General features: G+C 33.0%; 10 protein-coding genes and 4 long non-coding RNA genes across 33 annotated transcripts; 5 read left to right on the forward strand and 9 right to left on the reverse strand.

Moving 5' to 3' along the window:
* Positions 1 to 56,292: 56,292 nt before the first annotated feature.
* Positions 56,293 to 76,947, reverse strand: LOC100141878 (uncharacterized). Of its 5 annotated transcripts, none has more exons than XM_008198720.3 (6): positions 76,572 to 76,731; positions 76,340 to 76,518; positions 76,251 to 76,291; positions 76,007 to 76,204; positions 56,716 to 56,911; positions 56,293 to 56,538 (listed from the first exon to the last, which is right to left on the reverse strand). In XM_008198720.3, exons 1-5 carry the CDS (start codon positions 76,593 to 76,595, stop codon positions 56,724 to 56,726), a joined length of 630 nt encoding a protein of 209 aa, XP_008196942.1. In that variant the 5' UTR covers positions 76,596 to 76,731; the 3' UTR covers positions 56,293 to 56,538; positions 56,716 to 56,723. The 5 variants fall into 5 exon arrangements, 3 of the variants coding, with proteins under 3 accessions (XP_008196942.1, XP_064211935.1, XP_001807903.1); XR_010333591.1 differs by lacking the exon at positions 56,293 to 56,538 and adding an exon at positions 76,933 to 76,947 and having other exon boundaries at positions 56,645 to 56,911; positions 76,572 to 76,754; XR_010333590.1 differs by lacking the exon at positions 56,293 to 56,538 and adding an exon at positions 68,707 to 72,315 and having other exon boundaries at positions 56,645 to 56,911; positions 76,572 to 76,732.
* A 543-nt stretch (positions 76,948 to 77,490) lies between these two features.
* On the forward strand, positions 77,491 to 86,802 carry LOC135265746 (uncharacterized). 3 transcript variants are annotated; one of them, XR_010333594.1, is made up of 3 exons: positions 77,491 to 83,314; positions 83,395 to 86,309; positions 86,456 to 86,802. It is a non-coding gene; the product is annotated as an uncharacterized LOC135265746 (long non-coding RNA). The 3 variants fall into 3 exon arrangements; XR_010333593.1 differs by having other exon boundaries at positions 83,395 to 83,951; positions 84,007 to 86,802; XR_010333592.1 differs by having other exon boundaries at positions 83,395 to 83,713; positions 83,764 to 86,802.
* A 67-nt stretch (positions 86,803 to 86,869) lies between these two features.
* On the forward strand, positions 86,870 to 88,336 carry LOC135265761 (uncharacterized). The gene is made up of 2 exons (XM_064355913.1): positions 86,870 to 86,876; positions 87,498 to 88,336. The coding sequence occupies exons 1-2, from the start codon at positions 86,870 to 86,872 to the stop codon at positions 88,334 to 88,336; spliced, it is 846 nt and encodes a 281-aa protein (XP_064211983.1).
* Positions 88,337 to 88,501: 165 nt separating this feature from the next.
* On the reverse strand, positions 88,502 to 89,579 carry LOC103314022 (putative uncharacterized protein DDB_G0282133). Its single transcript, XM_064355914.1, has 2 exons — positions 89,574 to 89,579; positions 88,502 to 89,266 (listed from the first exon to the last, which is right to left on the reverse strand). The coding sequence occupies exons 1-2, from the start codon at positions 89,577 to 89,579 to the stop codon at positions 88,616 to 88,618; spliced, it is 657 nt and encodes a 218-aa protein (XP_064211984.1). The 3' UTR covers positions 88,502 to 88,615.
* On the reverse strand, positions 89,503 to 90,399 carry LOC103314016 (probable serine/threonine-protein kinase clkA). The gene has a single exon (XM_015982241.2). The coding sequence runs from the start codon at positions 90,248 to 90,250 to the stop codon at positions 89,636 to 89,638; it is 615 nt and encodes a 204-aa protein (XP_015837727.1). The 5' UTR covers positions 90,251 to 90,399; the 3' UTR covers positions 89,503 to 89,635.
* Positions 90,269 to 96,036, reverse strand: LOC107398361 (putative uncharacterized protein DDB_G0282133). Its single transcript, XM_064355915.1, has 10 exons — positions 95,986 to 96,036; positions 94,281 to 95,434; positions 94,184 to 94,247; positions 93,707 to 94,150; positions 92,897 to 93,544; positions 92,673 to 92,863; positions 91,985 to 92,621; positions 91,224 to 91,939; positions 90,881 to 91,127; positions 90,269 to 90,685 (listed from the first exon to the last, which is right to left on the reverse strand). The coding sequence occupies exons 1-10, from the start codon at positions 96,034 to 96,036 to the stop codon at positions 90,269 to 90,271; spliced, it is 4,569 nt and encodes a 1,522-aa protein (XP_064211985.1).
* Positions 96,037 to 96,155: 119 nt separating this feature from the next.
* Positions 96,156 to 97,729, reverse strand: LOC103313617 (uncharacterized). The gene is made up of 7 exons (XM_064355864.1): positions 97,483 to 97,729; positions 97,386 to 97,423; positions 96,940 to 97,333; positions 96,855 to 96,892; positions 96,400 to 96,800; positions 96,304 to 96,344; positions 96,156 to 96,248 (listed from the first exon to the last, which is right to left on the reverse strand). Exons 1-5 carry the CDS (start codon positions 97,680 to 97,682, stop codon positions 96,400 to 96,402), a joined length of 1,071 nt encoding a protein of 356 aa, XP_064211934.1. The 5' UTR covers positions 97,683 to 97,729; the 3' UTR covers positions 96,156 to 96,248; positions 96,304 to 96,344.
* Positions 97,730 to 115,840: 18,111 nt separating this feature from the next.
* LOC103313817 (uncharacterized protein) lies at positions 115,841 to 240,290 on the forward strand. Its single transcript, XM_064355934.1, has 4 exons — positions 115,841 to 115,940; positions 218,558 to 218,692; positions 220,595 to 220,778; positions 240,063 to 240,290. The coding sequence occupies exons 2-4, from the start codon at positions 218,561 to 218,563 to the stop codon at positions 240,188 to 240,190; spliced, it is 444 nt and encodes a 147-aa protein (XP_064212004.1). The 5' UTR covers positions 115,841 to 115,940; positions 218,558 to 218,560; the 3' UTR covers positions 240,191 to 240,290.
* Positions 115,844 to 174,270, forward strand: Coq3 (Coenzyme Q3). Of its 2 annotated transcripts, XM_008197282.3 has the most exons (6): positions 115,848 to 115,940; positions 151,419 to 151,500; positions 172,658 to 172,708; positions 172,759 to 172,997; positions 173,060 to 173,470; positions 173,521 to 174,270. In XM_008197282.3, exons 3-6 carry the CDS (start codon positions 172,677 to 172,679, stop codon positions 173,634 to 173,636), a joined length of 798 nt encoding a protein of 265 aa, XP_008195504.1. In that variant the 5' UTR covers positions 115,848 to 115,940; positions 151,419 to 151,500; positions 172,658 to 172,676; the 3' UTR covers positions 173,637 to 174,270. The 2 variants fall into 2 exon arrangements, with proteins under 2 accessions (XP_008195463.1, XP_008195504.1); XM_008197241.3 differs by lacking the exon at positions 151,419 to 151,500 and having other exon boundaries at positions 115,844 to 115,940.
* On the reverse strand, positions 118,278 to 119,721 carry LOC107398380 (uncharacterized). The gene is made up of 3 exons (XR_001575251.2): positions 119,574 to 119,721; positions 119,313 to 119,517; positions 118,278 to 118,773 (listed from the first exon to the last, which is right to left on the reverse strand). It is a non-coding gene; the product is annotated as an uncharacterized LOC107398380 (long non-coding RNA).
* LOC135265768 (uncharacterized) lies at positions 150,016 to 151,521 on the reverse strand. Of its 2 annotated transcripts, XM_064355932.1 has the most exons (6): positions 150,664 to 151,521; positions 150,580 to 150,615; positions 150,498 to 150,524; positions 150,389 to 150,439; positions 150,303 to 150,332; positions 150,016 to 150,242 (listed from the first exon to the last, which is right to left on the reverse strand). In XM_064355932.1, the coding sequence occupies exons 1-6, from the start codon at positions 150,812 to 150,814 to the stop codon at positions 150,043 to 150,045; spliced, it is 495 nt and encodes a 164-aa protein (XP_064212002.1). In that variant the 5' UTR covers positions 150,815 to 151,521; the 3' UTR covers positions 150,016 to 150,042. The 2 variants fall into 2 exon arrangements, with proteins under 2 accessions (XP_064212002.1, XP_064212003.1); XM_064355933.1 differs by having other exon boundaries at positions 150,016 to 150,332.
* On the reverse strand, positions 197,245 to 206,131 carry LOC103313818 (uncharacterized). 11 transcript variants are annotated; one of them, XR_010333433.1, is made up of 9 exons: positions 205,425 to 206,131; positions 205,097 to 205,374; positions 203,739 to 204,967; positions 199,836 to 203,688; positions 199,636 to 199,786; positions 199,456 to 199,583; positions 199,313 to 199,349; positions 199,200 to 199,258; positions 198,193 to 198,287 (listed from the first exon to the last, which is right to left on the reverse strand). XR_010333433.1 is itself a non-coding variant. In XM_064355620.1 (8 exons), the coding sequence occupies exons 4-8, from the start codon at positions 199,763 to 199,765 to the stop codon at positions 197,624 to 197,626; spliced, it is 384 nt and encodes a 127-aa protein (XP_064211690.1). In that variant the 5' UTR covers positions 199,766 to 199,786; positions 199,836 to 203,688; positions 203,739 to 204,967; positions 205,097 to 206,127; the 3' UTR covers positions 197,245 to 197,623. The 11 variants fall into 11 exon arrangements, 2 of the variants coding, with proteins under 2 accessions (XP_064211690.1, XP_064211691.1); XR_010333437.1 differs by having other exon boundaries at positions 205,097 to 205,323; positions 205,373 to 206,131; XR_010333436.1 differs by having other exon boundaries at positions 205,097 to 205,329; positions 205,373 to 206,131.
* Positions 210,055 to 211,615, reverse strand: LOC107398304 (uncharacterized). Of its 2 annotated transcripts, XR_010333441.1 has the most exons (4): positions 210,632 to 211,615; positions 210,419 to 210,533; positions 210,202 to 210,369; positions 210,055 to 210,144 (listed from the first exon to the last, which is right to left on the reverse strand). It is a non-coding gene; the product is annotated as an uncharacterized LOC107398304 (long non-coding RNA). The 2 variants fall into 2 exon arrangements; XR_001575196.2 differs by having other exon boundaries at positions 210,055 to 210,369.
* LOC135265769 (uncharacterized) lies at positions 220,799 to 225,332 on the forward strand. Its single transcript, XR_010333622.1, has 2 exons — positions 220,799 to 221,203; positions 221,284 to 225,332. It is a non-coding gene; the product is annotated as an uncharacterized LOC135265769 (long non-coding RNA).
* Positions 240,291 to 243,793: the final 3,503 nt, after the last annotated feature.

Consider the following 243,793-nt stretch of genomic DNA (forward strand, 5'->3'; position numbering starts at 1 on the left):
TCAAACAGAGTAATCCGCTTTTGTTAAAAGTGATACATAATTTGCTCTTATTTTCGAGAATAAGACGTTTTCAATATGCTTGATAAAATTTTTCTTGTTTATAGCAAGGAATCGTTTAAAATAAGCTGTATTTGCCTAAACTGATACGTAATTCGATATTTATGCATGGATACGAAGTTTTCAGTTTCTTCGACGTAAAATTTCTTGTTGCAAAAGGTAATACTTTGCTTTAAAACAACGCTTTATATGGTAATATGTAGTTTTGCATCTGCCCCATAAAAGTTCATTAGTTTCGAATCATAAATTCGTTTGAAATAAACAGTGCTGGTCAAAACTATAACGTAAATTATTTCTTTGAGACGAAATTTAAAGTTTTCATTAAGTTTTATACAAGTTTGCTCTATTCTAAGCAAAGGAGTAATCAGGATAAATTGCTTTTATCTAGAGTAATATATAATTTGCAGTTTTGAGCCAGAATAAGACGTTTTTAATCTTTTTAATGTAAGTTTTCGTGTTCAAAACAAAGGATCGTCTAAAATAAGCACTTTTTGTCCAGACTGAAACGTAATTCGAATTTCTGTGCCTGAATAAGGGGTTTTCAGTTTCTTTGATGTAAGGTTTCTTGTTTGTAACAATGAATTAACAAAAATAATTGGTTTTTATCCAAACTGTGGCATGAATCAGCTTTAAGACTATAACGCAAATCTTTTGTTTTGTGCTAAATTAAGTCGTTTTTAGTCAGTTTGATGTAAGTTTTCTTGTTGAAAGCAAAATATTGTCGAATTGTCTAACTGATACAAAATTCGGTGGTTTGTGTCCGAATACAAAGTTTTCAGATTCTTTAATGTTAGGTTTGCTGCTTCTAACAAAAAATCAACGAAAATATTTTGTTTTAATACAAACTGCAGTATAATATGTCTTTATAGGACAAAACATGATGTTTGGCATCTGTTTAATAAAAATTTACTCGTTTGGAAGCATAGAATCATTCCAAATAAGGTATTCTCGTCAAAACTATAATGTAATTAGTATTTTGTGCTAGAATACAGCGTTTTTGTTAGATTTTTTAACAATTTTGTCTATTTTAGGCAATGAAACGAATAGGATTAGCTGCCTTTATCCAAAGTGATTCATAAATTGCTCTTTTATGCCAGATTAATACGTTTTTAGTCTGTTCGATGTAAGTTTTCTTGTTCAAAGCAAAAGATCGTCTAAAATAAGCCGTTTTTGTTTGAACTGATGAACAATTCAGACTGAGAGTCAACAAAAATAATTTGTTTTAGTCCAAACTGATACTTTTTGACCCTATAAGAGTCCTATAAGGGTCCGAGATACGCCGTTCTCGTCAAGTCTATAACGTAATTCGTTTTTTTGTGTCAGAATACGACGTTTTCTGTCTGTTTAATATAAGTTTTTAATAATAATAATAATAATAATAATAATAATAATAATAATAACAATAATAATAATAATAATAATAATAATAATAAAAATAATAATAGTAATAAAAGTAAGCTTAGTTTTCTAAGCAAAAATGAAGCTTATTTTGTGTGTTATATGAGCGTTTTCTCATTTCTATGCAAGAAATCATCTGTGATCTGTGTTTTTAGGCAAGAAATTGTCTAAAATTAATAACTCAATTCAAAACTGGTATAAAAACATTTACTTACTATACAAAAGTTAATAATAATAATAATAATAATAATAATAATAATAATAATAATAATAATAATAATAATAATAATAATAATAATAATAATAGTAATAAAAGTAAGCTTAGTTTTCTAAGCAAAAATGGAGCTTATTTTGTGTGTTATATGAGTGTTTTCTCATTTCTATGCAAGAAATTATCTGTGATCGGTGTTTTTAGGCAAGAAATTGTCTAAAATTAATAACTCATTTTAAAACTGGTATAAAAACATTTACTATACAAAAGTTAATAATAATAATAATAATAATAATAATATTAATAATAATAATAATAATAGTAATAGTAACAAAAGTAATAATAATAATAATACTTTTAATAAGGAAAAATGGAGCTTATTTTGTGTGTTACATGAGCGTTTTCTCATTTCTATGCAAAAGATCATGTGTGATCTGTGTTTTTAGGCAATCTAAGCCATTTTATAGTTTTTAATATTTAACAAAAATTAGCTTTAAAATAAAATGTTTGAAAAACTGAAATTAAACTAAATTAATTGTGTCTAACACTTTAGTAGAGGAGAAAGGAGGAGACATAAAAGTCACAAAAGTCTTAGAGTTGTCTTTAGTCGTCATATTAATAACAATAACATTTATAATAACAATACTAGTAGTACTAAATTTGCTTATATGCAAGCGCTTAATTAAGGTAACAGTTTTTTTGTTTTTTGCTTATATCTCGAAAACAGTTACTCCTATCAATTTTTACTTTTTCACCAAAATTAATGGTGATAAAATTTCCTACAAAATAGTTATTTGCATTTTTCATGTAGAACTAACCATAGGCTAGATATAAGTTAAATAATTAATAATTAAAAAAAAGTGTTTTAACATTAAATGTCTTGTGATTTAAAATACACTTAATTTATTGGGTCCAATACTTTATTAGAAGAAAAAGAAGGTGACATAAAAGTCACTGAAGTCTTCAGAGTCGTTTTTAAATGCTGCATTTTTGTCTTCGTCTCAAACATTGAAAACTGAATTACATTTTTTTTCAGTAACAGTTACAGTTTTCTTATTGGTTTTTTGCTTATATCTCGAAAACAATTACTCCTATCAAATTTTATCTTTCTTTCAAAATTAAAGCTGATAAAATTTCCAACAAAATAGTTATTTACATTTTTCTTGTAGGACCAAGCATAAACGAGTTATAGAGTTGGATATAAATAATATTTAACAAAAATTTGCTTTAAAATAAAATGCTTGAAAAACCGGAATTAAACTAAATTAACTGTGTCTAACACTTTAGTAGAGGAAAAAGGAGAAGACATAAAAGTCACTAAATGTTTCAGAGTCGTCTTTAGTCGTCATATTAATAACAATAACATTAATAATAATAATACTAATAGTACTAAATTTGCTTATATGCAAACGCTTAATTAAGGTAACAGTTTTTTGGTTTCTTGCTTGTATCTCGAAAACAGTTACTCCTATCAATTTTTATCTTTTTTTCAAAATTAAAGCTGATAAAATTTCCTACAAAATAGTTATTTGCATTTTTTTGTAGGACCAACCATAAGCGAGTTATAGAGTTGGATATAAATAATCTTTAACAAAAATTTGCTTTAAAATAAAATGTTTGAAAAACCGATATTAAACTAAATTAATTGGGTCTAACACTTTAGTTGAGGAAAAAGGAGAAGACATAAAAGTCACCGAAGTCTTCAGAGTTGTTTTTAGTACTAAATTTGCTTATATGCAAGCGCTTAATTAAGGTAACAGTTTTTTGGTTTCTTGCTTATATCTCGAAAACAGTTACTCCTATCAATTTTTATCTTTTTACTAAAATTAAAGCTGATAAAATTTCCTACAAAATAGTAATTTGCATTTTCCATGTAGGACTAACCTTAAGCGAGATAGAAGTTTGATAATAATTAATATTTAAAAAAAAAGTGCTTTAACAGAAAATGTCTTGTGATTTAAAATACACTTAATTTAATGGGTCCAATACTTTATTAGAAGAAAAAGGAGGTGACATAAAAGTCACTGAAGTCTTCATAGTCGATTTTAAATGCTGTATTTTCGTCTTTGTCTCAAACATTGAAAACTGAATTACATTTTTGTTCAGTAACTGTTACAGTTTTCTTATTGGTTTTTTGCTTATATCTCGAAAACAGTCACTCCTATCAATTTTTATCTTTCTTTCAAAATTAAAGCTGATAAAATTTCCTATAAAATAATTATTTGCATTTTATTGTAGGACCAACCATAAGCGAGTTATAGAGTTGGATATAAATAATCTTTAACAAAAATTTGCTTTAAAATAAAATGTTTGAAAAACCGATATTAAACTAAATTAATTGGGTCTAACACTTTAGTTGAGGAATAAGGAGAAGACATAAAAGTCACCAAAGTCTTGAGAGTCGTTTTTAGTCGTCATATTAATAACAATAACATTAATAATAATAATACTAATATTACTAAATTTGATTATATGCAAGCGCTTAATTAAGGTAACAGTTTCTTGCTTATATCTCGAAAACAGTTACTGCTATCAATGTTTATCTTTTTACTAAAATTAAAGCTGATAAAATTTCCTACAAAATAGTTATTTGCATTTTTCATGTAGAACTAACCATAAACGAGATATAAGTTTGAAAATAATTAATAATTAAAAAAAAATGTGCTTTAACAGAAAATGTCTTGTGATTTAAAATACACTTAATTTATTGGGTCCAATACTTAATTAGAAGAAAAAAGAGGTGACAGTAAATGCTGCATTTTCGTCTTCGTCTTAAACATTGAAAACTAAATTACATTTTTGTTCAGTAACTGTTACAGTTTTCACTTTGGTTTTTTGCTTATATCTCGAAAACATTTACTCCTATTAATTTTTATCTTTCTTTCAAATTAAAGCTGATAAAATTTACTACAAAATAGTTTTTTGCATTTTTCATGTAGAACTAACCATAAACGAGATATAAGTTTGAAAATAATTAATAATTAAAAAAAAATGTGCTTTAACAGAAAATGTCTTGTGATTTAAAATACACTTAATTTATTGGGTCCAATACTTAATTAGAAGAAAAAAGAGGTGACAGTAAATGCTGCATTTTCGTCTTCGTCTTAAACATTGAAAACTAAATTACATTTTTGTTCAGTAACTGTTACAGTTTTCACTTTGGTTTTTTGCTTATATCTCGAAAACAGTTACTCCTATCAATTTTTATCTTTCTTTTAAAATTAAAGCTAATAAAATTTCCTACAAATTAGTTATTTGCATTTTTCATGTAAGACTAACCATAAGCGAGATATAAGTTTAAAAATTATTAATATTTAAAAAAAAGTGCTTTAACAGAAAATGTCTTGTGATTTAAAATACACTTAATTTATTGGGTCCAATACTTTATTAGAAGAAAAAGGAGGTGACATAAAAGTTGCTGAAGTTTTCAGAGTCGTTTTTAAATGCTGCATTTTCGTCTTCCTCTCAAACATTGAAAACTGAATTACATTTTTGTTCAGTAACTGTAACAGTTTTTACTTTGGTTTTTTGCTTATATCTCGAAAACAATTACTCCTATCAATTTCTATCTTTCTTTCAAAATTAAAGCTGATAAAATTTCCTACAAAATAGTTATTTGCATTTCTTTTATAAGACCAACCATAAGCGAGTTATAGAGTTGGATATAAATAATCTTTAACAAAAATTTGCTTTAAAATATAATGTTTGAAAAACCGAAATTAAACTAAATTAATTGAGTCTAACACTTTAGTATAGGAAAAAGGAGAAGACATAAAAGTCACCAAAGACTTCAGAGTCGTTTTTAGTCGTCATATTAATAACAATAACATTAATAATAATAATAATGCTGCATTTTCGTCTTCGTCTCAAACATTGAAAACTGAATTACATTTTTGTTCAGTAACAGTTACAGTTTTCCTATTGGTTTTTTGCTTATAAATCGAAAACAGTTACTCCTATCAATTTTTATCTTTCTTTCAAAATTAAAGCTGATAAAATTTCCTACAAAATAGTTATTTGCATTTTTCTTGTAGGACCAACTATAAGCGAGTTATAGAGTTGGATATAAATAATATTTAACAAAAACTTGCTTTAAAATAAAATGTTTGAAAAACTAAAATTAAACTAAATTAATTGTGTCTAACACTTTAGTAGAGGAAAAAGGAGAAGACATAAATGTCACTAAAGGTTTCAGAGTCGTCTTTAGTCGTCATATTAATAACAATAACATTAATAATAATAATACTAATAGTACTAAATTTGCTTACATGCAAACGCTTAATTAAGGTAACAGTTTTTTGGTTTCTTGCTTATATCTCGAAAACAGTTACTTATATCAATTTTTATCTTTTTACTAAAATTAAAGCTGATAAAATTTTCTACAAAATAGTTATTTGCATTTTTCATGTAAGACTAACCATAAGCGAGGTATAAGTTTAAAAATTATTAATATTTAAAAAAAAAGTGCTTTAACAGAAAATGTCTTGTGATTTAAAATATACTTAATTTATTGGGTCCAATACTTTATTAGAAGAAAAAGGAGGTGACATAAGTCACTGAAGTCTTCAGAGTCGTTTTTAAATGCTGCATTTTCGTCTTCGTCTCAAACATTGAAAGCTGAATTACATTTTTGTTCAGTAACAGTTACAGTTTTCTTATTGGTTTTTTGCTTATATCTCGAAAACAGTTACTCTTATCAAATTTTATCTTTCTTCCAAAATTAAAGCTGAAAAAATTTCCAACAAAATAGTTATTTGCATTTTTCCTGTAGGACCAAGCATAAACGAGTTATAGAGTTGGACATAAATAATATTTAACAAAAATTTGCTTTAAAATAAAATGCTTCAAAAACCGGAATTAAACACTCATTTTAAAACTGGTATAAAAACATTTACTATACAAAAGTTATAATCGGTTTTTAATAATAATAATATTAATAATAATAATAATAAAAATAATAATAATAATAATAATAAAAATAATAACAATAATAATAATAATAATAATAAAAATAATAATAATAGTAATAAAAGTAAGCTTAGTTTTCTAAGCAAAAATGAAGCTTATTTTGTGTGTTATATGAGTGTTTTCTCATTTCTATGCAAGAAATCATCTGTGATCTGTGTTTTTAGGCAACCTAAGCCATTTTATAGGTTTTAGGCAAGAAATTGGCTAAAATTAATCACTCATTTTAAAACTGGTATAAAAACAATACTATACAAAATTTATAATTGGTTTTTAATAATAATAATTATAATAATAATAATAATAATAATAATAATAATAATAATAATAATAATAATAATAATAATAATAATAATAATAATAATAATAACAATAATAATAATAATAATAATAATAATAATAATAATAACAATAATAATAATTAAAATAATAATAATAGTAATAAAAGTAAGCTTAGTTTTCTAAGCAAAAATGAAGCTTATTTTGTGTGTTATATAAGTGTTTTTACATTTCTATGCAAGAAATCATCTGTGATCTGTGTTTTTAGCCAAGAAATTGTCTAAAATTAATAACTCATTTTAAAACTGGTATAAAAACATTTACTATACAAAAGTTAATAATAATAATAGTACTTTTAATAAGGAAAAATGGAGCTTATTTTGTGTGTTACATGAGCGTTTTCTCATTTCTATGCAAAAGATCATGTGTGATGTGTGTTTTTAGGCAATCTAAGCCATTTTATAGTTTTTAATATTTAACAAAAATTTGCTTTAAAATTAAAATGTTTGAAAAACTGAAATTAAACTAAATTAATTGTGTCTAACACTGTAGTAGAGGAAAAAGGAGGAGACATAAAGGTCACTAAAGTCTTCAGAATCGTTTTTAGTCGTCATATTAATAACAATAACATTAATAATAATAATACTAATAGTACTAAATTTGCTTATATGCAAGCGCTTAATTAAGGTAACAGTTTTTTGGTTTCTAGCTTATATCTCGAAAACAGTTACTCCTATCAATTTTTATCTTTTTACTAAAATTAAAGCTGATAAAATTTCCTACAAAATAGTTATTTGCATTTTTCATGTACGACTAACCATATGCGAGATATAAGTTTGAAAATAATTAATATTTAAAACAAAAGTGCTTTAACAGAAATTGCCTTGTGATTTAAAATACACTTAATTTATTGGGTCTAATACTTTATTAGAAGAAAATGGAGGTGACATAAAAGTCACTGAAGTCTTCAGAGTCGTTTTTAAATGCTGCATTTTCGTCTTCGTCTCAAACATTGAAAACTGAATTACATTTTTGTTCAGTAACAGTTACAGTTTTCTTATTGGTTTTTTGCTTATATCTCGAAAACAGTTACACCTATCAAATTTTATCTTTCTTTCAAAATTAAAGCTGATAAAATTTCCAACAAAGTAAGAATTTGCATTTTTCTTGTAGGACCAAGCATAAGCGAGTTATAGAGATGGATATAAATAATATCTAACAAAAATTTGCTTTAAAATAAAATGTTTGAAAAACTGAAATTAAACTAAATTAATTGTGCCTAACACTTTAGTGGAGGAAAAAGGAGAAGACATAAAAGTCTCTAAAGGTTTCAGAATCGTCTTTAGTCGTCATATTAATAACAATAACATTAATAATAATAAAACTAATAGTACTAAATTTGCTTATATGCAAACGCTGAATTAAGGTAACAGTTTTTTGGTTTCTTGCTTATATCTCGAAAACAGTTACTCCTATCAATTTTTATCTTATTTTCAAAATTAAAGCTGATAACATTTCCTACAAAACAGTTATTTGCATTTTTTTGTAGGACCAACCATAAGCGAGTTATAGAGTTGGATATAAATAATCTTTAACAAAAATTTGCTTTAAAATAAAATGTTTGAAAAACCGATATTAAACTAAATTAATTGGGTCTAACACTTTAGTATAGGAAAAAGGAAAAGACATAAAAGTCACCAAAGTCTTCAGAGTTGTTTTTAGTACTAAATTTGCTTATATGCAAGCGCTTAATTAAGGTAACAGTTTTTTGGTTTCTTGCTTATATCTCGAAAACAGTTACTCCTATCAATTTTTACTTTTTCACCAAAATTAAAGGTGATAAAATTTCCTACAAAATAGTTATTTGCATTTTTCATGTAGAACTAACCATAAGCGAGATATAAGTTTGAAAATAATTAATAATTAAAAAAAAGTGCTTTAACAGAAAATGTCTTGTGATTTATAATACACTTAATTTATTGGGTCCAATACTTTATTAGAAGAAAAAGGAGGTGACATAAAAGTCACTGAAGTTTTCAGAGTCGTTTTTAAATGCTGCATTTTTGTCTTCGTCTGAAACATTGAAAACTGAAATACATTTTTGTTCAGTAACAGTTACAGTTTTCTTATTGGTTTTTTGCTTATATCTCGAAAACAGTTACTCCTATCAAATTTTATCTTTTTACTAAAATTAAAGCTGATAAAATTTCCAACAAAATAGTTATTTGCATTTTTCATGTACGACTAATCATAAGCGAGTTATAAGTTTGAAAATAATTAATATTTAAAACAAAAGTGCTTTAACAGAAAATGCCTTGTGATTTAAAATACACATAATTTATTGGGTCCAATACTTTATTAGAAGAAAAAGGAGGTGACATAAAAATCACTGAAATCTTCAGAGTCGTTTTTAAATGCTGCATTTTCGTCTTCGTCTCAAACATTGAAAACTAAATTACATTTTTGTTCAGTAACTGTAACAGTTTTCACTTTGGTTTTTTGCTTATATCTCGAAAACAATTACTCCTATCAATTTTTATCTTCCTTTCAAAATTAAAGCTGATAAAATTTCCTACAAAATAGTTATTTGCATTTCTTTTGTAAGACCAACCATAAGCGAGTTATAGAGTTGGATATAAATAATCTTTAACAAAAATTAGCTTTAAAATAAAATGTTTGAAAAACCGAAATTAAACTAAATTAATTGGGTCTAACACTTTAGTATAGGAAAAAGGAGAACACATAAAAGTCACCAAAGTCTTCAGAGTCGTTTTTAGTCGTCATATTAATAACAATAACATTAATAATAATAATACTAATAGTACTAAATTTGCTTATATGCAAGCGCTTTATTAAGGTAACAGTTTTTTGGTTTCTTGCTTATATCTCGAAAACAGTTACTCCTATCAATTTTTATCTTTTTACTAAAATTAAAGCTGATAAAATTTTCCACAAAATAGCTATTTGCATTTTTTATGTAGGACTAACCATAAGCGAGATAGAAGTTTGCAAATAATTAATATTTAAAAAAAAAGTGCTTTAACAGAAAATGTCTTGTGATTTAAAATACACTTAATTTATTGGGTCCAATACTTTACCAGAAGAAAAAGGAGGTGACATAAAAGTCACTGAAATCTTCAGAGTCGTTTTTAAATGCTGCATTTTCGTCTTCGTCTCAAACATTGAAAACTGAATTACAGTTTTGTTCAGTAACTGTAACAGTTTTCACTTTGGTTTTTTGCTTATATCTCGAAAACAATTACTCCTATCAATTTTTATCTTTCTTTCAAAATTAAAGCTGATAAAATTTCCTACAAAATAGTTATTTGCATTTCTTTTGTAAGACCAACCATAAGCGAGTTATAGAGTTGGATATAAATAATCTTTAACAAAAATTTGCTTTAAAATAAAATGTTTGAAAAACCGAAATTAAACTAAATTAATTGGGTCTAACACTTTAGTATAGGAAAAAGGAGAAGACATTAAAGTCACCAAAGTCTTCAGAGTCGTTTTTAGTCGTCATATTAATAACAATAACATTAGTAATAATAATACTAATAGTACTAAATTTGCTTATATGCAAGCGCTTTATTAAGGTAACAGTTTTTTGGTTTCTTGCTTATATCTCGAAAACAGTTACTCCTATCAATTTTTATCTTTTTACTAAAATTAAAGCTGATAAAATTTCCTACATAATAGTTATTTGCATTTTTTATGTAGGACTAGCCATAAGCGAGATATAAGTTTGAAAATAATCAATATTTAAAAAAAAGTGCTTTAACAGAAAATGTCTTGTGATTTAATATACACTACATTTATTGGGTCCAATACTTTATTAAAAGAAAAAGGAGGTGACATAAAAGTCACTGAAGTCTTCAGAGTAGTTTTTAAATGCTGCGTTTTCGTCTTCGTCTCAAACATTGAAAAGTGAATTACATTTTTGTTTAGTAACTGTAACAGTTTTCACTTTGGTTTTTTGCTTATATCTCGAAAACAGTTACTCCTATAAATTTGACTAATCATAAGCGAAATATAAGTTTGAAAATAATTAATATTTAAAAAAAAGTGCTTTAACAGAAAATGTCTTGTGATTTAAAATACACTTAATTTATTGGATCCAATACTTTATTAGAAGAAAAAGGAGGTGACAGAAAGGTCACTGAAGTTTTTAGAGTCGTTTGTAAATGCTGCATTTTCGTCTTCGTCTCAAACATTGAAAACTAAATAACATTTTTGTTCAGTAACTGTAACAGTTTTCACTTTGGTTTTTTGCTTATATCTCGAAAACATTTACTCTTATCAATTTTTATCTTTCTTTCAAAATTAAAGCTGATAAAATTTCCCACAAAATAGTTATTTGCATTTCTTTTGTAAGACCAACCATAAGCGAGTTATAGAGTTGGATATAAACAATCTTTAACAAAAATTTGCTTTAAAATAAAATGTTTGAAAAACCGAAATTAAACTAAATTAATTGGGTCTAACACTTTAGTAGAGGAAAAAGAAGAAGACATAAAAGTCACCAAAGTCTTCAGAGTCGTTTTTAGTCGTCAAATTAATAACAATGACATTAATAATAATAATACTAATATTACTAAATTTGCTTATATGCAAGCGCTTAATTAAGGTAACAGTTTCTTGCTTATATCTCGAAAGCAGTTACTCCTATCAATTTTTATCTTTTTACTAGAATTAAAGCTGATAAATTTTCCAACAAAATAGTTATTAACATTTTTCTTGTAGGACCAAGCATAAACGAGTTATAGAGTTGGACATAAACAATATTTAACAAAAATTTGCTTTAAAATAAAATGCTTGAAAAACCGGAATTAAACTAAATTAATTGTGTTTAACATTTTAGTAGAGGAAAAAGGAGAAGACATAAAAGTCACTAAATGTTTCAGAGTCGTCTTTAGTCGTCATATTAATAACAATAACATTAATAATAATAATACTAATAGTACTAAATTTGCTTATATGCAAACGCTTAATTAAGGTAACAGTTTTTTGGTTTCTTGCTTATATCTCAAAATCATTTTATTTGAAAGCAAATTTTTGTTAAAGATTATTTATATCCAACTCTATAACTCGCTTATGGTTGGTCCTACAAGAAAAATGCAAATAACTATTTTGTTGTAAATTTTATCAGCTTTAATTTTGGTAAAAAGATAAAAATTGATTGGAGTAACTGTTTTCGAGATATAAGCAAAAAACCAAAAAACTGTAACCTTAATTAAGCGCTTGCATATAAGCAAATTTTAATACTATTAGTATTATTATGATTATTGTTTTGTTATTAATATGACGACTAAAGACGACCCTGAAAACTTTGGTGACTTTTATGTTTCCTATTTTTTCCCCTACTAAAGTGTTAGACCCAATTAATTTAGTTTAATTTCAGTTTTTCAAACATTTTATTTTAAAGCAAATTTTTGTTAAAGATTATTTATATCCAACTCTATAACTCGCTTATGGTTGATCATACATGAAAAATGCAAATAACTACCTTGTTGGAAATTTTATCAGCTTTAATTTTGAAAAAAAGATAAAATTTGATACAACTAGCTGTTTTTGAGATATAAGCAAAAAACCAATACGAAAACTGCAACTGTTACTGAACAAAAATCTAATTCAGTTTTCAATGTTTGAGGACGAAGACGAAAATGCAGCATTTAAAAACGACTCTGAAGACTTCAGTGACTTTTATGTCACCTCCGTTTTCTTCTAATAAAGTATTGGACCCAATAAATTAAGTGTATATTAAATCACAAGACATTTTCTGTTAAAGCACATTTTTTTTTAATTAATAATAATTTTCAAACTTATATCTCGCTTATGGTTAGTCCTACATAAAAAATGCAAATAACTATTTTGTGGGAAATTATATCAGCGTTAATTTTAGTAAAAAAATAAAAATTGATAGGAGTAACTGTTTTCGAGATATAAGCAGAAAACCAAAAAACTGTTACCTTAATTAAGATCTTGCATATAAGCGAATTTAGTACTATTAGAATTATTATTATTACTGTTATTGTTATTAATATGACGACTAAAGACGACTCTGAAGACTTTAGTGACTTTTATGTCTCCTCCTTTTACCTCTACTGAAGTGTTAGACCCAATTAATTTAGTTTAATTTCAGTTTTTCAAACATTTTATTTTAAAGCAAATTTTTGTTAAAGATTATTTATATCCAACTCTATAACTCGCTTATTGTTGGTTCTACAAGAAAAATGCAAATAACAATTTTGTTGGAAATTTTATCGGCTTTAATTTTGAATAAAAGATAAAAATTGATAGGAGTAACAGTTTTTGAGATATAAGCAAAAAACCAATAAGAAAACTGTAACTGTTACTGAACAAAAATGTAATTCAGTTTTCAATGTTTGAGACGAAGACAAAAATGCAGCATTTAAAAACGACTCTAAAAACTTCAGTAACTTTTATGTCTCCTCCTTTTTCCTCTAATAAACTGTTGGTCCCAATAAATTAAGTGTATTTTAAATCACAAGACATTTTCTGTTAAAGCACATTTTTTTTAATTATTAATTATTTTCAAACTTATATCTCGCTTATTGTTAGTCCTACATGAAAAATGCAATTAACTATTTCGTGGAAATTTTATCAGCTTTAATTTTGGTAAAAAGATAAAAATTGATAAGAGTAACTGGTTTCCAGATATAAGCAAAGAAACAAAAAACTGTTACCTTAATTAAGCGCTTGCATATAAGCAAATTTAGTACTATTAGTATTATTATTATTAATGTTATTGTTATTAATAGGACGACTTCTTGACGACTCTGAAGACTTTAGTGACTATTATGTCTCCTCCCTTTTCCTCTACTAAAGTGTTAGACACAATTAATTTAGTTTAATTTCAGTTTTTCAAACATTTTATTTGAAAGCAAATTTTTGTTAAAGATTATTTATATCCAACGCTATAACTCGCTTATGTTTGGTCCTACAAGAAAAATGCAAACAATTATTTTGTAGAAAATTTTATCAACTTTAATTTTGGAAGAAAGAAAAAAAATTGATTGGAGTAACTGATTTTGAGATATAAGCAAAAAAACAAAAAACTGTTACCTTAATTAAGCGCTTGCATATAAGCGAATTTAGTACTATTAGTATTATTATTATTAATGTTATTGTTATTAATATGACGACTAAAGACGACTCTAAAGTTTTTAGTGACTTTTATGTCTCCTCTTCTTTTCCCTACTAAAGTGTTAGACACAATTAATTTAGTTTAATTTCAGTTTTTCAAACATTTTATTTTAAAGCAAATTTTTGTTAAAGATTATTTATATCCAATCTATAACTCGCTTATGGTTGGCCCTACAAGAAAAATGCAAATAACTATTTTGTAGGAAGTTTTATCAGCTTTAATTTTGGTAAAAAGATAAAAATTGATAGGAGTAACTGTTTTCGAGATATAAGCAAAAAACCAAAAAACTGTTACCTTAATTAAGTGCTTGCATATAAGCAAATTTAGTACTATTAGTATTATTATTATTAATGTTATTGTTATTAATATGACGACTAAAGACAACTCTAAAAACATTAGTGACTTTTATGTATCCTCCTTCTACCGCTACTAAAGTGTTAGACCCAATTAATTTAGTTTTATTACAGATTTTCAAACATTTTATTTACAGGTACTCCTATCAATTTTTATCTTTTTACTAAAATTAAAGCTTATAAAATTTCCTACAAAACAGTTATTTGCATTTTTCTTGTAGGACCAACCATAAGCGAGTTATAGAGTTGGATATAACTAATCTTTAACAAAAATTTTCTTTAAAATAAAATGTTTGAAAAACTGAAATTACACTAAATTAATTGGGTCTAACACTTTAGTAGAGGTAAAAGGATGAGACATAAAAGTCACTAAAGTTTTCAGAGTCGTCTTTAGTCGTCATATTAATAACAATAACAATAATAATTATAATACTAATTGTACTAAATTTGCTTATATGCAAGCGCTTAATTAAGGTAACAGTTTTATGGTTTTTATACCAGTTTTAAAATGAGTGGTTAAATTTAGACAATTTCTTGCCTAAAAATTATAAAATGGCTTACATTGTCTAAAAACACAGATCACAGATGCTCTCTTGCATAGAACTGAGAAAACGGTCATATAACACAAAATAAGCTTCATTTTTGCTTAGACAACTAAGCTTAGATTTAGAAGGAAATTTATTATTAAAAGTATTATTATTATTATTATTATTATTATTATTATTATTATTATTAATATTATTATTATTATTTTTATTATTAATATTATTATTATTGTTACTATTAATATTATTATTGCTATTATTATTAATATTAAAACCGATTATAACTTTTGTATAATAAATGTTTTTACACCAGTTTTAAAATGAGTTATTAATTTTAAACAATTTCTTGCCTAAAAACACAGATCACAGATGATCTCTTGCATAGAAAACCGATTATAACTTTTGTATAGTAAATGTTTTTACACCAGTTTTAAAATGAGGGATTAATTTTAGACAATTTCTTGCCTAAAAACTATAAAATGGCTTAGATTGCCTAAAAACACAGATCACAGATGATCTTTTGCATAGAAATGAGAAAACGCTCATGTAACACAAAATAAGCTTCATTGTTCCTTATTAAAAGTATTATTATAATTATTACCATTATTACTATTATTATTATTTTTATTATTATTATTAATATTGTTATTATTATTATTATTATTATTATTATTATTATTATTATTATTATTATTATTATTGTTGTTATTATTATTATTATTATTATTATTATTATTAGTATTAGTATTACCATTAGTATTATTATTAAAATCCGATTATAACTTTTGTATAGTAAATGTTTTTATTCCAGTTTTAAAATGAGTGATTAATTTTAGACAATTTCTTGCCTAAAAACTATAAAATAGCTTACATGCTTAAAAACACAGACCACAGATGATCTATTGCATAGAAATGAGAAAACGCTCATATAACACACAAAATAAGCGTCATTTTTGCTGAGAAAACTAAGCTTATATTTAGAAAGAAATTCATTATTAAAAGTATTATTATTATTATTTGTATTACTATTATTATATCTATTACTATTATTGTTATTGTTATTATTATTATTATTATTATTATAATTTTTATTATTCTTATTTTTATTATTATTACTATTATTATTATTATTATTAAAAACTTAAATTAAACAGACAAAAAACGTCGTATTCTGTCACAAATGAGCTAATTATGTATCACTTTAAATAGAAGCAGTTTATCCTGTTTGTTTCTTTGCTTACATAAGAGCAAACTTTTATAAAGCGTAACTAAAATCACATATTCTGACACAAAAAAACGAATTACGTTATAGACTTGACAAGAACGTCGTATCTCGGACTCTTATAGGACTCTTATTGGAACAAAAAGTATCAGTTTGGATTAAAACAAATTATTTTTGTTGACTCTCAGTCCGAATTGTTCATCAGTTCAAACAAAAACGGCTTATTTTAGACGATCTTTTGCTTTGAACAAGAAAATTTACATCGAAAAGACTAAAAACGTATAACTCTAGCATAAAAAAGCAATTTATGTATCACTTTGGATAAAGGCAGCTAATCCTATTCGTTTCATTGCTTAAAATAGACTAAATTGTTAATAAACCTAACAAAAACGCTGTATTTTGGCACAAAATACTAATTACATTATAGTTTTGACGAGAATAGCTTATTTGGAATGATTCTATGCTTCCAAGCGAGTAAATTTTTATTAAATAGATGTCAAACATCATGTTTTGTCCTATACAGACATTTTATATTGCAGTTTGTATTAAAACAAAATATTATCGTTGATTCTTCGTTAGAAGCAGCAAACCTAACATTAAAGAATCTGAAAACTTTGTATTCGGACACAAACCACCGAATTTTGTATCAGTTTAGACAAAAACTGTTGATTTTCGACAATATTTTGCTTTGAACAAGAAAACTTATATCGAACAAACTAAAAACGTCTTATTTTAGCACAAAACAAAAGATTTGCGTTATAGTCTTAACGAGAGCTGTTAATTTCAAACGATTCTATGCTTTGAAACGAGTAAACTTTCACTGAACAGAGGAAAAACGTCTTATTTCGCCTTTTAAAAACGATTCATGTCACAGTTTGTATTAAAACCAATTATTTTCGTTAATTCATTGTTACAAACAAGAAACCTTACATCAAAGAAACTGAAAACCTCTTATTCAGGCACAGAAAATCAAATTACGTTTCAGTCTGGACAAAAACTGCATATATTAGACGATCCTTTCTTTTGAACACGAAAACTTACATTAAAAAGATTAAAAACGTTTTAATCTGGCTCAAAATTGCAAATTATGTATTACTTTGGATAAAAGCAGTTTATCCTGACTACTCCTTTGCTTAGAATAGAGCAAACTTGTATAAAACTTATTGAAAACTTTAAATTTCGTCTCAAAGAAATAATTTACGTTAGAGTTTTGACCAGCACTGTTAATTTCAAACGATTTTATGCTTCGAAACGATTGAACTTTTATGGGGCAGATGCAAAACCACATATTACCACATAAAGAGTGGTTTTAAAGCGAAGTATTACCTTTTGCAACAAGAAATTTTACGTCAAAGAAACTGAACACTTTGTATCCATGCACAAATATCGAATTACGTATCAGTTTATGCAAATACAGCTTATTTTAAACGATTCCTTGCTATAAACAAAAATAATTTTATCAAACATATTGAAATCGTCTTATTCTCGAAAATAAGAGCAAATTATGTATCACTTTTAACAAAAGCAAATTACTCTGTTTGATTCTATGCTTAGAGTAGTGTAAAATACTATAAAACGTAATGAAAACTCTATATTCAAGCACAAAAAAACAAATTACGTTATAGTTTTGACAAAAAAAAATTATTTCGGACGATTACATACTTCGAAGTAAGCAAACTTTAATTGAACAAGTGCAAGAGGTAATACTTTGCTTTAAAATAACGATTTATGTGGTAATATGGTGTTTTGCATCTGTCCTATAAAAGTTTACTCGTTTCGCTCTAATGAATCATTCGAAATAAATTATTTTGCCACAACAACAACGAAAATAATATGATTTTGTTTAAACTGTAACATAAGTCGTTTTTATAAAACGAACTAAGACGTTTGGCATCTGTTTAGTAAAAGTTTACTCGTTTGGGGGCATAAAATCGTTTGAAATTAACTGTTCTGGTCAAAACTATAACGTAAATTATTTCTTTGAGACAAAATTTAAAGTTTTCATTAAGTTTTATACAAGTTTGCTCTATTCTAAGCAAAGGAGTAATCAGGATAAACTGCTTTTATTCAAAGTAATACATAATTTGCAGTTTTGAGCCAGATTATAACGTTTTTAATCTTTTTAATGTAAGTTTTCGTGTTCAAAAGAAAGGATCGTCTAAAATATGCAGTTTTTGTCCAGACTGAAACGTAATTTGATTTTCTGTGCCTGAATAAGAGGTTTTCAGTTTCTTTGATGTAAGGTTTCTTGTTTGTAACAATGAATTAACAAATATAATTGGTTTTAATCCAAACTGTAACATAAATCGTTTTTCAAAGGCGAAATAAGACGTTTTGTCTCTGTTCAGTGAAAGTATACTGGTTTCAAAGCATAGAATCGTTTGAAATTAACAGTTCTCGACAAGACTATAACGCAAATCTTTTGTTTTGTGCTAAAATAAAACGTTTTTAGTTTGTTCGATATAAGTTTTCTTGTTCAAAGCAAAATATTGTCGAAAATCAACCGTTTTTGTCTAAACTGATACAAAATTCGGTGGTTTGTGTCCGAATACAAAGTTTTCAGATTCTTTAATGTTAGGTTTGCTGCTTCTAACGAAGAATCAACGAAAATATTTTGTTTTTATACAAACTGCAAAATAAAATGTCTTTATAGGACAAAACATGATGTTTGGCATCTGTTTAATAAAAATTTACTCGTTTGGAAGCATAGAATCATTCCTAATAAGCTATTCTCGTCAAAACTATAATGTAATTAGTATTTTGTGCCAAAATACAGCGTTTTTGTTAGGTTTATTAACAATTTAGTCTATTTTATGCAATGAAGCGAATAGGATTAGCTGCCTTTATCCAAAGTGATACATAAATTGCTTTTTTATGCCAGAGTTATACGTTTTTAGTCTGTTCGATGTAAGTTTTCTTGTTCAAAGCAAAAGATCATCTTAATTAAGCCGTTTTTGTTTGAACTGATGAACAATTCGGACTGAGAGTCAACAAAAATAATTTGTTTTAATCCAAACTGATACTTTTTGTTCCAATAAGAGTCCTATAAGAGTCCGAGATACAACGTTCTTGTCAAGTCTATAACGTAATTCGTTTTTATGTGTCAGAATATGTGATTTTAGTTACGCTTTATAAAAGTTTGCTCTTATGTAAGCAAAGAAACAAACAGGATAAACTGCTTCTATTTAAAGTGATACATAATTAGCTCATTTGTGACAGAATACGCCGTTTTCTGTCTGTTTAATATATAATATATAATATAAGTTTTTAATAATAATAATAATAATAGTAATAATAATAAGAATAAGAATAATAAAAATAATAATAATAATAATAATAATAATAATAATAATAATAATGATAATAATAATAATCATAATAACAATAATTGTAATAGATATAATAATAGTAATACAAATAATAATAATAATACTTTTATTAATGAATTTTCTTCTAAATATAAGCTTAGTTTTCTCAGCAAAAATGACGCTTATTTTGTGTGTTATATGAGCGTTTTCTCATTTCTATGCAATAGATCATCTGCGGTCTGTGTTTTTAAGCATGTAAGCTATTTTATAGTTTTTAGGCAAGAAATTGTCTAAAATTAATTACTCATTTTAAAACTGGTATAATAACATTTACTATACAAAAGTTATAATCGGTTTTTAATAATAATAATAATAATAATAATAATAATAATAATAATAATAATAATAATAATAATAATAATAATAATAATAATAATAATAATAATAATAATAATAATAATAACAATAATAATAATAGTAATAATAATAATAATAATAATAATAATAATAAAAGTAATAGTATTAATACTTTTAATACTGAATTTTTTTCTAAATCAAAGCTAAGTTTTTCTAAGCAAATATGAAGCTTATTTTGTCATATATGAGCGTTTTCTCATTTCTATGCAAGAGATCATCCGTGATCTGTGTTTTTAGGCAAGAAATTGTCTAAAATTAATAACTCATTTTAAAACTGGTATAAAAACATTTATTATACAAAAGTTATAATCGGTTTTAATAATAATAATAATAGTAATAATAATATTAATAGTAACAATAATAATAATATAAATAATAAAAATAATAATAAAAATAATAGTAATAATAATAATAATAATAGTAATAATAATAATAATAATACTTTTAATAATAAATTTCTTTCTGAATCTAAGCTTAGTTGTCTAAGCAAAAATGAAGCTTATTTTGTGTTACATGACCGTTTTCTCAGTTCTATGCAAGAGATCATCTGTGATCTGTGTTTTTAGACAATGTAAGTCAATTTATAGTTTTTAGGCAAGAAATTGTCTAAATTTAACCACTCATTTCAAAACTGGTGTTAAAACCAAAAAACTGTTACCTTAATTAAGCGCTTGCATATAAGCAAATTTAGTACTATTAGTATTATTATTATTATTGTTATTGTTATTAATATGACGACTAAAGACGACTCTAAAGACTTTGGTGACTTTTATGTCTCTTCCTTTGTCCTGTGATAAATTGTTAGACCCAATTAATTTAGTTTAATTTCAGTTTTTCCAACATTTTACTTTAAAGCAAATTTTTTTTAACGATTATTTTTATCCAACTCTATAACTCGCTTATGGTTGGTACTACAAGAAGAATGCAATTAACTATTTTGTAGGAAATTTTATCAGCTTTAATTTTGAAAAAAAGATAAAAATTGATAGGAGTAACTGTTTTTGAGATATAAGCAAAGAACCAAAAAACTGTTACTTAATTAAGCGCTTGCATATAAGCAAATTTAGTACTATTAGTATTATTATTATTATTGTTATTATTATTAATATGACGACTAAAGACAACTCTGAAAACTTTAGTAACTTTTATGTCTCCTCCATTTTCCTCTACTAAAGTGTTAGACCCAATTAATTTAGTTTAATTTCAGTTTTTCCAACATTTTACTTTAAAGCAATTTTTTTTTAAAGATTATTTATATCCAACTCTATAACTCGCTTATTGTTGGTACTACAAAAAAAATGCAAATAACTATTTTGTAGAAAATTTTATTTGCTTTAATTTTGAAAAAAAGATAAAAATTGATACGAGTAACTGTTTTCGAGATATAAGCAAAAAACCGAAATGAAAACTGTAACTGTTACTGAAGAAAAATGTAATTCAGTTTTCAATGTTTGAGACGAAGACGAAAATGCAGCATTTAAAAACGACTTTAAAGACTTCAGTGACTTTTATGTCTTCTCCTTATTTTTCTAATAATGTGTTGGACCCAATAAATTTAGTGTATTTTAAATCACAAGACAGTTTCTGTTAAAGCACATTTTTTTTAATTATTAATTATTTTCGAACTTATATCTCGCTTATATCTCGTCCTACATGAAAAATAATAACTATTTTGTAAAAAATTTTATCAGCTTTAATTTTGAAAAAAAGATAAAAATTGATAGGAGTAACTGTTTTCGAGATATAGCCAAGAAACCAAAAAACTGTTACTTTAATTAAGCGCTTGCATATAAGCAATTTAGTACTATTAGTATTATTATTATTAATGTTATTGTTATTAATATGACGACTAAAAACGACTCTGAAAACTTTAGTGACTTTTATGTCTCCTCCTTTTTCCTCCACTAAAGTGTTTGACACAATTAATTTAGTTCAATTTCAGTTTTTCAAACATTTTATTTTAGAGCAAATTTTTGTTAAAGATTATTTATATCCAACTCTATAACTCGCTTATGGTTGACCCTACAAGAAAAATGCAAATATCAGATTTAATTTTAAATAAAAGGGAGCCCTTTCAGTTTTTAGGTGATAACTCAATTTTTCGGCCTATAAACACGTATTTTTGATACCAAAAATCAGAAGCTCAATTATTATTTAATAAAAAAAAAAACTCTTGCTTCATATCGCCAAAATGTACCGTTCTCGAGTTATTTGGGATTAAACTAAACTCTACACCGCAATGCAGAATAAAAAAGTATAAATTTTGAGCGTACCATTACGTTGGAAACTGTCGTCTAAGAATGACACAGCTGTCATTGCTATCACATTTGATGTCAATATCATTTAATCTAAAGCAAAATTTGATTATTTCTTGATGATAATAGTTAAAGACACGATTATGTGTTAGAAGAAATAACGCATGAGCTAGTGGTAGCCGTCCCGGCATCACAACTTGATCTGATGCCACACCACCAGAAAACGATTTTCCCTCCAAATCGCTGTTTTTATCGATATTTCAATACTTGCATTATAAAAACAATCTATAACCCAAATGAAGAATTAAAACGATCAGAGACCAAGAACATAACCTCAACTGTAACAAATCACAAAACAAAATCTTATCAAATATTTGTAATGCCATTGTTGCAATTTTTCTTTAATAGGAAGTTAATTTTATCCACAAAGCATTTGTTGCTTTCATGCTTATTGTTGTTGAAGTTCTTGTAATTTTTAAAAATGCAAAACATTAAACCGTGTGTTATTCTTTGCAGGTTTCAACAACCTGTGAAAACCTTGTGGTGTAGTCTCAGATCAAGTTGTGATGCCGGGATGGCTATCACTAGCTCACGCATTATTTCTTCCAACGCATAATCATGTCTTTTACTATTAATTATCATCAAGAAATAATCAAAATTTACTTTGAATTAAATGAAATTGACATTAAATGTGACAGCATTGACAGCTGTGTCATTCGTAGTGAACTGTTTCTAAGGAAATGGTACGCTCAAAATTTATACTTTTCTATTCTGCACTGCGGTGTAGAGTTTAGTTTAATCCCAAATAAGAGAACGGTACAGTTTGACGACATGAAGCAAGAGTACCTTTTTTATTAAAAAATAATTAGGCTTTTGACTTTTGATATCACAAATACGTGTTTATAGGCCGAGAAATTGAGTTATTACCTAAAAACTAGAAGAGCTACCTTGTCACCGGAAATGTATAGCTTTTACAAGATTTCCATTTACACCATATCAAAGAGCGTCTTTGTGTCTCTTGACATGCAAAATTTCATAATAATCGCATAAACGGTAACAAAAATATTTTCAAAAAAACATTTTTCCATACCAATTTCTAAAAATTTTCCAATTTTTTGAGGTGGGTCAGTAAATACTATCCTATCTATTTTCATTTTTAGAAGAGTATTCGTGGTTAAAATTATGCCACATATTTTTGAATCACCCGATATAAGCAAATTTAGTACTAATAGTATTATTATTATTAATGTTATTGTTATTAATATGACGACTAAAGACGACTCTGAAGACTTTAGTGACTCTTACGTCTCCTCCTTTTTTCTCTACTAAAGTGTTAGACACAATTAATTTAGTTTAATTTCAGATTTTCAAACATTTTATTTAAAAGCAAATTTTTGTTAAAGTTTATTTATATCCAACTCTATAACTCGCTTATGGTTGGTCCTACAAGAAAAATGCAAACAACTATTTTGTAGGTAATTTTATCAGCTTTAATTTTGAAATTGAGATAAAAATTGATAGGAATAACTGCTTTCGAGATATAAGCAAAAAACCAAAATGAAAACTGTAACTGTTACTGAACAAAAATGTAATTCAGTTTTTAATGTTTGAGACGAAGACGAAAATGCAGCATTTAAAAACGACTTTGAAGACTTCAGTAACTTTTATGTCTCCTCCTTATTTCTCTAATAATGTGTTGGACTCAATAAATTTAGTGTATTTTAAATCACAAGACATGTTCTGTTAAACAACTTTTTATTTTTAAATATTAATTATTTTCAAACTTACATGTCGCTTATGGTCAGTTCTACATAAAAAATGCAAATAACTATTTTGTAGGAAATTTTATCAGCTTTAATTGTGGTTAAAAGGTAAAAATTGATAGGAGTAACTGTTTTCGAAATATAAGCAAAAAACCAAAAAATTGTTACCTTAATTAAGCGCTTGCATATAAGCAAATTTAGTACTATTAGTATTATTATAATTAATGTTATTGTTATTAATATGACGACTAAAGTCGACTCTGAAGACTTTAGTGACTTTTATGTCTGCTCCTTTTGCCTGTACTAAAGTGTTAGACACAATTAATTTAGTCTAATTTCAGTTTTTCAAACATTTTATTTTAAAGCAAATTTTTGTTAATGATTATTTATATCCAACTCTATAACTCGCTTATGGTTGGCCCTACAAGAAAAATGCAAATAACTATTTTGTAGGAAATTTTATCAGCTTTAATTTTGGAAAAAAGTTAAAAATTGATAAGAGTAACTATTTTCGAGATATAAGCTAAAAACCAATAAGAAATCTGTAACTGTTACTGAATAAAAATGTAATTTAGTTTTCAATGTTTGAGACGAAGACGAAAATGCAGTATTTAAAAACGTTTCTAAAAGCTTCAGTGACTTTTATGTCTCCTCTTTTTTCCTCTATATAAGTGTTGGACCTAATAAATTAAGTGTATTTTAAATCACAAGACATATTCTGTTAAAGCACTTTTCTTTTAAATATTAATTATTTTCAAACTTATATCTCGCTTATGGTTAGTCCTACATGAAAAATGCAAATAACTATTTTGTAGAAAATTTCAAAAACTTGTTTTGAGTCTCAATGGAATGGGGGCTTCGAGATGGCGCTGGGCGCTTCTTTCCAGTTTTCACTGGACTGAAGCCCTCAGTTTACATGAGGTCGGATTCCCCGGATTTCAGCGAATGCGCTGAAAATCCGGTGACGGTTGAAGTCGAGCCGGCTTCCGAGGCTTTGTCTGCAAAGACAGCCTCTTTGAGACGTTGGAGTCTCTCGTTGATGGGTGCCAGAAGAGTCTTCATGGCACCCATGATGGCTTCGAGTGTCAATGGGGGACTTGAAACCGCCATTTTTTCCACTCCGTGCTCTCTTGTGAACTTTAGTTATTTGTAAGAAGGAACTTTCTCTCCTTCTAACGTGTTGAAAAACACGTTTCGAAGTCGGAGAAAGTTCGTGTGAAACTTTTTATTTGCCAATCAGCGCGTTGGAAAAAACACGCTTTTTGAACAAAAGTCGGCTTGAAAAAGCCGATTTTGAATTTCGGCTTGAAAAAGCCGTGTATGAATTTGTTACGGCTTGAAAAAGCCGAATTTCAACAAAATAATTATTTGCATTTTTTTTGTAGGACCAACCATAAGCGAGTTATAGAGTTGTATATATATAATCTTTAACAAAAATTTGCTTTAAAATAAAATGTTTGAAAAACCGAAATTAAACTAAATTAATTGGGTCTAACACTTTAGTAGAGGAAAATGGAGGAGACATAAAAGTCACCAAAGTCTTCAGAGTCGTTTTTAGTCGTCATATTAAAAACAAAAACATTAATAATAATAATACTAATAGTACTAAATTTGCTAATATGCAAGCGCTTAATTGAGGTAACAGTTTTTTGGTTTCTTGCTTATATCTCGAAAACAGTTACTCCTATCAATTTTTATCTTTTAACCAAAATTAAAGCTGATTAAATTTCCTACAAAATAGTTATTTGCATTTTTCATGTAGGGCTAACCATAAGCGAGATACATGTTTGAAAATAATTAATAATTAAAAAAAAATGTGCTTTAACAGAAAATGTCTTGTGATTTAAAATACAATTAATTTGTTGTGTTCAATATTTTATTAGAAGGAAAAGGAGGTGATATAAGGGTCATTGAAATCTTCAGAGTCGTTTTTAAATGCTGCATTTTCGTCTTCGTCTCAAACATTGAAAACTGAATTACATTTTTGTTCAGTAACTGTTACAGTTTTCACTTTGGTTTTTTGCTTATATCTCGAAAACAGTTACTCCTATAAATTTTTATCTTTCCTTCAAAATTAAAGCTGATAAAATTTCCTACAAAATAGTTTTTAGCATTTTTTTTGTAGGACCAACCATAAGCGAGTTATAAAGTTGGATATAAATAATCTTTAACAAAAATTTGCTTTTAAATAAAATGTTTGAAAAACCGAAATTAAACTAAATTAATTGGGTCTAACACTTTAGTAGAGGAAAAAGGAGGAGACGTAAAAGTCACCAAAGTCTTCAGAGTCGTTTTTAATCGTCATATTAATAACAATAACATTAAAAATAATAATACTAATAGTACTAAATTTGCTTATATGCAAACGCTTAATTAAGGTAACAGTTTTTTGGTTTCTTGCTTATTTCTCGAAAACAGTTACTCCTATTAATTTTTATCTTTTTACTAAAATTAAAGCTGATAAAATTTCCTACAAAATAGTTATTTGCATTTTTCATGTAAGACTAACCATAAGCGAAATATAAATTTGAAAATAATTGATATTTAAAATAAAGTGCTTTAACAGAAAATGTCTTGTGATTTAAAATACACTTAATTTATTGGGTCCAACACTTTATTAGAGGAAAAAGGAGGAGACATAAAAGTCACTGAAGTCTTCAGAGTCGTTTTTAAATGCTGCATTTTGGTCTTCGTGTCAAACATTGAAAACTTAATTACATTTTTGTTCAGTAACAGTTACAGTTTTCGTATTGGTTTTTTGCTTATACCTCGAAAACAGTTACTCCTATCAATTTTTATCTTTCATTCAAAATTAAAGCTGATAAAATTTCCTACAAAGTAGTTAATTGCATTTTTCTTGTAGAACCAACCATAAGCGAGTTATAAAGTTGGATATAAATAATCTTTAACAAAAATTTGCTTTAAAATAAAATGTTTGAAAAACCGAAATTAAACTAAATTAATTGGATCTAACACTGTAGTAGAGAACAAAGGAGGAGACATAAAAGTCACCAAAGTCTTCAGAGTCGTCTTTAGTCATCATATTAATAACAATAACAATTATAATAATAATACTAATAGTACTAAATTTGCTTATTTGCAACCGCTTAATTAAGGTAACAGTTTCTTGGTTTCTTGCTTATATCTCAAAAACAGTTACTCCTATTAATTTTTATCTTTTTACTAAAATTAAAGCTGATAAAATTTCCTACAAAATAGTTATTTGCATTTTTCATGTAAGACTAACCATAAGCGAAATATAAATTTGAAAATAATTGATATTTAAAATAAAGTGCTTTAACAGAAAATGTCTTGTGATTTAAAATACACTTAATTTATTAGGTCCAACACTTTTATAGAGGAAAAAGGAGCAGACATAAAAGTCACTGAAGCTTTTAGAGTCGTTTCTAAATGCTGCATTTTCGTCTTCGTTTCAAACATTGAAAACTGAATTACATTTTTGTTCAGTAAGAGTTACAGTTTTCTAATTGGTTTTTTGCTTATATCTCGAAAACAGTTACTCCTATCAATTTTTATCTTTTTTCCAAAATTAAAGCTGATAAAATTTCCTACAAAATAGTTATTTGCATTTTTCTTGTAGGACTTTTATGTAGGACTAACCATAAGCGAGATATAAGTTTGAAAATAATTAATAATTAAAAAAAAATGTGCTTTAACAGAAAATGCCTTGTGATTTAAAATACACTAAATTTATTGGGTCCAACAGTATATTAGAGGAAAAAGAAGAAGACATAAAAGTCACTGAAATCGTCAGAGTCGTTTTTAAATGCTGCATTTTTGTCTTCCTCTCAAACATTAAAAACTGAATTACATTTTTGTTCAATAACAGTTACAGTTTTTTTATAATAAAAGTGTTGGACCAATAAATTAAGTGTATTTTAAATCACAAAACATATTCTGTTAAAGCACATTTCTTTTAAATATTAATTATTTTCAAACTTATATCTCGCTTATGGTTAGTCCTACATGAAAAATGCAAATAACTATTTTGTAGAAAATTTTATCAGCTTCAATTTTAGTAAAAACATAAAAATTGATAGGAGTAACTGTTTTCGAGATATAATCGAGAAACCAAAAAACTGTTACCTTAATTAAGCGCTTGCATATAAGCAAATTTAGTACTATTAGTATTATTATTATTAATGTTATTGTTATTAATATGACGACTAAAGACGACTCTGAAGACCTTGGTGACTTTTGTGTCTCCTCCTTTTTCCTCTACTAAAGTGTTAGACACAATTAATTTAGTTTAATTTCGGTTTTTCAAACATTTTTGTTTAAAGCAAATTTTTGTTAAAGATTATTTATATCCAACTCTCAAACTCGCTTATAGTTGGTCCTACAAAAAAAATGCAAATAATTATTTTGTAAGAAATTTTATCAGCTTTAATTTTAAAAAAAAGAAAAAAATTGATTGGAGTAACTGTTTTCGAGATATAAGTGAAAACTGTAACTGTTACTGAACAAAAATGTAATTCAGTTTTCAATGTTTGAGACGAAGACGAAAATGCAGCATCTAAAAACGACTCTGAAGACTTCAGTGACCTTTATGTCACCTCCTTTTCCTTTTAATAAAGTATTGGACCCAATAAATTAAGTGTATTTTAAGTTACAAGACATTTTCTGTTATAGCACCTTTTTTTTTATTATTAATTATTTTCAAACTTATATCTCGCTTATGGTTAGTTCTACATAAAAAATGCAAATAACTATTTTGTAGGAAATTTTATCAGCTTTAATTTTGGTAAAAAGTCAAAAATTGATAGGAATAACTGTTTTCGAGATATAAGCAAAAAACCAAAAAACTGTTACCTTAATTAAGCGCTTGCTTATAAGCAAATTTAGTACTATTAGTATTATTATTATTAATGTTATTGTTATTAAAATGATGACTAAAGACCACTCTGAAGACTTTAGTGACTTTTATGTCTCCTCCTTTTTCCACTACTAAAATGTTAGACCCAATTAATTTAGTTTAATTTCAGTTTTTCAAACATTTAATTTTAAAGCAAATTTTTGTTAAAGATTATTTATATCCAACTCTATAACTCGCTTATAGTTGGTCCTACAAGTTTCTCCTATCAATATTTATCTTTCCACCAAAATTAAAGCTGATATAATTTCCTACGAAATAGTTAATTGCGTTTTTCATGTAGAACTAACCATAAGCGAGATATAAGTTTGAAAATAATTAATAATTAAAAAAAAATGTGCTTTAACAGAAAATGTCTTGTGATTTAAAATACACTTAATTTATTGGGTCCAATACTTTATTAGAAGATAAAGGAGGTGACATAAAGGTCACTGAAGTCTTCAGAGTCGTTTTTAAATGCTGCATTTTCGTCTTCGTCTCAAACATTGGAAGCTGAATTACATTTTTGTTCAGTAACAGTGACAGTTTTCACTTTGGTTTTTTGCTTATATCTCGAAAACAGTTACTCCTATCAATTTTTATCTTTCTTTCAAAATTAAAGCTGATAAAATTTCCTACAAAATAGTTATTTGCATTTTTCTTGTAGGACCAATCATAAGCGAGAAACAAAAATTTGCTTTAAAATAAAATGTTTGAAAAACTGAAATTAAACTAAATTAATTGGGTCTAACACTTTAGTAGAGAAAAAAGGAGGAGACATAAAAGTCACTAAAGTCTTCAGAGTCGTCCTTAGTCGTCATATTAATAACAACAACATTAATAACAATAATACTAATAGTACTAAATTTGCTTATATGTAAGCGCTTAATTAAGGTAACAGTTTTTTGTTTTTTTGCTTATATCTGGAAAACAGTTACTCCTATCAATTTTTCTCTTTCTTTCAAAATTAAATCTGATAAAATTTCGTACAAAATAGTTATTTGCATTTTTCTCGTAGGACCAACCATAAGCGAGTTATAGAGTTGGATATAGATAATCTTTAACAAAAATTTGCTTTAAAATAAAATGTTTAAAAAACTTAAATTAAACTAAATTAATTGGGTCTAACACTTTAGTAGAGGAAAAAGGAGGAGACATAAAAGTCACTAAAGTCTTCAGAGTCGTCTTTAGTCGTCATATTAATAACAATAACATTAATAATAATAATACTAATAGTACTAAATTTGCTTATATGTAAGCGCTTAATTAAGGTAACAGTTTTTTTTTGCTTATATCTGGAAAACAGTTACTCCTATCAATTTTTATTTTTTTACCAAAATTAAAGCTGGTAAAATTTCCTACGAAATAGTTAATTGCATTTTTCATGTAGGACTAACAATAAGCGAGATATAGAGTTGGATATAAATAATCTTTAACAAAAATTTGCTTTAAAATAAAATGTTTGAAAAACTGAAATTAAACTAAATTAATTGGGTCTAACACTTTAGTAGAGAAAAAAGGAGGAGACATAAAAGTCACTAAAGTCTTCAGAGTCGTCCTTAGTCGTCATATTAATAACAACAACATTAATAATAATAATACTAATAGTACTAAATCTGCTTATATGCAAGCGCTTAATTAAGGTAACAGATTTTTGTTTTTTTGCTTATATCTGGAAAACAGTTACTCCTATCAATTTTTCTCTTTCTTTCAAAATTAAATCTGATAAAATTTCGTACAAAATAGTTATTTGCATTTTTCTCGTAGGACCAACCATAAGCGAGTTATAGAGTTGGATATAGATAATCTTTAACAAAAATTTGCTTTAAAATAAAATGTTTAAAAAACTTAAATTAAACTAAATTAATTGGGTCTAACACTTTAGTAGAGGAAAAAGGAGGAGACATAAAAGTCACTAAAGTCTTCAGAGTCGTCTTTAGTCGTCATATTAATAACAATAACACTAATAATAGTAATACTAATAGTACTAAACTTGCTTATATGCAAGCGCTTAATTAAGGTAACAGTTTTTTGTTTTTTTGCTTATATCTGGAAAAAAGTTACTCCTATCAATTTTTATCTTTTTACCAAAATTAATGCTGATAAAATTTCCTACGAAACAGTTAATTGCATTTTTCATGTAGGACTAACCATAAGCGAGATATAAGTTTGAAAATAATTAATAATTAAAAAAAAATGTGGTTTAACAGAAAATGTCTTGTGATTTAAAATACACTAAATTTATTGGGTCCAACAGTTTATTAGAGGAAAAAGGAGGAGACATAAAAGTCACTAAAGTCTTCAGAGTCGTTTTTAAATGCTGCATTTTTGTCTTCGTCTCAAACATTGAAAACTGAATTACATTTTTGTTCAGTAACAGTTACAGTTCTCGTATTGGTTTTTTGCTTATATCTCGAAAACAGTTACTCCTATCAATTTTTATTTTTTTTTTTCAAAATTAAAGCTGATAAAATTTCCTACAAAATAGTTATATGCATTTTTCTTGTAGGACCAACCATAAGCGAGTTATAGAGTTGAATATAAATAATCTTTAACAAAAATTTGCTTTAAAACAAAATGTTTGAAAAACTGAAATTAAACTAAATTAATTGTGTCTAACACTTTAGTAGAGAAAAAAGGAAGAGCCATAAAAGTCACTAAAGTCTTTAGAGTCGTCTTTAGTCGTCATATTAATAACAATAACATTAATAATAGTAATACTAATAGTACTAAATTTGCTTATATGCAAGCGCTTAATTAAGGTAACAGTTTTTTGTTTTTTTGCTTATATCTGGAAAACAGTTACTCCTATCAATTTTTATCTTTTTACCAAAATTAAAGCTGATAAAATTTCCTACGAAATAGTTAATTGCATTTTTCATGTAGAACTAACCATAAGCGCGATATAAGTTTGAAAATAATTAATAATTAAAAAAAATGTGCTTTAACAGAAAATGTCTTGTGATTTTAGATACACTAAATTTATTGGGTCCAACACTTTATTAGAGGAAAAAGGAGGAGACATAAAAGTATCTGAAGTTTTCAAAGTCGGTTTTAAATGCTGCATTTTCATCTTCGTCTCAAACATTGAAAACTGAATTACATTTTTGTTCAGTAACAGTTACAGTTTTCATTTTGGTTTTTTGCTTATATCTCAAAAACAGTTATTCCTATCAATTTTTATCTTTCTTCCAAAATTAAAGCTGATAAAATTTCCTACAAAATCGTTATTTGCATTTTTCTTGTAGGACCAACCATAAGCGAGTTATAGAGTTAGATATAAATAGTCTTTAACAAAAATTTGCATTAAAATAAAATGTTTGAAAAACTGAAATTAAACTAAATTAATTGTGTCTAACACTCTAGTAGAGGAAAATGGAAGAGACATAAAAGTCACTAAAGTCTTCAGAGTCGTCTTTAGTCGTCATATTAATAACAATAAAATTAATAATAATAATACTAACAGTACTAAATTTGCTTATATTCAAGCGCTTAATTAAGGTAACAGTTTCTTGGTTTTTTGCTTATATCTCCAAAACAGTTACTCCTATCAATTTTTATCTTTTTACCAAAATTAAAGCTGATAAAATTTCCTACAAAATAGTTAATCGCATTTTTCATGTAGGACTAACCATAAACGAGATATAGGTTTGAAAATATTTAATAATTAAAAAAAATGTGCTTTAACAGAAAATGTCTTGTGATTTTAAATACACTAAATTTATTGGGTCCAACACTTTATTAGAGGAAAAAGGAAGAGACATAAAAGTAACTGAAGTTTTCAATGTCGGTTTTAAATGCTGCATTTTCATCTTCGTCTCAAACATTGAAAACTGAATTACATTTTAGTGCAGTAACAGTTACAGTTTTCATTTTGGTTTTTTGCTTATATCTCGAAAACCGTTACTCCTATCAATTTTTATCTTTCTTCCAAAATTAAAGCTGATAAAATTTCCTACAAAATTGTTATTTGCATTTTTCTTGTAGGACCAACCATAAGCGAGCTATAGAGTTGGATATAAATAATCTTTAAAAAAAATTTGCTTTAAAATAAAATGTCTGAAAAACTGAAATTAAACTAAATTAATTGGGTCTAACACTTTAGTAGAGGAAAAAGGAGGAGACATAAAAGTCACTAAAGTCTTCAGAGTCGTCTTTAGTCGTCATATTAATAACAATAAAATTAATAATAATAATACTAATACTACTAAATTTGGTTATATTCAAGCGCTTAATTAAGGTAACAGTTTTTTGGTTTTTTGCTTATATCTCGAAAACAGTTACTCCTATCATTTTTCATCTTTTTACCAAAATTAAAGCTGATAAAATTTCCTACAAAATAGTTAATCGCATTTTTCATGTAGGACTAACCATAAGCGAGATATAGGTTTGAAAATAATTAATAATTAAAAAAAATGTGCTTTAACAGAAATTGTCTTGTGATTTAAAATACACTAAATTTATTGGGTCCAACACTTTATTAGAGGAAAAATGAGGAGACATAAAAGTCACTGAAGTCTTCAGAGTCGTTTTTAAATGCTGCATTTTCGTCTTCGTCTCAAATATTGAAAACTGAATTACATTTTTGTTCAGTAACAGTTACAGTTTATTTATTGGTTTTTTGCTTATATCTCGAAAACAGTTACTCCTATCAATTTTTAACTTTCTTTTAAAATTAAAGCTATAATAATACTTATAATAATGAATTTTTTTCTAAATTAAGACTTAGTTTTTCTAAGCATAAATGAAACTTATTTTGTGTTATATAAGCGTTTTCTCATTTCTATGCAAAAGATCATCTGTGATCTGTGTTTTTAGGCAATCTAAGCCATTTTATAGTTTTTACGCAAGAAATTGTCTAAAATTAATCATTCATTTTATAACTGGTATAAAAACATTTACAAAAGTTATAATCGGTTTTTAATAATAATAATATTAATAATAATAATAATAATAATAATAATAATAATAGTAATAAAAGTAATTATAATAATACTTTTAATAATGAATTTCTTTCTAAATCAAAGCTTAGTTTTTCTAAGCAAAAATGAAGCTTATTTTGTGTTATATGAGCGTTTTCTCATTTTTATGCAAGAGATCATCTGTGATCTGTGTTTTTAGCAAGAAATTGTCTAAAATTAATAACTCATTTTAAAACTGGTATAAAAACATTTACTATACAAAAGTTATAATTTGTTTTTAATAATATTAATATTAATAATAATAATAATAATAATAATATTAATAGTAACAATAATAATAATAATAACAATAATAATAATAATAATAATAATAATAATACTTTTAATAATAAATTTCTTTCTAAATCAAAGCTTAGTTTTTCTAAGCAAAAATGAAGCTTATTTTGTGTTATATGAGCGTTTTCTCATTTCTATGCAAGAGATAATCTGTGATTTGTGTTTTTAGGCAACGTAAGTTATTTTATAGTTTTTAGGTAAGAAATTGTTTAATGTTAAACACTTTTCTCTAAACTGGTATATAAATATTCATTATAGGAATGCAATAATCGGATAATAATACATTTTTGTTTAGTCAAATATTAATATATAATTAATTTAATATACATATTTTAAAGACATTTTTTAATAAACTGTACGCATTGAGTCCAACATTTCATTTTATCATATCATCTGAGTCGTCTTCAGATGTTGAATTGTGGTCTTCAACTGGAAAGCCCAATAAAAGAAAGTTTTTTTTTTATTTTGCACATTTTTTTAGTTAGGAGATGCTTTACACGCACTATTGCCATATAAATACTTATGGTATACTAATGTTTTATTATATAGTGTGTAACGGTCTTATTTTGTTAAGCTCTTAGCAATAGTCACTAATACATCGTATAATCAATTACAATCAATCCAACATAGTTTCGCTGGTACGGGAGGCGTTTTGGAGTCCCGTAGATGCTTGGGCACTTGAACACCGTTGACATAACGTCTTCGTTCAACTAAAAAACAGACGAAAACATTTAGAATTACCATACCCTGTCTGTTCATGTTACCTGCTTCCGGTATTTGATCACTGGTTTCTGTTTCCTTGTGTTTTCCTTTTGTGTCGTTAGTTCCAACTTTAGAGGGAGTTGGATATGACTTGTTTCCTCTCTGTTTTCCTTATTTAGTTATATCATCTAGCCGTGATGGGGCTATAAAGAGTGGGTAGTCCCGGAGCATTTCAAGCCGTCCCTCCGGAGAAGCCTGAGCATCTCCTCCGGGTTAATTTTAGTGCTCATGTTTCTCTGGTATCGTGGTACCAAGTTGTAGGGCTCCTTGGTACGTTTTAAATGCCCTTTTTGTCCCTTTAATTAAGTCGTGCAAATTGTCTTAAGAGCACACACTCTGTAACTTCCATCTCAATTAATTAGTAAATTGTTTTCACTTACCTCCCTATTAACTAACCGTCGACACAATAAAGGTCCATTTGCACAAAGCCACATTTTCAAAATATAAACAAACTTAACCTTTTCCACCTGTCGTTAAACACCAATTTCGTATGCGGCTTTCAAGAACCAAGTGCGCGCTCTCGAAGGATCTTTGCGATAAATTCAAAATTTTTTATTTTCTTTTACATAGACCGATATGGGCCACGTTTCGCGCCACGAAAACGAGTAGGGATAAATCGTTTGACTTCCTAACAACCTTTCTTTTTCGGCTGCGGTCCTCGACGAGTACAGAAGCTCCCGTATTAGTCCACGTGGAAAATTTACACTATCCTTTCTTTTACCTTTCCGGATCTCGGACCTACCGTTTCGTAAATTACCACATAGTGACTTATTTAGAAATACCGCATTTTTCTTTTTCGTCGTCCCTCACAGAGGTAATGTAAGATTTCTCTTATCGCTCGTATTCTTATCATTTCGAAATCAGGGACCCTGGCTAAGGCAGAAATAGTCCATTGTGTAACCTGTACCCATCGGGATATCTAGAATTTAACCCCGTTCTACAAGTGGCTGATTCGACACCAGCCTACCAAAGTTCCTACAAAAGGAACGCCTGGACCAATTGACCTCGCCTATCGAACGATAAGTATCTTTTATCTCATAATTCGTATACCGCTTCGGTTTTGGCATTACACCCGTCGGAATTTATTGTACAAATTTATTTCTCTATTTTTCCAACTACATTTACCAACTGGATAGTTTCCTCATTTAATTCATTTATCATAATTTATTATTCTGTATTATATTTAACTTTTTTATTACAACTTATTATTTATTCTTTCATTCAATTGTAATTAAGTTCAATGTAAACATATCACAGCTGTGAAATGGCCTTTTAATTTAATATTGTTTCTTATTACCAAATTCATTTTAATTTACTAATTATTATTTATTATTATCATTTATTATTATTATTTTTTATTTTTGAATTAAATTTATTTTGATCAAGGCCTGTCGTTTTCGTAATCAGCATTCAGTAGTTAGCTGACAAAAAAAAGCTACTTGGCGCCCTTAACTAGACCCACGACTCTGGCTCTCCTGAACCACCTCTGAGTCTGGAGACGGTGTACCTATTTAATAATAAAAAAAATAAAAAAATAGCGTGACACAAATTTGGCGCCCAACGTGGGGCTAGTTTTCAAAAAAAAAACACACAACAAAAACCAATTTTAATTACTTATTATAATTGTACTAAAATAATAAGAAAGAAAACAACAGGCTAATATCCCTTTATTCTTGACAAGCTCTTGTTATGGCGTCCGAGTCAAATATTATCTTTCCCAAATATTTATCAGAGCTCGAGCTTACCTATGCACTGCTTATACGTCGCATTAAAACCCAACGTACCAAGGAAGAAAAATGCCGTCTCTTAGAACATGAGCAACTTAAGGAACATACACGACCCGTGAATTTTACTACACAACACCTAAATTTCGTAACAGACAGACAGGAAATTACCGAGACATTACAATCGATCACGACCCTAATACTAGATTTTGACTCCGGACTTTTGACCGATACACTATGCTAGCGTATACAGATCAGACTGAATCACGTCCGTGAACGTATTCTAAAAATGCCTATTCCATCCGAATCCAATGAAGAGTCTAAAGCCATCCGTGACAAACTGCATGCTACTTGTTTGACCCTTGAGACCGATCTGAGAGATCGCGTTCTCCACTCCCCTATGATGACTCCTCTTGGTCAAGATACCACTCAATTTCACTTCCATAATTCTACTTCCTTCCCCGTAACGGAACCAAAGCAGGTTCCAGTTTATTAGTAAAGAATTTCGTTCTTCGGAAAACCTACCGACAACTTAATTTCCTTTCTCGAGAATGTCGAAGAATTATCTATGGCGCGTAGAGTTAGCCCACAAGAATTATTCCTATCAGGGATTGACTTATTTAAAGGACGTGCGTTAATTTGGTTTCGCTCCGTTAGAGGCCAGTACAATGTTTGGCGCTCTCTGATAACTGCGTTAAAGGAAGAATTTCTTCCTCTAGACTATGATGATCTCTTGTAGCAGGAGATCAAAACCAGATTGCAACATAAAGACGAACCAATCGCTATCTATATCGCCACTATGCAAACCCTATTCAAACGTCTTTTGGAAGAACCGCGTGAAAAAACAAAACTCCACTGTTTACGCAAATTAATCGGCCCCGAGTTTATTACCGCTCTCGCACTACACGATATCTCGTCCGTTAAAGAACTCCAAGAACTGTGTAAAAAGGTAGAGAAATCTCTGACATTTTGTCAACCACCCGCCAAAACTAATTGGCACTTAGTCGAACCCGAGCTTTCATTACTAGCTAGCGCACCTATTGCATTTAAGGACAATCCAAATATGCTTCAGATGAAACATGTTCCACGGAGCCTCCAGCAAAAAACGTCTTCTGTAAATTCGAATAACACTAGAATTCAGTCCGCATCGACGTCGCGAAAATGTTTTAATTGTGGCAGTGCGACTCATTTTTGTTCCAACTGCCCGGAAAAACAGGGACGATTTTGTTATCGTTGCGGAACTCGAGACGTTACCGTGTTTACTTGCCCGAATTGTACATCAAAAAACTAATTAGGAAATCGGCTACCGCTGATCGTTGCCGACAATCCACTTTTCAGATCAGCAAAACGTCACCGGAATGGACTAACTGGGTCAATCATGTACGAAAATTTTTACGTCACAATCCAGTACCGTCACCGGTAGTAACACTTAACTCAATTATTTTAACTAAACCAAATGATCATCGTCCGTACCTGAAAATTAAAATAAATCAAGTTAAAATTAAGGCCCTTATCGATTCAGGTGCCTCAAAATCTGTTTTAGGACTCAGGAGATTATATTTAATAAAGGAGCTAAATTTAAACAAAAATGCCTCCGCGTTTAAAGTTGCCCGCACCGCAGACGGCAGTCAACACCCAGTCGAATACGAAGTTCAAATTGAAATAACGCTGGACGATGTTAAACATAAATTATCGATTTTGGTCATACCTTCTCTAAACCATACGTTAATTCTGGGTAGCGACTTTTGCGATACCTTTTCAATTTGTCTCGATTATCTTTCTCGTACCTGCAAACCGCAAATCCAAACCCCTATTGACTCTCTACATTCTGAGAACTCCCTTTCTGCTGAACAGTCTTTTGTCGCCAAAAGAATAACGGAGAAATTTTATGAAATAAGCGGCGAGGTGTTAGGCCGTACTCACAAACTGTCCCTGAATATCGAAACCGGAGATACAGTCCCGTTCCGACAATATTAGTACCCGATGTCCCCGTATATGCAAAAGATCCTAAATAGCGAAGTGGACGAGATATTACGTTTAGGAGTCATAGAACCGTCACAAAGTCCGTGGTATTCCCCAGTACTTCTTGTTAAGAAATCGTCGGGAGAATACCGCTTTTGTTTTGACGGTCGAAAATTAAACGAAATTACGAAGCATGACTCTTACCCACTTCCCCGCATCGACAGAATTCTCTCTCTATTAAGAGATGCCAAATTTATTAGCTCTCTAGATCTTCGCAAAGCATTCTGGCAAATTCCCCTTTCCGAACCCTCCAAAGAAAAAACGGCATTTGCAGTTCAGGGATGTGGACTATTTCAGTTTACTGTCATGCCATTTGGCCTTCAAAATTCTGCACAAACACAGCAACGACTGATGGATGCTATCTTTAGACCTCAATTCGAACCCAAGATTTTCGTGTACCTGGATGATCTTATTATCGTGACCGCCACATTTGAGGAGCACGTCGAATTACTGGAAATAGTCCCTAACCACCTCAAAGCAGCTAATTTGACAACTAATCTAGACAAAAGTAAATTCTTCCGGACTTCTCTTAAATATCTCGGATATATAATTGATGCAGAAGGTCTTCGTACGGATCCGGAAAAAAACTCCTCCATGGTCGAATATCCTCGACCTAAGAACGCAACCGAAATTAAAAGATTTATTGGCCTCTGTAGCTGGTATCGGCGGTTCATTAAAAATTTCTCTTCTTTAGTAGCCCCAATAAACGATCTCTTAAAAGGCAAGAAAAAGAAACAGGAAGTAAAGTGGGATGAGAAAACTGAAACCGCTTTTCACGCGATTAAAAACGCGCTAGTTTCTGCGCCAGTTTTAACCACACCGGATTTCTCAAAACCTTTTTATGTACAATGCGACGCCAGCGACGTGGGCTTAGGTGGCGTACTTACCCAAAGAGAAGAAGACTTCGAAAGTCATTTGCTTTGCCAGGCGAGGTCTTTCTAAAAGCGAGAGGAATTACTCCGTAACGGAGCGCGAATGCTTGGAAGTAATCTTTTCCATAGAAAAAATTTCGACCCTACATTGAGGGTACCAATTTTACAGTTATCACAGACCATCACTCTCTTCTATACCTTTTCCGTATGAAAAATCCTAATGGCCGTTTGGCGCTATGGATCTAACGGCTCCAGCAATTTTCGTTCAATATTATTCACCGTAAAGGAAATATTAATGTGGTCCCGGACGCCCTTTCACGCATACCGTCCTTTGTAAGTTCCGAACTAGAAATCGCGATAGTTGATCTCGAACCAGCCGAAAATGATAAGTGGTACAATAGAATGCCACAAAGGATTACAGAGTCACCTGATACTTATCCTGGTTGGTTAGTTGAGGACAATAAACTAATGAAATTTTGTCACAGTCGCGCCCCTCTACAAAACAACGAACGAGAGTAAAAATTTGTAGTCCCCAAATCGAAACGGCCTACGGTAATTCAATCATGCCATAATCCCCCAACTGCTGCTCATTTCGGTACGTTCAAAACACTCTCTCGAATTAAAGAAAACTATTTCTGGCCTGGAATGAGATCTGACGTTCACCGCTATGTAAGAACCTGTCGTACGTGTGCCGCCCAAAAAGTTCCTAACGGTGGCCCACTTGGACTAATGGGCTGCGAAAAAATCGTACGATTCCCATGGCAGGTTATTGCCTTGGACTTTATGGGCCCTTTTCCTCGCACAAGCAAGGATCACAAATATCTCCTTGCGGTATCGGATTGGTTCTCCAAATACACTCTTTTATTACCTATTAAAAAAAGCAACGTCTACACCAGTCATTAAGTTTTTGGAAGAACGTGTCTTCTTGGTATACGGTGTACCCCAATTTATTATTGCGGATAATGGCAAACAGTTCATAGGGAACGCGTTTAAGCGATTTGTAAGTTCATATAATGTGTAAAAAATTTGGTATAACGCGAAGTACCACCCGCAAGCGAATTTTGTCGAGAGGACAAACCGCACTATCGGTACCGCTATTCGATCCTATATAAATACGCACGATACATGGGACCTAGAATTAGCAAAAAATTCAAGCTGCTATAAACACTGCCCGTCACGAAAGCACTCGTTATACCCCAGCGTTTCTTAATTTTGGAAGACATGTACCGTTGTCTGGAAATTATTACCGAAATATACCAATCAACGGAAATAACTTCGACTTTACTGTTGCGGATCGTCACGATTATGCAAGAGAGATTAACCAATTAACGGAAGTGTTCCAAATCGTGCGGAACAATCTGCATAACGCCTATAACAAAAATTCCCGCCGTTATAACGCCACTTGCAGGGATCTGTCATTTAACATGGGTGATTGAATTTGGCGTAAAAATAAAGTATTGTCTTCCGCCGGACACAAATTCACTGCAAAATTAAGCCCTAAATACGTGCCCGGCACGGTTACAGAAAAACTTTCAAATTTCGTGTATCGAATTCGGAATGAATATGATTCAAACGCCGGAAACTGGCATATCCAGGATTTAAAACAGTACCACGTAGATGACTCTGATTCCTCTGGAAGCGAAACTCAAGAGGAGATTGACGAGAACGACAACAATCCCGAACATGAATAACTTAATATTCGTACCATTAAAAAAAAATTACTTATTCCAATAAATTCCAATTTTATTTCAAAGATTTTGTTTAACAAAAAAAAACAAGGCTTACGCCTTAATTTTTTTTTTGTGGAAATTGGACAGTGTAACGGTCTTATTTTGTTAAACTCTTAGTAATAGTCACTAATACATCGTATAATCAATTACAATCAGTCCAACATAGTTTCGCTAGTACGGGAAGCGTTTTGGAGTCCCGTAGATGCTTGGGCACTTCAACACCGTTGACATAACATCTTCGTTCAACTAAAAAACAGACGAAAACATTTAGAATTACCATACCCTGTCTGTTCATGTTACCTGCTTCCGGTATTTGATCACTGGTTTCTGTTTCCTTGTGTTTTCTTTTCGTATCATTAGTTCCAACTTTAGAGAGAGTTGGATAAGACTTGTTTCCTCTCTGTTTTCCTTATTTAGTTGTATCGTCTAGCCGTGATGGGGCTATAAGAAGTGGGTAGTCCCGGAGCATTTCAAGCCGTCCCTCCGGAGAACCCTGAGCATCTCCTCCGGGTTAATTTTAGTGCTCATGTTCCTCTGGTATCGTCGTACCGAGTTGTAGGGCTCCTTGGTACGTATTAAATGCCCATTTTGTCCCTTTATTTATGTCGTGCAAACTGTCTTAAGAGAACACACTCTGTAACTTCCATCTCAACTAATTAGTAAATTGTTTTCACTTACGTCCCTATTAACTAACCATCGACACAATAAAGGTCCATTTGCACAAAGCCACATTTTCAAAATATAAACAAACTTAACCTTTTCCACCTGTCGTTAAACACCAATTTCGTATGCGGCCTTCAAGTACCAAGTGCGCGCTCTCGGAGTATCTTTGCGATAAATTCAAAATTTTTTATTTTCTTTTACATAGACCGATATGGGCCACGTTTCGTGCCACGAAAACGAGTAGGAATAAATCGTTTGACTTCCTAACAACCTTTGTTTTTCGGCTGCGGTCCTCGACGAGTACAAAAGCTCCCGTATTAGACCACGTGGAAAATTTACACTATCGTTTCTTTTACCTTTCCGGATCTCGGACCTACCGTTTCGTAAATTACCACATAGTGACTTATTTAGAAATACCGCATTTTTCTTTTTCGTCGTCCCTCACATAGTTAATGTAAGATTTCTCTTATCGCTCGTATTCTTATCGTTTCGAAATCAAGGACCCTGGCTGAGGCAGAAATAGTCCATTGTGTAACCTGTACCCATCGGAATATCTAGAATTTAACCCCGTTCTACAAGTGGCTGATTCGACACCAGCCTACCAAAGTTCCTACAAAAGGAACGCCTGGACCAATTGACCTCGTCTATCAAACGATAAGTATCTCTTATCTCATAATTCGTTTACCGCTTCGGTTTTGGCATTACACCCGTCGGAATTTATTGTACAAATTTATTTCTCTATTTTTCCAACTACATTTACCAACTGGATAGTTTCCTCATTTAATTCATTTATCATAATTTATTATTCTGTATTATATTTAATTTTTTTTATTACAACTTATTATTTATTCTTTCATTCAATTGTAATTAAGTTAAGTTCAATGTAAACATATCACAGCTGTGAAATGGCCTTTTAATTTGATATTGTTTCTTATTACCAAATTCATTTTAATTTACTAATTATTATTTATTATTATCATTTATTATTATTATTTTTCATTTTTGAATTAAATTTATTTTGATCAAGGCCTGTCGTTTTCGTAATCAGCATTCAGTTGCTACCTGACAAAAAAAAAGCTACTTGGCGCCCTTAACTAGACCCACGACTCCGGCTCTCCTGAACCACCTCTGAGTCCGGAGACGGTGAACCTATTTAATAATAATAAAAAAAAAGTAGCGTGACAAGTGTAATGTAGACACTAAATTTTAAAAGCTAGTAACTCGCTTACGGTTGGTCCTACAACGATGAAGCTAGAACTTTTTTCTAAGAAGTTTTATCAACTTAAATTTTGGTCAAAAATGTTTGAGACAAAGACGAAAATGCAGCATCTAAAGACAGCTCTGAAAACTTTAGCGACTTCCATGTCTCCTCCTTTCTCCTCTACTAAAGTGTTAGACCCAATTAATTTAGTTCAATTTCAGTTTTTCAAACATTTTATTTTAAAGCAATTTTTTTAAAGATTATTTATATCCTACCTTATAACTCGCTTATGGTTATTCCTACAAAAAAAATGCAATTAACAATTTTGTAGAAAATTTTATTAGCTTTAATTTTGGTAAAAAGATAAAAATTGATAGAAGTAACAGTTTTTGAGATATAAGCAAAAAAACAAACAAAACAGTTACCTTAATTAAATCTTCAAATATAACTTTATCAATAATTTTTATTTTTATTTACCAACCTCTCTCAATTGGTTTAATCTTAATAATTTAAACATTATTAATTACATTAATTAATATATAATAATTAATTAAATTATTTTGATTTTTATATATTCTACCCAAATTATTTTTGAGAGAAAATTTACTCTATTTCTTAAGCAATTTCTCGCTTTAAAACTAAAAAATGACTCCCGAGAATTTCTGTTCACAAATAAACCTTTGCTTATAAATAAAAAAACACTCACAAAATACATATCAAGCTATTGTAGCTTAAAAAAATTAAGCGCTTGCTTATAAGCAAATTTAGTACAATTAGTATTATTATTAATGTTTATGTTATTAATATGATTATTACCCCAGTAAAATTAGACAAATCGTTAAAAAAAATTTATAGAGAGTTGGAGTTTTTTTAAACATTTCATTATACTTAAAACTGTAAACTTAAACTGTAAACTTATATTTCTTAAAATTTTCTACAAAATAGTTATTTGCATTTTTCATGTAGGACTAACCATAAGCGAGATATAAGTTTGAAAATAATAAATAGTTTAAAAAAAATGTGCTTTAACAGAAAATGTCTTGTGATTTAAAATACACTAAATTTATTGGGTCCAACACTTTATAAGAGGAAAAAGGAGGAGACACAAAAGTCACTGAAGTCTTCAGAGTCGTTTTTAGATGCTGCATTTTCGTCTTCGTCTCAAACATTGAAAACTGAATTACATTTTTGTTCAGTAACAGTTACAGTTTTCATTTTGGTTTTTTGCTTATATCTCGAAAACAGTTACTCCTATCAATTTTTATCTTTCATTCAAAATTAAAGCTGATAAAATTTCCTACAAAATAGTTATTTGCATTTTTCTTGTAGGACCAACCATGAGCGAGTTATAGAGTTGGATATAATAAATCTTTAAAAAAAAATTGCTTTAAAATAAAATGTTTGAAAAACTGAAATTAAACTAAATTAATTGGGTCTAACACTTTATTAGAGGAAAAAGGAGGAGACATAAAAGTCACTGAAGTCTTCAGAGTCGTTTTTAAATGCTGCATTTTCGTCTTTCAGTTTCTCAAACATGTTATTTTAAAGCAATTTTTTTTAAAGATTATTTATATCCAAGACCATAACTCGCTTATGGTTGGTCCTACAAGAAAAATGCAAATAACTATTTTGTAGGAAATTTTATCAGTTTTAATTTTGAAAGAAAGATAAACATTGATAGGAGTAACTGTTTTCGAGATATAAGCAAAAAACCAAAAAGAAAACTGTAACTGTTACTAAACAAAAATGTAAATCAGTTTTCAATGTTTGAAACGAAGACGAAAATGCAACTTTTAAAAACGACTCTGAAGACTTCAGTGACTTTTATGTCTCCTCCTTTTTCCTCTAATAAAGTGTTGGACCCAATAAATTAAGTGTATTTTAAATCACAAGACATTTTCTGCTATAGCACATTTTTTTTAATTATTAATTATTTGTAAATTTATATCTCGCTTATGGTTAGTCCTACATAAAAAATACATTTAACTATTTTATAGGAAATTTTATCAGTTTTAATTTTGAAAAAAAAATTAAAATTGGTAGGAGTAATTGTTTTCGAGGTATAAGCAAAAAACCAAAAAGAAAACTGTAACTGTTAAGATTTAGAAAATACTCATATGTATTAACCGAGAATTTATTCTCTGATGTCGATAAAAGTCCGGGACAATCAGTACCATGCGGTACATTTTCTCGATATCTCAATATCGATATCAATGATATGAAAACGTATGAGTTAACAACGGTGACGTACGGCACTTCCGTAGCAGCCTTTTTAGTTATCAGATGCCTATATCAAGTAGCGCTTGATCTCAAGTCTGATGATCCAGAACTCACCAAGATAATCGAGAATGATTTTTACGTCGACCATTTGATGACGGGTGCTCAATCGTTGGAAGGTGCAATGGAATTAAAGGATAGATTGTGCAAGGCAGTAAACCAAGTGGTATTCAGTTTGACAAAATGGCGCACCAACATTGATCATGTTCCTGAGGAAACGGAAATGATTATATTGGGAGACAACAAAGGCTCGGAGTATTATGGAACTCGCGACATGACATAATAAATTATGAAATTGACTTGGGTGAACATCCAAGACTGGCAACCAAACGCGTAAGTTTTTTTGAGATTTCAAAAATGTTTGATCCATTAGGTCTTTTGGGACCAGTAGTAATCAAAGCAAAAATCCTCATACAAAAACTATGGAGTTTAAAATTGGAGTGGGACAAATCGGTACCAAATGAAATTCACACAAATTGGATGAAAATACGTTTAGATCTCACTGCACTAAATAGTATTTCTATTCCACAACGTGTGGTAGAACAAGCAAGATCTTCAATAAAATTACACGGCTTTTCGGATGCTTCTGAACGAGCTTATGGTGCTGTAATCTATATTCGCACTCGAGACAAAAAATCAAGCTAGTTAGTCAACAAAATTACTTTTCGCGAAATCAAAGGTCGCGCTACTCCATAACTTATCTTTGCCCAAATTGGAGCTTTGTGGAGCATTGATACTTGTGAGCCATTTCGATAAGGTAATTTCATCAATGGATATGAACTTAGACTCTTATTATTTGTAGTGTGATTCCGCCATCGTTTTGAATTGGTTAAACTCGCCTCCGTCGAGATGGAAAACCTTCATAGCTAACAGAGTTACAAAATTTAAAACATAACCCAAAATGCAAAATGACAACATATTACTTCAAACGACAACCCTGCCGACTTACGTGGAATCTAACTTAGTGAGTTGGGTAACTGCGAGATGTGGTTGTCACCATCTTTATGGCTGCAATTTGATTAGCAGCATTGGCCAGATCAGCCAAATATTTATCTCAGCCATGTCCCAGAACAAAAGACGAACACAATTAGTTTGATCAATACTGAAACTTCAGGTGATTTGTTTGATAAATGGTCGTCAATCAGTATCTTTTCTTGGGTAAAACAATTTATCCATAACTCTAAATGTGGGCAAATTGGACCCTTATCCGTCGAAGAATTAGAAGAGAGTTTGGAATCTCTCCTTAAAACTGCACAATCACGGTTTTCCAACCAGGAAATAGCAAATCTCTCAAAAGGACTCTCCATTCCTTCCAGCAGTAGTTTGAAGTATCTTCAACCATTTCTCAACAATTAACGACTCGTCATAGTTAGGCTAATAGGTAGGGTAATTAACGCAGAAATCGGCTACAATCAAAAGCATCCCATAATACTGCCCGGAAGACATCATTTGACCAAGATGATCTTTGCGGACGAGCACAAACAGCAAATGCATTGTGAAGCTCAAGCTTTGTTAAACGCAGTCCGTCAACGATACTGGCCGTTAAGAGGAAAATGTCTAATGCGTCAGACCGTTCACAAATGCGTCCAGTGCTTTCGAACAAAACCTCCAGATTCGAACTACTTAATGGGATCACTCCCTGCATGTCGTGCAACTCCAGCGCCTCCATTTTTTAGAACGGGAATTGATTATGCAAGTCCTATCATGATAAGGAATAAGCGAGGTCGCGATTCTTCACTAACAAAGGCATACATTTGCGTATTTGTTTGTCTGACCACACGAGCCATCCACCTGGAGGCGGTTAGCGATTTAACCACTCTATGTTTTTTACAAACTTTACGATAATTTGTAGCCAGACGAAGAAAAGCTCGAGTAATTTACTCTGACAATGGTTCAAACTTTATTGGAGCTTCCTCCGAATTGAAACGACTTTATAGTTTCATTCACAATAAATCAAATTCTGACGTAATCAAAACTAATCTTGCAAACGAATCTATTTCATAGATATTTATTTCTGCCAATAGTCCCAACTGGGGAGGATTATGGGAAGCGGAGGTAAAAAGTGTCATGACACCACTGACGCCTGGGCACTGCCTAATTGGAAGACGGTTAACAACGATTCCCAGCGACAATTATCTCGATACTCCGATGAATCGTCTGAATTGTTTCGAATATCAGCAAAAAATAGGTCAAGATTTTTGACAAAGGTGGCATCAGGAGTATTTGGTTCATCTACAGGACACAATCTACGAGACAAATACGTCCCGGCGATCTGGTGATAATCAGAGACCAAAATCTATTTCCAATGCGTTGGAAGATGGGACGTAGTAAAGAGGTCTACCCAAACCCCAGTGACGGCGTAGTGCCCGTTGCTAGTTTGAGATGTGCGGGAAAAACAGTGAAAAGAGCTTGTAATCGTTAATGTGTTTTACCGCTCGACAATGAATGACTCCTCGATTGAAAACAATTTCGTTTATTTTTGAACTCAACAACTTTATGTTACATTATTTTTTATATTTTTGAATTGTTTTTCATGTGCATTGTTCTTTGTTTATTGAAAGTTTTACCTTTCAAAGCGGGCGGTTTTGTTATGACAAAAATTTAATTTGTATTTTTTGAATAACGGCGCTATTGGAGCGGACTTGTGGCAGATGTGCTATAATAGAAAAATGGCGAGACGAACGACGAACACTGAAACAACGTGTTTTATTCACAAACCTAGATCACGAAAATAAATCCTAATAGGGCTTTAAGTAGCCAACAAAGAGTATACTACCAATTCCCATTTTACTTGCATCGGTATGGACTTCCGTACTGGAGTCTTGATCAAACATTGCAAGTACTGGTCGACATACTAGTTTACCTTTCAGATCATCAAAGGGTCGTTTCTGTTACTTATTGCTGGCAAATTTAACGTCTTTTTTCGTTAGATTTGACAGAGGTTAGTCAATCAATGCAAAGTTTTTTGTGAATTTGCGGAAGTAACTTGTTGAACTCAAAAACTGTCTCACCTCGTGAACGTTTGTGAGTTTTGGAAATTTACTAAACGCTTTGATCTTTTTGATACCAGGTTTGATGCCCTCTTCATTGATCTCATGTCCTAAATAATTTACGCTTGGCTGGAGACACTTTTGTCGAACCGCATTGTAATGCCTGCTTTGCTGAATATCAATGGTATAAGGATGTCGTCAAGATAAGGCATCGCCGTAGTGAATCGAAGAGAACCAAGAATTTGGGGTATCGTCTTCTGAATGACTGTCGGGGCACTCACTAACCCAAACAGCATCCGCAAGTATTCATAACGTCTATCCGGCGTGATGAACGCAGTTTTTGGCACAGAATGCTCCGCAATAGAAATCTGGTGATAGCCAGACGCTAAGTTCAAGCTGGTGAAATACTTGTTACCTTTCAATCGGTCTAGCAAATCATCAATTTTGAGCAAGGGCAATTTTAATCGTTTTGGCGTTTAAAGCTTGATAATCAACGCAAATTCGGTCCTCGCCGTACCTTTTCAGGAAAACTATCAACAATTATTTAAGACTGTCCTTTATCATAGAAAAAGCTATAAGCACAAAAAGAATTTTACAATTTTGTTGTTTTAGAGAGCTGTTACCAAAAAAGTTTACATGCAACACTTCCGCAAAATAATTTTTGGCGGACTCATCTCATAATCAGATTCGTCCGCCAAAACTCTATTTTGCGGATTTATTACATAAATAACTATTTCTAATTTATTCTCATTCTTGTGTGTAATAACTAATAAGTATTTAAATGACTGGTTTTTGACGTTTCGTTCGATTTTCTGTTAACGTTAGAATATCCGTTTTGTTTGAATTTTGTGGTTTTGTTCCAGAAACCTCAAATTAAAAAAAAAATTCACTCAAAAAAAAACATTAGACTTACAGCAAACATTACTGGTATATGTTAGAAAATTACCACTATAATATTGATTTAATTAGCTAAAAGCGGCTAAAAGTAAATTGAATTAAAAGTTTTTTTAAAGTCTTCAATAAATAAACAATTATTTTCATCATTGTTGTATCTACATTTCGTTATCATTTTTGCCAAAATGTTCATTAAACAACTGGTAGGAGATTGTTTCACGACACCATTTAACTTGCTCAAAATTATAACAACATGTGAATGATCTTTGAATGTTACTGTTTTAAATATTCCCTTAAATTTTGTACAGTTAATTATTGTAGATGTTATTTCTAATCGTTAAGAGGTTTAGGTAGATGTCGCTTAGACCAAGCATCCTGTCTCGACAACTAAATAAAAACTATTTTTGTAGACCTGTAATTTTATTGCTTATTATGTACACCCTTTAATTAACTTTGCTAATGTATAGCATAAATTAAAAAAAAACATATTCCATATATTCTATTTTCCATATTTTCAGATAGAGGGAGAAGTAAGAGTATTATTTTTAGCATTTTTCATAGTGTAGACATTTTCTATTCATTTAACATAGTAAATATAGGCCGGCAAAGTGATTTTACGAGCGAAGATCAAAGCTGTCAGATCGGCTACGCATTGGCGTGCGTATCGAACCTTTTTGATATAACCTTCTACGGAATATTTAAAAGTGTCTAGTCAAAGAATTTTTCGTTTTAACCCTCGCGAAAAGGTTAAAAACACGAAAATTATGTGTTTTTTCAAAATCGGGAAGTGCTAGAAAAAAGTTTAAAAGAAAAATTGTAAAGCAAAAAATTTAACATAAAATACCTCTTGAATATTGTAGATATTATGCAAATTAACAGAGTATGGTGTGGTTAAATGTTAAGGCATGATGTGTACAATTTTTAAAAATGATCACAAACACGTGATTGTTATATGAAATTTTCTGCTAAATGTGAATCAGAAGGTAATTGTTAGATTTGAAATTGCCTTTTTGGTAAAAAAAGGCGTTTTAGCGCAAAATGTACAAACAGTTACAATTAGACAAATTGTGTGTTTAGACCTGTTCTTCTTTCTGGATAAAGCTAGAAACTTCATTTTTTTTAACATATCCCTCAATTAATGCAGTGTCTAACGTATACACACAAGCTTTAGTGTTTGCAAAAGAAAACGCCCGCCATGTGTGTATAGTGAAATTTTCAAGATGCTCGAACGGTTTGTATTGTCAAAGATATACCCCTACATAAGCGAATGGAAATGGGGCTAAGAGTTGAGATAAATGTTTGGTGATGGATGCATGGCGATATCTGCCATAATCACCAAGTTGTTGCAAGTTGTTTCTGCAACAGGCGGTCGAAGGAGTCAGCGCGGCTAAATCTCAACATTGTCAAACAATTGAAAGAAATACATTGAAAGCTATATAAAACAATATTTACTCTACTTACTACCTATTTAACTTCTGCGTACGAGTAAAATATGTGTTCTACAACTAAAACATATTGTTCCTGCATGTGTAAATGTAAATGGGCAGAGTGGTTCAAAAATATGTTGCCAAACGTTGGGGTGTTGTAACGGTCATTGAGACAAAAAAATTGGGCTTATAAACTCTTAGTGGCAAATGAGCCATTTTTTTTGAGAGGGGAAATGCATTTACGCATACCCGACTAAGTCTGGTTATGTGGGACTCGGTCGGTAAATGTGCAAGCCGACAATACCCACTAAAACCCCTCGCGTCACCTTAGAGACCTACCTACTGCCTAGCGCGGGCTTTGTGGACTTTACTACCCTTGTCTGGGCCAATAAGATACGTAGGTAAGAATAGCACGCTCTGACTAGCCCAGTCGTTGTAGTTTACCCAGGCTATATAAAGGGTATCACTACGTATGTTGTGTGAATTATGCAGTAGCAGTGACTATTGCAATCCAGCAATAGGACTGTTAGTGTTGCCACTCTGAAGTTAAAGTGCAAAGAGTGTTCAGAATAGTTTTATTTTCCTTTTGCGTTGGAAAAAGTTTAATTACTTGTATTATGGCTTCACCGAGGCAGAAGTTGATGGCACCGTAGATTAATGCAAATCCCGAGTTTGCAATTGTTAATGATATTCAAATGTATTGTCGAGTGTGCTCCAAATGTATAATTGTAAACCGAAAGCAAGAATTTAACCACCATCTACAAACACAACTTCATAGCGCTAATGTACTACACCCCCTCTTATCAGATGTTTAGCCGCAAATATTCCTCTTACAAAAGTGAACAATCCACAACTGCGACAAATTTTAGAAGAATAGACCGAGAAAAACCTGTATATGCGTCAATAATGAGGAAATTATATGTTTCGAAAAATTATACAAAAATGACTGATAGTATTACAGACCAAGTTAAACGTAAATATATTTGGGTGTCAGCCGATGCCACGGATATTCGCGGTCAATGTGTTGTGAATGTGCTGATTAGTGTTTGAGAAGAGACACAGGCGTGTATAAACTTTGAGTGCTACTCAAAGTAGCGAGTCAGTAAACGCAGAGTATATGGTGCACGTCAGAAGGAAAGCGTTGGACAGTGTCTTTAAAGAGTTTGGTAACTATGACGAACAAATCTTAGTATTTGTGAGTGATGCCTCTGCTTACATGATAAAGGCCGGAAACACTAAAAAATTATTTTCCCACTGTGTTGCATATCTCATGTGTAGCACACGCGTTGCATCGTATGTGCGTTTATCAGAGATGAATATAAAATTGTAGACACATTGGTAAGTAATGCGAAAACAGTGTTGCTAAAAGCACCTGCGCGAGTATCAATGTACAAAACAATAAACCCTAATTTGCGATTGCTCCCCGCACCTGGGATTAACTCGAATTGAAGCGATAGATGTTCTGTGTAAAAATTGTGAATCTATGCGAAAGGCTATATAAGATCTTTCCTGACGATGCAAGATTTGTATAACTCAAGTTAGAGAAGCAGTACATCACCCACAAGTGTTGATTAGTTAAATTACATATACACGAATTTGGGACATTTACCGAACGCAATAAAAGACAATGAGCTACAAAGTAAGATTGCGTATTGAAAGTCTAGAATTGTTTCTTTCAAAAAAGTTCCAAACGATTTTGGAAAACGGTTACGCAAAAAAAGGTGATTCCGTGTTTAATCGAAATCCAGACTGAGGTGCAGTAAATCGAATCACCTCCCCAAACTACACTGACCGCATTGTCCGTTTACAGTAAGAGTCTCTCAAAGTAGTTATGCATATTCATGCCTTTAACCAGTGGCAACGTGGAAAAGTGATTGTCGTCGCGCAGATATCTTCATGTCGCGTCGCACAGAATACACTTTACACCAACAGAGTTCACAAAAGTACGCGGGTTTTTGTAAAAAGCTAAGTGACATAATCGAATGTTAAGGACTATTAAATTAAATGTTGATGCTACTATGCTGCTGCTATGGATCTGGGTGTCAGGACATGTGCGCCCGAGACACTTGCGCCGCGCCGTTTCACATGAAGTGGGTTAGATGCGCCCGATCCTGGACTAAACCTAGTACCTACCTGTGATTCTGGGTTAGTTGGGTCACTTGCGCCCGCACTCGGTACTGGGGGTAAAAGCTGAAAGAGAGACACTGACAAAATTGGGAATCCTGTATTTGCATCCACAGCTGAATTGAGCTTTGTAGCACTAAGTCTCCAGGTGCTTTACATTTCTGCAAATCTTCTTCCCTACAGAGACGGTAAAAAGTTTTGGGGTAAATTCAATTCACTCACAGGCCGAAAATCTCACCCCATCCACCATTTGTCAGTCAACAACACCATTTTTAACACCCCACAAGACAAAGCAAATTGATTTGCTGCTACCCTCCAAAACATCCACCAAGTCCCCAATGAACCCCATTTCAATCAACACTTCTTTAACACAGTTACTAACAACACTCTCCGTTTCAGGCAAAACCTCACCCGACTCGACGACGACGCCGACCTCGACCCAGACCCCGACCCAAACTTCCCACTCGACGACCTGGACTTGACCGCTCCAACCACCGACGACGAGATCAAAGCCCTCATTATCCGACTGAAGAACTCGAAAGCCCCAGGACCAGACCAGATCAAACCCATTCTTCTCAAACACCTCCCTCACACAGCCATCACATCCATCACCACAATTTTCAATTCTTGCCTCAATTCCGGTCACTTTCCAACCCCACGGAAAGAAACCACCACCATCATGATCCCCAAGCTCAACAAAAACCCCAACAACCCACTTTCATATCGCCCCATTTCTTTCCTCAACATTCTGGGAAAAATCTTTGAAACAATTCTTGCCTTTCGTCTCCGACTCACTCTCGAAGAAAACAACCTACTGCCCCCTGAACAATTCGGTTTTCGCCCCCATCGCCCCACTTCCGACCCCACTTTTGAACTTTTCACCGACACAACCCGGAGTGCCAATCTCGGCCAGTGCACACTACTACGGCTAGTGACGTCCAAAAAGACGGCCTTTTTGGACGTCAAACGTGCATTTGACCGTGTTTGGCACGATGGTCTCATCCAAAAATTTCTTTCTCACAACATCAACCTCAATTTCATTAAATTAATCGACTCTTTTCTCTCAAACCGCTTCTGCAAAGTCAAAGTCCAAAATTCTTTTTCTTATCCCGTCCCCCTTCTCTCCGGGGTCCCTGCAGCCCCTGCAGCCCCTCCTCAACCGGATCTCCACATGGACTCGCAAGTGGAGAGTGAAGATCAACCCCACAAAATCCGCCGCCATCCTCTTCAAACACCCCAACCTCACACGAAACAAGAAATTCGACCCACGCGACATCACCATCACACTCAACAACACACCCATCGACCTTGTGCCGTCCACAAGGTACCGAGGAATCACCAACACACACACATGCTCACTCGACACCGACCTCCAGAACACGCTCAAGAAAGTCCGCAACAGATCCAACCTCCTCCGCCGTCTCATGGGAAACTTCCAAGGGTGCCATTCCCGCACTCTTCTCCACACCTACAACACTTTTATCCGACCCGTCATCGAGTACCGAGCCCCCATCTACGCATCTCTCCCACACAACAAGACACATCGCATTGCCACATGCGAACGACAAATTCTTCGCCGAATTCACCGCCTCGACCGCTTCCACGCCAGCAATTCCCTCCACCAGGACACAAACACCACCCCCATCACAGACCGTCTTCACAAACTGCAACAAAACTACATCAAACGCACACTCAAAAACAACGACACAATCGCCCAAAACACACTCAACACTTCACACAAGCTTCTCACACGCGACAACACTCTTCTCAACCGAGTCCTCCGGATCCCCAGAAGAAAACTGCCCCATCCACCCACGGCGCTTCTCTCAGCGCTGTACCCCGACCTGCCCGACATTCTTCAACTTCTCGTTGAAGAGACGCCCCTCACAATGAGACACCACTGACGACACCGACAAGACACCCACGACGACATCGACATCCACAGCTTCCTACGAGCCCCAAACTTCTCACTTTTTCACTCACCACCCGACGACACACACACTCCCACACAACACTCATTCATTTCCTTGACTGAAGAGGCCAAAAGCCTAAAACAGTCCGGACCCGTAGGTTAAGTTGTAAATATCTTGTATATATTTTATCAAAATCCTTTTGACATGTAAATAATTTTTGTAATAAACGTATTTTGAATTGAATTGAATTCAAGCCTTAGTTTTATCGTACTACACATTTACAATTGAAGCGGTGAAACGGAGAAAGTGCCAAAATCAACACAACGAGTTATTCAAAGTGAACTTGTTTAAACATACAGTGGCACTTTGACACTTAGAAGCTTTATCATAGCCGTAAGAGCTTTTTGGTGCATAACCCTTGCGTCATTTAACTTTTTTCGAGGACATAAACTCATTTTAGGTGCAAATGGCACTTAGACCGTTCGATATTTATTTCAACGCCACAATTATTCCATGCGCTGGAAGTAAGACTGGCGGTTTCGTGCCGTCCGCTTTTTCTTACTTCGCAACTTATTTTCGCTAAGTAGTTTACAAATGGTAACACAAAGCACATTTATCACTTACATCGTTTGACATTGGTGAAAATTATGGTTACGTAATGTAATGCACTACAAAACAAACCGCGCTTTTCAATGCGACCACGTATTGCAGTACCTACCTTTAAATTGCAATAACTTGGTGAGTGTTATAGATATCGAAATGATTCTTTCACCAACACTTGATTTGAACTCTTAGCTGCAGTTTATCTCGCATATGTAAACTGGACTTTTCTCCGATTTATTTTGCGAAAACTAAACTTCGTGGGTGTACGTTCGAATCTACAGCCATTGACGAGTGCTTTGCACAAAAATGAAGTTTCTAACTTTATCCGGAAGAAAGCTACGAAGATGTAAACACAACGTTCTCCAATTTTCCACATTTTTTACAAAAACTGTCTTTATCATAATGAAAGCAATTCTCAATCATAAAACGTTCCAGAGGAACGTCCAAAGTGTTTTGAGGTGGACTGCTCCACGATTATAATTTGGAAAGACGAACAAGCCCAGACTCCCAGACGCGACGCTTATGGCAACAACTGACTACAGCGCTTGCTCAAAGTCGTCGTAAAATCACTTTACCGGTCTATAATAATCAAGTTGTTCTAAATTTCGTTAAAATTTTATTTTAAACGTTTGTTTTTGATATACTTCATTTTGAACAGCAGCACTAAAAACATTAAATAACGGACTCCAGGGATTCGAATCAAGTTTTTTTTACCATTCAACTTTACCAAATAATTGACACCGGCATTTAGTGCAAATGTTACTAAAAACTGATTTTCTGGATTCATTTGTTCAAAATCGATAACCTCAAATTTAAGAAATGTCACAAAATGTTCACAATTGAATTATTATAGCGAATGTTCCAAGGCATTTAGATTTTCTAAGCTAATTTTAATCAACCTTTTTATATTTTCTATATAAATTTATATATATAACTATATATATATTTCCTTTTTTTTTAATTTCTATAAATTTTAGGTTTGTTGTTGAGGCGTCTGAAAACGCATATTAATACAATATTATTATTGCAATACTTTTATTCGTACCAATTACAGTCATTAAAGGGTCGTATTTAATAGCAGCTGGGACTAATTCATCAAATTTGAAATTAAGAGAGTATTTTGTTGGAGATTCAACAGTTTCGAGGTGGACTATTTCGTCTTCAGATACATTCATTCCCCAGGGCCGATAAAAAATTCGATCGATTTCAACGAGATCACGTTCTTCGGTTCAAATTGGTTACATTCGTAGTCGAGGTTGTTATCCTACGAAGAGACATGATTTTGTGACACAAAACCAATCGATATAAGTCAAGGCAAGTGCACAACTGCACAAAAACCGCGCTTTATTAAAAAAATAAAAATAAACGTACAATTTTTAATCATAATTCTTTATTAATAAATAACTTGAACAAAGAATTGGCGAAATTCAGCTTAACTCACTTTATGCTTTATCCAGTCGACACAGACTCTGTTTCTGGCATCTGGACGCATAAACTAACATTAACATCAAACATTTGTCCTTCAAAACACGATTTTAGTGTTGGTTGGAACTGGAACCAAATGAATTCACACTCGTAGTACTGGTTTGGAGTTGGTCCTGGCAATTTTCCACCACCGTTACATTTAGGTGGTATTACTGAAACAAACCATAAATCGCTGTGAAATAGATTGTATACAAGTTGGTGTAATTCGTAATTACTTGGTATCTACAAAGCGATCAAAAAGTCCTTCTATCAAATAAGCTTAGAAATTAAAGGACGTCTGTTTACGGAACTCAAGCCTAATGTCAAAGGAAAAATGTCAAAAAAATTAAGGAAATTCTATTATTGTTGGAATCCAGTTTAGCCCCTTAGACACCATTTACGGGTCGTGTAAAGTTAGGGTCTTATTTGTGCCACGGATTCACAGCATTTACCAGTTTACGTTTCAGGTAATTTCAATTTAAATTTTGACAGCAGGCTGAACTAATACACGACACCGGACACACGTTCTCAAGTGGTACGCTCACTTGATAGAAGGACTTTCTGATCGCTTTGTATTAGTTGTTTCAAAATTATAAAAACGCCAACGTCGCATTTTACCAAATTATTTTTTAATATGATTAATAAAATTGTGAAATACTTATTAATGATTAGATCTCTCACTGAAAGTAACAAGTGTTTAATAATAATTATTATTATTGTAGTTATGGTTTGCTGTGGTATTCTCTTTCTAGCATGAACGTAGGTTGACGTATAACTTCATATGGCTTGCTGTCAACTGTTTAAATCTCTTATTTTTGCATTTAGGAGTAGGTTTTTTTTATAAAAATCACATTGCAATTCATGCAGACGTTCAAGAATTTACTCTGCAAACGGTATCTCAGTTGAACGTATGAATTTTTGGCCGCATTTCCGTAAGTGGCCTGCACCTAACCTCTTTTTGTGCCTGTTTTAAAACATAAAATAAACTCACACTGGTAGATAAATGAATATATTTAATTATAAAAGATGTTGATATTGTCCACCTCCTACTTCAATGCACTTTGAAACCCTTTTTCTTACAGAATTGAACTCATTTTGGACCATTTGACGATTGTTATTCATTTCTTCGATTTTATTTGTTATTCGCCGGCGAAGATCATCTAAATTGTTGACCAGAGTAATAAAGATAGAATTTATTTAGATGTGGCCACAAGAAAAACGTACATAGAGTTAGATCGCAAGATCTGAGAGGATAAATAATGTTTGTATTTCGGGGAATTTCTCCAAATAATCTTTGAGAGTAGCTTGATTTGAATAAGTCCTCACCCAACCAACTTTGGAGCCAATTTCTTAAATAGGCTTCCACCATAAATTGTTTTTGTGCCAAGGTAAAAACCATAGTGGAGTTCACGTGAAAAGTCCAGAAAAGAAGAGCGGACCCAAGCCGGGCGAAAACAAAGTCGCCAACAAAAAAAGTACGTAAGGAAAAAACACAGAGAAAACATTGGCAAGTTTTGAAAAGAACTGATTTTAGTTTGAGTAATTCAGAGGATAACATAGAAACTCGAAAAATATGCAAGACATACGTTTTTTGTGCCAATTGTCACACATAGGCGATCTGACCAAAGCAATTAGTATTTATTAAACACCTTTTATAAATTACATTAGCTATTATCTTTTTGAAGTGCATGGATAATTTATTACAGCTAATTTTGAGAGAAAATGTCATATTGACGTTTTTATGAAAGTGCGCATGCGTACATCTTAACGCCTGCGCATTAAACTTAGACTGCAGAAAAAGAATGCGTTTTTTTATTGGTAATTTATTTTTCTTATTTAAAAAACGCTGCAACATGTATAAATCCAAATGAACTACTTTTACATCCGATTTTGACACTGACAATTGTTTATAAAAAAACAGACCATATCTGAATGAAATAATGTCCCATAGTTACCATTTGTAACTAGTATACTTTTAGGAGTTGTATTAGCAGTGCTGGGCTGGGCTAAACAAAAACGAACAACAAATATAGAAAGTAGAAAAAATAGTATATTACACTCATTTTATGACCTAATTGTGGCACTCATTCTTTTGGAGCACTCCTTTGTCGTGCTCCAACTCCATTCGTACCATAATAGAACGTTTTATAAAACTCGTATTATTAAACTATACTAATTCATGACATCTCCATCCTTTTTCAATCGAGTTAATTTTTGGGTGGTTGTACATGTTTTTTGCTTTGGCATACTTCTTTTACAGTAGCGATTTTTGAGGGGTGCATGTACGTGAAATTGATCAAAAAAGGTTGGGGTCTGGTGAAGAGTACTAGTAAAATGTGATTTAAGATCTATTAAAGTTGCGGCAGTTCATTTAATTTTTAACAGTTGTGACAGTGATTTTTGGTCGTTTTCGGAGGTCGAGATGAGATAGAAAATGCCCGATTCTCATTGGTTTAAAAAAATTGTATTTCCATGGCAACGATTGTGTTCTTGATTTTTTTGGTTGTCATTTCGAATGTGTTGGTTTTTAAATTGTGTGAAAAAAGGTGAAAATTTGGTTGTAATCATTTGGTGTTTTAAAAACGTACAAGTGGGGTGTGGGAAAGGTGTTGAGTGCATTTTTTTAGCAGCCGCTGCGCCTCATGCAATTTTTATGACTCCCGAGTAACGGCTAGGTCAGCGGTACGAAGATATGAAATGCGGCGACCTAGGGCGAATTTTAATCCTATTTATGCACTTGAAAGCGGTTCAAGAAAGCTCAAAGGGGAACGTAGTGACTAGTAAAGTGTTGAAAATTACTGCCAACTGTCAATTTTGACGTTTATGAAATGTCACGATACAAAATACGGCCAAAATGATACAAAACCAAAGAGATACCAACTTATTCACAAGGACTAAAAGAGCATGATTTCTATAAAATTTGTGCAAATGGGGTGAGCGCCTCTACAATCAGTCAGAGACAATTTTAGGTGCATTGTTGCTGAGCAACGAAGTGAGTGAAGAATGTGAAGAACGGCGCCGCAGGCGCAACACTTAACCACAAACGAGGTGTTCCACAGTGTTGCTAAGCAACGAAATGACACGAACGAAGTGAGTGCCATGAGAATGAAAAAATGGCGCTGCAGGCCCCACAATTGCACCAAAGGCGCAACACTTAACCACAGGCAAGGTGTTCCACAGTGTTGCTAAGCAACGAAATGACACGAACGAAGTGAGTGTCATGAGAATGTGAAACATGACGCCGAAGGCGCAACACTTAACTACAGGCAAGATGTTCCACAGTGTTGCTAAGCAACGAAATGACACGGACAAATTGAGTGTCATGAGAATATTAAAAATATTGCCGCAGGTGACACTTTTACACCGAAGGCGCAACATTTAACCGCAGGCAAAGTGTTTCACAGTGTTGCTACGAAACGAAATGACACGAACAAAGTGAGTGACATAAGAATGTAAAAAATAGCGCCGCAGGCACCACATTTGCCGAAAGCGCAGCAATTATCCACAGACAAGGTGTTCCACAGTGTTGCTAAACAACGAAATGACACGAACGAAGTGAGTGCCATAAAAATGTGAAAAATGGCGCCGCAAGCACCATATTTGCCGAAAGAGCAACAATTAACCATAGGCAAGGTGTTCCACAGTGTTGCTAAACAACGAAATGACACGAACAAATTGGGTGTCATGAGAATGTTAAACCTAGTACCGCAGGTGACACTTTTGTGCCAAAGGCGCAATATTTAACCGCAGGCAAGTTGTTCCACAGTGTTGCTAAGAAACGAAATGACACTAACGAAGTGAGTGCCATGAGAATGTGAAACATGACGCCGAAGGCGCAACACTTAACTACAGGCAAGATGTTCCACAGTGTTGCTAAGCAACGAATTGACACGAACAAATTGAGTGCCATGAGATTGTAAAAAATGACGCCGCAGGTGCCACATTTGCGCTGAAGGCAAAAACAATACTTAACTACAGGCAAGGTGTTCCACAGTGTTGCTAAGCAACGAAATGACACGAACGAAGTGAGTGCCATGAGAATGTAAAAAATGACGCCACAGGCGCCACAGTTGTGCCAAAGACGCAACAGTTGTGCCAAAGACGCAACACTTAAATACAGGCACTTAAAACAGGTGTAAATTCGGTTATAATCGGTCGTGAGTGTGCTAAAATCGTACAATTGGAGTGTGGGGAAGGTATTTATTGCACTTTTTTAGCGGCTGCTGCGTCTCAATCAATTTGTGTGACTCGCAAAAACGGCTTGGTTTGCGTACCGAGATTTGATATGCGGCGGCGTATGGCCTATTTTATTCTTATTTACACACTTGAAAGGGGTTTGCCTAAGTGGCCGAGTAGTAAGCCGGGGCAAAAGGACCACGAAGAGCACAGGAGGTACTGAAGAGAGAAAAAAGAAAGGACACATGGGGTGTCCAAAGAGAAAACTTTAGAAAAGAAGACCACAAGTGTGGGCCTAAGGGGCCGTTTTGAGTCCGTGGCGGAGAAGTCACAATGAAGAAGCACAGGAGGTGCTGAGATAAGGGCAAGAGGTATTTCGTGATACGTCAACAAGCATAGTTCGTAAAATTTTCGTAGCTCCAAAGAGAGAAAATGTAAGTAGTGAAATTTAAAGTCAATTAATTATTTTTCAGTAGAGAAGTAAACGTATGTTCGGTGTTAAAGAGAAAGAGGAGATAAAACCATGTGTTAGGGAGAAGAAAACAAAAAAAACACGTAAGTATAGTGGCGGTCAGCTCGATTTGCGTGTGCGTCATCAATTTCATTTTTTCATTGCCAACACAAAGCTGTAAAAAAATTATCAAAAACCATGCAAATTTATACAACTAAGAGGTATCTAAGGGTGGTATCCTTGAACATTAATTTACATGTGCACTTCGACAACACCGTCAAGTGTCACGAATTTGTCAAACTGACATTGACAGTAAATTATAGACGTCGTCGCATGGTTGTCGAAAGTGTTATCGGCGTTAATCGCAAGTATTTTCTGTTCGTTTATTGTGTTTTGTGATTTGCGTTTCGTTAGGTTTTTGATTCTGCGTTTATTAGTTCTTGTTTTGTGCATCTGTATTTTTTGTAACAACTCATAATTTAAACACTTCGTAACCTCAAAAAATATTTGATAGTTTGTCACCGCTATGCCCCTGCTATGTAAACGTAGTGACAGAAATGTCAGATGACGCACACGCAAATGGAGCTGAGCGCTACCATATATTTTGTTATTTTTAAAATCTTGAGAAAATATTAGAGTAAAAAACAAGAAATTGAAAAATCGCGTCGGGATCTTGTTTAGTTGAGTCAAGTTCATTGGTAATATGGCTATCAACAAAAATATGTAAGCAGCCACATACCACTCTAGGCCGGTGGCTCAAATTTCAAAATATTTATGTAATATTTAAGTTTTTTGGGAATTTAATTTAATTTTGTGTTGTGTTTTTCTTTTGCCCAATGCCCACGAGAAGAGAACGTCCAATTGGAAGACGAGCTAGATCCAGATGAGGGGTGGAGAGAGCGCTTTTCGAAGGCGATCGGTTGTAAAGTGGCCACATGAGAAGCTCTTGCCAAGTTGGGAAACAAGTTCTTCCAGAATGCAGGGAGCGGAACCAAGGGAGAGGGACAAAATCGGCAATAAGGCTGTTCACCTAAGTGTGAACGAAAAGGTCCAACAAATCTCTCGTTTTCAGGCAGAACAAAAGCTAAAGTAATGTTTGAGAATTTTACAAAACTGAACCAGGTGGCCAAGCAGAAGAGGAAATGGATTCAAGACAAAGTCAAGGGGATCCTAAGCTATCGAAGGTGGCGAAACCAAGCAACAAGGGGAAATTTATGCGCCTCTGAAACCTTTCTCTGGGTGAAACTTGTGACAGTGATGTCGAGAAAGACTGGACAAGTGTAAAAATCCAAAGACAGTAACGACGTGGTCATACTGAAAGTGAGGTGTTGGTGCGGAAAGTTAGAATGTAACATTTGGTTCGGGTAGTTTGAAAGTTAGAATTGTAAAATGTTTGTCGGGGCGACAAACTCGTAGGGCCGGGCAAATGCCACATACGCGAAAATAGGGTCAGTTTGTTATTACCTAATATTGCGTAACAAAAATTATGTTTCGAAAAGAGGTCTCGGTTGCGATGTCGTTCATAAGTGGAACTAGAACGTCATCAATACTGTCGACTCAGCTTCTTGAAACATAATAAAAACGCTGAATATTGGGGAGTCCAGTTGAGTCGTGTGGAGTCCTATTGAGTGCTGCTTAGTGCCGTTTAGTCTTGTTACGTCGTGGGTATTTGCGATACCCAGAGTGACATGTACCCCTTAAGGAACTTGACCGCCCCACAACAAATGTAAGTACGCATTCTCATTTAATCTAATCATTTTATTGTAAAAAAAAACCTTTTTATACAAAACCACCCACATGACTTTTGATCCCACCCCGTGACAATACAAAACCACAGTTAAGAGCCTCCAACTCATTCAAAAGAACTAAAGGAGCATTTCACTATGAAATTTTTGCAAAGGGGGTAAGCGTTTTTTTTTCATTTTTAAAGTTCTTCAATTGTGGCCTCTATAGGAAGTCAGAGACAATTTTAGGTGCATTGTTTCTTAGAAACGGTACAGAAATAGTACCGCAAGCGCCACACTTTCACACCACCGAGGACGTAGCCGAGGTGGTAAGCGAACGGAAAGTGGGTCGGTAGGCCCACTTGAAAAGAGCTTATTTAACTATACTAAATCGTGATAGCTGCATCCTTTTTCAACCGAGTTAAATTTGAGAGTAGGACGTGGGTGTGTTGATGTCGTTTCTCCTCTCAAGATGCTTGGTTTTGGTTGGTGCATGTACGTTGAATAGGTCAGAAAAGGATGAGGACTGGTGAAGAGGATAATGAGAATGGGATTGAGGGGCTATTAAAGTTACGACAGTTTGTTAAAGTTTGACATTTTTGACAGATTGTGTGGTTTTTGGTGATTTTCGGAGGTCGAGATGAGATGGAAAATGCCCCACTCTCATTTGTTTAAAAAATTTGCACTTCCTTGGCAACGATTGAGTTGTTGATTTTTTTGATTGTCATTTCGATTGTGTTGGTTTTTAAATTGTGTGAAAAAAGGTGAAAATTGTGTAATAATCGGTCCTGAGTGTGTTTAAATCGTACAAGTGGAGTGCAGGAAAGGTATTTATTGCATTTTTTTAGCGGCCGCTGCGCCCCAAGCAATTTTTGTAACCCCTAAAAAACGGCTAGGTCTGCGTACCGAAATTTGATATACGGCGGCATAGGGTCGAGGTTCCGTTCCATTCAATCACATTTACTCGACTATAATGGGTTCAGAAGAGCTCAGAGAGTTAAGTAGTGATTAGTAAAGTGTTATTTGAGACTCGACAGCCCTATTTAGCTCCCCTGTGAGTAAAAAATTCACAAAATTAGTCATCTGTCAAATTTGATCTTTATGTAAAATTGTGCCACAAAATACGGCAAAAACTATACAAAACCACTGTTACGAGCCCCCAACTCATTCAAAAGGACCAAAGAAGCACATTCTATGAAATTTGTGCAAAGTTGGTGAGCGATTTTTTTCATTTTTAAGTGCTTCAATTGTGGCTGCGAGAGCGCCTCTATTGGCAGTCCGAGACAAATCTATAAAATAGGTGCATTTTTGCTTAGCGACGGTACAAAAATGGCGCCCCAGACGCCACATTTGGCGCAACACCTAACCACAAGGGAGATGTTCCAGAGTGTTGCTAAGCAACGAAATGACACAAACGAAGTGAGTGCCATGGGAATATGAAAACTGGCGCCACAGGCGTTACAATTTCGCCGAAGGCGCAACACTTAATCACAAGCGAAGTGTTCCACAGTGTTGCTAAGCAACGAAATGACACGAACGATGTGAGTGCTATGACAATGTGAAAAATGGCGCCACAGGCGCCACATTTGCGCCAAGAGCGCAAAACCTAACCACAGGCGAGGTATTCCACAGTGTTGCTAAGCAACGAGATGACACGAATAAAGTGAGTGCCATGAAAATGTAAAATTGGCGCTATACGATTTTAACACACCCACGACCGATTACAACCCAATTTTCTCCTTTTTTACACAATTTAGCGATAAACACAACCGAAATGACAATACAAAAATCAACAACTCAATCGTTGCCATGAAAATGCAGTTTTGTAAACCAATACCAATGCAATTCCATCTCATTTCGACCACCGAAAACCACCAAAAATAACTTGAACTGTCAAAAATTAAATCAACTTCCACAACTTTAATAGGCCCCAATCGCAATGATATAGTGCCCATGCAGTTCGATCATTATTTCCGATTTAATTTATGCAAATAAAATCCATCATTAGGACTTTTTTTAAATGTTATAATATCCAACTCAATGGCATGTCCAACCCCTCAAAAACTAAGTCATTGAAAAAGCTTGGATATGTCGTGATTTAGTATAGTAAACAAGCTTTCTTCAAGTGGGCCTGCCGGCCTACTTTCCGTTCGTTCACCACCTCGGCTACGTCCTCGATGGTGTGCAAGTGTGGCGCCTGCTGCACCATTTATGTATCGTTGCTAAGCAACAATGCACCTAACTGTTTATAGAGGCGCTCTCTCTTCCAACCACAATTGGAGTACTTGAAAAATTAAAAAAAGCGTAATTCCTTTGCACAAATTTCATAGAAATGATGCTCCTTTCATCTTTTGAATGGGTTGGGGGTTCTCCACAGTGGATTTGTATCGTCAAATTTGACAGATGAATTTTTAATTTCAAGATTTTTTCACTCACAGGAGAGCTAAAAGGGGCTGTCGAGTCTCAAGCAACACTCTACTGATCACTACTACCTTTGAGTCTTTTTAAAACCATTTTACTGTGTGTAAATGTGATTAACTTGTACGGAAATTTGACCCTAAGCCACTGCATATTAAATCCCCGTACGCTGACCTAGCCGTTTTTTGGAGGTCACAAAAATTGCTTGGGCGCAGCGGCCGCTAAAAAAATACAATAAATAACTTTCCCACACTCCATTTGTACGATCTTACTACAGCCACGACCGATTACAACCGAATTTCCACCTTCCTTCGCACAATTTAAAAACCAACACAATGGAGTGTTATACTAAAAAATGAAAATTTTTAAATAGATAGCCAACAACAAAATAGTTGACCCATATTTTTTTATTTTAACCAAAGCTCAACCGTTTTAGAGAAAAATAATTAAAAAGGTGAAAATTCCTGGCTTGACGTCAGCAATGTTTCTTTTTGAATCAGCCACTCAGAGAACTAGAGATAGAAAACTTGCCAACAAAGATAATAATAATAATAATAATAATAATAATTTATTCGTCAAAAAAGTTACAAAAGAACTTACAGACACGTCAGTATAACAAAAAACATACGTACACAAGTCAACAGCTCAACATACAAAGTTGTAAATAATAAGACAATACAGACAATATTTAAATGTTAAAAACAGCGACCTACAATTTAAATTTTAACAAATATATCTACTGGTTTCAATGAATACTTAGTTATATAGTAATATTTGACGTAAGAAATTCAGTGAAGGAATAAAATACATTATCTTTAAGGTAGTTTTTGACTGTTTGCTTAAATTGTTTGTGTTGCAAGAGTTTGGTCTCGCGTTTGAGTTTATTAAATATATTTAGATTTAAACAATTTTTATCTGTTCTAACATGGTTGTGTTTCATCGTAACCAAGAGATGAGCTCCTCTTGTATTGTAACCATGCAGTTCACCATGAGTTTGAAAATTATTTGAATGATGGGTTTCAATTAAAGTAGAATAAATAAACATTGAGAGTACCGACATTATTTGAAATTTGTGAAACCAAGGTCTACAGCTTTCGCGTTGTGTTGTCCCAGCTAAAATTCTCACTGCTTTTTTCTGAAGTTTAAATACTCTTATTGAGTGACATGAATTTCCCCAAAGAAGGATTCCGTAACTGAGAACACTGTGTATTAGTGAAAAATAGGTGGTAACTAGATTGTTAAAGTTGAGTATCTTTCAAGTTGTCGAAGTACAAACAGTTGGCTCGAGATCTTTCTGCACAAATAGTCAATATGATAATTTCATTTTAAACCATCATCAACTATTAAACCTAAAAGTTTCACTTGGACACCCCTTATATGATTGTTGTTAAACGAAAAGATAATTTTTTGAGTTTTATCTTTGTTCAATTTAAGACAATTATTGTTGAACCACTATTCTGCTTTACGCAATCCATCTTCAAATTGAAGATTGATTTCATTACGATTTTTTGAAGCAAAGAGTAGCGTTGCGTCATCAGCATACGAAATATTTTTAATAGGTGATAAGTGATCAGACAAATCATTTATATAAATGATAAACAATAGCGGTCCAAGTACGGATCCTTGGGGTACGCCATGTTCAATTTTCCCTATATTGGAGTATTTGTTGTTTGAGAGTACCATTTGTTTTCGATTCTGAAGATAAGATTCAAAGAATTTTAATGGCGTACCCCTTATACCGTAATGCTCTAGCTTTTGTAAAAGAATAGAGTGAGACACGCAGTCAAAAGCCCTACTAAGGTCGCACAAAACTGCACCTATTGCATGTCCCCCATCCAAACATTCAACTACGTGTTCCACCATATCTCGAAGAGCAGTGATTGTGCAACGGCCTTTTCTGAAACCGAATTGACTGTTACTTAGTAGATTATATTTTTCAAAAAATCGAATTAATCTTTCTTTCACTAAGATTTCAATAATTTTGCCTAAAATGGGAATGATTGCAGTTTTCAACTTTCATTTTATTACCTTTTTTAAAAATTGGAATGATTTTGCTACATTTTAGTTTATTGGGAAAAACTCCTGAAACAAAACATTTGTTTATAAGCTCCGTTAAAAAGGGAGTTACTATAAACTCGGAAGATTTAAGTATTGAGGAATCTAGGTCATATATATCACAGCATTTCGAATTATTTAGTTTATTAATAACATTGCTGACTTCCTTTTGTGACACCGGTTCTAAAAAAAATGATTGTGTATTTATAGTACGATTGAAGGATTGACTAGTATTTGGAAATGAATTTGGTTGTATTGAGTTTACAATTTTTTCTGCTGTAGAACAAAAAAAGTTATTAAACTCATCACTGGAAATCTCGTTATTGATTTTGTGTGGGTTACAATTTCTTTCAAAATTTATTAGCTTCCATACATCCCTGGATTTATTAACTGAATTTTTTAGAAACTGATTATAAGCATTTTTTTTGGTCGTTGCAATATTTTTTTTATATTGTGAATGCAAACTTTTATAAGCTTTAATATCAATGGGATCTTTAGACACGAGACGTACAGTTTTTAGTATTGAGACGTTATTTCTGAGGTTACGCAACTCATCAGAAAATCATTTTAGCGGAACATAGGAATCTTTACATGCTATCTCTTTATAGGGAAAGAATTTCTCAATCAACTAAGAGTATGTGTTAATTATAAAGTTAGTTGGTTCTTCAACATCTTTCAATTGAGAATTTAAATTTACGGTTTCTAGCGCTTCAATAAAAAGCCTCATATTGCGGTTACTTTTATTACGGATTGTCACAGTGGTAGACCTTGGTTTTATGGTATTTTTGTTAAATAATGTAATGTGTTGAGCATAGTGATCAGATAAGCAAGGATTAAATACCTCTGACTCATATAACTCATCATTTATATTTGTTAAAATATTATCAATGCAGCTCTCGGATGAAGAGCTAATTCTTGTCATGGTATCTATAGTAACTTTTAAACCATGAGACATTATTAGAGTTAGCAACTCTTTTAGTTTATTATTCGATTTATGCATTTTGAAGTCTATGTTAAAATCACCCATCAAAACAATATCTGAAGTTTTATTTTGAATATGATCTAGCAACAGACCAAGTTGCTCTAGAAATATATCTACATTGCCCAGACCAGACCTATACAAACATATAACACCAGTTTTTACCTCATTTAGATAGATCCCACTAAACTCTGCATCACACTCTTGGGAGAAGCAAGAAAGATCCAAATGTTTGAATTTTATACCATCCCTTACGAAAAGAACAGTTCCTCCATGACGTAATATGCGCCTGCAGAAACAAGTCGCTAATTTGAAATTAAGCAAGTTGATTGACTGTATTTCATATTTACTTAACCAATGTTCGCTAAAACCTAAAACATCATAATCTCTATGGTTTTCCAAGAATAAAAGAATTTCATTTAATTTATTTGACAAGCACTGAATATTTAAATGCAATATTTTAAGCGACCCTTTGCATTGCTGCAAAGAGTCGGGTGTTATTGACTGCTGGTCTTCGACCGACGTGGATGAAAATACCGCGTTACATATGATCCTTCAGACCAAATTTCTGATTTCATTGCATGTTCTAGATTGTTTAGGTTAATTGTCACCTTGTAGGATGAGTAGTACTCTGGATATTTGGAGTCCAACTTCATACATGTTACTTCTGGAAAAGTATTCTGAAGTAAGCTTCAGTCTTCACTTTTGGTTTCTGGATCGAGTCTTGAAACATAGAGAAAAGCCTTTTTGGGTGCTGTTTTTATTTTGTCACAAGCGTGTGTCCCTATAACAGCATTCCTTTGTTGCTTTCTGTCTAATTTCTTGTGAGTTATAGTTTTCCAAGCATTTTTTGTTTCTTCAATGATAGGGTCTTCATTTTTCGGAGTTTCACGTCGAGGCATGCTTTTCTTATTGTTCTCAAATATTTTTGTAGCAGTCGTATTACTTTGGGCTTGTAGCTGGTCCTTTTCGAATACGACTTTGTTTAGTTTATCTTTATTTTTGATTTCGTTTTTATTTCTACCTGCCGATTTGTTATCAACGACTGTATGCGCTGGCGGCGACTGCCCGGCGATTATCGGAGAATGTTTCTTTGGAGATAACGATTTATTTTTTTCTTGAATGCAAATTTGCAATAATGCAATTTTATCTCTTAATTCTTCGATTAAGGCGTCCTTTTCTTTAATAATATACGAGAAAAGTTGCGGACTTACATTTTCCCAAATTATCTCGTCACAACACGTGATAGATTTGTTGTCGTGGAAAGTTGCATTCAAAATCTTAGCACAACTCGGATGAAACTGGTGTTGAAAAAGCTTGCACTTTACAAAATTCACCACTTTTGAGCCACATTTCTTACAGAGCACATTGGCTTGTTGTGTAGCGTCGCCAGCCATCACAGCGAATAGCTTAAAAGGCATACGTCTTTTCTTTATTTCTGCCTCTGTTGTTTTACATACGACTTCAGATGTGCCTCAGGAGCCGTCATTTTACCAAAACACAAACTCCTGCAAAATATTAGCACACAACACAGTCACAATCGACAACGCACGGTTTTGACGTTTGTATTTGACGTTTATCAGCCTAAACGTAGGTCGTAGCGTTAATTGTATACAGCGAAAAACTGACGAATCATTAGTCGAGACATTGCTTACGTCACAGGGCAAATTTTCTATTATTACTAAAAAAGTACCGATTTAAAATAACTCGGACCGATTGTACTAGACATCATTTTGTGTCTACTTTCAGAATCTGCAATTTCCAAAAACTTTTACTTTTGAGTATAACACTCAAATTATCCAAAGTTAAAGTTGACAAGTGTGTGACAGTACTTGACAGCGCTTTGAGTGCAGATGCACTTTCGTTGCTACAGATATTATCTGCTCAAAATTCATACTTTTTGATTTTGGTCAGGTGCAAGCCTATATTGAAATTAAAATAACTATTAAACGGTCCATTTTAACGGTGTAGAAGGTTATAACTTTTTTATTCGAAATTGATTACTTTATCGATTTAAGTAATAAAAAAGTAGTGTTAAGAGGGCAAAAACATAAAAAAACACAAAAAATGTGATCCGGAAATGCTGCAACCGGAAACTGGGTGGATGTATCCGGTTTTCATAATTACCAGATTAAAAGGAATGTTCTCTTTAGTAAGTCTACCAAGTTTCGTAATGTTTGGTCAAATGATTCCAAAGTTATGGTGCAAAAATGTCTTTCTATACCCCTACTTTCCAGGGCTGTAAAATTCTTATCAGTTTCGATAGGACACGACTTATAATCTCAATTAGCATCATTTTATAGGTCCTTTTTGAGATTCATTTTTTGTCTCACAAATATGAATAACCCTGTAGAGGCGCTCTCCCTGCCACAATTGAATCATTTGAAAAATGAAAAAAATCGCTCACCCCCTTTCACAAATTTTATAGAAATGCTCCTTTGGCCCTTTTGAATGAGTAGAGGGCTCTCAACAGTGATTTTGTATCATTTTGTCCGTATTTTTTCATACAACTTAAAAACCAACACAATCGAAATGACAATCAAAAAAATTAACAACTCAATCCCCTAGTAGCACACTTATATAACCGAGATGAAACCTTCCAATATAACCGCCAATTCCCAAATGTGACGCTTTTATAAGCTAACTGTTAGTTAACCACTTTATCTAACCGTCATCCACGCGAGGTTATGTTGCGGTTATATAACTCCTCTTATATCTCGGTTATATTGCGGATATGTGTCTTTATCTAACCTTTATCTACGCGTGGTTATATTTCGTATATACTTAGTGATCTAACCTTTATATTGCCCTTATATAACTTTTGCCTAAAGTTTATTTAAACAAACTCATAGTAGATTTTAATACAACTTAAAATTTTAAATATTTAGGATAAATAAACTAGTGCTTCTATCCAGCCTCTTTGGAGTGCACAGCATCACTAATGCACAATAAAAATTGTTTAGTATTTTGTTGATTTCTTGTTGAAAAATTCCCAAAGAATTTTTAGCAACGACTTCTGCAAGGAAATATTCGATGACCAGAATTAACATAGAACTACTTATGTTAAGACCGAAGCTGCTGTAGAAGTAATAGGAATGATGAAGTGCGATCTTACGGCAAAGCTTCTAACGTAGTCAGTGTTTTTGTGTTAACTTTTTCCTCCAAAGAACATGAGTTTGTCAAATTGTTAACAAATTACAGTTTTCAGGAACCAAAGTACTGCTATTTTAAAAAACGTCTTGTTCACTGTTTTCTTTATTGTTTTCTCAGCTGTGGACAAATTTTCCGAACCCAGCTTAACATTGTAGGATTAACGGGTCGACAGGTAGAAAGTGAGAAAACATTTATTCTTAGAATAATTTACTTTGGTTTTGACAAATTCATTTTTTTGTGGTCAAAACTAAAATACATTTAGGAAAGCTTTTTCAGCTTTCAATTAAGTATAAATTCAAACTGTACTCTACTTACATGATAAACAGTAAATATAGATGATTGTTCACGTAGTTGCAACACGTAGAAGTAAAGAAAGAGCAAAAATCACTGTTGAATGCATTTTACGACCAACAAACTAGATAATTTTTAACCATATAACCAAAAATTTTTTAGATCCATGAAAATGCAATTTTGTCAGCCATTTTCCATCTCATCTCGACCTCCGAAAACGACCAAAAATAAGATGAACTTTCACAGCTGTCAATAATTAAATCAGCTGCCGCACCTGACCACATCATTTTTCGACCAATTTCAACAACATGCATCCCCCAAAAATCGCTACTGTAAAAGAAGTATGTAAAAAACAAAACCCATGTCCAACTCCTAAAAAACCAACTCATTGAAAAAGGATAGATCTATCACGGTTTGGTATAATAGTGGTAGTGATTTCACAGTATAATCGATCGAACAGAAAAGTTAATTATCAGATATCTGACGCAGAATATCATCAATTTGGTAATTTTTTAAACAAGTATCCTGAGGTACACGAGGAGCATATAAACGAAGTTTCCTTGGATTTAGCGACATATAACGTTTAAAATTCATAGGTGACTTTTTCAATAATTTGTTCTGTTATTCTGCTAAATCTTGTTCTGCGTAAAGTGAATAAAAATAGTCAAAACTCAAAAAAATTGTCAAATTCCTGGTCAAAATACCTTTTATTTGAGATGTCACAAAGGGAGTAATGCCGTTTAAAATTTTGAAGGGGTTGTTTGTATTACAAAGTTGGGATGCTACAACTTTGAAAAATACTTTAAAAGGTGTCTCCCTTCAAATAAAAATTGATCGGTCTTGGAATTTTTTAAATTTTTGCTGATTTTCGAATATATTCAGGGTAGCTCGTTTTTAAAAAACTACTCTGTATATATCATGTTATCAAAATTTACGAAATTAATTGTTCTACATGCATTGACGACATAAAAACACAAAAAGATAATCGCCAAATTTGTAGCTTAGTTAAATTCATAAAATTGAAAGCGTTTTTAAACAAAACTACATTTGTACCAGTGAATGTTTTCGAAATATTGAAGAAAGCAGAAGAATAATTTAGAAAATCTAAAACCTGCTTTTTAAAAGTAGAAACAAAATTACAATTAGTTCGACGCTCTCATGACTTATGAGTCATGAGTAAAACTGGTAAAAAATATTAAAAATGGTCTCAGTAATGTATTATAAAACGAGAATTCTTTTTCTCATCAGAGAATCCAACAGGACCGCCGTAAGGCCTTAAAACATCCGATGTAATAATCACAGCCTGGGAATGAGGTGGACAGTTCGAAATATTTGCTAAAAATTGTTTTTTTAGGAATTATAAATTTGGTTGTTTCTGTTTAAATAAAAAATTTGAATTTTTTTGTTAAATATTTTATTTATGAATGTACCGAGGAGTAATTTGAACCTTATTATAAACTCGCAACTTACTACTTAATAATATTTATGGCGAATTTTGAAATCTCCGTATAAACTTCAACAAGTGATTTGTGGTGGAGTTGCCATGGTTCTGATATGGTTTACTATGGTAACGACAATGCTCATAAATAATAAGCATTCTTGCTGAAATTAATTTTTAAAGTGAAATATTTGGTTATTAAATTTGGGCAATTAAAACTTTGTGTTTATAGTTTTATATACGCTGTCAAAGATATCGAAATAAATCAAATGGCACTGCAAATGGGAAGTCAAAGTGTACGCTCTAAGATTATTTTGCTCTATACAGAGCTGTTCCATTTTTACACTGCAGCCTTTAACATATTTTTTTTTATGGCACTCCCTACATATTTGTACATTTTTTAATTTGCATTTTTTAGGTTTTATAAATCAGTTCAGTTTTTGCAATATGTTTCAACCGTTTAGAAGTTATTTAATATTTTCTACAATTTAGTGCGTCCGCAGGCATATTATTAAAACATCACAGTGCGCTTGGTTTTCGAGATATTGAGTTGGGATTTTGTCTGTCTGTAAACAACTGTTGGGGGTATCTCTCGGCAACAAGACTGCCCATTTGCATTGCAGCATGCTGTGACACATTCATTTTGGTAAATGTTGAAGGACCATAACTTATTTTTTTCAAATAGCATTCCTGTATTTTATCATCTACATCTTTTTTCTCAAGTTTTTTCTCAAAAGTGGAAAATTCATAAAAAATTAGGTTACTCTTATTTGTCTATTTTATTAGATTTTCAGTATTAAGGCCAAAAAAAGCAATTTTTGATCGCGTGACGTAGCAGGCCTAGTTACTCTTATTTCAAAGCGCGCATGCGCATTCACTGTAAACGCTTACGAATATTTAGAGTATTTCGACGAATTTCGAACTTCCTCAACGATTGAATGATTAAACAAGGTCTGGGCACTGATTTTCATGATTTGTATAACCTGATCTAAGTTAATTTTTGTATTTCTTATGTTGTTTATGTTGTGTTTGCCTTCGACCATATATCGTATATACTGAACAAATTAAAATTTGTTTTGAAGCCAACATGTGGAGGTGGAGCAAGGGGATATGAGGCTTGGTACCATAGATTATAGATATTTATAGTGGCTGTAGATTGGCGACTCTGCCGTCCCCACCACAAATTGTACATTCTAGTTACTGGTAATGTCACGTAAGCGCTGGTTGTATCGCTTGGAGGGAAATTCAAACCCATCCGGTATTAGACAATTCTAATATCAAATATATTTGATGAACAAAAACATTGTTTTACACCCGACACACGAAACTTTGAGTTTTACATGTCGTATTTCAACCTGAGGTGATCAGCCTCAGTTTGAAAAGGATCTTGTAAAACTCGAAGTTTGGTGTGTCGGTTGTAAAAATGTGCTTTTGTTCATCCAAGTGCGTGACGCATGTGTTCAACAGACCCAAATTCTGCGCCTGCAGATACAATGAAGTATCGAAGGGTTGTAACAAATTTAATAGTTTCATTGTCCATTGATTCTGTGTCCCATCACAACCAGAGACACACCATTTTGACAGTACTCAAGTGTGAACCGTTGGAGTCACATGGGCAAACAACAATTTTTTTTAAATGATTAAGACAGTAATATATTTTATCTTTCTTGATTGCTTATCAGCGCTTCGGTGATGTTACCATTAACTAACATCCCTACTCCAGGCTTTTTTTGAAGAGTGAACACCCCTTGCTTGGTACGCGAATGTGACCCAAGTGTTTCGTTAATATTCGTCAAACTTCGTGCTTCACGCTTGTGATTAAAGGGAAAAATTGAGAATTTTGGGCTTAAATTTACTTGTGAATGGGTAAAATTTGTTTCTTGCGTCGAAATATACAACAGAAAGTATCCACAAGGGCTTACTCATCGGTAATGTCATCCGTAATTAAGAAACTACTTGTGTTAACCTAAATATGGAAACAAACAGAATTAGAAGTATTTAAACTATGGCATTTTTGCCCCTTGACTACGAGCTGCCAATGAACAAGGAGTAAGCTTCTTCTTGCCCCTCACTCCTCTCGCCTTTACATGTTGGCTTCAAACAAACTCGCTTTACGGCGAGTCTATACGATATACAAAGCGATCAAAAAGTTCTTCTATCAAGTAGGCCTATCACTTGAGTACGTGTGTCTGTATAAAATTAACAAAATCTACGATTCACACACAAGAAAATCAAAACTTGACGCACTATAAATGTCATTTTGAGATTAGTATGTCAGAATGTATTGTAAAAGTAGAAAAAATATGCTATGATATCTCGTTTCTAAGGCGTTTTGTTGCACTTACTCCACCTCCTAAATTTGTGCGTGCGACAAAATAGGTCTTATAAAACTCGAATCATAATATACTATTTGTATTTTGATTTCTTCCGCCACAGCTATCTAATGGAAACGGGCTATTTTTTTATAAGAAACAGAACCATTATGTTGCGCGCATTTGCGAATCCGGAAAATTTGCGCGCATTTGCGAATCCGGAAACTTTGCGCTCATCTACTTGGTAAAAACTGAAAAAAGTACCACGCACCTGGTGGTTCCGCTGTAATGGCATCTGGCCCACAACTATACTTCTCACTGCACTCTTTAAGAACTGGATCAAAGTTCTGCCCCGCGGGACACGTGTTGGTAATAGGTGTCCAAAATAGAAAACTAAATACACATTCAAGGTACTGATTACACACAGACGTAAGAAATTTTGCAGGTCCGTTACAGGCAGGCACTGTCGCTGGAAGTTTACAGTTTGGTATTGTTTGGTACAATATGGTACTTACTTGGTTGAGGGGTGGTCGTGGGAATGGTACCAACTTTGCACCTGCAAGGATTATTGAATTACTGAATGCGATACCATGGTGGTACTTACGGGAAAAATCCCTCGTTATCGCAAATGGTACTAGATGGGCATTTTGTAGCAGTACCGTATGTTAGAATCTTATTTGTAAAATTGGCGCAAAACTGAAACGTGTAAGGGTCTGAACATCTTATCCCTGAGGACTTGCATCCAATCTGGCTTAAAACACCATCAAAGAATAAAATGGTGAACTAAAATATTAAGTTACTGGGTTTATTTGTAAATTTTATAACATTGACATTACCAAACAGACTGCTACAACTCTCATTTTGGATGTTAGAAATGTTCACAAATATGTAAATAGTTGTTTCGCGTTTTTACCTTTTGTCTTACTTGTGTACAAATATTTGTTTTGTTTCATTGCCAAGGATTAAGGAATATTTCGCAACAATTATGTAGTACAAAAGTTTAATATGAACCGCGATTTCTGTGAATTAGATTATATACATAAAACTGATTCAGTCATTACATTTTATAAAAAAATACTTTATAAAATTAAAATTAGAAACAAAGATTGTATACATAAAACTAATTACTGTTAAGATTATTCTAAATCCAATTTGTATTTATATTGCTTAAGTACTTTAATAAGATAAGTTGCTTACGTTCAGGCAGTTGTTGAATTTGTCTTCTTGTTTTCATTATAAGATAAACTTATTTTTGACAAGATCAAGGTGAGAAGATTTTTGTCGTGTAACGTTTTTTTTCAACAAATGTAATAATGGTAGGTCAAACTTTAATTTTGCAATAGTCATTTATGGTACATGTAAATAAAATTAATGATATTAATTTATTGGTGCTTAAAAATTCATATTTTCTTGTATAAGTCAATCGTATAAATAGACACAATAAGTAGGTGAAAAAAATGCACCCCGACAGGTGGCGTTTCATGCCACGTTTGTCTCACCAGGTGAAAAAAGTACAATTCATAACAAATTAAAATCACAATTAAAACATCCGTCGAAGTTACAAATACAATTTTATATCAGGATCAATTTCAGTCTCATCTTAAATATATTGATGGGTATTTCACAAAAATTTGAGAGTAACATATTTGAAAACCTTATGCCATAATGCCTCGTACTAGTTTTTTGTAACCCAAAAAGTTGGGATGGGATATTGGGCCATATGCCCGTATGAATAAAGTTGAAGTATTTGCTTAAAGCACCAGTGTTAGGTAAAAGCAAATAGAAAGAAAAGAAAGAAAAAAAAAACGAAAAGCATTTGTTCAATATAATAAACTTCTCGCTTTTGCTTCGGAGTAAATGCTTTAATTTTTCGGAGAATATGCTCTACAATGGAGTGTTATACTAAAAAATGAAAATTCTTTTATGGATAGCCAACAACAAAATAGGCGACTCATATTTTTCTATTTTAACCAAAGCTCTACCGTTTTTGAGAAAAATAATTGAAAAGGTGAAAATTCCCGACCTGACGTCAGCAATGTTGCTTTTTTAATCAGTCAGTCACAGAACTAGAGATAGAAAGCTTGCCAACAAAGATAGCTTGAAAGACGTATGTTTTTTCTTTATTTCTTCTTTCTTGCTTTACATACGACTTCAGATTTGGTGCAGGAGCAGTCATTTTACCAAAACACAAACTCCTGCAAAATATTAGCATACAACACAATCACAATAAACAACGCACGGTTTTGACGTTTGAATTTGACGTTTACCAGACAAAACGTAAATCGTAGCGTTAATTGTATGCAGCGAAAGACTGACGAATCATTAGTTGAGACATTGCTTACATCACAACGCAAATTTTCTATTATTACTAAAAAAGTACCGATTTAAAAAACTCAGACCGATATTACTAGACATCATTTTGTGTCTACTTTCAGAACGTGCAAAAACTTTTACATTCGAGTATAACACTCCATTGTTGCCATTAAATAACATGTAAAACAAACTTTCTCTAGGTGGACCTACCGGCTCACATTTCGTTCGCTGCGGATCCATTTCTGTACCGTTCTCGTTCTTATTCGATCGATAATCAGATACAAAATAGCTTTTATAACAAAAATCGTTATTATTTCGATTCTCGTTAAATAGCGATATCGTTATAAGTTACAAAATAAGCCTGTTAATTATAGTTGGGCCTTATTTGGGAACATAAAAACATTATTTTTTGATAAACATATTTATTATATCATCTTAAAAAATGCAAAAATTTTAGAAAACTGTAATCTCATGGTTTGTAATGAGCACTAAAGATATTTTTCCCAATACTAGGCACACGAAATTATCACAAATTGTAATATGCAATTAAAAAAAAAAACGTAAACGTCTTCTTATAGACAAAATTATCACGGTAGTTTTCAACAATTAAATAATGAGACAAAAGAAATACTTCATACAAAACAACTAATATAGTTATTATGTCCATGTAATGGAATAAAATATCTGTTGCACTACTAGTGTGCTAATAAGCCTAATAAAAACTTTAAACTTTAAACAAATTTAACAATTATTAAATTTTATATTAATATTATTTTATTTTTGTATACATTTAAAACCAATAAAAAAATTGAAAATTTTGAGGCTGCTTAATATTTATTTATAACTGAGCACTTTTTCGTGTACTTTTGAAAATTTTAGTATAAACCCTCTTTGTTATACAAACCTTTGTGATACTTCAAATGAAAATTATTTTGACCAGGTTCGGCTATACAGCGCACTAAGTGCCTTCCATTAGAGAGTGTTTTTTTTTAAACAAGCCACTCTAGATATCTTAAAAAATAAACAAAATATTAGAAGTTCCGACGAGGTCATTTACTTGACAAAAGGACAGTTTTTTGAGTACTTTTTAACATTGTAGCACCAATTATTTTGTAATACACACCACCTCTTCAAGATGGTATTACTCCTTTTGTTATATTTTTATCTACGTCAACCATTACAAGATCCAGCAGATTATTATAACAAACTATTATAAAAGTCACCTGTGACTAAAAATGTTAATGCTGTAATAAGTTATAAGTGATGGATTTTCCAAAATAATGCAAAAATTCTTTAAACCTAAAAACGACATAATTATAATTTAGGAAAACACGAAAATATAAAACACAAATTAAAACAGACTACACTTGAAGCATCTTTTCCGAAAAATGCACAAATGTAAGAAAATAACAATTAAAGGATGTGACGGAAAACTACAGTTGTCCTATAGACTAAGCAAGACATTATTGAATTTAAATTAAATAATCAACTTATCGGGAAACAACCTCTTCTATTATCAAGTAATTTTACAGCATGTAACATTATAAAAAATAACTAAATTAAAAAAAAATACTCTCACATTTATGGTCAAAATAACTTACACTTAAAGCGTCGCAAAAAAGGTAATTTTATTAAAAATTTTGAATTAGTTGTTTGTATTACAAAGAGGGTTACTGCTCCAACTTTCAAAAGCACTTTTAAAGGTGTTTTCCTAAAAAACAAAAATTAACCTGTCTTGAAATTTTTAAACTTTTTGTTTATTTTCTGAGATATCCAGGTTGACTCATTTTTGAAAAAAAACATCCTGTATTGGAAGGCATAATACGTTGTGTTCTTTTGCTACATTAGTGGGCTTCAAATACTGAACTAAACATCTTAGAGTAGTTAACATCGAGCATTTGCGAGTCTGGAAGCATTTTGCTTATCCATCCACCCGTTCTAATGCTTAAATTAATATCGGATGGCATTTAGTAATGCGCTATGCGAGTTTGCCACGTTGACGGGCTTTGGATACCGCACAAAACGTCTTGGGGTGTTTATATATATATATATATATATATATATATATATATATATATATATATATATTGGGGTGGATGGATAAGCAAAATGCAAGTGCATTTTTATTGTGTTTTGAAAAAATAACAAAAATATAAATTTTACTATATTTTTTTTGCCTACATTTAACATAAGTAGCACAGTTATAAAAGCCTATTAGAAGGTCTTCCAATTATACAAAAAAATGACATTGCTCCAATAAAAAAAATATGATGACTGATCCAGTTAGGTCAAATTTGAGTTCTATTAAAATACTTAGTCACCTGTTTATGCATTTTTTTTATTTTTTGAAATATAAAAGAATTACAAATTTAACGCATTATAGACATTATAACTTTAAAAACTTCTTTGGCGAAATGCAAGATCCAAATTTTTACGTGTACTAAATAAACAAATTTAATAATAATTTTTTAATGCATTTAGGGTTTTAAAAGCTTTCATTTATTTATCCGTGAATTACGATGAAGAATGAATAAGTATCTACAATTGGCTCATTTTGTAATAAATTTTTATGATTCATCAAAAATGAGAAGAAAAATAATTGGAATCGTGTACTAAATTGTATTTTTTTTTAACTTTTATTTTTTATAATTTATAAGTCGCAAACTTACAAAGCCATAATACTGATTGCATTCAAAATTTTATTATTCTCATAAAACTTATAAAGTTTTGTAATATTATTTTTATTACATTAGGTAAAAATTTCTTACAATATAAACAGAAGTCAAATAAGACATTATTACTACGTAATATACAAGTATGTTAAAAATTAGACTGTAATAAGTATGTAAGTTATTGTTCCTACTATTATTTGGATGTCCGAGGCTAAAAACTCCAAGCGGTAATTTAACTTAGTGAGTAAATATGGGCAACATTGTCGGGCTGTGTATAATGCGCAAAACCTATTCATTATATACAAACGGGACTCTTATAGTAAGTAAAGCATAATGTGCTTTGTGAAAACTGAAAAATATATTTTCAACTGTATGTTGAAAAAACTTACCCCTCTGCGGTTGCGTTTAATTGTTTCTAATTATAGAATGTGTTTGTGCTGAATACACAGCTCTAAGTCCACAGGAAAGCCCGGGCTTCTTGGTGTCTATAGAACATACCGGGATTGATAAAGATAGCTGGGTGTATATATGTATACACGAGAGTACTTGTACAAATTCTTCGGCACAACCGTGATTAATATTACGAAAGACACGAAATCTTAATTTACCGAATCTGGACTCACACATATAATTTACATTTAATTTAACTAAAACATTGAAAAGTTGACAAGCCACAAGAAAAAAAAACTTTCGTCAAAGTGAAGCCTTGAAACGAAAATCAATGCACCTAGTCGGTAATGAAAGCTACCAAAAATATACGAAATGACGTCACGAAATTAGGCGAAGCCACTAGCAAAACGATTCCAGATGAGCTTGTCTTATAAAACTGCGAGGTACAAAGATAGATGTAACCTTATCGGATGGCAATCCTTCAGGATTCTAACACCTTGTCCTCGAAATTATTTCGATACTCCAACTCCAAGCGAAGCCCCCTTATCCGCGCCCCCGATGCCAACAAGACAATACTAAGAAGATGAAGAAAAGACGGAAAAAACAAGGATGGGAAAGAATAAGACCTTTGATGTTGGGCGGTCTTTAACTGCGTATTTCCAAGCGAGACTCTTGAGCGGACAAAGTCGAAATCAGCACAATCTTACACAAATTTGACACAAATTTTTTCAAATCACACTTCCAAGTGTGCCAAAGCCCATGGTTAGTAAAGACATGGTTGCGCCGTAATTCTGTGGAGGAGTGGGAAACCGCCACGTTGATACGTCACAAGATTACAAACGTGTTGTTTACATCGTGTTTTTTATGGTTTTTAATAAAAAATAACGATTAAAACCCAGTGGTGATGACTTTTTTAGTTAATAGTGTTGTTTTGCTTGATAACAGTGCAGTGAAAAAAAAAACAGGGACACCACTAGGAGGGGAATTTCAATTTTGCAGAACCAATATTAATTTGCAGACCAGGGCTTTAAAATAATCCGACCGACTTGAAATTCGACACACATAAAAAACTTAATAATAGCTTTTATTTGGTATTACTTTTAACCCCTTTGATTCAACCATTAAAAACATCCCCCAATTCCTTAGACGCTAGGCACCTCTATTTTAAAATTTTCAATGACACACTCAATTTTTGGAAAAGAAAGAAAAAGCTTGTCTAACCGTAAAAAAGTGTTGATTTGTTTTTTAATTGGGGGTGGATTTTGAAATTTTTAGTCATTGGGAGCCTTTGATTTTAAGCCCATTTGATTTAAACAAACAATTATTTAATTTGACTTGCAAAGGTAGAGGTCAAAACCAACATTACATATCTTTATGTTTAGGGTTCATCCCCTAGTCGCTTGCCACTCCTTTAACATTTTAAATAGCGCCTCCTACATTGTGAATCATTATTACTAAGAAAAAAATATTAGAAAGAAGGGAAAAAGTAATTTAATTACATAATTGTAGATTTGTTTTTCAGTTAGGGGTGGTTTTAAAAAGTGGGGGGTACAATTTAAAGTTCTAGTTAAGAGAATGGTGTAACTTAAAACGAAGATTATGCTAGTTTTAAACTTTCGCCTTCCAAAACGAATCTATATGTTCTTTATTTAATTTAAATTGGCTTAAAATCAAAGGCTACTAGGTACTACGACCAAAAATAAAATTACCCCTCACTCAAAAACTTTCCATAAGTTATATTTTAGCTAATAAATATCGAAGTCTTTTAATATGAACAAAATAGCAATACGTATTTATACCAAACTCGCTCCAAGGGAGAAACGGCATATTTTCGACTAAGGGTTGGTATACAAACGTTTTCTCACGCATGAACCTTCCTAAAGTGTGGCACTATATCTTTGGAAAAGTTTTGTATTCTACAATTTTCATTGTCCTGTAATTATAATCTTCTCCAAGTTATACAAACATGCATATAAATACATATGAAATTCAAAAGTGTAATCTCTTGACGTATTCGCGCGCCGTCTGCTGATTGGCTAAAAGTTCCGGCGCAACCATGTCTACTAACCACGTCCATAGCCGACAAATTTTCTGAAAACGACAGGGTGTTTTACTTTACAGTTTTCCGGTTTACCAAAACTTGGCACGGGAAACTCAAAAAAGTGAGGTTAAAAACAACCAAAACCACAACATGAAACGAAACGGTAAATCTTAGGAAAACCGAATTAAACTTTAAATCAGTGAGTATTTAACCAAAAGAAACCTCTAACATAAGATGTTGTAGGCAAGAAGAAAGACGAAGAAACGATAGTAGAAGACGAAAACAAGATTATGAAAGAAGTGAAAAGAAAAGGTGCCCAACAGTGGTCAGGTCTCTGTTTAAATTAAAATAACTTTTAAACGGTGCATTTTAGCGGTGTAGAAGATTATTTCTTTTATAATAGTAATTGATTGCTCCATCGATTTAAGCAATAAAAAACTAGTGTTCAGAGGGCCGAAAATTAGAAAAACACAAAAAATATAACCCGGAAATGCTGTAACCGGAAATTGGATGGATGTATCCGGTTTTTGTATTTACCTGATTAAAAGGCATGTTCTCTTTAGTAAGTCTATCAAATTTGCTAATATTTGGTCATATGATTCCAAAATTAAGGTGCAAAAACGTCTTTCCAAACCCCTACTTCCCAGGGCTGTAAAATGCTTATCCGTTTTGAAAGGACACGAGTTATAATGTTAATTGGCATTATTTTATAGTTTCTTTTTAAGGTTCATTTATTGCCTCATAAATACGACTAACCCTGTATGGGTCTCCATATTACGATAAGAACCATGCAATAGCGGGTACAGATAATGTGCGAAAGCGAAGAAGTATCGATATGGTTATCTTCTATTTCAGGCGAACTGTACATTTAACTATAATGAAGCACAGATTAACACCGCAGGCGCAACACAAAACCACCAGCGAAGTGTTCCACAATTTTGCTAAGCAACGCAATGACACCAACGAAGTGAGTATCATGAGAATGTGAAAAATGACGCCGCAGGCGCCACATTTGCCCCGTAACGCAACACTTAACCACAGGCGAGGTATTCCACAGTTTTGCTAAGCAACGAAATGATACAAACTAGGGTTCCTATATTGGGAGAGTTGGGACACTGAATGTCAATTTTCAAAATTTTGTTTCATATACGTCGGTTGGAATGTGTAAAAAAAACAAATTGGAATAGAAATCAGTGGTGTTACACTTAAAATTTGGCGAAAAGTCAAATAAATTTGTCAAAAAAATTTTCCATTTTTCGTCGACTGACTGCGTTTAGAAATGGTTTAGACTGGCAGTTGTCGTCAATTCACTGTTTTTTTTTATATGAACTCCAAATTTTAAAAAAGATTTCTTTGTAAGTACAAGAATTTTACGTCTAAACTCTTCATCATAAACATTTTTTCCTTAATTTGAGGAAATGGTAATCATCGATGAAAGAGAGAGAGAAATTGAACCTTTCCTTTCAAGTTTTACGTTTATTATTAACAAGCATTTGGAAAAGTGAATTGTCTAAGTAATGTTATGTACAAAATTTATGAGATTTTGGAAATTTGTCTATCCATTTATAAAATACGTAGGTACTTGAACCCAAAATTGGTTCTAATTTTTAGGAAAGTTGAACCTGTCGCTGCTTGGTCGCCTTTAGCCTTTAGAATTCACGATTTTGTTACGTTTTTCATACAAGAACACCTTCAATATCATTTTTTAGAAAATTTAAACAGACGACAGGAAATATGAAGGGTTCTTGATGACCAATTTTTGGGACGAGATGTTTAACTAAAAATTGTGACTGGAAAAAAGCATTTTTAGTATTGAAGTATGTTTTAAGTTATGTATTTAATAATAAAATAAATATCGAAAAATTTCAGAAATGTGAACATTAATACAGGGTGTTCAAAAACACGCGCACCAACTCAGTGGTACGTTATTAAGAAGCAAGTGCAGACTACAGGAAAAATGTTGAAAAAATTCCTGAAGTCATCTTTTAAAAAATCTGGAGCTACAAACTTATTGTGTTAACTTCTTTAGTTTTCATTATTTTTTTATATTTTCATAATTCATACCAGGTAATCCACCCGTAACAAAAAGATGAATAATTATTTTTAAATTTACTATCAGATTTTAGCAGTTTTTTTAATTTAAAAAAATTAAAATTCATCCAAAAAATCACAATGTGTAGATGTGACAACTCTGGGAATTATTTCCTAGGAAACCGTTTCAAAAATAATTTATTTTTATTGTTGCTCAAATTGTATTGCGATGATGACTGTTAGACAACGTTGCCACATATCATTTATTTAAAATCCGTTATTTATCAATAGCTTTAATACAAAGAATTTTTTTACTATTTTTACCTTTATATGTAACCAGTTCTCTACCACACACCATTGAGTTGGTGCGCCAGTTTTTGAGCACGCTGTATTGGTAAGTATTCAATTATTTTCTTTTTTTAAATAGTAATCTCAAAATTTCTACGTTTTCTACGTCCCTGGTTAAATTTGACGTAAAATTATGTCATTTTATGCATTTGACAAAAATTATAACCTTGAAATTATTTTCGACATAAACCTCTGACATAAGTTACTAACAAAAATTTTAATAAAAAAGGATAGAAATATATACCTTATCCACATAATACAAAATTGGCTCGGTTTGACGTTCGGTGTCCCAACTCTCCCAATAAAGGAACTCTAATACAAACGAAGTGAGTGACATGAAAATAAAAAAATGGTGTCGCAGGCGCCACATTTGCGCCGAAGGCGCAACACTTAATCACAGGCAAAGTGTTCCACAGTTTTGCTAAGCAACGAAATGACACGAACGAAGTGAGTGCCATGAGAATGAAAAAATGGCGCCGCAGGCGCCACATGTGCGCTGATGGCGCAACACTTAACCACAGGCGAGGTGTTCCACAGTTTTGCTAAGCAACGAAATAACACGAACGCAGTGAGTGCCATGAAAATAAAAAAATGGCGCCGCAGGCGCCACATTTGCGCCAAAGGCGCGACACTTAACCAAAGGCGAAGTGTTCCACAGTTTTTCTAAGCAACAAAATGAGAATTAAAAAATGGCGCCGCTGGCGCCACATTTGGCGCAACACTTAACTAAAAGTGAGGTGTTACACAGTACTGCTAAGCAACGAAATGACATGAACAAAGTGAGTGCCATGAGTATAGAAGTCGCAAAGCATGCGCCGCAGGCCGGTAGTCCCGCTTGGAGTAAGCTTGTTCGCCTTACTAAAGCGCACGTCACGGCGCTCATATACTCTGACTTCCAATCGCACTTCATCGTACATTTTTTTAGAAATTATTTTGCTATCTTAATACCGAAAGAATTGAAAATGATGAATAAACAATCAAATGGCAAATTATAATTTGTTAAAAGTATATACATAAATTTGCTTGGATTTACTCCGGGTAGGCGGCGCCTACCTTGTCTACCCGGAGGAGCCGCCACTGTCTGGCAAACCTTAACAGAAAATGGTTTACTCTTTGGTAAGGAAGAAAAATAATGGGAATCAAATCTTACGCCGACAGGACCAACTTCCTTAAAAGATTTAAAATAAAACGACGAGTTGCAACGTTTCGTTTATATAATAAAGTTTATCAGGCTTTTAACTCGTTCAAATTCTTGGAAATAAACATTAAAATATGGAGTTAATGGAACGAACAAATTTATTCTTGATTTATTTGTTACAAAAAAATACGTATGGTTTATATGACCGGTAATGTTGTTCTAGTTTGGCAAAGAACTAATTCTGTTAATACGCATTTGTATAAATTTATGTCGAACGCTTGTCCTTCAGGACATTTCCTGAGTTGAGGTGTGAACCACCACAGCGTTTGGACACATTCGTAATATTGATAACAGCTAGCTGCAGGATGTTTGCTTAAACTAGAACATGTAGGTTCTGTTGGTACAAAAGCTGGTGCAGTGGTGGGGACTGATATCGGCGTTGTAATTCTTGTTTTACATTTGACTAAAGGTACACAATCATTTATGGAAGAATCAAAAGCTTGGCCTGCAGGACAGTTTTTAAGCTGAGGTACAAACCACCATAGAACTGGAACACATTCATAATATTGATAACAATCAGCAGCTGGATGTTTGCTTGAATTGAAACAAGGAGGTTCTGTTGGTACAAAAGCTGGTGTTGTTGGTACTGAAGTTGTTGTTCTTGATTTGCAGTCAACGGTTTCTAAAGCAGCGCATTCGTTTGTAAAAGAATCAAAAGCCTGTCTTTCGGGACAATCTTTCAGTTGAGGGGCAAACCACCACATGACTGGAATACATTCATAGTATTGGTAACAAGATTCTGCGCGATGTTTGCTTGAATTAAAACAAGGTGGGGCTGTAATTGGGGCATTTGTTGTTGAGGCTTCAGTTGTCACAGATGTTGAAGTTACTGTTAAAGTTATTGTTGGTGTGGTAATTGCTATTACTGACGTTTCAGAACTAGTCGTCGATTGTGAGGATAATGTAGATGTTGTCGGACTTGTAGTTGGTAAGGATGAGGTCGTTGGACTTGTAGTTGACGATGTTATGGTTGTCAGACTTGCAGTTGGTGACGTTAAGGTCGCTGGCATTGTAATTGTTGAAGCTGTGATCGTTGGACTTGTAGTTGTCGACGATGAGGTTGTCGGACTTATAGTTGTCGACGTTGTGGTCGCAGCACTTCTAGTTGTCGACGTAGAGGCTGTTGGACTTGTAGTCGACGACGTTGAGGTTGTCGGACTTATAGTTGTAGACGTTGTGGTCGTTAGACTTGTAGTTGTTAACGAGGAAGTTGTTGAACATGGAGTTGTTAACGTTGAAGTTGTTGGACTTGGGGTTGTCGGACTTGTAGTTGTCGACGTGGAAGTTGTTAGACTTGCAGTTATCGTCGTTGAAACTGTTGGACTTGTAGTTGGCAAGGCTAAGGTCGTGGAAAATGTGGTTGTCGGACTTAAAGTTGACAAAGATGAGGTCGTTGGACTTGAAGTTGTCGACGTAGAGGTCGTTGGAATTGCAGTCATTGACGTTGAAGATGTTGAACTTGAAGTTCGTGAGCTTGAGGTCGTTGGACTTGTGGTTGTTGACGTTGTGGTTGTCGGACTTGTACTTGTGGACGTGGAAGTTATTAAACTTGTAATTGTCGACCTTAAAGATGTTGGTCTTGTGGTTGTCGCCGTGGAAGCTGCTTGACTTGTAGTTGCCGACCTCCAGGTTGTTGGGCTTGCTGTTGTCGATATTGAAACTATTGGACTTGTCGTTGTTTGTGTTGTGGTTGTCGGACTTGTAGTTGTCGACGTTAACTTTGTTGGACTTGCAGTTGGCAATGTGGAGGTTGTTGAAATTGCAGTTGTAGACGTTGAAATTGTCGGATTTGTAGTTCTTTTTGTTAAGGTTGTCGGATTTGTAGTTGGCAAGGATGAGGTTATTGGACTTGAGGTTGTCGGACTTTTACTTGTCGATGTGGAAGGTTTAGGCCTCGTGGTTGTTGCCACGGAAGTTGCTGGATTTGTAGTTATCGACATGGAGTTTGTTGAATTTGCTGTTCTCGACGTTAAAGTTGTTGGACTTCTCGTTGTTTGTGTTGTGTTTGTCGGACTTGTAGTTGTTGACGTTGAGTTTGTTGGACTTGTAGTTGGCGATGTTGAAGTCATTGGAATTGTGGTTGTCGGACTTGTAGTTGTCGACGCTAAGGTTGTTGGACTTGCAGTTGTCGACGTTAAAGTTGGACTTGCAGTTGTCGACGTTAATGTTGGACTTGTAGTTGATTGTGTTGAGATTGTCGGACTTGCAGTTGTCGACGGTGAAGTTGTCGGATTTGTAGATGTCGATTTTGAAGTAGTCGTTTTCGGACTTATGGTTGTCGACCTTGTAATCATTGGAATAGTATTTGTCGAGGTTAAGATTGTTGGACTTGTAGTTGTCGATGTGGAGGTTGTTGAAATTGCGGTTATAGACGTTGAAATTGTTGGATTTGTAGTTGTTTGTGTTGAGGTTGTCGGATTTGTAGTTGGTAAGGATGAGATTGTTGGACTTGCAGTTGTCGACCTTGGGGTTGTCAGACTTGCAGTTGTCGAAGTTGAAGTTGTTAGATTTGTAGTAGTCCTTGTTGAGGATGTTGAACTATTACCTAGTGACGTTGTGGTTGTCGGGCTTGTAGCTGTCGACGTTGAAGTTGTTGGATTTGTAGATGTCGCTTTTGAAGTAGTCGTTGTCGGACTTATGGTTGTCGACGTTGTAGTCGTTGGACTAGTATTTGTCGACGTTGAGATTGTTGGACTTGTAGTTGTCGATGTGGAGGTTGTTGAAAATGCTGTTGTAGACGTTGAAATTGTTAGATTTGTAATTGTTTGTGTTGAGGTTGTCGGATTTGTAGTTGGTAAGGATGAGATTGTTGGACCTGCAGTTGTCGACGTTGAAGTGTTCAGACTTGCATTTGTCGAAGTTGATGTTGTTAGATTTGTAAAAGTCGTTGTTGAGAATGTTGAATTATTAGTTAAAGACGTTGTGATTGTCGGACTTGTAGTTGTCGACGTTAAGGTTGTTGGACTTGTAGTTTGCGACGTGAAGGTCGTTGTACTTGCAGTTGTCGACGTGAAAGGTGTTGGACTTGTAGTTGGCAATGCTGAGGTCACTGAACTTGTGGTTGTTGACATTGTATTTGTCGGACTTATAGTTGTTGACGATGTAGTCGTTAGACTTGTAGTTAACAAGGATGTGGTCGTTGGACTTGTAGTTGTCGACATGGAGATCGTTGGCCTTGCGGTCGTCACCGCGGAAGTTGCTGGACTTGTAGTCCTTGACGTTGACTTTGTTTGATTTGTAGTTGTGGTCGTGGAGGTCGTTTGATTCGCAGTTATTGATGTTGAAGATGATGGACTTGTAGTTGGCAAGGTTGAGGTCGTTGGACTTGCAGTTGTACAGGTTATACTTGGACTTGTAGTTGTTTGTGTTGAGATTGTCGGACTTGCAGTTGTCGACGGTGAAGTTGTCGGATTTGTAGTTGTCGATTTTGAGGTAGTCGTTTTCGGACCTATGGATGTTGACGTTGTAGTCATTGGAATAGTATTTGTCGAGGTTGAGACTGTTGGAACTGTAGTAGTCCATGTTGAAGATGTTGGACTCTTAGTTATCGAAGTTGTGGTTGTCAGACTTGTAGATATCGACTTTAAGGTTGATGGACTTGTAGTTGTCGATTGGGAAGTTGTTGGACTTGCAGTTGTCGAGGTTGAAAGTGTTGGACTTGTAGTTGGCGAGTTTGAGGTCGTTGGACTTGTGGTTGTCGAGGTTGTGGTTGTCGGACTTATAGTTGTCGACGTTGTAGTCGTTGGACTTGTAGTTGTCGAAGTAGAAGTTCTTGGACTTGTAGTTGGCAAAGATGAGATCGTTCGACTTGCAGTTGTCAACGTGGAGGTCGTTGGACTTGCAGTTGTCGACGTTAAGTTTGTCGGTCTTGGAGTTGTCGACGTTAAGGTTGTTGGACTTGTAGTTGTCGACGTTGAAGGCATTGGACTTGTAGTTGGCGAAGCAGAGGTTGTTAGACTATTAGTTGACGAAGTTGAGGTTGTTGGACTTGTAGTTGGCAACGTTGTGGTTGTCGGACTTATAATTGTCGACGTTGTAGTCGTTGGATTTGTAGTTGTCGAAATTGCAGTTGCCGGACTTCTAGTTGTCGACGTTGAAGTTGTTAAATTTGTTGTAGTCCATGTTGAGGATGTTGTACCATTAGTTAACGACGGTGTGGTTGTCGGACTTGTAGTTGCCGACGTGTAGGTCGTTGGATTTGCAGTTGTCAACCTTGAAATTGCTGGACTTGTATTTATTTGTGTTATGGTTGTCGGACTTGTAGTTGTCGTGGAGGTTGTTGGACTTGCAGTTGTCGACATTGAAGGTGTTGGACTTGTGGTTGTCGACGTGGAGATTGCTGGACTTGTAGTTGTGGATGTGAAGCTTGTTGGACTTGCAGTTTTGCACGTTGAAGTTGCTGGATTTGTAGTTGTTTGTGTTAAGGTTGTCGGACTTAAAGTTGGCGACTTTTGGGTCGTTGGACTTTCAGTTGTCGACATTGAAGGTGTTAGACTTGTGGTTGTCGACGTGGAGATTGCTGAACTTGTATTTGTTTGTGTTATGGTTGTCGGACTTGTAGTTGTCCCCGTGGAGTTTGTTGGACTTGCAGTTGTCGACATTAAAGGTGTTGGACTTGTGGTTGTCGACGTGGAGATTGCCGGACTTGTAGTTGTGGATGTGAAGCTTGTTGGACCTGCAGTTTTGGACGTTGAGGTTGCTGGATTTGTAGTTGTTTGTGTTAAGGTTGTCGGACTTACAGTTGGCGACTTTGGGGTCTTTGGACGTGCAGTTGTCGACATGTATGTCGTTGGATTTGCGGTTGTCAACGTTGAAATTGCAGGACTTGTATTTGTTTGTGTTATGGTTGTCGGACTTGTAGTTGTCGACGTGTAGGTCGTTGGATTTGTGGTTGTCAACGTTGAAATTGCAGGACTTGTATTTATTTGTGTTATGGTTGTCGGACTTGTAGTTGTCGACGTGTAGGTCGTTGGATTTGTGGTTGTCAACGTTGAAATTGCAGGACTTGTATTTATTTGTGTTATGGTTGTCGGACTTGTAGTTGTCGTGGAGGTTGTTGGACTTGCAGTTGTCGACATTGAAGGTGTTGGACCTGTGGTTGTCGACGTGGAGATTGCTGGACTTGTAGTTGTGGATGTGAAGCTTGTTGGACTTGCAGTTTTGGACGTTGAAGTTGCTGGATTTGTAGTTGTTTGTGTTAAGGTTGTCGGACTTAAAGTTGGCGACTTTTGGGTCGTTGGACTTTTAGTTGTCGACATTGAAGGTGTTAGACTTGTGGTTGTCGACGTGGAGATTGCTGGACTTGTATTTGTTTGTGTTATGGTTGTCGGACTTGTAGTTGTCCTCGTGGAGTTTGTTGGACTTGCAGTTGTCGACATTGAAGGTGTTGGACTTGTGGTTGTCGACGTGGAGATTACCGGACTTGTAGTTGTGGATGTGAAGCTTGTTGGACCTGCAGTTTTGAACGTTGAGGTTGCTGGATTTGTAGTTGTTTGTGTTAAGGTTGTCGGACTTACAGTTGGCGACTTTGGGGTCTTTGGACTTGCAGTTGTCGACGTGTATGTCGTTGGATTTGCGGTTGTCAACGTTGAAATTGCAGGACTTGTATTTGTTTGTGTTATGGTTGTCGGACTTGTAGTTGTCGATGTTAAGGTTGTTGGACTTGTAGTTGTCGACGTGTAGGTCGTTGGATTTGTGGATGTCAACGTTGAAATTGCAGGACTTGTATTTATTTGTGTCATGGTTGTCGGATTTGTAGTTGTCGTCGTGATGGCTGTTGGACTTGCAGTTGTCAACATTGAACGTGTTGGACTTGTCGTTGTCGACGTTGAAGTTGTTGGATTTGTAGATGTCGCTTTTGAGGTAGTCGTTGTCGGACTTATAGTTGTCGACGCTGTTGGACTAGTTGTTGGACTAGTATTTGTCGAGGTTGAGATTGTTGGACTTGTAGTTGTCGATGTGGAGGTTGTTAAAATTGCTGTTGTAGGCGTTGAAATTGTTGGATTTGTAATTGTTTGTGTTGAGGTTGTTGGATTTGTAGTTGGTAAAGATGAGATTGTTGGATCTGCAGTTGTCGACGTTGAAGTTGTCAGACTTGCATTTGTCGAAATTGAAGTTGTTAAATTTGTAGAAGTCCTTGTTGAGGATGTTGAATTATTAGTTAAAGACGTTGTGGTTGTCGGCCTTGTAGTTGTCGACTTTAAGGTTGTTGGACTTGTAATTTGCGACGTGAAGGTCGTTGTATTTGCAGTTGTCGACGTGGAAGGTGTTGGACTTGTAGTTGGCGATGCTAAGGTCACTGAACTTGTGATTGTCGACACTGTATTTGTCGGACTTACAGTTGTTGACGATATAGTTGTTAGACTTGTAGTTAACAAGGATGAGGTCGTTGGACTTGTAGTTGTCGACATGGAGATCGTTGGCCTTGCGGTCGTCACCGCGGAAGTTGCTGGACTTGTAGTTGTTGACGTTGACTGTGTTTGACTTGTAGTTGTGGTCGTGGAGGTCGTTTGACTCGCAGTTATCGATGTTAAAGATGATGGACTTATAGTTGGCAAGGTTGAGGTCGTTAGACTTGTGGTTGTTGACGTTGTGCTTGTCAGACTTGTAATCGTCGACGTTGAAGTTGTTGGACTTACAATTGTCGACGTTGAAGGTATTGGACTTGTGGTTGTCACCGTGGAGGTTGCTGGACTTGTATTTGTCGATGTGGAGGTCGTTGGACTTGCAGTTATCGATGTTGAAGATGTTGGACTTGCAGTTGGCGATGTGGAGGATGTTGAAATCACAGTTGTAGATGTTGAAATTGTTGGATTTCTAGTTGTTTGTGTTAAGGTTGTCAGATTTGTAGTTGCCAAGGATAAAGTTGTTGGACTTGCAGGTGTCGACGTTGAGGTTGTTGGACCTGAAATTGTTGAAGTTGAAGTTGCTAGATTTGTAGTTGTCCTTGTTGAGGATGTTGAACTATTAGTTAAGGACGTTGTGGTTGTCGGACTTGCAGTTGTCGACGCTAAGGTTGTTGGACTTGTGGTTGTCGCCGTGGCGGTTGCTGGACTTGTATTTGTCGACGTGGAGTTTGTTGGACTTGCAGTTGTCGACGTTAAAGTTGGACTTGTAGTTGATTGTTTTGAGATTGTCGGACTTGCAGTTGTCGACGGTGAAGTTGTCGGATTTGTAGATGTCGATATTGAAGTTGTCGTTTTCGGACTTATGGTTGTCGACGTTGTAATCATTGGAATAGTATTTGTCGAGGTTGAGATTGTTGGACTTGTAGTTGTCGATGTGGAGGTTGTTGAAATTGCGGTTATAGACGTTGTCGGATTTGTAGTTGATAAGGATGAGATTGTTGGACTTCCAGTTGTCAACGTTGGGGTTGTCAGACTTGCAGTTGTCGAAGTTGAAGTTGTTATATTTGTAGTAGTCCTTGTTAACGATGTTGAACTGTTAGTTAATGACGTGGTTGTAGTTGTAGTTGTCGACGTTAAAGTTGTTGGACTTGTGGTAGTCGCCGTGGAGCTTACTGGATTTTTATTTGTCGATATTGAAGTTGGACTTGTAGTTGTTTGTTTTGAGGTTGTCGGACTTGCATTTGTCGACGTTGTAATTGCTGGACTTGTATTTGTTTGTGTTATGGTTGTCGAACTTGTAGTTGTCGACGATAAGGTTGTTGGACTTGTAGTTGTCGACGTGTAGGTCGTTGGATTTGCGGTTGTCAACGTTGAAACTGCTGGACTTGTATTTGTTTGTGTTATGGTTGTCGGACTTGTAGTTGTCGTCGTGATGGTTGGTGGACTTCCAATTGTCGACATTGAACGTGTTGGACTTGTAGTTGTCGACGTGGAGATTGCTGGACTTGTAGTCGAGGATGTGGAGGTTGTTGGACTTGCAGTTTTGGACGTTGAAGTTGCTGGTCTTATATTTGTTTGTGTTATGGTTGTCGGACTTGTAGTTGTCGACGTTAAGGTTGTTGGACTCGTAGTTGTCGACGTATAGGTCGTTGGATTTGCGGTTGTCAACGTTGAAATTGCTGGACTTGTAGTTGTCGCCGTGGAAGTTGTTGGACTTGCAGTTTTCGACATTGAAGGTGTTGGGCTTGTGGTTGTCGACGTGGAGATTGCTGGACTTGTAGTTGTGGATGTGAAGCTTGTTGGCCTTGCAGTTTTGGACGTTGAAGTTGCTGGATTTGTAGTTGTTTGTGTTGAGGTTGTCGGACTTGTAGTTGGCGAATTTGTGGTCGCTGGACTTGCAGTTGTCGACGTTGAACTTGTTGGACTCGCAAATGTCGATCTTGGGGTTATCGTTATCGGACTTATAGTTGTCTTTGGACTTGTAGTTGTCGACGTGGATATTGTTAACGTTGAAATTGTTGCATTTGTAGTTATTTGTGTTGAGATTGCAGTTTCCGACGTTGACGTTGTCGGACTTGTATATGTCGACGTTAAGGTTGATGGACTTGTAGTTGTCGACGTGGAGGTCGTTGGAATGGCAGTTGTTAACGTTAAAGGTGTTGGACTTATAGCTGGCGAGGCTGAGGTCGTTGGACTTGTGGTTGTCGGACTTACAGGTATCAACGTTGTAGTCGTTGGACTTGTAGTTGTCGAAGTAGAAGTTCTTGGATTTGTAGTTGGCAATGATGAGGTTGTTGGACTTGTAGGTGTCGACGTGGAGGTTGTTGAACTTGCAGTTGTCGACGTTGAAGGTGTAGAACTTTTAGTTGTTTGTGTTGAGGTCTCCGGAATTGTATTTGGCAAGAATGGGGTCGTTGGACTTGTAATTGTCGACATTGAGCTTACAGCTGTTGACGCTGTGGTCTTTGAACTTGTAGTTGTTGATGTGGAGATTGTTGGACTTGTGGTTGTAGAGGTTGAGGATATTGTACTAGTTGTTATCGCTGTTGAATTTGTTGGATTAGTAGTTGTCGATACTGAGGTTTTTAAATTAGTAGTTGTTGATGTTATTGGTGTTGTTGTAGTCGGTTTTGGAGCTGCTGTCGCAGTGGTTCTAGACTGACAATTTACTGATTCTAAAGGCATACAGTTTTTCATAGATATATCAAAAGCTTTACCAACTGGACAACTTTTTAGGGTGGGATACCACCACCATAAAAACGGAACGCATTCATAATACTGATAACAGTTCTGTGCAGGATGTTTACTAGAACCATAACAAGGCGGTGCAGTTATTGGTGCATTTGTTGTAGTAGAACTGACTGTTGATGTAGGGACTTGAGTCGAAGTAGTAAAAATTTGTTTTGTTACTGTCGAAGTTTCTGTTTTTGTCGTCGGAGTTATAGTAGTTGTTGTAGTCATAGCTGTTGGAGAAGCAGTGGTCTTTGTTCTCGTTGAACAATTAACCGTTGAAGCCACAGCACACTCTTCTAAATAAATATCAAATGCTTGTCCATTTGGACAAATTTTTAATTGTGGTGCATAATACGACGACATAACAAGTATGCATTCAAAATATTCATAACAAGATTCTGATGGATATTTATTCTCTGATGTGCATGTTGGAACTGTAACTAAAAAAACGGTAATAGATATACATTTGAATAATATAAGGGGATTTTTACATACTTGGTGCTACTGAAGTAAATGGAGGCCTATTAATAACACACCTGTCAGAAAAAGGCAATTACACAATTTTATAGTCCTAATTTAATAAACACTAACTCACTCAGCAGAACCTCTAGTATCATCACATATTTGTCCATCAGGACAAGACATTGGATTACCTACTAAATCAAATTCCTCTCCAATATTCTGACATTCTCGAAAATGTATAGCATCGACGCAAACCAAACCAAGCTTTAAACACAAAGTTTTTGATGTTGGAATTAATGCTGTTGAGGTTGTTGGAGGTGCAGTAGGACTAACACTAGTTTTTGTTCTCGATTGACAATCAACTTGTGCCGCAGGTGCACATTTCTCTGTATTTATATCGTATGCTTCTCCTATAGGACAACTTTTTAGTTCGGGAGCGTAGTACCAAGACATAACCAATATACACTCATAATATTTATTGCAAGTCTCTGATGGATATTTACCAATTGAAGTACACGTTGGTATAGTAACTAAAAAGATTTATTTAATTCACCTTTATAAAATTCAAGTAACTGTTTCCTTACTTGGCGTTATTGCGGACACTGGTAGATTCGTAACACACCTAATATTAAAAAAGAATTTTTAAAGAAATGACTAGAAAAAACTTACTGAATTGAATCGCTAGAATCATCACAAATTTGACCATCTGGACAAGACATAAAATTTCCAATTAAAACAAATTGACCTTCAATGCTTCCACATTTTTGAAAACGCTGCGAGTCAATACAGACTAATCCGATTTTTGTACATAAAATTTTTGGAAATGAAGTTGTTACAGGATTCAGAACAGTTGTCGGGAGAATTACAGTGGTTCTTGTTCTTATCTGACAATCAACTGTTGCTACAGGTGCACAAGTTTTCAAATATATATCGTATGCTTGCCCATTTGGACAATCTTTCAATTCCGGTGCATAGTACCACGACATAACTAAAATGCATTTGTAATACTGATTACAGGTTTGTGCTGGATACGTATCTGCTGAATTACATGTTGGTATGGTAACTAGAAATAATTTATTAAAACAGAATTTTTTTAAATTAATTCACTTTTTTACTTAGCGTTGGTGAAGTAATTGGAGGAGTCGAAACACACCTGCCATTTTATAATGTAGCAAATGTAATTTAGATGTCAACAAAGTGATAAATACTTACTCAATTGAACGGCTAGAATCATCACAAAATCTATTGTTACCACACGACATTGGACTACCAACCAAAACATATTGTCCACGAACATTTTGACATTCTTGAAAATTATTAGAATCAACACATACCAGCCCCGATTTTGCACATTTGAAGCACTTGCTGGGTTTTAACGCAAGTATTAAGAGCAAAAATAAAAACCGTTTCATTGCTCATTTCGTTGTTAACAATTGGTAGACACATTAAACAGACAGTAAATTATATATGGAAGGATAGTATTTTTTTATTTTATATTACGTATTGTAAAAGATATAAAAGAAGATAAGTTAGGTCAATAGTACGTAAAATTAATTGAACTTTGTCAAACATGTCTGCTTTTTTATTTGTTTTTCAAGTATCTAAGGAAACAGTTTTTAAAATTATTGTTCATACAGTAATGATATAAAATCCACAAAGTGAAAAAGTTGCTCTTCATTTGTTGGCAGTTTGTACATACTCGTTGACAAATTCTAAGGAAAAATCAAGTAATTTTATTGTGAGAGATTATGGGATAATCCAACAATAAAAAATATGTTCTCTTTGCACAGATTTTTAGTTCTAAGTATCATGAATTTAGCAATTTGTACAACATAAGTAAACCTTAACATCACAATGAGTTTTATAAATTGATGTACGCACTAAAAAACAAAAAAAAACATGTATAAATTACATAACAGTTCAGAATTCAGTGTCAATCATTCTTGTTCTAAATATAGCGTGATTCAAAATCACCGTACAATATCTCGCATTGTTTTAGAGACCACTTAATGACTTTTAAAAATGCAATCGAAAAATCTTAAAATAAATACTTAAAGTAGAGCCATCTCTTCAAAGTTGTCACTTTAATATTCATTTTCTGTGAATCTAACAAGCAAATAATAATAATAATATGAATTTAAAATAAATCAAAAAGTCATCCCAAAAAATATTTTTACAATTAGTGCTCTTATGCATGTTTAAAGCGTGACACCGTGGATGTCTTAAACCGAATAAAAATCGCAAATTCATTTCGTAGTCCCTGAAGTGTGCAGCGTTGGTTTGCCTAACTCGCACTGTTCACGCCGTTAATGGCACGGTACTTTTAATTCCTCTGATTACGCATAAATCATAAACACTCATAAGGCACGTAGATAAATGTTGGCTTTTTATGAACAGGTTATATCGGCAACAAACAAAGTTTAATTGTCACTTGTCACTATGGATGTACAAGGGACAATAAAGAAACGTAAAAGGGTGTCTATGGTTTCAAATTCAGTGTAATGTTTAGCATTTACTATTCAGTATTGCCAGTATGTGCAATCTTTAAATGTTCGAGTCTTTAAAACTATGTGCCGTAGAGGAAATTCTAAAAGTACTGTGATGTTTGCAGTATTTCTAATTTAATCTATTCATCAGCGTAAATTATTAGAAGTCATGTTAAAAATTTGAGCTTCCTTACAACACCGTTTAATTTCAACAAATTTAATTGAACTTATTTAGCATAAAAAAACATGTTAGCATTAAAATGTTTAGAAATTGTCGTTCCCACGGAAACTTTCCAAGAACCGTAAAATCGTTACAAATCACCAGATTGGGTGGTCAAAAAGCCCTGTGTTTAACAAGTGGATATGCAAAGATAAGGGAGTTGGCGACGGCCTGACGGTTCAGTCCAGGCATTCAACTAATTCAATAGTTTTCTCACAAAATAATAATTAATTTAGGTTTGTTCAAATAGTCAAAATTTAGTAATAAAACGGTAAAGAAATCAAAGGCTTTTGCTTAGCAAATAACAAGTTACAGTTAGAAAGAAGTAAATTCATTAGTCATTTTAAATCACCAAAATGATAAGTAAATAACTCGATAAAGAGAGAGAAAAAACGTATTTTCATTTTATTTAACTGGGAGCGACATCTAACGAGGGGTAGTACGACCAAAATTGCAGTTTCTTCACGGGGTTCTTCCATATATTTTCTGTATTATTTAAACAAACAAAATTTGTTGTCACACAAAATTCACTCCATTGAGTTCCGAAAACAACTTCAGACCTAACAACAACCAATTTTGGAGTTTAATTTCTCTTTCAGGATATTTGGGGTAATTCCACACCGTTATTGTATTGTATTCATTTTAGATTACCGATTACCGAAATAATGTTAAATAATAATGAAATTGCCAATCGGAAAACACCCCAAATGTTAAATTAATAATAAATAATATTAAGAAAGTTAAACGAGGTTTGATCAAATGCCAAGACATCATAAGAGACAAATTTGCATAATTCCGCACACGGGGAAACTACTTATCTGTGTTTTTTCGTAGTATAAAGTGTTTATTGTTGGAATTTGAAAGTGGATAAAAAGTGAAAAAGATTTAAATTTTCATTACAAAGTGTTATCAAACAGTTGTCTAATTAAAAACTATAAGTAATGGATCACAGCGAACATAAAGTTGGGCTCAAGAAACCAATAAATTAGTGAAGTTTGTGAATTTTAGTTTAGATTTTTTCCACTGATAAGATCATGAGATACTTCGATAAATCAACAAAACTACAATTAGGATTAACAACTGCTAATACATTTAAACGTAAATTATGCCAAAAGGTAGGCTTTTCAATGTCTTTGTAATAATTTTCCAATAAAGAAAGTGAACTAAACTTCGTTATTTGTGTTTTCTTCGTCATCTCTCATTTGTCAACATAAGTTTCTTGCATCAAAGATACAATAATCATTCCGCATAGGCAATGGAATAATTGTGAAGGCACAAAATTTGTACAACGCTTAAAATATCCGAATAAACATTTTCCCGCCATTTATAGTTACTGTTTTCGACCTAGCTCAGTGGCGCCCCCCACGGTAACTTTACTTCCGAATTGAAAATCAATTTAAAGTTTTGCAATATGATCGATTATTCAAACGAAGAATTTGCAGCTATGCACTTTGTATTTGGGGAGTGTAATGACAGTGCAAGTGATGCCGTCCGAAGGTATGCAGATCGTTTTCCCTAAAGGAGAGTCCCAGATAGAAAAACTATTTCTGGTACAGCCTGATTTTTGCGTACAACTAGCTTATGGTGATACCAAGGAATCAAGGTAGGTAGAGGACGAGACGTGGGAACGGTTGGATGTCAAAATGTTGCGGCGAGTTGATCAGGACCATTTACAATGAGTTTTGTTATGTTTATCTGTTTTTTGGTGTTTATTTAATTTGGTTTTATTTTGTAGTTTATGAATTTATAAAAACGTATTGTTTTAATACACAGTTTGATATAAATAAATAAAAAGCGTGATTTTCGAATAGTCTTTAGTAGGAAATAATCTGTGTTGCTCAATATTTGTTCAATAGGTACATAAATTTTATAAAAACTGCAGTCATAGTTTAGTTCTCTGCAAAGTCCCTTGCTTGCTTGTTGATTGACGTAGCGACAAATTATGCTCTAAAAATAACTTCTACTTTCATAATATTAATTTTAAACCAGTGTTTTCATAATTATTTAATAAACTAGTTTCTTAATGAAGACGATTATTAAACGAAACTGTTTAAAGCACGAACGAGCGATAACAAGTGCCTTTTGATTTTGTTACAATTTTTTTTTTACCGTAAACTCTTTTTTTTGTGACAATAGTCACCATTGAAAAATTTGAATTGCGAATTATAACAAAAAAGTCGCCATTGTGAAAAAGTAGTTGTAATTAATTAAATATCATCAAAACGCCCAAATCCCAAAAACAGTTACTTTATTAAAAAAAGCGCATTAATGATGTATTTTTGATCAATTAGAGATCCCTTCGAAATAATGGACTTAGCGCAAAAAATGTTGGCGCGTTACACGTGTATATGGAAGTGGCATTGAAATATCTTGACAAATAAAAAAGTTCAACTGGTTTTCAAAAGTGGGCAATTCGGGGTCCATGCAAAAGTGTGACATTCGAGATCACCTCCTGTATATACGTAAAAACATGGCAGAATTTGCGGAAAACGAGATCCATACAACGTTGCCAATAGCACGGATCTCACTTTGTACATTTCTACACTTTTACAATTTATTTTATATTCACAGATATTAGATCAGCTAATTAGCAGATAGGTGATGGTCAACTTTTAATGTCATTGTTATCTATTTGCCATATTTGTACACTAGATATTGGTTTTAAATGTACATGGAAGCAGTTTTAAAATAACGAGATTTAAAATTTGATTGTGAAACGAACTGTGACCGAACGGTTGGCAGTTTTGACGAGCGCGAAAAGTGACAAGCAGTATCTTGGGCATTGTGGGTACGATGGCGAGCTAGGCAGTTAGGCCCGAAAGTCCAATTAAATTATAGCAGTTTATTGTGAATAAATCGTGTTGTTTTGAAATGTGAGCTTAATTTTCCAGTGCCCCTTGTGATCCGTTACAATTAAAATTAAAAGAATATTAATATTCGATTTTATTGTTGTTAAATTTGTTTATAGGTTTACTGAAACGCTAGTAGTCCAATTGATATTTCATTCTATTAGTTGAATATAATTACTCGTTGTTAGTTTGTTCTTTATAAGGCATTTGTTGTGTCACTATTTAATTAATATTTAATTATTGAAAACAATAGGCGTAAAATTAAAAATTTCGTTTAACACAGGATGTTTACTGTTATTTCAATGGCATGTTTACAATCTTTGGTAATTTAGGGAAAGTATCTCCAGTGCATCTTACGAATCTTACTCCAGATTATTTGCAAGAATGGGATGTCCATTACAATTTTTCCGAATTTTTTTCATTTTTTTTGCAATTTCTTTAAATATTATTTTCTTTATGATTAAGGAAGTTGCAACGAATATGTGTATCTAAAAATAATGTTCTTCCGTGCCCAAATAAGACCAAAAAATAATTAAAACTAAAAATATTTACGAAGTACGGCGTTCAAGATTCAGGCTGTTATAACTGTTAAAACAAGCACCTTTTCGAATTATCGTTTCCTTATCTAACGTTAAAGTACAACTTACCTCCAATAAATTGGTAGTGCATATCGCTTCAGTTACTCAGAAAATTTGAACAAATAAAAATGTTATTTGCATAGTGAGCACCTTTTTCTAGTTTATTTGTTAAAAACAAGTAAAAATCAAATAATGTTATAAAAAAAGGATGTTAACGTTTTATTGTAATTTTGTGTTATCAATGTCATATGGTTTGAATAAATCTTCTATAACATCCTGATTCATTTTATTTGCTGAAATGAGGTGCCGATTATTTTTTTTATATTCTCTTCGTTTCTTTAACGTATTTTTTTTAATTAATTAGTTTATAATAGATCTGTTTATTGATATAATAGATACTGTTTCTACAGCGTTGAACAAAAATATGGAACCAAGCATTTTGTGCCTAAACCATGTACCTTACGAAAACACTAATTAGAACATTAACTAGTTTAAAAAAGCGATTATTTTTTATTATTAATTTTTTTCGAAATCATTTTGGTTTTTAAGTTACTGAAAATTTTTTTTTCAAATGGCTTTATACTACAGCTAATTTTTCCGGTAGAAGATTATGCTCTAAAAAAACTTCTACTTCAATAATATTAATTTTAAACCAGTGTTTTTTTTAAATATACTTATCTAATAAACTAGTTTCCTAATGAAGACGATTACTGAACGAAACTGTTGAAAGCACGAAGGAGCGATAGCGAGTGCCTTTAACAATTGATTTTGTTACAATATTGTTTCCTTGAGCGTAAACTAATTTTTTGGGACAATAGTCATTATAAAAAAATGTGAATTGCGAATTATAACAAAAAAAATATCAATTGTAAAATAGTAATTATAATTAATTTTATTTTTATTATCAAAACGCCCAAATCCCAAAAACAGTTACTTTATTGAAAAAAAGTGCATTAATGATGTTTATTATTACGTCCTTTTTTAAATAAAATAATTCATTAATAACGAAATTAATAAACGTTCCACGAAAAAATTAATTTTATTAAAGTAGAAGTTATTTTTAAAGCATAATCTTTTACCAAAACAATCACCGTAGTAGGGTTCCATTTGAAAAAAAAAATTAATAACTCGAAGACCTCAAAAATTGTTATTTATTTAACGAGTTTGAATGTAAGTTGGACGTTTTGTTTCGTGAGTGGAATATTAAACTACGAGAGAAAACGAGTCATTTATCATCCACGAAGTGAAATAAATGAACCGATTTACACAAAAACGACTTGAATAAAACATTTTATTCATCGAATTAAAATTGTTAAAATTAGCAACTTGGTACTCTAATAGGTATTCAGATTAAAACAAGAACACTTTTTTAGTGGTGAATTACTTCTTCTAAGATTTGCTTTGTGCAAAAAGCCTTTCTATCTAGTAGATTAATAAGTAGCGGTTTACTGAAAGCGAAATTAAAATTTAATTCAGATTCACACTAATTCGAATTAAGTTGCCATTTAAAATGCATTGACAAATGTCAAATTAATCTCGAATTTAAATTTGATTGCCATTAAACCGGCTCGTAATGTGCAATATAATAAGTACTATTTTTAAACTAGTTTACATAACTAGAGGTAAAAATAATTAAAAAAAAATCATACCGTAATTTTGACTTAATTTCAACAATAAAAACTAAATAAATTTAGGAATTAAAGAAAAAGAACGTAAACTTTCATTTGTAATATTGTTTTTAAATTTGTTTAAAAAATTTGAGTGAAATTGAAATTTGTCTAAAAGAGAATGTTTACAGTTATATCTGTAGCATGTTTACAATATTTGGTAATTTTGTGTGTTTGTAATTAGAAAAAAATAACTCTCGTGCACCTTACGAAACTTATACAATATATATGGTACATAATATGGTAAACCATTGACGAGGTATTAATAATTATAATGAATAAATCGCTTTGTTTAAGTTATCTATGCAAAGAGATGTACTTTAAAGTGTTTTTTAATTTATATTAGTTAAATACTTAATATAACAATAATAAACAATAAATTCATTTCTAGAAATGATAATAAATAAAAAAATACTTTGTAACTTGCTAAATCGTTTATTCATTTTTAACAATCATTAAATCAATTAATATTGAAATTTTAAACCGCCTATTGCATCTGTCGTACATGTAGACTGATCTATGAAATCAACTTTCCTGCGTATATAATTTAATTCACTTTCAAAGCATTTATGCACAATTCGAGATCCACTTATATACTTTTTTTGGTATTTTTGCAAAATTCGACATCTACACAGTGTTGCCATTTTCAGATCTCGTTTTGGTCAGTTTTACCTCTTGAGTTTTATACAAAAACGATCGACGCGATCTCTACGACATCAAACTCAGAACTACAAAAGATATACAACTAAGTGTAAATGCGGAAAATGAGATCATATTGTTTGATGAGATCCGGCTAATATTCCGTCCCCTGCACCTCTGGACCCCGCTGATGCCGAAAAACTGGTCCGCTTCTTCCAAGATCCGCCCTCCGGATCTCAAGATCTCGGATTCCGCATGTATGTACAAAAAGCGATTTCGAATTCCGCAAAAATACATCTATTTGATAATGGAGGGCACAGTATAAGATAGGTTAAATAGCGCAGCTGTCCGATGTGGCTACGATCCGTTCAACTTGTGAGTGAGACAACCATTGAGAGAGTACGTATGAGGGAGGCGATAGGCAGCTAGATAGTTGCATTGGGTTTCCAATAAAAAAAAAAGGTTTAAACACTACAAGCAAGTAATTTGTTATTAAGAAGTACTAGACATCTTACATAACTAATGTTTAAATAAATTATTAAATCAATATAAATACAGGGTGTATCAGAAATACGTGTGTAAATTTTACCACGTAATGAAACCCATCAAATACGACAACTTTTCTATATAACGTTTTGCAAAATTTTTACTTATAATTTTCACTGTTTTCCTCCTTTCTTTTATTGAAAAATTACAAACTGAAAAGAGGCTTCATTTGTTGAGCTATGTTACCTGTTAAAATTAAGACACCTGCTTTTGATACATCCCTGTATTATTAATTGTAGAAAAGTAAAGAAAAAAATGCAATGGGTTTTATTGTTTCTGGAGCTATAAGACTTTTTTCTCATCGTTATATAATGCAGTAAAGCTTTTAATGTTACAGCTTCTTGATCATCCTCACAAAATGGGAAAATTATTTTACTTGAAATTTCAAAAAAACACTTCAATTGTTCCGTCAAAAACGTCGACTGAGTATACAGCGTGATTCTTAAATAGACCAATAAACTTCTACCCAAGGTAGTATCGAATGAGAACATGCTGGGAAAAATTATAAAAAAATTTCTTTTGTCACCGTATTCGTAAAAGTTATGTTGAAGATAATGCGTACGCGACTGATATGCCGGTCAGTAGTATTAGCATAGTTAGTAGCATAGCTTATAGATATTTATAGTGGCTGTAGATTGGCGATTCACAAATTGTACATTCTAGTTACTGGTAATGTCACGTAAGCGCTAGTTGTATCGCTTGGAGGGAAATTCAAACCCAACCGGTATTAGACAATTCTAATATCAAATATATTTGATGAACAGTTTTACACCCGACAAACGAAACTTTTAGTTTTACATGTCGCATTTCAAACTGAGGATTTCCACAAGATGCTCAGCCTCAGTTTGAAAAGGATCTTGTAAAACTCGAAGTTTGGTGTGTCGGTTGTAAAAATGTGCTTTTGTTCATTAACGTGCGTGACGCATGTGTTCAACAGACACAAATTCTGCGCCTGAAGATACAATGAAGTATCGGAAGGGTTGCGACAAATTTAATAGTTTCATTGATTCTGTGTCCCATCACAACCAGAGACACACCATTTTGACAGTACTCAAGTGTGAACCGTTGGAGACACATGCGCAAACAACAATTTTTTTAAATGATTGAGACAGTAATATATTTTATCTTTTTTGATTGCTTGTCAGCGCTTCGGTGATGTTACCACTAACTAACATCCCTACTCCCGTCTTTTTTTGAAGAGTGAACACCCCCCGGTTAGTAGAAAGCACGGGGGTGTCGCTTGCATAGAGAAAGAGGAAACATGATTTAAATTTCGCGCTATGTGCTCACCCTGGACTGTCAACAATGTCAACCCATATAAGGCATAAAGCACAATTAGCATGCGCAGTTTTGTAAAACGGTTGACAACATTGACGGTTTATTTAAAATAATGTTTTCGGCCTCCAGTACTGTAAAACGTGAATGACAGTTGCCCATTCATGAAAGGTAACTTGACCTTTAAACACGATGCTGTAAACTGGTAGCAAACAATTAGGTAAAGTAACCACAAAACACTGGACGATTAGACATGTTTAAGATACAAACCGTGCTTACCATAATTAAGTTCGTATAACGAAATACTTGTTACCTATAATTATTTAATTCAATCGACCATGGTGTATATTTAATTAGTAAAAATATAAATCCCCCGGAACAGCGCCACCTATACATACGTTTGGGAACCACAAATTTTACATTTTTTTTCACATTTTTTATTTTGCACCAATCTTTAAACGTACTATATTGCGCCTCGTACCTTGTCTTCGATTTTTCAGGCAATAATTGTTTTGTAGCACCCTCTGCAAGTTGCCTTATTTCCGGAGGTGTAGCGGTGAAACTATCACTTTCACCACTGTCGCTCATCTTGGTTGATAATGGTTGATAGATATAAACGTGATTTGTGATATAATTAAATTTGAAATCGTCGCTTGATTTTCACAAATTTAACAACTGTCAAACTATTTCAGTTGTTTAACATGGCGGCCAAAGCCTACTATGTTTAAGTGACTTTGAGTTTTTATTTATTTTATAAAGAATAATATTAAAAGCTTGTCAGCCAAAAAGTTTTATACAAATCTCATGCGTTAAGTCATTTTACAGCGCTTCAACTAATAAGGCACTCGCCTTTCAGGCTCGTGCCTCAAACAAAGTTGTCGCGCTGTAAAATGTGACTTACCGCATTCGAGTGTAAATAGCTATTTTGTGTGTCATGTGTGGTCGTGAGACTGGCTTTGGTCGTGAGCATGTTATCGTTTAGGTTGGTTTTTGTGTGAAAATCGCGTTTGCCTCATCACGGAACGCAATTATTCAAGAATGGAAAGAAGTCAGAGTGTATATGCCTTCAAATTCCCCCTGTACCTTCGTAAAGTGCACTTTGAATGTTATGTGAGACTGGAAGTGTTTTATAAAACGAAAAAGTAAAGTGCTAGTTTTGTGGACTGTTAAAATTAAGTTGTGCATGAGAAAATTACACAATATGTTTTACTTTAGAATGTATTTTGCACTACTATAATTAATAAAACCGTTTTTTTTTAAATAGTGTAAATTTGTTAGTCCCGTGTTTAGTGATAATAATTTTACAGGTTGTATATACAAACTTTGAGTATATTTATTCAATTTTTGTATAAAACCAGTAATGCAAACTAATAAGGGTACATACATAAAATACGCAATGTTCAAATTGCGCGCGGTTTTTCAATTTCCAATATGGTGGATTTAGTTTCTCACCCGACCGCACGTAGCGCTATCAGCATTAATTTGTTTCCTCAAAATAACACGGCGCTGTCACTTCTTAACCTATATATTCTTTGACCTTTATATTCTTTGGTAGAAAGCAAGGCTCCACAAGGTCAATTTGCAGAGGGTATTAACTCGCTAAAAAAGCCGGGAGTGGGGATGTTAGTTAGTAGTAAATTCACTTAAGCGCCGACGAGCAATTAAAAACGATAAAAGATATTACAGTCTCAATCATTTAAAAAAATTGTTGCATTGTTGCTTGCGCATGTGTTTCCAACGGTTCAGAGTTGAGTACTGTCAAATTGATGCGTCTCTGGTTGTGATAGGACACAGAATCAATGAAACTATTAAATTTGTCGTAACCCTTCGGCACTTCATTATATCTTCAGGCGCAGAATTTGTGTCTGTCACGCACGTGGATGAACAAGAGCACATTTGTACAACCGACACACCAAACTTCGAGTTTTACAAGGTTCTTTTCAAACTGAGGCTGATCACCTTATGGATCTCAACCCCAGGTTGAAATGCGACATATAAAACTCAAAGTTCCGTGTGCCGGGTGTAAAACTGTGTTTTTGTCTAATACCATAGAATAAGAGAGAGGAAGAAGCTAATCTCTCTGTCTACCCCTCGTTTTTTCGCGAAAGCGCCACCTAACCCTGACAGAACGAACTAATTCGATAATAGCGGGAAATTCAAACAGGACATTTTATTTATTTTCCAAATTTAAAGAATTATAAATGTTAAATGTTTCTGTACTTATGCACTGTTACGAGACATTTTAATAAAAAAGCATCTGTAACAGTTGCAATAGCACAAAAACATTTAACATCGTTTAATAAAATGAAACAATGTCTTACCAATAAAAATTTATTAAAAAAATAATAACGTGCTGGAATGTATAGGCAAAATTAATTCAACTCGAATTGTTCTTCATTAACATACACTAAATATACACAATGATCCAGAGAAACTGAGTATGTTGGCATCAGATTAAATTATTGAGTTGAAAAATTGAAAGTGTACACTATTGGTATCCTTTAAAATTTAAATTCAGATTGCTAACAGACACAGTATTTCGGGATCAGTCTGTATAAATACATCAGTTTTGTTGGTTTGATTACTTGTCTACAGACTGTTCAGAAAAGCAAAAAAATATCAAAATTTTGCTTGTAACCTTTGACAATAGTCCAATTTTTAAGTCCCTAAGGCTAAATTTAAACAACTATTTTTCGAAATTTATTGCTAAAATTATTTTAAATAAAAAGCCACATATCTGATATACATAACTATAACTGGAAGTTAACCGATTAAAACTACCATGTAATCATTTAAATTTATAATAATAGTAGGCTTTAATATTGTTTAACTTGTATGAAACTTGTAGAAGACGTTTTTTCGCTTAGTTTCTAAATTAAGCCATCACAAAAAGGAAAAACCTTGTTTTTTTAACAGGTATAGGCGTTATAACATTGTGTAAAACAACATAAAAGATTAAGACATAGAGGGACATGGCGACTTTGAAAACCTTGAACCATAGCAAGTCCTAAACTCCCTGTTTTACAAAATACTGGCTTTGCAACTACAATAAATTAAATAAAATATGATATAGTAATTACTGCACATTACATTTAACTCCTCTTCATGGGATTTTCAATTACAGGCCAAGAACCGTTATCATCTCCAAAGACGGTCTTCATCTCCTAAACATCCAGAAATTCCCTTACTAGAGAAGTTTGTGTGATCCTTCTTGGTGTAATATGATTATATTAATCTCTAGGAATCGCAATTAATTGTTGTATAGACAGACACCTTTCAGTAACGTTTACCTTAATTTGCCTTAAGTTGATTCATTCTTCATTAAAACACTGTCATTCACACTGTACACGAGATTCAAATAAAAGATCCATAAAAGTACAGATGTTTGATCACAAAAACATCCAAAAAATCACGTTAAATCGTTTTCTGAAGTCTTTAAAGCACATTAAACAAAATGTCGCCAAAAATCGCAACGACAGCAAAATAATCGGCTGTTTATAAGTCAAAAAGTTAAAAAGAGAAGTGTGCGCACGTCGATTATTTTTATGGAACCTTGTTTACTTTTAGCAAAATGTGTGACAGATTCTTTTAAATTTACAGATTTCTTTGCAACTGGCGCGACCTCTAAGCTGGAGTGCACGAACTATTTTAGCCGTTTCCCCCTTTGCCCCACCCCTCCCAATGAACACATAATTTGTATACACTTTCAGGGGCCTGGGAGGTTCACTTAAAAATAATAGACGTGCGCGCACTTCTCTTTTTAATGTTTTGATTTAGTCGATTATTTTGATGTCGTTGCGGTTTTTAGCGACATTTTGTTTTAATTTGTTTTAAAGACTTCAGAAAACGATTACACGTGATTTTTTGGGTGTTTTTGTGATGAAACATCTCTACTTTTATATGGATCTTTTATTTGAATCTAGTGTACAGTGTGAATAGACAGTGTTTCATTTAATGAAGGATGAATCATTTTATGGCAACTTAAGGCAAACGTTACTGAAAGGTGTCTATACAACAATTAATTGCGATTTCTATATTTTAATATAGACCATATATACACCAAGAAGGATCACACAAACCTGTCTAATAAGGGAATTTCCGGATGTTTTGGAGATGAAGACCGTCCTTGGAGATGATAACGGTTTTTGGAATGTAATTGAAAATCCCATGAAGAGGAGTTAAATGTAATGTGCAGTAATTAATATATTATAATAATAAATAAATTTATTGTAGTTGCGAAGCCAGTATTTTGTGAAAGCAGGGACTTTAGCACTTGCTATGGTTCAAGGTTTTCAAATTCTATATTCAATTCAATTGTATTGTCTATATTTTTGATGCTATTTTACACAATTTTATAACCCCTATGCCTGTTACAAAAACAAGGTTTTCCTTTTTTGTGTTTGATAAATTTAGAAAATAAGCGAAAAAATGTATTCTACAAGTTTCATACAAGCTAAACAATATTAATGCCTACTATTATTATAAATTTAAATGATTACATGGTAGTTTTAGTCAGTTAACTTTCAGTTATAGTTATGTATATCAAATATGTCGCTTTTTATTTGAAATAATTTTAGCACAATTGTAATTCTCTTGTGTTTGTGCAAGTTACTAATAACTATGATACAATCGAGATTACTTTTTAAAAAAATCAAAACTTATCAAGAACTTTAACATCAAACTGTTGTAGTACGTGTTAGGCCCGCTTTTCTAAACGTCGGTAAACTTTATAAACGCGAATAAATTTAGAAAAATACGTTGTTAAACAAAAACACTTAAAACTTATCGGGAGTCTGTTCATCTGTGAATTGTAATATTTAGGGACCTAAAAATTGGACTATTGTCAAAGACAAATTAACATGATATAAATAAATAAAATGATTGATTAGCGATGACGATTATTATTTTTTTTATTATATTTTTATATCAGTTACCTATTTAATCTACAGGGTGTATCAGAACTCACTCCCCACCGGAGAGGTGCTAGTGGTAACAGCAATAGAGACGGCAAAAATGCAAAAAAATGATCTCAAAATGACCAATCCCAGAAGCTCTCTCCCAGGTGTACTGCATACAGTTGATGCGTTACTAAGGAATAAAAAATAATTCAAGTGCCCACTTTTAATGTTTGTTCTACCTATTTTTGTTTTCCTAGCAACGTGTTTTGTTCCCCTAATCCTCCAGAGCAAGGACTTTTGTGATTGGGTATTTTCAAACGTTCTTTTCTCCGAAACGCAAAGAGTTGGAATTTTTTTGTAAAGGAACTTTAGCTTCAGAATTGCCTAAACTATATGCACATTTCCGGTGGGGAGTGAGTTCTGATACAGGCTGTATGTCGGTTTGGATATTGACTTTGTTAAAATATTTAATATACATTTTCTAAAATTAGTCTTTTAACTTTATTTGGTTCATTATGCAAAAATATTATGTTATGTTATAATTAAAAGAATGTCAGTTTTAATAGAATGTTATACAAGGCCTGAATCTAAATATGAAGTGATATTTATGTTGTTTTATTTTATTTTTAATATATTGAAAAGTTTCACCTATTGTTACAATTATTACAATCAATTTAATATACAACATTGGACATTAAATTTTTATCATTTTTGTCTTGAACTTTGCTAAATAACAAATCATACATACCTAGTATTAACAGGTTTCCAAGCTGGTGTAATGTTTAAATTTGTTGTTAATGGCATTGGCAACTTATTTTACCTGTTTTATTTTTTAACGGAATTTGAAAATATCGTTCATTCTATACCAGTAGGTTTTTTCAAAATTTTCTACAGTGAGAAATAAGCGAGATAATCGCTTCTAAAGCAAGAAATCGTGACGTCACAACCGCCTCTCATCACAAAATCCTCTTATCACTGAACCCTCTCAATTACCAAAAACCTGACAGATATTTGAACATTTTTTACACATTTTCCATGAAATCAAAAATTAACTACTCTCTAAACTTCTCTGTGTTCTAAATTTTGTCTTGAACTTCGCGAAAACATTTTAGAAATTTTGTCAAGTTTTATGTAAAAATTCGATCGCAACTTTAATTTTGGTAATTTTTCACAATTTCACACAAAATTTTGTATGCTATATGGTCTGAGCCTCGCAAAATAATATTCATTCTCATAAAAAAGGTCTTAGTTCACGGCCTTGTAATAGAAATAACTATTGTAAATTTTACTGATCTTAAAAATTATATATAATCACAATAGTTATACTTTAGTTTTATTTGATGTTATTTCGCTCTTTACTAATATTTCGATCTATTTGGCTATTGACATTGTTAACTGAAGATTAAATGATTTAAATACTAATATTGATAAAGATTCTTTTTAAACACCTTAAAATTTGTTCTGAATTCTTCATTTTTTACATTTGATGATGTCATTTATAAACAGATTTTTGATTGCCCAATGGGCTCACCTATGAGCCCTACTATTGCTGATATAGTGTTATTCACACTGTTTTTAATAATATTCCTTTTAACATACCGATTTATTATATTTATATGTTAATGATTGTATTGCACTTGTACCAATAGATAACATAACTCATATTTTAGATTTATTTAATAATTTTCATCCTAGACTTAAATTTACAGTTAACAATGTTATTAACGTTTTTGACACCACTTTAATTTTTAGTAATAATTGTATAGTTTTTGATGTTTACAAAAAAGAAATAGCTTCCAATAAATATCGAGGTTAATTTATAATAATTTGTATGTTAGGTGTTGATTTTGCCACGATTTTTCTTATTTATTTCTTCGTTTCTGTATTTATCTATTTATGTACAGGGTGTTTCAAGTTTTAGTTTCACTGAAAAAATAAATACTTATAGTGGCCCAAAGAAAGAAAATTATATTTTAAGAGATAGAATTTCGAACACCCTTCAATTTGATGCTTTAATGTTATCTCACATTCTCATGGTATGGGCGTGAAATGCAAAAAACTACATTAAAGTTTTTTTTTGATTAGAAATTATGGCAATCGTTTTCTCATAATAAAATTTCGCCTACTTTTTAAGTAAGAATTCCGTTACTGAGGTAGTAAAAAACTCAAGGCGTTTTGCGCAAATGAAATTTAAATTCGGTTAAGATAAGACAAATGTTTTATCTTAGTCACCTTTAAGAAAACAGAGCGCGTGTCTTTGCTTGATTCACAAAAATTTGTACTGTCATTACTTGTCAGACCAAAAATAGTTATTTGTCATTTAAAAAAAGCCCTTACCAATACTCCCTTCAAGAAAAATTCAAAATGGTGTTTATCTACGTTGAATGAATGTGGCACAAATCTGACCCAAGTTGCACAACGGTAAGCGGAACTATTTCCCAACTTACCAGGATCATCCAAATCGAAAATTATTTCGCCAGTTTTTAAGTTAATGGAAATTTTGGTCCCAGAAAAAAGGTAAACGAAATTTACACTGTGACCCATGATCTAAATCAATTGGTTGCAAATCTTATGACGAATAATCCAAATTTTAGTCTAAAAAAAGTTCACAATGCCACATGTATTGCTGAACTAGTATTCACTGAATTCTAAAACGACACAAGGAGTATCCGTATCACATTGAGGTGCACCAAGAGTTACACGATTGACACCCATTTCGAGTTTTTCTTCAATGGAATATTGGAAAGGCATTTTTTAAGTGATAAATCATTACTTTTAGTTTGATAGGTAATGACAGTAAAAATTTTTGTGAATCAAGCAGAGACACGAGCTCTGTTTTCTCAAAGATGACTAAGATAAAACATTTATTTGGTCTAAATCAAATTCAAAATTCATTTGCTTAAAATGTCTTTGATTTTTTACTATTTCAATTCCGGAATTCCTACTTAAAAATAGGAGAAATTTTATTATAAAAAAAGATTGCGATAATTTGAAAACAAAATTTTTTTTATGTAGATTCTTGCATTTTACGCTCATACTATGAAAATTTCGGATAACGCTAAAGCATCAAATTGAAGCGAGTTAGAAACCCTATCGTTTGTGATTTAAGTTTTTTTTTTTTGGAAAACTAAAAGTATTTATTTTTTCACTGGCACTAACACTTGAAATACCCTGTACTTATTTCTGTTGTAAATAAATATTATATTATTACATGATTAACGTGATTTAATTATACCTGCTTTCAGAGTAATTTTTAGGATCAATCGTTGGGTATAAACAGTTACAAAATAAATAATGTTAAAATACAAATATACTATTTCGAAATTACCGTGCGCCCCGCATTGAGCGCCTTCTGTCAAAAGTATTTCAAAAAGTGGCCCATTTCTTTTTGGCGGAGTAAAATTTTACATTGAGTTGCCCATCTCAACTCTATCCCTCACCCAAATATGTTCCTAGAATATTTAGTCATTTCTACGAATGCTGTTTTTACGTTGGATAATTTTACGGATGCTATTTTTACATTGGATTATTCTACTTTGAGTTAAAATTCCTTTGGATGATTTTATTTTGGAAAACTTTGTATATTAGTATTTACCACGACATATTTTTAATGTGATTTTCTCTAATATAAGTAATTAACACTATACACGCAAAATTGTTAAACAATTCATTAAATATAAATTAAATGTGGAATTACGAAAATGTTGTAACTGTTTTTGACATAGTTCAAAAGTGATCTCCAGAGAACGTCAAGTTAATTTTATTTCCAAATAGCGCTCGTTTAAAGACCGACTTACACAGGCCAAATACATATAAAGAACTTAAAGACTAGGACGTGGTTTGTATGAAATCATTTTGTAGGTTTATTCTACTAATAATTTTAACTGAGGTTGGTGACCGACCCTGAAGCAATGACCAAACTGTCTGGAAGTATGTTTTTCAGCTAGGAACGCAAAGCAAAATTTTGTCAAAACAATCTATTTAATGCAATACTCCGCTGATCCACTGTAATTGTATACGTTCTAGCACGTAGAGCCCGTATCGTCTTCGTCTGGCTACCGTCACGTCACATGTTAGAAACAAAACAGACCAATTGTAACATTTATAACGTATTCTTTATTTTATAAGTTTATAAGTAGCACTTGAATAGTGTCTGTGAGTTTGCTGTGTTCTTCATATTCAAAAATAAACTTGTCAAGGTGAAGTTTGCATCCAAGTAAATCAGATATTAGTGGTATGAGAAAATGGATTAAGGTAAATAAATTTATAACTAATAACTAATTCGATATTCAGAGAATGCAGACCCATCTAATTCAATATTCAGGGAATGCAGACCCACTATTTACCAAATTAAATCAATCAAACAGACGATGAAAACCAACAACTAGGTAAATAATGTATTTGTTTTTCCCATTTAGAATCTGAAGTGTTCCGGCACCAGCCAGTTGTAGATTTCGAGCCACCCTCTTCCAGTCTTTAATTGAAGATTTCTGCCGGGTTTATCACTGCACGGTAAGTACTGCTTGTGCTTAGCCGGGTGTTAAAAATGATACAATAGCAATCGATTTATAAGTAATATATTGAGGTTATGTTTCGCATAACCTTGTGACGACGAGATTGGAGTGGCGTTTTGGTAGTTGTGGCCGTTTAAGCATTTTTACAATTTTTTAGTAGGTAATGAATATAGACCGGTAAAATGATTTTACCAGCGAAGGTCAAGCGGTCCGATCGGCTACGCATTGGCGTGCGTATCGAACCTAGCCCAATTAAATAAATTGCCACATTAAAATGTGGAGGATAGACTTAAATTTTTGATATAACCTTCTATGGAATATTTAAAAAAGTCTAGTCAAAGAATTTTTCGTTTCAACTCTCGCGAAAAGGTTGAAAACACGAAAATTATGTGTTTTTGCAAAATCGGGAAGAGCTAGAAACAAAAGTTTTAAATAAAAATTGTGAAGCAAAAAATTCAACATAAAATACCTCTTGAATATTGTGAATATTATGCAAATTAACAGAGTTTGGGGTGGTTAAATGTTAAGGGATGATATGTACAATTTTTAAAAATGAGCACAAACACGTGATTGTTGTATGAAATTTTCTACTGAATCTGAAGGTAATTGTTGGATTTGAAATTGCCTTTTTGGTAAAAATGGCGTTTTAGCGCAAAATGTACAAGAACCTACAATTGGACAAATTGTGCGTTTCTTCTTTCTGGATAAAGCTAGAAACTTCATTTTTTTAACATATCCCTCAATTAATGCAGTGTCTAACGTATACACACAAGCTTTAGTTTTTGCAAAAGTAAACAGAAAATTCCAGTTTTGGTGTAACGTGTCATTTTTGTGTAGTGAAATTTTCACAATGCGCGCACGTTTGTTATTTTAATAGATAGACCCCTACATAATCGAGACGAAATGAGGTTAATAGTTCAAATAAATGTTTGGTGAAAGAAGCATTTCGATATCTGCAATAATCACCGAGTTACTGTAATTTGTTCCTGCAATAGGCGGTCGAAGTGGACAGCCCGCCGTATTTTCCTTTGTTTGTCGTGGTGCCGCTAAATTACATAACATTAATCAATTCTAAACGTAAATGAGCTGTTGTTGGACATGCCAATATTTGATATTGTTATTACTTAATATTTAATAATAATTTAATAGAAAATTTAATAATAATTACTTAATAGAAAAATGAATTGCAAAAAGAAGCGTGAGTCAGCGCTTGAAACTGCAAGGTAAATACAACGCGATCCCGAATGCATTTGCGATAATTTTAAATTGCAATAATTTTATGAGTGATCGGAATGATTGTTACACCAACACTTGATTTGAACAATATTAGTTGCATTACGTCCTAAATCGTTTGCAACTGGTTAATGTTATAGAATTTAGCGACACTACGCCAAAGGAAAATACGCCGCGCGGTCCACGTTGACCGCCTGTTTCAGAAAATTTAAATTTCAATTACACGATGAGTGTTACAGCTAGCGAAATAATTCTTTCACCAAACACTTATTTGAACTATTCGCTGCATTTCATCTCTATTATGTTGGAGTCTATCTTTTAAAATAAAAAACTTTCTCGCATCTCGACAATTTCATTACACAAACATGATATCTTACAAGAAAACTGGACTTTTCTCTGTTTTATCTTGCGAAAACTAAGCTCGTGGGTGTACGTTCGAATCTACAGCCATTGACGAGTGTTTTGCACAAAAATGAAGTTTCTATATCCGGAAGGAAACCACAAGCAAGTAAACACAACATTCTCCAATTTTCCACATTTTTTACAAAAACTGTCTTTCTCATAATGAAAGCAATTCTCAATCACAAAACGATCTCGAATTCGATCTCCGGAGGAACGTTCGGAGTGTTTTGAGGTGGACTGCTCCATGATTATAATTTGGAGCAGAGAATAGGGAAGGTTTGGAGGGACGAACAAGTCCAGAATCCCAGACACGACGTTTATGGCAACAGCTGACTACAGCGCTTGCTCAGTAGTCGTCGTAAAATCATTTTACCGGTTTATAGTAATGAACATACAAATAAGCTTATTATAGTTTATGATTTATAACCTGGCTTAGGGGAAACACAAAAGTCGCAAAGCATGTACCTACACTGACGAACAAAAAATTTCCGACACTTCATGGGCATTAAGTGTAAAATACTAATATGTAAAATATTAATCTAATTTTGTAATTTTTCCTGGAAATTTGTCACTAAAGATCTGCGTCAAAAGGACAGTTGACAGTTAAGCCCAGACCATATCGTTTTTTTAGACTGATATTTAACTGGTGCCCGAAATTTTTTGCTTGCCACTATAAAAACTAATTAGAATAAAACAAACAAATTTTTAATATTTATTATTAAAAGTTTTCCATAATTTCTTCGCATACATCATAATCTGTGACATTTTGCCCTTCCTGATCCCTGTAGATCGTCGAAAGATACGTCAACATATTTTATTCGGTATAAAATCTTTACAACAAATTCCTTCTTAATTTAGGTGGTTCTGAATAATCATAATTGCATTTAGTAAATTTAATTGCATCTTATTTCTTATTTTAGTTTTAATTAAATTCGTCATGGAAAAAGTTCTCTCTGCTTCCGCATTTGAATATGGTAGAGATAACATGGTAAATGCAAGAAGTGCCATATCTATAAACATAAATTCATCGGCTGCGTTTTTACTGTAATCACTTTTCTCCAGAATAGTTCTGCATCACAATTTGGAATCCCATTCTCAAAATACTCATCCCATTGTATAGTCAACAAGTTACGATATTGAACCTCAATATCAGTAAATTTTTCTTTTGGTGCATATTCAAGGGGCAGCTCTGAAAACTTTGAACGAATTTGATTTAATATGATTTGAGGAGAAAAAAAATTGCGAAATTCTTCAAGTTTTAGTACCAGTGAAAAAATAAATACTTCTAGTTGTCCAAAAGAAAAAACTTATACCGCAAACGATAGTTTTTTGATGCTTTAGCGTTATCCCAAATTGTCATAGTATGAGCGTGACATGCAAAAAATTACATTAGAAATTTTTTTTTTCAAATTATTGCAATCTTTTTTTATAATAAAATTCCTCTTATTTTTCAAGTAGGAATTCCGGAATTGAAATGGTAAAAAATCCAAGACATTTTGAGCAAATGGATTTTTAATTTGATTTAGACCAAATAAATGTTTTATCTTAGCACATTTGTGCTTCACAAAAATTTGTATTGGCATTACTTGTCAGACCAAAAATAATTTGTCAGTTAAAAAATGCCCTTACCAAAAATCCCTTCAAGAAAAATTCAAAATGATGTTAATCTACGTGGAATGTGGCAGAAATCCGACCCAAGCTGTACAACGGTAAGCGGAACTATTTCCCAACTTACCAGGAACATCCAAATCGAAGCTTATTTCGCCAATTTTGAAGTAAATGGAAATTTTGGTCCCAGAAAAAAGGTAAACGAAATTTTCCCTGTAACTCATGATCTAAATCAAGCGTTGGTTGCAAATCCTGTGACGCATAATCCAAATTTTAGTCTAAATAACGTTCACAATGCCACAGGTATAAGCTGAACTAGTATTCACTGAATTCTAAAACGACACAACTCTTTGTTATCCGTATCACATTTTGGTGCACCAAAAGTTACACGGCTGACACCCATTTCGAGTTTTTCTTCAATGGAATATTGGAAAGACATTTTTTAAGTGATAAATCATTACTTTTAGTTTGACAGGTAATGACAGGTAATGACAAATTTTTGTGAATCCAGCAGACACGAGCTCTGTTTTCTCAAAGGTGACTAAGATAAAACATTTATTTGGTCTAATACAAATAAAAAATTCATTTGCCCAAAATGTCTTGAATTTTTTACTATTTCAATTCCGAAATTCCTACTTGAAAAATAGGAGGAATTTTAATATAATAAAAAGATTGCAATAATTTGAAAACAAAAATTTTTTAATGTAGTTGGGATAACTCTAAAGCATCAAAACGAAGCGAATTAGAAACTCTATCGTTTGCGATATAAGGGTTTAATTTCAAGTTTGGTCGCAAAGTTGCGCGGGTCGCTATTGCTTAGTAGCAACGAATGAAATTGCTAGATTTGCGCCGTTGCTATAACAATACCGATTTGCACCGGTCGTAAGTCAACTTGAAATTAGGCTCTTAAGTTTTTTCTTTTGGACAACGAGAAGTATTTATTTTTTCACTGGCACTAAAACTTGAAATACCTTGTACATCCATGTGGGTAGGCATTCGCTTTAATAATTCTTCTATTAATTTGCGAATAAAGTCACAGCACTTTTGTTTAACCTGTACATAATCATCTTGAGGGGTAACAACTTAACTAATTGTTCAGCTCATAGCTTAAATCATTATCACAAGGAGCAAAAAAATTGATTCACGTTTAAACACGTTTTGCAACAAATCTATGTTATTATGTAATTCATTAAGCAGTGGTGTCTTCAACACCTGTTTAGCTAACATCCAAATAAGTCCCTGGGTTTCTTGAAATGATTTACAAGGTGTCCCACCGAAAAGGGCACCCCCCCTCATAACTTTTTTATTTATTAATGAATTTAAACAACATTTAAATTACACCTTTTAGAACCAAAGGTCTACATTTTAGCGCTACAAGTTTTTTTTTTTGAACGTATCATTTATGAAATAATTAATTTAAAATTAAGAAAAAAATTGGAAAATTGTTTAACTGCATATTATTAGAAGAAGCGAGTTTACATTAACGTATTAGCAAACTTCGTTTTAACAGAAGTAATGCAGATTCTTTAAAACCTTGTTTTAAAAATCGTAAAAAAAATGTTTCTTTTTGAGTGAAAAATCGTCATCCATGAAGCGGTGTTGTGAGATTGTAAATTAGCTACCCGTTAAGTACCTGTGAATTTAAAACTGTCACTTTGACATAAAAATGTCGAAAAATATCCAATCAAGAAAAGCGAGAAATCATTTTAGCCTACGGTGAAAGCGGGCGAAATTTACAACAACAACCCGCGTCCTTCAAGAGTGCTTTGCAGAGTTCCGTTACTCCTTGAAAAAGGTCCGCAGAGTTGTTAGATTATTTGAAAGCACTGAGTGAATCCACCTAAACGTGTCTTATTTTCTTGTGAGATAATCGCGCTTCGGCACAAGTTGCGAGAGATGCGATACAAGAAAGATTGAAATAATTTATTTAAGTGTGCCGCTGAAGGAAAACAAAAGGGATACTGAAAAATAGGTGTTTGTATTAGTTGAAGCTGGCTGAAGACAGTTACCTCCTAGTTCAGTGGCACAGTGTACAACCTAGGCATTAATTAATATTTTATGTCACATGTTTAGAGGGACTTAAATTATTATACAATAATAAAAGCATTGGCGTTGCTTGAGCAGGTTTGAACCTAAATAAGCCTAATTTTATATCAAGTTCGAAAATGTTCGAGGTAACGTTTAAATAAACCACAAAAATCAAAAGCATTACCGAAAAAAATTATTGGTAAAACAACAATAATAAATAAATAGCAGCAACCAGCAACAAGAAAGTTGTGTTAAAAACAAAAAACTGCGTGTAACCATAAAAAACTGTCTCGAATTATCTTCTTTAGAAGAATTACGAATTTTTCTGAAAAATAGGTAATAATAAAGCATTTTCTACGTGGAACTAATGCTTACACATTAAATGCTCAAACACATTGCCATTTGCTTGCAAGCAGAGCAACAACCGGTCTCTAAAACTTCGTTTCACTCGTATGAGGGTTTCGGGTGTTATTTCAGCAAAAGCAGCTCTGATTCGGTCCTTCATATCGTCTACAGTTGTGGGTGCCGTTTTATAAACTTTTTCTTTAACCACACCCCAGAGAAAGAAATCACATGGTGTCAAGTCAGGAGAGCGCGCTGGCCAGTGCAAGGGTCCTCCACGTCCTATCCACCTTTCTGATAAGTGTCGGTCTAAGTGGCGCCGAACCCGTCTTTCAAAATGGGGAGGAGCTCCATCGTACATGAATATAAGTTGCCCTATTATGTTTAAAGGGACATTTTCTAATAGGTCCATCAAACTTCTCCTCAAAAAATTGAGATACATCTCTCCATTCAAATGGCCATCAAAAAAGAATGGGCCGATAACAAATTGTCCAAGAATGCCGCCCCAAACATTTAGAGACCATACTCTTTGATAGTCTACTTGTCGCATCCTTCGTGGATTTTTAACTGCCCAATAATGCATATTGTGCCTATTCACCAATCCGTTGCTTTTAAATGTTGCTTCGTCCGAAAACAAAACAAAATTTAGTAAATCATTATTTTCCTCTAATAAATGAATTAGGTGTTGGCAAAACTTCATTCGGCTTTCATAGTCACTAGGACGCAATTCTTGATATGATGATATTTTATATGGATGAAAGAATTTTAAAATTCTTTGGACCGAACTCTTGCTAATATTATGTTGTCGTGCTATTATCCTGGTGCTAACATTAGGATCTTCTTCTACCGCATTTCTCACAACTTGCACCAAAGCGTCATTGTGTCGCACAGGAAAATAGACACGTTTAGGTTTAACAACTGAGCTGGTGTCTTCAAATAATGTAACAATTTTGCGGACCTTTTTCAAGGAATAACGGACCTGTGGAAAACGCTCTTGCAGGACTCGAGTTGTTAGTTGTAAATTTCTGCCGCTTTCACCGTAGACCAAAATGATTTCTCGCTTTTCTTGATTAGATAACATTTTTGGTTTTTGTTCAACGTTCACTGCACAGTGAAATTATTTCAAGTCAAATTTTTGGATATCAATGTCAATGTGACAGTTTTGAATTCACAGGTAGCTGTTTACAATCTCACAACACCGCTCCATGGATGATGATATTTCACTCAAAAAAAAACAAACATTTTTTTCACGATTTTTAAAAAAAGATTTTAAGGAATGTACATTACTTTTGTTAAAACGAAGTTTGCTAATACATTAATGTAACCTTCCTTCTTCTAATAATATGCATTTTAACGATTTTACATCTTTTTTCTTAATTTTTAATTGCTTATTTCAGAAACGATAAGCTTAAAAAAACTTGTAGCACCAAAATATGGACCTTTGGTTGTAACAGGTGCAATTTAAATTTTGTTTGAATTGATTAATAAATAAAAAAGTTCCGAGGGGGGTGCCCTTTTCGGTGGGACACTGTATAGAAATCAATTGTTTCCCCCTGGAAACACATATTTAACTGATGGATGTGTTTTAGGATTGGTTTAAAAGAAATAAGGTAGCCCTGTTTAAAAGATTTTCAAAGTAAGTGTTCAATAATTTTGCAGTTTGACATTTTTCATTTTGTGCTCGAATTGCAAAAAATGTCTTCAACTCCAGATATTGGCTCAACACGTTAGCCACGGTTGCACAAAAGATAATTGGGCATTAACAAAGCGTTAATCGTCCATCAAAAATTTTGTGCAACACAAAACACTGCTGACGGCTGATTAATCTTTCATCAAATATTTGATGAACGTCAAATATAATTGTCAATTAATCGTTGATTAACTCTGTTTTCCGTTTCAAAAACGCAAATCAAGGCGGTCGTGGTCGAATTGGTTCCCAATAATCTTTATAAGTATAATTCTGTAAAAGGTTATGGTTGAATTGGTTCCCGGGTGATGGTCGAATTGGCTCCCGCATGAGCAGGTAGGTAAAAAGGATTAAGCCAAATATATGTTAATATTTTAGATTTAAAGCTGGTAGAAATGTTCAAATAATTATTTTCTTGGCACAAAATCCAACAAATTTCATTTATTCGTGGTTAGCTGGTTATTTAAAAAAAGGACAATGTAATTTTTTAAGCCCAATGCTCTCCTGTAAATTTCCTAAAATGTTTCGTCAAGTAATGACTATTAAGACATCTCACATGATGACGTTGCGTTCGTTAATATGTCTATTAATACTATTAAAGCATCAAAATGGAGACAAATTACAAATATAATTTTAACATTTTTCGACAGAGTACCCATTAAGTTCTATGCGCCTTCTCCATCGTTTTGGAAGTACTTGAATACTTGGCAACACATTTGAAAGTATTTGTGCTCGTAATTTGCAACACTGTAACCGAATTCGATTTCTCTTGACAATTATTTAACGTACAACCCCACAAGAATGTTAAAATTGTTGTTAACTGGAAGAGTACTCCATTGGTATCCTTAAAAATTTAAGTCCAGTGTTGCCAACAGACTCAGTATTTCTGGATCAGTCTGTATTTATGCACAGCCTTTAAATTGTTAAAATACGATTTGTTTTTGAACGTTTTGGAACTTGTAAATTTGTTCATACACTTACAAACGCCATTTCTGTTATCATAATACTTTAATCTGTTTATCTGACCTACCTGACCGACGGGAACCAATTCGACCATCCCCAGGAACCAATTCGACTATAATTAGAGAGGATTACAGAATTTGGGAACCGATTCGACTTGTCTCCCATCAAGGCAAATGTCATAGTTAATCAGTGATTAACGAATCATCCATTTGATGGCCGACCGACGGGCGATTAATCTCTGATTAACCGTCTTTAACACTTGTTGTTTGAGAATTTAAGGTGTTTTTGATAAAATTTCATTAACTAAACTGAACCATTACCTAAGGGGTAAGACAATAACAAGAATTAAAGAAGAAAACCTTTAATTTATTTTATTGGATGAGAATGGTTATGTGCAAATGACTGAAGTGTCTGAGGGGCCTGTGCAGAAAATCAGAAATATTGAGGATCTGTTTGAGATGTTTGTTAACCATGAGTGTAAAAAGCGCTTTAGTTTCAATAAAAACCAGAGTTAAAATTGCACCAAAACGCAACTAATCAAATCTCTCAGTGCACAAACAAAATTTTAATTTTTTTTGCGTTTTTGGTTTTTGTCTTTTGTAGAACATTTGTAGGGTTACCACAGAAAGTTACAACACGACTTGCTCACACATGAATTTGTATCGTTTGTACAATGAAACAATTCGAGGAATAATTCATTTTTTAACCAATAACATATTATCCACTTTATTGCTTCCCAATGTGCCAATGCGCATGATTCACTTTTAAACAGCATTGTCCAACAGTTCTAATAACTTAACAAAAAAAATGCAAAAACTTTATTTATTAGTTTTAGTTGAAATAAAACCCCAATGTTCAAATGAAGGTTTATTGATTGTGGTAATAAACACGTGTATATTCCTTTACGTCCTAACTTCATCTACCCTTAAGGCTATTCCCTTGTTTCGCCTTCAGGAATCGCTTCTTGGTACCTTCTTGGCACTTAGTGGCAAGGCAAAAACCCCCGAAAAAAGAAAATTGGAGAGTTCGCGAACACGTCAAAATTTCACAACGCCAATTTCGCTTCTTGCACCCTTTAGGTCTAGAAATTTTCTATAAACTCATATCACTAGAATTAACAAATCAACACAAGGCCACAAACACCATTTCTGGCACTATAAATTGTCTGCACCAAACAGAACTCTTTGAAGACGAAAGAACACAAGTTAAATCGTCAAATTAAGCATTGAGTAAAACCAGAAGTCCGATAAAACACAATATTAATAAAAAAAAATCAGGCTGTCAAATGTGAATCACATGACAAATTCAAGGCGTAAGGCCTTGTTGCCAAATTGGTTTTTTGCTAATGAATGATTAACGGAGCATCATATGATGAACGATTAAAACATGTGCAAATTGTTTTGTGCAACGCAATCAAAATTAATAAGCCATCAATTTTTGACGAACCATCATATGATGGCCGATTAATTTGACTTTTGTGCAACCGGGCATAACTGTCATATATTTTTCATTTGATACTCTTGACGATTGGTCAAATATCAGAGAAAATTTTGAATTGTCTATATCTGTAAATAATACCTTCCTCAAGGAAACAGCAATTACATTTTTTATTAAAGCCCCACATTTAGTACGATGAAGCTTTAAAACATCTTTGGAAGAAGAGTTATTAGAAGTTGGCGGGTTTGGCTCAAATTTATTAACGGTATCTGTTAAGTGATCAGTACACCTTATTGCCATATGACATGCTGCAAACACGACTAAAGAAATTTCCTTACTTTTCGACCTTTCATTTGAAATTGTGGAAGCTGCAAACAATTAATAACATTAGTTAGTGTAATGATTTTAAAATGATACACACTTTCCCAATAGTTGTTTATTCACCTAACAACACGGCGGGACAAGCAAGAGTGTCCGTTCGTTCTTCCCCCACCTTGCTTCCCCCTACCTCTTAGCGCTTTTTACATGCAGTACTTGATACACTAAACTCCTCGCCCCTTCGACAAATTATTTTTTATTTTATGTAAATCTCTTAGGAGGTTTAATATTGCCTCTGTCCCTTAAGTTCACTGAAAATTCCCTTCCTGATGAATCTCTATGATTTTCCTGTTTAAGTGATTGGATTTTCAGGTAACTCGTCTTCGTCTGGTGATTGCTTATTTGTTGTTTGTTGGAACAGTACCATCTTGTACAAATATAGAAGTGTAATTGTTTCGAATTTTTTTCATTTGATTTGCATGACGTTTACATTTTTTTCCTGAATCCACTTCCCTAACCATGTATACAATGATTTACCCAACTTTTTGATAACACGAGCTGATACAAATGTAGGATCGTTAACATTCTGATAATTTCTGATTAAAACTTTTTCTCCAATCTCAAATGAAATCTTGTTATTACCACTAAAATTTTTTATTTGTTTCTTTTGAGCTTGTTGTACTTTACGTATGGAGATGGTAGGGTGGACTAGTCATAAGCTGAATTCTGTTGTTTTTTAAAAAATTAATTAATTTCATTGAAACTAGTTGCCTACCATTGTCTGCTACCATTGTTTTTGGGAAACCAAACCTAGCAAAAAGGCTTCGCAATACTCGAATAGTTGCCAGTGATGTAATTTTAGTCATTTCAAAAACTTCAATCCATTTACTATGTTCGTCTAATACAATAAAACATGTTTTACCGCGAAGAGGGCCTAAAAAATCGACATGTATTGTATCCGTTCCCATACCTAGTTTGGAAAGTTCCTGGGTGTTAACTCCTTTTTTGGAGAACTTTGGCTAACTTGTCGACAAGTTCTACACTCCAGTACTAACGATTCAATGTCTTGGTCTAGTTTTGGCCACCAAAAAAACTTCTTACCATTAGTTTTATTTTCACCATTCCTAAACGTGTAGAATGAAGCTCTTCTAGATATAGCTTTCGTAACTTTTGCGGTATTATTACGCGATGGTTCCATATTAAACAGTCGTTATATAAATACAACTCAAACTTTTTACTATAGTAAGACCTATAATTCTTAATTCCCGCATTTAGTGAACACTTCGGCCAATTTCCCTCTTTAACTAATTTTAAAATTTTTTGTAATTTCCGATCTTCTAACGTAGTTTTTTGAATTTCCTCAAAATTTATTTTTTTACTCGCCACTTCCGATAAAAAAAATTATGTAATCAAACTCCTCATTTTACGATGCTTCATGTACATTGTCCCGGATAGCCTCGACAAAAAATCCGCGCCGTTTCCTGCCGACTTAACATATTTGATATCGTAATTATATGCCGATAAAGTTATTGCCCATCGACAAAACCTGTTTGCCGCAATTGACGAAACTCCCTTCTTGGACGAAAATATAGCTAAAAGGATTTTCAATTTCTGATTGAAATTTGTGACTTAGCACCGCTCCTACTACTGCTGATGCACCTACTGTTAACCGTTATTCAACTTTAGGATGAAAGTGTACCAATACTTCTGTAGAACTCTGTTCACAATCGTCAGACCAATACCACTCTTTATCCGATCTCAGTAACTCATGTAACGGATTTAATATTGTCAAATTTTTTACAAATTTTCCATAATAGTTCACCGCCCCCAAAAACGATTGTAATTGTTTAACGTTTTTCAGACGCATCGTTTCCCTAATCGTTCTTATAAATACAATGCCCTAGATAAATTACACTATCTTTAAAAAAATTACATTTATTTAAACCTAACGTTAATCCTGCCTCTCTAAATCTGCCTAAAACCTTGCGAAGATTCTGTATATACTCTTGTTTAGTAGCGCCTGTGACTAGCACATCATCCAGAAATAGTACCACCCCGTCCAAACCGCTTCAATCAGTTTTTGAAACATACCTGGAGCCGAGGATACTCCAAATACCATTTTATTGTATATAAACAAACCCTTATGTGTGGAAACTGTCAAAAGCTCTTTCGAAGCTTCATCTAACTCGATTTGTTGATACGCTTGAGATAGATCCAACTTGGTAAATTGCTGACCTCCTTGTAATTGAGCAAACAACTCCTCAGTTCTAAGTAGAGGATAATGTACCACTTCTATTTCTGGATTCACCGTCAACTTGTAATCTCCACATGGACGTACGCTACCATTTGGTTTGATTACGGGTACGACCGGAGTTGCCTGTGCACTATAATCGACCGGGGTGATGATTCCTGAAGATAACAAGCGATTAATCTCCTAGGTCCCTGAAGTTAGCCCCTCAACCTTAATAGATTTGTATACAATTATGTATGTAATTAGTAAGGTTTTTGTAAGTATTTGTAACACCAACATTGTAATTTGTAAGTGTCTCTGTGACTTGTTAGAATTAAATATAGATACACTTGGGGGCTAACTTCCCGATAAAATGTTGGTCATAATTTGTAATTGTTTGTAAGATAATTTGTAAGTGTGTATAAACCAAGTTTTTCAAGTTTACAAGTTGGGGGCTAGCTTCACGTTTCAGCCCCCTCATAGAAAAATAGAGATTTTTAACTTTTTTCATATGTTGTTAAATAATTTGTAATTATTTGTAAGACTATATTTGTTGTTCATAAATGCATAAAATACAAGGAAACTTAATTTTATTATAACATATTTCTGAAAAAGTTGTTATATGCAACCAATAATAATACTCCCTTCAGCTGTCCAGATATGTAATTGTTAGAAAATTACAAAATTAATCCACGACTGCATGGGCAACTTTGTTTTGGTAATTTTACTGAACCATCAATAAATATTTTAGAGATAAAAAACCAATTTTATTGATACAATTATTAAGTTATTAAAAATTCACTTAAAAAGTGGATATTAGTATTTTTGGTTGCATCTAGGAAATACGCGGCCACAATTACTTCATTCTTTATAGTTTTTTTAGAGCATGTTAATCAACTTTTTATATCTAGCTTTCCTAAAAATGTATCAGTGAAGTTTGCACATTCCAGAGTCTCTTTCACGTAGCTAGTCAATCACATATTTTTGTCTGATTGAAATACATTGTGAAACAAACAGTAGCTAAAACTAAGCCGTACGTTTTCAAAATTACATTGATCATATATGGTTCATATTACATAACTTGAATATATACAGGGAAGATTTTATTTTGCTGAACATTGGCGTTTCTATGGAACTGTTTGCAATGCATTGACATGGAGTTTTTGAAACTGAACATAAGCTAATACAATTAATAATAGTGTTACGTGTGTTATGCTATGTCCAGTAAAATAATAACCTTAGTGCATAATTCTTGCATAACAAGAAAGAAAACACAGTTTAACAAAATTTATATGGTATATATTATGCAGTGAACATTATGGGATTGACCTTTATCAATCAAAGTTTTTTTACCAATGTCATTATAATTTTCCCAGGCACCACCAATTCTTCTACAAATAGTATAATAGTGCCCAAAGACGTTAACCATTGCCCGTCTTGGACTTTTGTACGCAAAAATATATCTTAAAATGTCTTTGGGTCTGAATTTAAAGTCAGTGGAATATCTACACGAAATGTTTAAATCTAAATTTAAAGTCTAAAAAAATTTTATGCTGAAACTCATACTTTACTTTTACTTTCTTTTTACACTGTCGCATCTGTCAGACGTAATGTTTAGATTTTTAATCTGATCTTCTAGATATGATAAATCTTTTAAAGCGACAAACATTACAAATGTAGGTTTCTTTGAGACTTTCGATTCCAAAGCAAATTTTTTCAAATGCAACACTAATATTCACTTGATACTTTAAATTTATTATTTCACATTTTAATACTTCAGCTTCACAAATATTCATCAAAATCTGTACCCTTAATTTTATAAATTGTTCATTGTCCATTGGTTATTAATTCTTTTACACATTAAAAAAGGATTATGTTTTGAGAATGTGTTCCATTCGTTATGTAGGTCAGTGTTGTCACAATAAGTAGCAGCAAATCCTTGCAGGATCGAATCGAATGCGCATGTGTTTGTCAAAATTATACGCCGACCGTTTATTACTGTGGTAGAGTTTCTATTTATTAAATCTCCATTTTTACTTAATGGTATTTCTATTTTTCGACATTCTCTTAAGTGCATAATCTCGGGGCTTGGGGCGGTATAAAATGAGATTCTTATTTTTTTTTTGATTGTAGATCTTCCTAGTCCTTTCCAGTTTTCAATACTTTTAATCGGGTTGTCTTCTTCAGAAAGAGTTTGTTTTTCTCCTTGCTCAACCTTAATATTCCGTTGCCTACAATACAGGTGGCTCAAAAACTGGCGCACCAACTCAGTGGTACGTTGTTGAGAAGCATGTGCAGATTACGGGAAAAATCTTCCAAAATTCCTAATGTCGTATTTTAAAAAATCTGGAGCCCTAAACTTATTTTGTTAACTTCTTTAGTTTTCATTATTTTTTAGTGTTTGTATGTTTCACACTGAGTAATAGTACCCTAACAAAACGATAAATAATTATTTTTAAATTTACTATCAGGCTTTAGCAGTTTTTTTAATTTAAAAAAATTAAAATTCATCACAAAAATAACAATTTGTAGATGTGCCAACATTGGGAATTATTTCCTAGGAAACAGTTACAAAAATAATTTGTTTTTATTGTTGATCAAATTCTATTGCGATCATGACTGTTAGACAACGTTGCCAAAGTTATTCATCAATAACTTTAATACAAAGAATTTTTTTACTATTTTTAACTTTGTATCTAATTAATTCTCTACCACACACCATGGAGTTGGAGCGCGCGTTTTTGAGCAGCCAGTATATACCGCCTTCATGATCAGGTTGTTGATTTTGGCTTTTAGTATTGTTTTGTTTTATTTTTATTACCTTCTCTTTGTTAACATTTGCAATATCAGCAAGTTTTATCATACCATCGATTATTTGTATGTATTGACAAACAAATTTGTCAATTCTCAGTGGTAAAGAGTCACTCCCGAAACTTTAAGTCATTAAAATAACTTTTCACTGGTGCTGAAGAAGCCGTTAATTCGATGGAATAAAAGCTCTTCGTCAATATGGCAGACCACAATGGTATGTCCTCAACAATTTTAAAAATAGTTTGCTAAAATCATGCAGGTAATAAATGCAGTTCACTTGATTTGGCAATATACTTGCTTTTTACAACTAATTCAATAGCATGTATCCAAGCACTCACCTTTTCATTTTCCAAGTGAATTTCTTCACATTCGAAAATGTTCTGTACGTTTTTTTAAGGCGCTTTATCATCATCTTCAATTTCTATTTGGTCTATTCTGCCGTGCTAAGCAAGAACGTCGTAACTGACTTTTTTGTCAAATTTGAGATAACACAAAATCTGAGATCAATAGTGCAATAACTTTGATTCTAAATAACTTTAATAGATATTATCCAGAAATTAATAAGAAGAAATACGTAAATAAAATTGACGTATGTTGGGTTTGTGCAATATTACTTAGCAAGAAAGTCGTAACTATAAAATGTATATGAAACCCACTCATTAATAGATCAAAAATTGTATATTTTCTAAAATTAATCAAAAACATTAGGTACCACCAAGTTTGGTTGACCACCAAGTCGAATTACAATTAAAAAAACAAAAAAAAGTGTATGACTTTGATGATTTTGTCAATTCGTTTGGAAGGACGGGTACAAGAACTAAAATTAAACAAATGAAAATTGAAAACTTTTTCAAATGGCAAGACTACAGTTCACAGTACAAATTGACCAAAATTATTAATCGACCTTACCTAAGCGACATGGTTAACGTTATGTTTGAACGAGTAAAGAAAACCATGAAATATAGATGCAGTTTTGATAGTGACTTTATAGAGTTAAATTTCCTAACATCAATAACATCATATTCAAAAAACCCACTCAAAAACACACAACAAATGGCATAGATACAGAAAAAAAACAGGAACTCTTAAAAAAATTTAAAAATATTCTACCAGAAAACCGATTGATTTTTTGGCAAAATTTGCTTTTATTTCAAAAGTAGCGCATGCTAGGTGTAATTTCTTGGGTACATTTTTTTTATAAATGTCCTGTTGTTATGTATTATTTCATTTGTTTAAAGCCGTTAATAAATATTTTTGTAGTTACGACTTTTTTACTTAGTTACTTTTACTTAATTAAAAAAAATAAATAAAAATTAAACGTCGTATGTGGAATAACAGCGATTTGGCAAAATAATGGATACAATTGCATACATATTTCCTTTTTACAAATAAATTGTTAGGTTGACTTCAATATTCCATGTTACTAGCATTTAAAATAACAGTGCACTCTGAAAATGTAGAAAACAAGACATAACTCAAGATTCATATAAAATCAGTTACGACGTTCTTGCTTAGCACGGCAGTATTTGTGCTACAACTTTTTAATATAATCTCGCATTTTCGCTTGGTAAAGGTATTTTTTTGCCATGGCCTTCATACAAACTATTAGCTGTTATTAAAACATTTTCAATCAATATTTGTGCTTCCTCAAAATTTCTAATGCGTATAAGTCTAGCAAAAAAATTTTAAATAACATCTTTTAATTATATTTTAATTGTAGGTTTGTTTCTAAAGCAATCCTAACAACTGACAAATTTCTTATATGCGGATAATCAATTCTAATAAAAAAATTCACGTTTGGTGTTGTTTTATGTTGAATTGCTTCTAGTTCCTTTTGGATGTAGCTACTTAAATTTGCCTCTCCATCATTTGAAGGGGTTATGGCACCTAATAATGCAAACGAATGATCGCACACTACAGTTCTGGGATATTTTCCATTACAAGCTTCTATCCACTCCGTTAGCCAAAACGTTATCTGACTCATGGTTTGACTTTCAGACAACATTTGACCAACAGGTATTTGCCCATCTGTTTTTCCTACACGCACAACTGCAGCATAAAGAAATATATGACTAGATCTATTGTCAAAGTGTCGCTCAATTTTTTTACAAACCGTGCCTATTATACATATTCTATGTACAGTTGTACAAAAGTTTTCTGTGTATTTCAGTTGTAATAGCGATTGCAAAGGATCGAGTCCTGAGTTTGTCTCGGAAAACTTTAATTTTTTGGTTCATTTCCTGTCGGCATTTTCGCAAATTGTCTAATGAATACAGAACTCGGTGATCCTCATTTTCTCTTGCCTGTTCTCTTCTCCAATTAACAGCATTTTTTTGTCACAATATCTTTTTCCTAATTCTTCGCGTTTATCACCCTTTAAGAACCTTTTTTTTGTATTGGAATGTTTGGATTCGTTGACATTATAATATTAATAATAATAATAAACCTTAACAGGTTCTCCGTCATTAGGCTTCTCAAATATCCAACATTTCAGTTGAGCTTCACATTCCGGGCAGTAACCGTAACAAGTGAAATCATTTTTGGCGTATTGAAAATATAACTTATATCTTTTAAACATACAGGTACATGTGTTTTTTGTTTGAGTAATAGAATTGCTAAATTTTATATCTGTCCAGATTGGTTTTAACGAAAAACGTGTATCTAAAATTAAAGTCCAATCTGAGAATTTAATAGTAAAGTCCGTCTATCTTTCGTTGAATTTTATGATTTTAACTTATCAAATCATTTTATGAGGGATATAATAAGGGTGGTCGTAGAGCTATTGTTACCAAAGCGACCAGATGGTCGTTGAGGTAACCTCGAAGGATTCGAGCCTACAGGGTCGTATTGTTGGATTTTTGAGATAGTTTTACAATTTGATAAATAAAGTAGTCACCGTTAATTGTTTAAAGTAAACATAATTTTACAATTTATGATCACTCTTTTGATAAGATCTTGTCATGACAAACAAATGAATAGAATAACGCATTTTAGTTTCTTTAAAATGCCGAATACGACCCTGGAATCTTGTCCCATAGCACGCGCCGACAGTTTACAATACACTCACAATTGAGGGGCTGGGGTTTCTTTACAGCTTAAATCCTAAAAAGTTAATTACCTCTATTGCACCATAAAATTCAACGAAAGATATAATTGGGGACAGATCTTTATGAGATACGTCATAGCGCATACCTTGACGCGAGACTATATAGAGCACAAAAATTAGATAAGAGCTCAAATTTAGGGAACTTGGTTGTTTGATGTGTTTGACCGATGAAAAATGTAAACAATAATAAAAATTTAAATATTTCTTTATTGTAGTAAAGTACAGCAAAATGTACCAACTAGAACACTTAAAAACAAATGGAGAAACTTTCAAATGCTTTGAAGTAACGTTGCTGGATTCCTGTTGAGGTTATGTTTGACCTTGGTATGACTGTCAGGTTTAAAGTTGAAATTTGCATTAAAAAGGCCATAAAAGCCTCGAAGTGCCTTTTAGGGTAGTCATCGTCATGTTCCAATTGCATGCCCCCTCTCTGCCACATCAGTAAAATTCGCCACAAAAGTTTAAAAAAACGACTTTAAACAACAAAAAGGCCCTATTTTCATTAACAATGAGACATATCTCGCTGCATGCGTCACGATATAGGCCTCATAGACCAATCTCATTGTAATTGGTTTTGTATCAGAGATTTTTTGCATCGCTGAGATCACTTTGAGAGGGTTTCACTGAGACTGACGTTGGCGGAAGGCTGAAACCTGCCTCACAAGACTTTGCACCAACATTCGAAAACGCTGTCAATGGCTTAAAATGATAAACTGTGTCAGTTTTTTGTGTCTTTTGGGATTAGTCTTTGAGTCCTGTCGCGCCGCATGTAGCGAAGCAGATCTCATTGTGAATGGGTTCTTTAAGAAACAGTTTCAATGTACACCACAAGACATACACTGAGACGGCCTCATGCCTCATATCATGGCTTGTAATTGACAGCGTCTTATAGAATGATTTGGAATCATAATGCAGAGATTGTTGCGAGACAGGCAGGCAGGTCTCAAGCCTACTGCAGAAGTCGCTCTCAGTGAGTCCATGTCTTAGAGATGCAAGACCAATTTAGACCATTTACAGTGAGATTGGTGTCCGAGACCCATGTCATTCAGGAAGCCAAACTTCATCGTGAATGGACCCTTTTCAATGGGGGTGTGCCGTTTGAATAAATTTAAAATGACCTTTTTGAAAATAGCAGTTGTCTCTCTTTTATTCATCTATTCAACACGTTTGTATTCGATGCAGTTACACCAATTTCATTATCAGTGTCTTGATTATCAGGCAAGGGCAAAGTGGAATTGGGGGCAACCCAGAAATAAAAACACTTTAATTTCCTTTATTACTAGGCTATATTTTTTATATAAGACGACTACTCTCAGATAGAGTCGTACAAAAATGTAAACAAGAGTAAAAGTTGGTTTTTCGCAATATTTCACACTATTCTTCCACACGTCCACAGTAAAATCAGAAAGCGCTTCTTGTTATAAGGCCCTTATTATGTTTTTCGATGGCTGAGACTTTGTGACGTATTTGTTAAACGTAAGTTTTCAAATACCTCATGCCAGTGCAAAGGAGTTATATTAACAATTTTATGGGATTATTTTTAACTTTACACCCATTCTGCTTGAAACAAGAGTGGCTACCAGGAAATAACAACGAAAAAAGTGGACCCAAAAGGCTTCAGCTGCAAATTATAAACACTATCTGTGATTTTTTAAATAATTTTTTTAATAATTAATGAAAAACATGACAATATTAAGCTTTTCGATTTCGTTTGATTTGAATTTTATATGAAAATAGAATGGTTAACCCTCTACACCAGAAAAGACAAAAAACATAAAGAAAGTATCTGTAAATGTCTCATAATTACTTGAACCGCAATTCCCATCATCAAAATGTGCAACACTGCGATAAGTGACATTATGCAGTTATGCACTTTGTTTTCCAGTTTTTCACACAAAATATATCACAAATTGCACAAATCATACAACCAGCGACATTCAGTACTGTCAGTACGTCACAGCAGCTTTCTCCAGCACAATCACTGACTGCAATTCTGTGTTGTGCCATTCCCGTCTCATCATATAGTCTAAGTAATTGTTATATGACAAGTAATGTTTCTACCTTCAAAAATACTTGCGTAAATATGTTATTATCCCGTTAGTACACACTTTGAAAGCAGCCACTGGTTATATAGATTAAAATTATAACATTTCCCTTGTTATTGTGTTATTGTTTACATCAGTCAGCTGTTTACTGTCATTTTCTAATGCTACCAATTTAAAAAATGTCCCTGTTATTAAAGCTCAAGGACCATAGAATGAGAGAGAGAACATTTTTTGTTCACATAGACGCTGAATACACGTATAAATGTCAGAAAATTCAAATTTTTTATGTCCAAATAGAAATGTCCCGGACTGTAGACGGACTATAAAAAAATTTCTGATTGATGTAGGTCATTGTCTTCCATTTCATTTACTGTTTCCTGATCTGAGTTACTATCATATTTGTTACTAACTGATGATTTTGCTAGATGATCATCTACACCTAAGCTTAAAAGACAATTTTTTCGATTTTGCTTTACAAAGGTATAAACTGCTTCTGGAGATAATTTGTAATCAAGCTCTTGACTAGACAGAATTTCCTCCTTATATAACTTTAAAATTGCGATAATTTTGTCGCTTTGGACAAAATTACTAGGTTTTTGACCAGCCATCTGAAAAATTACAACATTTATGAAATAATAATAAGTTTTTATTCAAGCAGACGATTTAGTACTGTTTTTTCACAAAAGTGCCATTTTAATTACGAAATTCTGCAGTAGTTTTATTTATATGCTTAAGCAATAAAGTCCAAACTTGATTAGAAGGAAAAAGTCTATCTTGGGTTTTACATACAGCTAACATAAAATTCAATAAATTATTCTTAAAAAACGATTAGATTTTTAAAGTACTTGACGTATTTATTAGTTTTATCGTAAATACCAAAGATAAAATCATTATTATCAAACCAAGCTGTCTTAAAGTTGACAAAGCAATATTCGTCAAATCAAACTCAAAACTTGTCCAAAAGTTTAAGCACAAAAAACTTGGTTCCATACTTTTGCTCAATTCTATATGTAGGTACCGCAACTCTTGAAGTTTGACAAAAATTTTTAATTTCAACAATTCTAGAATGTGAGATATTGGTTTACCGATTTGAGCAAGCTAAACTTTACAATTTAGTCCAATACCTAACCACGGATGAATTAATAATTTTCTCATTGTCCCTAAGACACTCTAGTATAGGTGCTCACATTTCATGTTGACTGATAAAATGGTTTTATTGACACACTCATTTGTCTAAAATCTCTCAACCTAATTTTTTATTAATTTTAACCAGTGATTAACATTACATGTTTCTAGTCATTGTAACCGAATAAATTAACAATAAATATTAAACATGTCTTTACCTTTGTAAACGCATCAAAAGGAACTTTTAAGCGGAATGATGACAGTATGTCTTCATGCTGGATGATATGCAAATGACAAATGGTTTCAGAGACAAAACGTCTCATTTGAGACTAGGGGTTTATAAGCAATAATTTTCTGTCTTATTGCTATAACATTGACAACATTTTTTTGAACCTCCGTGTACAGGGTGTATCAGCAATACGTGTATTAATTTGAACATGCAACAAAATTAAAAAAATAAACCATTATTTTCTATTTGTAATCTTTTAATAAAAATTTCGCAAATTTACTTAAAATTTAGATAACAGACTGAAACGTGTACCCGCGTATGGACACAATTATATATATAATAAGTGCCGAACTATTTTCGTTGTAACAGAAAGGGACAATTTAAACAATTTAAAATAACAATGAAAATTGTTACTATGAATATAAAAATTATACAAACTAATTATTAAACACCGAGCAGCTTGTTTGCAAATGAAAGAAGGAATACAGTGAAAATCATAAATAAGACTTTGCAAAATGGTACATAGAAAAGTTATTGTATTTGAAGACTTTCATTACGTGGCAAAATTAACGCACGTATTTCTGATGTAGCCTGTATGTTTATGTATGTACGACTATGGTTAATGAATTTCATCAAATGTGCCTAACTTTTGTTATTTTCTCTCATGGATATTTTTCACATATGTGTTATGCTTACGAATAATTACTAATTTGTAATAAAATAACTGTATTGCCAAAAGCCTAATTTTCTTGAAAAGGAACAGAGTAAAATAATGTATTTCACTCAGATAAAAATACGTAATTACTTGACTAGTTACGTGAAAGAAACTCTGGAATGTGCAAACTTCACTGATACATTTTTAGTAATGGTAGACATAAAAAGTTGATTAACATGCTCCAAAAAACTATATAGAATAAAGTAATTGTGGCCGCGAATGGACAGCTGGAGGGAGTATTATTATTGGTTGTATACAGGGTTATTCGTATTTATGAGACAATAAATGAACCTCAACAAGGACCTATAAAATGATGCCGATTGAGATTATAACTCGTGTCCTATCGAAACTGATAAGCATTTTACAGCCCTGGGAAGCAGGGGTATGGAAAGACGTTTTTGTTCATAACTTTGGAACCATTTGACCAAATATTACGAAACTTTGTAGACTTACTAAAGAGAACATACATTTTAATCTGGACACGAGTTATAATCTCAATTGGCATCATTTCATAGGTCCTTTTTGAGGTTCATTTATTGTCTCATAAATATGAATAACCCTGTATAACAACTTTTTCAGAAATGCGTTATAATAAAATTAAGTTTCCTTGTATTTTATGCATTTAGGAACAACAAATATAGTCTTACAAATAATTACAAATTATTTAACAACGTATGGAAAAAGTTAGAAATCTCTATTTTCTATGATGGGACTGAAACGTGAAGCTAGCCCCCAACTTGTAAACTTGAAAAACTTGGTTTATACACACTTACAAATTATCTAATATGACTTACAAATAATTACAAATTATAACCAACATTTTATCGGACTTACAAATTTCTACGATGACATGTGGAGGCTTTCGAGAAGTTAGCCCCCAAGTGTATATCTCATTCTAACAAGTCACAGAGACACAATTTTGGTCTTACTAATTAGTAATTATACAGGGTGTCTCAGCTAAGACTTTCGAGCCTGATATCTCAGATACTTGTCAGGGGATTTTTATGAAATTTAAAATGCAGATATTTTAGAAGAATCGTCAGTGAAAAATGCTGTCAGAAAAAACTCGTTTGTGGAAGACGTCTGTTTCGCGAGAAAAATGAGAAACAAACTGTTAAACTTGGGTACAGATGCAAAAGCGTAGATGTCTATGAGACAAAATGAGCACTACCATTGAATTTTGGTCAGTCCTACTCGCAGAAACGTAACTGTCACGCAAGAGACATTTCACAATTATCTCTCACCCATACAAAGTTAAAAAACAATATTCTTTACTTACTTTTGGTACTGGATGCTTTAATTCTTTCAAAAAGGACTAAAAGACTGAATAACAACTAAAAAATTCTAAACACTTGAACATTTAGGACTTTGGAAATGTTTAATAATAATAATTCTCCAAAAAGTCCCGACCGACAATCGGTGGGCCACCGTTTTCCATAACATGAAAGTCTAAATAGTTATCCACCCCGTTGTATGTGACCTTCACCTTTTTTACCATACCAACAGGTTTCACCTTGGTCTCATCGTAAAATGACAAACATTTATAAACTTTACACAGTTTCAACCTTGCCAAATTTTTCTTGTAATTCTCTAACGAAATTACTGAAGCACTCGACCCGGAATCAATTTCAAACTGCTTCGAACTGCCTAATATTTTCAAAGTTACATAGTGTGGAGCTTTTCCGTTACTTTGAATCTTAAACAATGATAACTGATCCTCGTCCCCACTACTATCCTCTGAGTCCTGAACCTTGTAATTAACTGCTCTACTATGCTCCTTATTTTTAACATTCTTACAAAACGCTGCCAAATAACCTCTCTCTTCACATACAAAACATGAAGTATTTTTGTGAAAACACTTATCTTTAACGTGATTTTTCCACATGCTGACGATTTCGTGACGTCCCTGGCTGATTGTCCCTTCACTGTCTTTGGCGATAGCTGCTACCGGCTCCCCATTTTTGCCTGGATTTTACGAAATGCAAATCTTCACCCTTCCCGGTCGAGTTCCCTACTTCTCTTTTCATTTCTAAAGCCGTCATTTTATTCGTGGCTGTTTCTACCATTTTCTCGAACGATGTTCCAATATCTTTTTCCATCAGCGATTTCAACACCAGACCCATCTCAAATCCCAAAACGAATTTATTCTTCAAGGTTGACTCCAAAGCTGTTAAACTGCAGGGTAGCGTCAAACTTCTGACTCTTGCCGCCTATTTTGCTACCATCTTGTCCACTTCTTTTCTTTCTTGCCGCACAAAACTTGTACCTCGCCGCAAACAGCTTTTTGTGGCGCTAAATGCTTATCTAGCATATTCGTGACTACCTCCCACGATTTTCGGCGAATCTTGTCCCATAGCACGCGCCGGTAGTTTACAATACACTTACAATTGAGGGGCTGGGGTTTCTTTACAGCTTAAATTCTAAAAAGTTAATTACCTATATTGCACCATAAAATTCAACGAAAGATAGACGGACTATAAGAAGTAGGGACATTTGCGCCTGGGATACTTGCGCCTTTTTACCTGAAGTGGGTCAGATGGGCCCGACCCAGGATCACACCTGTTATCTACTTGTGAACCTGGATCTGTCACTTGGTCACTTGCGCTCCTTTATGGTACTTATGTAAAAGCTGAACAAAAAAAATGAATACTCACAGACTTTTGAATTATATCGGGTGATTCAAAAATGTGTGGCATAATTTTAACTACGAATACCCACCTACAAATGAAAATAGATATAGTGGCGGTCAGCTCGATTTGCGTGTGCGTCATCAATTTCATTTTTTCATTACCAACACAAAGCTATAAAAAATTATCAAAAACAATGCAAATTTAAACAGCTAAGGGCTATCTAAGGGTGGTATCCTTGAACATTAATTTACATGTGCACTTCGACAACACCGTCAAGTGTCACGAATTTATCAAACTGACATTGACAGTAAATTATAGACATCGTCGCATGGTTGTCGAAAGTGTTATCGGTGTTAATCGCAAGTATTTTCTGTTCGTTTATTGTGTTTTGTGATTTGCGTTTCGTTAGGTTTTTGATTCTGCGTTTATTAGTTCTTGTTTTGTGAATCTGTATTTTTTCTAACAACTCATAATTTAAACACTTCGTAACCTCAAAAAATATTTGATAGTTTGTCACCGCTATGCCCCTGCTATGTAAACGTAGTTACAGAAATGTCAGATGACGCACACGCAAAGGGAGCTGAGCGCTACCATAGGATAGTATTTACTGGCCTACCCCAAAAAATAAAAAAATTACAGCTTTGCAAAAATTTGTATGGAAAAATGTTTTTTCTTAAATATTTTTGTTATCGTTTATCCGATAATTATGAAATTTTGCATGTCAAGAGACTCGAAGACGCTCTTTGATATGGTGTAAAGGTAAATCTTTTAAAAGTTATACATTTTCGGAGACAAGGGGGGCCTTCCATTTTTTGGGTCATAACTCAATTTTTCGGCCTATTAACACGTATTTTTGATGCCAAAAATCAAAAGCACAATCATTGTTTAATAAAAAAGGTACTCTTGCTTCATATCGCCAAAATATACCGGTCTCAAATTATTTGGGTTTAAACTAAACTTTACACTGCACTGCAAAATCAAAAAGTACGAATTTTGAGCGTACCATTACCTTGGAAACAGTCCACTACTAATGACACAGCTGTCAATGCTGTCAATTTCATTTAATAAAGTAAAATGTGATTAATTCGTGATGATAATAGTTAAAGACACGATTATGTGTTGGAAGAAACAATGCATGAGCTTGCGTTAGCCATCCCGGTGTCACAAATTGATCTAAGACCACACCACAAATTTTCACACCGAAAACGATTTTCCATCCAAATTGTTGTTTGTTCTTCGTATTTCAATACTTGCATTATAAAACTACAAAACCAAATGAAACATTAAAACGTTCAGACCAAGAAGATGACCTCAACTGTAACAAATTATAAAATAAAACCTTATCAACCATTGGTAGTAGCATATGGTAATTTTTGCTTTAATAGGAAGTTATTTTTGTTCCACAGGTTGTTGAAAAAGAATTAACGCACTGTTTAAAAATTATTTACATTATTTTAAATTACAAGAACGTCAAGAAGAAGTAGCATTACTAGTAGCACAACTGCAACAAATGCCGCTAGATGGCGTCCCGATTTAAATCCTTTGGATTTTTACGTGTGGGGAACTATCAAACAGAAGGTGTACAAAACTCCAGTAGACTAACCTCGAAGATCTAATGGCGCGTGTCAATAGAATAACAACCGAAATGAAAAATTCACGTGCTACATTGGAACGGGTTCACCGAAATTTTTTGAAAAGAGTTCGAGCATGTTTGGAAGCCAATGGTGGCCATTTTCAACAGTACCTGAGTACCTGATTGAGTAGTTTAGTTGTTGTTTGTTTCTTTCAAATGCCCTTTTCAGGGCTATAAAAAGTTTCAACATAATGAAAAAGGGTTTCACCATTGATGAGTATAAACACAATTTAACATTTTTTAATTGTTCTACAATCTTTTCTAAAACCAAGGAGTATAATATGAATCATAACCGGTAGACATGTAATTAAATTATTTAACCATGACGGTAAAAATAAGTATAATTTTTATTGTTTTTCGCGCTGTACGAAACACCGCCAGCGCTTTACGAAAACAAAAATATTAGAGGGGAGATACGGCAATGCCATATAGACGTAAGTCGTTTCTGAAAAACACATCAAAGATAATGGTACAATCCTCTATCTCTCTCGACTTCATTACGTTGGACATAATGCATCTCTTTCTCAAAGAAATTGTATGTCGCCACTCATTATTCCGATCTCCGAATTTTACCGAACACTTCCGATTACATTATTTACATTTCCGAAGGTACAACCTGTGATACAAACTTGTGGCGGGTGGAAGTGAAAACGAATTTGCTGTTTAATGCATAATTAAAAATGTTTAACTCTTTAGCTGTCGCAACACTCAAACTCATCACCCGGTCCGATCGTGGCTCTCGCGCCGCTTTGTTTTCCCACCAAATCCCTGATCAACGACTGGCTCATTTTAAGCCGTATAAATAGGTGTAAACTGTTTCAGAGTTCTCTAATGGTATAAAAGTTGATATTACAGATAATCTAAATAATATAACTATTTTAACAGTCAAATAAGTTGTCCCTGACGTAACCTCAAACGAGGAACTGGAAATGAATTTCACATAAAACTATGATTCAACATAGTTCACCAACAAAATAAAAGAAAATAGTGCCATAGGTATGTCTCATTGTGTTATTTACCACTTTATAAACTGTATTGTTATTCAGGACTGAGAATTTTACAACAGTGTGACGAAGGCTTATTGTGGCTGTTTTTCAATTCAGAGTTTGCCCCCCGACTTTGATATCATAGTACAAAGATTGAAGCTGTATCGAAGAATACTTTTTTAAATAAAATTTTAAATTTTTTAAACGATATTTTGACACAATGATTGACATTTATTGGTTAGAAAAGAGATGCAAATAGCGTTTTAATGTGCTAGAGAGTGAGGGAGAGTTGTACCATTGTCTTTGATATATCGTAACCAGCGTTTTTGTGGACGCCGCATCTCCCCTCTTTAATATCTTTGTACGAAAAACAGCACATACGCCATCTAGCGGCATTTGTTACAGTTGTGCTACTAGTGATGCTACTTCTTCTTGACGTTCTTGTAATTTAAAATAATGTAAATAATTTTTAAACAGTGCGTTAATTTTTTTTCAACAACCTGTGGAACAAAAATAACTTCCTATTAAAGCAAAAATTACCATATGCTACTACCAATGGTTGATAAGGTTTTATTTTATAATTTGTTACAGTTGAGGTTATCTTCTTGGTCTCACCGTTTTAATGTTTTATTTGGTTTTGTAGTTTTATAATGCAAGTATTGAAATACGAAGAACAAACAACGATTTGGATGGAAAATCGTTTTCGGTGTGAAAATTTGTGGTGTGGTCTTAGATCAATTTGTGACACCGGGATGACTAACGCAAGCTCTGGCATTGTTTCTTCCAACACATAATCGTGTCTTTAACTATTATCATCACTAATTAATCACATTTTACTTTGGATTAAATGAAATTGACAGCATTGACAGCTGTATCATTCGTAGTGGACTGTTTCCAAGGTAATGGTACGCTCAAAATTCATACTTTTTGATTTTGCAGTGCAGTGTAGAGTTTAGTTTAAACCCAAATAATTTGAGACCGGTACATTTTGGCAATATGAAACAAGAGTACCTTTTTTATTAAATAATGATTGGGCTTTTTATTTTTGGCATCAAAAATACGTCTTAATAGGCCGAAAAATTGAGTTATGACCCAAAAAATGGAAGGGCCCCCTAGTTGAATTAGTATTACATTATTCTTTAAGGCGGCCCCTAAGAACTGTCAAAACGATCAAAAAACATGTGTTCTTACTTTTATACATATCTTAGAAAATAGACAACGGACCAGTACCAAATAAAAAGCAAAATGATTAGAAATCAATTCTCCCCAAATCTACAGATTTTCCATTTAGTATTGAATCCGTTTATTTTTTGGTCTGCCGATTTGATAAAGTTTTGACTTGGGTGCCAAACGCAAGATCTGCACAGATCGGAAAACAATACACCCATTGATACCCGATACTAGCAATTGCAAGGAAAAAACAACCTTTAGAAAAATTTCTCTGAGGAAAATATTTTTTAAATATTACCGCTTTAAAAATTTAGTTTGAAGTGCCAGTTGGAGGGGGTACAATAGTTTCCGGTTGAAAATTGTTGTCGACTTTGAGATATGTATAAAAGTATGAACCCATGGTTTTTTGATAATTTTGACAGTTCTCAGGGATGACCTTAAACATTGTTGGGCTTCAGTAGATTTGTCAAAGAATTCAAAAATTAAAATTTTAATTTTTTCATATATATTTTTTTGTACAAAAATATGGTATTTAGCCCCAGCCCACCTCTCGTAGTAATTAAATACTTGTTACGAACTGGTAAATTCGGAAATACTTCTTTATGCAACTGACTCCGTAATGGGGCTTTAAAGAAATGTTTTTACATTACATATTGTCGGACCACCTTTGTCCATCTTTAAAGCAACTAGAGAATTGAATTAATTGTTACAAAATTTGATAAAAAAAGGATTAAAAATTCTGTCAATGTCTATCTTTCTTGTTCAGCTTTTACATAAGTACTGAGTATATGGGGGCGCAAGTGACCCACCAGACTCTCAATCACAGTTAGGTAATAGGCTTGATTCCGGATCGGGCCAATCTGTCCCACTTCAGGTAAAAAGGCGCAAGTGTCCCGGGCGCAAGTGTCCTGACACCGATGTTAAAAGTAAGTATTATACATAAAATGAACAAAAAATTTGTTATAATGACTCTTAATGTTTACCCAAAATACAATTTTAGGAGCTCAAATCATAAAACTCTCTTTTCGTGCCATGGAGATCGTTTGACCACTTAATGAAATCGTTTCTTTTTTCGCCAATTGCCCTAGATACTGTGGTGGAGGGTGTTTGCACAATAAGACACACAAGGTATTTTAAAAAAAGTTTAATGAATGGAATTTTATGTCGAACCGTCTTGCGGCACCCGTCTGTGTACGCCGTTTTAGTGTCACGATCGTACCACTTCTGTAGGGTGGAGAGCCTGGGGGGAAGGTTTGGTACGTCAAGGACCGAAACCCAAACTAGACCAGGTACCTAGTTTTTTTTTATTTACGCTACAAAACTCTAAATACAATCCTAGTTACGCAAGATTGAGTCACTCCATGAAGATCGTATTCAAAAGTTTTAGGTTTAAAAGATTACAAAAAAATCCTAGGTGTTTCTTACCAAGTTCCATTTAGTAACTGCCTTTACTTAAAGACCGGAGAGTAGTTTACAACTGCAGTTTCAGAGACACATTAATTGCCCTATTACTGCAAGGAGTAATATCCTCCCGAATAACGTCCACTAAGCGCGTTGTATCTTTTTTAAGGTGATATCTTTTTTTGAATTCTCTTGAAAATAATTTAAAAGGATTTATCCTTTCCCGGTAGTTATAATTTGAAACATCAAAATTATTGCGACAATTGTCACTGAATGTCACCACAACTTCCAACTATTTTCAACTTAAATAATATTCTAGAGAACACAGTTCGTTCTTTAAAAAATTCATTAAATTTTGACTCTAACGAATGTCTCTAGGTACTGTAGTGAGACCGTGATTGATGATGGTTGATCGATGTTTAAATGATTTACAACTTATTTAATTTATTTATTTAATTAATCTTGAATTTTACTTTTGTTTTTTTTTTAAATGATTTGGCTCGTCTAGTTAATTGATCCGCTACATGATTATTTCACTTACCTACGTTGTGTTGGTTTGATGTACGAAGTCACTCTTATAGTGATATCGCAATTTGATCTTAATTCTTATCAAAAAGGGTTCAGGATTTATCCGTAACGCAAGTCCGGATTCAAAGTAGTGTCAAAACGCATGGGAGAAGGGATTTAAACCACAAGTTTCCTCCAAAGTTATTTATTACAAGAAGAAAGAATATTCCGTTGTATGGATTACAATAATCAATGGTTATGAAAGTTTGATCAAATTTGGCCAATGGTTTATGGGTGTATGTGTTATAAAGTCGTCAAAATATATCAGAATCGTAATCACAATTCGTTTTGTATTAAATTTAAAATAGTTTTGTAGTCGTTGAGTGATACGAAAAGTTTTTTCTGATAACTCTTTGATATTAACCTGAATTAATTTAATTCAGTAATATTCAGCAAATTTAACCTATGTTTCAGACGATGTTGTTCGAACTTATATGATCCAGGCAACTGACAGCGCGTTTCTAAATTACTTGTACCAGAGTCGGATTATAACATGTTCGCGGAATGTTTGATAAGTGCATCGCATTTAATTTTTTTTACGCCCTAGTGCCGAAGTACCGTCTCCGGTAAAAGTCAGGTGATCAACACCTAGGACAAATTCCGAACAAAACCCGGACACACAAGCTTTTACAAATCAATCTGAATAAATGTAGAAGTAATTTCTCTCTAAAGTTTTCCGTCCACGAGCTTTGACAAAGACTTGTGCAGAACTTTGCCATGTCGCGATATCAGTTTATTACAGATAATCACGGATGATTATGTCTGCTCGATCGTCCGTAGTAGCCTACAAGTACTTGGAAGTACTTGCCGTTGGGACGGGAATTACAACGTCCATTCTAAGTACAACGGGCGGAAACTACGACCTGCCACCGCGTCTTAGACCTTGTTAAAGTTGGGGAAGAGCGTCCCCGGGGACTACGACTCTTCCCATGAAGATGGCCAACTCACGAGCCTGTAATTTCTGATCTGGACGCAAAAGAGAAACATTCTTTTGCTTTATCGCCTAACACGTCACGACAGAGAAATCGTTCTACTCTAACCCTACCTTTAACTAGCAACAACATTCTACTTCGTAAGGTTTTGGCATTTGAAATTTAAACTATTTGTATACAACAGTTTGAAAAGCATCGTGAGTTTTGATTTTAGTTTTTAGTTGTTGTTTAACATTTGTTGGATGCCGTTTCACTCAAATTTGTTGTAACAACGTGATGACTAACTTCTAATATTGTAACTTAAATGAGTGATATTCAAAAGGGAACTAGAATTAGTTGTTGCAAGGTGGTTTTAAGTAAAATACCATTTTTCATAAATTTGAATAATTTATGTGTGAAGCACGAAATTTTGATAACGCGTTTATCGCCTAAATTTTGGAGAACAAATAATTTGTGGTCACTAGAATTTTATGAGATGAATGACACTGATCACTATTACGAAATGACTTTGAAGAAACTCAAAATAATATTATAAAATTAATTGAATAAAACTAATTAACCCTTTAGAGGGCTTACCTAGAAATTTTAATCCTCCTAACGCAGAATGTTAGCTGCTTCCCAGGTGTTGTAGTTCGCAGCACTACCTAATCGAACGAACACTAAACTTGTCTCGTTTTTAACTTACTCACTAAGCACTAACGCTATCACTTAATTTATGAATTTAAATTAATTTAATTTAAAATTACGATTAAATGCGCTTAGTACAATTTAGACGCACTAAAAAGGCAAACGAAGATGTTTTAAATTTATAAAAGTTTTAAAGGACAACACGACAATCGACTACCTCGAAAGACCGTCAAAAATCCAAATCCCTCCCAAAGTCAAGGGCTAATCTTGCGTAAGCTACACTAACTCGCTTACCCCACTACCCTTGTTAAGTAGTTTCCACATATGCGAAATGTTGCAAATTTGACTCTTATGGTGTCTTGGCATTTGATCAAACCTTGTTTAACTTTCTAAATATAATTATTAATTAACAGCTGGGGTGTTTTCCGATTAACAATTTCATTATAATTAAACATTAAATTTGGTAATCGTCGATCTGAACTGAATACAATACAAGAACGCTATGGAATTTCCCCAAATATCCTGAAAGAGAAATTAAACTCCAAAATTGGTTGTTGTCAGGTCTGAAGTTGTTTTTGGAACACAATGAAATGAATTTTGTGTAACAACAAATTTTGTTTGTTTAAATAACACAGAAAATATAGGGAAGAACCCCGTGAGGAAACTGTAATTTTGGTCGTACTACCCCTTGTTAGATGTCGCCCCCAGTACTACACCGGTACTATTTTAACATTTCCGCGTTTTTCTCCAATTTCCTTAGGGATTTTCCTGTCTACTTTCCTCTTAGGATTATGTTAGTAACGGGCAGCAATCGTGTCATGCAATTTTTTTGCTTACAATAATTTAATTAAATAGAATGATTTATACATCCGAATTTCGACGGCTGCGCCTTAAATATTAGGGTTAAATTTTACATCAAAATGTTCAGAAAAATTACGCGTGTTTTTCTAAACTACTGGTTTCGTGATCTGATTTTGATTTAACAAAGAAATCGTTAATTACGCTGCAATTTCTTATAAGGAATGCACATGTGTGCTTGTAATTTGATATTCTTTTAAAAGCTCTGTTCTGTAACGAATTTGTCAACACCCCCTATTCAAGCGGCACTTGACCAGCGTCGTTTTGGCTATGCTAATCTAGTTAACAGACATAAATTTCAATCGACCAATTCGCTCTTGAAGTTTTGCAACAATTTGTTAACAATTACGCCGAATAAAATGAATTATTCAATTTTATTCGATGACTGAAGTACACTGCATAAAGACTCAACTTTTTGGTACGAAACGTTACGGGAATTTTGAATAAGATGAAATTTTGATTCTTTCTCGAGTTGTTTACTGATCATCAACGTGTCTTAAATTGGCTCATAAATTCCTTTCTTTTTGAAACGTGACTAGTTAATTTCTAAACAAAATATTGGATTTAATTTTAGGTTTATCAATAAGTTTTGGCTATTTTAAACAAAAGTAAATTAATTATGCTTTTGTGAGAAAATCATTGGATTAGCTGGGCGACTGTGGTGCAGAGCCAGGCCGTCGCCAACCCCTATATCTTTGCATACCCACTTGTTAAAACACATGGCCTTTCGACCACCCAATTTGGCGATTTATAACGTTTCTAACAGTTCTTGGAAAGTTTCGTGGGAACGATAATTTTCTAAATATTTTAATGCTAACAAAGGAATAAATAAGTTAAATTAAAATTTGTTGAAACTTTTGAATTGAAGTTGAATTAATATTGCCAAAGAACTAAACGTTTAAACTGACTCCGAATATTTTGCGCTGGTTAATAAAATAAAATTTTAAATACTGCGATCATCACATTACTTAACGAATGGTAAATCATAGGTAAAATTTAACGACATTCATTTAGTAGCTAACGACTGTCTTTAAATGCTAACATAGGGAAAATCATATGGTTCAATGTCTGTAACTCCTTATTGTCGAAATCTCTTTCAACTTGACAAGATTTATTCAATAGCCCATTGAAGTTGTCTGTATGTTTTTCTAAGGTTCTTTTAATTATATACACATTTCTTAAAACTTCCTTTTTAAAGTTATCTTCATCATCGTTTTCTTGTTTTTTGAAAATTGTTACAAATTAGAATATGTCTTTAAATTCCACTTTAATCTTACCCTCCACTATCGTTTTTGAAATAGGAACCCCTAAAAATTAAAAAAGTTTTTAAGTAAAATGTCCAAAAATTAAAATATAATAATACCTGCTCTGCCTTCCTCAAGACATTTTTCGATATTAGATGTAGTTAGAGTCTCTGTTAAAATACCTACATTAAAAATAAACCTTTAACATTCATAGCAAACAAAAATTACCTTCTCTTAAAAGTGTTATGGTAGATGCTGTTGAAAGTTATACATTTAGTAATAATTAAAGGCGAAACATTCAAAAACTTACCGCTACCAGTAGTGTGACTAGATTGTTTCTCATTCTCTAACAATAATGTCATTCAAAAATGAGAATTTAAGAAACTGACCTTACCAGTTAATTCTACTTCTTTCGCATTTGTTTTGATAATCTTGGGAGGAGGGACTGGAATATCCAGGTCCAGGCTGCTGTCGCTGCTATTAGTTTTCTTTCTTTTTCTTGCTGATAATAATTTCTTCCTGCTTTTGCGGGGCGGAGCTGGCATATTATCACTTTCCGTGCTACTGCCAGATGTGTCAGGTTCGTATTTCTTGTTTTTTTGCGTTTGCGTTTTCCTTGTATCAAATCGTCAGTAGACGATATATTATCGGAACGTAAAGCTTTTTTTTTGCTTTTTTGCATGCAGTACTGAATGTGTCTAAAAAAAATATTTAACCCATAAACAAAAAAAGTAAATTAATAACCATATGATCCCAAAATCTGAACGTGGAAAATTTTTCAAATTACATCGGGTGTAGTTTGATTGGTCACTAGACTTAAGTAGTGGGATTTCGAAGTTTTAAATGGAGGAAAATATGCTTTTTTTGGTTTTTAACCAGTTGTCTGGTATAACTCGATGGTATTTTCGTCAACAAGGTTTACGACCAACCATTTTTTTTGTAGCTCCAAAGTTATTTAAAGTTTTAAGTGAAGCCTAAATACGAGTAAAAGTACATCAATCGATTGTCTTTTGAAATTAGAATTAAAATTTCGAAATGTTTGTAATTCACCAATTTATTTGTCGTCCTTGGAATGAATGGTTGATATTTTTAACTACGTTGCAAATGGTGTTTTAGCTCAAAGAACTAAAATAAATTTTAATCCTTTAGGTGAGGAAATTCTGATTGTTACACTTGTGAGGCATGGCACAGCCAAAAAGAAGTCAAGAAAGGAAATATAATTTAATAGTTGGTATGTATTATAGGGAAAGTAACAACACTATGATCTATATAAGGAAATAGGATCAATTCTGATTGAATTTCTTCAATGCTCCATGAGGAAAAACTTTTTTTTAAATTTCAATATTGATAAATATCAAGAAAGCTGGAATCACAAGGTTTTTATAAAAATCAGTTTTTCTTAAAAATTGCTTTCCGATTAGATAAATTTGATTATCATTTTCAACAATATTGTAAATTTTAACAATAACCGCAGTCTTCAGCAGGACGTAACAATTACATATATTGAATTTAGAATTAATATGAATAAAAAAATTAGATTTTTTATATTGTGCTTTTACTATGCCGATTACTGGACCATCATGATGTTCTACAGTATGAAAGGGAAATGTATTATTACTATCATTAGTATTTGAAAAATCTTTTACATTTTGGCGTTATGAAACACGTCTTATAACTTGCTGAAGAGGATTTTCTGCCCTACGAACATAAGCCTTAAGTTGGGAAATGTAGTTTTTAAACGGAAAACAACTAAAATAGTCTAAAGGCACAAATCTTCTAACTTCAACTAAATCCAACAAATTATGTACATTGTAGGTAATGAAACCGTCGTCGTAAAGTTTTTTTTACTTTTTAACAAAATAAATTAAAAGATTATTCGCATACTTAAGATTAACCTCACAATTACACAGTTTTTTATTACATAAAATTGAAATTGTAGTATGCAGTGTCATAAAATTCTTGTAATACTTTTTGTTTAAAACATTTTTCAAAACCAGTGGGCCCGCATACAACAAAAAAACGAAATTCTGTAGCCTTGAACCGTTTGAGAGTGCCCTTTGTTTTTAAAACAAAGGTTTTTGCCGGCAAATCCGCAACTAACATATTTATCTTAATTTTATGTCTAATATTTTGAAATTCAAAACTTTTTAAAATAAAATCTTTTGCCACAGTACTGAACTCAAATAAAAAATTATTCGAATCAATAAGTTTTTGTAAACCATGAAATAAACCAAAAAGTAAAACATCCTGTCTTAAACAAATTGAAAGATTTTATCAGACCTAAAATTAGCCAGAAATGTGAACCACTGCTTTTGGATAAAGGGAGACCATCAATAAGTTTTTATAAACCATGGAATAAACCAAAAAGTAAAACATCCTGTCTTAAACAAATTGAAAGATTTTATCAGACCTAAAATTAGCCAGAACTGTGAACCACTGCTTTTGGATAAAGGGAGACCATCTACATTTACTGGGGGGACGCGTATACATCTAAAAATGTCCTAACCTGAAATGGTACACAGTGTAATATTGCAAGCTAAAGGCACGCGAACAACTTTTGTTGGATTTGGCTCATCTTGAACGACCCAAACAGTTGACTGCTGTTTAGTTTCGGGCTCATATGCGTAGATCCATGATCCGTCACCTGTTACAATGTCATAGGTACGTTTTGAAGCACCGCGATCGTATTTTTCAAGCATTTCTTTTGACCAAGCGACACGAGCCTTTTTTTGGGCAATTGTCAAGTTATGTGGGATCCAACGTGAACAAATTTTTTTGACGATTAAATGCTTATGTAATATTGAATGTGCGCTGGTCCCACTAATGCCTAAGTATGCCTCAATCTCACGCTAAGTCACATGACGATCTTGCAAAATCATTTCGCGTACAGCATCAATGTTTTCTAGGACGACCACCGATTTTTGACGTCCCTCACGAAATTCGTCAGTGAGCGAATCACGACCACGCTTGAATTCTGTGTATCACCGATAAACAGTGGTTTTTGAAGGTGCTTCACGGCCAAAAGTTGCACTAAGTTCATCGATGCACTCTTGTTGCAATAATCCACGTCGAAAATTGTAAAAAATAATCGCACGAAAGTGCTCACGAGATAATTCCATTTTTGACTTACACGAGTTTTTTAAGTCACTGTTACAAGCACAATTAACGCTTATACATCAAAACGTTCTTAATAAAGAACACCCCAAAAATGTCAAACTTTACTATGGAAACGTTGGTTGTTATGTAGGACCACTAGATTGGCTCATTCCCGAAATGTAAAAGGCAACCCTCGTACAAGCATTTTATTAACACAATTTAAGCTAAAACTCTTAAGAATAATGTATAGTATCTCGTGTTAAAAGGAACGCCTCAACTTCGCGAACACCTGTAGTTTTGAAATAGCTAATAAGAACTAAAGAATGACGAAAGAGGGCAATAAAATTCAAAGCCCCACATGGAGTATCTATCTAAAGGATAATTCCATCGAATTTAGAATCGGAGAATTTACGAGAATAAAAATTTAAGATAGAATTCATAATAAATGATTATTTTTTGTAAATTCTATAATCCGAGCATTTCCTAATCTGAACGGAGTCTGCAAACTTTATGTTCGAATTATCTAAACCTTAATGTAGTATACTGTAGTTATTAAGTACATTACAATTAAGAAGGAAAAAGGGAAGAAGTTTCTTAATTGTTGAAGTCGAATAACTAAAAAAATTAAATAGAAAACCTTTTTTCTTGGCTTCTGGGTGTTTTTATATTGTCTTTCCAAAAACAAATATCTAGGGTGCAGTTTATAGAAGAAGTTTCAATTTTATCACATCCCTTTGTTTTTATATCCAAAACTATGGTTGAGTGACCGACCATTAGAAGCTGAATCATGCGAAAATGCTTAAAGTTCTGGGTGTCTATCCGTAGAAAAACATTTTCTCTGGTTTTTAAAACAACATGTAATAATGTTTTGGTTAATTTTTTTAAACATATTAAAATACGTATAGCTGTACAGCGTTGCCAATTTTTGTTTTTAATTTCAGTCTTTGTTCACAAAGCAAAAGGTTTTGAGATTTTTTTTATCGAAAATAGTATCTTGTAGAGGGTGTCTCAGCTAAGACTTTAGAGCCTGATATCTCAGATATTTGTCAACGGATTTTTATGAAATTTAAAATGCAGATATTTTAGAAGATAAAGATTAAAATCCAATTAATGCAAAAATTCAAGTCGTAAAAACATACTGTTTACATGCCTTTTTAAAATGTTAAGCCTTTTTGAGACTTATATTAAAAACATTATCGTCAGTGAAAAATGCTGTCAGAAAAAACTCGTTCGTGGAAGACCTCTGATTCGCGAGAAAAATGAGAAACAAACTGTTAAACGTATGTACAGATGCAAAAGCGTAGATCTCTACGAGGCAAATGCGCACTACCATTGAATTTTGGTCATTCCTACTCGCAGAAACGTAACTGTCACGCAAGGGGACATTTCACAATTATCTCTCACCCATACAAAAACAATATTTTTTACATACTTTTGGTAGTGGATGCTTTAATTCTTTCAAAAAGGACTAAAAGACTGAACAACAACTGAAAAATTCTAGACATTTGAACATTCAGGACTTTGAAAATGTTTCGTACACTGCTGAATGGATTCTCTTCAAAAGCTTGGATTACAGCTCCAACTATTGCTTCGTTTCCAGTGACGTGTTTTGTCCTCACTCAATTTAGTTCACGTACGCTTCCTGTGTCTACAAATTATTGACGTTTCTTTGAACTTTAAATTTCATTAATAACATTTCACAAAAAGTCCAACGATACTTTCCATAGGCGAATTTTGATTCCTTTTTCAACAACACAGAAATTTCAGTCACTGTTGTTGGTTTTTAAAGTAATTTCACCAAATTAAAACAATTTTACTTATCTGACAGCACACACACTTTTGACAGTTTTTTTCAGTGATACACAAAATGCCGCATAGAAATGCTTCATCAATTGTTTCAAAAGGTGACTGCCCAAATTATTATCAAAATGTGGATTAAGTTTTTAACAACAAAATTTAATTTTTTTCTTGGATCAGCCGAGCAATTTGGTTAATTTTTTGTGTGGCCATTTATTTTTCGGGGTTTAATGATTCAACGGTAATTTGGCTTTATTTTAAATAAAAGAAATGTGTTATAAAATCTCATTTTTGAACTTGAGGTCATTTTTTGCCCCTAATTGAAAGACCACCTCCTAAAATATGTGCTTTCTAAATTTCATAACAATCCGCTGACAAATAACGGAGATATGAAGCTCGAAAGTCTTATACTTAATAATATTAATTAATTAATCAAGCGTTAGAAACTTTTTAAAATTGTGGAGCGCTGCTCGTAAAGCTATCCCGATACCCGATTTTGACACTGACAGTTGTTTGTAAAAACCATATAATACTGTTATAATAATTTATATAGTAATCTATTATATTAAATCTCAATTATTGCAAGTCGTGTTTGTAGTATCTTCATATCCCAGGCAAAGCGGTAGGTAAACCGACCAATCAGAATGGTGATTTTACAGCGCCTCTCAATAATTTTGCGACTTACTTTATACCATTTTATTTTTCTAGCACGTTTACTGGCACGTTTAGGCTTGTACCGAGTTGAAAACTAACCTTTATCTTTCAGAAAAACCCCACTCGCTACTAGTCGCTGCAGTTGTCATTCTTGAAGTAGTTCAATCTTTTTTGTTTAGAATTTCTTATTAGTCTTTTCATTCACAAATATAATTAGTTATGCGAGATTCTCCAAATTGCACATGAAATATGCAAATTTTTTAAGTTTAAAGTTTTTCGGCTAGAAATCTCAAAAATTATTTTAATTGTACAATAGCTTTTGTGTAAGCAGGTATGAATGTAAAACCAATACCGTCTGCTACAAGATAAGCCGGATGTCATAAAATTGTTATTAAGAAATTCTTAGGTCCCCTTTCTGGTGAATGAATTTGCATTTGGCCAATAAAATGATTCAGCTGGCATTCGATTTCTATTTGCATTTGTCTACCGTTTAGATTTGAACTTGAACCTGCACAAAAATTAAAATAAAACATCATTGATTCTTTAATAGACATAGTGGGTATTAACTAACGCAACGTCATCGTGTGCGATGTCTTGATACTCATTATTTGACGGAACATTTTGAATTTCAAATATTTTGTAACTTGTATGTCTGTAAATACGTAAATCAATTAAAGTTTAAAAGAAATAATTTGTATAATTTTGACTCTAATGAGCTTATTCCCACAAGTTTCATAATATACAGGGTGCTCAAAAACTGGCGCACCAACTCGGTAGTACGTTACTGAGAAGTAAGTGCAGATTACAGGAAAAATGTTGAAAAAATTCCTAAAGTTATATTTTAAAAAATCTGGAGCTACAAACTTATTGTGTTAACTTCTTTAGTTTTCATTATTTTTTTATATTTCTATGTTTCATACCAGGTAATCTTCCGTAAGAAAACGATGAATAATTATTTTAAAATTTACTATCAGATTTTAGCAGTTTTTTTTAATTAAAAAAAAATAAAATTTATCCAAAAAATCACAATATGTAGATGTGCCGACACTGGGAATTATTTCCTAGGAAACCGTTTCAAAAATAATTTATTTGTATTGTTGCTCAAATTCTATTGCGATCATGACTGTTAGACAACGTTGCCACATATCATTTACCTAAAATTAGTTATTTATCAATAACTTTAATACAAAGAATTTTTTTACTATTTTTACCTTTATATGTAACCACTTCTCTACCACACACCATTGAGTTGGTGCGCCAGTTTTTGAGCACGCTGTATAAAAAAATACTAAAATATATGATGCAACAATATTGTTCTCGCATGTTATATTTACGTCCCAATTGATCAACGCGATGGTACTTAGAAATAGTTTCAACCACTGTAATATTTTACTACTCATAGGAAAAAATGGGTAAATTACAAATGGACATTAGATTTAGAACGGCCCTCATTCTCATGCATTTTTAACCCTTTGGAACTTCCTATGTCTTAAAACGTTTAAAATAACATTTCAATATTGCTGAATTACAATAAATTGAAGACTCGGTGTTTTTCGGTATTCAGATAGCATCTGTAGCGACATCTATGCGGTAGTAGTTGAACTAGATAAAGCAGGACATCGATTTTAGTTTTGAAGTATTTTTTTTAGTCATGTGCACTTTCGATGATGTGCGTTTACAGAGATTTTCGTTTTTAACGATGTAACGTTTTGGTTTATACTTTTTTTATAAATGAACTATTTTAGTCGTTTGGGGACACGTAGGCATCTAAAAATGGTAAAAATGGTTAGCTGTTCGGCGTTGCCATTTTTGGTTTTAATTTCAGTCTTCGTTTATAAAATAAATGGTTTTGGATTTTTTTTTATCGATAATAGTGTTTTTTATAGTTTTCTCTGGCTGCTAAGTGCCTGTCCGCGGTTTTATCACACTCTATATGCATATATCGAAAAAAATAAAAATAAAAACACTTTCAATAAATCTACTTTTGGTTATCATTTAAGGGTGTCGATCCCGTTTTAGGAGTGAAAACCAGTGTTAAAGTTTCTGACTGACTCCAAACAGTCATAACTCATAACTCAAAAACGAATTGACATTGAAGCTAATAGTTTAAATAAGTTTTTAAAATTTTCTGTGATATGCCCTTGAAGTAGCATTGTTGGGTATTTCCCTTTGTATTCGTAGTAATGCCCATTTTTTTATTCTCAAAACTAAAACTTGTGTATTTACGTAAAAACTACATTCATTGAGCAATCTTTTGTAAAAAAAAAGTTTCCAACTTCATCCAAAAGGAAGATGTGACACTGTAAAAGCAAATTTTGCCTAATTTTAATTTTTTCAAAAATTTACACAAATCAAAAAACTAACTTTGAATTCAAATTCAGCAGAAAATTTTGCATGAGAATTAGGTTTCAATAAACGAATCCTTTTTTTGGGTTGCCTGATACCCATTGTCCAAAAAACATGATAAGCATCACGAATGTCAAGGATTACCGATCTCAGAAAATAACAATTGTCTTCGATTGGTAAAATCCCCTTACCGATTGATAATTAAAAGACTATTTTAGCTCAGAAAATTAATAATACTCATTTGACTAACGTGATAAAATTTTTTAAAGCTAAATTGTTTCGCCGTAAAAAATGTTTTACAATTTTTTTTATTGTATATTTCTTTGGATTCTTTGATAAAATTATCCAGTACAAATGGGGTATTTGAGTTTTAAAAAAAGTTATTATTCTATAGTATCTTTTTTTACCAAAACACAGAACACAGCAACAATCTTTATAATTTGGGTACCTACTCCTATGTATGGAACGCTTATTTTTCACTTTGTTGAATTGTTGGTTGAATCTTTGAAATAAGACAAATTGGTCGGCGATAATAGAATTCAGTTTGTTTACATTATTTGCATTTGATGATGAGGGATAAGACAGTCCATGTTGGATGATTGACGGTTATCAGTGTTATCACTGAAAGCAGGTCTAACTAAAAAAAGTATGCAACTTGTACTAAATCAATTCTCAACAACCGCTTCGGTATTTATGTTTTGAAATCTATACCTTAAAAAAATATTTTTTGCCTTTCCTGTAAAATTTACATTTCGTTACATAAATAATAAATAGAGATTTTCTATTTTTCGATATTTAGATAGCATCTGTAGCGAATTCTGTGCAGTAGTAGTTGAACTAAATATATCTGAAACCGCGACATAAAAAATCCTTCATTTCATTTTGGTTTGTAGCATTTTAGACAAGCGTGATTTTAATAGTGCAACTACATAGGGATTTCCGATTTTGGCAATGCAACGTTTTGTTGTGTACTTTTTTATAATTTTTTTTCGTTCCACAAGTTTTTAGAGACATACCGTTACAGCCCGTTGCTGTTTCGACCGTGTGCGCCGCCACCTTGCAATTTTATAATGTGTACGGCAGCCACTATAAATACACTGCTCAACAATTGAAGTGGATATTGAGAGAAATTCTAAATTTTGATAATTCATTGTATATTAAATAACAAAAAACAATCATAGTAAATAAATTAATACTCATTCACACACATAATTAAAAACTGAAAAAAATTGGCCGTGAAAAACCAGACAAAAAATGAATAAAACCTAACGAAACTTAAAAGTCCTCAAAGTCAAATTTTACACCCTCCCTACAAAAACCTAGTACCGTGTAGGTGCTGCCCTGGCCTTAGCAGGACTCTTACTCGATTGGGGAGACTCATTATTAAATTATTAATAAAATCTTGTGGTATCGCCCCCCAAATTTCTTGCAATCCATTAGCCAGTTCGTGTAACGTTTCAGGAGGCTGCTGGAGCTGGTTTAAACACCTAGACATTTCGGCTCAAACATATTCAATGCAGTTCATGTCAGGCGAACAGGGTGGCCACTCCATTCGTGTAATGCCATGATGTTCTATGCGCTTATTCAAAATTCTGGCGCGATGAGGGCGGGCATTATCATCAATAAAGACGAATCTTTCGCCTATTGCACCAAAAAATCGTACAATTATCGGCTCTATTACTCTACCTCGATAACGCTCAGCAGTCATTGTTTCATTAATCAAAACCAATAGGTCTGTGCGGCCATTAAAACATATGCCTCCCCACACGCACACTGATTCGCCACCAAAAAGAGTGGTTGAAGCCATCACATTTGCATTTTACCGTTGTCCTCTTTCCTTCCACACTTTTTAGCATTTTGGCTAAGAGAACAACGGTATAATGAAAATGTGATGGCTTCAACCATTCTTTTTGGTGGCGGGTCAGTTTGCGTATGGGGAAGCATATGTTTTAATGGCCGCATAGACCTATTGGTCTTAATTAATAAAACAATGACTGCTGTCCGCTATCGAGACAGAGTGATAGAGCCGATAATTGTGCCATTTTTTGGTGCAATAGACAAACGATTCGTATTTGACGATAATGCCCGCCCTCATCGCGCCAGAATTGTGAATGAGCGCATTCACATGGCATTACACGAATGGAGTGGCCACCCTGTTCGCCTAACATAAACTGCATCGAACATTTTTGGGCCGAAATGTCTAGACGTTTAAACCAGCTCCAGCAGTCTCCTGACACTTTACAAGAACTGGCTAATGCATTGCAAGGAATTTGGGAAGCGATTTGGGGCAAAGGGGGGAAACGGCTAAAATAGTTCGTGCACTCCAGCTTAGAGGTTGCGCCAGTTGCAAAGAAATCTGTAAATTTAAAGGAATCTGTCACACATTTTACTAAAAGTAAAGAAGGTTCACTTAAAAATAATCGACGTGCGCACACTTCTCTTTTTAATTCTTTGATTTATCAACAGCCGATTATTTTGCTGTCGTTGCGGTTTTTGGCAACATTTTGTTTTAGTGTGTTTTAAAGACTTCAAAAAACGATTTAACGTGATTTTTTGGATGTTTTTGTGATCAAACATCTCTACTTTTATATGGATCTTTTATGTGAATCTAGTGTATAGTGTGAATGACGACAGTCTTTTAATGAAGGATGAATCAACTTAAGGCAAATTAAGGTAAACGTTACTGAAAGGTGTCTATACAACAATTAATTGCGATTTCTAGATATTAATATAATCATATTACACCAAGAAAGATCACACAAACTTCTCTAATAAGGGAATTTCTTGATGTTTAGGACATGAAGACCGTCCTTGGAGATGATAACGGTTCTTGGGATGTAATTGAAAATCCCATGAAGACGAGTTAAATATAATGTGCAGTAATTAATAGGTATATCATAATAATAAATAAATTTATTGTAGTTGCGAAGCTAGTATTTTGTGAAAGCAGGGAGCTTAGGACTTGCTATGGTTCAAGGTTTTCAAATTCGCCATGTCCCTCTATGTCTTAATCTTTTATGTTGTTTTACACAATGTTATAACGCCTATGCCTGTTAAAAAAACAAGGTTTGTCCTTTTTGTGATTGCCTAATTTAGAAACTAAGCGAAAAAACGTAGTCTACAAGTATCATACAAGTTAATCAATATTAAAGCCTACTATTATTATAAATTTAAATGATTACATGGTAGTTTTAATCAGTTAACTTTCAGTTATATTTATGTATATCAGATATGTGGCTTTTTATTTAAAATAATTTTAGCACACTTGTAATTCTCTTGTGTTTGAGTAATTTGCTAATAACTATGATGCAATCGAGATTACTTTTAAAAAATTTCAAAACTTATCAAGAACTTTGACATCAAACTGGTAAAGTACGTGTTAGGGCCGTTTTTACAAACGTCCGCAAACCTTATAACCGCGAATAAATTTCGAAAAATAGTTGTTTAAATTTAGCCTTAGGGACTTAAAAATTGGACTATTGTCAAAGGTTACAAGCAAAATTTTGATATTTTTTTGCTTTTCTGAACAGTCTGTAGACAAGTAATCAGACCAACAAAACTGCTGTATTTATACAGACTGATCCCGAAATACTGTGTCTGTTAGCAATCTGAATTTAAATTTTAAAGTATACCAATAGTGTACACTTTCAGGTAGCAATTCAATAATTTAATCTGATGCCAACATACTCAGTTTCTCTGGATCATTGTGTATATTTAGACAATGTATTTACATATATTATTACATCTGAGTATATTTATGAAGAACAATTCGAGTTAAATTAATTTTGCCTATACATTCCAGCACGTTATTAATTTTTTAATAAATTTTTATTGGTAAGACATTGTTTCATTTTATTAAGCGATGTTAAATGTTTTTGTGCTATTGCAACTGTTACAGATGCTTTTTTATTAAAATGTCTCGTAACAGTGCATGAGTACAGAAACATTTAACATTTATAATTCTTTAAATTTGGAAAATAAATAAAATGTCCTGTTTGAATTTCCCGCTATTATCGAATTAGTTCGTTCTCTCAGGGTTAGGTGGCGCTTTCGCGAAAAAACGAGGGGTAGACAGAGAGATTCGCTTCTTCCTCTCTCTTATTCTATGTTCTTTGTTCAAAACAAACCTCATCTTGATTGCCCAGTCTATATGATATATGGTTGAAGCTTTTGATTCATGACTCATGCATTACCTACATGTGGATGTATTTATCATGTTAGTTGTGCTAAAATGCATCAAAAGTTGAATTTGTGAGTTTAAATACAATCTCGTGCTGCAAAATTGCTGATAACTCGGCTTCAATTGGAACGTCCAGTTGTTTGTTCAATGCAGGTGATGGAAGTGATATCAAGAATCTGTTCAATTACAACATTCAGGATGAACGGTAAATTTTTACTTTAGCTACTTCTGGAATTTTTGAATTTTTTTTTGCATTTTGCTTTAAAAAGCCTTTAGATTGCATATATGACCTTGAAAGTTTGTGCAAATGCCCCTTTTTTCGAAATATATGACCTTGAATGTCCTTGACTACATTTTTTTTGCATTTTACTTTGCAAAAAGAAACAAAACACGGCGCCGTACACTTGCTGGCCAATAGGCTGGGGCTGGCCCCAGCGGACTACAATAAAACACCACGAACGGCAGGAACAATTAAACTCGGAACGTGGAATAGTGGTTTTTATCGAACTATGTTGTGCGAGGCTATGGCTTCGCCTCAGTTGACTTTTGATGTGAAGAAAGATTTTCAAGATCCTGAAAATTGGCCTAGAGGTATTATGGTGAAGAAATTCTTTTTTTTTACGGCAGAAAATAAACAGTGAGTAAGAGGTCTTGCAAAAAGGAGGCTAATGTATGTAAAATTAACATTCTATTTATGAATGTTCAGTCCTTGAGGAACAAAATTGAAATGGTTGAATCGGTGAATGAAATGAAACACTTTCCATAATGTGTTTTAGTGAACACTGGATAAAATACAAGCGAATGCGAATCAATAAGTCTGGAAAACTTCAATCCAAAATCTTGGTTTACACGTGGTGACAAGGGTTATGGAGGATCAATTATCTTTACGCTAAAGTAGCATATCCGGGAAATAACGCACTGTTTTAATTACTATGTTAATTGGATAACAATAGGAATCACTAAAACAATGGGCCCCTATCTTTTATTGTTAAGAGGGTGGGAAAATGATAAGGGTAGGAAGCACGTGTCCTATTTATGAGGTGTGGATGATACGGCTTGTGACACAATTATTATAATTAGTTGTTTATTTGCGTTAATGATTTTGTGACCACGGGTAATAAAGAAAGGACGGTTGATCTTAACAAATGACTCTAATATTGGTTCCTTTCAATGTACTTACATAGTTCCTAAAAAATATTTTTGTTTTCTGATTTGAACAACCTCTTTTTGTAAAAATTGTGAAAAAAGATGGTGTGGAAATAGAGTGGCTTTCTATGTGGGGTATTTGTTTAATTGCTTATGCAGGATTTTATAACTATTGATGACAAAGAAAAGAGGGTTGATCTTTACAATGGCTGTAATATTGGCTCGTGTCTCTTAATATAGCCATTCTGGGGTTATAACACTACCATACACCCGCATTTAAGTAGTAACAGTGGGGGATTCAGTATATATGAAGGTCCTTGTATAGCAGTATTTATTCCCAGATAAACAGTTCCTCTTCGAAGAAGTTCTGCTGGTTATTGTCTGTGTGTTTGTCCCAGAGTTTGTGTTAGTGTTTGTAACGGTTTTATTTTGTTAAATTTTTGGAAATGGTCACTAATACATCGTATAATCAATTACAATCAATTCAACATAGTTTCGCTGGTACGGAAGGCGCTTTGGAGTCCCGTAGATGCTTGGGCACTTAGACATCGTTGACTTAACACCTTCGTTCAACTAAAACCAAAACACTAACAATTATCGTACCCTGTCTGATTGTAGTACCTGTTTCCGAAATGTGGTTTCTAATTACGGATATGCCAGAACTTTCGACAAAAGAGCTGTCGTACCCCATTGGTTGTCTTTTAGTGTCAGGCGGGGTGTAGCTATTCCCGTGATTGTGTGATTACTACCCACACCTAGTATGAAGATCTTGCAGCTCACTACTGCGAACTCCTGACCTGAGCTTTCTTCGGGGTACCACACTTTGCGCTTTCCAAGAGAATTAGAAGGACTTTGGAATTTAGCTGGTCGACTACTCACAGGGAACCTCCTGGAGGAATCCGCCTGGCCATTGCCTCCCTTAACAAATGACCACTCCGGCGCCGTCTGCCAGCATGGTATCACGCCCTAAGAACTCTTGCTCTGCATAGCGACTCGCATAACTGACTTTTTATTAATTGGCTGAGACCATGGCCATCGTCTGTTTTTAAAATAATAAATAGGACATAGAAACAGACAGACACAAATATTTACATCTGTGTAGCGACGGGGTGTAAAAGGCCCTGCCACAAAGCACGTGTAAAAACATGTATAGCTCAGTCAACGATATTTGGAGGATATGGCTCTGGTACACTAATTACTTTGTAGTACCCCGGCCGCAAGACCCATCAAGGCGAGTGACAACCAGATTTTCTTCCGAAATTGTCCGTACTCAATATTTTTAAATGAAATTTGTATAACAGTTTATATGTGTTACGAATAAAAAATATCCAATTAGTTACCTTTATTAAACATTTTATGTTGAGTTTAGTTAAATTTGACAAATTTTATTGTTCAGTGATGGCACCGCTGATACAAGAATTGCATTAACTCAGAATGCGGACCTGGAAATATTCTTGTAGCGGTCGAGTAGGTAAACAAGCTTTACAGCGTCCCATTGTCAAACGTCATAAAAGACTACCACCGATAATGGGTTACTTGGTTGTATCCTCCAAATATCGTTGAACGGACTTTAGGACAGGACATTTTAATATTGTCATTGAGTTACTTGATCAGGAGATTCTACCTGTGGGGGCAATTGGCTCCCCCCCACAGGTTCAGGGCGGGCGTTTGCGGTAGTCTATAAATATATGGGATATCTTTACGGACATACGCAGTACTATTAACGATATTGTTGATAGTGTCTGGCAGTCGGTTATTGCGAGCTTTTTGAGAGCTTCGATCGTCTCCTTAAGCATCGCCCCCCTCGTTCCTACCACAACCGGTAGGACTCCTCCAGCCGGCGCTGCCAGCCTTTCCTGGAGGATAGATAGGAATACCTCACATTTATCCAGCTTATCTTATAGTCTCCGTAATTCTTTCGCAGTGTTGGTCCTAAGATTGCGTGTGGAACGGTGTCAAAGCCTTTGGACACATCAGATAGACTGGGACCAGGTTTTGATGCTGGCCCTTTGAGTGCAGCAGCAACTCATTGACGATCTGCACATTATTAAAGCACCCCCTCTCTGCAACGAACTACTTTTGGCACGGTTGGAACGGCACGTGCTTTCTGAATTTCTGATCGATTATGCCCCAGTATAAGCGACAGAGCATCGAGCTCATCGTGGCTGGCCTATAGCTAGCACGTGAAGATAAATGGCAACTTTTTAATGATTTTTTATTATAATGACCATCAATTCTATGACAACGAAAGGTATACTGAATGAGATATAATAATGTAATGTGAGCATTACATTATTTTCAATTTTTGTAATATTAATATCAGTATTTATGGTTTCAAAGTGTACAAAAAAATATAACGTAAGGTATTTGTGGATAACTGGTCTTTAAAATACTTACTCTATTTCGTGTTTTAAAGACCTCAGTATCCACTTATACTTTAATATACTATTTTGTAACGAATATCTCAAAAAAATGATTTTTTGATAATTTAGTTCTTTTTGCTGATGGGTTGGTAACAGGTCAAAAAATCAACAAATTGATATTAACTGTCACTTATCATAAAAAAATAGCGTTAGCCATCTAAGTAGTAGGGATACCTACATATTAAATGAGGACGAGTTGATTGGTTCTCAAATTCTGTAATCCTCTCTAATTATAGTCGAATTGGTTCCCAAGGATGGTCGAATTGGTTCCCGTCGGTCAGGTAGGCAAGATAAACAGATTAAAGTATTATGATAACAGAAATGGCGATTGTAAGTGTATGAACAAATTTACAAGTTCCAAAACGTTCAAATACAAATCGTATTTTAACAATTTAAAGGCTGTGGATTAATATTTCTCTGAGTATTCAAGTACTTCCAAGACGAAGGAAAAGGCGCATAGAACTTTATGGGTACTATGTTGAAAAATGTTAAAATTATATTTGTAATTTGTCTCCATTTTGATGCTTTAATAGTATTAATAGACATATTAACAAACGCAACGTCATTATGTGAGATGTCTTAATAGTCATTACTTGTGACGAAACATTTTACGAAATTTACAGGAGAGCATTGGCCTTAAAAAATTACATTCTTTTTTTTTAAATAACCAGTTAGCCATAAATAAATGAAATTTGTTGTTGGATTTTGTGCCAAGAAAATAATTATTTGAACATTTCTACCAGCTTCAATCTAAAATATTAACATATATTTGGCTTAATCCTTTTTACCTACCTGCTCATCCGGGAGCCTATTCGACCATCACCCGGGAACCAATTCGACCATCACCTTTTACAGAATTATACTTATACAGATTATTGGGAACCAATTCGACCACGACCATTAAATGTCCCTAGCTATTGTTGCAAAGTAAAAGACATCGCAGTACGGGAAAGTCCGTTTCCCACACGCTGAAGATGACCGGGAAATAATAACAGTTATGAGTACAAAATCGATATTTACGATATGTGTATCGTAATGAGAAATTTTACGATACGTGATGGAAAAATTGTCCAACGAGCCGAAGACGAGTTAGATAATCCATCAAGTCGTGAAAACACATTACGATACAAATATCGTACAAGTTTTATCAGATTCCACCGTCCAACAAATATTTTGAGTTTGGAATTTCATTAAATTGAATGCAGTAATGCAGTTACCTATGCATTTAAAGAAACGTCACCGTAGTTATGGAAGTTGTTTACTTTTTTCACAGTGGCAGCAAGGGCAGCAAGTTGTTTAAAAAGTTTAAAAATGAGTGATTCAGAGAAAAGTTTGCCTATTGACGTAAAATTAGCAGCCCAATCTGATATAAATACATTAATTCCTGCTAGATCTAAAGAGCGGTACGAGATAGTGTACAAATATTTTGAAGAATGAATGGAAGTTAAGAAAATTCGACAAGTCTCCGAAAAGGTGGCTCTTGTCTATTTTGCGGACCAAGTAGGAAAGCTAAACCCTTCCTCCCTATGGTGTCGGTGTTCTATGTTAATTTTCACAATGCTTCAAATTGTGTATTGTTATATACGCGAAAATCGAGTCAGTTTATTATTACCTAATATTTCGAAACAAAAATTATGTTTCGAAAAGATGTCTCGGTTGTAATGTCGTTCATAAGTGTAACAGTTGAAGTGTCCGAACAGGTACTTGTGGTGAGGAGGCCGCAAGTGGGCATACGTTGCCTGGAGAAGAATTCCGTGGTAGGGAGACCACGAAGAGTGGCACAAATGGTGCTGCTGAGGACCTAAGTGGCCGAGGAGTATTCAGTGGTAAAGAGACTACGAAGAGTGGCACAGGAGGTGCTGCTGAGGGCCAAGTAGCCGAGAAGTAAGCCGTGGCTAGGAGGCCACGATGAGCAAGGAGGTGCTGAACCAAGGGACAGAGACAAAACCAGCATTGAAGCTGTTCATCTGGGTGTGAACAAAAGGGTTCTTAGAATTCTCTCGTCTTCAGGCAGAACGAAAGCTGAAGAAATGTTTGAGGAGCTTACAAAACTGAACCAGGTGGCCAAGCAGAAAAGGAAATGGATCCAAGGCAAAGTCAAGGGGATCCCAAGCAATCGAAGGTGGCAAGGCAGCATCGCCAATAAGGCGAAGTTCATGCGGGTCTCAAACTTTTCTCTGGGTGAAACTAGTGACAGTGATGTCGAGAAAAAACTGGACAAGTGTAGAAATCCAAAGACAGTAAGGACGTGGACATATTGAAGTGAGGCGTTGGTGCGGAAAGTTGTTTAGAATGTAATATTTGGTTAGGGTAGTTTGTAAGTTAGAATTGTAAAGTGTTTGTAGGGGCGACAAACTCGTAAGGCCAGGCATACATCACATACGCGAAAATCGGGTCAGTTTATTATTACCTAATATTCCGTAACAAAAATTATGTTTCGAGAAGAGGTTCTCGGTTGCAATGTCGTTCATAAGTGTAACACTAAAACGTCATCAATACTGTCGACTCAGCTTCTCGAGACATAATAAAAACGCGGGATATTAGGGGGCCCAGTTTAGTTCTGATTGGGTCGACTTAGTCCTGCTACGGTAATTTGGTGAAGTCGTCGTTATTTTGTGGTACCAAGTGTGAAATGTGCTCCATAAGGAATATGACCGCCCCACAAATGTAAGTACTTATTTCTATTCAATCTAGTCATTCTTGTAAATAAACCTTTTATACAAAAACACCCACATCACTTTTAATTCCACCCTGTGACAATATATCAATAAATAATTAAGAACATTTTTTGTAATACTTGTTCAATTTCCGCATTAGTGCGGTCAATGGATTTAGTACCGCATTAGTGCGGTAAAAACTGTCACTACGACACTTAAACTATTTAAAAATGTGATACATTACATACTGAAATCAGATAAAGATGCTTACACTCTTAGCAAGTTCCTGCTTTCTCACTTAGCCATATTCTGTAACAACTGTGTAGATTTTTTTACAACAATTTTTTAAGTGGTACATGGACACAGCGCCAACAGCTCGTTCCATGTTGGGTGAATATTTGACCCCTTTTAAATTCGTTTGTCTAGAAGTAAACTGTTGTTATAGATGGAGAAGAGTCTTCATGTACTTTTAATTTTAAAGCTTTGAGTGTATCTCGTGGAAGTGGGAGTTTTATTCGCAGTGAAAAACTGTTTTGTTGTTGAACCTATCAATTTATCAGCTTTACTAATTACTCTAACGTCATTTGATATTGTAGGCTGCAAAATTACTTTGAATACACACTTTCTTTATATATTTGTTTTGTTCACACCTGAAAGTGAGAGTCAAACAACCGTGTCAAAATTAAAAAACAAGTCTACTGCTGGGCCTGATCAGATACCTGCTTTTTTGATTAAGGCTCTAGACCCTCTGGGAGCTGGCGCATACGTTTTACGTGTAAACTGTTTTCACTGTTTTTAGCCGCAAATTTAGACTTGAAGAGTTTCTTGACATTTGCAGTGTTTCTTTATAAGTAAATGTAGGTCGAAGAGTCATTTTTGATTGAAATAAATGCCTAGATATTTTTTTATTAAATAAAATGTCTGTTAATGAAGTTGATACGAATTTTTGATAACGGTGCATTGTATTGAGAATTTAAAAAAACCATTTTATAGGAAATTTAAAAATACAGACCTGAGATATTTTAGATTTTTGTTAACTGTTCTTAATTGTTAGATACAAAGCAAAAATTAAATTGTAAGTAGGCAACTTTTAATGCATCCTTCTTCGAATGCGTAGCTAGCTGGAAGAAGATTTATGACGGGTTTAGGACGCACCGCTGGAGGTAACCACCATTGGGGTGACCCACAAGATAATAATTTTATTGCATTTGTTCAAGACAGAGAAATGTATCGGCACAAATAGGAATTTTAGCGATTTCTCTAATAGTGGTATAAAATTAAAGCACATGATTTCGGAATTAATTTTTTTAACAAAATAATTGGGTACCTATAGATTTGCATTACGTTTAATGCATTAAATAATAAATTACCAACATATATTTAGTTCTGTAAAAAACTTTATTTCTTCTTCGCAACATGGTTTCTTTTATAAAAGATCTACAGCAACAAATTTATGTTGCTTTACAGAATACACTTCTAGACTATTATAAGTATAAGTAATATATACTGATTTATCCAAAGCGTTTGACAAACTCGATCATGGCATTTTAGTCTGTAAACTATGAGACATTGGTTTTTCTGATGCTTTGATAAAACTTTTAAAGTCATATTTACATGTCCCATCTGGTGTACCACAATGGTCTAACTTGGGACCACGTCTTATAAACGACCTACCGGATAGTCTTAACTGCGAAACACTCTTGTATGCTGATGATGTTAAATTGTATTCTGAAATTAAAACACTTTAGGAATGTCTCACTTTACAATCCATTATTTCAAAATTATCTAACTTGTGTAATTTAAACAAACTTAAACTTAATGTCTCTAAATACAAAATTGTTACTTATTCTAAGAAAAAACATCCGCTTAAGTATGACTATAGAGTAGATCAATCAGTTTTGGATCGATCAGATACGGTAGTTCACCTTGGTATTTTATTTGACACAGAGCTTTCTTTTATAAAACACAAATTCGTTATCGTCTTCTTCTACTAAAATTTTAAAAATTTTTTTAAAAACTGTCTATTTTACATTAATACGATCAAAACTTGAATATTGCTTTCTTATATGGAATCCTTTTTATAAAACCCATAAATTACATTTGGAAAATTCACAAAAAAAGGTTCTTAAATATCTATATTTAAAACCAAGGGGAATTACCCTTATAGAGGTTTTCCATATGAGACGCTTTTGCTAATGTTTATGCGATATGCGAAGAAAACAACTTGCTTTAACTTTTTTATTTAAACTCATACACAACCAGATTGACTGTTCCTATATTCTAGGTAAATTAAATTTCTTTACTCCAAGATTATCCGCTCGTGCCAATACTGCATTTTACTTGCCAAATTTAAAATCAAATCTTTTAGCAGAATCTCCTGTGTCTGCCATGTGTAGGCGTTTGTTCAGAGTGTGATATTTTTTGTTGTTCTTTGTCTAACTTGCTGTGTCTTTGCTCTTAATATACTGTATTTTTTCCTAACTTTTTTTCTTATTATATCGTATGTTTGTATTTCTCTTTCTTATAGTTTATATTTAATATTTTGTTATACTGTTTTGTAATTATTTGGTAATTTCTATTATGGCGTTGTATTATTTTTATTATTGTATTTGTCCTGTTATTGGAATTTTGTAATTCTGTTGGACAATAAACCATTTATTTATTTATTATTTATGTACGTCCTCTAATTTCGCTTTAATCTGAGCAGCTGTCTAATAAAGTTTCAAATAAAATGTTAAAACATTTAATAAATAAAATTTCAACGAGAAATACGTTTTACCCGATTTTCGCAATTTCTTCAGGCAACTTATTTTCAAAATTTCCTGAAGTTTAAACCACTCGAGTTTTTCGTTAGAACTTTGTCAATCTGGCTTTGAAAGATGAAACTTGCCATTACAACTCGCCAGACTGATTCATGATATAGTTTTTTAACAAACATATCTAACGATCCTTGTACAGAATTTCTTTGTGCAGTTGATAGCTACATAAAGTTATTCTAATTTTTTTTACTTCGGTTTCGTACTGAAGTCATTACGATACGCGATTTGCGTATTGTAATATCCAACGGAGTGCTATAATTACACTAAACACTAGGGTAATTTTTTTGGATAATGTTGATAACTTAGTTTTTTGACAATTATCTGAGAGAACTGTCAGTGTCAATCGACACCTGTTTGAAGTGCATAATTTAATCATATACGAACCTTTAGAGGCTTTTGTACTATTCCTGATATGTGGCCCTTTCAACACCTTTCGAGTAATGTGCAAACATAACTTCAAAAGCCAGTGCAAGTAAGGAATTTGAGATCTCATTGACCTTAGGCCACAAAAACCCGTATTTGTTAAGAGGTACATTGCAAAACCTCTTGGACACTTTCAGAATACATTTGTACGAATAAACTAATGACGGTCCAAATTATTAATTCCATTTCACGGCCTACGCGCAACTGCTGTCAACTGCCACAAAATTCCTTAAATTTAGAAATTAATTTTTTGGTACAAAAAGTAAAAAAAATACTGTATGATATCTCTTTTATAAGACATTTTGTTACACTTACTCCAAGATCCGTGCCTGCGACAAAATGCGTCTTATAAAACTCGTATCATAATATACTAATACTTTGCGTTTATAGTTCGTTTATTAACGTCTGTCACTAGGAGTCGTTTATGAATTTAGGGATACTTAGTTTTCTCGAGTTTCATGTAATGCGATTGATTTAAGTTTAAAAAATAGCACAAAATACTCGTTTTATAAGGGTTTTGGCGCACTCATCCCTACGGCTCGTTTTCTAACTTGGCATTTGTGCGCCAAATCAACCCTTATAAAACTTGTTTTTTAATATACTATTAACTTATAAAAAAAATATTCTCCTGTGTTTAAGACATTGTTTGTTAAATTTTTTAATTAAAAGCTATTTAAAAAAACATTTTTTTATAAATATTTTATTAATGTAATTTTTTGAAATTGTTTTAAGTGATTTTAAGTCGACATTAAATTCAAATGAAGAATGAAATTTGATTATGAAATCAGCCCTTAGCCATCAGTCATTTTACCTGCTGAATATTCTTATTTAAGTTATGATTTTTCAGGAAAAAAACACATTTCGAAATGTGGAGAAATGTAGCAATTACGTATCCGAGGTATGTATTAAACTTGTCACCGTAATCTCTAGTTAGAAATATTATTCCAGGAATTGCGTGCGGTATTTAAATAGTGTTACTATAGATGCTACCGAATTACAGCATTTTAAACGGTTTACATCTGAATGGTGGGACGAATCGGGATATTTAAAGGCTCTTCATGCTTTGAACAAATTACGGGTACCATTTATTCGAGATGGTATAATAAATTCTGCAGTTATGCTACAGGAGCATATAAATATTTCATTACCTATAAAAGGACTTTCAATTCTAGAAGTTGGTTGTGGTGGTAAGATATGAGCTTTTTTAAAGAAATATTAGACGAAAAGATGTTTGTTTGTTGTATTGTAGGTGGAATATTAACGGAACCTTTAGCTCGAATAGGCGCTGATGTAACTGGCCTCGATGCCAACCCAGATTTAATCGAAAGAGCAAAACTTCATTCAAAAAATGATAATTTAAACATAAAATATATTTGTTCACCTGTTGAGAAATATGCTGTTGTGAATGTGGAAAAGCATGACGCCATTGTTGCATCAGAAATCCTTGAACACGTTACTAAGAAAAAGGAATTTTTAAAACATTGTGTCAAGTGTATGAAACCTGGAGGATCCATTTTCATCACAACCATTAATAAAACCGTGGTTGCAAAACTTTTTGGAGTGGTTATAGCGGAAAGTTTTTTCAAACTTTTGCCCGAAGGAACCCATCAATATGATAAGTTTATAGAACCTCATAAGTTAGAAAGGATATTAGAAGAACGTAAGTTGTATTCTTATTTACTGCTAAGTATATTAATTTTTTGTTTGTAGTTGGATGTAAAACGATACTTACACATGGCATTTTTTATAACGTTTTAACAAATGAGTGGCGATGGTGTTCCGACGATTCTATTAATTATGCTTTACATGCTGTTAAATTGAAATAATAATTGTGTAATTTTTGAAAACAATAAATTTGGCCAACAGTCTCAAAATTGACGCCCATGCTTTTAGGATTTGTTTCAGGAGACTAAAACAAATCGAAAGTAAAGAGTGAAAAATTGTCCGATTGTACTTCGTTATCGAGTTATTGGTAAAAAACTAAAATTTAAAATTTAAACATATTTAAAGCAAATTTACCATAATTGTAGTCTCAAAATATGCTACAATGCGATTTGGAAACTTTTCCGCATGTGCACTAACCTCAGCTATGGCGTTGCCATCATACACACATCTAACTTATAGCCAAGCTTTTAACATAACGACAAAATCGCGAAGCACTAATGCAGTAGTATCGTATCATTTTAAACATACAAAATCGAAGGAAATTAATAATACTTGTCACTATACAAAGCGATTAAAAGAATTTTAACATCGCTAGCATCAACTAATGAATTATGTTACATAAATAATTGGAAAGACAGCATAATGCTTATTATTTCCATTTTTATTTATCAATAACTCGATAACGAAGAATAATTGGAAATTTTTTTACTCTTAATTTTCGATTTGTATTAGACCCCTGAATAAAATTCCCAAAGCACGGGCGTCAATTTTGAGACCAGGGTGTCTTAAAAAATATATACTTATATACGAAAGCATAATAAATAAGGAACACTTTTTTTAATTGTAGCTGTAAAATACGGATAAATTTTGGGCTTTCAGATGGTAGTAAATATGTTAGACCACGATCATAGAATTTGCAGGTATGGAAACTCCATTCCTAAATTCGTTACAAAAGTGAAGCACTTTTGTAGATCGCGGTTTGCTATGGATATTTTAATAGTTTTTTTCATAATTCTTATCATAAAACTCTGTGAATTTGTTTTTGTGACCTTTATTTTTGTGTTACTCACTTGCTTTTGGATATTATTTGTCCTCTTTTTTTTACTGTTTTACGTGATAATCTTTGGGACTTGATTACCCTTCCAGAATGCTGTTTTATATTAAAAAAGGTAAGTTATTAGTAACAACATTATTGCACAGAAAGTATTTTTGAAAGGAAAATGCAAATACACACTTTCGAAGTCTCACGTGGCCCTTCTTTCAGTTAAAATAGGTAGTTTCTTCTGATAAAATCTTTCTATATATAGCAATAATTCTAGACGTAATATTCGAGTTTGTCCAATCACTTGGCTCAAACATTTGATTTTGTTGAGTTTGGCTCATATTTAGAGTAAACTAAAGACCAATAGACCGGCTAATGCACAAATAAGGTTAGTTAAAGTCGTCCTGATTCTGTAACATTATATGGTGATCATAAAATTAGTCTATTGTGTAAAATGTAACCGATACGCTGTTGAAAAGAAACCCCAGCCGTAAATTATTCGAGCAAATTTTGAACTGCCACCCTTGTCATAGGGTCCAGGACGGAACTCAAAATAACTTGAGCCCGCCAGTGTTGCCAGACCGAGTGAGCTTTGCATCGGTAGCTTACCTCGCAACTTTTCGGTAGATTACGTGAAAAATCGGTAGATTCAAATTTTAATGGTTTTAGGGGAAAGTAAAAAAACGTGTAGCAAAACACTTGTAATTAAAAATTAGTTAAACAAAAACTGAATATACATGCTTAAAACTAAAAAAAAAATACAAAAATATGAATACATATTTACTACCTACATAAGTACCTTTAAACATACAAAAATTATTTAGGATTCATATAAATTAGCTGCAGTCATATGTGAAGCCAACTTTTCATCAATTTGAAAATTGAAGCACTCATTTTGATTACCAATGAGTTCTTTTGTATTCAACAAACCGGAAATGGATGGTGCGGCTAATTTATTTCGTTGCTTATTTTTCATTATATTTATAGCTGAGAAAATTCTCTCAACGTTTGCAGAGGAATGTGGCAAACCTAATATGGTAAAAACAAAATCGGTCAGCGTACCAAACATTGCGGTCCCATCGCCTGAAGTGCACATTTTTATTTGTTGCCAAAATGTTTCTGTATCTTCCGAAAAATTTAAAATTTCATCTGTGTTGCGCAGCAGTCGCCACTCAGAGTCAAGCGTTTGCAAATTTGTGGAAATTAAATGCTTAAAATTAGTTGTCAAATGCGAAATCGAAGGAAGACACCTTGATTTGACTATCTTTGGATCCAAAAAATTTAAATTTTCCAAAACATTATTTTGCAACGGGAATCTTGCCAAGATTTGAGAGCAGCTTTCCTTATAAAAATTAAGGCCTCTAACCCTAAAGAAATACAATTGCTCTCCAGAAAAAATGTTTTCACTTTCAGCAATAGTTTGTGATACATTGGCCCCAAAATAAATGTTTTCTAATGGCAAATAATGATCGGGATTATTATTAAAATTAACAGACTTGAAAGGGAGGGGCGTTTTTTCTAAATATGTTTTGAGAAAACAATCATAAAATGTTCTCAAAACATTACATACATTTTGATATATCGTTTGTATTTTGGGCTTTTCAGACTGCATTTCTCTATTTAAATTGTTGAATAACGGTAAAACAAAGTCTAAAAAATAGAGAAATAACTTGGTCACAGGATCCTGCAGTTTAACCAATATATTGTCCGCCGCTAAAACGTCAAGGTTGTTTACAGCATCGGTGAAATACAATTGCAAAGCCCCGAACTGCTCTAAAATTCTCGCAATCGCGCTGTGTACGGACAGCTATCGGGTCTGCGATGGATGCAGAATTTTATGAATTTTAACATTACAAAAATTTTGGAATTGTTCAAATTGGGCGGTGCGTTTGGGGCTTGACGCAAAATAATTATGAATATCCCTCGTTAAATCTTCTACGTAGCGCGGTAATTTATCACAAGCGTACGATGCGCATAAATGAAACGAATGGCAAATACATTTCATTACAAATAATGAGGGAACGTCGTTTTTTAACAGAGTCATTAAAGAATGATGTTCCCCCATCATTACATTTGCCCCATCAGAGGCAAAACCGATCAAATTTTGTTTATATGGAATTTTGTTTTGGTCAAATAAACTTACAACATGATTATATAATGCTGTTGCATTGGCTTCGGCAAGTTGCACTAGCCCAAAAAAGTCATCCGAGACATTATCATTCCACATGCTCCTGACGACCAAACAAAGATTTTTTTTGTGTTTAAATCTGTGGATTCATCTACAATTAGAGAAAACTTTGTGTTTCGCAAATGAGCACATAAAGAATTCAGTCGTTCACGGCCCAAAACATTTTCAACAACTTTTGTAGTTTTTGTTCTTCCGCAATTTAAACCCTTTGCAATTTTGGAGTCATGGCATACGGCAGCAATCACTTTTGGGAGGTGGTCCATCAAAGAAAATGGCAAATTATGTTCTGCGATGAAACCAGCCAAATGTATTTCGCCTAAATAAGAAGAGTCGTTTTTTATAAAACTCAATTGTTACAATACAACACTCACCTTTTTTAATATCTTGCTCTAACAATTTGCTTGAGGTACCTTGGGCCAGAAACGATGACAAAGTAGGTTGTTTTGCTATTGCTTTGACTTTGTTTTGATGCTCAGCAGAAGCACTGTGCTTAATTAAAGCATCTTTGCCACTGGTGATAATTATGTGTTTATCACAAGGCTTGCATTTAGCAAATTTCGGCCCTTTGTGGCTTTTTTGAAGCCATCCTTTAAATTCTGGTGTTTTCTCCCAACTTTCTTTGTAGGCCTGCAGATACTTCTTCTTTTTTGTGGGGGGGACCGGAGTTTTACTACTGCCCTCACCTCCACTATCACCGTCGATACTAACACTTGTATCACTCATTTTTTAAAAATTACAGCTTAATAAAGCAGCGTAATGAAGACAACCGCTTCAGTCTCGTTCTCAAAAATAACTGAAATTGCTCTTGACGAAAATTTTACCTTCTTATTTGTTTATTTTAACGTTCTCATGCTGCTAATAAGTTTCCAAAATGTTTTTTTGTGGAGACCCAATAGTATATCTCTTTTTAAAACATTATTTGGAAAACATAAACAATGATGTATAAAAACAACTCAGCCCTTGACCTTGTCAAGTAGGAAGAGTACTCGTGAAACACCAAAGCCAATGAGTTAAGTAAAACTTGTAAAATCTGTTGAAAGCATTAATCACCCCAATTGGGTTAACATTTGCTGTAGGTTTTTTTTGTGTTCGTACATTATTTATTTATTAATTATTATCAAATTATAAATAATTTACTAATTATCCTAATAGGCTTGGCACGGGTTAACGTGTGTCATTGAAGTAAACAAGCATGTATACTATTGTTTTATCTTTGATTTTGCCACTGCCTTATTTATTGTTCTCAAGCTGTACAGGCACAAATGGTATCAGTTACAGTATCAGTATCGCTTTGCTTACCCACCCACGCCCCCAGTTTTAGTTTTCACTCGTATACCCCTTATACCACTAAAAAAGGTGGTGTTAAACAAAAAATTTCTTTTTTGTTGATTTACCCATTTAAAGGGTTTCAATTTTTCCAAAAATCAAAAAATTATAACTTTTCGATTGAATTGTGGGTGTAATCGGTAGATCGGTAGACACAGTTCAAAATCGGTAAATCTACCGAAAAATTGGTAGACCTGGCAACACTGGAGCCTGCACAAAAAAAAATTATATTAAACTGTGAAACGACCTTTTTGCCCTTGAAAAACCCCACTCGATTCTAGTCGCTAATACTTGCAGTTGTCATTCTTGCACTCCAGTAGTTCAATCTTTTTTGTTTATGATTTCTTATTCGTCTTTTCATTCACAGATATAATTAGTTATGCGAGATCGATATCATTCTCCAAATTCCAAATGAGATTTGCAAATTTTTAAAGTTTAAAGTTTTTCGGCTAGAAATCGCAAAAATTCTTTTAATTGTACAATAACTGTTGTGTAAGAAGGTATGAATGTAAAACCCATACCGTCTGCTACAAGATAAACCGGATGTCATAAAATTGTAATTAAGAAATTCTTAGGTCCCCATTCTAGCGAATGAGTTTGCATTTGGCCAATAAAATGATTCAGCTGGCATTCGATTTCTATTTGCATTTGTCTACCGTTTAGATTTGAACTTGAACCTGAACAAAAATTAAAATAAAACACCATTGATTCTTTACTAGCCATAGTAGGTATTAACTAACGCAACGCTATCGTGTGCGAATTTTGTGTTGTTTCTTTCAGAACGATTAAAAATGCCGGCGGTCGAAAAACTGGATGAAATACAAGTGCTATTTGATGGAATTTAAAAGCGTTAAGACATTGTTTGAGGGATCGAAGGGACATGAAGAAAACCTTCATTGACTCAATTTTATCGAGAATGGACCTACACTGAGAATAAGGCATATGCTAGAACAACCAATTTTGTTCTTTTAATCAAAATAATATTTATTTTAGCTAAGCAAATGTAATTTACTTCAAGTAACTGGAAGTATTTGTTTCGAGTAACAAAAACTGCCACCACGTTTTTGTTTAATTCAATTATAGATATGCATTAAAAAACAGATATTATAAAGTTTGTTGGTTGAAAACGAATTTTATACATTTTTACGCTTTTGTTCCTTCCACGAACACACAAGAGTTTCTGAATGAAATCGTTCGTAATTACCTTTCAACAAAAGTTGTATTTAAACCAAAGTGTCGCAGATATTTGGCAGTAAATACACTATTTTGAACTAAGAAACTTACGAGTTCTTATAATATCTGTGTGTGTTAGTTCTAAGTTAAAGTGCTTGTCTCAACATCTTCGCATCAAGCAGCACAAAATCGAAGCATATTCGCACATTGAACAATTGAAACCATTTAGCGTCACATCACATTTTTATATTTTGAGTGCTGTGTGAGTTATCTTTTGATAACTTTATTAACTAGGTAAAAAAATAATTAAATATTATCAGTTTTCAGGAAGGTTTATTTGTTTTTTAAGAATGTATTGACTGATTTTTGAACGCAAACTCTGATTACTAATAATACACATGTTTGTATCAAGAACAAAATATAAATCCGTTTGAATTAGCTTTCCTTCTTTATAAAAAACAATGTAAAGTGTTGATTTGTATTGATACTAAACTATTGTAACACTCATACCAACTTTTTAAAACAAGAAAAGTTTAGTTCAATTGTTGTATGGGAAATCGCTTAAAAGGGTTTTCTAAACTTTCGAAAGTAAGTTCTTGTTTCTTTGTATTTGCCTAAATGTTGTTAATATTTTAAATAATTTGTTTTTAAATTTAGAAGAAGAGATAGATATGGAGGCACTTAGGTGCTTAACAGAAGACATTTTAAAAGAATTGATTCCTACTATAGGGCCCTGTATAAAATTGTTTAATAAATTAAAAATATTTAAAACAGCAACCGAGGCAGAAACAATATCGCTTTCGTACATTTCCTTAATGGAACAGTATTCGTCATCGGTAAAATTACCCACATACCTGAACACTTATCTAATTTTTTAACGTTTCAGACATCTGAATCTGTTGTATTTTTCGCAAATCAAGGATATGTGTTCCATTAATACAGTTGATGAAGTATGTCAGGAACGGTATGAGCAAGCCTGTTCTCGGTCTTTCGCTTTTGTGGGGGCCGAAAAGTTAAAAAAAGGCTTGCAAAATGTCATATGATTTGGATCTGCAACAATTTTTGTCCGCTACAAATACGGGTCATTTTGTTTTAGAGAGTTACTCAAAAACAACAACTTTAACCACTAAAAGTAGAAATATACTCGTAAATTTAATTATTAAGGCTTCAGGGTATCGAAGCGATTGTTGAGAATTGGTGTACTACAAGTTGCATACTTTTTTTAGACCTGTTTTCAGTGACAGCTGTCAATCATCGGATAGGCATCCGACCTTCGCCTCGGGGTGTCTTGTCCCTTCTCATAAAATGCAAATAATGTAAACAAACTGAATTCCACTATCGCCCACGATAGTTTCTCTCATTTCAGAGATTCAAGCAACATACAGTAAAAAATACGTTTTTTATTTTGTTAAAAAAATTTGATACTAAAGAATAATAAAATACTAGCATAGTTTTGTAAAAAATAATACACCATTACACCATTTATTTATTGGGTTTTATGTTTTAATTAACCGAATTCTGTTCGCTATATTATGTGTCATGTGCATTTCTAATTGGATCACTTGCATTGAAAAAATATAAAATAAAAAAATTAATTGGTGAAACATTATTGTTCTTTCAGAAAACAGTTTAACTTTAAAAAAGTTACTAGGAATATCTCATTAAAATGATGAAAACTTCTTTAAACCCGCTTTTTCGTCTGATAATTTTATCCAGGTAATAAATTCTGAAAAATACATTGTTGTAAAAATTTATTGTAACTATACCCAGTAATAATTATAGTACAAATAACGTATCGAGAGATTGTAAGATCCAGTCTTAGGGATATAATTTGTTTACGTTACGCCTAGTAAAATAAATGATACTTTTATAATTATGTATTATTTTAGAATTTAGGAATTATTTCTCGTTTTTTTATTAAACTTATACAATTTTTCTATAACTAGCTTGCGAAGATATAGCTGCGTTACTCTTACATTATATAAATGACATAATAGACATGCCAACAGAAACATATGATAAAATAAAAAATGAGTTCTTGAATGATTTGGCTGCTTGCGATATTTTAAAAATTCCTTTGTTAACAATTGGTCAACGTAATAATGAGCAGTGGGATAAAGAAAGAAATAATAGATTAACGGCTAGTAATTTCGGAAGAATTATTAATATGAAATGTACGACCAATACAGCGAATGCTGTAAAAGATATCTTGTATCGTGTGGGATTATCTAAATTTAAAAAATTACCTGAACCACTACAGTGGGGAATTGATAATGAAGAGAAAGCAAAGGAGAAGTTTGAACAGATCACAGGTATAAAGGTAGATTCATGCGGCTTTTTTGTTGATAAAGAAAAAAAATTTTTAGGTGCAACACCAGATGGGTTAGTGGGTTCAAATGCTATTGTTGAAATTAAATGTCCATTTAGCGCAAGAAACACAAATATTAAAACTGCCATAGAACAAAAATTGATTAAATACTTAGAAATAGATTCTCAAGATGATAGTAAAATAGTTTTAAAAGAAAAAGATAATTACATGTATCAAGTACAAGGTCAGCTCCACATTACTAATCGCCAAACTTGTTATTTTATAGTGTACACCTCTACAGATTTAAAATATTGTATTATTGAGAAAGACGATAGTAAATATTAGAACGGAAGAATGATAGATTGTCTTGAAAATTTTTATATGAATGCCATGTTACCAGAAATAATTGATTCAAGACATAGTCGCAATTTACATTTACCATAAAAAAGGATTTGTAAATAATATTTCAAGTTTAGTTTTAGAGATTTTTACATAAATACATAATATGATGATAAGCATTTTAATAATAATTATAATTTTTAATTTGAACAATAAAAGTAAAAAAAAACTTCCTCAGTGGGTTGACACATTGTCGTGGTGAGAGAGCTCAGTAGTTCTATCACAAAACCTATGCAGAACGAAGCTAAGTACACCCAAAGTTTTAATCATCTTTTTTTATATTTTTTTTTAAACAGGAATAATTTTATTGTTAAAAGTATTCAAAAAAATAGCGAGCGTGATTACTCGTATTTCAAAATCTCATAAGATACGTTGATAGCAGTGTCTACAAAAAAAACGTAATGCAAATCTATAGGTACCCAATTATTTTGTTAAAAAAATTAATTCCGAAATCATGTGCTTTAATTTTATACCACTATTAGAGAAATCGCTAAAATTCCTATTTGTGCCGATACATTTCTCTGTCTTGAACAAATGCAATAAAATTATTATCTTGTGGGTCACCCCAATGGTGGTTACCTCCAGCGGTGCGTCCTAAACCCGTCATAAATCTTCTTCCAGCTAGCTACGCATTCGAAGAAGGATGCATTAAAAGTTGCCTACTTACAATTTAATTTTTGCTTTATATCTAACAATTAAGAACAGTTAACAAAAATCTAAAATATCTCAAGTCTGTATTTTTAAATTTCCTATAAAATGGTTTTTTTAAATTATCAATACAATGCACCGTTATCAAAAATTCGTATCAACTTCATTAACAGACATTTTATTTAATAAAAAAATATCTAGGCATTTATTTCAATCAAAAATGACTCTTCGACCTACATTTACTTATAAAGAAACACTGCAAATGTCAAGAAACTCTTCAAGTCTAAATTTGCGGCTAAAAACAGTGAAAACAATTTACACGTAAAACGTATGCGCCAGCTCCCAGAGGGTCTAGAGCCTTAATCAAAAAAGCAGGTATCTGATCAGGCCCAGCAGTAGACTTGTTTTTTAATTTTGACACGGTTGTTTGACTCTCACTTTCAGGTGTGAACAAAACAAATATATAAAGAAAGTGTGTATTCAAAGTAATTTTGCAGCCTACAATATCAAATGACGTTAGAGTAATTAGTAAAGCTGATAAATTGATAGGTTCAACAACAAAACAGTTTTTCACTGCGAATAAAACTCCCACTTCCACGAGATACACTCAAAGCTTTAAAATTAAAAGTACATGAAGACTCTTCTCCATCTATAACAACAGTTTACTTCTAGACAAACGAATTTAAAAGGGGTCAAATATTCACCCAACATGGAACGATTTGACGGAACATTTTGAATTTCAAATATTTTGTAACATGTATGTATGAACGTAAATCAATTAAAGTTTAAAAGAAATAATTCGTATAATTTTGACTCTAGTGACCCTATTCCCACAAGTTTCATGATGAATAAAAAAATACTAAAATATATGATGCAACAATATTGTTCTCGCATTTTATATTTACGTCCCAATTGATCAACGCCATGGTACTTAGAAATAGTTTCAACCACTGTAATATTTTACTACTCATAGGAAAAAATGGGTAAATTACAAAGACATTCTGTTGACATTGGATTTAGAACGGCCGTCATTCTCATGCACTTTTTCCCCTTTGGAACTTCCTATGTCTTAAAACAACATTTCAATATTGCTGAATTAGAATAAATTGAAGACTCGGTGAAAGAAGACGATATGTAACATTGTTTCGAAAAATTTATTAGGTCAATAGGTGAAATTTACGCGTTTTGTATTTTTTTTTTCAAATTTATATATTACAATTTACATTTTGTTACATATCCACTTTTTCCGTCGAGGTCTTCAATTATGTAAATATAAAATAAATAGATATTTTGCGTTTTTCGGTATTTAGATAGCATTTGTGGCGACATCTATGCGGTTGTAGTTGATCTAGATAAAGCAGGATATCGACTTTGGTTTTGTAATATTTTAATCATGTGCACTTTCGATGATGTGCGTTTACAGAGATTTTCGTTTTTAACGATGCAACGTTTTGGTTTATACTTTTTTATAAGTAAACCATTTAGTCGTTTTCGTTTTTACTTATTTACTATCTAAATTAGTTCTACAAGTTTTTAACGGCGTATGATTTTAGCTTCTTCACGTTTTACACGTGCGCGCCTTTAGCTTGCAATTTTATAGTTCATGCGATTTTACCCAAATACTTTTTCGATGTCACCACGCTCTCCTTCGAAAAGAGATTTATTGCAAGGGCGCGTTTATGGTGGTTGTATAATCTTGGAATATCAGGGCTACTATACTAAAAGTTACTAGGTGTTTTGTTAAACATTTACAAAAGTCAACAAATCTTTTACATGGGAGAATATCCGTGAAGATACTGCCAGTTTGCGGGGCTTATTAAAAAACTTCCACACATCAAATAACATAATATCAAAATTAAAATATTTCATTAAGGGTCGCGTTACAATCGTCGAATAACTTTACCCTAGGGATAAATTTTGAAAAATACATTGTTGTGCCTCAGCATAAGGCTTAGGAAGTCACAAGTGAACAAAAACCATTGAAATTTTAATAAGAAACGCTATATTAACCAACAAATAAATAGACTTTTTACTATTCCAGATAAATAAAATAACAATTGTAACCATAGTAATTTTACTAGAAATAACTTATCGGAGTTTATCTGACGATTGTAAAATCCACCCTAAATTTCATTAAAGCCATTATTAAATGTATCGTATTGTGAAAAGTTTTAATCTGTTGTGAATGTATTTTTATATTTTTTGTATTTATTTTATATTGTCACGTATTTTTAACTTTGAATTATAGTAATTGTAATTTTAAATTTTTGTTTTCAAAATTCACTATCAGCATAAGTGTATGTTTACAAATAAAATGATTACTGTAAACCCATATTGCAAGCATCAAAATTATCAGGTGCCTAAATTTATTCATTGTTTAATATAAACGGAGGAAGTTGTTGGTTGTTTTGGGCAGAGATGTAAATAAGCTTTATATTTAGCGACGATTCGATTTTAATTATTTTAAATTTTTTAATTTTTTATTTTTTTTAATTTTTTATTTTTTTTAATTTTTTAAGTTATTCCACTTCAACACTTAACAAACTTCTTTCCTTTTTCGTTCTTAATTGTAATGTACTTAATAACTACAATAAGGTTTGGATAATTCGAACATAAAGTTTGCAGACTTCGTTAAGATTAGGAAAATGCTCAGATTATATAATTCACAATAAATCATCATTTATTATAAATTCTATCTTACTTTTTTGTAATTTTTCTTAAAAATGAGACGCCAAATTACAAAAACTTGTTTTACATTATTATTCTACACAATTATCTAAGTTTTACGTGGCTCGAGCGACAAGTAAGAGCGTAATTTTATTATGTATTCATTTATTCTCGTAAATTCTTCGATTCTAAATTCAATGGAATTATCCTTTAGATACTACTCCAAGTGGGGCTTTGAATTTTATTGCCCTCTTCCCTCATTCTTTAATTCTTATGAGCTGTTTCAAAACTAGAGGTGTTCGCAAAGTTGAGGCGTTCCTTTTAACATGAGATACTATGCAAAGAGGTTTAGCCTAAATTGTCTTAATAAAAAGGCGTTCCTCGAGATACTGTGCATTATTCTTAAGAGTTTTAGCTTAAATTGTCTTAATAAAACGTTTGTAATAACGGAGAAAATTTTTTGTTTTTCTATTTTGAGTCCGGTCCTGTCTAACTGCCGTCTTGAGATAAGCGCTTCAAAATAATCTCATTATTGTGGATCCCAGATTTTCAATAATGTTCCTTTTATTATTTTGTTTCATATTTTAAGTACTCTTTGAATGACGCAGCTGCATTCTCATAGCATTGCCCATACAATTGCATTAAATCTATAAGATTGTTGTCATTGTAATAGTGAGCCTCTCCGAGTAATTAGATGACAATTGTAATAGTTTTTGGTGATTCCGCCAATAATCCTTTGATTTTTTCATCTGAAAGGGTCGGCTTCCAGAATTAAAAAAAAAGTTATTGTATCTTCGTTATCATCAACATTTTACTAAGGTGTTTTAGGCTAAAACTCTTAATATCAATGTACTAGCACCTCTTAAAAGAAACGTGTCAACGTCGCGAACAGCCTGTATAAAAACGCCAACGTCACATTTGACCGAATTATTTTTTTAAATAAGATTGATAAAATTGTAAAGTAATTATTAATGATCTCTTATTCAAAATATAAATTACATTAGCTAATATTTTTTTTGAAGTGCATGAATAATTTATAACAGCTACATTTAAGACAAAATGCGATGTTAGCGTTTTTATAGTTTTGAGACAGCTAATTGAATATTTATACATTTGACTCAAAGCAGTGGGTAAAGCGACCGACCGTAGGAATAATGCCTCAGTATGGCCACAGTTGTGATTTTATGATAGCTGTCAATCAAATTCCAAGTTGGGTTGTTTTTCAATATTTCGACAGCATCTCTGGAGACATCTGTAAAGTAGTAGTTGAACTAGATCAAGCAAGATATCGACTTTACCGATATTTTGATTTTGTAAAATTTTAATGCTATGCGTTTATAACAGAGATTTTCGTTTTTAACGATGCAAAGTTTTAGTTTATACTTTTTTTATAGATGCACTCTTTTAGTCGCTTCCGTTTTTATTTATTTACTATTTTAATTTCACAAGTTATTATACAATATTATACTGTGTACCGTTTCAGATTAGGAAATTTTTATATGTCCCCTTTGAGGGCAATAAAGCATTGACAAACACAATGAGTCCCTCTCGCAATCTTTTATAGTAATCCTGATCTTGTAAGATTATACAACCACCATAAACCTTGTAATCCCTAGTTAGGACGATCTATTGTGCGGGTATTAAGACCCACGCGCTCGAAGACTGGTTGCTTTCACCGGCCAGGTCCGGCTCTAAAACGGCAAATAATTTTCCTATTCCTAATGTTTTCAAAATTTACTATCAGCATAAGTATATGTTTACAAATAAAATAATTACTGTAAACCCATATTGCAAGCATCAAAATTATCAGGTGCCTAAATTTATTCATTGTTTAATATAAACGGAGGAAATTGTTGGTTGTTTAGGACAAAGATGTAAATAAGCTTTATATTTTTAGCGACGATTCGATTTTAATTAAATCATCATCAGGCTACAAGGATAAACGTAAGGTTTGTTGATTTTTGTAAATGTTTAACATACCTTCAATACTGATAGGTCTTGCTTCAAGGTGACATGGCACGAACACTGACTTTTTTCATCACACAGCCAATATATTAAATGCAATGTGCATTTAAACTCCCAAATGTCGGCTGTAAGCGTCCAACAAATCGACAATTTGTAAATTACAGAGACGCATCAAACTCCCGTAACACATTCCGCGAGAATGTTAATTCGGAAATTTGCAATTCCTACGTAAAAAATTGTTATGCTACTAATTCAAAATTCCGAAATTCATTCCTCGGGAATAATTATTCCGAAGATTCATATAAAAAAGGAAATGATCCCCTAAGAAATCCAATCGTCGATATTAATTAATAATATTATACGAATTTATTCAGCTAGTGATACCGACATCTCATATGTTGTCATGCCATATCGCAATCAAAATTTTAAAGTTTATTAGACACAGGCGCAAGTGTCTCCTTAATAATAACATAAAAATTAAAAAAAATTGGAGGCTTAACTTATAATGCCAATGATAAAGTTCGAATGTCTGGACTTGTAGCCAACGCAATCACAGAAAGGGTCGGTAGCATCGAATTTAAATTTGAAATACACAATAAAGAAATCCCAATAAAATTTCATATTTTGAAAGAACCAAGTGGTATTTCGTTTGATGGACTCTTGGGTTACGATTTTTTAAAGAATTGTTCGTGTGTTAATTTCGAAAAGAATGAGTTATGTCTTAATGAAATAAAATTCCCAATAAAAATGTACAATAATTCAAACCCTCTTGCGAACTCTACATATTATATAAATTTGAGATCTGAAACTGTAATTGAGGTCAATGTCTTAAATCCCGAAATTAAAGAAGGAATTTGCCCCGAAACCCCAATATGCGAAGGTGTTTACTTAGCAAAAGCAATATTAAAAGTCAATGAAAACAATAAAGCTTTTACTACTATCCTTAATACCACAAATAATAGAATCAAAGTAAATCAGATTGCTGTCAAACTGGGAAAAATAAAAGAGATAGATCTTACCAACGATTCAACTCAAATTTTACGCGTAAATAGAAATCCTGATGTATCAAATCGGTTAAAATTACTTCACGAAAATGTACGATTAAATCATTTAAATAAGGAGGAAGAAGAATCTGTCAAAAACGTTTGTAATAATTATAATAACATATTTTATTTACCAGGTGATGATTTAACACACACCAATTCAATACATCATGAAATCATTACTACAAATCAAACATCAATAACAACAAAAATATATAGATTCCCCAAAATTCATGAACAAGAACTAAACAAACAAATCGCAAAGATGTTAAAGCAAGGAGTTATCAAAGATTCGGTCAGTCCATATAATAGCCCCTAAAAAGCAGATGCTTCCGGAGCAAAGAAATGGCGCATCGTTGTCGATTACCGTAAATTAAATGACGTCACTGTTGGAGATTCATATCCCTTGCCCAACATTGAGTCAATTCTCGATCTATTAGGTCACTCAAAATATTTTACAACATTAGATCTCGCTTCCGGCTTCCATCAAATACCTATGAAAAAAGAAGACGTTCCTAAAACAGCTTTCTCTACACCCCGTGGGCATTACGAATTTTTAAGAATGCCCTTCGGTTAAAAAACTCACCCAGTGTCTTTCAAAGATTAATGAATAACGTCCTAACAGGTCTAACAGGAACACACGCTTTTGTTTATTTAGATGATATTGTTGTATACGCTTCTTCACTTTATGAACATACGAAAAAATTAGAAGAGGTATTTCAAAGACTCCGAGCAAATAATCTAAAGTTGCAACCAGATAAGTGTGAATTTTTACATAAAGAAATTGCTTACTTAGGACACATATTACCCATCAAGGTGTGAAACCCAATCCAGAAAAAATTTCGTGTGTCATAATTCATAAATTATTCAACTCCTAAAAACCCCAAAGAAACAAAACAATTCTTAGGTTTAATCGGTTACTATAGAAAGTTCATAGAAAATTTCTCTGCTCACGCAAAACCTCTAACAAATCTCTTAAAAAAGGATATGCCTTTTATTTGGAATAACGAACAAGAAACAGTCTTTAATCATTTCAAACAAGTACTTACTAGTCAACCTTTACTTAAATTTCCTAACTTTGATGAAGAATTTATCTTAACAACTGACATATCTAATTATGCCATCGAAGCCATATTATCACAAGGTCCTATTAGACAAGATCTTCCTATTGCGTATGCTTAATGAAGCTGAATGTAACTACTCTACCACAGAAAAAGAATTACTTGCTATAATTTTTGGAACACAGCATTTTCGACCCTATCTGTACGGTCGTAAATTCACTATACTCACAGATCACAGACCTTTAACTTGGCTTTATAATTGTAAAGACCCAAACTCCCGACTTGTCCGTTGGAGATTAAAATTGGAAATCAAATATAAACCAGGTAGAATAAATTCAAATGTAGACGCATTATCGCGAAATCCTGTAGTCACGATTAATTCAATAAGTACAAGTACAGAGTCACGATAATTTTGTAAAATTCTATTACCAATGTGACAATCCTGTACAAATTAAAACAATTAAAGGAAATCTAATTTCAAAATTTCCTAATGCCTTATTCATATCAAAAGATTTAGATGAAAATAATCCCTACTATTGTTCTTTATCGAACACACATGATTCACAAAGAATTGAACCAGAAATCAACATCTACGACGTAACAGATTTAATAAATGATAATAAACAAGAAACCCTCATAGCCATTTCACGCCTAAATCATTTTGACATTATGTCTTATAAGAACTTATTTTATTCTCTACTAAATCTCAAAAAAAAGATTGAAGAAAAGCAATTTGCCAAAATATTTATAAAAAATCCCATTGAATATAATAGCAATTTCAAACAAGAACTTATTAACTGCATGATACACTACATATTTTCAAAAACATCGACTAAAATAATTTTAATTGACAAACAAAAAATAGTACCTAACACACGAGATGAGATTAATGCAATATTAAAAGAAAATCATTCTTCGCCCATATCTGGTTATTCCGGATTTCACAGGGCATATCGACGAATAAAAGAAAATTACTATTGGCAAAATATGAAAAAAGACATAAAGAAGTTCATAAAAAATTGTCAGTTTTGTCAAATAAATAAAACAAACCGACATCCAACTAAAACACCAATGGAAATAACAACTACTTCAACTAGACCTTTCCAAAGACTAGCTTTAGATATCGTAGGTCCTTTAGCAATCACCGAAAACGGCAATAAATTCGTACTAACCATCCAAGACGATCTTACAAAATACTCATTCGCTAAAGCTATTAAAAATCATGAAGCTCCTACAATTGCAAATGAATTTCTTGACTTTATAATGATTTTTGGTCTACCCGAAACAATATTAACTGATAATGGAACTGATTTCACTTCTAATTTAGTCAAAGAATTAAACAAACTGTTTAAAATTAAATATATCTTATCATCACCATACCATCCCATGACGAATGGCGCTTTAGACAGATTCCATTCAACACTAAAGGATTACTTAAAACACTACATTAATAACACTTAGAATAACTGGGACGAATTCATAGCAACTGCAATGTTTGCCTACAATACACACGTTCATACGGCTACTCATTTTACCTCATATGAATTCTTGTTTGGACATAAGGCTACTATACCATGCTCGCTCACCTCAAAACCAGAATTTAAATATACATACGATAATTATTACTCTCAATTGAAATTAAAGTTAAATAAATCTTTTCAACTACCTGAGAAAGAAGTCACATATCACAAGAATAACTTAAAGCCAGTTAAATCCAGTCTGGACGCCAGAGGGTATCCAGAGACACCCTCGACATCCGAGGACGAAAATGACTCTAAGGAAACCTAAAATTGTAAAACCTTTTACCCTTTTCTCACTATTCCTTTTACTATCCTTTATAAAAATTATACATGGACAAAAATTTAATATAACGACAATCAGTTCTACGTTCGGTGTTTTTTATCATGACTTGGGACAAGTTAAAATTTCAAACGATTATTTTACACTTTTATCTTATCCAAATTTAAGCTTTTACAACATGAAATTACAATTAATCAAAAACATTTATGACAAATCTATTATTGCCTGCGGAGACCCTTCTATTATTGAAGTTTTAGTTCACACGTTTCACTGTAAAGAATCGCTAAAATTAAAAAATCTTGAGGAAAAATCCGAAACTATTTCTCACCTAATAAGTCGCAAACCTAATATACAGAAAAGAGGATTATTTGATGGAGTTTCGTATGCATTTAAATGGTTATTTGGTACTCCAGATGCCGAAGACGCAACCTTTTATACTGATTCAATTAATGATCTAGTACATCAAAATCATGAAACTAAGTTATTATTGAAACAACAAATCAACATACTATCATCTGCCATCTCAAACTACAATCAATCTGCCCAACTTTTAAAATTAAACGAAGAAAAGCTCAGTAGTAACATCGAAAAATTTAACAATTATATTAAAAAGAATAACAAAAGAATTAATCATATTAGTCACGTATAATTAATAACTGATCACCTTAACTTACTAATCCAACTAACAGGAGAGTTAAATGAAGAATTTGACACTATCATATCTTGTATATTATTTATCAAACAGAATATTCTTCATCCAACTATTATTACCCCAAAACTTTTGAGAGAAGAATTATTGAAAATCAAACTAAGATCTGATATGGAATTTCCAATTGCACTTACAAATTATGATAACATATACAAATATTTTTCAATATGTCATATTACTGCTATCTACAATCAAGGACTCTTAATTTATGCTATAAAAATTCCCCTAGTGCATGAACAATCATATAATCTTTATAATCTTATTCCATTACCTATCCCTTCTTCTAATAATTCTAACACTTTTAGTTTCATCGACCCCGACTATCCTTTTCTGTTAGTGAATATAACTAAGGTACATTATTGTCGTCTCAAAGATTTGTCTTCATGTCAAAATTTAAGCCCACGTAAATATATTTGTAAAGATCCAATAATTCAGTTAACCACGGAACAACCAGTCTGCGAAACACTGTTAAAAAACAAACTCATTACTGAAGTCCCAAAAGATTGTCCAATTAAAGTTGTTAAAGCCAATATGGAAATATGGCACACCCTATCCCAAAATTCCTAGCTCTTTTTAATTTCCAGTCCTACCATGGCAACGATCCACTGCTACGGAGATGCCCCTGCAGAAGTCCGCATCGAAAAATCCGAGATACTCACACTTCAACCCAAATGCCGTTGCTACACCGGATCAACTGTTCTCATTGCCAATACTAACTCTTCAGCCAATGCCACAAATTACATGCCTGACATCAACCTCAATGGGGATGACTGTTGTATCAGGAAGATATACATTATAAAATCCGAAGAAATGGAACCTATTAACTTAAAAAACCTCAACCTTGAGGAACTACAAAATGCACACGACAAACTTGCTCAGTTCGACAACATAATCCAAGATTCTCTCAACAAATCCTTTATAAGCAAAAGAATCCATTGGTTTAGCCTACTATGTGGAATTTTATTAATCATCTCACTAGCTCTATTTTGCTACTGTTGTTGCTGTAATTGCTTCAACTTTTCCAAACTCCCAATTATCGGAAGATTTCTCCCAAAAAACAACTCAAAATGCAACATCTTTGAAATTTACATAAACAGCAAGAACTCAATATCGAACAACAAAATATATCCAACCATAGCATCACAACAAGATTTCCGTAGAGTTCCTTAAAATCAATCACCGAAGAAAACGAGAAAACCCCATTAAACAACTAATCTACGATATTAGAATCAACCATCCTTGAATGCGATTCCAATATACGGTCCCGACGATCACTACCACGAGAAAAGAAGTCTCCTTCGCCAACACTGAAACGCGCACCGTTCCAATTGTGAATGTGTTAAGTGTTTATATGCCCTTTCTAAATAATCAAAGTGAACCAGAAGTTTAAAATAAAGTGTCAGTTAAGACCATTCGGGCCTTTACACCTTATGCAACCAACATTTCGGCACAATTTTTTTTTCTCTTTTTTTTTCTTTTCCATTTAACGAGCCAAGCATTCAATATTTAAATTATTTTCTTCATCAAAAATCTCACAACGTTTTAAAATACAAGTTGAGAAGCTTCTTTGCGTCACTTTTCGACCCTCGAAGAGACGATTTTACCCAGCCTCCGGATGTGAAACAAAAGAGCAGGTAGCGAGGGCCTGAAAAACACCACATTCCTCAAATTCCAAGGGGAGAAAGCTGATTCCAGATGGCGGACTTTTCTATTGTTTTACCCTAATTAAATCGTTAATTCTCTGCATTACCAACCAGGGAAAAACCTAATGTAAATCAAATTCACAAGAGGAAGTCCTAAGCCCGAAATCGCCGATCTTTGATACCGTTTGAGGTACATTTCGATTCATCCCCATTTTATATCAAACAAAATCGTCACGGATTGAATCAAACCTGCAAACTTCATTCAACATACAACTCCAAACCTCATTCAGCTTAAGAAAATTATCAAGAATCAAGCAGAATAAACCCGAAGAAAGCTCTTTTATTCCACGTGGAAACGCTTTTATTAATTAATTGGCGATTGAGGAACAAATACGTCGATTCTATCACATCTCGACATCACCCAGAGACGTTTGCAAACTTCCTGTCAATCCTTCGAAGATATTAACGCATTGTTTATCAACTTTAAACAATATTTCTTGTTAGTCACGTAGGCCACAGATCCAGTGACGTCACACAACCCCTATAAATAGTTGCCGCTTGGAAGAGGAAAATCAGACAGTGTTTGTACGTCTTTTCGGAGACAACGCTTGCACTCGTCTCACTGCTGTAGTTGAGCTTCTTTGTCTTCGACGGGTTGAGCCAACTAGCTTTGCGTTCCAAACTCATTTTTTCCACCGACGGGTCGGAAAGACTGTTTGGAGTAACTCCTGGTGCTGGATGTAAATCCTTGGCAGCTTCTTAGTCTCCGACGGGTTGAGCGCCAACTTCAAATAAAGGATTGATTCAGTTACCAACTTAATTCAGGTGCAGCTTCTTTTCTTTCCCGCCGACAGGTTGGAAAGGTTGTTTGAGAAATAGTCTCCTGGAGTTGAACGAAAATCTCAGGCAGCTTCTTTGTCTCCGACGGGTTGAGCGCCTCTTCAAAAGATGAGATTGGTTCAACTTTCAGTTGGGGTTTTTCACCATGGCAGCTTCTTTGTCTGCGACGGGTTGAGCGCCAAACGGTGAAATGTACCTCGAGAGATACCTCCAGGTCTCAAAGAGATAAACTCTTCGTCACACCACCAGGATCACCATCTTCGACGGTGGGAAGTCTCAGGGGAGGATCTTTATCTAACTCTTTTCTTTTTCAGAGCGTTAATTAATCCTTTCTTTTTACAGGGCGTTAATTAATCTTTTCTTTTACAGAGCGTTAATTATTCTTTTTTCCACAGAGCGCAAACTTAATCCTTTCATGCCATTTATTTTATTTTACCAGACTTTCGCTTACTATACTTAAGTTTAGCTAGGAGCACGTGATATGTACGTGTTGAATTTGACGACAGCTCTTTTGCTTAATTAAAACAAAGTGTTGATTACGAAGGCTTAATTTGGCTGCATGTTTGAGTAGTAACTATCTTTCTGTCTCCCTTTGGAACTTGCCATCACACTAGGGAAAAAGACCTCGGCAGTCCCAATGAGTGCAATGGCCTAACTACAAAACATGCCAATTTAAAAGAGAGCCTAGCTTTTTCCCCGGGGCTTGGGGAGAGATGTATACCCAAGGTTAGGGAATGGAGAGCACGCGGTGGTCGGAACCTCTGGGAGTCCCTCTTGCAACCGTCTTTCTAGAATCACCAGGTTGGGTCCGAGTAATCAACTTTGCATTCAAATTTCCCGCTCAGTTCTCTGAGATTCAATACTCGTTTAGCTGGTTGCCTAGGTATAGTGTTTAACTTGTTGTCTATACTCACTTCTGAATTGTATAACGTGTTGCATACTATCACCAATGACTGTAAATTTAGTGAATAAACATTTTGGGTCGAACTCTTTGCGTTTTCTTTTCCCAGACACACAGTGCTTGAAATAACGAATCTCCAAATCTACATGATAACGTAGCGGTCCTCCAAACAATCTCTAGACGATCACCTCAAAACTAAATATTTTGACAAGGCCAAACCCCCGAACGGTTACACAGTGTAATGCCGAATACCAGCAGTGTGGAAAACAAACAAACAAAGTACTCTATTAGAGTAGAGACTGTTTATTTATATCCCATCACCCAGAAGTGCGACTATCTGTCATGAAATTGTCACGTCTTTTTCTTTTTGTGTTATGTATATCATTATACTTTTTATTAATATGCATTAAAATATATATGCATATACCTTTTATATTCTCATATAGCTTTTACATGTATTCGATAGTTTTAATTTTTATTATTACTATATTCTATTATCATATTATATTATTATATTATTTGACACTACTTACTATCTTTACACCATTTTCTTAACATTTATAGGAAATTTGTTAGATGTTTAAATTCAATTTTATTATGATTTTTTTCTTATCCGATTTTGTCAAGCATGTTTAATCCTTAACAACATTTTTATAGGGGGAGGTGTGTTATGTACCACAACTGTGCTTGCGATCGAATATTTATTTATACGTACAAAAAGCCACCCGCTTCGCACAAGTTGCAAGCAACTGTCCTCATCTCCTATATTATTTTAAATTTTAGAGATAATATTTAAAAATCTTATTGTTTAGGAATAACATCCCTATTTTGTATAACTTAGAACATACGGTTACATTTGGTACCATATGGTAAAACAGTTCGAAGAGTTCTAAAAGGTCTGCAAGTTTCTTAATAAAGGTCAGAGTCGGTGAATTGTACTTGTACGAAAGGACTATTCTTTTTCATAAAGTGGTGTCAGAAGTTCCTGAATGTTTTATTAACCAAAAAAACATAACACATTGTTAGTACAAATTTAATTTAAAATATTGAGTACGGATCATTTCGGAAGAAAATCTAGTTGGCACACGCCTTGATGGGTCTTGCGGCCGGGATGCTATAAAGTACTTAGTGCACCAGAGCCATATCTTTGAAATATCGTTGACTGAGCTATACCCTCGTAATCATTTCAGAAAACCTGTAACCGGGTGAAATTTTTTCTTTTACACTTTCTATGACACCTCTCGGGCAGCATAAGTTGATTTGCGACCTGTCAAATGTGCAATTTCATGTGAAGATGGCGATTGGGACCAAATATTGGGCCCTTTGGCGTACGATTTACTTGAAACTGCTTAAAAATTCAAGTAAAAGTGAAAATAGTGATAATGACGAACGACTTTTGGGACTATTTTTGATCAACGGCACTTCGGAAACCTCACTTTTTCAACGAACCCCGACTTGATGGAACCGTTTGCAGTTCATTTCGCGGGCTCTGACGAAAAAAACTCTAAAAATGGGCGTTATTCTGTCTTGAACCCCTTTGTACAAGCTATATGTGGCTCGATACTGAAACAAACGATAGATGGTAGACAGCAGAAATCACAGTTTTTAAAGCACAACGTTGAAAACCGTTCACGAAATGACTGCAGGTTGGGACAAGGAACCCCCACAATTTATTCATTTTTCATTTGGCACATTTCATCCATTAAGGACCACACTAACACAATGTTGAATTTATGAGAAACGAAGCTTATATGGCACGAGAAGCTATATCTGCTGGAATATCCTGACTTGCAACACGGCGCCAAGTAGTCAGTTTGCAAATTGTTTGGATATAGGGTACCCAATGACCAATGACAATGACAGACAGCAGAAGGAAATCCCAGTGCCGATGTTTGTTGATGATTGCGAAGAAAGAAGAGAATTACCGGATAGAAGAGGAGATGCAGCAATTTTGCCCGTAAATACCTATTGTCCAGGAATTGGATCGTGGAAATCGGAATTTGGTGTATATTGATAAACTAAATTGTAAAATGTGAAAGAATATATTTGTCTGCAAATGTACTACAATACAATATTTATACTGAAATAAATAATAAAAAATTCATGAACTACAGCTTTCTTTAGTATAGAAAGGTTATGTACATACATCCACACTGAAAATTTACACAACTATAAGTATTAAGGTCACCGTTTTAACTATAAAATATGTAGAGGTAAGTTTAAAGTAGGTCCCAGTTACTAGTTTTAGTTTTTGAAACTTCTTAGTTTCTGTAAAAGAAAGCACTTTCTCGGAAAATGTTGAGGGAATGAGCTTGGAGTCAGCTTTTCGGCAATTCCAGTTAAACAGCATTATTAACAAAAGCCGTGTACTTGTTCGCTGCCTTCAAATTTCTTTTTCAAATCATCCACTGTTCGTGTTCTTGGAGTAACCGAATTTACGTGTGGCAATGTGGCACGACCTGGTCCTACACTCAGAGAATTCTATGGTTAAATGAAATAAAAAACATTTTAAATTAAGCTATCACGCACTTTCAATACGAGCAACAGTTTCGTTGCATTCAAGGAAACGACTAAAATCTTTGTTTTAGTTACGTGTTTGAATACTAAATACTAAGACTAAAATAGCCGTGGTTTTTCAGAACAACAAATTAAAGGATCACAATAAAATTTGTAAATATTCAAGAGGTTAGTTTGATGTACATTCAATAAAACATACCCTTGCTTACTACAACGCTATAGATGATTTAACCAAATGATTTTTAAATACCTTAATTGACCATGTTTACTTTTAAACGAATGTGTTTAAACTAGTGAAGCAAATAAATTGTTGCTTTGAATTGAAAACAATGACCTTCGATTAAAAGGCTCCATATTTTAACAGTTCTAGGATAGATTAAATAAAAATGCAGTAGATGTAATGATGAAATTTATTTTAACAAAATTCATGTTATAAAATATAACAAAACATTATAATATAATATAATAAATATCAACGAAAAAACAACTAGATATTAATTATTCTAAAAGAACTATAAAAAATGATCCATTAGGATAACGAAAGATTCATGGAGAAGACGAATATCCATCCTAATCAATTCACTAGAATGGATAACAAAATTAATTCAGTTTTATTTACTTTATATCCATGAAAATGGCTCTCATAGCACAGAGTGGTATTTTTGTACAAAAAAATGAATTCTCATGTATAAGAATAAATCAAATTTCCGCAAACTGAGGCATAAAGTCATTAAAATTTACAATTATCATATTACCGGGGTGATACTTCACATTATATTTATTCACCCATGAGGTGAAAACTGAGTTTTCATACCGATTTTCAAAATCAGCATAATGTTCAGACACCTTGAACGTTTGGGTGTCAGTTGGACCATAATCAAAAGTTTCAACTGAAAAGTGAATATCGGGATCGACCGGTTGCATTAAACCTAAATGGTTAGTTTCAGGAACGGAAGTGTCGTTACTATTTAGTACATTAGGACTAACAGTAATTATATTTGTTGTTGCTAATTCAAAATCTTCTGGGTGTTTCTCACGTAAATGTTTTTTAAAGAAAATATAGTGTGAAAGGTTCTGAAACAACTACTACGACTTTGTTTACAAGTAAATTTGTTAATAAATTTATGCTTCAGTTTAACATGTAGTGTGAAATTACTGAGTTTTAAAGATTTAAAACTGCAAATAGGACAATTGATAATATTTAATCCTATTTTTATATGTATTTTTCAAAAATCCAGACAAAGATACACAAAAGTAATCCTAAAATAAGAAAATTTTTGTTCAATTTAAATAAATTCTCTGAATTTAGTGACTACGATTAAGGCTATTTGCGAGAGTCATCACATAAGGTATTTGCTTTTACCATTGCGTTGAAATCCCGAAAATTACTTTTTAGATAAGTAAATAAATATATTCTGCTTCGGGAGGATATTCCGCACAAAGTACGTGAAAGGTTTTAAATAATAAGTCAAAACATTGCAAGGTTGTACTTACTTTGTAAATGAAGGCATCAATAATCAAGTAGCTCTGCGTTAGTTCCGATATTACTGGCCCTACAACAATCATATACGGTTAGACAGTTCTATTGACAGCCTTGAAGGAATTACGTCTTTGGATAATAAAATTTTCGATTTCTCCACAAATCTGAAACATATATAAAACATCACTATCTCACAAGATTCATCTAAACAATATTGTATGACAATTACATTCGGTATATTTTGTAAATAAAAACCTTTACAAAACTGACCTTAACGTGATTTATAATGCTCTCTTCGCACTCGACTATGCTGGGTTTCCAATGCACATTTTTTACCAGATCTTCCTTTCGGTGGAAACAAAAGGGGCAAGGTGGTGATTTGTAACGCAAACTACCATCTAAAAAGAAACTCTTTTTGTAAACTTGTGACAAATAAATATAATTTTTTACCTTCTGATAAAGTTTCATTTTTCAATTGGGTCAAAACAATGTCATCTAGCTTATTTACATTTTCACAATTTAATAGTTTCTCGTAAAATATATCCCATTTTGAATACATTTCTGTTGCATCGGGAAACATTTTTTTAAAATCCGTATCAATCTACAATTTTTGCCGTTTAAACATTTTTATTACTCATAATAAAATTTACATAAATTTACATACTAATACTGTAGCAACTTTATGTTTTAAAATAGGCCATTCTACTAAAAACTGATCTAGTTTTCACCGTGCTAGCACGACGCATCGCAAATGAATTGTTCCAGTGCGATAACACTGTCTCAAAGGGTTCATTCCAATGCTTCAGCCATTTGGCACTAGCATCCATATCATGTTTAAGGTTTATTGAAAGTAAAATATATAAGTACTCATGTATACAATATAAGACATAATACAATAGCATATTATGATGTGATCTTTGCTTACCAGTAACAGGATTATTAAGTATTTCTTGATCCGTTTCTGATTCTTCTTCAGAATTGTTTGTTATATTATATAATTGCTTTAAATTCCTATATTTGTCCACGAGTTTTCCTTTGGTATTTACCGGTTTCTTTTTGAATGGCCCAGCTCCACCACTACATCGTGGAATATAATAGGTTGCAACATGTTCTGATTTAAACAATTCAGAAATTTTTTTGGAAAGATTCTCGAAATCTTCGGCAGTCAGTTTTCTAAAATTATAATTCTGGAGAGTTCTAATAAACAATTAAACCATATTGCCCACCCATTCACAGCCTCAGCCAGTGCGCTATATAATAATCTTATTGCATTTGTTCAAGACAGAGAAATGTATCGGCACAAATAGGAATTTTAGCGATTTCTCTAATAGTGGTATAAAATTAAAGCACATGATTTCGGAATTAATTTTTTTAACAAAATAATTAGGTATAGTGGCGGTCAGCTCGATTTGCGTGTGCGTCATCAATTTCATTTTTTCATTACCAACACAAAGCTATAAAAAATTATCAAAAACAATGCAAATTTAAACAGCTAAGGGCTATCTAAGGGTGGTATCCTTGAACATTAATTTACATGTGCACTTCGACAACACCATCAAGTGTCACGAATTGACAGTAAATTATAGACGTCGTCGCATGGTTGTCGAAAGTGTTATCGATGTTAATCGCAAGTATTTTCTGTTCGTTTATTGTGTTTTGTGATTTGCTTTTCGTTAGGTTTTTGATTCTGCGTTTATTAGTTCTTGTTTTGTGAATCTGTATTTTTTGTAACAACTCATAATTTAAACACTTCGTAACCTCAAAAAATATTTGATAGTTTGTCACCGCTATGCCCCTGCTATGTAAACGTAGTGACAGAAATGTCAGATGACGCACACGCAAACGGAGCTGAGCGCTACCATACCTATAGATTTGCATTACGTTTTTTTGTAGACACTGCTATCAACGTATCTTATGAGATTTTGAAATACGAGTAATCACGCTCGCTATTTTTTTGAATACTTTTAACAATAAAATTATTCCTGTTTTAAAAAAATATAAAAAAAGATGATTAAAACTTTGGTTGTACTTAGCTTCGTTCTGCACAGGTTTTGTGATAGAACTACTGAGCTCCCTCACCACGACAAGGTGTCAACCCACTGAGGAAGTTTTTTTTTACTTTTATTGTTCAAATTAAAAATTATAATTATTATTAAAATGCTTATCATCATATTATGTATTTATGTAAAAATCTCTAAAACTAAACTTGAAATATTATTTACAAATCCTTTTTTATTATGCTGCGTAATGGTAAATTGCGACTATGTCTTGAATCAATTATTTCTGGTAACATGGCATTCATATAAAAATTTTCAAGACAATCTATCATTCTTCCGTTCCAATATTTACTATCGTCTTTCTCAATAATACAATATTTTAAATCTGTAAAGGTGTACACTATAAAAAAACAAGTTTGGCGATTAGTAATGTGGAGCTGACCTTGTACTTGATACATGTAATTATCTTTTTCTTTTAAAACTATTTTACTATCATCTTGAGAATCTATTTCTAAGTATTTAATCAATTTTTGTTCTATGGCAGTTTTAATATTTGTGTTTCTTGAGCTAAATGGACATTTATATTTAAAAAATTTTAACATACTACATTTATATTTAAAAACACTTTTAAAACCAAAATGCGCTTCATGTACTATGTCAACGTTGAAAAAACTGCAAGAATAAATGTCATGTTTTATGTTTTTTAACTCCGAAAATAAATGACCGATGTCAACAATCCTTCTACCGCTTGGAATATAAATTTGTTCTTGACTAGTATCTTTCTCAATAACAAATACTTCATCATCATCGGAACTTGATTCAATTGACTGAAAGCTACACTCCGCGAGACTTGATTTACTTGGAAATTCCGTTTTAGAACCCTTTCGTTGTTTTTTCCAAAAATTACGCATTATTTGTTTTCGACTTTTTCTTTTTTTTGAAAAACTTAGTTTACTATTATTACCCATAATTTTAAATATACAAAGATTTCAACTATTTACAAGTGATATAATAAGAAATTAGGAAATACACTTACCAACCAGCAGTCGCAACAAATAATTAAATAAAAAGAAATAGATAAAATTGATATTCTGCAAAGTAACAAATTAAAAACTACAAATACCACTGTTTAAAAATTACCACTTATTACAAAACACTGTGGGGCAAGAAAGTGACCAGCACTCTGCAAAGACTCAAAGAGTAAAGAAGTTGTAGAACTATATGTTTTGATTATATATAAGTACCAACCACCACCCTAAACCCTCCACTAAATACAAGTCTTATGACTCATGAGCTTATGAAAAACTTTCTAAACTTTCTAATAAACATTTTTGTTTACATGTGATTTCAGTTTCAGGTACCCGATCTTTAGCAATGTTTACTTATATTTTAAAGAAATACACAAAATTTATATAATGTAAGAGTAACGCAGCTATATCTTTGCAAGCTAGTTATAGAAAAATTGTATAAATTTAATAAAAAAACGAGAAATAATTCCTAAATTCTAAAATAATACATAATTATAAAAGTATCATTTATTTTACTAGGCGTAACGTAAACAAATTATATCCCTAAGACTGGATCTTACAATCTCTCGATACGTTATTTGTACTATAATTATTACTGGGTATAGTTACAATAAATTTTTACAACAATGTATTTTTCAGAATTTATTACCTGGATAAAATTATCAGACGAAAAAGCGGGTTTAAAGAAGTTTTCATCATTTTAATGAGATATTCCTAGTAACTTTTTTAAAGTTAAACTGTTTTCTGAAAGAACAATAATGTTTCACCAATTAATTTTTTTATTTTATATTTTTTCAATGCAAGTGATCCAATTAGAAATGCACATGACACATAATATAGCGAACAGAATTCGGTTAATTAAAACATAAAACCCAATAAATAAATGGTGTAATGGTGTATTATTTTTTACAAAACTATGCTAGTATTTTATTATTCTTTAGTATCAAATTTTTTTAACAAAATAAAAAACGTATTTTTTACTGTATGTTGCTTGAATCTCTGAAATGAGAGAAACTATCGTGGGCGATAGTGGAATTCAGTTTGTTTACATTATTTGCATTTTATGAGAAGGGACAAGACACCCCGAGGCGAAGGTCGGATGCCTATCCGATGATTGACAGCTGTCACTGAAAACAGGTCTAAAAAAAGTATGCAACTTGTAGTACACCAATTCTCAACAATCGCTTCGATACCCTGAAGCCTTAATAATTAAATTTACGAGTATATTTCTACTTTTAGTGGTTAAAGTTGTTGTTTTTGAGTAACTCTCTAAAACAAAATGACCCGCATTTGTAGCGGACAAAAATTGTTGCAGATCCAAATCATATGACATTTTGCAAGCCTTTTTTAACTTTTCGGCCCCCACAAAAGCGAAAGACCGAGAACAGGCTTGCTCATACCGTTCCTGACATACTTCATCAACTGTATTAATGGAACACATATCCTTGATTTGCGAAAAATACAACAGATTCAGATGTCTGAAACGTTAAAAAATTAGATAAGTGTTCAGGTATGTGGGTAATTTTACCGATGACGAATACTGTTCCATTAAGGAAATGTACGAAAGCGATATTGTTTCTGCCTCGGTTGCTGTTTTAAATATTTTTAATTTATTAAACAATTTTATACAGGGCCCTATAGTAGGAATCAATTCTTTTAAAATGTCTTCTGTTAAGCACCTAAGTGCCTCCATATCTATCTCTTCTTCTAAATTTAAAAACAAATTATTTAAAATATTAACAACATTTAGGCAAATACAAAGAAACAAGAACTTACTTTCGAAAGTTTAGAAAACCCTTTTAAGCGATTTCCCATATAACAATTGAACTAAACTTTTCTTGTTTTAAAAAGTTGGTATGAGTGTTACAATAGTTTAGTATTAATACAAATCAACACTTTACATTGTTTTTTATAAAGAAGGAAAGCTAAATCAAACGGATTTATATTTTGTTCTTGATACAAACATGTGTATTATTAGTAATCAGAGTTTGCGTTCAAAAATCAGTCAATACATTCTTAAAAAACAAATAAACCTTCCTGAAAACTGATAATATTTAATTATTTTTTTACCTAGTTAATAAAGTTATCAAAAGATAACTCACACAGCACTCAAAATATAAAAATGTGATGTGACGCTAAATGGTTTCAATTGTTCAATGTGCGAATATGCTTCGATTTTGTGCTGCTTGATGCGAAGATGTTGAGACAAGCACTTTAACTTAGAACTAACACACACAGATATTATAAGAACTCGTAAGTTTCTTAGTTCAAAATAGTGTATTTACTGCCAAATATCTGCGACACTTTGGTTTAAATACAACTTTTGTTGAAAGGCAATTACGAACGCTTTCATTCAGAAACTCTTGTGTGTTCGTGGAAGGAACAAAAGCGTAAAAATGTATAAAATTCGTTTTCAACCAACAAACTTTATAATATCTGTTTTTTAATGCATATCTATAATTGAATTAAACAAAAACGTGGTGGCAGTTTTTGTTACTCGAAACAAATACTTCCAGTTACTTGAAGTAAATTACATTTGCTTAGCTAAAATAAATATTATTTTGATTAAAAGAACAAAATTGGTTGTTCTAGCATATGCCTTATTCTCAGTGTAGGTCCATTCTCGATAAAATTGAGTCAATGAAGGTTTTCTTCATGTCCCTTCGATCCCTCAAACAATGTCTTAACGCTTTTAAATTCCATCAAATAGCACTTGTATTTCATCCAGTCTTTCGACCGCCGGCATTTTTAATCGTTCTGAAAGAAACAACACAAAATTAAAATTGCTTTGAATTAGTATTGACCATAACTGACTGCTCGCTAATTTCGTTCTTTCAGCATTTTCAAACGATAATTTATAATATAAAGCATATATTTCAATAGTACCTCATAACTTTAATCTGAGTTCTGTTAAATTTGACAAATTTTATTGTTCACTGATGGCAACGCTGATACAAGAATTGCACTAACTCAGAATGCGGACCTGGAAATATTCTTGTTGCGGTCGAGTAGGTAAACAAGCTTTACACAGCATCCCATTGTCAGACCGTCATAAAAGATTACCACCGATAATGGGTTACTTGGGTTGTATCCTCCAAATATCGTTGAACCGACTTTAACTAAGGGTGTTATTTTACTATTTTAATACTTCGTCAGAATTACCACTACAAAATTTTTAGTTCCTAATCAAGTTTTCCACATTTCCCTACGCAACTTTTTTACCAACACAGATTTCAACCTCTCTCTTATTCTATGGATCATAGATCATAGATATAGACCGGCAAAGTGATTTTACGAGCGAAGGTCAAAGCGGTCCGATCGGCTACGCATTGGCGTGCGTATCGAACCTAGCCCAGTTAAATAAATTGTCACATTAAAATGTGGAGGATAGACTTAAATTTTTGATATAACCTTCCACGAAATATTTAAAAACGTCTAGTCAAAGAATTTTTCGTTTCAACCCCCGCGCAAAGGTTGAAAACACGAAAATTATGTGTTTTTTCAAAATCGGGAAGAGCTAGAAAAAAAGTTTTAAATAAAAATTGTGAAGCAAAACATTTAACATAAAATACCTCTTGAATATTGTGGATATTATGCAAATTAACAGAGTTTAGGGTGGTTAAATGTTAAGGGATGATGTGTACAATTTTTAAAAATGAGCACAAACACGTGATTGTTATATGAAATTTTCTGCTGAACGTGAATCTGAAGGTAATTGTTGGATTTGAAATTGCCTTTTTGGTAAAAAAGGCGTTTTAGCGCAAAATGTACAAGAAACTACAATTGGACAAATTGTCCTTTTAGACCTTCGTTTCTTCTTTCTGGATGAAGCTAGAAACTTCTTTTTTTTTAACATATTCCTCAATTAATGCAGTGTCTACCGTATACAGACAAGCTTTAGTTTTTGCAAAAGTAAACAGAAAATTCCAGTTTTCGTGTAACGTGTCATGTTTGCGTAGTGAAATTTTCACGATGCGCGCACGTTTGTTATTTTGATAGATAGACCCCAACATTATCGAGATGAAATGACGCTAATAGTTCAAATAAATGTTTGGTAAAAGAAACATTTCGATATTTGCAATAATCACCGAGTTACTGCAATTTGTTTCTGCAATAGGCGGTCGAAGTGGACAGCCCGGCATATTTTCCTCTGTTTGTCGTGGTCGTGGTGCCGCTAAATTACATAACAATAATCAATTTGAAACGTAAATGAGCTGTTTTTGGACATGCCAATAATTGATTTTATGATTACTTATTATTTTTGGGCCCGCGAAATGTTTATGAAAAATGAATTGCAAAAAGAAGCGTGAGTCAGCGCTTGAAACTGCAAGGGAAATACGACGCGATCCCGAACGCATTTGCGATAATTTTAAATTGCAATATCTGTGTGAGTGATCGGAATGATTGTTACACCAACACTTGATTTGAACAATATTAGTTGCATTTACGTCCTAAATCGTTTGCAACTGGTTAATGTTACAGAATTTAGCGACACTACGATAAAGGAAAATTGACCGCCTGTTTCAGAAAATTAAAATTTAAATTACACGATGAGTGTTACAGCTAGCGAAATGATTCTTTCATCAAACACTTATTTGAACTATTCGCTGCATTTCATCTCGATTATGTTGGAGTCTATCTTTTAAAATAAAAAACTTTCTCGCATCTCGAAAATTTCACTACACAAACATGACATGTTACAAGAAAACTGGACTTTTCTCCGTTTTATTTTGCGAAAACTAAAACTCGTGGGTGTGCGTTCGAATCTACAGCCATTAACGAGTGTTTTGCACAAAAATGAAGTTTCTAACTTTATCCGGAAGGAAGCTACGAGCATGTAAACACAACATTCTCCAATTTTCCACATTTTTTACAAAAACTGTCTTTATCGTAATGAAAGAAATTCTTAATCACAAAACGATCTCGGATTTGATCTCCGGAGGAACGTCCGGAGTGTTTTGAGGTGGACTGCTCCACGATTATAATTTCGAGGGACAAAAAAGCCCAGAATCCCAGACGCGACGCTTATGGCAACAGCTGACTTCAGCGCTTGCTCAAAGTCGTCGTAAAATCACTTTACTGGTCTATATTCAGGCCCCTGAAAGTGTATACAAATTATGTGTTCACTAGGAGGGGTGGGGAAAGGGGGAAAACGGTTAAAAGAGTTCGTACACTCAGGCTTAGAGGTCGCGCCAATTGCAAAGTAATCTGTAAATTTAAAGGAATCTGTCACACATTTTGCTAAAAGTAAAGGAGGTTCACTTAAAAATAGTCGAGGTGCGCACATGTTTGGATTTATAAACAGTCGATTATTTTGCTGTCGTTGCGGTTTTTGGCCACATTTTGTTTTAATGTGTTTTAAAGACTTCAGAAAACGATTTAACGTGATTTTTTGGGTCTTTTTGTTATCAAACATCTCTACTTTTATATATATATTTTTTTGTGATTGCTAAATTTAGAAACTAAGCGAAAAATGTATTCTACAAGTTTCATACAAGGGAAACAATATTAAAGCCTACTATTATTATAAATTTAAATGATTACATGGTAGTTTTAATCAGTAACTTTCAGTTATAGTTATGTATATCAGATATGTCGCTTTTTATTTAAAATAATTTTAGAACACTTTTAATTCTCTTGTGTGTAATGTACTAATAACTATGATACAATCGAGATTAGGCTTTTAAAAAAATTTAAAGCATATCAAGAACTTTAACATTAAACTGTTATAGTACGTGTTAGGGCTGCTTTTACAAACGTCCGTAAACTTTATAACCGCGAATAAATTTCGAAAAATACGTTGTTGAACAAAAACACTTAAAACTTATCGGGAGTCTGTTCATCAGAGACTTGTAAAATTTAGCCTTAGGAACCTAAAAATTGGACTGTTGTCAAAGGTTACAATCAAAATTTTGATATTTTTTTGCTTTTCTGAACAGTCTGTAGACAAATTATCGAACCAACAAAACCGATGTATTTATACCGACTGATCCCGAAATACTGTGTCTGTTAGCATTCTGAATTTAAAATTTAAAATTTAAAGGATACCAATAGTGTACACTTAATAGTTAATAATTCAATAAACATTGTGTATATTTGGACAATATATTTACATAGATTACTACATCTGAGTATGTTTATGAGGAACAATTTGAGTTAAATTAATTTTGCCAGCACGTTATTATTTTTTTTAATAAATTTTTATTGGAAAGACTTTGTTTCATTTTATTAAGCGATGTTAAATGTTTTTGTGCTATTGCAAGTGTTACAGATGCTTTTTTATTAAAATGTTTCGTAACGTGCATGAGTACAGAAACATTTAATATTTATAATTCTTTAAATTTGGAAAATAAATAAAACGTCCTGTTTGAATTTCCCGCTATTATCGAGTTAGTTCGTTCTCTCAGGGTTAGGTAGCGCTTTCGCGAAAAACGAGGGGTAGACAGAGAAATTCGCTTCTCCCTCTCTCTTATTCTATGGTCTATAATCATTCCAGGGGGTGTTAACTCTTCAAAAAACTCTTCCAAAGATATGGTGTCACACTTTAGGGAGGTTCTTGCGTGAGAAAACATTTGTATACTCACCTTTAGTCGAAAATATGCCGTTTCCCCCTGGAGCCAGTTTGGTCCAGATACGTATTGCTATTTTGTTAATATGAAAAGACTTCGATATTTATTAGCTAAAATGCAGCTTATAAAGAGTTTTTGAGGTAGGGGTAATTTAATTTTGGTCGTAATACCTAGTAGCCTTTGATTTTAAGACAATTTCATTTAAATAAAGAACATATAGATTCGTCTTGGAAGGCGAGAGTCTAAAACTCGCATAATCTTCGTTTCTTCTTCGTTTCGCATAATCATCCCCTTAATTAGAACTTTAAATTGTACCCCTCACTTTTAAAACCACCCCTAACTCAAAAACAAATCTACAATTATGTGTTTCTACAAAATGTTTCCATTTTTCGTCGACTAACTGCGTTTAGAACTGGCACTCGTCGTCAATTCACTGTTTTTCTTGATATGAACTCCAAATTTTAAAAGATATTTCTTTGTAAGTACGAGAATTTTACCTCTAAACTCTTCGTCATAAACATTTTTCCCTTAACTTTAAGAAATGGTAACCATCGATGAAAGAGAGAGAAATTGAACCTTTCCTGCCAAGTTTTACGTTTATTATTAACAAGCATTTGGAAAAGTGGATTGTCTAAATAATGTTATGTACAAAATCTATGAGATTTTGGGAATTTGTCTATGCATTTATAAAAAACGTAGGTACTTGAACCCAAAATTGGTTCTAATTTTTAGGAAAGTTGAACCTGTCGCTGCTTGGCCGCCTTTAGGATCTACGTGAACTTTAGATTCTGTTTCAAATTATAAAGTTATTGGGAATTCATGATTTTGTTATGTTTTTCATACGAGAACACCTTCAATATCATTTTTTAGAAAATTTAAACAGACGACGGGAAATATGAAGGGTTCTTGATAACCAATTTTGGGGACCACATGTTTAACTAAAAATTGTGACTAAAAGAAAAGCATTTTTAGCATTGAAGTATGTTTTAAGTTATGTATTTAATATTAAAATAAATATCGAAAAATTTCAGAAATTGAACATTAATATTGGTAGGTATTCAATTATTTTCTTTTTTTAAATAGCAATCCCAAAATTTCTACGTTTTCTACGTCCCTGGTTAAATTTGACGTAAAATTATGTCATTTTATGCATTTGACAAAAATTATAAGCTTGAAATTATTTTCGACATAAACCTCTGAAATAAGTTACTAACAAAAATTTTAACAAAAAAGGATAGAAATATATGCCTTATCCACATAATACAAAATTGGCTCGGTTTGACGTTCAGTGTCCCAACTCTCCCAATAAAGGAACTCTACTTTCTTCGTGTCATTTCGTTGCTTAGCAACACTGGAACACCTCGTCTGTGGTTAATTGAATTTAATTTAATGTTCCTTTGTTCCTTTTGAATCTGTTGGTACCTCCTCAACCCTGGTTGTAGTCTTCTTTTTCTGCGTAATTTTCGAAAGGCACCAAATTTTACAGCTGCCCTAAATTTCGAGATTTTCTCGTCAAATTGATCTATTAAGGGATTCTTGAGTCTCAAACACCCCCAGATTTACCACCCAGTAAATGCCCTTTTCCAGTGTCTAAATATGATGAAATAGTATTTTGAATTAAATGACCGGCCGTGCATACCAAATTTCCGTGATTCTTGACCATCCCCCACTTTCCAATCACTCGTGGTTGATTTATTCTGTATTTCTACTAATTGTCTTTGAAATTGTTCGGGGACTATCGATGACACTGTTGACTGAAATGTCAAAAAATCCAAAATTGTTTTCTTTTGGGAGTTTTTGAGTGTTGAAAAACGTCTTAAGATGCATCTGCATCAAGTCATTTTGTACCTACCCCCAAATACCTTGACTCGTTGATGCTGCAATTTCCTGGGAGAACTGTTCTTCGGAAAAAAACGCGTCAATGCACCAAACATCACATTTAATTTTTACATTTTCACAACCGAATTAAATTGGATTTTCACTATTTTTTCTTAAATTTTTTCATGGATTTAGTAATCACAGATTCTAGACAACTTTACGAAAATTTAAGCGGCTCTTAAAAAATGTAACACAAACTTATCAGACACTTTCACTTTGCAAATTTTAAAACACTTGCATAACGGGAATGCATTTAAAATAACGACACTTGAAAAAATGTAAATAAAAAAGTTTAAATATCCACTTTATCCGTTTTGAATCACTCCTGGTTTCTTATTTCCACCAATTTTTTACAATTTATTTGAAAACAATATTTGACACTCAACCGCATTTTTGGAGATATTCGCGATAACCATTTGATCGATTCACAAAAACACAAACTGTATTTGAAAAAATACACTTTACACACTCTTTATCATCAGTTTTTAACCGCTTGCCATAGATTATTGTTGAATTTTAAACACTTTTGACAACTAACCTCATTTTCGAGATGTTTCCCTCAAATTTTTGCTTTTCCGAAATTTTAAGTTTTGGACGACACTTTACGATTGATTACACACCACAGAATATTAACTCAGATAAAACTTTGATTAACTACTTCTGGATTTTCAAGCTGAAACTTACGCCAAACGATTCCTCTGAGTGCCCTGATGACCGTACACTATGAATTTTCTTGTGCAAATTGAAAATAACATTAGAAAAACAATTTTTATTTTCACTCACTTTTCACTTAAATCGCCATTATTGTTGACTGAGGGTTACAACGTTTGCCACCAGGGTGTGGATGCGTTGCGTGTACAGGTAAGAATCGCACCTGCGTGTTTGTTATGATTATAGCACCTTCGGGTATTCCCAGAATGAATTTAAATGACGTATTATACCTTTTTCATTAAAAAGTAGGTGTATTTTTTCATATTTTGCAATTTGAATTTATGTCTCTGTGCTATGATTCGCTGATTGACGGAAGTGGGGATGCGTTGTTACATTTCCGCATTTCCCTTCATGCAATTTACCAACACCACTCCATTACTATTTTACTTAGTAGTGGGAACAAGGTATTTTTTTGTGAGTGCTACGTTCTCAAGGTTAATTTACCAATCGTGGTGTATATTTCCTTTTAATAGCCTTCGGCTACGAACTGTACGGCGCCCTAGTTCCATAAAAAACACTATTCCACGTGTCGAGTTCCACGTTTTCGAGTTTAATTGGTCGTGGGGTATGTTTCCTTATAGTTAACTGGGGCAAAGCCCCAGCCACGCGCAACATGGTTCCATAAAAACCACTATTCCACGTTTCGAGTTCCACGGTTTTGAGTTTAATTGTTCATGGGGTATGTTTATTTTTAGTTCACTGTGGCGAAGCCCCAGCCTGTACCCTACGACCTGTACGCGTTGTAGCTCCATAAAAATCACTATTCCACGTTTCGAGTTCTACATTTTCGAGTTTAATCGTCCATGGGGCATGTTTATTTTTAGTCTGCTGGGGCGAAGCCCCAGCCTGCGGGCTATCATCTGTAGGCGCCGTGCCTCATTTATAGTTACATTTACGGTTAATATCATTTATTAGCGAGTGTTAACAAAATTTAAAAAGTCTAGGTCAAAGTCATTCAAGGTCGAATTTTTCGAAAACGGAGCATTTGCACAAACTTTCAAGGTCATATCTTTGGTCTAGAGGCTTTTTAAAGCAAAATGCAAAAAAAAAATTTTCAAAAATCCAGAAGTAGCTAAAGTAAAAATTTACCAAAACTTTTTACACAAACGCAAACACCAAATATAATTTTCCACACGGAAATTATAAAATTTTTGGCCGTAAAAACACAAACAGTACTTAAATAAATGCAGTAAACACATTCCACACACTTGCATATAAGATTGCCTACTTACCAGTCTTTATATAAAGACTATATTATTGCAATGCGCAAAAGTAGAATTTTGATTTAGCACGAAAATAATTCTCATTTCAAAATGCAATCACCAACTAAAAAATAAACCAATCAAACAGAAATTACGGTAATCTACTTTTATTTTCGTTAATATAATATTTACAGTTAATAATTATGTTTTCGTTGTTTTTATAATTTTTAATTATATTTTTATAATTTTTTTAGCTTTTTTATTTTTATTTCTAAAAATAAGGAAGTTGTCAATAAAACATGTAATATACACAATATACTTAAAAAATTTCAAAAATATTTAATTTGTGTTGTTTAAAAAGTAAGAATGTTCTTACTTGCGTTATTTGGACATCCTAAATAAGATTTAATAATTTCTTATATATTTTTTTATTCATACTTACGGATAATTGATATTTTTCTATTAAATCCGGAAAGTTATATTCGGAAATATATTTAATGTTTTTTTTTAAACATTAAGCGGCACAGCATTGAATTTGAAATTTGAAAATTTTCAATATAGTTTAGATATTCTCGAATCTGAAATTTAAAAAGTAAAATTGTTTACCTATTGTAAAAGTTTACTAATTATTTCATCTTTGGCCTCGCAGGCGGTGGCGTCCCCAATTTCCATTTCCATGTTGCCTAAAATAGGAAACAACCATATCGATACATCTAATTCTAGTTTATTTGTCAACAACAAGTAAAAATCAATAATGTCATATAAAAAAGGATGTTTACGTTTTATTGTAATTTCGTGTTATGAGTTTGGTGTCCCAAAAATTTTAATAAATCTTCTATAGCAACCTCTTAATCCTGATTCATTTTATTTGCTGAAATGAGGTGCCGATTAATTTTTTTAATATTCTCTTCGTTTCTTTAACGTATTTTTTAAGTTAATTAGTTTATAATAGATCTGTTTATTGATATAAAAGTTACTGTTTCTACAGCGTTGAAGAAAAGTATGGAACCAAGCATTTTGTGCCTAAACCATGTACCTTACGAAACAACTAATTAGTACATCACCTAGTTTAAACAAAGCGATCATTTTTTATTATTAATTTAAAAAAAAATTTCAAATGGCACCCTACAACGACTATTTTTTTCTGGTAAAAGATTATGCTCTAAAAATGTCTTCCACTTTAATAATATTAATTTTAAACCAGTGTTTTTTTAAATATCGTTATTAAATAAACTAGTTTTTTAATGAAGACGAGTAACGAAACTGTTTAAAGCACTAACGAGCGATAGCGAGTGCCTTTAACAGTTGATTTTGTTACAATATTTTTTCGTTGACCGTAACTCAGTTTTTTGTGACAATAGTCGCCATTAAAAAATGTGAATTACGAATTATAACAAAAAAGCCGCCATTGTGAAATAGTAATTGCAATTAATTAATATCATCAAAACGCCCAAATCTCAAAAAACTGTTACTTTAATGAAAAAAGTGCATTAATGATGTCTACTAATGCGGTATTTTTAAATAAAATAATTCATTAAAAAGGAAATTAATAAACGTTCAACGAAAAAATTAATTTTTTTAAAGTAGAAGGCAATTTTCCTTTCGATACTAATCTTAAATCTAAAATTGAATCATTAACACAAAATGTAAACATTACACCATCTTGGAAACCTGTTAATATTATATCGGGTGATTCAAAAATATGTGGCATAATTTCAACCACGAATACCCCTCTACAAATTAAAATAGATAGGATAGTATTTACTCACCCACCTCAAAAAATTGGTATGGAAAAATGTTTTCTTGAAAATATTTTTGTTATCGTTTATGCGATTATTATGACATTTTGCATGTCAAGAGAAACAAAGACGTTCTTTGATATGGTGTAAACGGAAATCTTGTTTGGTGGTGATAAGAGTGCTCCTCCAGTTTTTGGGTCATAACTCAATTTTTCGGCCTATTAACACGTATTTTTTATACCAAAAATTAAAAGCCCAATTATTTTTTAATCAAAATGTACCGTTCTCAAGTTATTTGGGATTAAACAAAACTCTGCAACGCACTGCAGAATAAAAAAGTATAAATCTTGAGCGTATCATTACCTTGGAAACGATTTTCCCTCCAAATTGCTGTTTTTATCTATATTCCACTAGTTACATTATAAAACTATAAACCAAATGAAGAATTAAAATGATCAGAGACCAAGAACACAACCTCAACTGTAACAAACTGTAACAAATCACAAAATAAAATCTTTTCAACCATTTGGCCCTAAAGGATACCATTAACTAAGTTATCAAGGCACCAACCAACGACATTTTACCCAGAGACATTTCCAGGACAGTGGCCACTAAAAGGCTGAGGCATTTATTAGTTTTTCCGATAAAAACAGTCCTACCAAAGTTTAAATAAGCTGGACTATACCCCGTGATCTCATGTACCGCAGTTCGCAACGCAAAACCGACCTTATTTAAATTTGCGTCCCATTCTTGGTGCCGAGTCTTTTAGATAACACCTAATTTGCAGTTTTCGCGACTGGGTTGATCCTTTCGCTAGGGTTGGCTTGAGGATGGTAGTTTGGTTTAAACGTTATATTGGACTCATAAGACGCAACCATGTCTTTAACTGAAATCAGTGGTGTTCGTTTGTTGAGTTTATTTTAGACTTTAGATTTGTAAAAATAGAAAGAATTTACATTTTCAACAAGCTAGAGCTGCAGTTCGTTTTTACGAAGCAAGATTTCAAGATCGCCACATTCCTTGTTGTGTATTCGCTAATATTCTTCGTCGCTTCCGAAAATTTGAAAATATGTACTTAAATTTAGACCAACGACTGTGGACAGAGGTAAATTTACAGCAGTTAATGCTTTCGTCAGAGACAAGCACATTGGAATTGAGAGCTGTTTGTCCAACTCTTGCCGGATGAAATACGAAAAAATTGTGATCTGTTCGAAAATGTTAGAATATCATTGCTTAGACGAGTCGGTTTGTGAATACACAGCAAGATGGTCACCTGTTTGAGCAATTGAGCATTTCCTATACAAATTTAAGTAGGTAGTACTTGAAGTTTATTTAACAATAAATTCCTTTTGACATCGAAATTATTGTATAATTGTACGCCACTAAGTATTAATTGAAAGTTATTAATGTTAGTCTATGGTGTTAGTGAGGCAGCAACGGCAACACTTTCTAGATAGGAATCATCTTTATCACAAAGTGATTCTCAATAACGCTATCTCACGAACAAAGGAAACAAGTCAAGTTGTAGCAAATAGAAAGGAGCTCGGTATGGTGCTCACAGGACTTTTCTCACAAAATTAAGAGATTTTTCTCAAAAGCGTATCTTGCTGTCACGTATATCATTTATAACGAAGTTTTTAAACGAAAAAGCTGTTTTCCTTCTAAGTTTACCTTCTAAGTCATCATAACAGTCGTAATTCAAGCCCTTATGCTTGGGAGAGGCTTCAATTTGTGGCTTTGGTACTAAAATTCAAAGACTGTCAAATATTAAAAATAGACGGAAGTCATGTCGTGTTCTTGATTCATACTATCCATATACTATCCCTACCAGATGATACTTTAGATACGTTTGCAAAAGTTTAGCAACCAATTTTATTTACATTAACACCTAGAGTTCCCTTTCTGGGATTGGTGGTTCTTAGACTCTTTAAACATCGTTATAAAAGCCATTAATTTATCATCGTCTGCACCTTTGGGATCTATATTGTCGTCGGCACTTGTCAGTTTTCTCTGGGGCATGATTTCTGGGACAGCCTGTATATCAAATAATATGTATATTAAATTTTATATTCACCTCATTTTTGTCTGATAAATGTATTATTTCTTTTTCTTGGGTTAGCAAGTCCTTTGGTTTGTCCGAAATAGTTCTAAATTTTATACTTCAAATAATTTACCCAATCTTTTCAAAAGTACCTGACTTTGCTTCTCTTGTTGTTTATTTTGAATTGTTTTTCATTTCTAGATTCTACCTGTTTTTCGTAAACTTTATTTACTCTATCTTTCAATTGATTCGCCTCAATTTTCTGGAGGTCTGGTTTCGCATTTTCGAATACGTGTTTTACAGGTAAACTTTGCTTGGCTTTAATCTTTTCTCTTTCTCATTTATTTTTGTCTGTTTTTTAATACTTCATATATCCTGGTTTTTAATTCGTCAGATTGGAATGATTGTTTATCAGTATTGTTCGATACAAATGATTATTCTTTGTCGGATCCATCATAATCACTTTGTCCAAATCTCCCTATTGAATTTTTATGAAGACGAATAAATAATCCTAATGACAAAATTTTCTATCTTGAACGGTATTCAATAAAAGAATGTTTTAATTCGACCAATAGCCAAAGCCTTTTAAACCATCCAATAAAATACTGAGCGTGGTTTACTTGTCACTTAAATTTTTTACTGTGCAAAAATCAATTAAATACTGATCATTTATTATTTTTTACTGATCAAAATCGAATTTATTAATGTTCGCTTTATTACTAGCTGAACTTAATTCCGTATATATTTAATAACCCTTCCTAATCAGTAAAGAGTTGATTTAAATGTCGTTTCACATCTGAATCGAGTTTATAATTTGTCGTTTTTTCTTCATCTGCAAAATTCTCTTCATTTGCCCCCCCCCCTCCACAACCAAAGTTGTGTCGTCAAGGGTAACACTGCATTGTTAAGGGTAACAGAGACAAAGAAAAACCTATTGACGATTTTGTGTGTGTAAGACAGGAGGCAACCTATCATATATTACTACAGTATAATGACTTATCGATCCGAAAATAAGTGTGACATCATAAACTAAAAGCAACGATGACATCATGGGAATACCAACAGGGGATTCCCATAATTTCCAATGTGGGATTCCCCAGAGAATTCCCAACCTAACGTTATAATCCAAAATAACCAAGACATAATGATACAAAAATAGCATTTCAATAGGATTCCCCAAAGTAACACATGCGCATACAAAGACAAGCCATAAGATCATAACCCAAAATAGCATCAACATCAGGAGATTCCCACGATTTACATCGAGAATTCCCTGGAATGGCGCATGCGCAGACGAAGTGGACTAGAATCGGCACAGCCTACCTACTCCTAAACTATTAATAATATACTTATTTAGAGCCGGTTTACAGAACATTTTAATTGGAATTAAATTTTAATCGCTATTAACCTGACATTTATCAATGCATTTTAAATGGTAACTTAATTCGATTTAGTTTGATTTTGAATTAAATCTTAATTTAGCTTTCTGTAAAAAATATTAATATACTATTTTATTACTTATAATTTGTTTAAATGTTTCAAACAATTGTAAATTTAAGTTATTATCTTACGTAATAAAATTGAATTTTTTATCCATTTGAAATTTTAACTTATTAAGAACAACTACAATTTTTGTCTATTTTTTTTATTTTTTATTTGTTTCCACCATTTAAAATTTAGAACAATTTTTTAGTCGTTTTATTAATCGAATAAATTTTCAATTTAATTAAACGTCCCACTGTGGTTGGAATGAGCTATTTTATTAATGGGCTGCTTTGTCGCGGGCTTTTTTGTCAGGTCACACTTAACCAAGTAAGTGCATTTCAAGAGTCATTTATGTCACTGTCAGTTCGCTACCAGATATGGAACAGTCTCTATCATCTTCAGTCAAAAACTACCTAATCAAATTAAAAATCAAAATTATTGTTTAGGTTTATACATATAGCGGGAAAATTCAACATTACCAGAAATTTTTGTTTGTCTTGCTTGTGGGGCGTAGCGTAGTCAGCGTAGTCAATGAAGAACTGAGACTGGCTTCTTGTGAAAGATGATAGCTTTGTAAAAAAACAACGAAAATCCCCGGCAATCTTGTTATTATTCATAAATAGCTACCTAATTGGATAATAATCACTTATGAAAACCTATAGCCATAAATTTGCAAACATTGGTAAAACATGTGAACTAATATTTTTTACTTATTTTTACAGGCAATGCAGACAGTTTCAAAATTTCGGGCTTTCTCCCAAATAACTAAACGTATACCAAAACCCACATCTTCTGAAGTGTTAAGTTGTTATTTACGGCAATGTGAAGAACCACCATGGACTTCTTATTTTGTAAAGGTAGTATACTTTTTTTAAATACCAAAACTAATTGTCGCAGTTACCGGTTTAAAAATAATTGCAATTGCTTCTGAGATTCTGATCTAATTAAATTTAGAACTAAGATGACAAATTTGGACACAAGTTGATTTTGTTTCTTGTTTTAATCGTTCGAAGTTTTGGGGAGAAATTACGGTTATGTTTTCATGTTGAAGTTTTGTCAAAATTGAGATTTTTACGGCTTTTCGGATACACTTCTACCTTCTAGACACGTTATTGAATACGTAGGAACAAATACTGTGGACACCTTACGCTGAGATTTTTTTTCTGTGATTATTTGCTGGTTGAGTACTTACAACACCTTTAATTTTGCATTTGGTATCAGTCCCAGATGATATCATGAGAGTAGTTGAGCCGTTCCTACTCTTTCCACAAAATTTGCAAAATGTTATTAGAGGGGATGACATCACAACATTTCCATAGAGCAAGAATTTTTGATACCTATTTATCCAACTAATTTTATTGCTAACTGCGAAAGGAAATAGGAGGAGCAAATAGATGTTAGAACGGTGAAAGGAGCTTATCGTTTAGTCTAATTATTTATGGTGCTATTCTCTAACTTTTGTTACTACGTTATTGCCCTATTACTGTAAAAATTACAGCTGTTATTTAAATTTGTATTCAGTAAACTCTGTTACCCTCTGTTAGTAATATTTTTACAGTAATATTCTCTGTTAAATAACAGCGGCAAAAATCTCTCCATAAACTAACAGTGACATTGACAGATCCTGAATTTTTACGATGTTTCACCAAATTAACAAGAAATTGCATTAAAAATGTGATAAGTGGATAAAATTAGTAGCTCAGAATCACGCAAACAATTCGACTTTTGGTTTTTGAAGTATAGGAAACGAAGAAAGGGGATAAGATTGGTCTTAGAAAAAAAATTAACTGGTATAATTATCCATTATGTTGCAAAGGTAATCTTTGCCAATCCTAAGTGGCAATGAACACAACTTAAAATTCGTCAGGAACCAAAATTTGTATAAATAAAAAATTTAACACTGTGTACTCTTCATTTTGGAAACATTATTCCAAGAAAATAAAACATAAATTTTTTAACTTGTATTATTTATTTCAAATTTTTTTTTTGTCTTTTAATAGTTATTTCGTTTTTACCAAATTCTGTTTCTCCTTTTTATTTATTTTGCGTTTTGTACAGCACAGAATAAAATAATTTGAGTTCAATTTGATTACCTAATCCGACACGAGATCCCACAGAAATGATCTCAAAACAAAAAAAATTTTTTTTTTTCAATAAACAATGATATTCTTTGCCTTGATCTGCACTCGTCTTCTGCATTCACTTTTTTTAACATTTCAGTGAAACTTTTTGCGATACCAAATTCGAAATGATAATTTTATGAAAACTTCTTTACATTTTCAAATAAAATATTTGAATCAAATAGTAAGCCATACGTCAAAATCGATTTCCATTATCCCTAAAATTACATTTTCGAACAAATGGGAACTCTGTTGCCCTTATTTTAACAGAGAGAGTTAGAGAATCGCAAATTAGACAGCTCTGTTAGGCGGTGTCATAACAGAGCACTACTATCCTAGACTACTATTGCTAACATTCTATAAACGTAACAGTATAACAGAGATTAGTTAGAGAATACCACCATTAGTTTAATAATATGTATTTGATGTTTATTAAAGAACATACTATAAGGTGTTTCATACAATTTTATCAAATTTTACAATATTCATTATACACTAGATAGAAAAGATACAAAATAATTATTATGTACTCTTACAAAGAACAGATTGGACACAGTTCTAATCCCTAACATTTATGCTTCTTAGATGTGGATATATCGGTCTAGATTCCCTGCGAATTTGAACGAATTTATGTTTCAGTATAACAGTGTTCAAGATGATCAATGGGGAAAGTCACATTTTAACTGGAGAGTTGGAAATTCTAATTACCATATTCTACGAACTGGATGTTTTCCCTATATTAAATATCATTGCTCTAAAAGACCCGAGCAAAATTTAGTAGTCGAAGATTACTTTTTTAGATGCATTAAAGTACTAAATTTAGGTAAGTTGTGTTTGAAACTTACATGAACATGTAATCATTTATCTGTGTAATATGTGGATAGTTACAAAAATTTCGGGAATGTGGAAATATTAAAATATTTTTTTTAATTTATACAACGTGGCTTTTTTGGAAGATAACGATTCGAGGTTCCACCAAAAAAGTCCTATTTGATTTGTAAATATGACGTTTCAATGGTTTCCGTAAGCATGATGTCTACATCATAGGTCTACATTTACACTTAGCAACACGTCTGGGCATATTTGAAATTAAATTGACAATGTCATCTTGAGGCAACTCGTCCTATGCTATCTGAAGCTGCTTTCGTAGCTCAGTCTTGGGAGAATGAGGTAATCGACGCAGTCTTCTGTTCATCATATCCCAGACATGTTCGATTGGTGACAAGTCGGGTGATCTTGCAAGCTAAGGCAAGGGTTGCACATTATGTTTTTCCATGAAGTCTCGAATTATGAGGGCAAGCATTATCTTACTCAAAAGTGGCTTCTAGAAGCTGGTGAAGTAACTGCAAAACAACTTGCTCCGGCTCCAAGACAGAAGTAATATAGCCCTGTGCAGTCATTGTTTCATGAGTAACGACTAAAGGTGATCTGCCTCCGTGGTAAAAACCCCCCAAATCATTATCCCAGGTGTAACTGCTGTATGGCGACATCGAACAAATTGCAAATTTTGTCTTTGGCCTTTAGGACATCTTACACGGGTTCCTCCGTCAGAGTGCCACAAATAAAAGCCGCATTGGTGGCTGAAGGTAATTGTGTGCCATTCTTGGTCACATTATTGTCTTTCTTAACACCATGGTTGTCTGTTCCCGTGTTAAGGGAATACGAAAATTTGGACTGTATGAGCGAAACCCAAATGAGCGTATTCGGCGATAAGTTGTACGTATGGAGACTCTATGTGCAATACCTTTCCTCCAATAAATGTCAATTGCCCGTGTTGGTTCGTGAGGATCTTGTATGGCATTTCGTCGTAGGATACAATCTTCACGCGACCTTGTGTCACTCATGGGACGTCCATTGCCTCGGCGACGACCTCGGAGATTCTTCGCGTCCCAATCACTCCAAATTAGAGCCACTGTCGAGTGAATCCGACGCAATTTCCCGGAAAAGCATGCCAGCTTCATGCATCCCAACAAGTCGTCCCTTTTCGAAGGGGGTTAGTTTCCCGATAACCGGGCTGTACCGAAGGAACCAAAAAGTGACAAAAAGCTGATAATATACGGATAACTTTTTTCTTAGCTTACAGATCGGCTTCAAAATGTAATCATATGCTTCTCTGTGAAAAACAATAATGTTCATAAAATTTTAGCATTTCACGCGTGTGGCCTTAGGGTGGTTCATTTTTTTTAACGCCGTGTAGTTAATAAATTAACAGGTTGACTGCCGTGGTCAGGTTAGGTCAATTTATTTAACTTTTTTTACCTTTTTCTGCAGAATGGACAAGACTTCTATAAAATTAAGAATTAAGAAGAAAGCAGAAAATGGTAGTTTAATAAAAAGCAAATACAACAAATCTTAATATTTTGTAATCGTATCATCTCCTTGTAATACTTCGTTTAAGGTTGAACTATACTCAGAACGTCTGAAGAGGAGCTGTTCAAGCAAGCGCGTGAACGCAAAATTTGAAATTGGATTTTTAAGAAAAGTAATAAACAAAATGCTTTCTTTACAATTGTATGTTGTTCCTAAATTCAGTCACTACCTCACAGGTCAGTTTGTATTTAATTTTAAGTATTTGTAACCGAGTTTAAGCGGGTTAAAAAGTCGATTTAATTTTGTTTGAAAAAAATATGATGACTTCTTTAGGACCTTAGCAACAATATACATAAATTTGAAAAAAATTGTTAGTGTCATTTAAAAATAAAATGAAAAAAACCTCAATTTTTAGCCATTTTATTTTTTCATTAAAAAATGGTACTATGTTTTTTTATAATTTGTTGTATAGGTCTTGTATATGACTTACTTGTAATACTATATTTATATCATGCCATTTGAACTCTAGGTTTTTCCATAAAAACATTAAGATTATTACTATGTTTACCCCGTTATAACGTGGTTACAAATATTTAAATCGAGATAAGAAATGATCTGTGAGGTAATAAGTGAACCTAGGAATATCACCCAATTGTAAAAAAACTATTAAACTATATTGTGTCTCTACTACACTACTACTCAACGATTACTTCTTGACTATGTGGCAATATTTGGATGTCCTAAAACTAATTACGCTGTCAGCGTTAAGCAATAATTAATTCTAGAACATTCCTTTTTGGTCTTCCACTACATCTCCCCCGAGAGAAAAAAAAAAGAATTTTCTTTCGGTAACTGAAGATTCTTTTTTCCTCTACGAAAGTAATTGATTTTACAGCACTATATTAAACCTAACCTTAACGTTATCTACTCTTGTACTTATTTTTTTATTTAAAACACTGCTTATTCGTGTAATTTTCTTTTTCTTCATTATTTTCGAAACCTACTATCCACCTATTCGCGTATTTGAGCCAATTCTTAATATTTGAACCAGTCCATGGAATTGCTACTTAATGTCATTTTAATCATTTTAATTACTACACGACTTTACATTTAATTAACTATGTACAAAAGGGTTTAGTTCGATTTTTATGAACAATTATTTCTTTATTTTTTTTTCAAAATTTTTACATTTGGAGACAAATCTTCTAGTACTATATGGTCCGTCAAAAATTGCACTTAATTTATCACCTGTCTCACTTTTTACAAGCACTAAATTGTCTTTGCGATACACTACCAGGTGAGCACTTTTATCATAGTTTATTTGTCTGACAGTCTTACTTGTACTATTTGGATAAAGGTTATAGAAAAAGAGTTTACATATTAGGATATCATGTGATACACAGTCAAACGCTTTACTAAGATCTAAAAATGAATTTATGTGGACACCTCTCTCTTCAAAGCATAGAATAATATTTTATACTAAAGACCTAACTGCATCTGACGTTGACATACCTTTGCGAAAACCAAATTGTTGGGATGAAAGTAGATCATCTTTATGCAAGAAGTGAACAATTTGCCGTAGCAATAATTTTTCAAAAATTTTTGACACTATGTGTAGTAGAGAAATCGGCCTATAGTTATTAACATCATGCACATTGCCTTTTTTAAAAATGGGTGTTGTAATAATTGTTGCCTTTAGACAATCAGGAAAAATGTTACTTTAAACGCATACATTAAACATTTTTGTGAAAGGAGAAATTAAAAAATCTTTAACAGTTTTTATAATTATTAAATTAAGGCCATATATGTCTTTGTTGTCGGGATTTGTTAAGGAATCAAAAGCTTCTCTACTTGAGTAGGAGATACTGTTCCAAAAAAAAATAATGATTTGTGTTAACATTTTTCATGATTTGAATGGGATTATATGGAAGGGGTGGGAGTAAATTTTTAATGTTTTCCGAAATATTAGAAAAAAAAAATTGACAAAATCATGAGGTGATATCTGGGGAATAACTCTATTTGTTTTAGGTTTCTGATTAATTAAATTCCACATGGATCTACGATTTCTAAAATTTTATGGTACAAATTTGGAATTCACTTTAATTTTTCATTTTTAATTGCATCATTGTATTTTTTCTTTTATTATTATTTATTTTATTATTTAACAATTGTTTTGATTCCAAAGTTTCGTGCAGCTTATAAGCGTTATGCAAGAACATTAACGTTTCTCTCATCTTTTTTTAATTTTGGACTAAACCACTTGGTAGCAGAAATTTTGGAACCATTATATTTTTTCTGGAAGCGCCGAGTAAAAATTATGCAGAATGTTGTTAAGAAACATGGTGAATGTGTTATTAGGATCTATATCAGAGTCTACACATTGCTAATTTACCTTACTAAGCAAGTTAAAAAAGATAAATGTACCATTTTCACTAAGTTTAAAAATTATTCCCAAATGATCAGTGATAGGTAATTGGACTGGACTGATTGATGTAAAGAATCTCTTATCAATGTTGGTAAATATATGTATTATCAAGACATGAGGCACTCCTAGTTGGAAAGTTAACTAACTGGAAAACAAACCAAAACTTTTAAATAGGTCACATACTAATGTTTCACAACATTTACACCTTTTTTTTCTTGTAGTCTATGAGTGTAAATAATTCGTTTAGTACATCAATAAACTTTCTGATGTCACCTTGGGATGAACGATACACAGTAACAAGGATTAAATTATTTTTTACAATTAAAGTCGCCTAAAGTTCGCAATTCATTTCAGAAGATAGTTTAGTTACCTTCTGAAGGTCTTTATACTCCACTTCAGATTTCAAAAGGTGCATAACACCTCCATGAATATGGTTTTCCCTGGCCAAATACTGGGTGAGTCTAAATTCCTTCTACTCTGTAAACTGGAGAGTCTTCAGACTATTTCGCAACATTACTTAAATTCCATTTTGGGCGATACGTCCACATGAGGGCAAAAATGTTATGTAAAGTTTAAGCACAAAAGATGAGTACGCCACTGGTAACTACATTTAAAAGAATCGAGAAATGAAAAACTTATCGCGCGCAACGCAAAAAAGGTTCAAAAACTTCGTGTTATCGCCGGTGCGCCGTACTACGGTGCAAATTATTTTGTTGTTAGTTCGGCTTTGATTTGTGAGTCAGCGGCTCATGATCATGAAAAATCACACAAATCCTGATATGGCCCAATGTTACGGAATTGCAGATGGTGGTGTTTTAAGGATTCACACATTGTTCCGCGAAAAATGTCCGGCGCGACCTGTTTTGTTTCGGTTTGTTTTGTGCGGAATAAGCGTGAAATGTGGCTAAGGGCCTCGAACGTCGTCTTTTTGAGGCTGTGGAAAAATTCCGTCAACAAGTACCCGGCAGTTAACTCGTCAGCTTCAGATCTTTCAGAGCAAGGGTTGCAACCTTGCACCAAGTCGCTTATTAGAAATCAAGGCGGACTGTGTGAACAATTTTTGTAAATGTAAGTGCAAAGAATATTGTTTATTTGGAGTTTTTGCTTAACTTGGCGTTTCACTCGTTTTCATTCATTTAAAGCATTTTTGCGTTATCATTCAAGAAAGAGAGTAGTACCTCTCTTTTTAAAGTGTTTTTGCGGCCATTCATGTTTTGATGTATCAGAACCTTCACAAGCGTCGCGTTAGGGATGGAATTAAGGAAAATTTTACTTTACGTGTTTGCAATTTTGAACTACAGTTTTGGTTTATACACATATTCAAGATACTCCAGTTCACAGATTATGATGGAATGTAGACTCACCCCGTATCTGACACTGCTTAAATTTCCTATTCTTGTCCTTTTTGCTTCTTCCGAATTTAAAACCAGTGTTCCGAAAGACACAGAGCACTAACAGAATGATTGAAGAAGGTTCAGTTTATTACGAACACACTGTATATTAATTAATAAAAAAATTAAAAAGTAACCGTTATTACTTTCAGTTTTGCATTCGTACTTTGATTGCTAGATTTCATATACAATCTTGCTTCGCATAATTTCAATTTACTTTTGCAGAACTTCACACTTATAATCGAAGCATGAGTGGTTAACGTCCAGGTTATGCGCAACAAGCGCAGACAACAAGTAAATTTTATTTACAAAAAATGTATAAAAATATTAATTGTACAATATTTCCAAATCTATTTACTATTTAATTAACATTTCACTCTCACTTTCACTAGCTGTATCGTCAAATTCTCCGAAATCACTATCAGTATCACTATCATTATCCGAATTCACGTTAATGATAATTTCTTTTTGCACCTGGTCAAGACAAATTTGGTTTTTTTATGTCTCCCTCTTAGTTTGTCGCAATGATTGACTGTGTTGCTCCAAACTTCTGGTGTAACTTGATTTAAAGCCTTTTGCCATGTTTGTAAAATATATTCATTGGTAGAATCAACTTTCCCGATATGTTTGTCGTAAAAAGTTTTACTTAACGCCCAAACATGTTCTATCGGATTATAGTGACATTGATAAGGCGGCAATCTTAATACTTTATGGCCATGTTCTTCAACAAGTTTGTCTACTTTGTAATTAATATCCTGTTTACTAGACTTTGCAATTGCTAAAAATTCTTGTTGAAAAGCATTTTGTGGGTGCACTATTTTTTTCTCTTCAAGCCACCTTTTAATTTCGTCTTTTTTCCATGATGACGACAATGCTGTTTACAAATTGTTTACATTAAAAAGTCTTTGGGATTTAAAAATCACTTCTAAATTGAAATTCATAATTAACATGTATATTTGTTGGTAATAGTAAACAATTTGTTTATAAAGTTGACCAGGCAAACAAACGAAAGACATATTAATTTATTTAACAACAATAAACATAACAAATACCAAAGTGGCATCCCATAGTTTGGGAACGACTGGTAGACCCTCCCATTTTCCGCTACGCTTGACGGTTTGTATTCATTCGCATAGTAACAACAAAGACAAAACTAGTAGCAGATGGGAACGTGTTATTTGATACATTTATACAACATTCGGCCAAAATTAAACTACTTTTAGTATAACAGTGCAGTAAAAAAAAACAGGAGCACCACTAGGAGATGAATTTCTATTTTGCAGAACTAATAATAATTTGCAGACCAGGGTTATAAAATAATCCGACCGACTTGAAATTTAACACACATAAACAACTTAATAATAGCTTTCATTTGGTATTACTTTCAACCCCTTTGATTCAACCCTTAAAAACATCCCCCAATTCAACCTTGCAGACCAGGGCTTTAAAATGATCCGACCGACTTGAAATTCAATACACACAAACAACTTAGTGATGGCTTTCATTTGGTATTACTTCCAACCACCTAGATTCAACCCTTAGAAACATCCCCCAATTCAACCTTGTAGACCAGGGCTTTAAAATGATCCGAACGACCTGAAATTCAACACACATAAACAACTTAATAATGCTATCATTTGGTGTTACTTTTACCTCCTTTGATTCAACCCTTAAAAAAATCCCTCAATTCCTTAGACGCTAGTCACCCCTATTTTAAAATTTTAAATGACACTCTCAATTTTTGGAAAAGAAAGAAAAAGCTTGTCTAACCGTAAAAAATTGTTGATTTGTTATTGGATTGAGGTGAACTTTGAAATTTTTAGTTATGGGAAACCTTTGATTTTAAGCCCATTTGATTTAAACAAACAATACTTCAATTTGACTTGCAAAGGTAGAGGTCAAAACCAACATTACATATGTTTATGTTTAGGCTTTATCCCCTAGTCGCTAGCCACTCCTGTAACATTTTAAATAGTGCCTTCTACATTTTGAAACATCAGAAAGAAAAAAAAATTAGGAAGAATGGAAAAACTAATCTAATTGTAGGAAAAACACATAATTGTAGATTTGTTTTTGAGTTAGGGGTGGTTTTAAAAGTGAGGGGTACAATTTAAAGTTCTAATTAAGGGGATGATTATGCGAAACGAAGAAGAAACGAAGATTATGCGAGTTTTAGACTCTCGCCTTCCAAGACGAATCATATGTTCTTTATTTAAATGAAATTGTCTTAAAATCAAAGGCTACTAGGTACTACGACCAAAAATAAAATTACTCCTACCTCAAAAACTCTTTATAAGCTATATTTTAGCTAATAAATATCGAAGTCTTTTAATATTAAAAAAATGGCAATATATCTGGCTCCAGGGGAGAAACGGCATATTTTCTCACGCAAGAACCTCCCTAAAGTATGGCACCATATCTTTGGAATAGCCTTGTTTATTACAATTTTCATTGTCCCGTAATTCCATGTTACATAAACATGCATATAAATACATTTGAAATTCAAAAAGTGTAATCTCGTGACGTATTCGCGCGACGTCTGCTGATTGGCTAAAAATTACGGCGGAACTATGTCTCTACTAACCATGTATAAATCTATCCATATGCGATAGGCATAGGCCACTAGGTAATAACCTTCGACCAAATATCGTATAGACTCGCCATACAGCGAGTTTATAGGCAGGTTGTTTGAAGCCAACATCTAATGGCGAGAGGAATGAGGGGCAAGAGGAAGCTTACTCCTTGTTCAATGGCAGCTCGTAGTCAAGGGGCAAACAATTGAAAAAACATTACAAGTGTCAGGAAACAGTTTATGTATTCGAGTTTAAAAAACATTTCCTTAGTTAAAATACTTCTAATTTTATCTTATGACATGTCGTCAGAGTTATAATATTCAAAAATATTCAGTATCAAAGCGGAAAATCAGAATACGTTTCGACGCCGCTGGTGTGTTTCCATATTTCGGTTAACACTGTATTTTATTACTTACGAATAACATTACCGATGTATAAGCCCTTGTGGAATATATACTTTCTCCTGTATATTTCGACGCAAGAACCAAATTTTACCCATTCACAGGTAAATTTAAGCCCAAAATTCACAATTTTTCCTTTAATCACAATTGTGAAGCACGAAGTTTGACGAATATTAACGTAACACTTGGAAATATTTTGAATGCACCAATCAGAGAAGGGGTACCTAAGGGTACCAAATATTGGCTTCACAACAAATCTCAATTTGCCCAGTCTATACGATATATGGTCGAAGGTAATAACTCGTTAAGAAAAAGCCGGGAGTAGGGATGTTAGTTAGTGGTAACATCACTGAAGCGCTGATATGGTAGCGCTCAGCTCCGTTTGCGTGTGCGTCATCTGACATTTCTCTCACTAAGTTTACATAGCAGGGGCATAGCGGTGACAAACTATCAAATACTTTTTGAGATTACGAAGTGTTTAAATTATGAGTTGTTACAAAAAATACAGATTCACAAAACAAGAACTAATAAACGCAGAATCAAAAACCTAACGGAACGCAAATCACAAAACACAATAAACGAACAGAAAATACTTGCGATTAACACCGATAACACTTTCGACAACCATGCGACGACGTCTATAATTTACTGTCAATGTCAGTTTGACAAATTCGTGACACTTGACGGTGTTGTCGAAGTGCACATGTAAATTAATGTTCAAGGATACCACCCTTAGATAGCCCTTAGCTGTTTAAATTTGCATTGTTTTTGATAATTTTTTATAGCTTTGTGTTGGTAATGAAAAAATGAAATTGATGACGCACACGCAAATCGAGCTGACCGCCACTATAGGCAATTAAAAAAGATGAAAGATATTACTGTCTCAATCATTTAAAAAATTTGTTGTTCGCGCATGTGCATAGCCGTCTCGAACTCAAGACGGCAATGGCATGTGTCCATACAATAAGAGAGAGGAGGAAGCGAATCTCTCTGTCTACCCCTCGTTTTTTCGCGAAAGCGCTACCTAACCCTGAGAGAAGGAACTAATTCGATAATAGCGGGAAATTCAAAGAGGACATTTTATTTATTTTCCAAATTTAAAGAATTGTAAATGTTAAATGTTTCTGTACTCATGCACTGTTACGAGATATTTTCAAAAAAATGCATCTGTAACAGTTGCAATAGCACAAAAACATTTAACATCGCTTAATAAATTGTGTAAAACAACATAAAAGATTAAGACATAGAGGGACATTGCGAATTTGAAAACCTTGAACCATAGCAAGTCCTAAACTCCCTGCTTTCACAAAATACTAGCTTCGCAACTACAATACATTTATTTATTATTATGATATATTAATTACTGCACATTATATTTAACTCCTCTTCATTAGATTTTCAATTACATCCCAAGAACCGTTATCATCACCAAGGACGGTCTTCATCTCCTAAACATCAAGAAATTCCCTTATTAGAGAAGTTTGTGTGATCCTTCTTGGTGTAGTATGATTATATTAATATCTAGAAATCGCAATTAATTGTTGTATAGACACCTTTCAGTAACGTTTACCTTAATTTGCCTTAAGTTGATTCATTCTTCATTAAAACACTGTCATTCACTCTATACACTAGATTCAAATAAAAGATCCACATAAAAGTGGAGATGTTTGATCACAAAAACATTCAAAAAATCACGTTAAATCGTTTTCTGAAGTCTTCAAAACACATTAAAACAAAATGTCGCCAAAAACCGCAACGACAGCAAAATAATCGGCTGTTTATAAATCAAAAAGAGAAGTGTGGGCACGTCAATTATTTTTAAGTGAACCTGTTTTACTTTTAGCAAAATGTGTGACAGATTCCTTTAAATTTACAGATTTCTTTGCAACTGGCTCTAAGCTGGAGCGCACGAACTATTTTAGCCGTTTCCCCCAGTGAACACATAATTTGTATACACTTTCAGGGGCCTGCATGTGTCTCCACTCCAACGGTTCACACTTGAGTATTGTCAAAATGGTGTGTCTCTGGTTGTGATGAGACACAGAATCAATGAAACTATTAAATTTGTCGCGACCCTTCATTGTATCTTCAGGCGCAGAATTTGTGTCTGTTGAACAAGTGCGGCAGGCACGTGGATGAACAAGATCACATTTTTACAGCCGACACACCAAACTTCGAGTTTTACAAGATCCTTTTCAAACTGAGGCTGATTACCTTGTGGAAATCCTCAGATTGAAATGCGTCATGTAAAACTTAAAGTTTTGTGTGTCGGGTGTAAAACTATGTTTTTGTTCATCAAATATCAATTATCCAATACCAGATGGGTTTGAATTTCCTTCCAAGCAATACAACTAGCGCTTACGTGACGTTACCAGTAACCTGAATCGACAATTTGATTCTAGTAAGTGGTCACGTCACGTAAGTGCTAGTTGTATCGCTTGGAGGGAAATTCAAACCCCTCCGATATTGGACCAGAAACAATGATAAATTTGATGAACAAAAACACCGTTTCACAGTCGACACACCAACTTTTATTTTTACACGACGCGTTTCAACTTGAGGATTTCCACAATGTGATCATCCTCAATTTGAAAAGGGTCATTTGCAACTGTAAAACTGTGCCTTTGCTCATCAATAGTATATATTTGACAATTGGTAAAAAATAATACATATGTAATACGTAATATAAATTTATTTCAAAAAAGTTATTAAAAAACAAATGTAATAACTTATACTAAGTAACAATTAGACCTTAATTTTTCGATTTTAATTTCTCAATTGCTAATTTTCTACTATGACATTTTTTATAAAATTTGTACGCAGCTGCCTTAATGGCATCTCCTGCTACTAAAAACCGACGCTTTTCTTTTCCTTGGAGAATTCTATTTTCTAAGTTGATTCAATGGTAGATAAAAAACAAGCACATTTTGTCAAAAAATAAATTCTCCAAGTTGTGGTCCTGGCATGACAAATTGGTTATCACATGGTGTCGCAGCAACCCAATTAAAGTTTTTTTAACATTGTTTTTGGTGCACACTTTTGGGATATAATGAGTTAACACTTGACCGGCTTGTTTAAATAATTCTAAGAAATTATTTCCTGGTCGTAAAAGTGCGTTGGGTCGGTAATCTCTAAAATGTAAAACAGGATCAGTGTTTACCGACCCCAACAACAACTGTTCCCGACAGGAAGAACACACACCTACAGTTTTTAACAAGCTTTTTGCAACATAGCCTGCCACATAGTTTTCGACACAACTTTTTGTGGCGTGAAATGAAAAGTGGGGATCCGCCTCAATATTGATTTCAAGAGGTTGGACTCCCTCGTCGTCCCCTTCAACAAAGTGGCGTGGTGAATCTAGTGCCTCTTCTGTGTCATCCTTCTCGCAATTCGATCCCGGAGAATGGACGGACAGAAATTATTATTATATTATATTATTAATAAATTATTACTCACACCTTAATCAAAGCAAGCAGACGATGAACGGCGGATTTAACAAAATAAAAGGGGTTTTCAACAACTGAAACACAATTTCTACATCTATTTTTACCAACACAATGCTCAACGAACAATGTTAGGTTAGGCAATGCACGTGTTTTCTTTTTTTGAATTACAGAACCGTTGGGGACACATGCGCAAACACAACGATTAAGACCGTGAATGAGACAGTAATATATTTCATCTTTCTTGATTGCTTGTCAGCGCTTCGGTGATGTTACCACTAACTAACATCTCTACTCCCGGCTTTTTTTGAAGAGTGAACAGCCCCTGTTTATCATTAATTCATTAAGTGTCGTCCAAGATTCAAGAGTCCGGAAAAATTTCATGAACAATTCTAAAAAGTGAGGTTATGTATAATTAAATAAAGTGAATAAAATTGGTGAAAATACGGTGAAATAAAATTGGTGAAAATCCACGTATTTATTGCATTTTTTCAAATGCAACTGGAATTTTCGAGAAATTTTTCTAGGAAGCCCGCCAGTTGGACCGTAAAAACATCCGGAGCCTCAGTGTTTGGACACAAACTGATCTGGAACAGTTCTGTAATCGATCTTAAATCATTTTCAACACTCTAAAGCCCATATAATTAGAATTGTATTTTTTTCTGAAGAATAAAATTATTTTGTGATTTTTCTCATGTGTCATTTGTAGTGCAAATTAATTCAGGGAAAATTCCAGAAAATTGATAAAAATCGGCCGCGAGTAACTCATTAAACACGTTAAAACACGTTAAGAAGGATGGTGTGGACTCGAAATGGATTAAATTAAATTGAATGAAATAAAGTAAAATGAAATTACATTTAAAAAGGAAGGTGTGCGAGGTGAATGGATTAAATTAAATTGAATTAAATGAAATTAAGAAGAAAAAAACTTTAAAAACAGGGTTCAGGAGGTTAACCGACGAACCGACTCGAAATTTATTAAATAAAATAGAAATAAATGAAATTAAGTAAAACCGACTCGAAATGGATTAAATTAAATAAAATTAAGCAAAAAAAATGAATTGACAAAAATTGACGAAATGACACGAAGGAAGTGACTGCCATGAGAATGTAAAAAATGGCGCCGCAGTCGCCACATTTGCGAACACTTATCCACAGGTGATGTGTTCCACAGTGTTGCTAAGCAACGAAATGACACGAACGAAGTGAATAACGCATCTTCGTAAGTCCTTTTTATTCCAGTGGTGGCTCTTGGTCTTTTCAAAAGAGGAGGCAGATTTTTTTATTGTAAAAAAGATATATATCATAATATATTAGAGTAAGTAAACATTACACACCATTCGCATTTAAAAGTAAATAACAAAATAATCTTAATACGCATTTTGCCGGGAAAAGAAAAACAAATTAAAAAACAATTCTAGAAAACAAATTGATCCAAAGGTCAGGATTAGTAAAGGCAATAACAAAAACTAAATTCTTATTAAATAATAACGTGAAATAAATTAAAAAAAAATAGTAATAATCAAATAAAATTAAAATAATACTACTTATACTAACAAAGATAAATATATGAAAAATAAATTCTTAAACACATAATAAATAAAACAAAATTAAAAAATTGAAACCATTAAATATGATAATAAATATAAATAAAATTCTTAGAAAACGTACTGTATTTTCACATGGATAACAACCAGCTGTGAAGTTGTTAGTTTGGTACGCCGTGTCTGTTTTTTTAGGGTACCGATTGGCAGTACTAATTCATTGTCAAAATTTGACACTTGGCACAAGCGCAGTAAGGAAAATCATAATTTCAAACTGAAATTTTAAAAATAAGCAGCCAAAAGTAATAAAGAAGCAAGCAACGCTAAATGTTGATGTAAAACAGGTCATTATAAAATGCCTCGCAAAAATCGAGCAAATTTGCCTAGGCGCTTTGAAAAGAATATTGGAGACAACAGTAAAAAATGTTTTCAATAGAAATTTTTATTAAAACAAAGTATTAGTCTTGATACCCTGTTTTTAGACCGGTTTCATAACTCACAGATTTAATTTAAGTGAATAATTAACAGATTTTAAAAACTTTCAAAGCTTTCACTGTCAATTTTAACAAATTTCTCACTAGAAATTACTCAAAACAATAGCGCTCATTTAAAGACCGGCTTACACACACCAAATATAAAGAACTTACACTAGGACGTGGTTTTTATGAAAGTGAACCGGCTTTATTTAAAATAACCGAGGAAAAGAAAATCCATCGCAAAGTAAAATGTATGTTTTATATTTTAATGACGAAATTGCAGGGGAATTCGACGAGTTTTTTTGTAGCAAAAACATCAATAATTCTTCTTAGATCACTACTACTTACTACCTAGTTTTTTAATTAAATCTTTTTCAATTAAAATAATCGACAAATTAGATAGTCTGTCCTATCCCATAGTATTACGTGTGTATGTATTATTATTTTTTAACTTTGAAAAACTTCTTTCAACTGAAGCAGAGGTTACGGGTATAGCCACAACTTGAGAAATTAACTTAAATAATTCTGGCATACACATATTAAGGTCCAACTTAGTCATAAACTGTAACATTTCAAAATGTGTTTTTGAATCACCAGAAATTTTGTCATTATATAGTAAAAATTATATTGTTTTACTAAATTGTCTAATAATTCCTGCGGAAATAATTTTAAATAATTTTGAAAATTGTCTTATTGATATGTTGTCAAAATTTGGGTTTTTTATAATGTAATCTAAAACCTCGATTAAGTGTTTTCTATAAAAAAATACTGTCGAGACAAATTGAGATAAAAAATTCCAACGAGTTGGAATGGTCGTGGGTAATCTAGTTCCACGAATTGTATCTAAAACATTAGTTCTTTTGGTCGATCTATAGAAGTACGAAGAAAAACCTGATAAATTGGCGAAAAAAATTCTTACTTGCTTCAGAGAACTGGACGCATTACTTGAAACCAAACTTAAAAAATGGGCATAGCGATGTACAAAAACTGTTTGAAGAGCAGAACATTTTACTTTACTTTGTAAACCATTTAAGTGGCCAGCCATCACTCTGGCCCGTCATACGTCTGTGCAATTAATTTTTCCTGTATATTAAATTTTCCAAAAGATTGATTCAATAAATTCGGGTACGACCCGAACTAACATCATAAAATCCCATAAATCTTTCCACAACGACACCGTTTTTGATATACCTAAAAATGATTGACAATTGTGAACGACAGCTAATGTCCGTATATTCATTTACTTGCCATGCAAAGAAATATGAATTATTTATTTCACTGTATTTTGTTAGATGCAATGTGAACTATGCAATCAATTAAATTGTTTGAAATGTCTTAGAAGTACCAGAAAAAAAAAACAAATTACTGTTCAAAAATTCTTTTAAAATATCCTCCCTCTTACTCATTAATGAAACTAATTCTTTAAAATTCCCTCTATTCAAAGATTCTTTGCTTTCGTCGTGTCCACAAAATGCTAACTCCTGACAACCAAGAAACAGACAATTACCAATCAATCGTTCCTCACCACGATTTGAAAACAAAACACATGGCGAACAAAATCACTTTTTTAACGTTTTGCTTTTTACATTTATTGTACCAGGAATTTACAAATGTTCGTGATGGTTTACCTGGATTGATTATTATATTATTTAAGTCTGGGCCAGGTACCCCTAATTCTTTTATATATATTTGATCCTCAAATGGAAGTCGAGAAAATTTGTTTTGTATTAGGAACTCTACAACATCTATAGAGTTCCTACCACTTATCTCCTCGACAGTCACATCCATACTTTAGTATCCAGATTTACAGATTTACGTGCCCCAAACAAAATCTAACTCACAATGTGAATGCACTCATTATCACTGCAAAAAAAGTAGAAACTGTTGCAAATTTAACAAATCCCGGTAAATTTGAAATAATTAATTTCATTAGCTTAATAAAAAGGAGCGTGTATGCCTCCAATCCAGGCTTATGCGGGCTTTGAAATTCTACTCTCCCGATTGAAAACATCTCAAATTACATATTAGTCTGTCTAAAAATCTTAACTCTTCGGAGGCATGCTGCGGACTGCTCATAAAGCTGTGAAGTCGCTGCGGTTTATTTAAAATTGGCTTACTATTATGACTATTATTTGCAGCGGAAAGATAAGGTATAGTCAAATGAAAAATTGCATTAAAATTGCGTTTTACTACTTTGAAATATATAAAATAATTGAAATATTTATATAATATTTTATTATTTTGTATTCATTTTTCACTGAGGAGGCACTGCTGCCACTGCTTTGTTAATATCCTCATTCAAGAAAAATCAGCTTAATTTTTGGATTGTGGGCTGCAGGTTTCGGGATCATGTAATTATTTTCAATTTTTTCTTCCATGAGCACAGTTAGTTTTTACACATCTTCCTTATTATTGCAGGTGATCACAAGACCACCATGTTTCGTCTGTTCCACTCGAGTTTTGCCGATATCCTGTTCATGTGGATCAATCTCCTTTTGCAAAGTTTGTAATGGTACATTATTGTCTTGATTAACTTTGGGTGCTACAATTACGTCACGTTACGTCGCTGTATTTTTTGTTGGTTGCGAGGTATCACTGCCGGGTACTATTCCACTGTGATCGAGATGTGTGACACGTTTATTGGTTAATTCTGAAAATTTGTCATTAATATTTGCAACTAATTCGGCCTTTAATGTTACAAAAATATCAAGTAGTTTCTTCATTTCATCAAGAAAGGTTTTGACTTTCTGGGATACGTGACAGTCGTCCTAGTTTTCTTGATCCACATTTTCGGGGTCGTTACTTTTGATACAAGATTTTAGCTTTTAATTCCACCTTTAAAGATGCAATTTTACGTTTTAGGATTAAGTTGTTTTTACACACTTTTTCTTTAGTTAAGGCCGGAGAGTCGCTAGATGCACCTTCGTCGCGCGGCATTGCACCATTATACAGACTGATCCCGAAATACTGAGTCTGTTGGCAACACTGGACTTAAATTTTTAAGGATACCAATGGAATACGCTTCCAGTTAACAACAATTTAACATTCTCATGGAGTTGTACGTCAAATAATTGTCAAGAAAAATCGAATTCGGTTGCAATGTTGCAAATTACGAGCGCAAATACTTTCAAATGTGTTGCCAACAGACTCAGTATTTCTGGATCAGTCTGTATAATGGCAGACATAGAATAAAAGAGAGGGAGAAGCGAATCTCTCTGTCTACTCTTCGTTTTTAGCGAAAGCGCTACCTAACCTTGAGACATCGAACTAACTCGATAATAGCAGTAAAAAACAGGACATTTTATTTATTTTCCAAATTTAATGGATTATAAATGTTAAATGTTTCTGTACTCATGCACTGTTACGAGACATTTTAGTAAAAAAGCATCTGTAACAGTTGCAATAGCACAAGAACATTTAACATCGCTTAATAAAATGAAACAAAGTCCTTCCAATAAAAATTCATTTAGAAACAATAATAACGTGCTGGAATGTATAGGCAAAATTAATTCAACTCGAATTGTTGTTTATAAACATACTCTGATGTAGTAATGTATGTAAATACATTGTCCAAATATACATAATGATCCAGAAAAACTGAGTATGTTGGCATTAGATTAAATTATTAACCGGAAGTTACTTTATTGGTATCCTTTACAATTGAAATTCAGAGTGCTAACATACATAGTATTTCGGGATTAGTCTGTATAAATACATCAGTTTTGTTGGTTCTATTAGTTATCTGCACACTGTTGAGAAAAACAAAAAAATATCAAAGTTTTGATTGTAACGTTTGACATTAGTCCAATTTTTGAGTTCCTAAAGCTAAATTTTACAATTCTCAGATAAACAAACTTCCGATAAGTTTTTAGTGTTTTTGCTCAACAATGTATTTTTCGAAATTTATTCGGGGTTATAAAGTTATCGGATGTTTGTAAAAGCGGGCCTAATACGTATAATAGTTTGATGTTAAAGTTCTTGATAAGTTTTGAAATTTTTTAAGAGTAATGTCGATTGCGTCCTAGTTATTAATAAATTACACAAACACAAGAGAATTTTCGTTTAGTTTCTAAATTTAGCAATCACAAAAAAGAAAAATCTTGTTTTTTTAACAGGCATAGGCGTTATAAAATTGTGTAAAACAGCATCAAAGATATAGACAAAGGGACATGGCAAATTTGAAAACCTTTAACCATAGCAAGTCCTAAACTCTCTGCTTTTAGAAAATACTGGCTTCCTAACTACAATAAATTTATTTATTATTATGATATATTAATTACTGCACATTACATTTAACTTCTCTTCATGGGATTTTCAATTACATCCCAAGAACCGTTATCATTTCCAAAGACGGCCTTCATCTCCAAAACATCCGGAAATTCCCTTATTAGAGAGGTTTGTGTGATTCTTCTGGGTGTAATGTGATTATATTAATATCTAGAAATCGCAATTAATTGTTGTATAGACAGACACCTTTCAGTAACGTTTACCATAAGTTGATTCTTCCTTCATTAAATAAAACACTGTTAATTCACACTATACACTAGATTCAAATAAAAGATCGATATAAAAGTAGAGACGTTTGATCACAAAAACACCCAAAAGATTACGTTAAATCGTTTCCTGAAGTTTTTAAAACATTTTAAAATAAAATGTCGCCAAAAACCTCAACGACAGCAAAATAATCGACTCTTTATAAATCAAAACATTGAAAAGAGAAGTGTGCACACGGCGATTATTTTAAAGTGAACCTTCTTTACTTTTAGCAAAATGTGTGACAGATTCCTTTAAATTTACAGATTTCTTCACAACTAGCGCAACCTCTGGGCTTGAGTGCACGAACTATTTTAGCCGTTTCCCCCTTTGCCCCTCGCCTCTCACTGAACACATAATTTGAATATACTTTCTGGGGCCTGAATCGACTGTATATAAATCAAAGCATTAAAAAGAGAAGTGTGCGCACGTCGATTATTTTTAAGTGAACGTCCTTTACTTTTAGCAAAATGTGCGACAGATTCCTTTAAATTTACAAATTTCTTTGCGACTGACGCGACCTCTGAGCTTGAGCGCACGAACTATTTTAGCCATTTCCCATTTATAAAATAAATAAATATTGGCAAAATACAAATATTCTATTTTGAAAATCCCAGCGCGTGGCGCATTGAGCGCCCTCTACCAAAAGTGTTTCAAAAAGTGGCTCAGTTCGTTTTTGCGGAGTAAAAGTTTACATTGAGTTGCCGATCTCAACCTTATCTCGATTAAAAATACATATATTGTATGAACCTCGATGCGCGAAGACGTGTTCGGTGCATTTGCACAAATGAAGCACTTATTCATACCTCATATACATATATTACGTTTATGCACACAAAACGTTATCTCGCACCTGGTTTCTATTTCTGAAAACTGAAAGTTTTACTGAAATTCAAAATAAAACATAAATGATATTTGGCGTCATCATCAGTTAAATTTTCGACGGCCGTCAACCTGTTAATAATAATCTGGATAGCTAATAATGATTTTGTTTTTTTTTGTTAATTTCAGGTATTCCCTGTCTGGCTTACGGTATTGCGGCAATTTTTTTAATTAAACATAACGAGAACGTGGTTACGTCAAAAGGAAATGTCAAAATATATTTTCTTTATCCCGAAGATAAAGGTTCACAATACTAATTGATTACAGAAGTTACAGTGTGAATAGTAGATTCAACATAGTGTACATATTTTTATGTAGCAAATAGTAATACTAATAAACTTATTTGAATAAATTAAATTCTGTAGTCTCGATATGACACTTTTTTCCTGACAATCAACCATTTGGCAAATTATTGGCAAACCATTAGCAAAATATAGCTTTGGTGGAAATATTTGAAAATTGTTCAAATTTATCTGTCTACAGGATCAGAAATACGTGTGTTAATTTTAAAAGGTAAGAAAATTCAAAAAATATAACATCTTTTCTATTTGCAATTTTTTAATAAAAAAGTTTTGGGAAAATCAGTCTAAATCATATTTCAGTTCATAATAGAATTGCAACAGCGCATTTGAATTTTTTGGAGTGAAAAATAAAGCACAAATTGAGTGTTTCTGAATAAGAAAAGAATTCTGTGGTAAAATAAATCACAGCGAGACTCTTTGAGCTAGGAAAAATTTATCGCAAAATTGCTTTACAAAAAAGTCCCTAGTACCAACATAAAATTTTGTATATTTGATGAAAATTAATGGTTCAAAAGGCTGATTTAACCCCTATATCTAGAAGTCATTTAGTAATTATTGGTTTTATCTCTCTTTTATACATTCTTACATTACATAACTAGAACTATTATTAAAGAGCTATTTGTTCTGTATCTCAAAAATTAATAATCCCACGTAGAAATCTCCCATTGCAAAAAATGTTTTATTATTTTCTTTATGCATATGAATTTTTTCGGATTTTTTTTCAATTCCATACAATAAAATTATTATTACTAATGAATTAATAGTTATTTATGTAACAAGTCCGCAAAATAAAGTTTTAGAGGACGAATCGGATAAGAGACGAGGCGACGAAGTAGCCAAGTCCTTAATGAGTTGAGTCCTCAACTATTTTGCGGAAGTGTTGTTTACAAACTTTTTTGGTACCAGCTCTCTAAAACAACAAAATTGTAAAATTCTTTACGTTTCCAATCCACCTTCATCATAAGTGCATTCGATAGATAGTCATAGCAACGACTGAATTATTGAAACAATAATTATTGTTTTGTCAAATAATAAATAAATTAGAGTCCGCAAAGTGATGCTATGACGACTTTGAGTACTTATCCTTTAAAATGACATTTTGCGCAATGAAAGCAGTTCTCAAAGAAACCATTTTAGGGAGCGTGTAAAAAAAACATGAATAGTGTTAATAAAATTTAAAATATGAAATGAATAATTAGCCAGTCATTCTAAAACAAAGATACTTAAACTTCGACCATATAGACCATATAGACTGGGCTAGGTGAGATTTGTTTTGAAGCCAACAAACATGTGCAGGTGGGGCAAGGGGAAATGAGACTTGGTACGCGAATTTAACCCTTAGGTTCCCCTTCTCTGACTGGTTCATTCAACATATTTGTAAGTGTTTCGTTACTATTCGTCAAACTTCGTGCTTCGCGATTGTGTTTAAAGGGAAAAATTGTGAATTTTGGGCTTAAATTTACCTGTGAATGGGTAAAATTTGGTTCTTGCGTCGAAATGTACAGGAGAAAGTATCCACAAGGGCTTATTCATCGGTAATGTCATCCGTATGTAAGAAACTACTTATGTTAACCTAAATATGGAAACACACCAGTGGCATCGTAACGTATTCTGATTTTCCACTTTGATACTGAATATTTTTGAATATTGTAATTCTGAGCATATGTCATAAGGTAGAATTAGAAGTATTTTAACTAAGGCATTTTTTTAAACTCGTATACCTAAATTATTTCTGAAACTTGTAATGTTTTTTCAATTGTTTGCCCCTTGACTACGAGCTACTATTCAACAAGGAATAAGCTTCCTCTTGCCCCTCACTCCTCTCTCCTTTACATGTTGGCTTCAAACAACCTGCCTACAAACTCGCTTTTCGGCGAGTCTATATAATATAAGGTCGAAGTACTTAAATGATGATTTGTACAAATAATTTTGAAAGAAATTTACATACGAGCACCTACATAGAGAAAAAATTAGGCATTTGAAAACAAACGCTAAATTCTGGGTGATTATTACGAGTAATTTGTTTTACCGACTTTTACGATCCCTTTCATCTTTTTCTTAGAATGGGAAGCAGGTATACTGGGGCTTCGCTTACAGTTTCAACAGATTCCGAGAAAATCTGAGGTATTTTAAAGAAGGCAGTGCCTCCACTGCTGGCAATGGTGCCCAAAAAAATGAGGAATGGAGACCGGCGTACCTGTGCATTATCTTTATTTAAATTCCAGTGATTCCGGCCGTTTTATATGTTGCAAACAAAACAAATAATCGTTTGGAATCTGTGAATTACCGGTTCGGGCACCACCTCCACCTCTTCCTACTGCGCATGTATAAAAAATGTAGGTGATAGTGTCAGGCGCAGGCGCAAGCGCGTAATCGCAGCTCGCTGGCCTGCGATCCATGGGGGTGTCGCTTGTATAGAGAAAGAGGAAACATGTTTTAAATTTCGCGCTATGTGCTCACCCTGGATGTCAACAATGTCAATCCATATAAGGCATAAAGCACAATTAGCATGCGCAGTTTTGTAAAACGGTTGACGACATTGACGGTTTATTTAAAATAATGTTTTTTTTTTGTGTGTCATGTGTGGTCGTGAGCATCTTGTCGTTTAGGTTGGTTCTTGTGTGAAAATCGCGTTTGTCTCATCACGGAACGCAGTTATTCAAGAATGGAAAGAAGTCAGAGTGTATATGCCTTCAAATTCCCCCTGTACCTTCTTAAAGCGCACTTTGAATGTTATGTGAGACTGGAACTGTTACGGAAAAGTAAAGTGCTAGTTTTGTTGTGCATGAGAAAATTACACAATATGTTTTACTTTAGAATGTATTTTGCAGTACTATAATTAATAAAACCGTTTTTTTTAAATAGTGTAAATTTGTTTGTCCCGTGCTTAGTGATAATAATTTTACAGTTTGTATTACAAACTTTGGGTATATTTATTCAATTTTTGTATAAAACCAGTAATGCAAACTAATAAGGGTACATACATAAAATACGCAATGTTCAAATTGCGCACGGTTTTTCAATTTCCAATATGGTGGATTTAGTTTCTCACTCGACCGCACGTAGCGCTATCAGCATTAATTTGTTTCCCCAAAATAACACGGCGCGGTCGCCACTTTATATTCTTTGGTTGCAAATACAGAGTGTCCCAGCTAAGACTTTCAAGCCTGATATTTCAGATATTTGTCAACGGATTTTTATGAAATTTAAAATGCAGATATTTTAGAAGATAAAGATTAAAATGAAATTAATGCAACATCTCAATTCTTATAAACGTAATTTTTACATGCCTTTTTAAAATGTTAAGCTTTTTAAGACATATGTCATACTTATATTAAAAAAGTTATCGTCAGTGAAAAATGTTTTCAGAAAAAACTCGTTCGTGGAAGACGTCTGTTTCGCGTGAAAAATGAAAAACAAACTGTTAAACGTGGGTACAGATGCAAAAGCGTAGATCTCTATGAGAGAAATGTGCACTACCATTGAATTTTGGTCAATTCTACTCGCAGAAACCTACCTGTCACGCAAGGGACATTTCACAATTATCTCTCACCCATA

This window comes from Tribolium castaneum, chromosome 3 (genome assembly GCF_031307605.1).
Source record: "Tribolium castaneum strain GA2 chromosome 3, icTriCast1.1, whole genome shotgun sequence".
NCBI classification, from domain to species: domain Eukaryota; kingdom Metazoa; phylum Arthropoda; class Insecta; order Coleoptera; family Tenebrionidae; genus Tribolium; species Tribolium castaneum.

Excerpts from the sequence above, each read along its gene's own strand:
- LOC100141878 (XM_008198720.3), bottom strand. The coding sequence starts at position 76,595 with ATGAGAGTTGTAGCAGTCTGTTTG. Across the intron at positions 76,519-76,571 it reads GAGTTGTAGCAGTCTGTTTG|TTCACCATTTTATTCTTTGA; the intron begins GTAATGTCAATG and ends TTAATATTTTAG. Across the intron at positions 76,205-76,250 it reads CACGACCACCCCTCAACCAA|CGACAGTGCCTGCCTGTAAC; the intron begins GTAAGTACCATA and ends GTAAACTTCCAG.
- LOC103314016 (XM_015982241.2), bottom strand. The coding sequence starts at position 90,250 with ATGGACTACTACAGTTCCAACAGTCTCAACCTCGACAAATACTATTCC.
- LOC107398361 (XM_064355915.1), bottom strand. The coding sequence starts at position 96,036 with ATGACTACAACAACTACTATAACTCCGACGACAAAAACAGAAACTTCG. Across the intron at positions 92,864-92,896 it reads ACAAGGCCGACAACCACAAC|GACTTCTACAAATTTAACAA; the intron begins GTCTTTAACTAA and ends ATCCTCAACAAG. Across the intron at positions 90,686-90,880 it reads ACAAGTCCGACAACCACACC|TCTAACAACCTCTGCTTCGC; the intron begins GTCGTTAACTAA and ends GTCAACTAATAG.
- LOC103313617 (XM_064355864.1), bottom strand. The coding sequence starts at position 97,682 with ATGAAACGGTTTTTATTTTTGCTCTTAATACTTGCGTTAAAACCCAGC. Across the intron at positions 97,424-97,482 it reads GATTCTAGCCGTTCAATTGA|GTGTGTTTCGACTCCTCCAA; the intron begins GTAAGTATTTAT and ends ATAAAATGGCAG. Across the intron at positions 97,334-97,385 it reads AATTACTTCACCAACGCTAA|TTACCATACCAACATGTAAT; the intron begins GTAAAAAAGTGA and ends AATTATTTCTAG.
- LOC135265768 (XM_064355932.1), bottom strand. The coding sequence starts at position 150,814 with ATGCCAGCTCCGCCCCGCAAAAGCAGGAAGAAATTATTATCAGCAAGA. Across the intron at positions 150,440-150,497 it reads CATAACACTTTTAAGAGAAG|AGACTCTAACTACATCTAAT; the intron begins GTAATTTTTGTT and ends GTATTTTAACAG. Across the intron at positions 150,333-150,388 it reads TCTTGAGGAAGGCAGAGCAG|GGGTTCCTATTTCAAAAACG; the intron begins GTATTATTATAT and ends TTTAATTTTTAG.
- Coq3 (XM_008197241.3), top strand. The coding sequence starts at position 172,677 with ATGTGGAGAAATGTAGCAATTACGTATCCGAG. Across the intron at positions 172,709-172,758 it reads GTAGCAATTACGTATCCGAG|GAATTGCGTGCGGTATTTAA; the intron begins GTATGTATTAAA and ends ATATTATTCCAG. Across the intron at positions 172,998-173,059 it reads TCTAGAAGTTGGTTGTGGTG|GTGGAATATTAACGGAACCT; the intron begins GTAAGATATGAG and ends GTTGTATTGTAG.
- LOC103313818 (XM_064355620.1), bottom strand. The coding sequence starts at position 199,765 with ATGTTTCCCGATGCAACAGAAATGTATTCAAAATGGGATATATTTTAC. Across the intron at positions 199,350-199,455 it reads GCATTATAAATCACGTTAAG|ATTTGTGGAGAAATCGAAAA; the intron begins GTCAGTTTTGTA and ends TATATGTTTCAG. Across the intron at positions 199,259-199,312 it reads AAATTTTATTATCCAAAGAC|GGCCAGTAATATCGGAACTA; the intron begins GTAATTCCTTCA and ends TGATTGTTGTAG.
- LOC103313817 (XM_064355934.1), top strand. The coding sequence starts at position 218,561 with ATGCAGACAGTTTCAAAATTTCGGGCTTTCTCCCAAATAACTAAACGT. Across the intron at positions 218,693-220,594 it reads GGACTTCTTATTTTGTAAAG|TATAACAGTGTTCAAGATGA; the intron begins GTAGTATACTTT and ends TTTATGTTTCAG. Across the intron at positions 220,779-240,062 it reads CATTAAAGTACTAAATTTAG|GTATTCCCTGTCTGGCTTAC; the intron begins GTAAGTTGTGTT and ends TGTTAATTTCAG.